Source organism: Ictidomys tridecemlineatus, chromosome 11 (assembly GCF_052094955.1).
Source record: "Ictidomys tridecemlineatus isolate mIctTri1 chromosome 11, mIctTri1.hap1, whole genome shotgun sequence".
Taxonomy (NCBI): Eukaryota; Metazoa; Chordata; class Mammalia; order Rodentia; family Sciuridae; genus Ictidomys; species Ictidomys tridecemlineatus.
Window position 1 is genome coordinate 33,178,704 of NC_135487.1, and position 288,358 is coordinate 33,467,061.

The 288,358-nt window shown below is 39.5% G+C and overlaps 8 protein-coding genes and 1 long non-coding RNA gene across 26 annotated transcripts; 5 read left to right on the plus strand and 4 right to left on the minus strand.

Moving 5' to 3' along the window:
* The first annotated feature begins 55,720 nt into the window (after positions 1–55,720).
* Hpdl (4-hydroxyphenylpyruvate dioxygenase like) lies at positions 55,721–57,434 on the plus strand. Its single transcript, XM_005317965.5, has one exon. It carries the CDS (start codon positions 56,050–56,052, stop codon positions 57,163–57,165), a length of 1,116 nt encoding a protein of 371 aa, XP_005318022.1. The 5' UTR covers positions 55,721–56,049; the 3' UTR covers positions 57,166–57,434.
* Positions 57,435–57,686: 252 nt separating this feature from the next.
* Positions 57,687–66,869, minus strand: Mutyh (mutY DNA glycosylase). Of its 5 annotated transcripts, none has more exons than XM_005317966.5 (16): positions 66,705–66,862; positions 62,439–62,559; positions 61,719–61,900; positions 61,590–61,629; positions 61,419–61,492; positions 61,243–61,284; positions 61,088–61,159; positions 60,897–61,010; positions 60,723–60,820; positions 60,499–60,643; positions 60,357–60,420; positions 59,965–60,156; positions 59,726–59,862; positions 59,492–59,641; positions 59,233–59,274; positions 58,486–58,695 (listed from the first exon to the last, which is right to left on the minus strand). In XM_005317966.5, exons 2-16 carry the CDS (start codon positions 62,551–62,553, stop codon positions 58,549–58,551), a joined length of 1,614 nt encoding a protein of 537 aa, XP_005318023.1. In that variant the 5' UTR covers positions 62,554–62,559; positions 66,705–66,862; the 3' UTR covers positions 58,486–58,548. The 5 variants fall into 5 exon arrangements, with proteins under 5 accessions (XP_040144509.1, XP_005318023.1, XP_077882288.1 ...); XM_078026162.1 differs by adding an exon at positions 63,527–63,687 and having other exon boundaries at positions 60,357–60,643; positions 66,705–66,860; XM_040288575.2 differs by lacking the exon at positions 58,486–58,695 and adding an exon at positions 57,687–58,221 and having other exon boundaries at positions 60,357–60,643; positions 66,705–66,869.
* A 12-nt stretch (positions 66,870–66,881) lies between these two features.
* Positions 66,882–79,774, plus strand: Toe1 (target of EGR1, exonuclease). 6 transcript variants are annotated; one of them, XR_013427751.1, is made up of 10 exons: positions 66,882–67,020; positions 67,669–67,808; positions 67,897–67,937; positions 68,078–68,174; positions 68,301–68,459; positions 68,714–68,973; positions 69,143–69,302; positions 69,387–69,703; positions 72,790–72,975; positions 73,607–79,774. XR_013427751.1 is itself a non-coding variant. In XM_078026169.1 (9 exons), the coding sequence occupies exons 1-9, from the start codon at positions 66,969–66,971 to the stop codon at positions 72,899–72,901; spliced, it is 1,338 nt and encodes a 445-aa protein (XP_077882295.1). In that variant the 5' UTR covers positions 66,882–66,968; the 3' UTR covers positions 72,902–79,774. The 6 variants fall into 6 exon arrangements, 4 of the variants coding, with proteins under 4 accessions (XP_077882295.1, XP_077882297.1, XP_021575754.1 ...); XR_013427752.1 differs by having other exon boundaries at positions 77,640–79,774; XM_078026169.1 differs by having other exon boundaries at positions 72,790–79,774.
* On the minus strand, positions 70,208–210,849 carry Tesk2 (testis associated actin remodelling kinase 2). 7 transcript variants are annotated; one of them, XM_078026165.1, is made up of 12 exons: positions 210,505–210,849; positions 186,504–186,807; positions 148,502–148,623; positions 110,198–110,246; positions 84,704–84,850; positions 73,916–73,998; positions 73,594–73,678; positions 73,262–73,345; positions 72,960–73,046; positions 72,126–72,243; positions 71,329–71,810; positions 70,208–70,365 (listed from the first exon to the last, which is right to left on the minus strand). In XM_078026165.1, exons 2-12 carry the CDS (start codon positions 186,723–186,725, stop codon positions 70,324–70,326), a joined length of 1,521 nt encoding a protein of 506 aa, XP_077882291.1. In that variant the 5' UTR covers positions 186,726–186,807; positions 210,505–210,849; the 3' UTR covers positions 70,208–70,323. The 7 variants fall into 7 exon arrangements, with proteins under 7 accessions (XP_077882291.1, XP_040144511.2, XP_077882289.1 ...); XM_040288577.2 differs by adding an exon at positions 203,737–203,802 and having other exon boundaries at positions 70,208–71,810; positions 210,505–210,848; XM_078026163.1 differs by having other exon boundaries at positions 70,208–71,810; positions 210,505–210,848.
* Positions 210,850–214,273: 3,424 nt separating this feature from the next.
* On the minus strand, positions 214,274–218,597 carry Ccdc163 (CCDC163 homolog). Of its 2 annotated transcripts, none has more exons than XM_013363535.4 (10): positions 217,920–218,597; positions 217,763–217,796; positions 217,414–217,601; positions 217,243–217,324; positions 216,792–216,984; positions 216,612–216,679; positions 215,913–215,980; positions 215,510–215,610; positions 214,797–214,924; positions 214,274–214,555 (listed from the first exon to the last, which is right to left on the minus strand). In XM_013363535.4, the coding sequence occupies exons 1-10, from the start codon at positions 217,995–217,997 to the stop codon at positions 214,443–214,445; spliced, it is 1,053 nt and encodes a 350-aa protein (XP_013218989.1). In that variant the 5' UTR covers positions 217,998–218,597; the 3' UTR covers positions 214,274–214,442. The 2 variants fall into 2 exon arrangements, with proteins under 2 accessions (XP_013218989.1, XP_040144512.1); XM_040288578.2 differs by having other exon boundaries at positions 215,510–215,613.
* Mmachc (metabolism of cobalamin associated C) lies at positions 218,579–223,815 on the plus strand. Its single transcript, XM_005317972.5, has 4 exons — positions 218,579–218,735; positions 220,862–221,056; positions 221,893–222,045; positions 222,504–223,815. Exons 1-4 carry the CDS (start codon positions 218,655–218,657, stop codon positions 222,918–222,920), a joined length of 846 nt encoding a protein of 281 aa, XP_005318029.1. The 5' UTR covers positions 218,579–218,654; the 3' UTR covers positions 222,921–223,815.
* A 289-nt stretch (positions 223,816–224,104) lies between these two features.
* Positions 224,105–235,675, minus strand: Prdx1 (peroxiredoxin 1). Its single transcript, XM_005317971.5, has 6 exons — positions 235,525–235,675; positions 232,480–232,596; positions 230,067–230,220; positions 229,605–229,727; positions 229,225–229,355; positions 224,105–224,430 (listed from the first exon to the last, which is right to left on the minus strand). Exons 2-6 carry the CDS (start codon positions 232,583–232,585, stop codon positions 224,345–224,347), a joined length of 600 nt encoding a protein of 199 aa, XP_005318028.1. The 5' UTR covers positions 232,586–232,596; positions 235,525–235,675; the 3' UTR covers positions 224,105–224,344.
* LOC120890752 (uncharacterized) lies at positions 235,663–238,063 on the plus strand. The gene is made up of 2 exons (XR_005735165.2): positions 235,663–235,991; positions 237,596–238,063. It is a non-coding gene; the product is annotated as an uncharacterized LOC120890752 (long non-coding RNA).
* A 25,349-nt stretch (positions 238,064–263,412) lies between these two features.
* Positions 263,413–279,732, plus strand: Akr1a1 (aldo-keto reductase family 1 member A1). Of its 2 annotated transcripts, XM_078026172.1 has the most exons (10): positions 263,413–263,725; positions 266,940–267,041; positions 274,084–274,173; positions 276,482–276,601; positions 276,768–276,919; positions 277,738–277,933; positions 278,253–278,452; positions 278,725–278,797; positions 278,926–279,012; positions 279,573–279,732. In XM_078026172.1, the coding sequence occupies exons 3-10, from the start codon at positions 274,090–274,092 to the stop codon at positions 279,636–279,638; spliced, it is 978 nt and encodes a 325-aa protein (XP_077882298.1). In that variant the 5' UTR covers positions 263,413–263,725; positions 266,940–267,041; positions 274,084–274,089; the 3' UTR covers positions 279,639–279,732. The 2 variants fall into 2 exon arrangements, with proteins under 2 accessions (XP_077882298.1, XP_005318030.1); XM_005317973.5 differs by lacking the exon at positions 266,940–267,041 and having other exon boundaries at positions 263,416–263,725.
* The last annotated feature ends 8,626 nt before the right edge of the window (positions 279,733–288,358 follow it).

Consider the following 288,358-nt stretch of genomic DNA (forward strand, 5'->3'; position numbering starts at 1 on the left):
GGGCTCCAAATTCCTTAATAGAACGCCCGTAGCCCAAGAGTTAATGACAAGAATAAATAAATGGGACCTACTTAAACTAAAAAGTTTTTTCTCAGCAAGAGAAACAGTAAAAGAGGTAAATAGAGAGCCTACATCCTGGGAACAAATTTTTACCCCTCACACCTCAGATAGAGCCCTAATATCCAGAATGTACAAAGAACTCAAAAATTTAAACAATAAGATAACAAATAATCCAATCAACAAATGGGCCAAGGACCTGAACAGACACTTCTCAGAGGAGGACATACAATCAATCCACAAGCACATGAGAAAATGCTCACCATCTCTAGCAATCAGAGAAATGCAAATCAAAACCACCCTAAGATACCATTTCACTCCTGTAAGATTGGCAGCCATTATGAAGTCAAACAACAATAAGTGTTGGCGAGGATGTGGGGAAAAGGGCACACTTGTTCACTGCTGGTGGGACTGCAAAATGGTGAGGCCAATTTGGAAAGCAGTATGGAGATTCCTGGGAAAGCTGGGAATGGATCCACCATTTGACCCAGCTATTGCCCTTCTTGGACTATTCCCTGAGGACCTTAAAAGAGCACACTATACGGATACGGCCACATCAATGATTATAGCAGCACAATTCACAATAGCTAGACTGTGGAACCAACCTAGATGCCCTTCAATAGATGAGTGGATAAAAAAATTGTGGCAGCTATACACAATGGAGTATTATGCAGCACTAAGAAACGACAAAATCATAGAATTTGCAGGGAAATGGATGGCATTAGAGCAGATTATGCTAAGTGAAGCTAGCCAAGCCCTAAAAAACAAATGTCAAATGTCTTCTTTGATATAAAGAGAGCCACTAAGAATAGAACAGGAAGGAAGAGCATGAGGAAAAGACTAATAGTAAACTAAGACGAATGGGGGGAGAGAAAGGAAGAGAGAAGGGAAAACATATGGAAATGGTAGGAGACCTTCAGTGATACACAAAATTATAAGAGGTTATGAGGGGCAAGGGGGTGGGGGGAAAAAAAAGGGGAGAGAATTGAACAACAGCAGAGGAGGTAGAGAGGGAAGATGGGAGGGGAGGGGAGGGGAGGGGGGATAGTAGGGGATAGGAAAGGTAGCAGAATACAACAGTCACTAATATGCCATTATGTAAAAATGTGAGTATGTAACAGAAGTGAGTCTGTATTATGTATTTGGGGAGTTCAAAACCCAATTGAGTCGAATGTATGAAAGATGATATGTCTTGAGCTCTGTAATGTTTTGAACAATCAATAAAAAAAAAAAAAAAGAAAATCAAAAAAAAAAAAAAAAAAGAGTAAACAAATTTTCTTAGATATAATACATAAAGCAGTAATCATGAAAGAAAAAAGTAATAAATTAGACTTCATCAAAATTAAAATTTCTGTCATCAAAAAATATCAGTAAAAAAAATAGGCAAGCCACAGACTGGGAGAATATATTAACAAATCTGATAAAGGACTAATATTCACAATATATCAAGAATTCCTAAAATTAATATTTAAAAACAAATTATTTGAATAGGTACTTCACAAAGGATATATCAAAGACAAATATAATATGAAAAAACATTCAATATCGTTACTTATAAAGAAAATAGATACCATTCAACACTAACTAGGTTGGCTTAAATTTTTTAAAACTGGCATCACCAAATGTTGGAAAAGATATGAAACAAATAGAACTCTTTGTACATTGCTGGTGGGAACACTAAAATGAAACAATCACTTTGGAAAAAAGTTTGGTTATTTCTTATAAAGTCAAACATAAACCTACACTTTGGCCTGTAATTTCATTCCTAGGCATATATCCAAGAGAAATTAAGATATACATTTACAAAAAGATTTGTATAAGTATGTTCATGACAGGTTTATTCACTGTAACATAACACATCAAACAACCCAAACATTCTTCAGCAAGCAAATGAATACACAAATTATGACATATTCTTGCCATTGAGTAATTATTAAAAAATAAAAAGAAACAAACTATTGATAAATGCATCAACACATGGAAAAAAATCTCACAAACAATGCTAAGCAAAAGAAGCTATTCATTAAAGAATACATATATAATTGCATTTATATGAAGTTTTAAATCAGGCAAAATTCACTTAAAGTGAAAATAATAATCAGAATAGTGATTGGGAGTCAGAGAGAGGAACTGATACAGAAAAGACACAATATCATGATAAGGATGTGGGTTATAAAGGTGTATCTTCTTGTCAAAATTATACAATTCTTTTTAAAATTTCTTTTTATAGGTAAATTTGCCTTAAAAATAACTGCAAAAACAAAAATATAATAACAATTGGAGATGAGTGGATGGAGACAGATAAAACAAAAGTAGAAGAAAGTTGATAATCACTGGAGGCAAGTGACACCAAGTTTGTTATATGATCTGGTTTACTTTGTATATGTTTGAATTTTTCATACTAAAAAGCCTTAATATGAATGGATAAAGAAACTGGCATATAAAGAAGAATGAAATTATGGCATTTACAGGTAAATGGACAAAGTTGGAGAATATCATGCTAAGTGGAGCAAGTCAATCCCCAAAAAACAAAGGCCAAATGTTTTCTCTGATAAGAGGATGCCGATCCATATTGGGGTGGGGGGGGCAGCAAGGGAAGAATGGAGGAACTTTAGATTGTGCAGAGGGAAAGGGCGAGAGTGGTGGAATGAGATGAACATTATTACCCCTATATATGGGTATGATTGCATGAATGGTGCATCTCTACATCATGCACAACCAGAGAAATGATAAGTTGTGCTCTTTTTGTGTAAAAAATAAAGTAAAATAAATTAATTTTAAAAATAAAGAGCCTTAATCAGGGTGGGTATTTTTTTCCCCACAGTTTTTATTGGTGCATTTCAGTCGTACATATGGATGGGATTTGTTGTTACATGTTTGTACATATACACAATACACAAAACAACAATATAATTTGACTATATATACAGGGTGAGTGCTTATGGGTTATGCCTATAATCCCAGCTACTCAGGAGGCTGAGGCAGGGAGATTACAGGTTTGAGGCCAATGTCCAAAACTTAGCAAGATCCTGTCTCAAAAATAAATAAATAAGAGTTTAAAATCAGCTGGAACGGCAATATTTCCCAGTTAGACCATTGTGGTTTATCAAACAGTTCATTTTCCCATCACCTAAGGATTATTTCAAACCTCCTCTTCCTCTCACTTCAACCCTTTCTCCTCCTAAAACTTTTATTCTCAGAAGATGACCTAGTCTCCTCTATCACACAGAAAATAGTCATCACATAGGGACTCTTTTGACATCCAACCACTAAACTCAACAGCATTTGCATCATGCCTTTCTCCTTCCCTCCTATTCCAAATAAAGGGAAAAGCAACATTTCTTTTGTCCAGTGTCAGTCCCTCTACTGAGGCCCTAGAGCTTCCCTCTGACTCCTCTCTCACTTTCTCAGAGACCTTGTGTCTTTATTACTTTTTCCTGTTCTCTGCTAGCTCCCTCCATTAATATCCAACCACTCAACTCTCTCCATCCTAAAAACAAAACATAAAATGTTGACTCCACATTTCCCTCCACCACTGCCTTCCTCAAGCAAATTTCTTTTTCTTTTCTTTTCTCTATCTCTATTTGTTTGTTTGTTTGTTTGTTTATTTATTTATTTTTGGTACCAGGATTGAACTCAAGGGCACTCAACCACTGAGTTACATCCCCAGCCCTATTTTGTATCTTATTTAGAGACACGATCTCACTGAGTTGCTATGCGCCTTGCTGTTGCTGAGGCTGGCTTTGAATTTGCGATCCTCCTGTCTCAGCCTCCCAAGCTGCTTTTCCTCTCTTTTTTATTTGTGTGTAGGGGCAGTACTGGGGATTGAATCTAGGGGCACTGTACCACTTAGCTACATCCCCAATTCTTTTTATTTTTTATTTTGAGACAGAGTTCACTAAGTTGCCCTGGCTGGCCTTGAACTTCTGATCCTCCTGCCCCAGCCACCCAAGTAAACTGGGATTACAGGTATGTACTACTGTGCCTGGTTACAATTTCTTGAAAGAACTGTGATACTAATTGTCTCAACTTTTTCCCATTTCATTCAACTTTAACCACTTTGTTTAATTTCTACTTCCATCACTTCATTCAAATAGCTCTTACTGAGAGCACCAATTTTTCAGTCCTTGCCTTGCTTGAACACATGACAGCATTTGACATCCCCTCCTTATCAAAAGCCTTTTCAAGATTTCTGTGACACTGTATTCCCTGACCTAAGTCTCATTTGCTAACCTAATCCCCTGTCAGAACTTTACTGGCTAGAGTTTCCTAGGTCTAGGTCTTACACTTCTCTCAACACATAGTACCTCTCCTAAGTATTCTCATTGCCCCCATCCATGTGCTAATGACTCCATGGACATCTCTACCCCATACCTCCCTTTTAAACCCCAGAACTATATATTCAACTTTTACAGTGTCCTTGGATGCCCTGTGAGCATCTCAAACACTGCATATCCAAAGTTAACTCTCTATTCCCCCTATAAGCCTGTTGCTCTCTAAGACTTCCTGAATCAGCATCTGGAACCACTTTCCATATAATTGCTCATGCCAGAGTTCTAGGCATTCATGGTTTTTATATTTCCCTCACCATTCATCAAATTTTAGAGATGCTACCTCTTAAATACTTCTCAAATCTTCCTTATCTTTGGTTCATCCTACTCTAAGCCACCATCCCCTCTTTTAGTCTCTAGCTTGCCTATTGACCACCCTGCCTTCAGTCTCAGACTTCTTCAGTCTTTGCTATGCACAACAGTCAGAGTATTAGGTATTTCTAGATTTCTATTTGATCATTTTCTCTATCCCTTGGTTAATATCCACATACTTAGTGAAGAATTGAAATTACAAGGTCTTGTCTTTTCTTTTCTCCTAAGTTTACTTCTCTTAGCTGAATTTACTTATTCTGTAGTGTTGGGAAAGTGTTTCCAAAAACACAGTAACACTCTTAAGGAAGTTTGTATTGCCTTTATAAACTCTCCAGTTTTTGTGAAGATTTGAATAAAGTGTTTTGACGTTTCTCAGATTTCTTAGGGCCTTCATTTTAAGTATTTCTTCTTAAAGGAGCTCTTGACACCTCTCACTCCTCTTTCTGGCCCTGGAGTCTTTGTCTTGTATTCTCCCTCTTCTCCTAACTAATCAGACATCAAAAGGCTCTTTGTCAGAGCAGATCTCTGACAGAGAAAGAAGATAAGGGAGTACCTTATATTATATTTTATAGAGGAAGATAACAAAGAGTGAGACTCAGCCTTTAGTCCTAAGAGCTGGGGCTGGTGTTCTGCAGAGATGACAACAAAGCAAGACAATGAAACAATAAAGAAGGGCTGGGGTAATGGCTCAGCAGTAAAGCACTCACCTAGCACCTTTGAGGCCCTGGGTTCAATCCTCAGCACCACATATTATGCTCAACTATAAAATAAATATTAAAAAAAAGAAACAATAAAGAAGCATGGTTACCTATGAAACTTCTGTTGTACAGTCTATTCTTCTAGACCCCTGGTTAAATATCCATTCACCACACACACTTGTGAAATGGTCTTGCCTCCATTCTGAGAGCACCTATTTAACACTGAGATTACCTACTTGTTCATACTTAATACAGAAGAAAATTAAATGAGCTATAATAATATTTAGAGTAAATGCTATGTTGTTAATATATGAGACTTGGGCTGGGCTTGTGGCTGCTTGCCTTGCACAGATGAGACACTGATCCTCAGCACCACATAAAAATAAATAAATAAAATAAATGTCTAAAAAATATATATGAGACTTGTTTTTAGAACTCAATTTTTGAGTTGTTTTCAACATCCAGAAACCTCTATCAGTTATGAGTCACGAAAACAATATTAGTAGAAATCAAAGAAAGAGAAAAATTATTCTTATCCCATCATGGCAACAATCAAACTCTTTGTTGTTTCCTGTCCTGTATCTTTGCCTATGTATCTACCAGGCATTTCAGTTGCAAATATCTAAATAAGAAAGGCATTGCCAAAAAGTCTAGACGTCGGACTAGCTTCAGAAAAGGCTTAACCCAGCTGTACAAACTAAATCACCAAGTACCCGGTTTCTCTCAGCTCTTCTATTCCACTTGTCACTATGTTGACTTTATCTTTGCATTCTTCAGTTGCCCTGGAGAGTTGCAGTCTAAAGATAAAAATTGTTGTTGTTGTTGTTTTTCCCCTTTACTCTCAAACTCAACATGGTACACTTTTTCCCACACTATAAGCAATTCTCCAGGAGACACCAACTGGGAATCCTATAATTCAATTTAATTCTTTTTTTAAATTTATTTTCTTAGTTGAAGTTGGATGCAATACCTTTATTTGATTTGTTTATTTTTATATGGTGCTGAGGATCGAACCCAGTACCTTGCACGTGCTAGGCAAGCACTCTACCGCTGAGCCACAACCCCAGCACCTCAATTTAATTCTTAAGCTGTTTACCTGAGACAGTGTCAGATCCCACAGGTTGAAGGCTCAGTTGCATAAGAAGAGTGCTCCCCTTCTGACACCAGTAGCAATATTTCCCATTATCACACATTACCAAAACAGGAGATTATCTTTGTGACTCCCAGAGAACTGAAAGTTTTTCTTTCCCAGAAACCCTAATAAATAGGCTCTGAAGGGTTACCTGCTCATCTAATTTGGCCAGGAAGAAGTTCAGATTGACCTGAGTCATCAGGACTCCCTCCCATGGCTGAAAAATAGAGATCATTTCTTCCCACACAAAATCTACATGATTTTAAGGTAAAAAAGAAGTAGGAATGCTTAGCAGTATGAACAATATGTACTTGTTGCCACATACCAACTCAATTTGTTTTGCATGGTTATAATCATGACTTGGCTGTGATATTCTATTCTGTTTTTTAAATATAATATTTTATAGAATTATATTTCAATGTTTGAGACTGATAATATGAATACTTTCAATGTTCTTACATTTATGTCATTTCTGTGATTCTGTCATTATTTAAACTTAACTGTGAAATACGGTTTACACAAATAAAAATTCTAGTGACAAATTGTTTAGATAATATGAGCAAGTAAAATAAATCAAATCTGGAAACTGGTGTATCATAACAATGATCATAACATATCTTTTGTGTGCTAAAATGTTTAAGGCCAAGAATTTAAGTTCAATATGCATTCACTGAGTTATTCATTTATTTAACAGACATTCAATGAATGCTCATGTGTGCCTTTGTGTGCTAGAGCTGTAGGAAATACATAGATGAATCAAACCTGGTCCCTAACCTCAAGGGCATGCCTGGGTTTTATCAGCATTTTCCCCAAATCTCATTCTATTTCATAATCTTATTTTCAGTATGTTTTACTTTGATGTAGCAAAATTAAGTAACAGGCTGGGCATGGTTGTGCACGCCTGGAATCCAGTGATTCAGGAGGCCAAAGCAGGAAGATCTTAAGTTCAAGGCCAGCCTCAGCAATTTAATGAGGCCCTAAGAAACTTTGAGATCCTTTCTTAAAATAAAAACATGAGGTAGGAGGGAAAGGGAGAGAAAAGGAAATTGCATGGAAATGGAAGGAGACCCTCATTGTTATACAAAATTACATATAAGATGTTGTGAGGGGAATAGGAAAAAAAGAAACAAGGAGAGAAATGAATTACAGTAGATGGAGTAGAGAGAGAAGATGGGAGGGTAGGGGAGGGGGGATAGTAGAGGATAGGAAAGGTAGCAGAATACAACAGTTACTAATATGGCATTATGTAAAAATGTGGATGTGTAACCGATGTGATTCTGCAATCTGTATACGGGGTAAAAATGGGAGTTCATAACCCACTTGAATCTAATGTATGAAATATGATATGTCAAGAGTTTTGTAATGTTTTGAACAACCAATAAAAAAAAGGAAAAAAAAAGACCTCAAAAAAAAAAAGAAAAAACATTATGTTAATGTTATTAGGAAATATTTAAAATAAGAGGAAAGAGATATAAATATAGAATTAAAGAGTTTAAATAATATTCATTTTGAATTAGAAATGTGGAATTCATATTTTCCCTTTAAAGAATATGTATTTCTTAACTCTGATATAAAAGGCCTAAAAGCAATGACATCCAGAAAAAAAAAATGAAAAGGTCTAGGCATGTGGCTCAGTGGTTAAGCACTCCTGGGTTCAATCCTCAGTACTCCCCCAACCCCAAAAACAAAACAAAATAAAACGGTTTTCAGTAACAACCTCAAGTTTTATCTCTGATAATTTTTCTTCCCTAGGACAGCCTGGACATTATTTCAGTCTTCTTCAGACTGACTGTCAAGCCACAGGATTTTGTGTCTGATTGTAAAATAGATCCTCACATACTTGTTTTTATGCTTCCAGAACTTAATTATCAGCACATAATAGACTTCATTAGATGGAGGCAAATACCATACTCCTGGATGCCACTCCTTCACGAATTAATATATTTGTGTGTGTGTGAATTTGTTTTCACTGTGTTTTAGAACATGGGGTGAGAAGTTACTTTGGCAAAATTAATGTATTGTTAAGTGCAATTCTAATCAACCATCAAATTAATTGTAAGTATAACATAATTTTAAAATAATTTAAATATCTTCTAGAAGACTATAAAAACAAATTTTTAAAAATGAGTGAATTATTTGGGCTGGGGCTGTAGCTCAGTAGCAGAGTGCTTGTCTGGCATGTGTGAGGCACTGCGTTTGATCCTTAGCACCACACAGAAATAAACAAACAAAATAAAGCCATTCTGTCCATTTACAACTACAAATTTTTTTTAAAAAATAAGTGGATTAAACTGGGCAATGTGGTGCATGCCTGTAATCCCAGCAAATCAGGAGGCTGAGGCAGGAGGATCACAAGTTCAAAGCCAGCCTCAGCAATTTATTGAGACTCTAAGCAACTTATCAAGACTCTGCCTCTAAATAAATATAAATAAATAAATAAGGGCCAGAGATATGGTTTAGTGGTTAAATGTCCCAGGTTCAATCCCTGGTACAAAAAAAAAAAGTGGATTAGCCTGTCATAGAAACTTTAAATATGTTATAAAATTATAACTAAAATAGAGGTGAATCTTCTTTCCAAATGATATATGTAGATAGTCTCAACTTTAGGAGGTGGGGGTGAGGCTTAAAGGAGCTGCTTTTAGAGTGGGTTAGACTTAGTAACTCTCTGTGAAAGGAAGAACAGAATATAACAACTTTACAGTAGAGAAACCTGACAAACACCACCTTAATTAAGTAATGAAAGTTAATATCATGGGTGATGTCACCATGGATTTCATCTATCATCCCTGATGGGATATGATGAGAAGGGCACTTGCCCTCTGGGATATTCTTTCCAAAAACTTACAAGCTCATGACAAAACATAAGACAAACCAAAATTAGTAAGCATTCTACAGAATATCTTGCCAGTACTCCTCTAAACTGCCAAGGTCATGAAAATAAGACTGAGAAACTACATTACAAACCAGAGAGACTCTGAAAACATAGCATTTAAATGCATGTAGTACCTTGCATTGGATTATGGAACACTAACGGAAAAACTGGTGGAACTCAAAGTCTGGCGCTTATTCTAATTGTCATAATAATGTAGCAATATTAGTTATTTAACTTGGCTAATTTACCATGACAATATAAGATGTTAACAATGGGGACCACTAGGCAAGGGATTTGCTGTATGCTTTTTGTAACTTTTCTATAAATCTAAATTACTTACCAAATTAAAATGAAATCTTGGGCTGGGGTTGTAGCTCAGTGGTAGAGTGCTTACCTAGTATGTGTGAGGTACTGGGTTTGGTTCTCAGCACCAAATAAAATAAATTTTAGAAAAAGAAAAAGGTCCGTTGACAACTAAAAAATATTTTTAAAAAATGAAATATTTTTCTCATTTAAATATTTATTGAACACCTAATATACATCAGACATTATTTTTTAGGTATTAACACTGCCCATGTTTTCAAGGTGCTTACCACTGAGTGGGTAATGAGACAGGTGCAGCAGCATTCCATCATCAAATGGAAGTAAGAGGTATTGATATGTCCCTACCACATGTATGAACAGCCTTGATTAGAACTAAAGATACAAATGAGTTGTTGAGGGCCACAGCTGAGTCGGGATGATGCATGGCATTTTTGCCAGAAGTAGTGGCTGAGAGGTGACGCCAGCAAGCCATTAAGATGATGACTTTTGAGTTCTTGCAGAGTTCCCATTGAGTTCCGGTTGAGCTCTCGCGGGAATTCCTGAAGAGTTCTCATTGGTTGGGGAAGTGCCAGAGGAGGGATTTTCCAGTTGGTGGTTCCTGGAGGAGCTACGTGGGTGGCGTTCAGGAGAGTTCCCAGGGAGTGTGTGTGGACTGTGCTGGTGGAGTTCAGAAATAAAGTTTGTTCCTGCTTCAGTGGCTCGTGATTTGTGCCCAGCCAGACTGTGGCAATGAGTTACATGAGCAAGTGACTCAGATGCCTATGGTACCTACTCTTGCTACACTTATACCTGTCCTTTAACATATAGCCTATGACTAGTTAAATGAGGGAGAAAAAAAATACAATCCTGGTTTTCTGATGAAACTGACAGTGTTGTGGCAACACCTAAAAGTGAGTGATCACAGTATTACATCCCCATCAGGGGTGGTACTAAAAGAACAGAAAATTCTCCCATGTGCATAACTTTAAGCAGTGCAACAAGTTGTTCCCTTTGCCTGGAAAGAAAGATGGTCAAAGGCATGTATTTACACTAATTTAAGGACACAATGAGTAGTTGGGATTTGGAAAAAATGAGCTTGAGGCTGGGAATGCAGATCAGTGGTAGAGTGTTTCCCTAACATGTGTGAGGCCCTGAAAAAGAAGATGGAAGGAAATCTGAGGAATAAAGAATATAAGAATATTTGTATTGCATGTGAATGCCCATCACATGACAACCATTTCAAAGAAGGCTCTTAATCAGGTGAACAATGTGACATACACTATAGATGTCAATCAGATAACTGTATGTGGGTTTGTCTCTGTGTCTTCTATTCTGTACCATTGGTCTACATGTCTATTTTGGTGCCAATACCATGCCGTTTTTGTTACTATAGCTTTGTAGTATAGTTTAAGGCCTGATATTGTGATACCTCCTGCTTCACTCTTCTTGCTAAGGATTGCTTTGGTGATTCTGGGTCTCTTATTTTTCCAAATGAATTTCAAGATTTCTTTTTCTATTTCTATAAGAGATGACATTGGGATTTTAATTGGAGTCACATTGAATCTATATAGCGCTTTGGGTAATATGGCCATTTTGACAATATTAATTTTGCCTATCCAAGAGCATGGGAGATCTTTCCATCTTCTAAGTTCTTCTTCAATTTCTTTTTTTAGTGTTCTGTAGTTTTTATTGTAGAGGTCTTTCACCTCTTTTGTTAAATTGATTCCCAAGTTGGTTTTTGTTTGCTTGTTTGTTTTGTTTGTTTTTTGAGGCTGTTGGGAATGGAGTAGTTTTCCTAGTTTCTCTTTCAGGGGATTCATCACTGATATACAGAAATGCATTTGATTTATGGGTATTGATTTTATATCCTTCTACTTTGCTTAATTCATTTATTAATTCTAGAAATTTTCTGGTAGATGTCAATCAGCCTCTTTCTCCAGCACCTACTTCCTGGCAATCTTGCTTAATAAATCAAAATGGCCCTGGAGGCGGGGATAAAAGTTATGCATGGAGTTATGAATATTGGCTTTCCCTTATCAAGACTTTAGTCATTGGGGCTAGGGATGTGGCTCAAGCGGTAGCGCGCTCGCCTGGCATGCGTGCAGCCTGGGTTCGATCCTCAGCACCACATATAAACAGAGATGTTGTGTCTGCTGAAAACTAAAAAAAAAGGAGCTGGGGATGTGGCTCAAGTGGTAGCGTGTTCACCTAGCATGCATGAGGCACTGGGTTCGATTCTCAGCACCACATAAAAATAAAGTGAAGATGTTGTGTCCACCTAGAACTAAAAAATAAATATTTTTTAAAAAAAGAAAAGAAAACTAAAAATAAATAAATAAATATTAAAAAAATTCTCTCTCTCTCTCTCTCTCTCTCTCTCTCTCTCTCTCTCTCTCTCTCTTGCTCTCACTCTCTCTTAGGGCTGAGGATGGGGCTCAAGTGGTAGTGCGTTCGCCTGGCATGCGTGCGGCCCAGGTTCGATCCTCAGCACCACATACAAACAAAGATGTTGGGTCTGCCAAAAACTAAAAAAATAAGTATTAAAATTCTCTCTCTCTCTCTCTCTCTCTCTCTCTCTCTCTCTCTCTCTCTCTGTCTTTAAAAAAAAATTTTTTTTTAAATTAAGTCTTTGATATGACACCATTCTCTGGCAAACCAGCCAACCACCTTATGGCAGAATAGTTATATTGACCCCTTTCTTATAAACGTGCAACAATTAATCTTAACTGAAATAGATATTTATTCTGAACATGGAATTGCCTTCCTGGCCTGCAGTGCTTCTGACAAAATCATAATCCTTGGACTTATACAATTTTTAATTCACTAGCATGCTAGTTCACATAGTACTTCTGGCCAAAGAACTTAACTGTAGCAAATGAAGAACATCAGTGGGTTCATTCCCATTGTCCTTAAGCAGTTGACTTTAAAGAACAGCAGGAGTGGTCTACTGAAGACTAAATGATATGCCAGCCAAGTGGCATCTTGCATGGTTGGGATGCATCCTTTGGGATACAGTACATGCACTAAACCATCAACCAATATTTGCTGTTGCTTTCCCCTTGGCCAGAATAGAAGGGCCTGGGATTCAAAGGGTAGAAGTGAGGGTGGCTTCTGTCACTGTCAGCTCTAAAATTTTATTTGAAAATATTTGCTCCCTATACCTATAAATTTGGGATCTATAAGTTTATAGATAGTAGTTTCAAAAGAAGGATACACTCTACTGGATAGCAAGACTATGCTTGATTATTTTAGGTCTCTCTGAGCTAATAATAAAGAAGATAGTTAATACAAAGCTACTATGAATAATATTGATTATCATGGGGAAATATCATTGTTTACACATAATAGGAATAGAAAGGAATATATAGAGAAATCATAGGATTTCAAGGTACCTCTCAATACTCTGATATTCAGTGGGAAAGTTAATGGAAAAATACAAAACTGAATATAGGGAAGATCATTGCTGACATTGATCCTTCAGAAATAAATGTTTTATCATCCCATCAAGTAAAAGAACCACAAGTAGCTAAGGTAACAACTAAACACAAAGAGAAATGGAATAGGCAATGGAAAAAAGAAGTTAAAAATACCAATTATGGTTACATGACCAGTTGTAAAAACAAGAACTATGCTTGCCGTGCATATTGTCTTTCTTGCTTCCTTAACTTAATTTTATAAATATTAACCACTTCTTACTATTTCTTACCTATGCTTTTCTCATTTTCTTCTATTTAGTATAATGTATGTTAATACTGGTTATGTAATTTCAGGATATGAAAATGATATAGAGTATAAAAGGGATGGATACCACCCAGAGGTGACTAAAGGAGGATTTTATGCCTTCTCTTTTGAGGAGAGAATGAGTACACTGTTGTTATGAGGGATACTTGCATCATGCTAGAAAGAAGTATAATGATTTTTTTTTTTTTTTGGTTGACAGTGCTGGGAATTTTTAAACCTAGGACCACTCACATGCTAGGTAGTTCTCTACCACTGAGCTTCACCCTTAGCCAATGTTGTTATTTTTATTTTGGAATGAGTTGCAGGTAAAAGAAGTGTGGATTTTTGCTGAATTGACAGTACATAGATTGTAGCAGTTCTGTTATCAACTCAGCATCACTACTACCCTCTCTCAACCCATAAGCATCACAGAAAAAGAAGCCAGGAACCACGTTTTCCAGATCCTCTTCTCTGTCTGGTTCCAGGTTGTAGTTTACCAATAAGATGCACTTGGATGATATTTGGAGAGTAGAAGAGAACAAGTAACTGTTTTCTAGTGGTAGTTGCAACCATATATGTGGGCAGACATGAGAGCCATACAGTTTCCCAGAAGCTCTTAAAACTTACCTACATCCACTCACTGCTTCAAACTCTTAAGACAATTGGAAGAAGCTTCTCAGATTCTTGAAATTTGTGGTGCCTTTGTAGCAAGCTCTTGAGAGCCACTTACTTATTGGTGCTTCAGAGTGAGATATTCAGTGGCACTTTCCTGATCTTCTTCAGCTTTTATTCCCCTGATCTTCCAAAGGTTGTATAAGTTCCTAATTCACATGTTCAACGGTTTCTGTTTTCTGATTCACTTGAATTCCAAGTGGTTACACCAATTTATGCTACTAATAGTTTGGGAACCCTCATTTATGAATTAGCCATTATTATTATCATTTGCCCACTTTAATGTTTTCTTAGTTTAATGTTTCGCTTTATATGTCAATTTGGTTAGGCTATAGGATACAGGTTTTTGTTTTGTTTTGTTTTGTTTTTTTATTTTGGGGAGAGGTACTGGGGATTGAACTCTGGCATTCAACCACTGAGCTACATCCTCAGCCCTATTTTGAATTTTATTTAGAAACAGGGTTGAGTTGCTTAGAGCCTTGTCCTTGATGAGGCTAGGAGATCCTCCTGCCTCAGCTTCCAGAGCTGTGGGGATTACAGGCATGTACCACTGTGCCTGGCTAGGAAACAGTTTTTAAATCCAACACCAAGTGTTACAGTGAAGACATTTTATAGGTATAGCTAACATCTATAATCTGTTGATTTAAGAAAAGGATATTACCAGTCAGGCATGGTGGTGAGCACTTGTAATCCCAACTATTAGGAAGTCTGGGTTTGGAGAATTGCAAGTTCAGGACCAGCCCAGGCAACTTAGTGATATCCTGTCTCAAAAATAAAATTACAGAAAGAACTGGGGACATAGTGCATTGGGAGAGTGCTTCCCTAGTATGCATGAGGCCTTGGGTTAATCCTTAGTACTGCAGAAAGAAAAGGAAAGGAAAAGAAAACTTAGTACCTTTGATGATGTGAATAGACCTCACCCAATCAATTGAAAGGCTATCATATCAAAATCTGGGGCTTCCCAGAAAAAAAAGAACTTGTCTCAGCATTATCTATCTATCCATCTATCCATTCCATCTACCCATCTACTTATCGTTTATTGGTGATTCTGGAAAATCCTCACTGATACAGATTTTGGTATCAGGAAATGGGGTACTGCTGTAACAAATATCAAATTTATGAAAGTGGTTTTGAAATTGGGCAATGAATAGAGGATGGATGAATTTTGAGGCACATAAAATAAAATTTCTAGATCTGTTGGAAATATGGAGATTAAGGTGCTTTTGGTGAGGTCTCATATGGAAATGAGAAACATGTTACTGCACATTGGAGAAAAGATGATCCTTTTTATAATGTGGCATACTTAACTTTCATTGTTAGGTGGAAAGTAGAAATTGGAAACAATGAACTTGGCTATTAAACTCCAGGGGATTTCTAAGAAAAATGTGGATGGAAGTGCTTGATTTCTTCTTGCACTTTATAGTAAAGTTTGAGAATAAAGAGATAAATTGAGGAAGGAACAGCTATTAGTGATCTGGAAATTTCTCATCCTATTTAGATAGTATGCACTGGAACCAGAGCCAAGCATGGAGCAGGACAAATTTCTGCTGAAAAAATTGGAGTGTGACTTATGGATCTAATCAACCATGTCAGCAGAAGCTATGAATAGAGATGGAATAATTCAGGAAGGGTCTGTAGAGAACTCTCTATGCAATGGTATAGATCCCCTTAATATACATGGAAGATGAACAAGGCTTTTAAGAATATTCTATCAGTAGAAACACCGACATCTTTGACATAAGGGTACAGAGACAGAAAGAAATGAAGGAGGACTGTCAGACTTCAGGGATTACAGGCAAGAAACAAGCTGATACAATTACTCAGCTACACATATATTATATGATTCAATAAAAAGGAAGAATAATACTAAGGCAGAAGACAGAGAGGCAGCCTTAGGAGCAGGGACCAAAGAGGCCACCTCAGGCACAGAGAGTTAATCAATTTGCAGAGGATTATTCTCAAATCTTGAAACCTAATGGAATTTGTTCTGCTGGGTTTCAAACTTGTTTGAGACAAGTGATCCTTTTATTCCTTCAATTTTCTCCTTTTTAGGATAAAAGTGACCTACCATTATATTCTAGAACAAGCAACTGATTTTCTAATATAATAGGTGCACAAATGAAGATTAATTTTGCTCAAGAACAGACCATGTGGGGCTGGGGTTGTAGCTCCGTGGTAGAGCGTTCACCTAGCACATGCGAGGTACTGGCTTCGATTCTCAGCACCACATAAAAATAAATTAATAAATAAAGGTATTGTGTCCAACTACAACAACAACAACAGAACAGACCATGTAAAGTGTCACATGTATATTTGATTAGGTAATTTAGATTACGAAATTTGTATTTTTTTTTTTTTTAAGCAGGAACAAACTTTATTTTTTTTTTTTTTTAACAACTAAAAGATATTTTTTTTTTTTATTGGTTGTTCACAACATTACAAAGCTCTTGACATATCATACTTCGAACAATAGTTTCAAGTGAGTTATGAACTCCCATTTTTACCCCAAATACAGATTGCAGAATCACATCGGTTACACATTCACATTTTTACATAATGCCATACTCGTGACTGATGTATTCTGCTACCTTTCCTATCCTCTACTATCCCCCTCCCTCCCATCTTCTCTTTCTATCCCATCTACTGTAGTTCATTTCTCTCCTTATTTTTCTTCCAATTCCCCTCACAACCTCTTTTATGTAGTTTTTTATAACAATGAGAGTCTCTTTCCATTTCCATGCAATTCCATTTTTCTCTCTCTTTCCCTCCCATCTCGTGCCTCTGTTTAATGTCAATCTTTTCTTCCTGCTCTTCCTCCCTACTCTATTCTTAGTTGCTCTCATTAAATCAAAGAAGACATTTGGTATTTGTTTTTTAGGGATTGGCTAGCTTCACTGAGCATAATCTGCTCTAATGCCATCCATTTCCCTGCAAATTCCATGATTTTGTATTTTTAAGTTGATATATAGATGAAATGTGAGATTTAGAGTTGATGTTGAAATGAGTTAGGACTTTTGGGGATGTTGGGATGGGATTTTGTGCATGAGACATATTTGAATTTGAGGGGTCAAGAGCAGACTACATGGACTTGAACAATGTCCTCCAAAAATCCATATCCAGGGGGCTGGGGATGTGGCTCAAGCGGTAGCGCGCTGGCCTGGCATGTGTGCGGCCCAGGTTCGATCCTCAGCACCACATACAAACAAAGATGTTGTGTCCGCCAAGAACTAAAAAATAAATATTAAAAAAATTCTCTCTCTCACTCTCTCTTTAAAAAAAATCCATATCCAGGAAGCTGGGGTTGTGACTCAGTGGTAGAGTGATTGCCTAGCAATGTGTGAGGCACTGGGTTTGATCCTCAGCATTACATAAAAATAAATAAGTAAAATAAAGATATTGTGTCCATCTGCAACTAAAAAAAAAAATTTCTTAAATCCATATCCACTAGAATCTCAGGATGTGGCCTTATTTGGAAACAGAATCTTCAGAGATAGAGTCAAGTTAAGATGAAGTCATTCTAGATTATAGTGGGCCCAAAATATGATCAGTGTCCTTGTAAGAAGCTCATGATGTATCATCCTTAAAGAAAACGGGAACAGGAAAACACCATGTCCCTAAATGTCCCCTTTCTGTTCCCAAAAATGTAGCCAAGTTAAAGGAACAATGATAGCAAGCTTGGTATGGACTGTCCAGATACATATTATCTTGAAGGACACTGCTTTCTTTTGTACGCACTGGAAACTAGGGCAAGGTAGAATTATCTGTAGAAAGCTACTTTCTTGCATGTACACCAGGACAGTTACTTCTTGGGATGCTGGCCGCACAAGCAAACTAAGCAAGCTATTGCTGATGGTGTTGCTGCTTTTACAGCCCAACATACAAAACTCTGCTTTCAGTGATTATTGGCACGGAACTGAGAGCACTGTGGAGAAGGTATGTGTCACTTGTCAGTTGGCTGCCACTGGACAAAATGCCTTGAAAAGGAGTAGGCACTACTTGGTTGGTAAAGCACCTTGAAGGATGGAGGTACTCTGTTCAGTCTATTTGCCACTGAATTCTTCTTACATTAGTCACTGGTCTCTTATAAGCTTTCTCCAGTAATTCATGTGTCCCATATGCTGTCTCCAGGCACTTTCTTTGCCTTTCAGAAACATATTCCATTGCCCTGGAACAACTGAGGTATGTCTGTGACATAAAGAAAGACTCAGACATGTGAAGACAGAGGTAGGGATTGGAGTAATATAGCAACAAGCCAAGAAACACCAAAGAAGGGAAGCAAGTTCCATTACAAAGAGCTAGTAAACAGCACAGAATGATTTTCACTTAGACCCTTCAGAAGGAACCAGCTCTATGGACACTTTGATTTTGTACTTTAGCCATCAGAACTATGGTATAATAAACTTCTGTTGTTTTAATCCATCCACTGTGTGGCAATTTATTACAGCAGGCCTAGGAAACTAAATTATAGGCATTTAGTATTGATTGGAACTTCTTTGCTGTATTCTAAATATATTTTTTAAATATCTGGGTCAGAAATAATTTCTTTCAATTTGTCACTTAGATTTTTCATTTTGTTGAATATTTTTACACTGTTTGGTGGAACTGGAAATTAGTATTACTGCCATGGAAATCAATATGGATGTTCCTCAAAAGACTTGGCATGGAACCACTACATGACCTAGCTATACCCCTCCTTGGTATTTATCCTGAAGAATTAAAGTCATCTTACTATAGTGATACATGCATACTCATGTTTATAGCAGCACAATTCACAATAATCAAACTATGGAACTAATCTAGTTGGGTCCATCAATGGATTATAAAAGAAAATGAAATTATGGCATTTGTAGGAAAATAGATGGCGAAATAAGTCAAACTCAGAAAGTAAAGGGTTGTATGTTTTCTCTCATGTAGAAGCTAGAGAATAAGAAGAAAAAGAAAGGTGGGGGTAGATCTCCTAAAAATCAAAAGGAGATCAGCACAGAAGAGAGACCAATGGGTAAAAGGTGGGGCAAGATGGGGGAAGTGCCGAGGTGTGAAATTGGCCAAGTTATATTGTTATATTGTGTGCTTGTATGAACATGTAACAACAGTATGTACAACATCCCATCAGTATATACAACCAGAATGTACCAATAAAAAATGTGGTGGAAAAAAATATTCTCACTTTGTCTATGATGCCATTAATGTATGCTGCAGATTAAACCCAGGGCCTTGTACATGCTAGGTAAATGCTCTATTCACTGAGCTATGTCCCCAACTGATGTATACAATTTTTTTTTATTTAGAATTGAACCCAAGGGTACTCTACCACTGAACTGCATCTCCAATCTTTCTAATTAGTTAAACATGACAGCAGAATGCATTCAACTCATTATATACAAATGGAGCACAACTTCACACAGTTCTCTGGCTGTACACGATGCAGAGTCCCAGTCCTTATTTTTTATTTTGTGGCAGGGTCTTGTTTAGTTACTGTGGGTCTTGCTAAGTTGCTAAGGGTTTAGCTAAGTTGACCTCAAACTTGTGATCCTCCTACCTCAGCCTCCCTGCCAGGAGCAAATGCCTGGCTGATGTATGTAATTTTTTATGTAAAAATGTATGAATGCTATCCTTCAAGTTTTATGCTTTTTGTGTCCTACTTAAGAAATTCTTACTCTGAAACAGCAAAGATAATTTCCCCTACTTTCTTCTAAAAGCTTCTATGAATGGTGTGAGATAGGATTGTATTTTTTAATCAAAATGCCAGCATTTAGTACATATCCAATATCTTTTTCACCAATTTGTAATTCTACCTTTATCATATATCCCATTCCATATATACAGGGGTATGTTTTTAGCTTCTGTCTTCTGTTCCATGGGTCTATTTATCTATCCTTATATTAATATCACATTAATTACTATAACTTGATAGTAGTGGTTCTTTTTTTTTTAACAGAATGGCTTTCTTTATTTTTATGCCGTACTAAAGATCCAACCCAGTGTCTAGGCAAGCGCTCTGCCACTGAGTTATAGCCCTAGCCCAGTAGTAGTTCTTGATCAGAGGCAATTTTACCTCCTGTGGGATGTCTGGAAATATCTGGAGCATTTTTGGCTGGCAGTAGGGAAGAGAGGATGCTAATATTATCTAGAGGGTAGAAGTCAGAGGTGCTGCTAAACATCCAACAATGCATAGGACAGTTCCCCAGAACCAAGAACTATCCACCTTAAAATTTCAATGGTGCTGAAGTCCAGAAACCCTATTTTATAGTAAGAATTGATATCTAGTAAGACATTGCTTTATCTACCTGAATCCTCACAATAACTCTATGATATGTACCATTACTAGTTTCACTTTACAAATGGGAAAACTGAGGCCCTAAAAGGCTGAGTAATGTGTTCTACATCATATGTTTTTTCTTTTTCTTCTTCTATTAGCTCTTTTTGGTTGTACATGACAGTAGAATGTATTTTTTTTTAAGAAAGAGTGAGAGAGAGGGAGAGAGTGAGAGAGAATTTTTTTAATATTTATTTTTAGTTCTCGGAGGACACAACATCTTTGTTGGTATGTGGTGCTGAGGATCAAACCCTGGCCGCACGCATGCTAGGCGAGCGTACTACCGCTTGAGCCACATCCCCAGCCCAGTAGAATGTATTTTAACATATCACACATATATGGAGTATAACTTCCCATTCTTGTGGTTGTACATGATATGGAGTTACATTGGTCATGTATTTGTACATAAACAGGAAAGTTATGTCTTATTCATTCTACTGTCTTTCCCATTCTCATCTCCCCTCCCTTCCCTTCATTTTCCTTTATCTAATCCATCATACATTTCTTAATAATTATTGAAACTAAGTACAAACTTAAGTAAAACTCCCTATAATAAGATAGTTCACACCATGTCCTAAGATGGGGATTCCAAATCCCAGCAATTTTTATACTGATTGATTGATTTTAAAGAAAACTCACTGTGTATCCTTTATATGCCAGCTCCTCAGATGAATAGTGGAAAGGCCAAACAAATAAACCAAAACTCCTACTTTCATGGAGCTCATAGCCTTGTGGGAAGACAATAATGGGAACAACCTACAGGTGCTATGGCAGGAAGTCACTTTGATTTCTTACCACAAGACAGTGTTTTAAAATCTTCAAGGATATTTGTCATCCTATGTATTCTCAATTTTTGTTTAATGCAAGTTTTACTCTATGATGAAAGGGGTTTTTAATTAAGGTTCAACTTTAACTCATCTCTATTCAAATTATTATAAATTCCCAATAAACTTACCAAGTGGAATCTTACTTTGTATAGGGGCATGTAAAATAATGGAAATATTCATTTAAAAAATCAACAATTTCATCTCTTTTTTTGTTTAGAAAAAATACTTGTCAATTGTATCTGAATTAATAGTAGGGCTTCTATGATCAAACAGCAGAATTAAAGCACCATTTAATCTTCCTCTGCTTTTCAGAAGTTTGGAATGAAGACCTGAGGGGTCATTAAGTTCTCTCTGTGGTAGCAGGATGGATGTGTTAGTCTCAAACCATTCATAATAGATGGGTGTCTAGTCTAGCCTTAGAAATCTACTCATATGATCATCTCTCCACAGCCTCCCTCAGCAGTTCTTAAGTGTTCTTAGAATTTTAATATTTATTAAATCCAAACCTCATCAACTTATTTTCAAAGCCCAGACAATGGTAGGAGGAATCTGTTATAATTGATTAGTCACCTGTCCCTTCCTTGCCAGATGCTCATCTTGCAGCCAGGCACTTTCCATTGCTGAACTACTTCCTTTCTCTCCTCATTGCCAGACTTTCTTCTGTTTAATCTTACATCACCTCCCCATTCCACATCCTTCCATTCAGATCCTATCTCTCCTTTTCTGGCTGCTTGACTCTCAGTCTCCTCTAGAATCAATTCTGGGAGTACTCCTGATTCCTGATGCTGGGTTTTGAAACTTTTCAGTTGCTCAGCTTGCTTTTTCTAAACAGTAATGCATTAGTCATAGTAACCCTAAACATAGTAGCCATACTATCTAATTGCCTATTACTGTACCTGCCTAAGAGAAATGAATGCCTATATTGTAATATTACATTTATGGAAAACAATCTAGCTTTGATGCTTACGTTACCTATTTAGCCATTTTGTGCCACTTTAGCTATATATTGCTTTTGTACTTAAGTAGATTGACAAAGAACATCAACTTTCCTTAGGATTGTTTGGCCAGTGTTTAGTTGGAAAGTCAAAAAAAAGAGCAATTCAATTTTAAATGTTCCTACCCCAAGCATTCACCCAACAAGTACTCAAAAATACCTGCTGTGTTCCAAATACTGATACTTTAGCATGACTAGGACCCAGACACAGTCTTCCTGAAGTTCATCTCCTCAGTGGGATGTCAAGGCTTTTGACTAGTAATTATGATAAGATGTAATAACTGCTTTAAATGTCATGGGAGCCTAATGGAAGTCATCTTGCTCATGAAAAGTTTTCTGCACAGCTCAGCTTGATGCAGTTGCTATGATGAAAGGGGCTATAAGATGAACAATATCTGGTTTCTACCCTAATGAACTCACAGTCTAGTGGGGAAGACTGAATGGGGCAAATTCTGTCTAAAAGCATTGAAGTTTATAAAAAGAAAATGCTCAGCTGAATTTGAAGGATAAGAAGACTGTGGAATAGAAAAAAGTAGAAGGAGAAACTCTTTCAGGTAGGGTAAGAGTCAGAATAAAGATTAAGAAGCATCACCCACAGGGTATGCTCAAAGAACCATAGGCCATTTGGTACTCATAAGGGTAAAGAATAAGCTCAGGAGTGGTAACAGATGAGACCAAACACACACGCGTGCCCAAAGAAGCAGAAGCCTGAGTAAGGATTTAATATAGCTATAACAATGCTGATACATGCAGGTTTGTGTTTTAGGAAGATCCCTAAAGTTGTGAAATGAAAGGTAGGTTTCTATTTTGAGCAAATGGATAGATTTGGTGCCATTTCTGAGCTAGAGACCATTGTTAAAGGTAAAGATATGGGACACACAGGAAGTAATAAAAGGGAAATGAAAAATTAAGTTTGGGATATGTTATGGTTTGGATGTGAGGTGTCCCCCAAAAGCTCACGTGTGAGACAATGCAAGAAGGGTCAGAGGAGAAATGATTGGGTTGTGAGAGCCTTAACCCAATCAGTGAATTAATCCCCTGGTAGGGGTTCACTGAGTGGTAACTGAAGGCTGGTAGGGTGTCGCTGGGGGAGGTGGAAATTGGGGGTGTGGCTTTGAGGTATATACTTTGTATTTCATAAGTGGAGTCTTTCTCTGTTTCCTGATCATCCTGTGAGCTGCTTCCCTGTGCCACACATGATGTTCTGCCTCACTTTGAGCCCCAAAGAATGGAGCTGGCCTTCGACTAAGACCTCTGAAACTGTGAGCCCTCAAATGAACTTTTCCTCCCCTAAAATTGTTCAGGTCAGATCTTTTAGTCACAGGAGTGAAAAAGTTGATTTAAACAGCATACATTAAATTTGAAGTGCCTTTGAGAAATCAAAGGGAAAATAGCAGAAACTTGGATAAATTAATGGGGAGAGGTCAGGACTGGAAGAGACTTATGAGTCATCATCTCTATAGATGTTAAAACAGGAGAAGTGATAGGACCAAATATTCCCAAATATTAAAATATTAATGGATAAAAAGTAATGCTGATCTATGATAATCTTTGTCTCAACAGATGAGTAACCTAAATTTCAATAATATAATTTTTCCCACGGTGTCTAATGAAACTTTGTTAAGTTTTCCATTTCATTTTTAAAAAATATTTTTAGTTGTAGATGGACACAATACCTTTATTTTGTTTATTTAGTTTTTTTATGTGGTGCTGGAGATTGAACCCAGTGCCTCAAGCATGCTCTACCACTGAGCCATAACTATAGCACTCCGTTTTATTATTATTATTATTTTTAATGCAGCAGGAAAGGAGTAGGAAATAGAAGCAACTTTATACTGAAGAAATTTATCAAACACCAATATAGCTAGGCAATCAAGGTTAACATCATCAGTGATAAGTCATGCTAATAGCATGTACCCTTGATATTTTATGAAGAGAAATGGCATGTGACTTCTGTGATCTTTCTTCCCAAAACATATTTTCCCCATATAACCATGAGAAAAACTCAGAGGAACTCAAATTGAGAGACATTTTGAAGAAAAAAAAGGAAAACAACAACAGTAAAATCCTAGTCAATGCATCTTAAAAATGTCAAACTAATCAAGGGCAAGAAAGTATGAGAAACTGTCAGACTGGAAGAGGACAGGGAAACATGATAACTAATATAATGTGGTATCTTGGGTAGGATTCTGGAACATAAAAAGAACTTTTGGAGTGAGGGGACTAGTGAAATCTTTTTTTGTTGTTGTTCTTTTTAGTTATACATGACAGTAGAATATATTTTGATACATCATACATACACAGAATATAACTTCTCATTCTTGTGGTTGTACATATGTGGAGTTTCACTGGTCATATATTCATATATGAACATAGGAAAGTTATGCCTGATTCATTGTACTATCTTTCCCATTCCCATCTCCCCTCCCTTCTCCCCATTCTCCTTGTCCAATCTGGTGAACCACCACTCATCCTTCCCTCCCTGGTGAAATCTTTTTGGGGGGCAGTGGGGGAGAGTTTACCAGGCATTGAACTTAGGGATACTGGACCACTGAGCCACATCCCCAACCCTATTTTGAATTTTATTTAGAGACAGGGTCTCATTGAGTTGCTTAGTTCCTCATTTTTGCTGAAGCTGGCTTTGTACTCATGATCTTCCTGCTTCAACCTCCTGAGCTGCTGGGATTACAGGCATGTGCCATCACGCCCAGTGTTCCTGGTGAAATCTTAATAAGTGTTCAGTTAATAGTAATCTACCAATGCTGTTTTTTTTTTTTTTTTTTTAGTTTTGATACATGTACCATGGTTATATAGAATGTTAACAATAAGGGAAACTGGGCCTGAAGGGTATTCAAGAATTCTTTGTACTACCTTTACAAATTTTCTGTAAATATAATGCTATTCTAAAATAAAAATCACTTTAAAAATATATTCAATAAACTTTTTTTCTTGAAACAGCTTTTAGGAAAAAAACTATTTCTCCCCATGTGTGTAAAAGCTATGGACAGAGAATAATCCATGGGATAAGCCAATATTTATTATAATACAGTCTAAGAAAAAGGAATGACAAGAACTGAGATCAGAAAATATAATGTTTAGGAGAGAGTAGTTAGGATCCAGTGCTAAGTAGTATAGTAAGATAAGGGCTAAATGTCTACAGGAAATAGAATAAAAAGCCTAGTAACAGGTCTAAATCTAAGTGAAAACGTGGTATGTTCTGCCATGGCTGTAACACTAAACCAGTGGTAGAAATGAATTATTTAATAAATGATTTGGGGACAATTAGTTATCTACTGGAAGATACAATAAGTCCCTATTTATTATGGTTTCAATCTGGAATGTCCCCCAGAAGCTCATATGTTGAAGATTTGATCCCCAAAGTAGCCATATCCAGAGGTGAGGCTTCTGGGAAGTGATTAGATCATGAAGCCTGTAACCTCATCAGAGCATTAATTCATTTTATAGATTAATAAGTTGAATGGACTACTGGGAGGAGGTGGAAACTATAAGCAGGTGGAACATGGTGCAAGGAAGTAGGTCACAGGAGGTGTTTTAGTCAGCTTTTCTGCTTCTGTGATTGAAAGACCCAACCAGCACAACTCCAAAGGAGGAAAAATTTATTTGAGGGCTCACAGTTTCAGAGATCTCAGTCCATGGACAGCAGGCTCCATTCCTTGGGACTCAAGACGAGGCAGAAGAGTGTGGCACGGGGAAGTGTCTCACATGATGATCAGAAAGCAGAGAGAGACAGACTCTACTTACCAGATAGAAATATATACCCCAAAGCCACACTCCCAGTCACACCTTACCTGCCTTCAGTTTCCACTCAGTTAATCCCTATCAGGGGATTAATTCACTGATTGGGTTAAGGCTCTCACAACCCAATCATTTCTCCTCTGATGCTTCTTACATTGTCTCACACATGAGTTTTTGGAGGACACCTCACATCCAAACCACAACAGGAGATATGCCCTTGGGGACTATATCTTATCTCTGGTCCTTCCTTGCTCACTGTCTCTCTACTTCCTGGCAGCCATGAACTGAGAAGCTTTTCTCTGCCCACTCTTCTGCCATGATGTTTTGCCTTGCCTGAGGCCCAGAGCAAAAAAGCCAGCTGACCATGGACTAAAACCTTTGAAATCTTAAGCCAAAATAAATATTTCCTCCTCCAACTTGTTTGTGTCAATTATTTCAGTCATAGTGACAAAAAGTTGACTAAAACACTACCTGGAGTTGATAGATTTGATGTGACTCCAGCCAGACCGGGTTTAAAATTCCGGTAGTCCAGCTACTTAGGAAACTGAGATAGAAGAATCATGTGATCTCACAAGTTTGAGATTAGCCTGGGCAACATAGAGAGATCCTGTCCCAAAAGAAAAAAAATCAATATGAAAAGGTATATGAATATTTCAGAAGAAAATATAGATGAGTCTTTTTACCCTTAGGATATGTTTATCAGAGGGCAGGGGATGTAACTCAATGTAAAGTGCTTGCCTAGAATTTGCAAGGCAATGGGTTCTACACACACACAAAGTTATGGGACCTATTCTAAATTTTATCCAACAGTAAGAGAAGAACTAACTGCAAAATAAATTAAAGGGGCCAATAGAAAACAAAAATAAGGCTTCTTGAAAATAACCTTCCCCCACAAAAAATAATAATAATAATAACCTCCCAAATGTTGTGCTCCTTCAAAGTGAACTTACTCTGCAGAAGGGCGTGCTACCAAAGAAAATCCAGCAAGCAAGTACATTGGGCAGGCAGTCTGCCTATTTTTATCCCTAACACAGCTCTGCCTCTGGATCTGATAGGAAGAGCTTTGGGTTACAGTCTATATGATTAGCAAATTTTAAAATTGGGGAGGGCAAAAAGAAAGGCTATAATTAAAATAGCTACAATGGTTCTTACATCCCAATTAAGGCTAAACACTATATTCTGAAAATGGACTACTGAATTTTATATTTCTCACAGCAGGCAAAATGCTTAAACTAGAGGAATGTAGCTAGGCACAGAGGAGCACACCAGTAGTCCCAGGACTGGGAAATATAATAAGAACCTGTCTCAAAAAACAACAAACAGCCATGTGTGGTGGCACCCACCTAAATCCCAGCAGTTTGGGAGGCTGAGGCAGGGGAATCTTGAGTGCAAAGGCAGCCTCAGCAACTCAGCAAGGCACTAAGCAATTCAGTGAGATCCTGTCTCTAAAAAAATACAAAAGAGGGCTGGGGATGTGGCTCAGTTGTTAAGTGACCCTGAGTTCAAATCCCAGTACCAAAAACAAAAAACCTAGAGAAATGTATATAAATTTTTTTTAAAGAGAGAGAGAGAGAGAGAGAGAGAGAATTTTTAATATTTATTTTTTAGTTTTCAGCGGACACAACATCTTTGTTTTTATGTGGTGCTGAGGATCAAACCTGGGCTGCACGCATGCCAGGCGAGCGCGCTACCACTAGAGCCACATCCCCAGCCCCAGAAATGTATATAAATATAGGTAAATCTCAAAACTGGAATGTTACCAGGTGTGGTGACACAAGCCTGTAATCCCAGTGGCTTGGAAGGTTGAGGCAGGAGGATCACAAGTTCAAGGGCTTGCCTCAGCAACTAAGGGAGGTCCTAAGCAACTTAGTGAGACCCCGTCTCTAAATAAAATACAAAAATGTGCTGGGGATGTGGCTCAGTGGTTAAGTGCTTGTGAGTCCAATCCCCAGCACCAAAAAACAAACAAACAAACAAACAAACAAAAAAACCTAGAATGTTGAACAAGAAAAGCAAATTGCAGAAGGATGAGTAGATGCCATTTACATGAAGTGTGAATATATGCAAAAAAAGACACTGTATTGGGGTACTACAGAGACACAGAATTTATTTATCTATGTATGTATGTATTTACTTATTATGGGAATTGACTCACATTATTATGGAGGCTGAGAATGCCCATGGTCTACCATGACAAGCTGAAGAACAAGAAAGTTGTTGTTGCCATTTAGTCTGAGTATAAAGGCCCAGGAACCAGGAGCACTGATGTCCAAGTAGGAGAAGATGAATGTCTCATCTCAAGCAAGAAGCAAATTTGCCCTTCCTCTGTCATTTTGTTCTATTCAAACTCTCAACAGACTAGATGATGCCTACCCTCATTGGTGAAAACATATCTTCTTCACTCAATATACCAATTCACATGCCAATCTCTTCCAGAAACACACAAATATACCCAGAGAACATCTATTTACTATTTTATATATTTTATGTATGTAAATGTATAGTATGTTTAGTGTATGTATGTACATATACACTAAACATACCATTTCATATATACATGTATATGTGTATATATACATATGTATTCATATATAACATAAATATAATATTTTATATATATGTGTGCTGTCATTTTGTGACAGCCTGCTATAATCTGCTATAATCACTATATATAAAACACCTATTATAAGCCAGGAACTTTATAGATACTTTTTTTTTTTTTTTTGGTACCGGGATTTGAGTTGTTCAGGGAACAGAAGCCAGGTATGGTGCATCCAGGGTGGCAAGGGCAGGCCAGGATGCTGAGATGGAAATACGCTTTAGGGTCAGATGAACCTGGGTTCAAATCTCAGTTCTACCATTTCCTGAGTGACCTTGAATATGATATCTAAGTTTGGTTTTCTTATTTGTGAAATAAGAATAGCAATACTTACTTCATAGGTCTGTGTCAGGAGTAAATAAAATAGGGCTGGCAGTGTATCTCATTGGTCGAACATTTGGCTAGCGTTTATAATGCCCTGAGTTTATTCCCCAGTATCATCCAAAAAAGAAACAAAGGATTTTAAAAAAAATAGTGTCTGGGACGGGTGTGGTGGCTCATGCCTGTAATCCCAGTGTCTTGGGAGGCTGAGGCAGGAGGATTGTGAGTTTAAAGCCAGTTTCAGCAATGGCGAGGTGCTAAGCAACTCAGTGAGACCCTCTCTCTAAATAAAATACAAAATAGGGCAAGGGATGTGGCTCAGTGGTCGAGTGCCCGAGTTCAATCTCTCGTACCCAAAAAAAAAGCCAACTTCTTCATCTTCTTATTCATAGCTATTTATTCATTCATTTATTGATGGTGTAACAGAAGGTATTGGTGCCCTATTTATGTGCCAGAGGGCTCCTGCAGCTTATAAGAATAGTAGAGAGTTTGTATCTCAAACACTGGCATCTCTTGGCCTGAGGACTTCATCTGGCTGTAGGAGGATTCAGACCATGTGCAAGGCAGCCTGAGATTCTAGGAAATTAGCACTGTCTGGAGCAAAACCCAACCAATATGGGATGGGAGTTGGAGGAAAATACCCTAGTTTCCTTACCCCTTGGTGGGACAATCTGGGATATGTTCTATAAATGTATAGAGGGTATCTAGCAGGATACCTCTTTTGCCCCCACTTGTACCCTCTCACTAATGTACCTTTTTGTGCATTCTTTCCTTCTCTGACTCACTTTCCTACTCCCTTACCAAATTTTGGGGGATCACCCGCCAATAAGTTACACATGCTTGTCTCAGAGTTTGCCGTAGAGGAAGACTGAGACCAAAATCTTCCTTTGCAGTTTCAGCAAATCCTTCTCTCAGGTCTCAGACTTGGTTCATGCTCTTTGCTCTCCATTGCTCCAGTTTTTTGACACCTTTTGTCACAGGATCCTGGAGCCTTTCCAATTGCAGTTCTGACTGGGCCAGTTCCAGCAGCTCAAAGTTAACTCCCTGATGATCATTGTCTTCCTTACTCTCAACACACCAGAACATCACTGAATGTCTGCTTCATGGGCTGAATTACTGAGAGTCTTTCTTACATTTTAACTGATTAATCCTCACCATCTCCCAAGAAACCCTGTTGTTGAGAATAGCTGCTAAAATCAAGACAAAATGTTGTGGCAAAGTCAATATAAATTCTTCCCTAGTTCAAACCAGAAATTAGCTAAGAAAAAAAATCCAACAATTTGTTAGACTTAGTTATTAATTTCTGACAATTTTCATCTTTTAAAAAAACATTTTAATTTGTTGGGCACAGTGACACATGCCTGTAATCCCAGTGACTCAAGAGGCAAGAGGATCACAAGTTTGATGTCAGCATTGGCAACTTAGTGAGATCCTATCTCAAAACAAAATAAAAAGGACTAGAGCTGTAGTTCAGTGCTCCTGAGTTCAATTCCCAGTACAAAAATAAACAAAAACTATTCAATTATACAGGTGCTTTGTTTAAGAGTATGTAGATGAATTGAGGCAATTGTTAAATATAGTTGTTCCTTGTCATCTGATTGGCTCCAGAACACGTCCTTTCCCCTCAGATACTAAACTCTGTGGATGTTCAAGTTCCTTATATGAAATGGTACAGTATTTTCATATGACCTATGCATCTTCCCATATACTTTAAACCATCTCTACATTAGTTATAATACCTAATATAAGGTAAATGCTACATAAATAATTGTTATACTGGGTTGTCTAGAGATCATGACATTTTCAGTACAGATGCAATTTTTTTTTTCAATACTGTATTTGTGTGGTTGGTTAAATCTGCAAATGCAGAACCCACAGATGTGGCAAGCTGACTGTAATTTCTGCTTTTTTTTTTTTTTTTTTTGTACCAGGGATTGAATCCAGGAACACTCGACCATTGAGCCACATCCCCAGCCCTATTTGTATTATATTTAGAAACAGGGTCTCACTCAATTGCTTAGTGCCTTGACTTTGCTGAGGCTGGCTTTGAACTCGCAGTTCTCCTATCTCAGCCTCAAGCTTCTGCAATCCCAGGCAAGTGTCACTGCGCCTGACAATTTTTGCTTTTTAATAAAATGAAAATGAGGGGCTGGGGATGTGGCTCAAGCGGTAGCCCGCTGGCCTGGCATGCATGCGGCCTGGGTTCGATCCCCAGCACCACATACAAACAAAGATGTTGTGTCCGCTGATGACTAAAAAAAATAAATAAATATTAAAATGAAAATGCATTGCTGAAATGAAAACAAACAGACTGGTCCAGGACCCAGAGATATCTAAAGAAAAACAGGCCCCATTGTTTTAGTGAGGTGCCTTTATGAGACAGCATAGAGTATATAAGTGCATAGATTTTGAAGCTAGGTTACTTGTCTTCATCTTGGCTCTAACACTGCCTAGTATGTGACCTGGAGCAATTTACCCCACCTCTCTATTTCTTGGTCACCTTAATTATGAAATGCTGATAATTAAAGTACTTACCTCATAAGATGGGGATGGGGGATGATGATTTTGCTGTTGTTGTAGGCTGATCCCTGCTAGCTTTTCATGGTCATCTTCTTCCTCCTGCCCACCACTTCCTCCTCCTTCCCCTAATCAGCCACTTTCTCAGTCCCATCCCTCTTCCTTTACTGCCTGAGTTCAGGTCAGTATCTTCCCTCATTCACTTGTGCTCTGACGCTTCCATTGCACTCCACACCTCCCTGTCTCAGCTTTCTTCTTCAGTTTCAGGACATAGGTATACAGGAGAGGCATATTCATAAGTCTAAGAAATGAAAATTCAAGAAGATATAAGAGAGCTAAGCATGTAGCTAAGGGTGGAACACTTGCCTAGCATGGTGAGGCCCTAGATTCAATCCCTACTTCTGTCAAAAAAAAAAAAAAACAAGGGGCTGAGGTTGTGGCTTAGTGGTAGAATACTTGCCTAGCACATTCAAGGCACTGGGTTCGATCCTCAGCATCACATAAAAATAAAATAAGTAAAATAAAGATATTGTGTCCAACTACAACTAAAAAAAAATATTTAAAACAAAACAAAACAGTGAAATGATTGAGGATCAAAGCAAGGCAGGAAGACTGGGTCAGTTGAGGGGTTAACAGGTGGGAAGGAGAGTTAGAAGGTAAAGTAGCCTACTGACTGTGATTTATTCCCAGAGTCCCTCAAAAGGGAAGCACTAATCTTGACCCTTGACCTCTTTTCTCCCTAAGGAGGTTTTTGTTTTTTTCAGGGCCTCAGGTGTACTCTTATTCCAGGTGTCTGGAAGGAGTAATTGAATCACCTGTCTCTCCCAGATAAATATGGCAGGCTTGTTGCTTCTGAAGAAAAGGTCCTAGGAAAGGAGTTCTGCTCCTCTGGTTTTCAGCCTGCCTGATCTTGCAGTATCATCTTGGCTATATCTGGCATGTGGGAGATAAGAGTATTCTGCTTCTTATCTACAAAACACTGGCTCTCTGGCGGTAGATCTAATTTAGATTACAATCTCCTAAAATCATGTCTAGCAGTGCAGCATAGAAGAAAACATAAACTGTAGCGTCAGAAAGATATGAGTTCAATTTTCTGTTCTGCCACTCACCAACCATATGACTTTGAATGAGTCATTTAACCACTCTGAGCCTCAGTTTCTTCAAGGAGATTAAAATATCTACCTAAGAGGTTTGGGAAAGAGTTGGATGATATATGAAAGCTCCATAATACTGTGAAGAGTGCTATTGTGACAATTTGCTCATCGTTATTGTCCAATGCCAGGCATAGAGTATGCCCTCAATTGAATGAATGTGCCAGGTATCCCTTTGTCCAGGGAACGTTTAGTACGGATTCTGGCTAAATGGAATGGCATTGTGCCCTAATATAATAAAAAAAAAAATCACTACATCAAACCAAAGGATCGTAGCACACTAATGTGTCTGGTGTACTGCATATGCCACACAGGCTAATAGGGGCTGGTGTGAGATTAAATTTTTAATAGTATTAATTGTGACCACTGAAGAATTTAATACAATGCTGCTCATGCTTCAATGTGTCTTTGAGTCACCTGGGGATCTTGTTAAAAAACAAGTTTTCATTCAACAGTTCTAGATGGAGGCTGACAGGGTGATGTCAATTAATACTAAGGTGATGCTGAGAATGAATGGCATACTCTGGGGTGTGCAACTTGGATGAACTGGGCTGGGCTACTCATAGACTTTCCTTAAGATTTTGGAATTGAGTCTATGATGTACCTACCTCAGTCTGTCTGTCCTATTAAATGAAGAAGAATCAGAAAAAGTTAGCAATGAGAAAGAATGCAGGAGATACACAGAGAAAAATAAGGGTGTTAGCTGGGTTCTCTTTAGCACTGAATTCCTTTGTTCTAAGCCATTCCTGAGGTCCAGATGCATCCTGTCCTTGAATTCCATGAGATGACCTGTATCCTTACATAAATTCATTTTTCTTTTAAGTCAAGTAGAATTCTGTTGCATGCAAACCATAGTCCCAAAAGAATTAGCAAATAGTACTTCAATAGAATTCAAATTTGGTAGGATTTTTTTTGTGTGTGTGTGTGTGTGTGTGTGTATGAGTGTGTGTTCCTGGGGGGTGAACCCAAGGGCACTCTACCACTGAGCTACATTCCATTCCTGTCTCCTTTTTGTTTTGAGATGGGGCCTCACTTATTTGCTGAAGCTGGCCTCACTGGCCTCCTATCTCAGCGTCTCAAGTCACTGGGATTTTAGGCATATACCAACATGCCCAACAGTAGGCTTTTTTTCAAATTGACTTTTAGATTGCTGTAGGAGTATGTATTTTTGTTTGAAACTGGATCTCTCTGATAATTGAGTATGTGAAATTTCATAAATATTAAATTGCACCTGTATTCCAATGATCTATATAGTAATAAATCATGTTGTCAGTTTTATAGTAACTCCTAACCTCTTGCTTTGGTTAGAATTCAGTGACAGAGACAAAAAAAATTACTCCTTTGGGATTTATTGAAAGGTATCAAATGATTTCCAATATTATTAGATTAACTGAAGAAACAGACTCTAAGTTGATCTTCCAGGAACAACTTTCCAAGTCAAACCACAGAACTAAGTTTCAAGGAAGCTGTTTCTCTTCCCAAGAACAAGAAACTACCAGCTGAATAAAATTTATCACTAGTAGTTACTATCTTTGTAATCATGCCACCTTCTTCACATCAGAAAGCTACTTGACAAATTAGAAAACCATCATCTGCTTTTCAGCTCCAGACCAAATTGCTTTACAACCATCAGGACCAGCAAGATAGGATCCCTTAAACTCTTCCTCTCTCCCCTCCTTGCCCAGCTCAGTTCATTTTCAGGGCCAATATGAATGCATTTGTTTGAAGGAACCTACATCTCCTTCATAACCCTAGCAGCAAAGAAATCTGGAAAATGAAGTTTTCAGCTTTTCTACCTCCGCATTCCAGGAAGACACACTATAGTGAGACTGGAACAGATGTGGAGTGAACTAGCCCACAGAACAAGCCACACCCCTAATTGACAACACAGTTGTAAAACAAAAATTATACTTTTGTGAAGAAAATATAAACATAAACAAACAATAACACAGTAGGTAACTGTTCTTGTTGAATTGATACTACACAATTCAGACTTTCCTGTTTTTGCCAAATAGTGTTAGTTATGTATTCATTACTACTTAGGCAACTGGAATAGCATTTAACATCTGAATGATTATGATGAATAAAGAGATTTATTGACTCATTCATTTATTCAACAAATACTTTTTGGACACCTGCTGTGTATGTGCCAAGCATTATTTCTATGCTCTGCTACAACAGGAAATAACAGATGTTACCTCTTACCAGTTCCCTATCAAAATTCTCTCCTTGTTTTCTGTGAAGTTGAAAGAATTCAGGGAATTCTACTGACAAGCAAAGACAAAGCAATTGCAGTAGTGAATAACTCTTAAATATTTGGCTTTTTTATACCTCAAAAGGTGCAAATGTTTGGCCAACGCATATAATAAAATGTAAGTCAAGTTCATTGCCTTAAAGACTTGGTAAAAATATACATTAAGTTTTATTAACAACAACAAACTACTCTTGGCCAAAATTTTACCTGTGATTTGATGATCGAGTTTTGCCTCATCTGCCAACTAACTTTTGGCAATGTGTTATGGAAGAGCAATCAAAATTAATCTTTCCTCATACTGAAATCACTCAACAAAACCCAATCTTTCAAGAGTTAATTGTTTGTGCTGACTTGTATTTTTTACTCCAGTTCATATTAATGACAAAGTTCACAAACTAAAATGCAGAGAATATGCAAAAGAAAATTCCATGCACCTGTTAGAATTATTACTGATGTGACTACTGATTCATGCCAAACCAAAAGAAAACAAAAAAAAAATTATTCATGAATCTACTGATTCATTGATTCATTCAGTATTCATTGAAAATGTGTTCTATCAATTTTCTATTGTTGCATAAAAATTTATCCCAGAACTTAGAGGTTTAAAACAATAAAAATCATTTATTATCTCATACAAGGAGCAACTTGACAGAGTGGTTCTGGCTCAGAATCTCTCATGAGGTTATTGTCACATGTCAGTCAGAGCTGAGCCATCTGGGGGCTTGATTGGGGCTGGAGATCTACTGTTACAATGGCACTATTTTTGGCTGGCAGATGATTCTGGTTGGTGGTAGGAGGTCTTGGTTCTTCTCCAGGTGCTCTCTGTCATAGGTTTTCTCCAGTGATCTCAGAATATGGCATGATCGCCCCCAGAGGAGAAATCCAAGAGTGAGAGCGGATGTAAGGGCAATTTGGCTGTGACATCTGTCACTCATTGATTTCCAGGATTGATTTGACTGATCTGGCTAGCTATATGAGTGTTCCCTTCCTCTTCTAGCTAGCTCCATGTGTGTCCCTCTGGAAACTACACTTGAAAGAAGAATGATATTCCCCAATAGAGAAGGTCTGTTCTGTCAAGTGTACACAAGTACTGTGCTCCTGTTACGGTTGAGATCTGGTATGTCCCCCCAAAGCTCATGCATTGAAAGTTTGGACCTTTGTGTAGCAATGTTCAAAGGTAGGGTTTGCGGGGGGGGGGGGGGGGGGAAATAGAGCATAGGGTACAGACCTCATCAGTGGATTAATCTATTGAGGGATTCATATTTGATGGATTATTAACTACAGGAAAGTGGAGCATGGTTGAATAAAGTGGGTCACTGAAGGTGTGTCCTGAAAGGGTATTTCTTGTTCCTGGCCTCTTCCTCTTTCTCTGTTTCCTGGCTGTCATGAATTGTCATGAGCTAAAGCAGCTTTTCTGCGCCATTCCCTTCACTTCGATGTTCTGCCTCACCTTATTTCAGGCCCAAAGCAATGGAGCTGGCCAATCATGGACTGAAACCTCTGTAACCATGAGCCAAAATAAGTCTTTCCACCTTTAAGTAGTTTTTCTCAGCTATTTTTTACAGTGACAAAAAGCTGACTAACATAGCTCCTCTGCTAGAACCTCCAAATAAGTTCTCAAGAGTGAAAAAGTAATAGGAAGGAGTTGCTTTTTTCTATAACCTAGCTTCAGATATCAAATGCTATGGAGCTGATGTATGGCTTAGGGGTAGAGTGCTTGCCTAGAATACACATCCCGGAACTACCAAGAGAGAGACTGGGAAGGCAGGAGGGATCAAACATGGAACAGAAATCAGTTTAACCACATTCTATTTGTTAAAGTGAGTCCCTACATCTGGCCTTTCTTCAACAGGAGGAAAATTAGGCTTCTGGCTTTGAAAGGGAGAGTGTCAAAACATTTTTTGATATATTTTTAAACTGCTACATTCATTATATGCAAATAGAGGGATAAATGCTGGGAGACCATATGTATAAAGTAGTCATGGTCCTTGTGGAACTAAAGACAAGAGGAAAAGAGGGTTTTTAAGTATTAATACATAAATAAATGTAAAATTACAACTGTGATAAGCTCCATTAGGAAAGATATATATCATGTGATAATAGTTAATGATAGGAGGAACTTAGGGTTCTCAAAAAAGTGATATTTTGATCAAGATCTGAAGAATGAATAAAAACATTCCAGGCAGAGGACAGAGCATATGCTTCCTGTGACAGGGAAGAATATATGGCAGAATAGAGGCTCTAAAAGTAAGTTCCAATGTTTGGAACACAAAGTACAATAAAGCAAAAGAGGGAGGCAGAGACTTGCTACAAGTCAGGCTCTGGATGGTTCTTGCCGGTTCCACATGAACCTGGAGGCAGATGCCCCAGGCTACCTATACCCTTGTTGCATGCTGCACCTCCATGTGAAGGTGTATGAGCCATGGAACCCTGTTGTTACCAAATAACCACAAGAAAGTTCCCAATCATATTTAGGCTATGTATACCTTTTTCATCAATAAACCCTTAGGTGGCTGCAGTTGAGGCTCAGTGGTAGAGTGCTTGCCTAGCATGTGTGAGGCACTGGATTCAATCCTCAGCACCACATAAAAATAAATAAATAAAATAAAGGTACTGTGTCCATCTACAACTAACACACACACACACACACACACACACACACACACACACACACACATACACACAAACAATTAAATAAAGAAATTCTTAGGATAAATCCTATTAAAAGAAGTCATGCCAGGCATGGTGGCAAAGCCCTGTAATCCCAGTGACTCAGGAGGCTGAAGCACGAGGATCGCGAGTTCAAAGCCAGCCTCAGCAAAAATGAGGCACTAATCAACTCAGTGAGATCCTGTCTCTAAATAGAATACAAAATAGGGCTGGGGATGTGGCTCAGTGGTCCAGTGGCCCTGAGTTCAATCCCTGGTACCAAAAAAAAAAAAAAAAAAAAAGAAAGAAAGAAAGAAAGAAGTCATTTTACCTTTCTAACACTCCTTGTAAATCTCTCAGTTTTATACATCTTCTTAACTAACCCAGTCCTTCTTTTTTCCTTACCCTGCAATCATTCCTCTGCATCCCCCTTGAACTTCTACTCAGAGACTTATAAAGTCCTTAAATGCTTATATTCCCAAGCTTTTGTTAGACTGGAACCTCTACCTTCTGCCTAATTAAATCTTACATAGGCATTTTGGGCAAATAGTGAGTAGGAAGAACCAGGAATCTATCTCCTCATCTAGACAACAATTGCACTGACAGAATCTGTCTGTTGTAACTATTTTGGAAAGATGAAGTCTATTGAAACCTTATATATTAGTTCATTTTCCACTAGTATAACACAAAACATGAGTCTAGGTGCTTTATACAGAGAACAGAGGTGCTAGGAGCAGTGGCGAATGCCTGTAATCCCAGCAGTTTAGGAGGAGGATTACAAATTCAAAGTCAGTCTCAGCAAAAGTGAGGCGCTATGCAACTCAGTGAGACCTTGTCTCTAAATAAATACAAAATAGGATGGGGGATGTGGTTCAGTGTTTGAGTGCCCCTTAGTTCAACCCCTGGTACCCACCTCCCCAAAAAGAAGAGAGGTTTATTTATCTCACTGTTTTGAAGACTGAAAATACAAGATTGGCAGCCCCATCTCTTTGGCCTCTGATGAGGGCCAAAGACACCATGACAGATGGCATAATGATAGCAAGAAAACATACAAAAAAAAATTACATGGTGATACAGGAAGCCAGAAAGATTTAAGGGCCAGGCTTGCTCTTTTTCTAACAACTCTTTTCTCATAGGAACTAACCAAGGTCCTCAAAAATTTCATTAATCCCTGCCATGGGTAGCCCCCCAATGACCTAATTACTATCCAATAAGGCATCACCTTTATAACAAAACTAAACTAAATAGTAGCTGGGCCTGGTGGCATCTACCTGTAATCCCAGCATGTATGGAGGCTGAGGCAGGATAAAATTCAAAGCCAGCCTCAGCAACCACGAGGCACTAAACAACTCTGTGAGACTCTGTCTCTAAATAAAATAGAAAATAGGGCAGTGGATGTGGCTCAGTGGCTAAGTGCCCCTGAGTTCAATCCCTGGTACCAAAATTTTAAATTTTTTAAAAAGAGCTGGGTGTGGCTCAGTAGTTAAGCACCCGTGGATTTAATCCCTGGTACAAAAAAAAAAAAAAAAAAGAAAGAAAGAAAAAACACTAAACAGTAAACAAAAACAGTAACAAATTCCAGCAAACCCTGAGGAATGAAGAGAATCTGATTTTGAGGACCAAGCTTCCAAAACATGAATTTTTGAGAAACACACTTAAACCATACTAAAATCATAACAGCTTGTAATTTCCAAGCAAAGGCTTTGATGATGAACTGCAATTGATTTTAGTCAATTTCAACTAAAATGTGTAGCATAGAAGCAGTTACACATCCCCTATCCTCACCCCATGGCAGGCAAATGTGTACATGTTCCTGGAGCAACCTGTATACATCTGTGGGAAATAAAGTATACAAAAAGGGCTCTTTCACTAAATTTTGGAGATCTGATCACAAAGTGCTCTTCTAATCACAAAGATACAAGAGTCAACAGCCATTGTTACTACATTGTTGCAGGATCCTCCCCTTCCAACTGAAGTGACTTCCAGAGTATTTTAAGGACTGGCATTCTTTTCTTCCCCCTTTTATTTTTCTCTTTTACTCCTTTTGGGAGCCAGATATTAAGAACCAAAACATTAAAAAAAGCGATACAGGGAAAATTGGATTTGTATAAGATCAGAAAGCCTTGAAAAGACCTTAAGTTTATGCATCATTCTGATCCTTGGCATGGTCATAGCCTATAACAATTAAAACAATCTGAACAATAAGCAAAAATAGTAACAAATCTCAGTAAATCCTGAGGAATGAAAAGAATCTGATTTCCAGATTTACTGTATTATTACATTCAAATGTCCAACAAAAAGAATCACACGGTATATAAAGATAAACTATAGCCAATTCAAAGGAAACAAAATAAAGTAAAAAACCATCCCTGAAAAAAATCTGAGGCTGACCTACTAGACAAAGACTTTAAAATTACTATCTTAAGGATGTTCAAATAACTAAAGGGACACACTTAACCATACTAAAATCATGACAGCTAGTGATTAAAGAAAGATGTGGAGAAAGTTATAAAAACCAATAAATTAATAAAATAAAAACAATAATAAAACCTGAAAAGAAATCAAACAAATCATGGAGCTGAAAGGTATAATAACTGAAGCAGAACATTTTCTGGACAGATTCAAAGGCAGATTTGAGCAGACAGAATAACATGAAGATAGGTCAATGGAAATTCTTGAGCCTGGGGAACAGAAAGATAAAAGGCTGAAGAAAAGTGAAGAACCTAAGGGACCTGTGGAACACCATCAAGTAGACCAACATACATGTTGTGGGAGTTGCAGAAGAAGAAAAAGGGGAGGTGAGACTGTTGAAAGAAATAAAGACTGAGAAGTTGAGGGTGTAGCTCAGCATTATTGAGGTCATGGGTTGAATCCCCAAGACCACATGGGAAGGAAGGAAGGAAGAAAGGCAGAGAGGAAACTTTATACATTTGTTGGAAGGCATGAATATAAAGATTCAAGAAGTTCAACAAACTTCATAATGACTCAAAAAAAAAAAAGACTCACACTGAGATATAGTATACTCAAACTTCCAAAAAACAAAGACAAGAAATAATCCTAAAAGCAGTAAAAGAAAAGGCTATAAGCAGGAAAATAACATGATTAAGTTTGCAGTTTGTAAAGATTCTTCTGAACACAGGTAGATAAAAGATTTCATGAATGCAGGAAGACCATTGGCAATCAGAGCATTATTCCAAGCAAGAGTTGTGGTAACATAGATTAGGACAATAGTACTGAAGACAGGAATAATAAGAAGTGAATGATTTCAAGAGCATATAAGATGGGGCTGGGGCTGGGGCTCAATGGTAGCACACTTGCCTGGCATGTGTGAGGCACTGGGCTCGATTCTCAGCACCATGTATAAATAAATAAAATAAAGGCCTACCAACAACTACCAAAAAATATTTTTTTAAAAAAAAGAGCATATAAGAGGGAATACTGACAGCATTTGGTGACTGGATATGATATAAAATGAGGAAGAGGTTGAGGTTCCAGGTTACTGGCTGGTGCAACTAGCGGGGCATTTCACTCTGATAAAGGACACTAGGCAAATAAAAGATATGCAGGAAACTATGTGTTCAGGCTTAAATATGTTGAATTTGAGGTAAGACACTCAAGTAGAAAGAGGCAGTTGGATATGAGAGTCTGGAGGATATGAAGGTCAAAAAGAGAGGTGTGGAGCAGAGATGAATAACTGAAGCTATATCCAGGGCCAGCCTGTCCACTAGGCACATTAGTACTTTAATACTTTAAAGACTCACAAAAATGATTTAATATCCTTTAAAATCAGCCCAAAAAACTAACTTTTAAGTCAAAAGAGATGTTTTAATATATAATATTAATATACTCATCTTTAAACCAATTCAATAAAAAAATATATAATTTTTTAAATGGGGGGGGGGTGCTGAGGCTATATAGCTCAGTGATGGAGTACTTGCTTAGCATTCATTAGGCCCTGAGTTCCATCCCAAGCACTACAAACAAACAAATAAAAGTATACAGGAAAGGGCCCATAAAAATCATATCATTAAGAATGTATCTTATCAGAGTAAAATGTGTACTGCCCAGCTAATTGTACCAACCAGAAGCCTTCTTCATCCCGTACCTATTTCCAGTCACCAAATGCTGTCAGTTTCCCCTCTTATATCAGTAAGGATGCTTTTTGCTACAAATAATAGAAACCCCACTCTCAATGACTCCAACAGTGACCATATTTAATTTCCCTTGCCTAAGGAAGTTTGAGCGGCCTCCAGGGATAAAGTGCTTTTGGGGACAAAGATTCCTTCCAGCTATCTTTACATCACCATTCCTGTTTCTGGCTCCATCCTTGTATATTAGCAAAACAGTTACAAGAAGTTTGAGGCATTTCCAGATCTGACAACATTCCCAAGAAGAAGAGGAAACCTTGTCACTTCCGATGACTCTCCCTTAGGAGTGAGGAAACCTGTACCAGAAGCCCCACAGCAAACGTCCTTGTTAGAAACTAAACATTTGTGTCTCCCAAAATTTATATATTGAAATCCTAATCGCAAAGGTTATGGTATTAGAAGATGAGGCCTTTGGGAAATAAAGGGTAGAGCCCTCATCAATGATATTACAGCCCTAACAAAAGGGATCAGAGAGTTCTATAGTCCTCTTTCTACCATGTGATGTTTCAGTGAGAAAAATAGCAATCTATGAACTAAGAAGCAGGACCTCACCAAACATTGAATTTTCCAGTGCCTCAATCTGAGACTCCTCAGCCTTCAGAACTGTGAAAGATTGTTGTTGTTTAAGCCACTCAGTCAGTGGCATTCTATTAGAGCAGCATAAACTGACTAAGACAGTCCTATCAGTCTCACCAGGAAGAAACAAAGCATATCCTCATTCCTAAACCAATTATTGGCAAGAAGGATGGAATAAATATGACAGGTTCAGATTAATCATCTAGGGTAGAATAAAAAGTAGGGGGTCAACCATTTGCTTTCTTTAAAAGTCTGCCTCTAGGAAGTGGGAATTGAAGCTGAAAATATGAATAAACCTATAGGGCTGGGGTTGTAGCTCAGTTGTAGAGTGCTTGCTTAGCATGTGTGAGGCACTGGGTTTGACTCTCAGTACCACATATAAATAAATAAGTAAAAATAAAGGTCCACTGACAACTAAAGAATGTATTAAAAAAATTATTTTTTAGTAGTAGGTTGACACAATACCTTTATTTTATTTTATTTTTTAATGTGGTGCTGAGGATCGAATCCAGTGCCTCATGCACTCAATCACTAAGCCACAATCCCAGCCCTAAAAAAAAATCTATTTTAAAAAATGTGGATAGAGGGCTGGGGATGTGGCTTAAGCGGTAGCGCGCTCGCCTGGCGTGCGTGCAGCCTGGGTTCGATGCTCAGCACCACATACAAATAAACATGTTGTGTCCGCCAAAAACTAAAAAATAAATATTAAAATTCTCTCTCTCTCTCTCTCTCTCTCTCTCTCTCTTTAAAAAAAAAAAAAAGTGGATAGGCTCCCAGTGGCTTGGGAGGCTGAGGCAGGAGGATTGAGAGTTTAAAACCAGTCTCAGCTAAAGCAAGGCACTAAGCAACTCAGTGAGAGACCCTGTCTCTAAATAAAATACTAGGGATGTGACTTAGTGGTTGAGTGCCCCTGAGTTCAAACCTCAGTACCCACCAACCCAAAAATATAGTTAAGCACAGTGAGTATTCAGAGGGAGAATACAAGAGGAGCCAGGAGCTTCAGAACTCCACTACTAGAAGGCTTGAGCAGCAGAGTTTAATAAGTTGTTGTTCCTGCTACAGAGGGGCCTCCTATCTGATCGAAGAAACACATCATTAAACACCCAAGCTAGAATTGGGTGAGCCTGTGAGAGCAGGTGGGGTTGGAGTCCCCATTATGTATTAATAACCATGCAATTGGACATGTTGCTTAAGCTCTGTGCCTCACCTTTCTCCTCCATAAGCACCTTACACATAGTAAATATCAAATTAGTAGTTATTATTGTCTACATCATGATCAGATTTAGGAGGCAGGAAACCACTGGAAAGGATTTATGCAGAAGTGTCCTGGTCAGATCTGTGTCTTCGTTAGATGGCTTGGGCAGTCTGTTCTTTGTCCCTGCTCTGAGTTTCCTCTTCACTAGGTCAACATGAGCAAATCTTTTCCCTTCATTGAGTTTCCTTATTGCTGCCCCCATAACTGAGCCTGCAGGCCCCAGTAGCATCTTCACAAAATCTCTGCTGATTTTAGCTGTGCTCCTGTGCCTTGGAATCAGGATAAATTACTGTCTCTCATTTCACCCCTGTCCTCTTGTATTGTTGCTGCTCAAAGAAATTAATCAGGTTTATTAAGCATGACCTCTCTTGTGAGCCCTGTCCCAGTCTGCTGATCTGTACCTGTCTGCTGCTCTCCTAGCTCAGTTCCAATCAAAGCACCCTCAGCCTCCATTAGTGCTCTGATGGGGGCAGGGATAGCCAGCCGGGTGGCCACATCTTTTGTTGTTTGCAGAGACTGATGCACCCACCGGGGCTGGATGGGACAAAGGCAGGATGCTATGCTATAGAGAGCGCAAAGCCCTTTGTTGCCATGGCTGTAGAAAAAATAGAAAAAGGATAAATGTTGCATCCAAATATGCTAATAATTAACACTTAGTTCCATGAATATAAAAAGCACTCAATGCTAAATTACAATGACCATTAATAGCTATTCTTTATTCAGCCCCACTCCATATGGCACCATGGCTTGGTAGCTCACTACATGTAAGCTAAAGCCTAACATCCTGGGTCTAAATCCCAGCTAGTTAACAATTTAACCTTGGGCAATTTAATCAAGTGCTCCAGTCTCAGTCTTTGTATCTATAAAGCAAAGACATTGTTTTTACAGACAATATAAGTATACAACTCATAAGGTCATATGAATTCATACTCTGTTTATAAAGCACTTAAACATAACCTGCCACACAACAATCACCACTAAACATATTTTTATATACCAAATTTGGGATTATCTCCATTTATTGGTTGAAGAAACCCAATTATTTTTTTAAAAAAAATTTGTAGTGGTAAATGGACAGACTGACTTTATTTTGTTTATTTTTATGTGGTGCTAAGGATCGAACCCAGTGCCTCACACATGCAAGGCAAATGCTCTGCCACTGAGCTATAGCCCCAGCCCTCCAATTATTATTTCTATTTATTGATTAAAAGGTTGAGTAACTTTCCTAAGGTCACCTAGCAAGAAAGTAGGAGAACCAAATTCTGTTTGACTCTAAAGTCATATACTTTTTACTATACCAGATCACTGCCCTTCACGAGCCCCTGGCAAAAGGTCCTGTATCAATGTAATGGTACATGGATAGTGACTACCTCACAAATCCCTTTTTTCTTTAGTCAATGTTGTAACATACTAGGTATTTTCAGAATGAAAGGCAGAGGAATCCTGTGTGATAGCTTAATTAATGATTTCCATCTTCTCTAGCCCTACATTATGCCCAGGTCCTCAAAAACTGCTCTAGAACGTGCAATGTGCAGTTCTCAGGCAGAAGGTGGAAGTCCAGCTGACACTGACATGGTTTAGCTCAGATAAGAACTTTGCTAATGTTCTACTTGTCTGTGGACTTGCTGGCAGAGTGGAGCCATAGGTGGAAATTGATTACAGGGTAACAGGTTGCACCAGCTGCTGGAGTTGAGCAGGTCTAGGACCAAGGTGGCTCAGGACAGATCTTTCACCCTGAGTCTCTGTATCCTGGAAAATATGCAATGAAATCATACAGCTCAAATCCCACTGCTTCTGAATTGCATCTTCTTGTAAGAGAATTTAAGATTCTAGAGGGAGCCGCGTGCAGTGTCGTACGCCTCTAATCCCAGCAGCTCAGGAGGCTGAAGCAGGAGGATTCCAAGTTCAAAGCCAGCTCAGCAATTTAGCAAGGCCCTAAGCAACTTAGTCTCAAAATAAAAACTAAAAATGGTTGGGAATGTGGCTCAGTGGTTAAGCACCCTGGGTTCAATCCCTGGTACCAAAAAAAAAAAAAAAAAAGAATTCTTGAGGGATGTTTGAATTTTTTTTTAAAGAGAGAGAGAGGGGAGAGAGAGAGAGAGAGAGAGAGAGAGAGAGAGAGAGAGAGAGAGAGAGAAGAGAGAGAGAAAGAGAGAGAGAATTTTTTTAAATATTTTTTTAAAATTTTTCAGCAGACACAACATCTTTGTTTGTATGTGGTGCTGAGGATCGAACCCGGGCCGCACACATGCCAGGCGAGCCCGCTACCGCTTGAGCCACATCCCCAGCCCTGAATTTTGTTTTTAATGTAAATAAATACAGAAGTAGTCTAGTTTATTATACCTTCCATGGACTGGATACCTTCCTGTCAGACTGATGCATGCCCATCGGGTCTGACCACTCCCCATCTCAGTCAGGCTCCAGTCCTTACCTCTACACAACTCTTGTTTAGTTTGATTCCTAGGTGACCATTTGGATAAAATAAAATTTAGCCTCATAATATCACTGTGAAGAGAGGAGCCAAGCCATATCATTAACTGCAGCCATTCACTGAAACTAAATTTTAGGAAAGGCATTGTATTTAATATGACCCTTGTCAAAGTCCCCACATATCTCTCCACCCTTCTCTTGTCCCTCCAGTTTATGGCTTGCTCCTGCTAACTTTTCCCTTTGCCTCTCTCATATTCAGATGAATCAGAGAAGACTTAGATGGATCCATCATGGACTCTGAGAAACACAGTCTAAGCTTCTCAGTGAGGACACAGACTGGTGTTAGGATAATGGCCCCTGAAGGGCTTTCTCTGGACATCCCAAAGCTATGTCCATATCTAATTCAGGAAAGCAGAGACCACTCATATGCAAATATGCAAACTGTCAATGCTAGGTGCCCCCACCAAGCCCTAATCATATGTCCTCTTCCTCAAACCTTCCACCTGCATCTGCCTCTTGCCTCCCAGTCCTTCCCTATACTCCTAAACAAAGACAAGAGTAGGAGAAAAATGCTCAACTGAAGATTCAATAAAAAGTGCAAGAGCTCGATAGGCAGAGAAACATAGTGCCAAGACCAATGTCTCGGCTTGGCACCAGAATCACGAGCCACCACACACCTTTGTAGGTTCAAACAGCAATTCTTTATTCCCGCTCTCACACCGCCTCCACACAGGTCCAGGGGCAATCCCGTTCTGCAGTCTCCCGCACAATTCACCTACTTCACGAGGCTCTCTCCAAATCCCATTTTAATCTCACGAGAACTCAACGGGAACAAGCAACAGGAACACCCTAATCCCAGCAATAATCTTCAACCTCTAACTTCCCTAAAACCCATATTCTTAAACTGGCAACGCCTTAAACTCAAGGAGCCGGTTACTTCCTCAAACCTGATCAGCTCTAAACCCGGATCCGCCTTGGTCCTTGAGCAAGGTCACCTTATTAAAGCATGCATGCAATGTCCCATCGAATGTCCTCTAAGCAGCATGGGGTACGCTTGGCAAGGAAATTTCGATGCGTCATTCCTACTTGGTAATGGCCCTCAGCAACATAGGTTTGAAATTTACCATGCTGTATGACTTAGGCTAGCCACTTAACCTCTCTGTCTCCTCCTTACCCAGCCCCCTCCTTCTCTTCTTTTTTATACAGGGGATTGGACCCAGAGCCTTATGCACATACTCCATCACTGAATTACACCCTTTGCCAGTTTTCTCTTCTGAAAAAGATAACCATATGTTCTCTTACGTTTCCAAATAGACTAAAAATAATATTTACAAGGGTCATGCCCAGTGACACTCGATAAATGGTAACTACAATCAGACATAGGTGGATCTCTTCATATTTATTTAAAGTGTATATACTTTCCCTAAATTTTGACAGTGCCCATTAATCAGTGATAGTACTGGGGTTGGAGTGGAATTAACTTCTATTGGGCCTAGACCTTAGTCAGGGTAGACTTAAGAGTTTTTTGGGGGCTGGGGATGTGGCTCAAGCGGTAGCGTGCTTGCCTGGCATGCGTGCGGCCCGGGTTCGATCCTCAGCACCACATACCAACAAAGATGTTGTGTCCGCCGAGAACTAAAAAATAAATATTAAAAATTCTCTCTCTCTCTCTCTCTCTTAAAAAAAAAAAAAAAAGAGTTTTTGGACCTTCTGTCTATGGTTGGGTGACCAACCCTTCCAGACTGAGATTGCCCCAGTTTTAGTACTGAAAAATCCTTGCCCTTTGAGTTCTGAAGTTCAGCCCAGAAAAAAACTAGTCACCCTATCAAAGCATTTAGCCAAAGCAGATGGAGGTGTCAGACCAGGAAGAAAAATCTGAGCTTCCCATAACCCTTCCCAGCTTCTGGGTAGATAGAACAGGTTGGGCATCACTTAGCATTCCTTCTGGGTCTCCAGCCAAGACCTAGTTAAACTGAGGCCAATGATGACACCTAGGGATCATACAAAAAATGACAGTCTTGGAATCACTTGGTCCTTAAGACCTTGGTTCATTAATAAATATCTACTGAGCTCTTAAAACGTGCCAAACCTTGTATTAGACACTGGAAATAAGTCTCAGGGATGGTGGAAATAAAATTTATACTGAAGTATACTGACCAAGAAAATGTTAGCCAAATCAAGACAGGAGGGAAAGAAAGAGTATTCCACGTAGGAGAGAATAGTCGTGAATGGGAAAACAAAAATTGGGGGTGGGAAAAAACATGAAAATATCAATAAATTACAGTATGGAGGAGGAGGACAGTGGTGATAAAAAAGCTGGAAAGTTGAACAGGGTCTATTGACCACTGGAGACTTTTCTGTTATGACCTCAAGTGTAGTTGGAACTTATTAAATTGTTGTAAGCAGGACAGTAACATAATTAGATTTGCATTTCCCAATGCTAATGTTGGTTATATATTGGAGACTGGTTTGGAGAGTAGCAATTCTGCTTTCAAGAATTTGGCCTACGGGCTAAGGCTGTAGCTCAGTGGTAAAGTGCTTGCCTTGCATGTATGAGGCACTGGGTTCAATCTCGGCACCATATAAAAATAAATAATGATACTGTGTGTTCATCTACAAATAAATAAATATTTACAAAAAAAAAAAAAAGAATTTGGCCTACAAGGCTGAGGATGTTGCTCGGTGGTAGAGAGCTTGCTTTGCATGTGCAAGATTCTGACTCCCAGCACAACAAAAACAAATAAATAAATGAAAGGAAAAAGAGATTGGTCTATAAGTGTACTTCACATGTGCCAAAGATTTATGGCAAGACTTATTTATGGTGGCATTTATAAACAGCTAACATGGAATACAACTTGCATGTTTATTAGAGAGTGCTGGTTAATGTAACTATAACACATGCACATATCATGAAATTATATAGTCATTATAAATATTATGGAAGATTTATTTGTAATGAAATGGAAATGTATCTAAAACTGGACATGTTGAGAAAAACAGCCAGGCAATTTTTTACCTCATGCACATCAGATAGAGCACTAATCTCCAGGATATATAAAGAACTCAAAAAAAAACTTAACACTAAAAAAAAAAAATCAATAAATGGGCTAAGGAACTGATCCACAATGGGGGTGGGGGATCCATGGGAAGAATGGAGGAACTTTGGAGAGGGCAAAGAGGAGGGAGGGGGCATGGGGGTAGGAAAGATAGTAGAATGAGATGGACATCATTACCCTAGGTACATGTATGAAGACATGGATTGTGTGACTCTACTTTGTGTACAACCAGAGAAATGAAAAATTGTGCTCCATTTGTGTACTGCGAACTGAAATGCATTCTGCTGTCACATATAACAAATTAGAACAAATAAATAAATAAATAAATTTTAAAAAGAAAAACAGCTAGGGACTGGGAATGTAGCTCACTAGCTCTGGGCTCAATCCCCATACACACACACACATATACACACATACTAACACACAAAGATAAACGGATAGCTATGTATATGTTTGAATAAATGCATATGAGATGCTTTTAAAAAGAATGCATGAGAAACTTTTAGTAGTGGTGACCTCTGCAGAGTGATCAAAGAAGAATAATTGTCCATATTTTCCTACGTTTGGGTTTTTATATTGAGCATGTTTAATGAACTTTTTATAATTTGTCTATCTTTAAAAACCAATTTTGCTCAGCACCGGTGGCAAATACCTGTAATCGCAGAGACCATGGAGCCAAGGCAGGAGGATTTCAAATTCATGTCCAGCCTGGGCAACTTTAGCGAGTCCTACAGCAACTCAGCAAGACCTTGTCTTAAAATAAAAATAAAAAGGGCTGGGGATGTAGGTTAGCAGTAAAATGCTCCTGGGTTCAAACCCTGGTACAAAAAAAAAGTGACAAAATTAAATTTTAGCCATGCACAATGACACAGTATTGTAATCCCACCTACATAGAAGGCCGAGGCAGGAGGATTCCAAGTTCAAGGCCATCCTGAGCAACCTAACAAGACCCTATCTCAAAATAAAAGGGCTGGTGATACAGCTCAGTGGTGCTCTGAGTTCAATTCCCAGAATAAAACAATAAATATAACAATAATTTTTATTAGAAGTCTGACTGTGGAAGTGAGGAGAAAGATACCATAGCAGTTTCAGAAGTACACAGGACAGAAAAAGATTTTTTTTTTTAAGTAAAGGAGACCTCAGAATTCTCTTTTTTTAAAAAAAGTTTTTCTTTTTTTAGAGAGAGAGAGAGAGAGAGAGAGAGAGAGAGAGAGAGAGAGAGAGAGAGAGAGAGAGAGAATTTTTTTAAATATTTATTTTTTAGTTTTCCGCGGACACAACATCTTTGTATGTGGTGCTGAGGATCGAACCCGGCCACACGCATGCCAGGCGAGCACGCTACCGCTTGAGCCACATCCCCAGCCCAAGAATTGTCTCTTAAGAGAGTGAAAATACTAGAAAGAGGAGGAAAAATCAGTAAAGTGGGCTTGTTTTCTTTCCCTGGAGAATGGTTCTTTCCCTTAAGAGCCACTGGGCTCACTTCTTCACCTCCCTCAGGGCACAACATTAAGGACATTATGCTAAGTGAAAAAAGTCAATCATAAAAACACAAATACTGTATAATTCCACTTGCATTAAGTTCCTACAAATTAAAATGAGAAACAGTAGAAAGCTGGTTGCCACTGGGATAAGGGAAAATGGAAACCCACTATTTCTTGAGTACAGTTTCAGTTTGGGAAGAAAAAGTTCTGAAGATGGACTGTGGGATTTGTCGCACAACATGAATATACTTAATACCACCGAACATGGTTGTTAGTAAATAGTATGTGTATTTTACCACACACAAAAAGCTTAAATATCATCATCCCTGAAATTTTCTAGGTCGCGTCCAGTAAAATGTCAAATCTCCACAATCGCAGTGGGACAAGGTCACGTGAGGACAGACACCGGTCCAAAAAGGCTGGAGCTTCCGGGGCTGCTTCCGGCAGAAGAAAAGAAGGAGGAGCTCGGGGTCAGAACTAGGGAAGGGCGGGAGAAGGGGCGGATCCAGAAAGGGGTGAGCTTCCGGCTTCTTCTCGCAGGAAAACAGGGCGGAGAGATCCGGAGGGATTGGGTCTGGAGAGCTTTACGCTCTCAGGGAGAGGCGAGAGACAAATCTGAGAGGATTTTGGAGCCAAACGGACGGTGCCTCCGCTAGCTGTTAGGCTTAGGCCGAGAGCGGCAGGAAAGACGTGGCTCCGCCACTGGGCTCCTGGACCCTCCATAGTCCTCGCCACCGTCTCTGTACACCCTGTGGCCAAGGAAGGCAGAATTAGCAGGAAACCCCCAGCAGCGCCAACACCTTGCAGCTTGATCTGGCGCGCTCTCCAATGGTGTCTTCCGGTTCTCTTCAATCTCTAGCTGCATATCTCCCCTGAGCTATAGCCGCAGCAGGAAGGCTTTGAGAAAAGTCCGGCAGGTTGCTGACAGTAAGGAAACAAGGAGTTTCGTGGGCCATGATCTGGAATCCAGTAGAGCTGCAGGAAATGGAATCTGCCTCGGAGGGAGACCAACATGCACAACCACTTCTACCCTCAGCCCGAGAGTCCAGTCTGTGCCCTGGCAAACCCTTGCAGAGCAACGTACTCCAGTGAAAATCACCCTTATCTTTCAGACAGCTCCCGCTTAGCCTCCACAAACCTTTCCCCTCTGGAGCAGGTGGGAAATGAATGGCCAGGGTTCCTGTTTCTGCTATTTTTAAGTTGTAGATGGGCACAATACCTTTATTTTATTTATTTATTTTCATGTAGTGCTGAGGATCGAACCCAGTGCCTCATAAGTGCCAGGCAAGTGCTCTACCACTGAGCCACAAACCCAGCCCCTGTCTATAACTGGGACTATTGAGTGCAAACTCCTGAGGCTAGGCCAAAGGTCTGTAGATTCTAAAGCTGCTCAGTGGGGCTCTGACTCTGAGGGGTCAAGGTAGTCCATTCTGTCCCAGCTCTTCCAGAGTCCTACTCCCAGGGCTCTGTGTTCAGACTCCACTAAAATCAGAGGCCCACAGACAGCCAAGTCGGAGGCACTGTTAGTACCATTCCAGGCCCTACCCAATTCAGAGGATAAAACCTACACCTCTTGCCTGGCTGCAGTTCCCCCATGTCACTGTACAACCTGAGAAATTCAGCACTATCTAGGATCTGGTAACCGTTATACTTTTGGCAAGGAGGGATGACAAGGCTTCTGTCTTTCATTGCTTCTGCAGTCATTTGAGGATTAAGTACAAGACCAAAGTTCAGTATCAACCTGTTCCCATGATATATCCTAAGAAGGAAGCTGAGTTGGTATTATACAATCTTAGTTTGACATGTAATAAGGAAGAACATTACTCAAGGTCATGTAATAAATAATCAATAAAATGGGGCCAGGCAGGAGATAGGGCACTCTTTCCCTAAGGTAGTCCCTATACTTTCCACAGTGCCTGGGGGCTAAGAAGTCCTTTGGAGATGAGGGTGAAGAGAGTTAATGCGACCTGGGAATCCTTGGAATGAGCCAAAGCTTTCTCTGGGCCATTTATTGAGCTACTCTGACTAAGCAGCTTGTGCTTTGACAGTGAAGTGCCTGCCCCCTTATCTCTAGCAGAATACATAATACCCTCTGGGAAGTGCCATGACATTGTATAATGAGAAAAAATAAAACAATACAATAATCTCAGTAGCAACTGCTACTATTTACTGAACACTTACTCTACCTCATTTCATGACTACCTGATGTGGTAGTTACTATTGAGATAGGAATCTAGAAATAAAGGGAGAAAATGAGTCTCAATGGAAGTTCCCATAAACCATTGAAATGCAGAACTGCAGCCTTGATAAACTTCTACCCCTGAGCTGTACACCTTTGGCCAATGCCCTTGAATCATTCCCTGGTGAAAAGAGGATAATGAGGAAGCACAGGGAAAACTGGCACAAAATTGTGTAACTCTACTTCCACTTATAGACCAGCCCCTAGCTCCAGCCCTCTATAAACATTAACACCCTACCCAACAGGTTGTTGTCTCTGCCTCTGGAAATAGCCCACATTCTCCCTTGAATGTGTATTCCTCGATTTACCCCAAAGGCCTGCCCTCATTCTCCCTTGAATATGTATCTGCTTTCCTAAATAAATCTGTCTATGCCTCTGACCCACAGTGCCCAAAATATTTTCTGTCAAGTATGTCAAGAACCCTCCTGATTCTGGGTCAGTTTCCCTCTTCTCACTGGTAACTCCTTGGAACCCTCTTCAGAGATGTCTTCTCCTGTGACATTATTTATTTATTTATTTAAATAAGTGCCTTTTATTTATTTATTTTGAGAGAGAGAGAGAGTTATTTATTTTAGTTTTCAGTGGACACAACATCTGTTTGTATGTGGTGCTGAGGATTGAACTCCGGGCCTCAAGGCATGCCAGACGAGCACGCTACCGCTTGAGCCACATCCCCAGCCCTTCCTGTGACATTATTATCTCCATTTTTTTTTTAAGAGAGAGAGAGAACTTTTTGATATTTTTTAGTTTTCTGTGGACACATCATCTTTATTTTATTTGTATGTGGTGCTGAGGATCGAACCCAGCACCCAGTGTATGCCAGGCAAGCGCGCTACAGCTTCAGCCACATCCCCAGCCCTATTATCTCCATTTTTGCAGAAGAGGAAACTAAGGCTCAGAGAAGTTAAACAACTCACCAAAAGTCTTGGTAATAAGTGCTAGGGGTGAATTTTAAACTCAAGTTTGTCTGTGGAATTCATGTTCTCACATTCAGTGGTTTGCAGAATAACACCCAGTGCCTTTAAGCAGCATTGGCCAGCTTCCAGGTACTCTCCTCCTGTCTACAGTTTTGAACACCCATCCAGGCCTATTTTTCTAAGCCCTGTTCCCTTATGATAGCCTCCTCCTTTAAAAAAAAAAAAAAAAGGTTTTTTTAGTTATAGGTGGACACAATATATTTTTATGTGGTGCTGAGGATTGAACCCGGTGCCTCACACATGATAGGTGAGCGCTCTGCCTTTTTCTTCTTGCCAGTGAATCCCTACAGAGAAGGCTTCCTGAATCTCTTGCAATGCCTCAAACCTTGGTGTTGAAGCTAGAATTAGGCAGTCAGTGTAGATAGGTAAATCGAGTCAAGTAGGATCTAGGAGGCCAATTGTGAGCAAGTCTGGGAAGTTGGAGACTGTCTCCTGAGGAATCTTATCAAGAACCTGCTCCTGCTCCAACTTGTTGCCAAGGTAACCTGTCCCAGGAATTTCCCCACCCTACAGGGAGCTATAAGGTTAATGTGTCCTTGTCTACTCCCCCCCTGCCCTTCCCCCTTCAGCCCACCTATTTCCCACCTTTTGGCCTTCCCATCGAGCATTCTTGGGCCTAGTCTCCTCCACTGGAAGGAAAAAGATAAGGGGGGAAAGCAGGAGAACAAAGGAAGTCTAGGACATATAAAAAAGGCAGAACATGGGGCTGGGGATGTGGCTCAAGCGGTAGCATGCTCGCCTGGCATGCATGCGGCCCAGGTTCGATCCTCAGCACCACATACCAACAAAGATGTTGTGTCCGCCGAGAACTGAAAAATAAATGTTAAGAAATTTCTCTCTCTCTCTCTCTCCCCCCCTCTCTCTCTCTTTAAAAAAAAAAAAAAAGGGCAGAACACCTTGCTTCTTGGGATACCAGGATACCAGCTATGGCCCCATTCTCCCTCACAGGAGAAGTCTATGTTACCCCTTTTTAAATAAACCCTGCTTCATATGCTTGCCTCGGCATGCTTTTTTTTTTTTCAGAGTAGAAATTAGAAGTTTATTAAAGGACAGCAGAAAAGACTTCTCCCGGAGGAAGAAGAGGACCCAAGAGGTGGAATCCCTCGGCATGCTTCTTTAATGTTCGAACTTCAACATGTGGGGAAGCAGGACTCATCACCGTATTAGTGTCCATACCAAATGCCTCCCCAATGCTATTTCTCCCGAGTTTAGCTTAATACTCACTGAGCTTTTTGCTTATGCCTTTTGCCCTTCTTGAATGCCCTTCCTTAACCCTTAAAGGGTCATCCAGTTGAAGCCAGATTTTTAATTTCCTCCTTTCACTGATCTCACATAATCCTGGGTCTCAAGGCTAGAACCCCCACTCACCCCCAAAGCATTGGCTCAAGGCCAGTTAGGAAGCTTCAAAGAGCAAAGAGGACTTGATTTCTAGTCCTGACAGGGTGGGGTGCAGCTGTTCTTTTCAGGAACAACAAAATAAACAACAACAAAGGGTCCCCCTCCCTACACTTCTTGGGAAAAGGGAGCAAAAGATGTTGAGAGAAGTAGGCTTAGAGAGATAAGTGTAGCTGAGACATGTAGATGGCATATTGGTGGTCCATCTTTTTATATCAATTTTTCTGGACTGTTTAGGGGAATGAAGGTCTTCTAAACATTTTAATATTAAAAAAAGAACTTCAGGCTGGGATGGTGGCTCAGCAGTAGAGCGCTGGCCTAGGGGGTCGGGTGGGGGGTGGGGGTTCAATTCTCAGCACTACATAAAAATAAAGGCATTGTGTTGTGTCCATCTACAAAAAAGATTCATATTCTCTCTCTCTCTTTTTAACAACAACAACAAAAAAGAACTTAAAGGATAACCCCTGAATTGTGAAGAAAAGCATGAAACTGCTAAGAAATCACTTGTTTGTGAAGGAAGGATTCAGGATCCTTCACCAACAAGGGCTGTGTCCTTTGCTTTGAGGTCACGGGTAGAGTGTGAATCCAGTTCCTGGCATTAAATGAAGGTGACTATTGTGATTTCCTAGGCCCTGAAAAGGAGCAGTGTCCCCACTGTATCCTAGGCGACAGACCTGGAGGAAGGCGTGTCAAAGGCGGAGTCATAGGCCCTCCTTCGGTCGCGCTCCGCCCAGTACTGGTTCCTCGTGGCCTTACTACTCGCCCTTGCCCCCAGAATCCACTTTGGATGACACTGTAAGGTGAACCGAGCTCCCAAGGCCACCCAGCTTAAATTTTAAATTTCTTCCCTAGAAAAGAGCAAGCGAGGAACACGATCTCTGGGAAGAACTGGACTCCACCAGTTTCCAACCGGCTCTGGACAACCAACTTGGGACCAAAAGTCTTGGGAGTTCTGAACGATAAGGGAGCTGCCTTAGAAGAAGAACCGCCCGGCTGGCCACGAGGCGCGTAATGGCCGTGCACGCCCGCCGCCTGTGTCACATCGCCTTCCAAGTGGCTGCCGGGCAGCCCCTAGCCCGGGATCTGCAGTGCCTCTTTGGCTTCCAGCCCCTGGCGGCGCGGGAGGCAGGTGGCTGGCGGCAACTGGCCCTACGCAGCGGAGACGCCGTCTTTTTGGTGAATGAGGGTGCGGGGCCCGGGGAGCCGCTGTACGGTCTAGACCCACATCATGCTGTGCCCAGCGCCACGAACTTGTGTTTCGATGTGGACGATGCGAGCACCGCTGCCCAAGTGCTGGCATCCCGGGGCTGTCGTGTGCCGGTGCCCCCAGTTAACGTTCGGGATGCTCAGGGCGCCGCCACCTACGCTGTGGTTAGCTCGCCGGCTGGCAACCTCAGCCTGACGTTGCTGGAGCGTGCCGGCTATCACGGGCCCTTCCTACCGGGCTTCGGACCGGTGCCCTCCAAGCCCGACGCAGGTTGGGTCAGCCACGTGGACCACTTGACCTTGGCTTGCACACCCGGTAGCTCCCCAACACTTAGGCGCTGGTTCCAGGACTGCCTGGGCTTTCACCACTTGCCGTTGAACCCAGGGGAGGATCCTGAGCGGGGCCTCGAAGTGGTAACTGAGTCGGGGAATGGGGGGCTGCGGCTCATGGCCCTGCAGACTCCACCCGGCAGCATTGTCCCCACCCTTGTGCTGGCCGAGTCTCTGCCGGGGGCTACCTATAGACAGGACCAGGTGGAGCAATTTCTGGTTCGGCACAGGGGGCCGGGCCTGCAGCACGTAGGACTGTATACGCCGAACATCATGGAGGCCAGTGAGGGTATGGCTTTGGCCGGAGGCCGGCTCCTGACACCTCCCGAAGCATACTACCAGCAGCCAGGCAAAGAAAAGCAGATCCTAGCTGCGGGGCTCATACCTGGCGTTCTGGCCCGACAGGGAATACTGCTAGATGGAGATAAAGGCAAGTTTCTGCTTCAGGTCTTTACCAAGTCCCTCTTTGCTGAGGATACCTTCTTCTTGGAGCTGATTCAGAGGCAAGGGGCCACAGGGTTTGGCCAGGACAACATTCGAGCACTGTGGCAATCCATACAAGAGGAAGCTGCCAGGAGCCAGAAAGCCTGAGGACAGCCAGAGCTAGATGCAGCCACTTTCTTGTAGCTTGAGACACACCCAGAGGAGGCCCAGCTATTGAAATGCAATACCCTCAGAGGCCAGGTGTGCCCTGCTTCTCCTTAGTACATGCCAGCAGTTAAGTCTCTTACTGGGCTTCAAAGAAGTGTTGTTTTTTGTTTGTTTGTTTAAGTATAAAACATTTCTTACAATTTAATATCTAATACATTCACAAGATACAAAGAACAATAAAAAATTACATGATTAGGTCACAGACATAACTAATACAAGCCTTTGTGTTCTTTTTTTTTTTAATATGAGTAGGACTAATTTATTTTTTGCAAGATGGGGATTGAACCTAGGACCCTGCACATGCTAGGAACATGCTCTATTACTGAGCTACACTCCCACTCCTTTGTGTTCCCCTATGATAGTATTTCCCTCTCTGCCCCAGATTTGTGATTTTTTTTAACCCTTTGCATTTCTGAATTTTCACTATATGTGAAATGTATCCCTAAATAAATGACTTAGTATTTGAGGTAGGTAATTAAGACAAATTCTTCTGTGCTTCCCTTCTCCCTAGGGAGCAACCCATGTAGGTAGAGACAGGCTGGTTCAGGGTTAAGCCCAACCACCTGCTTTAGGATAATACCACTGCTCCAATCAAGCTGACCTGAGACCTAGAAAGTGTTGGGTGTCAACTCTTGGCAGGTGCTCCCTGCAGCAGCCATCACTTCCTGGGGAAAGGAGAACAGATTATGTGGACAGAACACACCCTCCTCTCTCTGCCTAAAGCTGTATGGAAGCTCAACCAGTGGAAATCAGGACCCAATACTTCCTGGGTCCTCAGAGATGTGGAGTAAAGGGGCTAGGGAAAGGATGCAACTTTTCCAAAATGACTACAAAAATAAGCACTTTAGCTGGGTGCAGTGGCACACGCCTGTAATCCCAGCAGTTTAGGAGGCTGAGACAGGATGATCACAGGTTCAAAGCCAGCCTCAGCAATAGCCAGCTGCCCTGAATGCTCCAAGGTCATGGATAAGAACTCCCATAGTCCTGCCAGTAGACCTGAGAGGGAGAGCAGCCAGTTATGGGTCAGGCCTCAGCTGCTGACTCCTTTCTCTACTCCTCCCTGTTGATTGTGCTACTTTGCTTCCAGCATCCAGATATCTGAGTTAGGCCTCTGCACCAGCAGAATGCGGGTACCCCCAAGGGCTCTGGGCTGCTCCAGAACCCAGTGAGACCCTGTCTCTAAATAAAATACAAAATAAGGCTGGGGATGTGACTTAGTGATTGAGTGCCCCTCAGTTCAATCCCTAGTACCCCAAAAAATTTAAAAAAAATAAGCACTTTATTAAACAATAGGACTCTCAGGGATAGGGACTTTCAGAGGCATCACTGGGCTACACTGTTGAGGCTGGGTGTGTCAGTGGGGATATGAGGCCAAAAGAAACTATCCAGGACTTGCTGGCCCCGGTTGGGCTTTTTCCAGCTGGGCTTTTTCTGGCTGGTTGGAGAAGACAATTGGGACCTTTTGGAACCCTGTGTAGAAGCCAAAAGAGGGAGGTACTGAGGAGAGGACATCATGGAATTCTTTCCAGCATCTCCTCTTTATCAATCTAGCTCAGGTTCTATCCTGATATGTAGAGCTGCCTCCAAATATCTTATCTGTGCCTAACTCTACAAAAAGCAGCCTGAGGAAATCTTCCCGAGGTACAAATTTGGCTCCTCTCTTCCACCTTAAATGATTTGGCAGCTTGGTTTTTATGCCTTGGCTTACCTGGGCAGGCTCTGCCAACTTCTCCAGCTAACCAAACGTTCATGGCTCCTTAGGCATTGCAGACTGCATAATGCCCTACCTTTGCACAAACATTTCACACTGTTTTGCCCTCATTACTTTGCTCTTGTCCCCCAACCCTGTACCCAACAAATGTAAAGTCCTCAGATCAAGAACTATTCCTCTGACCCCATGAAAGCCTGGAATGGAGGATGTTCACCCAGACCTGAACCAGTAAATGACTGAAAACCCACGGATTCAGATCTGGAGACAGAAGGATGGGTAAGGGCCATGAGACTTACCTTGCAGGTCCCTGGCTGATGGTCCTCATATACACGGAACACCTAGCCAAGAGTAAGGGGTAAGGACAGGGCTGGCATCTTCTCCAAAAGAGCCAAACTTCTATTTTCTGCCCTTGACATTATGCCCCAGTACTTTAGCTTAAAATGTGTGTGTGTGTGTGTGTGTGTGTGTGTGTATGTGTGTATTCCTATTTACACAGTAATCGGTTCATATAGACAATGTAGGAAACAAAAGGGGAAATGAAGACAAAGGTAGTACCTTTTTCATGGCGGTAGAAACAGCTGCGGTGTGAAATTCCTCTCGGGTCAGCCATCGAGCACCAGGTGGTGTGGTCACTGGGGTCTGCCCTTCCAGGGCCAGACCATATACTTGATATGTTAGCTTGATATGAGAGAAAGTGTGGCTCACCTGGGAGGAGGATCAGGGGGTTGAAATAGATCTGTGGATGTGGCCACAGAGGTCATCAGTCCTGGTCCCTCCACTTTTACTTACCTCTCCAAGGTACTGGAGGTGGGTAGCAGGGAGAGGCCCAGTCCAACTCTGTAGTTTCTGCAGCAGGTCCTTGTGCTGATGCTGTCCTGAGTGCTCCAAGGTCACGGACGGGAACTCCCATAGTCCTGCCAGCAGACCTGAGAGGGAGGGCAGCCAGGTATGGGTCAGGCCTTAGCTGCTGACTCCTCTCTCTACTCCTCCTTGTTGATTGTGTCACTTTACTCCCAGCATCCGGGTACCTGAGCTAGGCCTCTGCACCAGCAGAATGTGGGTACCCCCAAGGGCTCTGGGCTGCTCCAGAACACAGATGGCCAGGTACTCCTCCCTGGGGGGCCTGCGGCTGGCCTTTCTGGGAAAGTTGGCCACTCCCAACGTGTAGTTCCAGGGTTCTGTGGATGGCAGGCACAGCTGGCACTTTCCAGTGATGGGAGCTGGAAACAGAGATCCCCAAGCCCTGCTCAGTCCAGGAAGGCTTGGGTGCCAAGCCCAGAAAGCAGGCTTGGCCTGGTTCAGCAGGATCTTGCTCAGCAAGATCTTACTAGTTCAGAAAGAACTAGTACTGAGGCTTCTATAGGCAGCTCCCTGACAGGGGCAGGAGAGGGTGAGTTTGGGGGGTTAAGGCCGCACTCACTGCAGTCCTCCACGTCAGGAGTGCCTTGCAGGTTCCATGAAGCTGAGAACTGTTCCTTCTCTACCTGAGAGACAGGGTGGGGTGTCATGGGGCAAGGGCCATACCCTAGGATTCCTGAGTGCTCCCTCCCCAGGAGGCTCACCCTCTGGCGTGCCCTGCACAAGCTCTGCACAGGGCACTGGCTGCAGAGAGGCCGCTGTGGGGTGCACACTGTGGCCCCCAGTTCCATGGCTGCTTGATTAAAGTCCCCTGGTCGGTTTGGATCCACTAGCTGCTGGGCTAGGCTCCTACAAGAGAACACCTCTGTGAAGAAAAGACCCTTTGAAGATACCCCTCCCATAGTCCCCCATTATTCCAGTATCATACCAGAGATGCTGAGAGACAAGGGTGCTCTTGGAATCAGCACCAATGGCTCGGACACGGCACAGCACCCGTACTACATTCCCATCCACCACACCGGTTGCCTTGTACAGAGAAGTTCAGAACTTAGCCTTGGCTCGGAGATAGCACACACAAAGTATGGGTGGGCAATGGTCTCACCTGACCAAAGGCAATGGAAGCAATGGCTCCAGCTGTGTACCGCCCCACACCAGGTAGGAGCTGCTGTAGGGTGTCTGCTGTACGAGGCATGTGGCCCCCTAGCTCTTCTACCACCTGATTGGGGTAAGGTTTAAGGTTATGAAACACTTGAGGCCCCAGGCTTCTACACCCTGCCCTTGGCAACCCCTTACCTTCCGAGCTCCCTCCTGTAGTCGCCGGCCTCGAGAATAGTAGCCCAGGCCAGCCCAAAGTTGGTTCACCTCCTGTAGGTGGCGTCACAGGTCAAAGAGATAAGTGGTCAATCCCTCAGTTGTCCCCATTCTCACTACCCAAGGATAGCTTTTACCTCCAGAGAAGCATTGGCCAAGTTCTGCAGTGTTGGCCATTTCTATAGTTCCAAAGCAGAAAAGAAGAAGAGATCAAGGGTTAGGGCAGTGAAGGAAGATTTCTCTACACACATCCCAAAGTATAGGCTCTTTTCTGGGGTCTGGCCCAACCCTCCCCTCTTTTCCCTGGTGTCACCTGCATCCACCGGGTATAGTAGTTGATCACTGTGGCAACCTGGGTCTGCTGCAGCATAACCTCTGACACCCACACTAGGGGAGAGGGGTTGGCATGAGAGTACTGCTAACCTGCCTTGCAGACCTGTACATTTCCAGGCAAGGTACCCCTGCTTTCAGGAGATGTACTGACCTGCATATGCTCGCCTATCCAGGTCCTCCTCATCCTCTGCCTGTCAGTGCAAGCCCAGGTGGGAAGTTAGTATGGAAGGTCCTGGATGCCATTCTCCTGCCCAACCCTTCTTGTTCCACATCTGCTTACCTGTCTTCTCCAGGGTAGGTCCCGCTTCTCTGTGTCATACCAGCTCAGTAGACTCTTCCTGAAGGCTATTATTTCAGTTCTATTTCTGAATAGATGGTACGGGGAGACAGAGGCCTGAAATATCTCCTCTTCTTGCTGACTGGCTAGGTCTGCAGGAGTCCCAGGACACTCAGAGATCCTCCCTGCATAGGGAATCCACCTCAGGAGGAACCCAGGACATAGAAGCCTGTGGCGGTGTACTCTATACAGGACCTCCCCTACTCCCAATCTAGTGCTTAAGCTTTGGAGCTAGAGTCAACCACAGTTCTCTAGCTGTAAGTAGCCTTGACCCAATTTATGGCCTTAATTTTCTCAGAGTGATACTGCTGGCTCTGTTGTCTCTGGGCCATGATGAAAACCCAACAGTTTTAGTTAGACATGACAAATATCTACGCAAGGTCCCTATTTACAAAACACTTTCAAGCTCATAAACTCATTTGATCCCATGAAAGTCACATGAAGGAAGAAAAGCATAGGCTATTGCTCTGTATTATTGGTAAAAAAAAAAAGTAGGCAATTAGAGCAATTATCCCAAAGTCACACAGCAACACAGAATTATGCCCTTAAATAGTGTCTTAATGCTTTAAGTCATACCAGGCTCCCTTCTCAGTCCAAATCTGCACCCTTTCACAGCCAATGAAACCAGCCTCTGGAGTCTTTGGCTAGGACCAAGCTTCTTACCCTTAGGAGCAGAAGGCTTGGCCTGGCTACTATTGGGGGCACGTTTCTTCCTTCTCTCCTGGCTGGCTGCCTGCTTTCCCAGATTACTTCCCACAGCTGCTCGAAGTTTCCTCATGATGGCCTGGAAGAGAAAGACCCAGCCCAAGTAGTTGGTCACAATGAGACTAAATCTTGGGGCCTCACAGTAGTTACAGTCACTTCTATCTCTATACCACTTACAGAGTATCTAATTTTTCTCATGCACTCTCAAGACACCTAGGGTTTGCTCTTGGCTCTCTGTGGCACTGAGAGGTATGACCAGCACAGGAACACTAGCATGAGAAATTCAGAGTAACAAGCCAGGGTCAATATGGGCCAAGGACCAAAGTCTTCTGTTGGGGAGTATTTACGGGTTCCTGATGCTTATTATGATGTTGTTGTTTCAAGGTATCTGGGGGCATAGGGTGGGTGGGAGGTTTCTCCACTTAGAAATATTTCATGGTTACACTAAAACCTTTATTTGATAAAAAGGAGAAACCAAGGATCAGAGAGGGAAAAAAGATTTGCCTAAGACTAGATGGCAAATCAATGGGAGAAGAGATGAACTACTTTTATTCCTAATAACTTTCTGATCTAGCAATTATTACTGACCATTAGCAATAAGATCACTGCTCTGACTGTTCTTCTGGCTGCCTTTTCTCTAACAGAAAAAAAGAGGCTAACAGTGTTTATGTAAGACCCCATGAAGTGTTTCAATTTCCTGATGGCTCCCCAAGGCAGGTACTACTACTGCCTCCATTTTATTTATTTATTTACTACTACTGCTTCCATTTATTTATTTATGGTCTGGGAATTGAACCCAAGAGTGCTTAGCCACTGAACTCCATCCTCAGCCCTTTTTATTTTTTTTTCTTGCTAAGTTGCTGAGGCTGGCTTTGAACTTATGATCCTCCAGGATTATAGGCATGCACCACAGTAGCTGGCCTACCTCCATTTTAGCTATGAGAAAATGAAGGTTTGTAGAGTTTAAACAACTTGATCTTTCAAACTGAGTGTGCACTCTTATACTCTGGCTATGCTACAATCCCAAGCCTATTTCAAACTCTTACCTCAAGGTTTCAACTTTACCATCTCATTTTCATCAAAAGAGCTTGCTTCCTGGGGCTGAGGTTGTGGCTCAGTGGTAGACTACTTGCCTAGCATGTGTGAGGTACTGGGTTCAATTCTCAGCACCACACATAAATAAATAAAATTAAAGGTCCACCGACAACTAAAAAAATAAATAAAAGAGCCTCCTTCAGTGAAAAAAACAATACAAACCTCCCTCCATTTGCATTGACTTCCTTCTTTCTCCTTTTATGTGAAGGAGGGATCTCTCTTTTTCCCCAGGGTCCTGTTCCTCCAATCTTCCAACCAAGACCCACTCTCCTCCCCTTCATGGCCAGACTTCTTTTACCAAACTCACTCCCACAATTTATTCTACAATTTTCCAAAGAGCAAAGTAACCTTTTCACGACATGATCATGTCAATTCCTTTCTTACAACCTTTAATGACTTCCCATTAATTCCTTAAACAAATATATATAGATTGTCTACTATGTGTCAACCTGTTTATTCAGTAAACAAACCACAAACCATCAAAGATTCCTGGGCTGGGGTTGTGCCTCAGTGGTACAGCACTTGCCAAGCATGTGTGAGGCCCTGGGTTTGATCCTCAGCACCACATATAAATAAATGAAATAAAGGTATTGTGCCCACCTACAACTGAAAATAATAATAATAATAAATAAAAAATTCCTGTCCTCATGGAGCTTATATTCTAATAGGGGTAGGCAATACAAACACATAATAAGTAAATTATATGGGATGTTAGAAGGCAATACTATTAGCATAAAGAGGAAAAGTAGAGAAAACGAAGGGCATAAAATGCCAGAATGGGAATGAAATGTTGCAATTTTAAATAATGTGGTCAAGGTAGGTCTTATTAACGTAATATTTGGGGCTGTGGTTGTAGCTCAGTTGTAGAGTGCTTGCCTAGCATATGTGAGACACTGGGTTTGATGCTCAGCAACACATAAAAATAAATAAAGATACTGTGTTCATCTACAACTAAAAAAAAAAGTAATATATATATATTTTTTTAAAGAGAGAGTGAGAGAGGAGAGAGAGAGAGAGAGAGAGAATTTTTTTAATATTTATTTTTTAGTTCTCAGCGGACACAACATCTTTGTTGGTATGTGGTGCTGAGGATCGAACCCGGTGGGCCGCACGCATGCCAGGCGAGCGCGCTACCGCTTGAGCCACATCCTCAGCCCAGTAATATTTGACCAATAACTTAAAGCAGCTGGAGTTAGCTATGTAGATACACAGAAGAGGCATTCCAAGAAGCTAGTGGAAAGACTCTAAGAAGGGTGACTGGCATGTTTGTGGTACATTAGGCAGGCCAATGTGGTTAAATAGAATGAGTGAACAGTAAGAGATGGGAAGGTGGGATAGGATCACTAAGAACCTTTTTGAGGGCTTTGGCTGTCATATCTCTTGCTCTTAGAATGAGCCAATACTGGGGATGGGGTTGTGGCTCAGTGGTAGAGTGCTCGCCTACCATGCATGAGGCACTGGGTTTGATCCTCAATACCACATAAATGTAAAATAAAGATATTGTGTCCACCTAAAACTAAAAAATAAATATTAAAAAAAAAGAATGAGTCAATACTGTTAATATAGCCTTGAAGGTCCATGTGCCAGGGCTGTACTTGTTTCATCCTCTCCTCTTACTATGCTCAAGCCACATTTACCTGAATTTAGTTGCTTAAATCTCCAAAGTTGTCTGTCCACTTTGAGGCCTCATACACTCCATTTCCTCTGCTTGGAGAGAGCTTTTCTATGTTTTTCCTAATATCCAATCATTTTTTAGGTTTTGGCTTAAATGTTCAAGCACCTTACTCTCTTAGGTCTCCATTATAGCTCTTATTTTTTAAAAATATTTTTTAGTTTTGATGGACACAGTACCTTTATTTTATTTATTTTTACGTGATGCTGAGGCTCACAAGTGTGAGACAAGCACTCTGCCACTGAGCCACAATCCCAACCCTCCATTATAGCTGTTAACTGTAATTTCACACTTAATTGTGATTCTTCCAGTTAGTGTCTGCTTACCCTACTTTAAAATATATATATCTTTACTTGTAGATGGACACAATACTTTTATTTATTTTTACGTGGTGCTGAGGATCAAACCCAGTGCCTCTACTACTGAGCCATAATCCAGCCCTGCTCACCCTACTTGACTGTAAAAAACAAACAAAACAAAAAACAAAAACAAAACAACAACAACAACAAAAAAAAACCTCCAGGAGGACCAGGACTAGATCTCTTCTGTTAATTGTCGTGTTCTCAAAGCCAAAGCCAGATAAACACTGTAAATGTTTGTTAATTTAATTAATGGAATGGAGGACGGTGTTTCTTTTTTAAAAAGAAGGGGATAAGTCCAAGCAACTCAATAATGACGAAAAGGACTCAGTAGGGGGAGAAAAGTTAAAAGACGCCCTAGAAACAATAAACAAGGAGAATCGGTTGCTGGGCCCAGGGAATGAAAACTAGAGTCCCTGGGGCTGGGGATGTGGCTCAAGCGGTAGTGCGCTCCCCTGGCATGCGTGCGGCGGTTCGATCCTCAGCACCACATACCAACAAAGATGTTGTGTCCGCTGAGAACTAAAAAAATAAATTAAAAATTCTCTCTCTCTCTCTCTCCTCTCTCACTCTCTCTTTAAAAAAAAAAAAAGAAAAAAGAAAACTAGAGTCCCTGGGAAGAGACTACTACTCCTAATACCTCTCTCCTCTCTCACGGTAGTAAGAGTCATGCCCAAACACCGTGTAGGTCAACTGTACTTTCTAATTGCTTTCCAAATGGAACCTTCCTCATCATCCCCACTACCAGAACCTTAATTCTATTTTACTTCATCGCTTGGACTTTTTCAAATGCTTCCCTCTTAAAAAGTCAGTCGCTTTATAACCTCAACATCCTTGTTCTGTGGAATGCTCTCCGCCCGCACTAAGCTCTCCATCTTCCCAGGGAATTTGCCCATGCCCAGAACACCTTTCTTTCCCCCAATGCCCTTCTTCTGGCCTAACTCATTAGCATATTTTAAGCTCAGTTCAGGAAGTGCCCCCTCTTTTGGGAATCCCGCCCTGCCCACCCAAAGCATTCCGGAACGGTGCAGACAAACACCGCAGGCGTTAAGACTGGGTTCCCACCCTCCCGAGGCCACGCGTGGGAAGAAAAATTACCTCCTCCACCGGCTCCCGCGCAACACCAAGGGGCGTGGCTCCGGCCAATCCAGGCGGGGAGTCCGCAGCACCAGCCAATAGGCTCTCAGCGCGGGCCGGGCCCACTTCCCTGCACAGGGCCCGGGAGGTCTGAACGGAAGTCCAACCCTACTGCGACCCCACGCGTGAGACCCCGCCCCATCCTCGACCGCCGGAGTCGAGCCAGGAGGCTAAACGGAAGTCTTCCGGCAGCTCAAGAGAGGGACGCGCGGCACGCTCTGCGTCATGGCTGCCGACAGTGACGATGGCGCAGCTTCAGCTCCAGCGGCCTCAGACGGTGAGCGACTTCCCAAGGGCCGCCCTAGAAGTTTATGTGCTCTGGGGGAGGGGAAGACCTCGGGCTGGTTGATACAGATCTTAACCTTCAGAAAAGTAACTCTTTTCTTCGGAAGCAGCCACGAGCTGCGCGCTCAGCTGCAAAGCTTGGGAGTGTTGAGAACGTAGGGCTGGTGGGGTCTGTCGGGAGATGTGGTCTGGATGGAACTCTTGTGATTCGTTTAAATGGGGCAAGTTACACGTGATGGTCGAAAGGAAGTAGGACGTATTGAGAGCTCTGGTGTGGGCCAATATTTATCAGGCGATGGGGCATGCTAGGAACAGCTTGTGGCTGCGGGGGCACCATAAGAACAGTAGTGAGGCGCCTTAAGGGAGTTTAAGGGAACTCATCCTCAAACCCTGCGAAATATTGACTAAAGGGAGCGGGAAAAGAAACCTCGAACATCTTGTTTAGCTTTCTACTGATTTATGCTGAGGAGGAAGTCTTACTTTAAAGACTTTCCCCAAATTCAGGGCACTGTCCATTCCAGTGAAGCACTTTGGACATAAAGGTTTAAGAGAAAAGCTAACATCGGAACCCAACCCCTATGGCTAGCTTGGTGTCTGTTCACCTGGGAGCACGCACATTGATCACCATTCTTATACCCAGGTTGTATCAACAAATGCACAAAATCTGGGGATGAGTTAATCCAGGTTCCTGTGGTGGATGTGCAAAGTGACAACTTCAAGGAGATGTGGCCATCCCTCTTGTTAGCCATAAAGACTGCTAGCTTTGTGGCTGTGGACACGGTATGAGATGGGAAACAGGGAGGACAGGTGGTTTTGAAGGGACTGGTACTGGGGGGCCACTCACAGCCCTTCCTTAATCCACCCATAGGAACTGAGTGGGCTTGGAGACAGAAAGAGTTTGCTGAACCAGTAAGTATTAAGTCTTTAGTTCCAGCCCTGGCAGGAGGGGCAGATATCAACCCTGGAGTGTGTGGGGAGTCACAGTCCTGGGTGGTTTGGTTCTTTCATGAAATAATTCAGCCATAACTGCCCTCAAAACCAACCCCAAGGTGCATCGAGGAACGTTACAAGGCTGTGTGTCATGCTGCTAGGACCCGTTCTATCCTCTCCTTGGGCCTTGCTTGCTTCAAGCTGCAGCCTGACAAGGTATGAGCTGTCTCACTCCTGTCCCAAGTTTGTGGCTGTGGGGAGGAGGGTTGAGTTGCAGGGGAACATCAGGTGTGAGGATTTCTTCTTCCAAATCTTGATATAACAGATATCTTTCTCTTTCAGGGTGAACACTCTTACCTAGTCCAGGTGTTCAATCTTACCCTGCTGTGCATGGAGGAATATGTTATAGAACCAAAGTCTGTGCAGTTCCTGGTGCAGCATGGCTTCAACTTTAATCGCCAGTATGCCCAAGGCATACCCTACCATAAGGGCAATGACAAGGTAGGACTTCAGCTTCCTTAACCTTGAGTCTGGCGCTCAAGTGACTTTATTTCTTCCTACCCTAGGCTAGATGCCAGAGAAGAATTTGCTTATGTGAGTATGGGAAATCACTAATGACAATATGGGAAAACAAGACAAATTAATACAAGGGTGGGTAACATCGGGTTAGATAACAAGGGAAAATTTTCCAGGTGGGGAAGCCTGGGATTAATGTCCTGTAGAGGAGTCTATCTGACCCCTTCCCTTCCACCTAGGGTGATGAGAGCCAGAGCCAGTCAGTACGGACACTGTTCCTGGAGCTAATTCGGGCCCGTCGGCCCCTTGTGCTGCATAATGGCCTTATAGACTTGGTGTTCCTGTACCAGAACTTCTATGCACACCTGCCTGAAAGCCTGGGAACCTTCACTGCTGACCTTTGTGAGATGTTCCCATCAGGCATTTATGATACCAAATATGCTGCTGAGTTTCATGCCCGCTTCACGGCCTCCTACTTAGAATATGCATTCCGGAAATGGTGAGGGAATGGTTGAGGGAAAAGGGTGGGGCCTAGTATGAGTCTGTTTCATTCACTTAAGATGTTTGTCAAGCACTTACCATGTGCTAGGCACTGTTTTAAGATTCAGCAGACAAAAATTCCTGTTCTCTTTGATCTAGTGAACCAATACCTTCTTGCACTTTTGTAGTGAGCGGGAAAATGGGAAGCAGCGGGCAGGTAGCAACCCACACCTTACCCTGGAGTTCTGCAGCTATCCTTCTAGCATGAGGGCTCATATTGACTATCGCTGCTGCATGACCCCTGCAATTCACCGTCCTCATCCCACCAGTATCTGTGACAACTTCTCGGTGAGACCACTTGCTCATTTCCTGGGGGAGGGGAAGTTCTGATATTTGAAACTCCTTTATATAAGCCCTCTTTCCTACCTCTAGGCCTATGGCTGGTGCCCCATGGGACCACAGTGTCCTCGGTCCCATGATATTGATCTCATCATTGACACTGATGAGGCTGTGATAGAGGATAAGCGGCGGCGACGACGACGTAGGGAAAAACGTAGAAGGGCTTTGTTGAGCCTGCCTGGGACACAGACCTCTGGGGAAGCTGAGGATGGTCCTCCCACAAAGCAAGTCCATGGGGACCTAAAGGCTGAGGAAATTGAGCAGAAAGTGGCTGAGGTTGATACAAAGGACCAGCCTGGCTCTGATCAAGATCACAAAAATGACTTGGAGAAGGAGCTTAAAGCAACAAGGTATGAAACAACTGACATGGCTACCTCAGAAGTGCCAGGGGGCCAAGCCAGTCTTAACCCAGTGCCTGGGGATGGATTGCACCGGGCTGGTTTTGATGCCTTTATGACAGGTTATGTGATGGCCTATGTGGGAGTGATCCAGGGACCACAGTCCTGCAGCTCTGAACCCTGGCTACCCGAATGTCACAACAAGGTATATCTGAGTGGCAAAGCTGTCCCCCTCACAGTGGCCAAGAGCCAGTTCTCTCGTTCCTCCAAAGCACACAATCAGAAGATGAAGCTGGCATGGGGCAGCAGCTGACCCAATTTATGAGAGATACTCAGCCCAGGAAGAAAAGCTGAGAGTAGAAGGAGTTGTTTGGGTCTCTCTAGCCTGTGAATATCACACTCAACTACACAGAATTAAGGTGGGAGAACCTAACAGATACTGGCTACATTGCCCCTGGACCTTTTCCTTTACCCCAGAGGCTGAGGTATGAGGGTACAAGTAAGAAGGCTGACCAGCACCTGCAACACCAACTTTATTTTTAAATCTGAAAGTGTCTTGGGAGAGTTTTACAAAAAAATCAACAGAAATGAGTTATGAAAATATTTGACCAACTTCATTCTTTGGTTATTTCTTATTGCGGCTCTGTAAGGACAGACTGTTCCCGAAGCTCCAGCTATAGCAGGAAGGGAAAAAAAATCAGTCCAAGTATAAACCATTTAACCAATTGGGTGTTTATCACCTGTTGATAACATAGAGCAGGCCCTAGGGCCTACAAAACCAGCCCCACTCCCAACCACAAGGTTGAAAGTCTTAATGAGGCAGAACATTAAGACTCCTTTATAAATATGAAAATAGATTAATCAACTGGAAAAGTTCTTTGAATGGGTTAGCTAAGAGCCATGACCACCACGCTACCTTGCCCTCCCCCTGCATAGAAACATAGTGATGTGGTCTGACAATGCAGTAAGTGCAAACAGCAATTATTCAAGTGTCTTAGACATACTGGCAAGAAGCACCCCAGTCTTCAGCCCTTTATCACTTCCTGGTCAGCTCCAAGTTCCATCCGGTAGCTTATATGCCCCCAAAAAAGGCAACATAGATTTGGGATGGTAGAAGAACCAGGGTAATACCGCCTGCCAGCTCAACCTAGAACTAAGAGTTCTCTGGTCCTGTCTGGGGAACTATACTTGGGTCAGGTAGAAACTCGAGCTCCTTGTTTAACATCACCAGTTGGCTCTAACTAGGAAGGCCTCTCACTGCTGCCTTCCCTCTCATGCAGCCATTGGGTAAATAGGAACCCAAAAGTTTAGCCAGGCTCCAGGGATGAGTAGAGGATGTGCACCAAGGGGTCCCTATGGCTTCAGCTGAAGGTCCATCCCCAAGGTAAGACAGGGACTAAACCCCCTTATCCATCCTGTTCTCCCTGGACTTGCAGTCCTATGCTCGAGATAGATTAGGGTACTGCAGCCAAGTTTCTTGGCTTGCCTTCTTCTACCTCCATTTCCTCAGAGGCACTTCTGCAACATGGGCTTGTCTCCTGGGGCTTGAGCCCAAAACCGTTTTCTTCCTGGGGAATAGAGCAGTCCATGGCCTCATGGGCTGGAGCAGCTGCCCGGAATGGCGGGATCTCTCTTACCCTGTACTTGAGACTACTGAGTCGTGGTGGGGGCCCATCAGATAATGATTCTTCATGGCACACAAATGGACAGGCCTCCTGATGCAAGAACTCTGGTGAACCAGGCAAAGAGCGCCATCGGCGAGCAGGTGGGGCCAAGGGCTCTTGCCAGTCAGCTAGGGGTGTAGTTCTAGGCCCTGGTGCATCCAGGTCAAATACCAGGGAGATTACAGACTTGCTGGGTAGGTCAAAGAGCTTGATCTTGCCGCCTTTGAGGTCCTGACGAGCACTGAAAGGGTTGACTTTGGGGGTACGGGTAGCACCATCTCTTGGTGGCCGGTAATAGGGGTCCAAGACACTCACTGTACGTGGGGGTTTACGAGAAAAGATGTCTGACTGGCTTCGAGACAGCCAAATAGTACGTCTTGGACGTGGTGACTTGTGGGGGATCTTGTCATCCAGTGAGCTCAGCCTCTTCCCCGAAGGCACTTTCTCTAAGGGTCCTAAAGAACAGTGAGTCAGGTCTGGGTTATTCTCAGTAGTCATAATCAACAAAAGTACCACTTCATTAGTGTTTTCACTCAGGAAAGCAAAGTAGGACCTGATGTCCCATTTCATCAATGAGGAAACACTCAGAAGGAAAGCAGTAAGTCAAGTCACAACTCTTTAATAAAAAAGAGTCCAGTACTTTTTTTCCCCGTGATCTCCTGCCCCTCTTCCTTCTAGACCCAAGTTCTTGCAATCACAGCCCTGGGGGGTAGACCCCATAGACTAATTTCTTCTGTTGGGGTCAAGTTGGATTGTCTATGATCTCTTACCCTTTGCTGTGGGTTGCAGCTTCTTGTCCCTCTCCAGCTCTTCTTCCTGTAGGCGGTTCATAATTTCCTCCAGGGTCTTCTCAATCTCCACAAAGGATGGACGCAGTTTGGGGTCCATCTGTAGGCATCCACACCAGTCATGAGCTCCGCCCTCCTCCCACTCCACAGGTGGAATTTGAATGTGTTTCTAGCATCTTTTAAGAGGCAGATGTGCAGCTTTGAGATTTTCCCGAGGCCCTAGGCCATGAGAATGATTCCCAGGGATAAGGCAGGAAAGATGCTACTGTCATTATCTTTTACTATCTTAGTTCTTTTTGTGTGTGTGTCTTATCCCCTTGTTTGGAATACAACCCTCCAAAAGTGTACGCTCACATTAGTTTCTTCTGTTTTTCTTGAGTTCTGATACTGATGTATTTTGGGGAGTTACCTGAACAAAGCCTAGCTACTCTTTGGTCCTAACAGATCTAGCCTTGCTATCTAACTATATAAAACGAAGGTCAACAAGCATTTCCCCCATGTGCCTCAGAACAAGCGTAACCCACAGTCCAACAATAAAACCTGACCAAAGTTCTTTCAATACCCAAATGCAAGGAGTGGTAGGTCTGCCCTGCAAGCTGAGGATTATTGGGTAATACAAAGCTGTTTTTATCTTCCCTTGGTCCAGGGCTCCGGAGACCCTGGCCAGGCCCAGAAGAGGCAGTGCAGTTGGTGTTATACATCCAGTGAAAATGTGTCCCCTCATGAGGCTAATCAGCTGCCTCTCCCTATGGTCTTAACCAGGTGAAAAGGATTCAGACAGCCCCTGACCAAAGCCACAGGGAGAAAGACACTCACATTACAGCAGTTGAAGGTGAGCTGCAGAAAGTCTGGGGGACAGTCTCCCACCATGTGCTGGAAAGCGTCATAGTCCAGCCCGAAATTCTGTGGATGGGTATGGTGGGGTGGGTACAGGGACATGGGTAGACAGGTCATTAATCCCCCACCCATCCTGGCCTGTTCAAAAGAGGAGGCTGGGAGCTGCCTCTCAGAAGTAGCCACAGAATGAGTACCAGCAACTCCACCCCAAGGACAAAATAGTTCTATAGGCTCAAACCAGCCCCATCCCAGTGGCACTGGGTCCCAAGCCTGTAGCTCACCTCTGTGCGGGGAAGATAGTCTGGATCAGCCTGGATGCGGGCGATGATTTCGCAGAGGATGATGCCATAAGAGAACACGTCTGCCTGGTGGGTAATCAGACCTCAGTTGCCCTCTCATTGACAAGAAGATAAGGGTATCTTCCCCTATGTCTTAAAAGCCCAGACCTAGGACTTATAGCCCATATAAATCATTCACTGGGCGATTGCCAGATGCCATCGTTGCTCTTGGCAAAAAGAATGTTCCTTAACCTGAACATAAAGGTTGACCCTTAGTACCTTCTGCTAAAAGTGGATTCTAAAGAGAACTAGGTCTCCAGATCCTCCAGACTTACCTTCTCATTATAGGGCTCATCTCGGAGAACCTCGGGTGCCATCCAGAAGGGTGATCCCACCACAGCCAGCTTCTCATTTCCCATGCTGTGGGGTGAGATTATAAGGAAAATGAATTCACCACTGCCTGGCACACTGGAAATTTTTTGAATGTTGGAAATTCTTATCTCCCATGGATGGGTACAGAGTAGGACTGACTGAAGTCAGTCACTGAACTGACACTAAACTATTGTGATCAAGTCCTAGCCTCCAGGGAGGAAGCTGGATTTTCCCTTAGCTTTAACAATCTCCTCTGCAGCTCTAGCATCCATTAGGGCTACTCACCTGGCATCAGGAATCTTCTCAGCTAGGCCAAAGTCAGCCACCACTGCAGAATAACCATTCTCATCTCTCTTTATCAGGCAGTTCTAGAGATCCCAAAGAAAAGAAGATGGCTCACAAGTGGGAATTAGCCAGCTATAGAGTTATCACCTATGCCTCCCTAATATAGGGCTTCTTGGTGAACTACATTCTACACTGACTGACTTCAGTGGTCAGAAATGGAGGCTTTAAGATAGCCATAAGAGATGAGTTACCTCTGGAACTTCAGTGGCTACCCTAGGTGTCACTTCAGTCTCCAAACTCAAATATTTACCCTTGCTTTTTATGTTCTTAGCACAGTCGTTTAAGTGCCAGAGATATCTCAATAAACAAAATAGAAATCCTTGTCCTCTTGAAGCTTATAGTCTAGTGTAGGACAGACTATCAGGTCCTTGGCCTCCCTTCCTCTTTTCTCAGAGTGCACAGACCCTAGTCCCAGGCCTTAAATTGCCAAGTGAGGTAAACTAGGACAAGTACTCTAGCCTACACTAACTTTCACTGCCCACCAATTACAAGTGACCTCATTTCCTGGGATGAAAAGTTTGATCTGGCTGGGGGTATAGCTCAGTTGTAGAGTGTGTGCTTAGCATGTGTGAGGCCCTCAGTTTGATCCCTAGCACTGCAAAAAGAGATCTGGCTCCTCCAATTGGCCTACCTCTACCTGCCACCTCCCTGCTCCTGGAATCCCTATGCATTTCCCCCATCCAATTTGTCTTAAACAAGTCTGACTTCAAGATTGAACAAGCCCTCCAAACCTTTGCCTTTGCTTAAACCATTCCCTTTCATTTGGGATGGTCTCAATTCATTCTTTCTCATGTAGTGCTGGGATCAAACCTGGGGTCCCATGAGTGCTAATTATGCACTCTACCACTGAGCCACACCCCCCCCCCAACATCCTCATCCAGTTCTCCCTTTTACCTAAGAAAATTTTATGTCTTTTTAGGCAAATTGCTCTTAAGTCCTCACCTTTATATCCCTCTTTTCTCAACTTCTTTGGCTCCTGTATGCTATTTTCTCTTACAGTCTAGCAGAGGTTATGAACACCTCAGGAGCAGATTCTGGTTTGGTCCTTTCTTCCTCCCCATATTTAATTCATAAGTCAGACTAAGGGTATGTTCACTGAACAAATGCTGTTGTCGGCAGAGAAAGAGTGTATCCAAATGACCTATAAACAAACATAAAGCAGCAACCAGCTCTCCCCAAATAGCTGCATTCAAAATAACCCTAAGCCACTCTGGCTTAGGAGGTATCTCGCCCCACCCCTTCCTCCAGAGGCAGCAGAGATCAGGAATCCTTGGCTTATGGAAACTTTTCTGGGGCCAGTAAGGCCCGATCTGACCAAAACCAGCCCCCTTTCCCTTGCCAACCTGTTGTCTAGTTGCCAAGACATTGTCAAGTCACCTCTTGCTTACTCAGCATCAAGTACACATTAATTATTCTGGCCTTGATGCGATTACACCATTCTTCCTCAAGCTGGAAGTTAGGAGCCTGTGATTTCACCACACTTCCTACCCTGGATCCCAAGTACATATACGTCGTCTGGCTTCCAAGAAGGACTGTCCTTGTGCTTGTCCTGGCTTTGACTCTCCCATCAGTCCTGCCGAATCAGCATCCCAACTCCCTGACTTGATAAGAAATGGGCCCTAGGCCAGTCTGCATTAGCCAAAGCCATGGGTAAAGGGCACTATCCTATCATGTCTCTTTTCTTTTCTCCTCCTATTTCACCAACAACTCTTTGTCTCTAAGGCTTGGACTAAAGTCCTATTTACTATTTGCTTTATGGTACTTAGAAACAACCCTATTAAAGCCAGCTTGGGAGCAGCAGGATAGGAATAGAATGTGGCCATAGTATACCACCCTTGTCAATGCTGTTCAGTTTCTATCCCATATTCATATTCATAGAGGCCTGTTCACTTTCTGCAAATCACCCATCTAGTAGAAAGTGACTTCTGAGTAGCATCTCCAGCTAAGAAATGGCTAAGGCAGGAATGATCATGGACCTATAGTGTGGGTTAAGGCTGCATAGCCTAGTGTTCCTAGAGTGGGAATGGACCGCCGCTTCTCTTAAGGTTTCTCCATAGCCAGTAGTTGGTCATTGGAACCAAAAAAAAGTCAAATAGTCTACATCTGAGGTGATAAGAAAAATGAGGAGCCCTGACCAGGATTAGCTTCAAGTTTCCCCAAAACCCCCTGAGCCTGCCCTTTAAAAAATCTAAGCTAAACCAGCCATAGAGGTGCATGCCTGTCTTTCCAGTGACTCAGGAGGCTGAGAGGCCTCAGCAACTGAGACACTGCCTCAACAAAAGGACCGGGAATATAGTTCAGTGGTAAAGCATTCCTACCCAGTACCAAAACAAACAAAACACTAAGCTAATCAGGTTTAGCTTGTGACATTTTTTTCTTCCTTTTCTTCCACTCAGTGGCTTCTGCTGGAAATATTCTCATTGAAGATCCCAGTGAGTTCCCTAACAGCTCAATAGACAAAAAATAGTTCTTAGGTTATTTGGTCTTTCTGTTCATGCCACAGCTAATTAACTTCTTCATCTGTGTATGATTCAAGAATTGTATTAGTATTGGTTATATACAGAATATGGCAATCAGAGCCATGCAGCTAAGACTAGCTATTAGCACCTAGTTGGAGACTATTCCCACTACTTTTTTATTCTCAACTGGCTTCTATGATTCTACAGTTTTGGGTTCCCTTCTCTACCTTTGGCTACTCTGTAACTCCAATGGAGGCTCTTCTTCCCATCCCATAGATGATGCTTTCAAGAGTACTGTCTTGGACCTATATGCTCTTCTGGTACTCCATTTCTAATTACCACCTCTGTGCTGATGACTCAAATGTATATACTGAGCCCTAGCCCCCCACTTTTTTTTTTTTTTTTGGTAAGTTGCATATCTAATCTTCTGGACATCTCCTGGATTACTCATATTGAACTCCATTCATACAAACCTGAACTCATTCCCCCCCCCCCAAAAAAACCCCAATATTTTACTTAGAAAATTATTTTTTTATGTTCGTTTTGTTTTTTAGTTTTGTATACATGCACACATGTGTTGGTAATTGAACCCAGGACCTCAAGCATGCTAAGCACAGGCTCTACCACTGAGTTACACCCACAAGCCCCTAGCTTTTGTTTTTATGTCTTTTGGTATTGCCACTTTCTACCCAGTTTACTAAACTAAAAACCTGGAATTCATCCTAGACTTTTTACTCTTATTTTCACCAATTTTAACTTATAAACATTTCAAACTGGTCCCTCTCTTTTTATTCCTATTACTGTTGCCCTAGTTGAGGGCCTTATCATTCTTCCTCTGAATGTTTCAATACTGTGCTAACTGGTCTGTGTGCTTCCAGAGTTGGTCTCCTGTAACTCATCTTCCTCATTTCTGCCAGCATTATCTTACTGAAATGTGAACCTGTGTTCTATTTAATAGCAGATAATGACATGTTCCATTGGTATGAAATGTCCAGAACAAGCAAATCCGTAGAAATAAAAGATTAGTGGTTGCCAAGAGCTAAAAAGAGAGAGAAATAGGGTGAAGTTTCTTTTTGAGGTGATGAAAAGGCTCTATAATTGGATAGTGGTATGGGTGAATATATTAAAAATCTCTGAAGTGTATACCTTAAATGGGTAAATTTTATTTGGTGCATTATATATTTTTAATTAATATTTGTTTTTAGTTGTAGATGGACACAATACTTTTATTTATTTATTTTTATGTGGTGCTGAGGATTGAACCCAGTGCCTCACACATGCGAGACAAGCACTCTACCACTGAGCCACAATCTCAGCCTGCATTATATCTTAATAAAGCTGTTATTTTAAAAAAGCTGGCAATGATTCTTTCTTTCCTATCTACAAAATAACATCCAAGTTAGATAGTCTGATATAGTCAGACTTTTCTGTCAACCTAATCCTCTGCCACTCCAACTTCACAGTGCAAATCACATTTTTTATACTATGCCTTTCATCTGATCTGGAATACTATTCATTCTCTACCATATACTTATTAAGGAGAATTCATTTTCAAAATTCAGCTCAGGCATTATCTCTTTTGAGAAGACTTCTCTGCACCTGGAGGTTAAATATCCCTTCCTCAAAGCATCCTATGCATTCTTATTTCTCCTCTCTTAACATTTGCCACATTATAATGAAAATGTCTATGTTTCTATAGTACCTTACCCAACTAGACTGTAAGTTTAGGAAAGTGGGGATGTCTTTGGAGGGAAGTGGACTACAAAATACTTTCTAACCCCTCAGGTAAGTCAATGATTGCCCAATTCTCTACATGTCTACATTTTTCACAGGTATAATACCATTATTTTTTCAAAACAACACTATCAGAAAGACAGATCTGAGATTTTTAAGTTTAATGAGAAAAGTGAGGCTTTTAAAAAGTAAAGACCTCAATCGCCTAATTCTAAGAGGGTCTCTCCTAATTCTTTAGCCTCTCCAGAGGGTCAAGTTTAAAAGCTTTCTGCTGGAGACAGCAAGTCCATGGCAGGAGCAATGTATACTTATGAAAGCAGCAGGAACTAGGGTCGATGACAAAGGGATACTGTTTGTGGAGGCAATGTTATAAGGCCTCTTACTTGGAACCTAGTCCCTATCTCCAATGTTGGCTAATTTCAGGACATCTAGTATAATGCTTGCATTTCTGACTCAACTGTGGCTACAAAATATGACACTCAATTAGACTAAGGAGCCAGCCCAATTTTTAGGCTGTTTGGTATGCAATACACAAAAGGAAGACTTCTGAATGAAGTAATTTTGCCTAGAAAAGCACATGTATAAGAGGCCCAGCCAGAGTCCCCTGAGGTGAGAGGTTAACCTTTTTAGGTTCAAAAAGTAGCACAAACACTGCTGATGCATGGTGCCAGTTCCCCTTAGTATAATACATCACATTGCATCAGAGTGGCTTACAGATTTGCCTTTTCAAGGACAGGGGATGATCCCACTCATCTCTATATCTTTTACCTAGCAAAAGAACACAGAAAAAAATCCTGGTAAAAGTTTATTAAATGAAAGTTTGGCCAGATGATCTGGGCCACTATCAAAAAGCATGTGCCAAGTGCATATACTAATCATGTATTCAACTCTCCATAGGGACTGAGCTGACAAGGGGATCAAAAGTGTGGCCAGGAGTGCATTTTTTGGAAACGTACACAAAATTTTCAGAACTGGGCCAGAATAGACATCTGAGAGAAATTCCTGAGGTGTCCTGGAATTGGCATTGAATAACACCACCCAGAGTGGAGAAATACCAAGAATATGTGCAGTGTTAGCTTTAGGTAACAACAACAATTAAAAAAAAAAGGTTCTCAGTATGCCATCACCTCTCTCCTCACTTCAGTATACTCACTCCACAAACCCAGCTATGACCAGATGAAAAAAGAATTTATTTTATATCTCAAGAAAGGTTAAATGGTTCTTTTCACAGCAAAGGCAAATCAGAGAGTGAACTGCCCTCCTAAACACCTCAGGGATTTCTGTAGTCCAAGTCTCTTAGGTCTCTTAGGTTATCTGCTTTAAGTGGGTGCAGTGACATATGCCTGTAATCCCATCAATTCAGAAGATAGGCTGAAGCAAGTTCAGGAACTTAGCAAGACTGTGTCTCTGGGCTGGGGATGTGGCTCAAGCGGTAGCATGCTCGCCTGGCATGCGTGCGACCCGGGTTCGATCCTCAGCACCACATACCAACAAAGATGTTGTGTCCGCCGAGAACTGAAAAATAAATATTGGAAATTCTCTCTCTCTCTCTTTAAAAAAAAAAAAAAGACTGTGTCTCAAAAAAATAAAGAGCTGGGGATGCAGCTCAGTGGCAGAGTGACCCTTTGTTCAATCTCTGGTACTGAAAAAAAAGTGTGTTTTGCTGTAATATGTTCCATTTCTTGCCCTCTATCACACCATATGATCCTATATCTTTACCCCTGGTGCCTGTGTAATGAATGATCTGCTCTGACATCTATCCCCCTGATTAGACTTAAGAGCTCATGGAAGTTACAAGACTAAATTTCAGTCATTTCTATGTCCCCAAAACTGTGTCCTCTGATAGCACAGTATAAATGGTTCCCTGAAGCTGTTGATAATTCTCATTATAAAAAGTAACTTCATTCAGGCATGGTGATGCATGCCTGAAATCCCAGCCATTCAAAAAGCTGAAGCAGGAGGATTGCAAGTTCAAAGACAGCCTCAGCACTTAGCGAGGTACTGAGCAATTTAGCAAGATCCTATCTCTAAATATTAAAAAGGGTTCAGTGGTTAAGCACCCATGGGTTCAATCCCTGGTACCAAAAAAGAAAAAAAATAATAACCCAACTCCAAGATGTCCTAAAATCCCTCTAGCATTCATATTTGTTTCTTTTCTTTTTTCTGTCTTTTTTTTTGTGGTGCTGGAGATTGACCCCAGAGCCTCATGCATGCTAGGCAAGTGCTCTAACATTGAGCTGCATCACAGACTCTGTTTGTTTTTTTTTTTTTTGTAGTTAATAAATACCTTTATTTTGTTTATTTATTTTTATGTGGTGCTTTGCATGTGCAAGGCAAGTTTTACTCTGCCACTGAGCCACAACCCCAGACCCTATTTTGTTGTTTGTTTTTGGCACCAAAGATTGAACCCAGGGGTGCTTAACCACTGAGACACATCTTCAGCCCTTTTTATATTTTATTTAGAGACAGGTCTCTCTAAGTTGCTTAGGACTTTGCTAAATTGCCCAGGCTGGCTTTGAACTCAAGATCCTGCTGCCTCAGTCTCGGGAGCCACTAGGACTGCAGGTGTGCATCACTATTTGTCGATCTGTTTTTAAAATGTTTTTAGTTGTAAATGGATACATTACCTTTATTTACTTATTTTTATGTGGTTGTGAGGATTGAACCCAGTGCCTCGCATGTGCTAGGCAAACACTCTACCACTGAGCTACAACCCTAAACCACCATTTGTTCTTAATTCATGCTCTTTACCCTGAAAATCAGCATTTCCTATTTCTAGCTGTGTGGCCTACACCATACATGGATAGGCTTTTCACTCAGGAGGAATCAACAGGGTGACTTCAATGGAGTCAATATTAATACCACCAAAAAAAGAACAATAATCACCAAGAGCTAGAGATACAATTCACAACGCACAATCTCCTAAGGGTAGCCACAGATCATCAGTCGTGCTTTCCTGATGCCAGGTAGAATTAAGCAGAAACTAACTGTTCTCTCAGTTATCCTGAAGAGTCAAGGCTCACATACAGTTCTACTGGTTGCTACTGGAGCTCCAATAAAAGCCTGTGTGTGGTACCAGGGATTGAACTCAGGGGCACTCAATCACTGAGTCACATCTCCAGCCCTATTTTGTATTTTATTTAGAGACTGGGTCTCATTGAGTTGCTTAGTGCCTTGCTTTTGCTGAATCTGGATTTGAATTCTCGATCCTCCTGCCTCAGCTTCCTGAGGCACTATGATTACAGGTGTGCACCACCATGCTGACATTCCCACTATTTTCCAATCTTCCTGTTATCTCTGATCTGGGAATACTGAATTGATTACTGTTGCAAGGACTGAATCCATTTTTGCAGATAGAACACTTAAGGTCTCAAGAGCATTGAAGACATCAGAAGAGAGGGAGCAAAACTTGGTCTAGAACCCCAAATCTTAGTTCTTGAATAGATGTTTTGGCCTCTGTGCTATCAAGTCTCTTCCCTGAAACAGGGCCAGAAAACTGTTTACAAAGGCAAATAAGAGGAATACTTGAGAAACACAACAGAATAATCAAACACTATGAAGTGTAAACCACAGAAATGTAAGGAAACCTGACACCATCCTTAAAAGAAAGCCAACTCAAACCCAAGGTTGATAATGAAGACATAATTTGAAAACCTCAAAGCCCTGTACTCTGTCCCTTTAGACTTAATTCTCCCTTTGGGGATTCTAGTTCTTATGGTCATTGTCCCCTGCCATACAGGTGTCCTTGGTGGGGCTGGTCTCGGCATGAACATACAGTTCTCTCCTTAGTCCTTGCAATACAGTTAATCTGATGCTGGAATGTTCAGACAAAACTTTCCCAGAAAATAATCAGAGATTAAAAGAGGACACTGATAATACATTAAATTGGATGATCTGGTTTATAAGACCCTTGATAATCTTCAGTTTGAGATCCCCTACGATTTACTTTCCAACCTGCCAGTAGAGCTTTCAAAAATCACTTGTTCTCACCACCTAGGAGTATACTTAACATCTCCTTAAAGTCTAGACCCAATGAAGCATAGCCCAGATACATGGAGTTATTTCTCCTAAGTTCCTAGTTTCTCCTCCCAAGTCAAAAGACACTGGAAATACTTCCTATAAGGAAAACCAGAGATGGTGGTCTTACCCTATAGTAAAAAAAAGTTACTCATTTTTATAGCACAACACAATAGGCACAGACAGAACCACACTTGGACAAAGTGCCTTTGGGGCACAGAAGAGAATATGAAGAACTGTTAAAGGTGAGCTTTCTTCCAGAAAGTCTAGTCCTGGTCTAGAATGATCTCCCGGGCTCTGAAAACTATAGTCTATGTAGCTAAACACTCAATTTTAAAATGCTGTATACTGTTCTTTAGTTATTTCCCAACAAAAGTATAAATACCTCTAGGTCAGAAATCCTCCTTTTCTAATATTCCTTCACCCATGGAGCCAGACATAGGAGATATTTATGTAGGTATAGGGAAAATACCTATCTGTATGATTAATTAATAATGTCACAAATTCCTATTAGCTTAGAAGAAATGGTCCTCTATGAGTAGGAAGCAAAGATCTTGTTTTGGCTGGATGCCTAAAGTGACAAAATCAACTTAAGACAATATCTAAAGTGTCCCATCCCACCCATTTGCCTGGAATATGTGCAGAGTTTTTTTGTGGTGCTGGGAAATGAACCCAGGGTCTTGAGCATGCAAGGCAAGCACACTACCAACTGAGCTATATCCCCAGCCCACGTGTGGTTTTCTTACTCTTGATTTTCCAAAACATTCTGGAGGGAGAAAAATGTCTAAGGAAGGGATAAGATACTGCCTTCCAGATCCAAACTGACCAAATATTCAATTCTTACAGGTCTAATATAAATAAAGAGTTCTTCATAATGAGGCCTTAGTTGGTTCCCAGTTCCTACTTCCTAGTCTTGTGCTCCCTTCAGGAAGAGTACAGCTGCATATAAATGCCTCTGCCACACCCAGAAGCCTTATGATCAGCAATTTTTCTCTACAGTAGTTTTTAAGACAATGGCCATGGTCCCTCAGGAACAGTACTATTGTTAGAACACCAGAACCACTCCAATGTGAAGGAGCTAGGAACTTATGTTTTAGTCCTTATTGACTTTGAAAGTATATAGCTCTTTTGTTTCCTTTGGTAATTTTTTCTTACAACAGAAAGGGTTTAGGAATATGTATGCATGCATGTGGGGAGCCACATTGAGTAACCAAGCCTTCCAGTCCTGATGCATCATGGGGATCTGAAAAATCACCGAAGTCTAGCTTGGTAGTGCCATGATTTGTGACTTGGTCCCCCACCCCCACCCACCTCAGATAACAAGAAGGTTCTCTTTGTGGGGCATGCCCCTAGGGTTGAGTTACACTCACCTGTTCCCTTGTAGTCTTGCCCCTTCTGCCCTTTTTTGGATAGAACTTTTTAAGAACAAGAGTCCCCCCCCCCCAATAAAAGCTCACTTCTGATCCTGTTCCTTCTCTTGTGACTTTCTCTTGCTCTTCCTTTTGGGGAGCCTGAGGCTGAGATCTGGGGAGGCCCTCCTGAAGCTTGTGTAAAGGTAAATTGTGTCTTTGTTTTATTTTGTGTCCCTGCAAATTCACAAGAGCGATCTTAGTTCAGCTGCCTGCACTGGTCGGGGGCAGCACACGCATTTATGTATGTGTGCATATGTATATGTTAGGTTAGGAGATGAAATAACAGCTATTCTTGGTCAGGTACTACATTAAATCCTTTCCTGAAAGACTTTAATTTGGCTCTTGTGCAGAAGTCACATTAGGTATATTACATGGCTTTATAGTTCCCCCAGATTACTTATATCCCTTGTCATGGTGATATCCTGGGCTATTTGACCCTGAGGTACCAGTTTTGGAACCTGGCCAACTTCTGAAAGCAACTTTTTTTCTAGCTTGGTCACACAGAAATTCAGACAGCAAGAGACTACTACAGAGACCAGTTGATGCCAAAAAGGAATTGGCAGGGTGGCAGAAACTTAATCACACAAACAGAAAATGGGTCAGTACATTATGACCTACTAAGTACTCAAAAGCTGCATCAACCTGGGCACAGTGGTACACACCTGTAATCCCAGGGACTTGGGAGGCTCAGACAAGAGGATTACAAATTCAAGGCCAACCTTGACAATTTAGTGAGACCCTGTCTCAAAGTAAAAAAGAGCTGGGAATGTAGCTTTAATCAAAGAGTGTCCCTGAGTTAAATACCCAGTACTGCCAATTATTATTTTTTTTACACAATACCTTTATTTTATTTTTTTTATTTTTACGTGGCGCTGGGGAACAAACCCAGTGCCTTACGCATGTAGGCAAGAGCTCTACCATTGAGCCACAACCCTGGCCCAGTCCTGCCAATTATTAAAAAAAAAAAAATTAAAAAGAATAGTGAGATTAAATCTATAAGAAATTTCAATAATTCTAAACTCATTAATAATTGGTTTCTTATTATGGCTTTCTTGGTAAAACAGGATAGTGTCTCTTAAAATTTTATGAAAATAAAGCTTTCATACCTTTGATGTGAGGTCCCGATGGAAAATGCCTTTGAAGTGAAGGTAGCTGAGGCCCACTGCTATGTCATAGGCCAGTTTCACCCTCACAGTCCAGGGCAAATGCAAGTTACTGTCTAGCAACTGTTCCAAGTTCCCAGAGTTGATATACTGTGAAACAGAAGGAAAAACCAACTATACTTATCACTGGAGAGTAAATACCTAGAAAATAGAGGCTACATGTTTATTTATTTTTTATATTAGATGTTGATGAGAATTTATTTTTTTTTATTTATATATGGTGCAGAGAATCAAACCAAGTGCCTCACACATGCTAGGCAAGCGCTCTACCTCTGAGCTCAGCCCCAGTCCATATTTACTTATTTTTTAAAAAGTTACCAAGGGCTTGGTCAGTGTTGCACACAAAGATATCTTCCTTCAAAGAGATCACAATATATTAAGGAATATAGACTAACAATATCAAGGGGTAAAAACTAAAAATATAGGTATGAACAGGTATGAGAGTACCATGCAGTGCTGAGGATACACATATTTATTTAGTCTGGGCATGTCAGAGGAAATAATCAGAAAGGATGACCTGGGTAGCATGAAAGGAGAATAATCTACACAGAAGAGAGCAGCACATGAACTACAGGTTAAGTACATGGTGTATTTAGGAAACTAATTTACTCAATGTGGCAAGAGTGCATGAATGAGGGGCTAGGGATGTGGCTCAAGTGGTAGCGCTCTCGCCTCACATACATGAGGCACTGGGTTCGATCCTCAGCACCACATAAAAATAAATAAGTGAAATAAAGGCATGATATCCATCTACAACTAAAAAATAAATATTTAAAAAAAGAGCGTATGAATGAACAAGGAGGTGAGGCTGATATGTTTTGCTAAAATACATGGACTTTATCCTGTCTCTAGGGAATAAAAGAGGAATTTTAAGCAGAGGAATAACATGGGTCATATTAACTTTTTGAAGACAAGATCATTTTAGCAATGATATGATAGGTGGATGAGATTGCAGAACACAGAGAAGGGGAAACAGGACAGTAGTATAATAATCTCAATAAGAGAAAGTCTTCTGAGTTAAAAAGATAGAGGAGGCATTAGAACAAGGCAAGATTCAAAAATATATTTACATGGCAGGATCAAAAAAAAAAAAACCCTTCATGCTGGGCATGGGGGCACTCACCTGTAATTCCAGAAGCTCCAGAGGCTGATGCAGGAGGATCACAAGTTCAAAGCCAGCCTCAGCAACTTAGTGAGGCCCTAAGCAATTTATTGAGACCTTGTCTATAAATTAAATATTAAAAAGGGATAGTGGGGCTAGGGACGTGGCTCAAGCGGTGACGCGCTCGCCTGGCATGTACAGGGCACTGGGTTCGATCCTCAGCACCACATAAAAATGAAATGAAGATGTTGTGTCCACCGAAAACTGAAAAATAAATATTAAAAAAATTCTCTCTCTCTCTCTCTCCCCCCTTTCTCTCTTTTAAAAATCAAATAATAATTTTTTAAAAAGGGATAGGGATGTGGTTCAGTGGTTAAGCACCCTTGGGTTCAATCCCTGGTACCAAACAAAAAACCCTTCATGTTTGCCTGGATTGGGGGACAAGAACAATAAAAAGCTGTAGGATGATCCCAGGCTACTGGTACCTGGATATCATTATTTATAGTTATAGATGGACACAATAGCTTTATTTTATTTATTTATCTTTATGTGGTGCTAGGGATTGAACACAGGGCTTCACACATGCTAGGCAAGTGCTCTGTCACTGAGCCACAACCCCAGCCTTGGATATCATTATTAAACATCCAGAATATGGGGAGCAGAATAAATATTAGAAGCAGCAGCAGCAAAGTTAAAAGACGTGAGGTCAGCTGGGCCATGTTGAATTTAAGGTACTTGTAGGACAACTGAAGTAGAGATGGCCTTTAAAGAGTCAGTTTAAAATTGAGAAAGAGGGCAGAAGACTGTCATTTACGAGGCAACAACATTGAGCTGAAGCAGTCATTGATGCCCAGGAATTCAAGACATTGTCCAGGGTTAACACATAGGTATAAGAAATTAGAGTCCTGAGGGACAAGAAAATATAAAGCAGCAGCAGAAAAGGAAGAACCAAGCAAGAAAGTCATCTCAGGCTGGGTGTGGTGTTGCACACCTGTAATCCCAGGGGCTCAGGAGACTGAGGCAGGAGGATTGATCGAGAGTTCAAAGCCAACCTCAGCAAAAGTGAGGTGCAAAGCAACTCAGTGAGACCCTGTCTTTAAATAAAACATAGAATAGGGCTGGGGATGTGGCTCAGTGGCCAAATGTCCCCGAGTTCAATCGCTGGTACCCCTGTCCCCCTGCCAAAAAAAAAAAGAAAGAAAAGAAAAGAAAGTCATCTCCGAAGACAAGAACAACATTCCAAACAAGAAATGACCAACAGTATCAAATGCTATAGATCAAGTAAGATGTGCTTGAAAGAGTTCACTAAATTTGCAATTACAAAGTCACTGGCAACTATGATCAGAGCAATTTCAGTGAAATGGGTAAGACCAAGGAGTGAATAGGGGATAAGGCTATGGAAAAGCTACATGAAGATGTACTCTTTCAAGCAATTTGGTTGTGCTGGGCACACACCTGCAATCCCAGTGGCTCAAATGGCTGAGGCAGAAGGATTGCAAGTTCAAGGCCAGCCTCAGCAACTTAGCAAGGCCCTGTCTCAAAATAAAAATTAAAACAGGCTAGATGTGGCTCAGTCGTTATGTGGCCCTGGGTTCAATCCCTAGTACCACACCCTGCCCCCACACACAAAAAAAATCAAGTAATCTGGTTGTTCTTTGTCATTTCTTCATGGTCATGAAGCACTTCTTTGATTGAATCCATGCATATTCTACCACTGAACTACATCTCTAGCCCTTTTTATTTTTGATTTTGAGACAGTGGCTGACTAAGTTGCTGAGGCTGGTCTTGAACTTTCAATCCTTCTGCCTCAGCCTCCCAAGTAGCTGGGATTACAGACATGTGCCACCACACTTGGCAACAGCAAGTAATTTTTGCAGCTAATATTTATAAAGTGTTTATAATGTGTCAGATACTATTCTGAGGACTTCATGTATATTATCTTATTTTATCTACACAACAAACCTATGAAGTAAGTGTACTAAGAGACTTAAGTATCCCTTACCTGCAATGTTTGGGACCAGAAATGTTTCAGATTTCAGAGCTTTTCTAATTCTGGAATATGTGTATAGTGTTTATCTGTGTTACTCTCATTTTACAGAAGGCATTTAAAGGTTAAGCAACTTATTCAAGGTTACCCAATTATTAAGTGGCAAGTCAGGAAGACAATACAATCTGGCTCCAGAGAAAAAGCTCTTTACAACTACATTACATTGAAGAGTTAAAGACAGTGGTGACCGAGTCAGAGAGCTTCATGCACAATAGGAATTAAAAAATAAATATAACTCTATAGGATGTATTATTTCCAATATTCTCCCAAGTAGAAAAAAGGGGCAGATTCCTCTAAGAGTAAAATTTGTCTCTAATGCTTTTAGGGTGGGGATGACATTGAATTTACAAAGGAATGGGGAACCTAAAAGGATAAGAGGTGAGAGATTTGAATTCTAGTCTAATTTTGCCTCCTGCTAGCCCCATTTAACTCTGGACAAATCAACTAAAAGGCTGTATCTCCTTAGGTTTTCCTATCTATCAAGTAGGTTTGATAACCTCTGATTCACCTATTTCATGAAGTTACTATGAGAATCTAATAATTTTTCTGATGTGGTAACATAAGCACCAAAAAGAACCAGCTGGGGGCAGCATCATGCAGCACATCTGATTCCTTTAAGAGATGGATCAGGTTTGGTGGGGTGGAGAGAATGACTAAAGATACACCTTCTTACTTCTCAAAAGGGAAACCTGTCCATCTGCTTCATCCTGTTTGATAACTCATCTTTTAAAATCTTAAAATCATGTGTAATGAAGCACAATATCTTCTTTTCTTCACTCTAGCTAAATCTGCCCAAGGTTTATATTTAAGGTGTTTATTAGCTGGAAAAAAACTGAACTGGTCAACTCCAAACTATATGGGGGCAACAAAGCTGACATCTAATCTTGCAGTCAAGTTTCTTTAGCTCTAAGAGTCAAAATGTCTGAAGAGGTAAAAGTTCACTTTTTTGGCACAGTGAGAATGTGACATAGAAGGCTAGTTTTCAGGAAACACTCAGGTTCACCCCCAGTGAGTGTTAACACTGTATAGCCTCATTCTGACTCTCTGAAGGCCAGATGAGGCCAGGACTCTTGGTTTGGTTCAGAGAAACACAGGGTCTGTTCAGCCATGTCTCTGAAAATCTAAGAAATTCACAGACCAAGCCAGAAGATAGAGAGCATAAGAAAAGGTGGGATAAGATGAAGAATCATACTAAAAGACTCTGGCCTTTCCAGACAAGATGGAAAAAGCACAAACCAGGACCAAAGAGGAAAACAAATGAAGTTTATTTTTAAAACCCATTTATTTTGCTTGCCTGTGATGAAGACATTGGTAGAACTGATAAGCCTTCGGCACTCAGAAACCACAATTTCTCAACTTCACAATGTCTTAAGACCTGTACATGTATGAAGAAAGGAAGTTTGTGATCTGCCAGCAAGGAAGATTTCTAGGTTGCTACAATGCTATGTGCCCATTAGTTGGAACACTCCCTTCCCAGAAGCAACTCCTATTACAGACTCAGCTGTGTAGCCTCTAAACAAAGGCCTCAGTGGGAAGCAAAGGTAAGAGCAATTGCACTAGCACATTCAGCTTTCCCAGATGGGGATAACAGATGCTCAGCTTGTGTTTTCTTCCAAACTACTCCCTTGGGCAGCCCTATGGGACAATCTAAGGCACTAGCCATTAAAAAAAATTTAATTAATTAATTAATTAATTAACTAATTAACTAATTAATTCATTTTATTTTTGCAGTACTGGGGATTAAACCCAGGGGTACTCTACCACTGAGTTCCATCCCTGCCCTTTTTATTTTTTGAGACAAGATCTTGCTAAATTCTCAGGTTGGCCTCCAACCTGTGATCCTCCCGCTTTAGCTTCCTGAATCTGGGATTACAGGTATGTGCTATCACAACCAGTGCATTGGTAATCTTTAAATAATTTAGAGAAGCTTTATCATTTTTTACTTTTTTAATTTTTTATTTTTGGAGTTGTAGATGCACAGAATGACTTTATTTTATTTGTATATGGTTCTAAGGATCGAACCCAGTGCCTCACAGATGCCAGGCAGGTGCTCTACCACTGAGCCACAACCCCAGCCCCTCTGAGATGTAGTCTTCATAATTTAAAAAAAAATTTATTTGTTCTAATAAGTTATACATGATAGCAGAATGCATTTTGATTCACTGTATTTATTTGTGTTTAATATCTGGCTTCAATAAAGGTATCTTTTCCTAGAAAGCACTCAATAACCAAATATGTGCTGTTAATTAAATAATGTTATGTAAATAAATTACTAAAAATGTAAAAAATCATTTTTTTATATCAGATGCCAATGTCCTTCCCCCAAAAAAAAATCACCAGAAGGAAAGGTTAAGTAGACACTGAGTTTTATACTTAGGAATATAAATTCAGGTTATTTCTACAACATTTTTTGTTTTGTTTTGTTTTTTGAGACAGGGTATTTCTATGTTGTCCAGGCTGGTCTCAAACTCACAGACTCAAATAATTCTCCCACCTTGCAAGCTTAGTCCCAGGCATGTACTACAATATCCGACTTACTTTAATAAAAAAACTCCTCTTATTCCACCTCCACATGAAAATAAGAACCTGTCTATTTACATGAACATTGTATCTCCCTGTGTTTAGAACAGTGCCTGGCATATAGTAAATGTGGGAATATAAAGATAAATAAGACTTGGTTTACACCTTTAGAAAGTTCAGTAAGAGACACAAGGCTAAGCAAATACCACCAATAACTCTATAGCACAAATAAACACTGAGGGTATGACAATGGAGACTAACTCTGCCTAGGAGTTTAAAAAGTTTCAAAGGGAAATAACATCTGTGTTAGATCCCAAAGGATAGTTAGGAGTTGGTGCTATGAACTGAATTCCTTGCCCAAATTTATATGTTGAAACCTAATGCTCAAAATGATGGTATCAAGGCCTGTGGATTTGGGGAAGTTAAGGGGTCATCAGGGTGGAAGCCTCATTAATAGGATCAGTACTCTAATTATTAAAGAGGGGGAAGTTGAGAAGACAGCATGTTGGTACCCCTAGAATTCTTTAGAACCTTCTATTATCTAGGGACACAGTGAAAGGTTGTCCATCTATGAACTATTGCAATGGGTCCTTAACAGATACCAAATGTGTCAATGCATTGATTTTGGACTTCCCTGCCTTCTCAAGTATGAGAAAAATACACTTCTGTTGTTTATAAGCCACCCAGTCTATTGTATTTTGTTATAGCAGTCCAAATGGACTAAGATAGTTGTCTATACAGAAGAGTATAGGTTCCTCCCATGTACCCCCAGTAAGGTCTGGTGGGTACCAACTTAGGTGCGGGCAGACACATAAACATGTTCACACACAGAATATTCTGGAACAGCTCTAGGCAATGTTCACTGCCCCCTGAGATAATATTAATTATAGCCAGGATTTCTGTTCAGCAAGACTAGTAGCCTCACCTAATCATAACCAACCATTTTCAATGTACTGATACCTGTAACCAATCAAGTTTACTTCTGAACAATGGTTTAAAGGCATTCAAACAAGGTTTGAAGAAAATATCAACTGTAAGAATTATTCCTTTTTGAAAAACACCCAACTTGATTGGAGCTAGAGCACTTACCCATGGTAGATAATTGCTGTAATTCACACAGCAGAAATTATTGCTGCCACCTAATTTGCAGGGTTGTGCTAAGGAAGATCTGTCCACCCCTCTATCTACCTCCCTACACAAACACTGAAAATCTGCTAGGTAAAAACACAAAGACAAATGGGGCTAGTCTCTGCACTTAGTTCACAGTTTAACTCAGATCATATCTAGAAAAGATGACACATAATCAAAAAACGTTCTTTCCACACTTGCAAATAACACGATCAGACATTTTACACAGAAATATCATTTTAAGTCTTTTTTCTATAGGTATATTCCAATTATTTTTAAATTTAATTTATTTACTTTATGTGGTGCTGAGGATCAAATCCAGAGCTTCACACCACTAAGCCACAAGCCCCAGCCCTAGAAATATAATTTTTTTAAACTTTTTTTAAAATATTTATTTTTTTAGTCATCAGCGGACACAACATCTTTGTTTTTACGTGGTGCTGAGGATCAAACCCGGGCCGCACACATCGCAGGTGAGCGTGCTACCACTTGAGCCACATCCCCAGCCCCTAGAAATATAATTTTAATAGTGGTATAAAAGCTGTATGGAAAGGCCAAGAAGGAATTGAGGCTGGGAGTACAGTTAGAAGGCTTCAGGAATCATCCAAGTGGGAAGTAACAAAGGCCTCAATAACACAATGGCAGCAAGAATGAAAAGAAGGTTAATATCAGAGAGACATCTTAAAGGTAGAATCAAGGGGCAGGGGTTGTGGCTCAGTGGTAGAGCGCTTGCCTAGCATGTGTGAGGCACTGGGTTTGAGTCTCAGAACCACATATAAATAAAGAAAATAAAGGTGCGCTGCAAACTAAAATAAATACACACACACACACAAATAAATAAATAAATAAATAAATATATTTTTAAAGGTAGAATCAATAGAATTTGGTGTTTGGTCAAAGGCAGGAAATTATTTTATTTATTTTTAAAAATAATTATTTTTTAGTTGGACACAATATCTTTATTTATTTATTTTTATGTGGTGCTGAGGATCGAACCCAGGGCCTCGCATGTGCTAGGCAAGCACTCTACCACTGAGCTACCCCAGCCCAGGAAATAATTTTAAAAGAAAGGTACACAAAGTTAAGTCCAGCACAATGCTTATTATCCCTACCATAAATATATTACATCATTACCCTATCACTTAGGTTATTCTATTAACTTTCTAACTAATCTTCTTGCCTCCCTTTTCATCTTTTTTTTTTTGGTGGGGGGGAGTAGCAGGTAATGAATTCAAGGGCACTCAAACACTGAGCCACATCCCCAGCCATTTTTTGTATTTTATTTAGAGACAAGGTCTCACTAAAGTTGTTTAGTGTTTCACTTTTGCTGAGGCTGGCTGTGAACTCTTGATCCTCTTACCTCAGCTTCCCAAGCTGCTGGGATTACAGGTGTGTGCTATGGAACCTGGCTTCCCCTTTTCATCTTTTTTTTAATATTTATTTTTTAGTTGTAGTTGGACACAATACCTTTATTTTATTTATTTACTTTTATGTGGTGCTGACAATCAAACCCAGGGCCTTGCATGTGCTAAGTGAGTGCTCTACCACTGAGTCATAACCCCATCCCTCCCCTTTGTATCTTAAAAAGATTTAGTCCTTGGGCTGGGTTGTGGCTCAGTAGAGCATTTGCCTAGTACGTGTGAGGCCTTGGGTTTGATCCTCAGCACCACATTAAAAAATAAATAAATGAAGGTATTGACAGCTACAACAACAACAAAAAAAGATTTAGTCCTTAATTCCAATTGACTTTTCACTATATAGCCAAGATAATTTTTCTGAAATACCAATACAAAGCCACTCCTTTATAACAATTATTCAATGATGCTCTCTTACTTTTAGTATAAACCCACAATTCTGAGCATATCATACAAAGCCTTTCACTCCTATTTATGAAAGTCTGATCCAGTTTACCTGCATGTTTGTCCACATTGCTGATCACTTTACCTAGAATACCCTGCCCCCACCTACACCTGGCTAATATTCACTCATTCGTGAGGATTCAGTTCCATTTCGTGGAAACCCACAGGCAGGGCTGCATTTAAGAATGACCTTCTAGGCCAGACACAGTGCATTCCAATAATCCCAGCAATTTGGGAAGCTGAGGCAGGAGGATCACAGTTTCAATCCAGTGATACCCTATCTCAAAAAAATAAAAAGGTCTGGGGATATAGCTCAGTTGTAGAATACCCTTGGGCTCAATTCCCAGGACTGGAAGAGAAGAAAAAGAAAGGAAGACATTCTACACAAAAGCAACACACAGTTAAGAAAATGATGCAGATGTTGGTAGTTCTGCTTTCTTTTTTCTTTTTTATTAACCCTTTCTGCATAAGTAGGGGAAAAGGAATCTGTAAGTTGAGATGGGAAATTTAGTATAATAGAGAAGTCCACAGAATACAGACTTAGACTACCTAGAACTAAATCTCATCTCTGACTACCACTAATTGAATGGATTACCCAATTTCTTTAGTAGACTTTTATAAAATGGGAATAATCATAGTACCTAATCCAAAGCATTATTATGAAGATTCAAGGAGCTGATGTACATAAAAGGTGAAGAGTAAAAGTGAGCAGTTGATATATATAAAAGGTGCAGTGCTGGGAATCAAACCCAGGGGCCTTATATATGCTAGATGAATGCTCTACCACTGAGTCACACCATAACCCTGTTGTTATTATTATTATGTTTATTATTAGTGCAGAAGTTTTGGAATACCAAGATGAAGCATCTATAGTTAATTTGGCAGACAGTGAAGGCTACTTAAGATTTATAAATAAAGGTATAATATATGTGATGGGGGTTGGAATATGTTTCCCTAAAAGAATATACGCAAGTCCTAAACTCTAGTACTTGTATTGGAAATAGGGTCTTTGTAGATGTAATCAAGGTAAGATGAGGTCAACAGGAGTAGGATGGGCCCTTAATCCAATATGACTGGTGGCCTTATGAAAAGAGGAAGAAGAAAGTGGTCTTGGTAGTGCATGCCTGTAATCCCAGTGGCTCAGGAGGCTGAGAGGTAAGAGGGTTGAGAGTTCAAAGCCAGCCTCAGCAAAAGTGAGGCAATAAGCAACTCAGTGAGACCCTATCTCTAAATAAAATACAAAATAGGGCTGGGGATGTGGCTCAGTGGCCAAGTGCCCCTGAAAACTCAATCCCCAGTACCGCCCCCCCCCAAAAAAAAAAGAGGAAGAAGAGACACAAACATAAGGGAAAATATCACGTGATGATGGGAGTAGAAAACGAAGAGGAAGAATCTAAAGGATTTAGCAACTGAGTGGTAGAAATGACAACTGAGAAAAAAAGAGTCAAAGGCAACTCAGAGATCCCAAAGTTAGAAGTTCAGAGCATCAATGAAGAGAGATCCCAGAATCTTATCTTACTTATTGTGCCATCAATAAGCCAGAAAACCTAGCATCAGTGTCAATAATCATAGTAGCTAAATCAGTGGTTTAGCAGATCCCGGCTCTGTGGCTGGGTCTGGGTCCTGACCTAGTTCTCACTGTATCCCAATAATGCCTTTGTGCTGGCCACTGTATGTTTGTTGGTCAGCTCTAAACACAAAGACTAGCAGATATCCCATCCTGCTGGTTTGGTTTAAAGAAGAAAAGATAGCTTTGTTACCTCCCTGGGTAATTCCAGGACAGGCATTCCAAGAGCACCCTGTGGGAGGCTTGTGCTCCAAAGGATCTTCCTGTTCTCAGTTTAGAATCCACAGCCACTGTAAGAATACATCCGCCAAAGCCTGAGTTTGCCTTGATATATTACCTTTCCTTCTAGGTTGTTCACTCAGGCCTGCCTGACTTTAAACAGTCAGTAGTAATGAGGTGATTCAAAAAAGAAAAGGGCCATTAGTTCTAGCTACAAAGTAAAAGGATTTGACTAACCCAAAATGTTTCAGAATATTTAAATGTTTCATTCTTTCTGACTTCACATGTGCTTATCTTACTTCCCAGGATACCCTTCTTCCCCATTGTAGCTTTTCTAATTTTTTTTTTTAACTGAGGATAGAACCCAGGAATGCTTTACTACTGAGCTACATACCCAGCACCACCCTCCCTTTATTTTTAGATTTTCTTATTTGAGACAGATTCTTGCTAAGTTGCTTAGGGTCTCACTAAATTGCTGAGGCAGCCTGGAACTTGCAATCCTCTAGCCTCAACCTCCTGAGTTGCTAGAATTATATATGTAAGCCACCACTCCTAGCCGTTTTGCTAATTTTTATTTATCCTTCCAAACCCAGCTGAGACTTCTTATTCTGGAAAACATTCCCTGATACTCCATTACTCGATTCCGTATTTTGTACCTTTTATGCCACTTCTGCATCCTGTAAATATCTCCACGCCTGCTTTTTTTTTTTTTTTTTTTTTGTGTGTGTGTGTGTGTGTGTCAGGGGTGGTACTAGAGATTGAGCTCAGGGCCACTTTATCAATAAGCTACATCCCAGCCCTCTTTATTTAATTTTGAGACAGGGTCTCACTAAATTGCTGAGGCTGGCCTAGAGCTTGCAATCCTCCTGCCTCAGCCTCCCAAGTTGCTAGGATTATAGGTATGCACCACTGTTCCTGGCTCTACTCTTCCTTATCATGTACTAATAACTTTGGTTATAGGGACCAGGTCTCACTTTGTAAGCCCAGAATCCACTAAAGTGAATAGTAAACAGTTGAATGAACAAACGTATAATAAAGTGCATTTAAATAAAAAGTTTTTAATTTCCTTTTTTATTGGAATTTCCCCAACTCCAGCTTAGAATTACTTATGAAAAAAAATGTAATTTAAGGGCTGGGGGTGTGGCTCAGTGTTAGAGTGTGCTTGCCTAGCATGTTAAAGGCCCTGGGTTCAATTCCCAGTAAGATAAAAAGGAAAAGTACACTTTTAGAGGAATTTTCTGATAAAATGTCATGCAAAAACAGACATAATGCCTGCTATATGGTAGGCACTGAATATAAAGTGATAAAATAGTGTGTTTGGCCAATCAATAATATAAAGTTCTAAAGATACTTTTACCATTACCCTATCATAGACTCCTCAAAATAGTTAGTATCCTTTAAACATATGGAAAATATAACTGAGATCTCCTTTTGGAAAGTATAGAAGATATTTCTTTTATCAGCAGTTTCTAAAAGGCAAGTAGAAGGCAGACATAGAAATATCTCCCCCTCTTTTTTGGCGGGGTGGGGTGTACCATGGATTAAACTCAGGGGCACTCAACCACTGAGCCACATCCCCAGCCTTTTTTTAATTTTATTTAGAGACAGGGTCTCACTGAATTGCTTAGCACTTCACTTTTTGCTGAGGTTGGCTTTGAACTTAACGATCCTCCTACCTCAGCTTCCTGAGCTGCTGGGATTACAGGTGTGTGCCTCAGCACCCATCTCCCCCTCTTTACTCATACTTCTTACATACAGATACTGAGTATGACCCATTCACCACTAGTCTTTGTGTTTGGAGCCAACCAACAAAAATACAGTGGCCAGCGCAAAGGTACTTTTGGGCTATAGAAAAAAAATGGTTATATGCTTGTTCAGCATACCTAAAGTAGTATATGTGTTTTTCTGTGCATTTAAATGTTTATATAAGAAGACCCTTTATGCACAAGATTCAAAAAATATAATTGCTGGCTGAAGATATAGCTCAGTAGTAGAGTACATGTTTAGCATGTACAAGGCAATGAGTTCTATCCTCAACACTGAAAAAGATTACACTTTCTCTGCAGATTATAACTCTTATATCAAACATTTCACAATCAAAATAAAAATATTAAAGTAAACATTAAAAGATAAACCTGCAAGGGCTGGGGCTATAGTTCAGTGGTAAAGCACTTGCCTTGCATGTGTGAGGCAATGGGTTTGATCCTCAGCACCACATAAAAATAAATAAAGATACTGTGTGTTCATCTACAACTAAAAAAACAATTAAAAAGATTATTAACCTGCAAATCAAATCTTAAAGAAATAAGCCAGCAATCAATGGGTTAGGCATTTTAAAAAATTAATTAATTCCTCTTTTAAAAAAAAAAATTTTGGCAGGGGGTGGTGCTGGGGTGATGTGGTAATAAGCATCCTCTTTACCACTAAGCTACAACCCAACTTCTAGACATGATTTCAGTCAGGCCAGATCTTTCAATTATTCCATTCAGTCTGCTTTTCTATCTCAAAATCTAGGAGAATTTCACCTCAACATACTAGTTGGGATCAAGTTCTAAAGCACTGTTCCCTTCAGCCTGCTACCTCACATATACAACCCTTGTACTCTCTCTGGGTCAAGACAGGAACCTTTGATACTTAGTACTGGGCTCAGAATGAACAAAGCAATCTGTTAAGGAACACAACGTACCCTGACCCAGCCACACTAGATCTGAGGAGTAGGGTCTTGATAGTAGTTAAAATGAAAAGAGAAACCAAAAGAGGTTAAGTTTACATATATATAGACGATGGACCTTTATATTCATTTATATTCACTTATATGTGGTGCTGAGAATTGAACGCAAGGCCTCACACATGCCAGGCAAAAGGTCTCTACCACTGAGCCACAACCCAGGGTTAAGTTTTTAATTAAGGTGATTTATATCAAAGGAGACCCTGTCCTCAAATGAACTAATCCTTTCTTCTGCCTCCTTAACTACTATTTAGCCTCTGTTTAAGGAAAAAGTCAAGCAAAAGTTTTAAAAGAGCTGGAAATGCAATTAAATGGTATAGTGCTTGCTTAGCAGGTGTAAGGTTCCAGATTCAATCCCCAGTACTACACACACACACAAATTAAAGGAAGTAAACTCCAAACACAAATGGTATTTTATAATGGTAAGTGGTAGGTAGAGAGAGGGAACAAAGATTTCCAATTTGCCCTGGAAAGATCCAGCTTCCCACAACAGTTGTCCCTGTAACTGCAGGCAGAAATTTCCTCTAAGGGGGCTGGGGATGTGGCTCAAGCGGTAGCGCGCTTGCCTGGCATGCGTGCGACCCGGGTTCGATCCTCAGCACCACATACCAACAAAGATGTTGTGTCCGCCGAGAACTAAAAAATAAATATTAAAAATTCTCTCTCTCTCTCTCTCCTCTCTCACTCTCTCTTTAAAAAAAAAAAAAAAAGAAAAGAAATTTCCTCTAAGGATAGGTAACCAAATTCCCTCAAGTTCACAGAAGTTCAAAAAGACTACTTGGAATTATCTACCCAAATGAAAGAGTGGGAAGAGAGAACCCAGCCAGTTCCAGTTCGACAGCACAGAAAAGATTTCAGGTCTGGGACAGACAGAAATATAAGGGCCATCTACACCCTAAAAGAAAAACAGAAGAGTCTTTTCTTTTACTCAGTTTCAGACCATCTCAAGTGTCAGAATGAAAGAATAAATGAGTGAAACCGGAAGGATAATTTTGTTGAGGGAGTGGTGTTGGTAATCAAACCCAGGGCTTCACACATGCTAAGCATGCAATCTAACACTGAGCTATACTTCCAACCAGATGGATAATTTTTTTTTTACAGTTTTATGACTTTATTTAACTATCAGCAGTTAGTTCTCATCCACATTGACTGTCTGTAGATTTTTGAATGTGGTAACGGGGACCCAGGTTACCAAAGTATAGAGCCTGTTTGGTGAATCTTCATTCCAAGCGGCATGTGATCCTATGGATAATTTTTTGAATGTAGTAAATCTAGATTTATTTTACCTTTTTTTCTCCCCAATTAACCATTTCTCTACTTTTTTGTTATTGTGGTGGGGACTGAACCTGGAGTGCTCATGATTTGTACGATACCACCTATATTTTAAAATTAGCATTTTGGCTGTTCTGTAGAAAATTTACTATAGCAGGACAAAAGTGGAGACAAGTAGACCACTTAGGAGGAACTTGACTTACTTCTGATGAGAGAGGAGATAGCTTGAATAGGGGTGGTGTCTGTGAAGATGCTTAGAGATCTGTTTTTGGAGATAGGAATGCAAGGTCTTGGTAGTGACTTTGATAAGAAGGAGAATGTGGGGCTGGGGTTGTGGCTCAGTGGTAGAGTGCTCTTCTAGCACACATGAGGCACTGGGTTCGATCCTCAGCACCACATAAAAATGAAATAAAGATACTGTGTCCACCTACAACTAAAAAATAAAAAAATTTTTTTTTTAGAGAGAGTGAGAGAGGAGAGAGAGAGAGAGAGAATTTTTAATATTTATTTTTTAGTTCTCGGCAGACACAACATCTTTGTTGGTATGTGGTGCTGAGGATCGAACCCGGGCCGCACGCATGCCAGGCGAGCGCGCTACCGCTTGAGCCACATCCCCAGGCCAAAAAAAAAAAATTAAAATTAAAAAAAGAAGGAGAATGTGAAATCAAATGATGCCATTGCATCATCATTTACTGAGATATGAGGAATATTTGGGACAGTACAGCTAAAATACTTCCCTTACTTAGCTATGTGCTCTTTAACATTGTAATCAGCAAAGCCTCTTCATTATAGAAAACCAGACTCAGCCTTTGTCTGAGCCTTTCAATGACAGCACAGCATTGCATTCTAAGGTTCTTCCTTGGACAAGATCTTACTGGTGTGAGGCAGGTGGTGAGAATAGTATTTATTATTAGGCACTGATGTACAAATGGCATTGGACCTGATCTTACTGAATTTATCTGGAAAGGGTTTCCAAATTCAGTGGCTAGGGGCATTCCCTGCTTCTAGTCATTTAGAATATTTTTGAAATAATTTAACTCAAACTCCTTAAACCCTTCTAGTGACATTATATCTAGATCTGCTGCATTACTTGAAAGTTGGCCTTGTGGTTAGGGATATTGTTTAGTGATAGAGCACATGTTTAGCATACATAAGGCCCTGGATTCAATCCCCAGCAAGAAAAAACATAAATTGGTCTTAGCTGATTCTCAGAGAGTACCAATGACTGATAGAGGAAAGATAAAAAGTAGGTAAATGGATGGGCTTGGTAGTGTACATCTGTGACCCCAATAACTTGAGAGATTGAGGCAGGAAGAGTGCAAGTTTAAGGCCAGCTTCAGCAACTTACCAAGACCTTGTCTGAAAATAAAAAATAAAAGAGTCAGGAAATATAGTTTAGTGGTAAAATACCCTTGGGAAGGAAAAATAAAAGCTATCCTTGATATTGCCAAATACAATAAATTTTTGGTTAAAAAATATTTTCTCATTCAAAAATCTTAGTGGATTGCACTTAATGGGTAACATGTTTCTGTGTATATTTGTGTATGTCTCCAAAAGCCCCAGTGCTCGTTTTATTCTTTTTTAGTACATCAGAAATATGTATTTGACTAATCGGCTAATTGGATAGAAAATGAAATGTTAGTCAAATTAGTTACAAAATCAAAGATGACTATGCAAGAGGCATTATAATTGAACAATGCAAAAATCCATTTAGAAGTTATTCATGAGGCAAAAATTCCAGCCAATCATATAGATACTAAAATGCATTCAAAAATTTACCTCAGCTGGGCACAGTGGCACACAACTGTAATCTAAGGGACTTGGGAGGCTGAGGCAGGAGGAATCAAGTTTGAGACCAACCTCAGCAACTTAGCAAGACCCTGCCTCAAACAAATAAAAAGGGCTGGGGATGTGGCTCAGTGGTTAAATGCCCCCAGATTCAATCCCCAGTACCAGAAAAGAAAAAAAGAAATAAAGAAAATTTACCTCTATTTCACTTTTTTGATAGTATAAACCGTTTTATTAATTTCCCCCCATTCATTCAGCCTGTATGTGTGTGCACAGGCACAGGGCAGAGCAGGCTACTAAATACAAAGTATTGCTGGGAGAATAGGAGTATACAAATGAGTAACGTATTATCCTTGCTAACCACCAGCAACTAAGTGGTTTACAAATCATCTTCACCACCTCATTTGGGGCTGGGGTCAGCTGCAGAGCAAATGCCTAGCATGCAGAAAGCTCTGGGTTTGATCCCAGCACCACAAAATAAAAACAAAAAGAAACAAATATAGATACCTCATCCTTCTTTTTTTCTTATTTTTTTTTAAATAAACATGGAAATCAAGCTCAGAGAATTTAAATGACCTGTTCATGAATATTCAACTAGAAAATGGTGGAGTCTGGATATGTACCCAAGCTTTTTGATCTAAAAACCTGGTCCTTCCTACTTTAAAACTTTATACTCTTTTTTTAAAAAGTTGTAGGTGAACAGCATGCCTTCATTTGTTTAGTTGTTTTATGCAGTGCTAAGGATCAAACCCAGTGGTTCATACATGCTAGGATAGCACTCTGCCACTGAACTACAGCTCCAGCCCAGAACTTTACACTCTTCTGCAGGGAAATTGAAGCAAAACAACTTTACTACATGTAAGATAAAAGTAGTTCAAAGATACTATAAGAGGAGATAAATGAAGGGAAATATTATGACCAAATAAATAGTGTGTGGGGGTGGGGTGGGGGAGGGGTTTGGGGAGGGAAAGAAAGACAAAGTAAGAATCAGAGGAATGGTTTTCCGAGAGATAAGTGTCTTTGAGCCAGGGTGTGTGTGTGTGTGTGTGTGTGTGTGTGTGTGTGTGTGTGTGTGTGTGTGTGTGTCTTGGTGTGTGTGTGTCTTGGTGTGTGTGTGTGTGTGTGTGTGTGTGTGTGTGTGTGTGTGTGTCTTTCTTTCTTTCTGGAAACTAAGCCCAGAGGTTCTCTACTACCAACATCCCCCACCCACCCACCCACTACCCTGTCAGCCCTTCTTTTCTTTTTTTGAGATGGGGTCTCTCTAAGTTACCCAAGCTGGCCTTGAACTTGAGCTCTTGAGATTCTCCCATCTTAGCCTCCTGAATTGTTGGGATTACCACCAGGCCCAGCATGTTTCTACTTTTTTTAAAAGTAAATTCCATATTGTTTCTCATAAGGCTATAATAATTTATATTCCTACCAAAAGTGTATGAGAGTTAGCCTTTCTCTGAATCCCAGCCAGCATTTGTTATGGTCTTTTTGGTGACAGTCATTACAACTGGGGTGAGATGATATTCCACTGTAGTTTTGATTTGCATTTCCTGATGATCAATGATGGTGAACATTTTTCATATAGCTGTTAGCCATCTGTATATCATCTTCGAGAACTATTCAGATTTTTTGCCATTTTGTTGTTGTTGTTGGTACTGAGGATTGAAACTAGGGGCATTTTACTATATCCCTAGCCCTTTTGATTTTTTTTTTTAAGACAGAGTCTTGCTAAATTGCTTGGGGGCCATGCTAAATTACTGAGGCTGACTTGTGATCCTTAGCTTCCCTAGTCACTGAAATTAAAGGTGTGTACCACCACACCCAGCTTTTTTGCCCATTTAAAAATCATCTTTATTTATTTATTCCTGAGTTGAGTTCCTTATATTAATCCCTTGATGAATGAATATTTTGTAAATATTTTCTCTCATTCAGTAGGTTGTCTCCTTGCTGATTATTTCCTTTGCTATGCATATTATTCATTTATTCAATTAACAATTATGATAAACAGCTACCATTTGTCAGGCACTCTGCTAGGAATCAATAGATGTCACAGTCCTTGCTCTCAAAAAATTTATTGCTGGGGCTGGGGATGTGGCTCAAGCGGTAGCACGCTCGCCTAGCGTGCGTGCGGCCCGGGTTTGATCCTCAGCACCACATACAAACAAAGATGTTGTGTCCGCCGAGAACTAAGAAAAAAAAATAAATATTAAAAAATTCTCTCTCTCTCTCTCTGTCCCCTTCTCTCTCTCTTAAAAAAAAAAAAATTTATTGCTGGGGTTGTGGCTCAGAGGTAGAGCACTCACCTAGCGCATGCAAGGCCCTGGGTTCGATTCTCAGCACCACATAAAAATAAAGGTATTGTGTTCAATTACAACTAAAAAATAAATATTAAAAAAAAAGAAATTTGTTATTTCCATATACAAGCAAATGATCAACTGAAATCAGCGATAAAAACTACTATATTATAGGAGCATAGGAGAGATGCAAAATTATTCTTGGGAGACCAAAACAGGCTTTCTAGTTCATAAGTGATGCATGCCTGCAATCTCAGAGTCTCAGGAGGCTGAGGAAGGAGGATCACAAGTTCTAGGTCAATCTCAGCAATTCAGTGAGACCCTGTCTCAAAATAAAAAAAAAAAAGGGCTGGAGAATATAGCTCAATGATAGAGTACCCCTGAGCTCAGTCCCCAGTTTCCCCACTGGTAAAAAAAAAAAAAAAAAAAAGAAAAGAAAAGAAAAGAAAAGAAAGGCTTCTTATAGAGAGTGGTATCTAAGTGGGGTCCTGAGGAATTGATTGGACTAAGAGGAGATGGAAAGGTGTGTTGTTTTAAGCAGAGGGGAAGAACTAGTGTGGGAGCCCAAAGATGGAAAGGGTCACATACATTTTGTGAAAATGGAAGAGGCTCAGTACAGCTATAGTGCATAGTTCATACCAGAGCAGAGATGATAGAAGTGATTAGTGAGACCCTTAGAGATAAGCAGTAGTAAGATCAGATGTTTTGACTTTATTCTGAGAGTACTGAAAAGTTATATAATATTTCATAGTTTATGCAGAAAGAACGTTGAATCAGAGCTGCTATTAGTGACTTGTTGCCCAAAAAGAATGCAGCTTAAGCAACAATGGAACTTTCCAAGCTAGATCATAATAAAACTTTCAGTTTCCACTTGTGTGGCCTGAACCACTCACCTGTTACCACACTGTCTATCCTAAGATCACCATGCTGTAACAAGTCCAAGCTATATGAAAATGACCTAGAGAATAGAATAAGATACCATGTGGAAAAAGGGGGGTGGGGATAAAAGAGTACCACAGGACTGGACATGTAAATAAAGAAGTCATATTGAGAGTGGGTCCTACTGGGTGCAGTGGCACACACATGTAATCCTAGTGGCTTTGGTGGCTGAGGCAGGAGGATCATAAGATTGAGGCCATGGGGCTGGGGATGTGGCTCAAGTGGTAGCACGCTCGCCTGGCATGCGTGCGGCCCAGGTTCGATCCTCAGCATCACATACAAACAAAGATGTTGTGTCCGCCGAGAACTAAAAAATAAATATTAAAAAATTCTTTCTCACTCTCTTAAAAAAAAAAAAAAAAGATTGAGGCCAACCTCAGCAACTTAGCAAGGCCCTAGGCAACTTAGTGAGACCTTGTCTTAAAACAAAAAACAAAAAGGGCTAGGGATGTGGCTCAGTGATAAAGAACCCCTGGGTTCAATACCCAGTGCCAAAAAATAAAAATAAATTTAAAAAGTGGGTCCTCTAATTTAGCTACCCTCACTGATAGAGATGGCTTACAATCCAGCAAAGCCCTTCTAAATACCTGATCTAGAAAATCACATGCAAAATAAAATGGTTGTTTTGGAGTAGTTTGTAATGCAACAATAAATAAGGAGAACAGGAATCTTTCTTATTCTAAGCTCAGAGCTTAGTAAAGTGCCTAGCCAGGGGCTGTGATTGTGGCTCAGCGGTAGAGCGCTGGCCTCGCACGGGCACGGGCGGGACCTGGGTTCAATCCTCAGCACCACATAAAAATAAAGGCATTGTGTTGTGTCTATCTACATCTAAAAAAATAAATATTAAAAAAAGTGCCTAGCCAATAGCAAACCCACTCAAAGTAATATGTATCAGGTGAATCTCTTTTTTCCTTGTTTCTAAATCATATTTTGTCATTTCCCCCATCCTCGATAGTCCTTAAGGAAATCCTGAATCATAGGGGCAATCATTGGTACCTTAAGGGTGCCCTCTTCAACTTACATGGGGTAACAGCAGCTTCCCCATACTGCCACCAAATTAATGCAATTCAGGGCACCAGGCAACTTTGCATCTGGCTCAAGGTAAATTAGGCCAAAAGACTACTTTGTACTGGGACACACACACACAAAAAGGAAAGCAGCAGGTACAACTAATGGCAATGTCACAGCACACCAAGAAACTGGAATCAGGGTTTGGCTGTTCATTTTTATAAATAATGAATGAGGGCTGGGGATGTGGCTCAAGCGGTAGCACGCTCGCCTGGCATGCATGCGGCCCGGATTCGATCCTCAGCACCACATACAAACAAAGATGTTGTGTCCGCTGAAAACTAAAAAATATATATTAAAAAAATTCTCTCTTTTTTAAATAAATAAATAAATAATGCATGAGTTTGGTCCCTGAACCCAGAGAGTTTCCTTTCATTAAAAGCTGTCTGATTATATAAGGCTTCTTATAAGTCCAACAAAACCAACTCAGAAGCAATAATATCAACTCACATAAACAAGAAATTCCCAAAGCAATAAAGAAAGAAGGTGTATGGCGGGGTTCTGTAGCAGTCCACAGAACTGATCCACTTCATTACCTCATGAACTAAAAGCATTTCTTCAGTAACAAATACCTGCTTGACTGAGGTGTTTGCTGTAAAAAGACAGTATCACCTAAGCAGGTCAAAGGAATATTCTGCAATTTCAGAATTAGTTGAGTGGTTCTTGTTGCCACAGTGGGGGGAAAATAGTTTTTCAGTGGCAGAAAAGGCAAGAGATAACCCCCCACCCTTAATTTATTTGCTGGCTCCTTTGATCAGGAGATCCCACAACTATTTACCCAACCCAGTCTCCAAATCTCTAGTCTTCTAGCCACTGAGACATCCTATACTAATAGGTCCTCACACTACTTGATTGTAAGGACATTCTTTGTGCTTTTCTTATCAAGCTTAAAAAGAAAAATATTATGAGATGGCACATAATCTGTCTAGAAGCATCCCTTCTCCCTGCCCAGCTACTTTTAGACTACTCCAACCCCCATCCATTTTAGATACAGAAAACATATATCATGCAAATTGGTGGCAAGTTGTTTTTTTGTTTGTTTTTGTTTTTGTTTTCTGCTGGAGACTGAACCCAGGGTCTTGTGCATGCTAGGCAAGTAGTCTACCACTGAGTCACTACTACTATCCCCAGCTCAGTCACTACTTTTTTATTATGAAGGACAGCCAACTTTAGGATGATGTTGATAATGTAAAGACAAAGTATAGAGATGTAAAGAGTAGGGTCTTTAGAAATCATCTATTTTGCTGCTGAATTAAATCAACACTTTAACTAATAAGTGCTGAAATTTCATTTATATGAGTTTTTTGTTGTTTAAGGCCACTTAACTATTTCCTGTTACTTATATCGAATATACCCAATAACCAGAAAACATATTTTTCAAATAACCCAGAATACATAAAGAGTTAGTCAGAACCTAATTCTACAAATATAACATATGCTACACAAAGCCCTGTTGTTTAGCCCTGTTGAATATAAAAATAAATTCAGAATAGCATACAGTGGGAAGGGTATAGACTTTGAAACCAGACAAACCTGTATCCAATCATACATTTCTTTAAGCCTTAGATTTCTCTTCTATAAAACAGATGACACATAGGACTACAGAATTTTAAATTTTTTTTCGGGGGGGTGGGGGTGGGGCGCAATACCAGCGACTGAATCTCACTAAGTTGCTTTGCGCCTTGGTTTTGCCGAGGCTGACTTTGAACTAATGATCTTCCTGCCTTAGCCTCCCCCAACTGCTGGGATTACAGGCATGTGCCACCACGCCTGGCAAATTTTTTATTTCAATTTAATTTTTTTCCCTGCAGTACTGGGGATTGAACCCAGGGACACTCTACCTACCACTAAGCTACATCCCCTGCCCTTTCTACATTTTATTTTGAGACCTGTTTCAAAATAAAAAGGGCCGGGGATGTAGCTCAGTGGTTAAGCGTTCTGGACTCAATCCTTAACACCCCACCCCCACCCCCCAAAAAAAAATAGAAGAGAAAGAAAGAAAGAAAGTCTTTACCCTCAACTGAACCAGAAAAGAAAAATTAGTAATGATCTATTCATTGGGATATTTAGAGTGCAGGAGATTGCATCAAGAGTTTTAATTCTTCACTCTTTACTGAATCCATGCCCTTTGACACGTAACATTGGAATACACTTCTTTTTTTAAGAAATATTTTTTTAGTTGCTAGTGGATCTTTTTTATTTTATTTATTTATATGTAGTGCTGAGGATCGAACCTAGGGCCTCACACATGCCAGGCAAGCACTCTAACACTGAGTTTCAACTTCAGCCCACTGGAATACACTTCTAATTTGGGCAAGGCATAATTCCCACTCCTGGGCTCAGGCATGTGACTTGCTTTGTCTAATAGGATGTTAGTCAAGCACACTTGAACATGTACAGAGTTGTGGAACACATTTACATAAATAGACTGGATACTCTTGCTGATACAGGATCACCCCTAAAAGAGTATATTCAAGTTAGACTACTAGTCCCAGAAGGAAGAAGAGAAATAGCTAGAGCAAAGCTACTCCAGTAAATCCCAGGATAGAGCAGATCATCAGCTGACCTGCAGATGCATGAGTAAGCATGTGACCAGTAGAAGTGTCTAATCTAGCCAAATGGATGCAGTTGTGCACACTTAATCCCAGCATCTCAGGAGACTGAAACAATAGGATCACATGTTCAAAGATAGCCAACTTAGTGAGACCCTAAGCAATTTAGTGAGATCCTGTCTTAAAATAAAAAAGGGCTGGGATGTGGCTCAGTGTTTAAGTACCCCTGGGTTCAATCATTGGTACAAAAAAATTATAAACTCACTTCTGAGAAAAGATATACACAGAAAATCTTGATATAGAATGCTGATTAAAGTGTGCTCCTTTGGAAAAATTAGTGAGCTATATTTTTCTTATGTGTGTGTTTTCTGTTCATAACTCAGTAAAAAGCTTTTTAAAACTTCAATGACATTAACAGAATAGAAAAATATTGACAATTTAGAATTCAGAGGAGGGACTAGTCACTGTTGATAATTAAAGTTGAAAACAGTTAACATGTATTAAGCAATTACTATATGTGCCGAGCACTGTGCTAAATAAGCATTTTATAATTCATACTCACAGCGTCCTTTCGGGGTCCTCATTTTATCAGCAGCATTTGTCACAATTAATTATTCCCTCCTCTTGAAACACCTTTCTTTCCACCCCAAGAACATGCTCTTCTGGTTTTCTTCCTACCTCAATAACCACTCCTCAGTATTAACCTCCCTGCACTTTAAAAGTGAATACTCTAGGGTTCAACTCTGGTACTCTTCTCTACATTTCAAAAAGCATGTACTAATATTCTTCTTTGCATTCGACAGATTAAAACATTGAGGTACAAGCACAGAGATTCAAACCTAGGGGGATCAATCTAGACTTCAGAGATCATGCTCTTAACTTCCTCACCATTCCATCATTTTTTGGCCTTCCAGATAAGAGGCAGGATATAGTTATACCCATTTTGCATTCCAGTGCCTTTGGTAACAGAAAAGAGACACAGAGTGAAGCATATAGGACTTTCCTTCAAAATATACTAAGGATTACCAGGCAACAAGTCAGCAGGAAATTAAACTCTTACAAATTCTGTTAAACAAATTCCCTAATTCTTCACTCTGTACTTTAGTAGTAACTTCTCAAAGAGGAATATGAAAACATTCTGGAACATATTCTCAAATCTATATTCTTATTAAAATGATCTCAGGAGGTGTGGGGATACAGCTCAGTGATAGAACATTTGCCTAGTGGGTGTCAGGTGCTGGGTTCAAATCACAACACGAGAAAAATCAATCAATCAATCAATCTGGGGAGCTTTTAAATAAACAAATGGGGATGAGTACAGTGGTGTAGGCCTTTAGTCCAGGCTACTTAGAAGGCTGAGGCAGGAGGATCAAAATTTCAAGGTCAGCTGAATGGTAAAGCACTTCTGGGTTCAATCCCCAGTACCAAAAAAAAAAAAAAAAAAAAAGGAATAGTGGGGTATAGCTCAGCACTAGAGCACTTACATAGGATGTATGAAATCCCAGGTTCAATCCTCAGTGATGCAAATAATTTTAAAATTATGCCTGGAACCTATGTACCTATTAAACCTAGAAGATTCCAGGAATCTGTGTATCCAAGAAACTCAAGCATATTCTGAAGCTCATAACTTGGTACCTGACTTTGGGACACCTTTGCTCTAGAGAGAATTTTGTGGCCCTCAGAAGACAAGTAATGACTATCACATATTTCTCTAACAAAGGCTGGAAATGAAATGAGAATGGAAATGTAATCTGATATCAATAAGTAATAAAACCAATTAGTAAATCAGAGCAGTGACTGTGGAATTCTAGAGTAGGACCCCAAACATTTCCCAGATGATCTGAAATTTGGTGCCAGGAGAGTTCATAGTTGAGTGATGCCTCCATCCTTCAGCTTAGAAGGGAGTCCTCCAGGGAGCAGGGACAAATTTAACACTTCAATAGTCATATTCTCATAGTACTCACCACTACTATGAAGGAACATAAAGGTATAAAGAGATATGACCATTGTCCCAAGGGAATAGAAGAAAGCATTGTCAACATTGTCTTTTTTTTTTTTTTTTTTTGGCACTGGGGATTGAACCAAAAGGTGCTTGACCACTGAGTCACATTACCAACACTTTTTTTATTTTGAGACAGGGTCTTAGTTGCTGAAGCTAACCTCAAACTTGCAATCCTCTTGCCTTAGCCTCCTAAATTGCTGAGATTACAGGAGTATGCCACCATGCCTAGCAAATACTGCCATTTTTGCATAAACATAAACATACATATTCTGCTTGCATACACACATAACACTTACTATACAACCATAAATGCTGAAATTAAGACAAAGAAGTCACTTCAACCCATGTATTAAAGTCTTACCTCTGTAAGTGCATGCAACTGTCCTTCATGTACACATACACCCAAATACCTGAAAAATAAAATAATTTTAAAACTAAAATGAAAAGAACATGAACATAAATTCCATATAGATAAACTATAGAGTTACCCAAGCATCAGAAACAACCCAATACCTGTGAAACACTGTGGGTTCCTATTCAATCCCATAGCCTCTTAATCTTTTTTTTTTCTTTAATGAAAGCTTTTTTTTTCTAAAGGGAGAGAGAGAGAGAGAGAGAGAGAGAGAGAGAGAGAGAGAGAGAGAGAGAGAGAGAGAGAGAGAGTTTTTTTTAATATTTTATTTTTTAGTTTTCGGTGGACACAACATCTTTGTATGTAGTTCTGAGGATCGAACCAGGGCTGCATGCATGCCCGAAAGCTTTTTTTTTTTAATCTTTATTTTATTTAATTTATTTTTAGGTGGTGCTGAGGATAGAACCCAGGGCCTCGCACTTGCTAGGAGAGCGCTCTACTGCTGAGCCACAACCCCAGCCCCTCTTAATCCTAATTAAAGTGCCAGACTGATAAAACTCAAAGTTTACCATGAAACATCAACATTAAAACATCTGGTTTTAGCAATATGTAGTTAAAAAAAAAACTCACAAAACAATGATGGACATATGACCAAATTATCCCATTCCTTGGTATTTTCCCCTAAGGTGTACAATTGGCATACTATAGCAATACAGCCACTTCAATGTTTATAGCAGCACAATTCACAATAGCTAAATTATGGAATCAACCCAGATCCCTGTAAATATATATAATGGATTAAGAACCTGTGGTATAGGGCTATAGTTGTAGCTCAGTGATAGAGCACTTGCCTAGTATGTGTGAGGCACTAGATTCAATCCCCAGCACCAAATAAAAATCTTTTAAAAATGAAACTGTGATACACATACACACACACACACAATGGAGTTCTACCCAGTTATAAAAAAAGAATGAAATTATGGCATTTGCCAGTAAATGGAAATAGAGAATATGATGCTAAGGGAAATAAGCCAAAATCAGAAACTCAAAGGCCAAATGTTTTCTCTCATATGCTAGAGTAAAGGAAAAGAAAGGGGAGGAAAGTATAGGATATAATAAAGATAAAAGGAAGATCAATAATGTAGAAGATCGAATGTGTGAGGCCCTGGGTTCAATCCCCAGCACCAAAAAAAGGAATAGGAGATTGAGAGGCAGAGTGGAGGTAGGGCAATGCAGAATGAATTCTTTTATCATGTTATGTGCATATATAAATACATCACAGGGAACTTCACCTTTATGCGTAAGTAAAAAGAACCAATCAAATATAAACAAATAGATGAGCATAAGGAAAGTCTAGCCGAGTAGAGGAAGGAGAATGGGGGAAGGGAGGGGAGGAGGAATGGAAAAAGGGGGATCATGAATTGAAATTGAATTCCATGCATTTGTTTGTCTGGATAAACCCAACTACTATGATACTTCAACTTTATAACTATAAAGCTCTAATAAAAAATATTTTTTAAACTTAAAAAACAACAATAATAGAGGAGGCAAGGGGGGATAGGAAGGGCAGCAGAATACAACAGACACTAGTACTGTTGTATGTATAAATGTGGCTGTATAACCAATGTGATCCTGCATTCTATACACGTGGAAAAATGAGAATTCATACCCCATTCGAATCAAATGTATGATATGTCAAGATCATTGTATTGTCTTGAGCAACTAATAAAAAAAACAATAATGGTGGATCAGATGTGGTAACACATACCTATAATCTCAGCTACTTGGGAGGCTGAAGCAGGAGGATCATAAATTCAAGCCCAGCCTGGGCAACTGAGAGGTAGAGCATCCCTAGGTTCAATTCCCACCATTGCGCGCGCGCGCGCACACACACACACACACACACACCACAAAACTGGGGAAAAGAGAGGACAGTAAGTAAGCCTTATAGATATCATGGTATAATGGACAAATCATCAAACTGGAAGTAAGGAAGCTTGATGTAGTTTCAGCTCTGCTACTAGCTGATACATACACGCATACTCACACACTCAAAAAAGTTAGAAAAGAAAAAAGTCAATAAATCTATTAGGGATTCAGTTTCCCCAAATAAAGAAATAGATAAATTGGATTACCCAGTTTGAAGTCTATAATTTATAAACAACAAACTGGGAGAGAAAAACATTTGGTGGATGATAAAGAACTAACTTCTTTAACTTACAAAAAATTCTTCCAAATGTATAATAAAAAAATAGAAAAATAAGCAAAAGATATATACATAATTTCCAGGAAAATTACTGTTAATATCAAAATGTGATCAAATTCACTCAAAACTAAAAATGAACACTAAAGAATGAACACATAAAGAAATTAACACTAAAAAATGAGACACCACGTTTAAAAATTTATCAAAGGTTATGACTGATAATTCTTAGTATTGACCAGAAGGTGAGGAAACAGGAACTTACACTGTTGTGTTCTTGGTACAACTTTTTTTTTTTAATATTTTTTTTTAGTTCTAGTTGGACACAATGCCTTTATTTGTTTTTATGTGGTGCTGAGGATCGAACCTAGCGCCTTGCACATGGTAGACGAGAGCTCTATAACCGCTGAGCCACAACCCCAGCCCCGGTACAACTTTTTCAAAGGGTAATTGATATTATCTAACAAAATGTTTAATTAATCCAATAGTTCCACTTCTAGAAATTTATCTTGCAAATATATGCAACTTGGGTGAGCAAAAATACTTGTAAAGTTATGGTTTCAATGTTTGTATATCCCTAAATTCATATATTTAGACTTAGGCCCCAGTATGATCATAGTAAGAAATAGGGTCTTTGGCAGGTGATTGGGTCAAAAAGATTCTGCCCTCCTGAATGGTGTTAGTGCCTCTATAGAAGAAGCCCAAAGGACATTGCCCTTTGCACAATGTCAGGACATAGCAATGAGGCACTTTGAAGCAGAAAACCCTCATCAGATAGCGAAATTGTTGGCACCTTGACCTTGGGCTTTCCAGCCTTCAGAACTATGAGCAATAAATTTCTATTGTTTATAAATTATTCAGCCTTAAGTATTGTATTAAAGCAACCCAAATGGGCTAAAAGCAAGGACACCTACTTAAAATAGTATATATGAATCTAAATATTCGTGAAGCCTGCTTAAGTATTATTGGATTATTCATAAAATGGAATGTTATATAGCCATTACAGTAATGAAGTAATATTTTTACACTGACATGGTAAGATACTGAAAATATATTGTTAAATGAAAACACTGAGATGAAAGCATTGGTGCATGCCTGTAATCCCAGCAACTTGGGAGGCTGAGGCAGGAGGATCACAAGTTTGAGACCAGCCTCAGCAAATTAGTAAGGTCTTAAGCGACTTAGGGAGATTCTGTCTCAAAACAAAATAAATAAATAAGAAAAAATTTTTTTAAAAAAGGGCTGTGAATGTAATTCAGTGGTAAGCACCCCTGGGTTCAATCACCAGTACCCAAAAACATAAATAAAACACTAAATTATAAAACAGCATAATTCAAAAAGCATGTTTATATATTAGTAGAAAATATCTAGAAGCATTAATAATAAATGGTACTGGGCAAAGGAAGAAAAGATTGATTTCCATTTTTTAAAAATAATTTTTAGTTGTAGTTGGACACAATTCCTTTACTTTATTTATATTTATGTGGTGCTGAGGATCAATCCTAGCATCTCACACATGCTAAGAGAACGCTCTACCACTGAGCCACAACCCCAGTCCCTTGATTTCCATTTTTTTTTTTTAAAGAGAGAGGAAGAGAGAGAGAATTTTTAATATTATTTTATTATTTTTTTAGTTCTCGGCGGACACAACATCTTTGTTGGTATGTGGTGCTGAGGTTCGAACCCGGGCCGCACACATGCCAGGCGAGCGAGCTACCGCTTGAGCCACATCCCCAGCCCTTGATTTCCATTTTTAACTGTACACACTTCTATTGTATTTTTTTTTAATGGATACAGGGCAATGGGGTTGTGGCTCAGTGGTAGAGCACTTGCCTAGCATGTGTGAGGCACTGAGTTTGATTCTCAGCACCATATACAAATAAATAAAATAAAGGTCCATCAACAACTAAAAACTTTTTTAAAAATAAATGGATTAAGTATCTTTTTGTGTCTTTATTTTTATGTGGTGCTGAGGATCGAACTCAGTGCCTCAAAAATGTGAGGCAAGTGCTCTACCACTGAGCCCAGCTCCAGCCCTTGTAGTTTTTTCAATAAATAAATTTTAAATAAAAACAATGAATCAATGATTTCAATGATTATTATAAAGAAGATAAACATCATAAAGCCAGTAACAGTAGGAGTTTGGGTTGTCAAGAAGGAAGTTTCATCAACACCACCAAAGTCTCAAGTCAGTTCAAGTTTAGAATGGCAAAGAAAAGGGAAGAGACTGACAACAAGTGAGAGTGCAAGGCTGAACAATGATTGTGCTGGTAAAGACAATAAAATTCCATGAAGGTAGAGTCTATCATATTCTTTCATGTCACAGCCCTTAACAGCACCTAGCAAACAGTATGCAAACTTAGTAAATGATTACTAAGTGAAAAGAAATAGTGAGGAGAATATCTGGTCAAGCTGCAATACTACAGCAGAGTTTTAAAGACATGCTGCTACCACATTTCAATTAATGTGGAAATACCAGAATTTCCTCAAGGAGTGTTTTTGTTTTGGTTTGTTTTTTGTTTTTGTCCTAGGGATTGAACCCAGGGGCCCTTAACCACTGAGCCACATCCCCAATCCTTTTTTATATTTTATTTAGAGACAAGGTCTTGCTAAGGTGCTTAGGGCCTTGCTAAATAGCTGAGGCTGCCTTAAACTCATGATCCTCTTGCCTCAGCCTCCCAAGTCCTGGGATTATAGGCATTCACCACTGCACCTGGCTAATGGGTGGTTTCTGGACTGCTGGTTTTCTTTAAGTTCATCCAGAGCCTTGGGAACTTGAGGAAGGAAAGAATCTCAGGAAGATCTAGGTAATAAGGAAAATAGGGTGCAAGTTCCAACGACTCATTTCTAGAAACCTACTCTGCCTTAGGAAAACATGGTAAGCAAAATAGCAGGGTAGTTAAAAGGGCTTTGAAATTAGCATGGGTTCAAATTCCATCTCCACCCATCACTAGGCATATACTGGTTTCCCTCTCTATAAAATGGGGATAATAGTGTCCACAACATAAAATTGTGATAAAGACTGAATGAAATAATAAATGCAAAGTGTATAGCACAGTGACTAGACTATAGCAAGAGTTTTAAAAACTGTAAGCAATTATCATAATTACTTAAAAATAATCCAGACAAGAATCAAACTTGGTTATAGGTAGCTGGGAAGAAGCTAGTTTCTATATATCCACTCTCTTCTCCATTCCCCAACCCTTGTCCCTACTCCCATTCCTTACTTTGTAAAAGTGGGACATTTGACTATATTCATCTACCAGTTTCTTCACTATCAAACTCACTTCCTAATATGAAAGAAAGTGAAACAGTGGAATATGGAACAGGTAAAAATCTAACAAATAATGAATATAAATCAATAATACTGAGTGCTGAAGGACTGCCTCTAGAATGCTGAAGTTGATTAAGGCCACAAGGTACAGTGTCTATAGCAATATACTACTGATTTATTAAACAATTATTTAGCAGAGTGCAGTGATCTGTAGTCCCAGCTGCATGGGAGGCTGAGAAAGTAAAATCTCTTGAGCCCAGGAGTTCAAGGTCAGCTTGGGCAACACAGCAAGACCTCATCTTAAAAATAAACAAATAAATGCAAACAACTATTTGTTTATTGAGTGTCTGCTATGTGCAAGGCATTAAGGACATGAAAATGAATAAAACCAAGTCCCTGCTCTTATAGAAATTTCATTCTAAGGATTATTCTGTTGGAAGGTATTTGTATTAAAAGATAAATGGGTATAATGCAGAATGTGGTTAAACTATAATGCTTCTGAGATTAAATGGCAATTATATCCTTGCCTAGAAAAATTCTAGTCCCATTATCCCACCCATAGCATAAGAGGTAAAGGTAAAATATGATAAGCCATATTTTGTCCTTCACTGAGGCTTTCTATATTGTGATGGGCACTAGCAAGGGTTGGTTAACTGTTTTAATAAATTGTTTGGACTGAAGTCACAGTATTATCTATGGCTGCTCTGATATTATAATGGCATTGTGACAGAGACCGCATGGCTTGCAAAGACTAAAATATTTATTATTTAATCCTTTACATAAAAAAATTACTGACTTTTATACTACAACAGAGGTATTTATCCATTTTCACCTAAGAGACATTTAAGCAAGTAACCTTCCTCCCCACTCACATACTAATAGGGATTAAATACAGGGTCTTTCAGACTGAGCTACATCCCCAGCATTTTTTATTTTTTATTTTGAGACAAAATTTCATTAAAATGCCCAGGTTAGTCTTGAATTTGTGATCCTCTGACTCAGACCACCAAACAGTTGAGATCATTAGTGTGTGCCACTGCACTCAGTTACCTAATGCTTCCTCATCAGTAAAAATGGACATGAATGTAATTTTTTTTTCAGTGCTGGGGATTGAACCCAGGGCCTTGTGCCTTGTGCATATCAGGTAAGCACTCTACCACTGAGTATATCTCCAGTCCATATAATATATCTTAAAAGGGGTTATGAAGAGTAAATAGTATATTCCAGATGCAGGATATTAAAGTGTATAGGCTCAAATCAATGTTAGTGGTTTTTATTTTATTAAATACTAACAATCCTAGCCAGGCATGGCAGCACACACCTGTAATCCCAGTGGCTCAGGAGGCTGAGACAGGATCACAAGTTCAAGGTCAGACTCAGCAATTTATCAAGGCCCTAAGCAACTTAGTGAGACCCTGTTTCAAAATAAAATATAAAAAGGGACTGGGGATATGGTTCAGTAGTTAAGTGCTCCTGTGTCCCAATCCCAGTACAAAACAAAACAAAACAAAAAACAATCCTATGCTGGGCACAGTGCTGCATGCCTGTAATCCCAGCAATTCAGGAGGTTGAGGCAGGAGGATAATAAGTTCAAAGCCAGCCTCAGCAACTTAGTGAGGCCTGAAGCAACTAGCGCAGACCCTGTCTCCAAATAAATTAAATTAAATTAAATTAAATTAAATTAAATTAAAATAAATAAATAAGTAAGTAAGTAAGTAAGTAAGTAAATAAATAAATAAATAAATAAATGGCCAGAGATGTGTCTCAGTGGGTAAGCACCTCTGGGTTCAATCCCTACTACCAAAAACAAAAGGAATAGGTTACATTCTCTGTCTACATTTTTTAAGCCTTTATTAATTCCCAAACATTATAAGCTGCCATATCTGATTTTTTTTAAACTTTCCTCATTGTGGAAAATCCACTTTTATTTATTGCTGCATTTTTAGTACCTAGTAAACTCTCAGAAAAGATTTATTGAATGGCAAGAATGATTCTTATTGCCGGTTGTAGTGGTGCACACCTGTGATTCCAGCAGCTTGGGAGGCTGAGGCAGGAGGATTGCATGTTCAAAGCAGCCTCAGCAATTTAGCAAGGCTCTAAGCAACTTAGTGAGACCCTTTCTCAAAATAAAATACAAAATAGGGCTGGGGATGTGGCTCAGTGGTTAAGTGCCCCTGAGTTCAATCCCTGATACAATAAATAAATGAATAGGGCTGGGGATGTGGCTGAGTGGTTAAGCACAGCTGGGTTCAATCCCCTGGTACCAAAAACAAAAGCAAAACAAGAATGACTCTTCTTCTTCTTTTGTTGTTGTTGTTGTTGTTGTTGTTGTTGTTGTTGTGCTGGGGATTGAACCCAGGGCCTTGTGTACGCAAGGCAAGCACTCTACCAACTGAGCTATATCCCCAGTCCCAAGAATGATTCTTATTACTTGGAAATTTAGCTGAAGCTCTTCCCTTGATTTGGAATATTATATTTGACTAAAAAAAAAAATCATCATTCTAAGATCAGCTAAAATTCATCTTCTACTAAGGGATCTCCCAGATGTCCTCAGCATTATTCCTTCTCTTTCTCTCCCCCCTCCCTTCCTAGTTCATTCCCATAGTGCTGCTAGCACTTTTCACCCTCCTTTGACAACTGCTTCTCACTTAATTATTATTAAGTGAAAAGTTCTGGGTCTGAAGTCAGATTGCCTGGATTTAAATCTAGTTCTAACCTTACTGATAGATGACCTGTATATTTGTTTCTTAATAAGCAAAATGGTAATATTAATATTACCTAACTCATAAGATTGTTGCAAAGATGAAATGTGATAGGGCTGGGGTTATAGCTCAGTGTCAGAGCGCTTGCCTCATATATCCTCAGCACCACATAAAAACAAATAAACAGGGCTGGGATTGTAGCTCAGTGGTAAAGTGCTTATCCAGCAGGCATAAGGGACTGGGTTCGATTTTCAGCACCACATATAAATGAATAAATAAAAAATAAAGGTCCACAACAACTAAAAAATATTTAAAAAAACAAATAAACAAAATAAAGATATTGTGTCCATTTATAACTACAAACTATTTTTTAAAAAGATGAAATGTGATAACTTGAGTTCTTGGAACATAATAAATACCAGAAAATGTTACTCTTCTTTTTACATTTCTGACTCCTTTCCCAGTCTGGAATATAAATAGGTTTTTTTTTTTTTAAATATTTAATTTTTTAGGTGTAGATGGACACAACACAATGCCTTTATTTTTATGTGGCGCTTAGGACAGAACCTGGGTCCCGCCAGTGCTAATCGAGCGCTCTACCACTAAGCCACAATCCCAGCCCATATAAATAGGTTTTTAAGAGTTCAGATCTTGTTTTGTCATACAGTATCTGATATACAATCCTTCCTTATAGGACATTTAAAAAGCATTTACTGAATGAAGAAATAATAATCACCAAATTAGCTTCATAATGTAAATATATTTTATAAGAAAGAACATTTAGAGATAGGTACAATACTAGAAAGCCAGGAAGTATTGGATTTAATCAAATATTTATTAAGAAGACAGGCAATAGGGTTCCACTATAAAAGCAATGGCTACATTCTAAAATCAGGAGTTTTCTAGAAGCTGAAAAGATCTGGTTTGGGTGTGATATACCCTTACTTCTCTTCCTCCCAGGGCCATCATCACAAGAGGTGTCACATATCACACATACAGGCAACCAGGACAACATGATTGTTTAGAGCCACAGCCTAAGGGGCCCCAGCAAACTTCCTTCGGCTGTGGCTCTCAACACATGATGGTTTCCTTCTGCATTCTTCCCCATCCCCTATTGACCACACTACATTATCACAGTTCTGTCACACAACCCTCCTTCTATGTGCAACCTTTCTGCCTGACCTCTCCTACCTCATTCCTTGCACAGACAACCACCACCATTCACATTCAAAATGGTGTCATACAGCTGGCAAGCTGAGACAGGCATCAGCTTTATAGTGGAAGAAAAGTTTGAGCAGAATTAATCACTCCAGTTGCTAACAAAATATATTTTAAAGGGAAATATTACTCATCCTTGATAAGGAAGCAATAATGTGCCTAGAAAAGAATATAATATCAGCAGTAAATGTGTCTGAAATTGCTATTGCTAATTACATCAAAATCTAAGTCGTGGATGAATTCTTAAATCTTTCTTAGTTCAAGACAGAACTTTAAAAAGTACATCAATGATTCTTATTCCCATGCCGCAAATCAGTGGTAGAGAAACCCAAGGTTTAATCCCCAATATGGAAAAAAAAATAGTCTGAATTTCTAGTAAGTTTTCAGGTACATGCTGTCCATGGACCACATATGCAGAACTACAAAGTTCTTTCTAGTCCAAAAAACAGCTCATCACTGCTCTAAAGTTAGAAAGATCAATAGGAAAACTTCAGCTCTCATACTACTGGTACACTAGATTTTGGCCAAATAGTTAATTTGCCTCAGTCTTTCCCTATCAATAGGATTACCATGTTTTTCTAAACCTTTGCCTTTTTCAGGCTGTTCCCACTAGTAGTATGTCCTTCTCCTCATTTCCACATAGTTAGATTCTATCCATCCTCAAAGCCAAGTTCAAATACTTTCTTCCCATGAAACAATTTGTGGGAAGTGATTTCTAAACCACCATGCTTCTCAATTACCATAAAAGCTATCGTTATATTTGTTCTAGGAAGATAGAAAATGTAGCCCATTTCTTCCCACCTTATAGGCTACACCTTGACCTAACGTACTAATGTAAAATTTTCTGGCTTACTGTAGGACCTTTTTAGGGTTTGCTGCAGATGGCGGTATATAGGCTGATATTTGCTAAAGGTGGTGAGGTGTATCCAGGTTTATCGATTATAGAACAGGCTCCTCTAGAGGGGTATAAAGCACCGCCAAGTCCTTTGAGTTTTAGGCCATTGCTAGTAGTACTCTGGCGAATATTCTTATTTGTTGAATATTTATGTTTAGGGCTAAGCATAGTGGGGTATCTAATCCCAGTTTGAGTCTTAGCTATCGTGAATTCAGAAAGTTTAAGATTACTTTCGTATTTGATTTTCATTAATACCAAGACTTTTTACGGTTTAGTATAATTTTAATCTTATCTGATTAGTCTCAATCACGCTTTACGCCGTATTTCATTAACTAGGGTTAATCGTATGACCGCGGTGGCTGGCACGAAATTTACCAACCCTAAATTTAGCTTAACTTAGTCAAACTTTCGTTTATAGGCTTAATGTTAATTACTGCTGTGTCCCGTGGGGGTGTGGTGGAGCAAGGCGTTGTGAGCTACTAGGATTAGTGAACTTGATGCCTGCACCTTTTGATCAATTATAGATATAGAGGGCATTCTCACTGGGGCGGGGATGCTTGCATGTATAAGTTAACTAAAAGCTAATGAAAAGGCCAGGACCAAACCTATTGTTTATGGGGTACAAAATACCCATCTAAGCATGGGTATTCAGTTCTTTGCTTTATTGGATTAAGCTACATTAACATATGAATTTATAAACCATGCTTATATAGGATTTGGTAAACAGAGTTATATGTAAGTATTATTAGTGTAATATTAGTATAATAGTTATTTACTATAATTTGGTTCAATTAGAGTTTTAGGATTTATTTATAAATATTAAACTACTGGGAAAGAAGTTAATAAAATTTTAAGCAAATAAGAATAGGAATATAGATTTTTAAAAAGTAAATAATAAAACGTTTATTTTTGATTTGGGTCTTCTATGGAATTTCTGTTTTAACTTTTTTTTTGTCTATCGAGCATTTAGCCCGACTATGGCAGATAGTAGTTATGTAAAGCGAGAATATTGACTAATAAGTCCAGCTACAATTGAGTTGAATGGAACGAGGCCTCTGACGGCCAATGGTGAGTCCCCGCATCCCCCCAAAAATAAAACCACTAAAGGCATGACAGTGCAGTTATGTTGGGTCACGGGCTAGAATGGAACTAATCCATCGTGATGTCTTATTTAAGGGGAACGAGTGGGCGATTATGCAGTTCATGGCCCTGAGGTAGGAACCAGATGCCAGATAAAGATCACTATTAGCTACCCCCAAGTTAAAATGGGATCAGAGCAAGAAGAGGGACACGGAGTGGGCGAGTAGATGGTTTCACGGAGGGTGGTAGATTATGAGACCAAAATTGGTAGGGGATAGTCATTTGGATTGAGAAAGGTTTATGACTAAATGTGGTATGTACCGCCAGTGATTTTAATGTGCTATGTACTTTGAACAATAGCTATGGGTGAATCATAGTCGTGTTGGCGAGTGTGTAATGTGAAGTAATAAGTTACTGTATTATGTACTATGTGAGTATTATGAACGTGCTTAATATGCATGGTAGGAATAATATTAATGTTGATTAAACATATAATGTCCTATGTACATGGATTAATGGTAGTCTAATGGGGGAAAGCACTGAATGCACGATATACATGGGCTGAGCTGTTGGATGAAAGTTAATAGTGACATAAGTCAAGATTTGAGTAACTGGTCGAGTAAGAAATATCAGCTTTGGGAGTTGAAGGTGGAAAGTGTATTTTCTTCCCTGATAGGCTGCTCTAAGAAGTTTGTAACTTCATTTTTGGTTTACAAGACCAAGGTAATGTTTATACTATTAGGGCTCTTCATTTAAGAAGTTTGTTTTCAATTAGGCTAATGGTTGGTAAAATTAGGAGAATGATAGTGAAGTATAGGATTGATGCTAATTGACCAATAATGATAAATGGATATTCAACGGGTTGTCCTCCGATTCAGGTTAGTGTAAATAAGTCTGCTACTAGAATTCAGAACATGCATTGACTTAATGGTCAGAATATTATACTACGTTGTTTAGATAGATGAAGTAATGGAAAAAGTATTAGAATAAGGATTGAGAAGACTAAGGCTAGGACGCCTCCTAGTTTGTTGGGGATAGATCGTAGGATAGTGTAGGCAAATAGGAAGTATCATTCTGGTTTAATATGAGGCGGGGTGCTTAGAGGGTTTGCGGGTGTATAATTATCAGGATCTCCTAGAAGGTCAGGTGAAAATAGGACTAGAGTTATCAGAGCTAGAATGAGAAGGACGACTCCGAGGACATCTTTAATAGTGTAATATGGGTGAAAGGGGATTTTGTCTGAGTCAGAAATGAGGCCTGAAGGGTTGTTTGATCCAGTTTCATGAAGGAAAAGAAGGTGGACTATGACTAGAGCTGCAATAATAAATGGAAGAACAAAATGGAATGCGAAGAATCGTGTTAGAGTAGCTTTGTCTACTCAGAAACCACCTCAAATTCATTCTACTAAGGTTGTACCGATGTATGGGATGGCAGATAAAAGATTGGTAATTACGGTTGCCCCTCAGAATGATATTTGGCCTCAGGGGAGGACATAGCCCATGAAAGCTGTGGCTATTACTGCGAATAGGAGGATAACTCCAATGTTTCATGTTTCAAAGTAAGTGTGTGAGCCATAGTATAATCCTCGGCCTACATGAAGGAAGAGGCAGATGAAAAACATAGATGCACCGTTAGCATGTATATAGCGGATAAGTCAGCCGTAATTTACATCTCGACAGATATGAGTGACTGATGAAAAGGCTGTTATAGTATCAGATGTGTAATGCATTGCTAGAAATAACCCAGTGAGGATTTGGATGGCTAGGCAGAGGCCTAGTAGGGATCCAAAGTTTCATCATGCGGAAATATTGGAAGGTGCAGGTAAGTCAATAAAAGAGTGATTGATAATTTTGATTAAAGGGTGAGTTTTGCGAGTGTTTGTCATTAGTGTTTTTATAGTTGAATAACAACGATGATTTTTCATGTCATTAGTCATGGTTAGACTCCATGTAAAAATAATGACTTATGTAACGTATTTATTAAGTATACTTTTTGTTCTAGGTTTTGTAGGATTTTCTTCAAAGCCTTCTCCTATTTATGGGGGTTTAGGATTAATTGTTAGTGGAGGGGGCTGGGGATGTGGCTCAAGCGGTAGCGCGCTCGCCTGGCATGCGTGCGGCCGGGGTTCGATCCTCAGCACCACATACCAACAAAGATGTTGTGTCCGCCGAGAACAAAAAAATAAATATTAAAAAAATTCTCTCTCTCTCCCTCCCTCCTCTCTCACTCTCTCTTTAAAAAAAAAAAATTGTTAGTGGAGGGATTGGATGTGGAGTTGTATTATATTTTGGAGGGTCTTTTTTAGGTTTAATAGTGTTTTTAATCTATTTAGGAGGGATATTGGAAGTGTTTGGCTATACTACGGCTATAGCAACAGAGGAATATCCGGAAACATGAGGATCAAATGTAGTTATTTGAGGGGCTTTATTATTGGGGTTTTTAGTGGAATTTTTAATTGTTATGTTTATAGTTTTATATGATGAAGTAGAAGTTGTAATTGAATTTAAGGATTTGGGAAATTGGATAGTGTTTGAGGGGGATGAGTTGGGATTAATTCGTGAAGATTCAATAGGGGTGGCAGCTATATATAATTGTGGGAGTTGATTAATAGTTGTAGCTGGCTGATCGTTGTTTGTTAGTATTTTTATTGTAATTGAGATTACTCGTGGAAATAGAATACGACTATGATTGCTAGGAGTGTTGAAGTCAAGAATGATAGAAAGTATAGTTTGATGAGGCCTTTTTGGTTAGAGGTTATAGTGGAGGCTGTCGAATGAAAATTAGTGGTAAGCTTGGGAATGGATTTTTCTAGTCAGACTAGGTCTAATAAGGTTGATGAAAGTTTTTGGCTTATTACAAGATTAAGATGAGGGTTGAGTCGATGAATGATGGTAGGAAAGTAGCCTAGTAAGGTTGAAAATTTTGATGTGTTTGAGTATATCTTGGTTTTTAGATAAAGAGTTATTGAGTTTAGTTCTATAGCAATAACGAATCCTAGAATAGTTACTAATAGTGCAGTAAGTTTCAGGTAAATGGGTATGGTTAAGACTGGAATATTTATAGGTGGAATGTTATATGAAAGGATAAATCCTGCAATAATACTTCCAATAAGAAGGCGTTTAATTGAGTTAAGTAGCTGAGGGTTATTCTCATTGATTGAGGTTAGTGTAGAAAATCGAGGTCGTCCTATTAGAACATAGAAAATAATTCGTGTGCTGTAGACAGCAGTTAGAGAGGTGGCGAGGAGAGTAATAGTTAGGGCTCAGGTGTTGGTATACGACGTGTTTGCGGATTCAATAATTAGGTCTTTAGAGTAGAATCCAGTTAGGAAAGGGGTTCCTGTAAGTGCTAAACTGCCAATAATGAGTGAAGATGAGGTAAATGGAAGGGCTTTGAATAGTCCTCCTATTTTTCGAATGTCTTGTTCATCGTTCAGGTTATGAATAATTGATCCTGAGCATATGAATAATATGGCTTTGAAGAATGCATGTGTACAAATGTGGAGAAAAGCCAAGTGAGGCTGATTAATTCCGATGGTTACTATTATTAACCCTAGTTGGCTTGAAGTGGAAAATGCAATAATCTTTTTAATATCATTTTGGGTAAGGGCACAGATGGCAGTAAATAGAGTAGTGATAGCTCCTAGGCAGAGGGTAAGTTTTTGGATAGTTTTGTTATGTTCTATTAGCGGGTAGAAGCGGATGAGGAGAAAAACTCCTGCTACTACTATAGTACTGGAGTGAAGTAGAGCTGATACAGGGGTCGACCTTCTATAGCAGAGGGTAATCAGGGGTGAAGACTGAATTGGGCAGATTTCCCTGTGGCGGCCAAGAGTAAACCTAGTAGGGGAAGCAAGGATACATCTATTATAAAAAGTTGTTGAAATTCTCATGAGTTTGAGTTGAGTAAGAATCATGCTATAGCTAGTACAAATCCAATATCTCCAATTCGGTTATATAGGATAGCTTGAAGGGCTGCTGTATTAGCATCTGTTCGACCGTATCATCAGCCAATTAATAAAAAGGATATGATGCCTACTCCTTCTCAGCCAATGAATAGTTGGAATAGATTGTTGGATGTAACTAGAATTATTATAGTGATAAGGAATAGGAGTAGGTATTTGAAGAAGCGGTTAATAAAAGGGTCTGAGTGTATATATCATATTGAGAATTCTATAATTGACCATGTCACAAATAATGCTACAGGTATAAAAAGTATGGAAAAATAATCTAACTTGAAGCTTATGGAGAGGGTAAATGTTTGGATAGTTATTCAGTGTCAGTTCGAGATGATAAGTTCATAGTTTGAGTTGATAAATATTAGTGTTGGTACTATGCAGAGTGATAATGCACAAATAATAGAGATTTTTACGTAGTTTGGGTAGTTAATATGTTTATAGTGATCAGTTATGGTGAGAAAAATAGGAAATGAGAGAGTTACGAGTGATGTGAGTATAAGTGAGGAGAATATATTTATTACTTTTATTTGGAGTTGCACCAATTTTTCTATAACATCATCATTTCCTAACTCTATATTTTATCACATGCCTTATATCTTTTATACTAGACCACAGTTTCGTTTTCATTTTCATTTATTTTTTAGTACTGGGAATTGAACCCAGGGGTACTTTACAACTGAGCTACATCCCTGCTCCTTTTTTAAATTTTGAGATAGCGTCTCACTAAGTTGAAGGTTTGCTAAATTGCTGAGACTGGCTGTGAACCTGCAAGCCTCCTGCCTCAACCTCCTGAGTTGCTGGGATTACAGGTGTGATCCATCACACCTGGATAGACCATAGTCTCTTAACATCAAGATATCATTCTCTTGCTTGGCATATAACAGTACAGTCTGGGCAAATTTAAAATAACTCTGATCACTTAAAAATTTCTGAGTATATGGGCTGGGGTTGTGGCTTAGTGGCAGAACACTTGCCTTGCAAGTGTGAGGCACTGGGTTTGATCCTCAGCACCACATAAAAATGAATAAACAAAATAAAGATATTGTGTTCATGTATAATTAAAAAATATTTTTTAAAATTTCTGAGTATGTAATATGTGCCAGGCGGGTACTGGGGATTGAACATAGGGACTTGTACATGCTAGGAAAGTACTCTACCACTAAACCCTTTTTATTTTTTGAGACAGGGTCTCACTAAATTGCTTGAGGATGGTCTCAAACTTGTGATCCTACTGCCTCAGGCTCCTGAGTCACTGAGATTATAGGAGTGCATCATGGCACCCAGCCCCAACAGTTAACTCTTAATTAACACATACTTTTCAGGCATTGTTGTAAGTGCTTTACACTTCTTTTATCATTCAATTCTCACACTAACCCAATGAAATAGTTATTATGATTATTATGCCAACCATACCAATAAAGAAATGGGGGCACAGAGAAATTAAGTAACTTGACCAAATCACATTGCCAATAGCCGAAAAACAAGGATTCAAACTCAGAGTGTGGATTGCAGGGTCTGTGCTCTTAATCATGTGACATTACCTTTCCATATGGTTGTAAAAGGATATAAAGATGACTAAGGCACAGTCTTTCCCTAAGGGCTACTCCAAAACCTTTTATGGCAGATCTGTATGATCCTGATTAAAGTTCAAATTCCTTAGCATTTTATTCAAAGGTCTGAATTATCCGACCCTAACCTCTCTTGCCTTTTATTATATCCACTTGCATTCTCTATGCTTTAGTCATACAACCTGCCACTCCTAAACATGTCCTGAATGCTTTCATATTATTTCTAGAATGAGTCTTTATCTCAATGCTCTACCAATCCTTAAAAACTCAGCTCAAGAACATCTCCAAATAATAATAAACAGTTATACATCATTTAGTTTGCCAGGAAAGGTCACATCTCAAGTCATTAAATTACTAAAATTGCCTTTTGAAGCCGATTATAATAACCTCTGATTCAGAGATATAATTTTAAACATTTCTCTGATATTTCCAATCAAAATTAATTTTCTCTTCCCTATATATTCATGTAAGTACTTTGAAACTGATATTGTACTATTATCAGGCTTGCCTTCTACATCAGTTTTTATCTACACCTAGCTCTTTCACTAAATTAGAAGATTCTTGAGGGCAGGGATCCTGTGTTTGGAAGAGAATGTCTACTTGCTTAAAAAAATGCTTTCCTTTTCCTTCTATATTTCTTTCTTTTTTAATATTTATTTTTTAGGTGTAGATGGACACAACACAATGCCTTTATTTTTATGTGGTGCTGAGGATCAAACCCGGGTCCCGCCCGAGCTAGGTGAGAGCTCTACCACTGCGCCACAATCCCAGCCCTTCCTTCTATATTTCTGAACATTGTATTTTCCAATCTTCATTACAGCTGATTTAGACCATAAAAGTAAGTTCCAGGCAACGGTATATAGGTAAAGTGTCATTTTGAGGCCTGTCCCATAAAACCTCAACTACTGGCAAGCAGTCTCCAACATGGAGAATGAGGAAGAATATCTATTGTGGTGTGGGGGAAAATGAGAATTTTTACTTACTTTTTATATATAAAAAGAGAAATTTGGCTTTAATAATATTTAATTATTAGTTTTTTTTTTTTTTTTTAAAGAGAGAGTGAGAGACAGAGGGGGACAGAGAGAGAGAGAGAATTTTAACATTTATTCATTTTTTCTTAGTTCTTGGCGGACACAACATCTTTGTTGGTATGTGGTGCTGCTGAGGATCGAACCCGGGCCGCACGCATGCTAGGCGAGCGCGCTACCGCTTGAGCCACATCCCCAGCCCCTAATTATTAGTTAATAGTAGCATATGAGAAAGGGAAGAGCCTTTAAAAAAGAATATAACTCCGCTGAAATCTTGATTTTACACCAGTGAGACCCATCTCAGACCTCTGACCTACAGAACTACAAGATAATAAATTTGACTTATGTTAAGCTACTAGGTTTGTGGTAATTTGTTATGGCAGCCACAGAAAACTACTAATAGGTACATAATCAAAAATTATGGGTTACTATCCTGTGTTATAATGTCCACAGACCTAAGATAGTCTTTGGGCTTTGACTCTTTCTAAATAAGCAGAAGGAAAATAACATTAACATGTTCCTCCGTGGTATTCATATTCAGTTAGTCAAATATTTATTGAGCTTACAGTTCTATATAAAGCTCAGAGTTAAACATTGAAAGTTTAAATGTTGACCCTCTCCCAAAAGTTTAATACCTAAACAGAGAAGTGAAGAGTGAGGTATGACAGCAGTCTAAAACACATCTAGCTATACTCGTTTTGATTGAGAGGAAAAAAAAAAAAAACACAGACTACTGCTACGTACTACTGCTAGACTTGAACCTCCTCAAGACTGAATAGCATCACCTGGAAGGAAGAGTTCCATGGCCACTGTGTCAAAGCTGTCAAAAAATTACCACTTGGGCTGGGGATGTGGCTCAAGAGGTAGCACATTCGCCTGGCATGCGCGGGGCGCTGGGTTCCATCCTCAGCACCACATACAAATAAAATAAAGATGTTGTGTCCACCGAAAACTAAAAAAATAAATTTTAAAAAATTACCACTTATTGCTCACCTTGACATGCCTGGAATCTGAGTTAGGTGATTTATATGCATTATCTGAGAAGAAATTACATTCAAGTTCTCATCAAGGAAAATGAGTTTCAGAGCATTTAAGTGACTTGATAAAGTTTGGAGAGAATACCAGAATCTGGATGTTTGGCTCTGAAGCCTGTATTTTGCCCTGTGACAATGAATGAGGAAAAAAAAAAAAAAAGACCATTTGTTCAATAATAACTACATTTTTGGTTCACTTAAAAAAAATGTTGCTGGACTTGGTGCCACACACCTGTAATCCTAGCAGCTCCGAAGGCTGGGTTTCAAATTCAAAGCCAACCTCAGCAACTTAGCGAGACCCTGTCCTTAGATAAAATATTTTTAAAAGGGCTGGAGATGTGGTTTAGTGGTTAAGTGTTCCTGGGTTCAATCCTAGATTTAAAAAAAAAAAAAATGTTGAGCTGAGGTGCAGCTTGGTGGTAAAGCATCTGCTTGGCATGTCCAAAGCCCTGGGTTCAATCCCCAGCACCAAAATAAAATAATAAAACTAGTTTGTTTTATAAGCTCTTCTGCTGTTAACTTTGAGCAACAAGCAGCATCCACAGTGTTGGAGTTCTTCTGACCTGTACTGGTCTTTCTAGAAAAATGGCTGACTCTAAAGATTATGGTAGTAACAATTAAGGGACTTGAAATAATCCTACAATAGAATATTAAAATGTGGCATAATTTTGATACTAAAATGCTTTCCAAAAGGCCTATATCTAAAACACTGAAATCTATTTATTTATTTATTTATTTAAAGAGAGAGTGAGAGAGAGAGAATTTTAACATTTATTTATTTTTTCTTAGGTCTCGGTGGATACAACATCTTTGTTGGTATGTGGTGCTGAGGATCGAACCCGGGCCGCACGCACGCAAGGTGAGTGCGCTACCACTTGAGCCACATCCCCAGCCCCTGAAACCTATTTAGACTGGCTTTTTTTAAAAAAAAAATTTTGTTTTAGTTGTCAATGGATCTTTATTTTATTTATTGATATGCAGTACTAAGAATCAAACCCAGTGCCTCACACATGCTAGGCAAGTGCTCTGCCACTGAGCCACAATCCTAGCCCCATAGACTGGCTTTTTTTTTTTAAAAAAGGTGTTTTTCCAGAAGTTTTGATATATTTTTATTCCATGTCCTCCTACAATTTTAGAAGAAAGAAACGTACAACATACTGCATCAGACTCCACTAATGCTTTAACATGTGGCACTAAAATTAACTGCTTTGCATGTTACTCCAAATAAAGATACCATCACTCTCAGACTTGAAAAAAAATACCAATATCAAAAAGAAGAAAGGGGTTGGGGATGTGGCTCTAGTGGTAGAGTGCTCACCTGGCATGTGTGAGGCACTTGGTTTGATCCTCAGCACCACATAAAAATAAAATAAAGATATTGTGTCCACCTAAAATAAATAAATACATACATACATACATACATACATACATACATACATACATACATACATAAATAATAAAAAAAAGAAGAAGAAAGGGGGAAGCCATATTATGGAGAAGAGAGGTCAATGGGATGGATCTCAAATCTTAAAAGAACTATGAATGTAAACCCTTAAAAAAGGCAGTTAATATCCTTGGGTTAAGCTTGCTGAAGTTCAAAAGTGTTTTAAAGGTATTTTACCATGGAAAACTGGTTATGCTAGGGCCGATATGAGAACTCATAAGGAAAATTCAGCTGAGCAGATATTAACCATCATTCTCACATCAGGTAATACTAAATAGAGCTGGTTCTGTCTAGCTTTCTCTTTTCTGACCATGATTTTACAATCCAGTTTTACCAAGGCCACAGGCATAATAAACAAACATTACTTAGAAATCAGATCATGTCAATAGTACCTCACATAATAACAAGAGGACCAATCAAGCTCACAGTTTAATTTTATTTTTTTGTAGTTGAAAGCAATATAAAGATCTAAAAATGTGAAAATAGGGTCAAGAATATAGCTTAAAGGTACAGTTCTTGCCTAATATAAGTGAGGCCCAAGGTTTGCTCTCAAGCACCACAAAATAAATAAATATTCAAACAATTTAATAAATATAAAAACTCCTTACATTTCTAGGAGGAAAAACAAATACCCTCTATCTTGAATAACAACTGAAATTAAACTTAGGCTATGAATGAATTCATTCTACAAGTACTTTTTTTTTTTTTTTTTTTTTTTGGTGGTGCTGGGGATTGAACCCAGGGCCTTGTGCATGTAAGGCAAGCACTCTACCTACTGAGGTATATATATCCCTAGCCCTACAGGTACTTTCTTTAACAAAAAAAAATTTAAACCACATTGCTCAAAGCTTCTATATAAACAGCAAAATTCCAAGACTTCTGACAAAGGCAGAATACAGATACATGAAATGAGTTTAATATCTGTTAAAACGCACCCCCCCACACATGCACTTTTTTAATTCAGGAAGTTCAGAAGAGAAATAATACTCACAAACCTAAGGATCTAATTGTGTCCCCAGAGCCAAGTGTGGTGGCACACACCTGTAATCCCAGTGGCTCAAGAGGCTGAAGTAGGAGGGTCATGAGTTCAAAACCAGCCTTACCAACTTAGGCCCTAAGCAACTCAGCAAGACCCTGACTCTAAATAAAATATAGAAAAGGGCTGGGATGTGGGCTCAATGGTAAATCACCCCTGGGTTCAATCCCTGGTAGAAAAAAAAAATTATGTCTCCAAATCCTGAAAAAACTTCTTCCTCTGTCCCAAGTTTATCCTTTATCATAAACACACACACACACACACACACACACACACACACACCCCCCACAATTTATTTATTTGTGTATATATATTTATATATAAATACAGGTTTCAATTTATAGTGCATACTTCTGAAACAATGTTCTGACAGTGATTTATTTCTTCTCCCTCTCCCAATGTACTGAGAAAAGAAAAATTCAACAAGCAATTACTATGTGAAAGGTGGTACTCTCCATTGAAATGCAGAACACTTAATTTTTTTTTTTTCTCCTTGTAGTGCTAGGGATTGAACCCAGAAGCTCACACATACTAGGCAAGTATTCTACTATTAAGCTACATTCCAGTTTTTTTTTTTTTTAGTTGCTTGTCATTTATACTAATAAGCACAGGCCTGGCAAAGGTGATTATGAGGGATCTATAAAAATAAACACGATGGCCCCTTCTTCAAGAAGTTCATAAAAAATGATGATGATGTAAAGCCCCTGAGGGCTGGGGCTGTAGCTCAGTTGTAGAGTGCCTGCCTCGCATTTGTAAGGCACTAGGTTCTATCCTCAGCACCACATAAAAAATAAAGATTGTGTCCATCTAAAACTAAAATATATATTTTTTTAAAAAAGGAGTATTTACTGAGCACTTGAAGATGTGTCAAACACAAACTTTACAGGGATTACCTCATTTAATCCTCATAAAAACTACATAATAGGTACTATTATAATCTATACAGATAAAGAAAATGAAGACAGATTAAGTGACTTGCCCAAGGGTACACAAATAGCATATGGCAAAGTCATGTTTGGAACTTAAAGCTTTACAATCAGGCGTGGTGGCACATGCCTGTGATCCCAGTAACTCAGGAGTCTGAGGCAGGAGGAATGTAGGTTGGAGGTCAGACTGGCAATTTAGCAAGACCTTGTCTCAAAATAAAAAATAAAAAAAGGGTTGGAGGATATTGTTCAGTACCCCTAAGTCAATCTCCAGTATCAAAAACAAAAGTCATCAAAAGACAAAAGTTTAAGGCTTTACAGCCTCAATATATAATGCTTCAGATTATTATAATAGTAATAATAATAAATAAATAAATAAAAGTAATACTTAAGATTTCAAGTGGAATAAATTTGTTTTTTGGTATTGAGGATTGAACCCAGGGGTATTTTACCACTGACTGAGCTACATCCAGAGCCATTTTGAAGAAAGAGTTTTGCTAAATTGCTCAGGCTGGCCTTGATCTTGTGATCTTCCTGCATTATCTCCCAAATTGCTGGAATTATGGGCATAAACCACTGTGCCTGGCTTGCACTGGGATAAATTCATTTAATCCTCCCATCAACTTAGTATGGTAGTACTAATATTACTTTTAAAGATGAGAAAATTAAGTTTATAGAGGTTACAAAATTTGTCCAAGGTCCCCTAATTATTAATAGGCAAACCATCCTTAATCTTTCCTCTGAATTACTTGTTTATCCAACTGCCAATTTGATACTTTCTGATCTCCCATTCCCAAAATCTGTCCCCATAGTTTTCCCCAGTACAATCACTGGCAATTCAATTCTTCTCATTGTTCAAGTAAAAAAAAATCTAAGTAAAAGTCATTCTTGACTCCTCCCTTCCCTTGTGCTAATATTCCACACCAAAATCCATTAGGAAATCCCATTGCCTCTTTCAAAAGTAGACAAGGGCTGGGGCTGTAGCTCAGTGGCAGAGCACTTGCCTTGCATATGTGAGGCACTGGGTTCAATCCTCAGCACCACATAAAAGTAAACAAATAAAATAAAGACATGCTGTCCATCTACAACTATAAAAAAAAAAACTTTTTTAAGTAGACAGAATCCACTGGGTGTGGTGGTACATACATGCAATCCTAGTGACTCAGGAGGCTGAGGCAGGAGGATCATAATTTGAGGCCAGTCTCTGTAACTTAGTAAGGTCCTAAGCAACTTAGTGAGACCCTGCTTCAAAATAAAAAATAATAATAAAATAATAAGGGTTGGGGATGTGGCTTAGTGGTAAATGTCACCGGGTTCAATCCCTAGTACCAAACATACATACATACATACATACATACATACACACACACACACACACACACACACACACACACACTCCAACTGCTACTCTACTTCCATTGCTACCACATGGTCCCAGCCATCAACAACTAACTGAATTATTCCCATAGCTTTCTAACTTAATATTCATCAATTATATACTTACATAGTTTCAAATAGGCATATAACGGAATTAAGAGGCCCCTACCCTGCTCCATCCACACAGAATCCTACTCTACAGAAAGAACTGCTTTTAATTTTTTTTAGAAGAAACTATTTCTTCTATTTAACTTTACACATTTAGTTAACATACTTAAACTACTATTTCTGACCTTATCTATGACTTGCCAGTGTACAAGCTGAGGTTGCAGCACTCAAACTATTTCCATTCCAATGTTGTTATAAGACAAATCTGGGTAAGATGAATATTCAGGGAGGAAACATCAAGACTCAGAATTTATATGATTGTGACTACAATTACTACTAGGGCAAATACTATGTTTTATTTCTTTTGCAATTTTTTTTGCCTCACTTTTCATTTGCTTAGTTATCATGTGCCTACCATTATTTTCACCCAAAGCCTCCAACAGAAGTGTAAAATTCTTCTGAATATGAATTTCTACTCTGCTAAACATACCATGAAATCTCTTAACTTCTTTCCAGACTATTGCATAGGGGACTTCTTGGTTACCTTCTTATCCTCCTTTCTAAATCTCATGCCTTTATTTTTTACTTCCTTGTTTTATTTACCACTTTGTTTTAATAGGACACATCCTCCAGCAGTTTCATGAGAAAGGGGTACATGAGAGGCAAATGCTTTGAGATCTTTGTCTAAAAATGTCTTTATTAATACTACTCTCATGCTTGATTGGTAGTTTGGCTAGACACCTAGTTCCTAAGAGGAGGCTGGAGGTGAACCTCAGTGGACAAACACTTGCTTAGCATGTGCAAGATCTTGGGTTCAATGCTCAGCACTACACACATGTGTGCACACACAGAATTCTAAGCCTAAAAATCCTTTTCTCTCAGAAAGCACTGTTCTGTTGGTCTACTTCCATAGCTGACATTAAGATCTAATGCAACAGATTTTTCTACTCTTTTATGGGATCTAGTTTTATTTTTCTTTGTGGAAGTGCTTAGAATCTTTCTCTTATTATCCACATTCTAAAAATTTCATAATGATATGCTCTGGGTGGTATTTTTTCATTTATTGAATTGGGCACTTAATGGACCCTTTGCATCTGAAAGTTCATGCCCATTTGTTCTAGAATATGTTCTCTCGTTAATAAAAATAGTAAACTTTCTAGGTTGATCTTTTAATTTTCTTTTTTCTCTTATTTTTCATCTTTTATGTTTCCCTATAAGAGAGAATTTCTTCAAACATTTATCTCAAATTTCTATTAAAATGGTTTTATTTATTATATTTTTATTTATTTGCTAAGTAAATAAATAAATTCAGGCTAAATTCCCAGGTTCATTCTACCACTAAGCTCAGTCCTTTTTATTTTTTATTTTGAGATAGGGTCTCACCAAGTTGCTAAAGCTGATTTCAAACTTGTATTCCCCCTGCCTCAGCATTCTAAGTCACTGGGATCACAGGCATGCACCACCATACCTTAACCTCCTTTCTTTCTTATATATATATATATATATATATATATATATATATATATATATATATAAATAATTTATTTTTTAATGTGGTGCTGAGGATTGAACCCAGGGCCTCACACATGCTAGGCAAGCACTCTACCACTGAGCCACAATCCCAGCCCCTTTTTGTTTGTTTTGTATCAGGGATTGAATCCAAGGGTGCTTTACCACTGAGATACAACTCCACCCCTAAATTTTTATTTGTATTTTGAGACAGCAAAATAAAGTTAGTTGCTTAGGGCCTCACTAAGCTGTTAAGACTGGCTTTGAACTTGAGACCTGTGCCACCTAGCCTGGCTTTTTTTTTTTTAACTTTTAAAAATTGTCTTCCTTGGGGCTCAAGTTGTGGCCCAATGGTAGAATGCTCACCTAGCATGTGTGAGGCACTGGGTTCAATCCTCAGCACCACACAAAAATAAAATAAAGATATTGTGTCCACCTACAACTAAAATATATATGTGTATATGTGTGTGTGTGTGTGTGTGTGTGTGTGTGTGTGTGTGTATAAAAATTGTGTTCCTTGGACTGAGGTTGTGGCTCAGTGGTAGAGTGAATGCCTAGCACCCATGAGGCACTGGTTTCGATCTCAGCACCAAGTAAAAATAAATAAATAAAATAAAGTTATTATGTCCATCTACAACTAAAATTTTTTTAAATTGTCTTCCTTTTCTTTGGAGCTATTCATTTTCTCCAGGAAAAATATTCACCAATTTCCTGGCAAGTGGTATGAATGTGGATGGAATGAAGATAATTCCTACATGCCTGAGAGAAAGAAGACCAGAAGTCTTACAAGCCTCACCACTTAGTATGCAGTCTATCCCTCTCAGCTCCCTTTTTTCATTAGGAAATTCTTCCCTCATCTTATGCCACGTCAGATGCTTCTAGTATGAAGCATTTCTGGTTGTTTGTTTTGTTTTGTTTGTAGTACTGGGAACCAAACCCAGGAACATTATATTACTGAGCTAGACCCAGCCATTTTTATTTTTTAATTTGGTAAGAATAAGTTCAGAGATCATGAAGTAGGGCTGGGGATGTGGCTCAAGTGGTAGCGCGCTCGCCTGGCATGCGTGCGGCCCGGGTTCGATCCTCAGCACCACATACCAACAAAGATGTTGTGTCTGCCGAGAACTAAAAAATAAATATTAAAAAAAATTCTCTCTCTCTCTCTCCTCTCTCTCTCTTTAAAAAAAAAGAAATACAAAAAAAAAAAAAAAGATCATGAAGTAGGAAAAACTCAAGTGTGTTGGAGAAACAAGCAGATTAATCATGGTGGTTAGAATAGTGTAAGAGGAGCTGGGGTTGTGGCTCAGTGGTAGAGTGCTCGCCTAACACACACGAGGCACTGGGTTCAATTCTTGGCATCACGTTAAAATAAAGATACTGTGTCCACTTACAATTAAAAAATAAATATTAAAAAAATAGTGTAAGAAAAGGGAGGAATGATAAGAAATAGCGCCACAGGCAGGCAGGCCAAATCACTGAAGGCCTTTTAGATCAAAGTCTGGATTTTATTTTAAGGGTCACCAAAAAAAAAAAAAACAAAAACATACAGAAGGAAATTCAAGGAGATGATATGATCTGATTTACCTTTTAAAGATTCAATCTGGTTATTGTGGGTCAAGGAGAAACCAAAAGATCAATTAGGGAGGCTGGCCTAGGCAGCAGATATGGAGATAGTTAAGATGTAGTCAGGCTCAGAACACATTTTGAAGATAACGCTGAAGTAGATGGTTTGAAATGATATGTAAGAGAAAGACATTAAGGATGACTTTGTTTTTTGGCCTAGGTAAGAGATGAATATCCATTTTTTTTTTAACTAAAGTACGGATGAAAAAAAATGGAGGTAGGACAAGAATTGATCAATAGTGACCTCTAAATGGTATTCAATATTAAAAAACCATTTTATTTCTGAGTTGTAATACTTCACTCACTATCCACAGACAATGACATAAATATTACTGAAGATAATTTCTTATTTTATAAAATTCTTCTGCTTATATGAAATTAGAAGTTAAACTCAAGTCCTAAGTCATTGGAACATCTATCTTAGAACAGTGAAGAGGAAGAAAAAAAAAAAATAAGAATCCCTTACCAATAGGCTTGTGTTACCAAAAAAATGCTTTGAAAGCTCCCATCTCACATTTCACATGACTCCTTTACCTACTTACTAAGATTACAATGTTAAAATCAGAGAAATCAACTTCAGCCCATCATTTTAAAACATATTTATTCTGAAAACAAATACGCACTCCTAAAACAATATATTTTTAAAAGCTCATAATTTACCAGGTGCAGTGGCACATACTTATAATCCCAGGGACTCAGGAAGCTAAGGCAGAAGGATCACAAACTCAAGGCCAGCCTCAGCAACTTAGTGAGACCCTGTCTCAAAATTAAAAAATAAAATAAAAAAGGGCTGGGATGTAGCTCTGTAGTAAAGTACCCTGGGTTCAATCCCCAGAACTGAAGAAAGAAAAATAAACTATACAATTAAAGCTGTGCATCTGGAGTTTAAAAAAACGGTGGGCGGGGCAGCTGAGAGATGAGGGAAATAATTCACTCCAGGTAAAAGTGAAGAGGACTAAACTATAGCAGATACATACAAGAAGGAACAAATGCAAAAGTCTTTGAAGATTTAGAATCAAGGCTTAGCTTCTCATTAGAAAGAACAAAAGGCATTATAAAGATGACTGGGATTTTTCAAGATAGGTAACTAGAAAGATTATCTTAAAAACTGAGCCTGGAAAAATATCCTGCTATATCCTCAGGCACTAGCTAGTGCTATTCTTTTTTTTTTTGTGTGTGTGTGTGTGTGTGTGTATGTGGTGCTAGGAATTGAACCCAGGGCCCTGTGCATAGTAGGCAAGCACTCTACCAACTGAGCTACATCCCCAGCCCCCACCTGTTTCTAACATGTATAGTTTGCTTCCTAAGGAGACTGGAAGACAATAGGCCTATCCTTTCTATATTCATCATATGTCTTATTACAGGGCTGGACTGGGTAGTTTCAAGTAAATATTTGGTGAATTAAAGGGCATATAGTCTCCATTTTAACAAAATGGCACTCATATTGTTGTTAGTGAATTTCTGAAGAAAAACTAAAAAAAATTTGAACAAAATTAGATCAGAATGTGACCTAAACATAAAAATAAACAAGAGAATGTGAACAAAGAATCTAAAAGAAATATTAAATTTCTCATGGCATGAAGAATAACAAAGAGGTATGAGAACAAATCCTGGTACAGATCCTCAGAAAGGCCATTGGGGAATGGAAGTGAGCAGGACATGGAATTGGGTTACAGATCCTGAGCACAAGACTTCCTGGCATAAACAACCTTATTCACAGGAGGTCCAATCCATTCAACAAAGTACTTTATTCTTTTCTTTTTTTAAACTGATAATTTAAAACAATGGATAACAACAACCAATTTTAATTGTACCTCTGTATAAAAATGCATGCAAAATTTACATACCTACTACTTCTATGACTTTACAAATCCCACTCTTTACCTTCCAAATAAAAATCTGAGGGAGGGAGGGAGGGAGATAATAGGAAAAAGGAAAGTAGGGAGCTTAGGGTCAAGAAAAAGAGAAAAAAAACTGCAAAAGTTCGGCTTACTCTCTCCTGCTGGGCACATAATATCTCTGGCAGCTGAAGATGAAGAGGCATGCCCAGAGTATTAGATACTCTCCATCTGGCAGGTCACACAGATAGCCTTCTTTCCCAACTAGAATTTCCAAATCACTAACACAATAATTTTCAACTACTACTACTTCCTTTCTTCCTCTCTCTCATTCTCTCACTCTATTTTTCCCCCCCGTAAGCAGGAGACCCTTTCAAACTCTTATACAGAAGTTCAGTATAAAATAGATTAAAAAGGCCAGTGCAGTGGCACATGCCTGTAATACCCAAAACCTGGGAGGATGAGGCAAGAGGACTATAAATTTGAGGCCACCATCAGCAACTAAGTGAGATTCTGTCTCAAAGTAAATAATAAAAAGGGCTGGAAATGTAGTTCAAAGGTAAAGCACCCTTCGGTTTAATCCCCAGTACTCACCCCCCATCAAACAAACAAACAAACAATAAAAAAATAATCAGACAAAAAGTGGAGCTGCTCTGGCTAGATGAAGCCAAGAGGGGAACAGAAGCCTCATCTGCTCATCAACCTACATCCCTCCCAGGACCAGCTTCTAAAAAGGTGCATCTGTGAGGGCTGGGGTTGTAGCTCAGGCCCTGGGTTCAATCCTCAGCACCACATAAAAATAAATAAATAAAGGTATTGGGTCCATCTACAACTAAAAAAGATTTTTTTTAAAAAGTGCATCTGTGAAAATTGCAGGGTTCCAAAGGGATGGGTTCTTCCCAATTTCACTCTAATGATTTCAATGTAAAGGAAAACTGGCTCACATTTTTGCCTCAGCAGAAGAGAATTTATAGTAATTACAGTTTGAAAACAGACTAAGATATTAACAAATAGCAAGAAAAATTTTAAGTGTTAACAGTAAATTGCTAAGACAACTAGAAAGCATATAGGAAATAAAAATTCTAAGAACTCTGAGACTAGATTATAACTAGATTATACACCCTTAGACCTTTTTTATTTTTTATTATGAGACAGGGTCTTGCTAAATTGCTTGGAGTCTTACTAAATTGCTGAGACTGACCTTGAGTTTGTATTCTTCTGACTCAGCCTCCCCATTCCCTGGGATTACAGGCATATGCCACCATACTCAGTTTAGCTTATTATTTAAGGAGCCTTAAAGAAGTATAAAAAATGTTTCTAGGCCTGGCACGGTGGTGCACCCCTGTAATCCCAGCAGTGTAGGAGGCTGAGAGGAGGATCACAAGTTCAAAGCCAACTTCAGCAACAGCAAGGCAATAGGCAACTCAGTGAGACCCTGTCTCTAAATAAAATACAAAATAGGACTGGAGATGTGGCTCATTGGTTCAGTGCCCCTGAATTCAATCCCCAGTACCAAAAAAAAAAAAAAAAAAGTTTCCATTGCTATAACATTCCTCTGGGTAACAAAAGCCCAGAGGGACTTTGCTCTAGATTAAAATTGGTTAGGATAATTTCCTTTTGTTGTATTCAAAATATATACAATGAAAATAAAAACACAGGTACATGAAAGATATAAACAATTAGAAGCTTCTTTTAAAAAAGAATCCATTTTCAGGCTTTTAAACCACTATAACTTTGGGGGGGGGTGCGGGCTGAGGTTGTGGCTCAGTGGTAAAGCACTCGCCTAGCATGTGTGAGGCATTGGGTTCGATTCTCAGCACCATATATAAATAAATTCACTAAATAAAGGTCCATTGACAACCAAAAAAATATTTTAAAAAACTTTGAGACAGATGGCTTATGGAGAACAAAACAGTCAACATAGCATACAAGGTTAACAATAATTATTATTTCACATATTATACTTATAGTATGACAGTTCCTATGCCAAAAGCTTTGTTTTCACCATTGTATTTGTTGGCTACTTGTGAACATAAAAATAGTTAAAACTATATTTTTTAAGAGTAAGTACTGTTTTTATTTTTTGGATTTGACCTATAATTATTTATTCAGTCATCTTATGCTGGCTTTATTTTTCAATGTCTTTTAAAATGTAACCAAGAAAATCTATTTGGTGAGAAATTCAGTAATGTTCTACTAGTCTCAGTTCTTTACAGGATAAGAGACTGTCAATATGTCAGAATATACAGCCTCTGCTACAAATGCTCTTAGAAAGCAGATGCATGCATGCCAGCCAGTGCACATCCTATAATGCTATATCCTCTTCTCAGAGAAGCCACCATTTGTCGTTGAGGCAGTATTTTACAGTTTAAGAACTGGGTTCACCTAAAGAGAGAAATCAAAGACCTTAGAATCGGAAAGATCTACCTTGCTCTTGGATAGGCAGAATTAATATCATCAAAATGACCATACTACAAAAAGCACTACTTAGATTTAATGCAATTCCAATCAAAATCCCAATGGCATTCCTCATAGAAATAGAAAAAGTAATCATGAAATTCATCTGGAAAAATAGGAGACGCAGAATAGCTAAAGCAATCCTTAGCAGGAAGAGTGAAACAGGTGGCAATGCTATACCAGACCTTAAACTATACTACAGAGCAATAGTAACAAAAACAGCATGGTATGGGTACCAAAACAGACTGGTAGACCAATGGTACAGAATAGAAGACACAGAGACTAACCCACAAAATTATAATTATCTTATATTAGACAAAGGTGCCAAAAACATGCACTTGAAAAAAGACAGCATCTTCAATAAATGGTGCTGGGAAAACTTGAAATCCATATGCAACAAAATGAAATTAAACCCTTATCTCTCACCATGCACAAAATTTAACTCGAAATGGATCAAGGACCTAGGAATTAAAACAGAGCCTCTGCATCTAATAGAAGAAGAAGTAGGCCCTAATCTTCATCATGTGGGATAAGGCCCCAACGTCCTTAATAATTAGACTCCTATACCAAAAGAATTAAAACCAAGAATCAAAAAATGGGATGGACTCAAACTAAAAAGTTTCTTCTCAGAAAAAAAAAAAAAATTGTGAGGTGAACAGAGAGCCTACATTCTGGGAGCAAATTTTTACCCCTCACACATCAGACATAGCACTAATCTGTAATGTATATAAAGAACTCAAAAAGCTAAGCACCAAAAAAACAAATAACCCAGTGAACAAATGGGCCAAGAACCTGAACAGACACTTCTCAAAAGAGGATATACAATCAATCAGCAAATATATATTATACATATACAGCACAAAGAAACAATCTGGGGGGGTCAATAGAAAGCCTACATCCTAGGAGCAAATTTTTACCCCTCACACATCAGATAGAGCACTATCTCTAAAGTAAATAAAGAACTCAAAAAGCTAAGCACCAAAAACACAAATAACCCAATCAATAAATGGGCCAAGGACCTGAACAGACATTTCTCAGAAGAGGATATACAATCAACAAATATATGAAAAAATGTTCATCATCTCTAGCAATTAGAGAAATGAAAATCAAAACTAAGATATCATATCTCACTCCAGTCAGAATGGCAGCTATCATGAAGACAAACAACAATAAGTGTTGGTAAGGATGTGGGGGAAAAGGTACACTCATACATTGCTGGTGGGACTGCAAATTGGTGCAGCCAATATGGAAAGAAGTATGGAGATTCCTTGGAAATCTGGGAATGGAACCCACCATTTGACGAAGCTATTCCTCCCCTGGACTATACCCGAAGGACTTAAAATCAGCATACTTCAGGGACACAGCCACATCAATGTTTATAGCAGCACAATTCACAATAGCTAAAATGTGGAACCAACCTAGATGCCCTTCAGTGGATGACTGGATAAAAAAAAAATGTGGCATATATACACAATGGAATTTTACTCAGCAATAAAAGAGAATAAAATCATGGCATTTGCAGGTAAATGGATGGCGCTGGAGAAGATAGTGCTAAGTGAAGTTAGCCAATCCAAAAAAAAAAAAACAAACACTGAATGTTTTCTTTGATATAAGGAGGCTGACTCATAGTGAAATAGGGAGAGGGAACATGGAAGGAATAGATGAATTCTAGATAGGGAAGAAGGGTGGGAGGGAAAGGGACGGAACAGGGGATTAGCACCAGGATGGTGGAATGTGATAGACATCATTATCCAAAGTACATGTATAAAGACACAAATTGGGTGTCAACATACTTTATATACAAATGCAGATATGAAAAATTGTGGCATATATGTGTAATAAGAATTGTAATACTTCCACAGTCATTTTTTTAAATTAATTTTTAAAAAAAGAGCTGGGTTCATATCCATGCTCTGTGATTCACTACAACCTTCTTGCTTCCTATTGCAGCTTTTTTTATTTCTGTTTATTGTTCATTATGTTGCTGAATGCTCATTTTGGGCTGGGTACTATTTCATTCACTTCATATTTAATCCTAACAGTCCCAGGATGGATTTTTTTTTAACCCTGTTTAAAAATTTGTTCTTTTTAGATATATACATGACAAGAGTGTATTTTGACATATTATACACACATGGAGTATAACTTATTCTAAGTAGGATGCCATCCTTGTGGTTGAACATGATGTGGCATTTCACTACTATTGTATTCATATATGAACATAGGAAAGTTATGTCTGATTCATTCTACTCTTTTCTATTCCTCTCTCCCTTCCCTTCATTCCCCTTGTCTAATCCACTGAACTTTTTTATTCCTGCCCTATTGTATAACTCTATTTTTTAAATTTTTTTAAAGTTGTTGGTGGACCTTTATTTTATGTATTTGTATGTGGTTCTGAAACTCGAACCCAGTGCCTCACCATGCTAGGCAAGCACACTACCTCTGAGCCACAACCCCAGCCTTAACTCTATTTTTTATATATTAGAAAACTAAGAACAAAGAATGTTACTTTTTGTATAATTTATTTATTTAGGTACACAGGATTGAACCCAAGAGCTTTTTACTACTGAGCTACATCCACAGCCCATCTTATTTTTTTTTTAATTTTGAGATGGTCTCGATAAATTATTGAGGCCAACCTCAAATTTGTAATCTTCTTTCTCGTCTTGCCTTCAAAGTAGCTGGGATTATAGGTGTAGGCCACAGTGCCTGGTTTACTTTATAATTTAAAGGGTGGGATGGTGAGGATCAATTCTAAGCAATGGGACTAGAAAGAGATAAGCTTAAAAAATACAAGGAAATGACATGAGAAAAGCAAGGGTCACACTAATTATAACACTATCTATGTACTTCTAGGCTGGAACACATGTCTAGCAAAACAAGGGCAAAGATATATAAGTGAACTCTAGCCCAGCATTGTCCAATACAAGTGCTCTACCACCAAGCTACCTCCCAGCCCAATTTCTCCACTTTTTAAATTTGTTTATTTATTTATTTATGGTACTGGGGATTAAACCCAAGAGTGCTTAGCCACTGAGCCACATCCCAAGCCCTTTTTTTAAAAATTTTGAGATAGGATCTAAATTGCTTAAGCCCTCACCAAGTTGCTGGGGTTGGCATGGAACTTGAAATCCTCTTGCCTTGGCCTCCTGAGTCATTAGGATTATCACTGGGATTAAAGGCATGCACCACTCTGCCCAGCTTCCATTTTTAAAATTAGATCACTCATTATTAAGCTGCTTAAGTTCTTTATATATTTTGGAATATTATCCTCTTTTTAAATGTATGTTTCCTTTGCTGTGAAGCAGCTTTCAGCTTGATGCAATCTCATTTGTCTATTTTCACTTTAGTTGCTTATATCTATGATTATCCAGACCAATGTTGTAGAGCTTTTCCCATTTTCTTCTAGGAGTTTTACAGTGTCAGGTTTTAATATACTAGTTCTATTATGTGACAACTATATTTAAAGTGTTTTTATGTAATGGAATAAAATTTAATTAGGGTTAATCTCAATCTTCACCAAGAAAAAAAAAGGAAAAAATATACATACGTATGTATTTTTAAAATCAATCTTCCAGGCTGTGCATGTATCTCTGTGGTAGAATGCTTACCTAGCATGAGGCCCTGGGTTTAATTCCTATACAATCTAAATAAATAAATAAATAAAGGCAATCTTCCACAGGGTACAGTGGTGCATGCCTATAATCCCAGCTACTGGAAAGGTTGAGGCAGGAGAATTACAAGTTTGAGGCCAGCCTCAGCAGTTTAGTGAGAACTGGTCTCAAAATAAAAAATAAAAAAGGCTGGGATATATAGCACAGTGGTAAACTGTACCTGAGTTTAATCCCCAGTACTGGAAAACTAAATAATAAAATCAATCTCCCATGCATTTAGTTCACAATGAAGAGAATAAGGAAGATGAAATTAAAAAGATAGACAGGGGGCTGGGGTTGTGGCTCAGTTGTAGAGTGCTCATGTATCACATGTGAAGCCCTGGGTTTGATCTTCAGCATCACATAAAAATAAATAAACAAAATAAAGGTATTGTGTCCAACTACTTCTAAAAAACAAATATTAAAAAAAAAAAAAAAAAGATAGGCAGGCTGTCATCCAGCATCTCAAGAGGCTGATAAAGGAGGATCACAAATTCCAAGCCAGCCTTGGTAATTTAGTGAGTCCCTAAGCAATTTAGTGAGACCCTGTCTCAAAATAAAAAATGAAAAAGGTTGGGGATAGGTCTGGGATTGTGGCTCAGTGATAAAATACTTGCCTGGCACATGTGAAGCACTGAGTTCGATCCATAGCACCACATAAAAATAAAACAAAGGTATTGTGTGTCCATCTACAGCTAAAAAAAAAAAAAAAAGTAACTTTTTTTTTTTTTTTAAAGGGTTGGGGATGTGACTCAGTGGTAAAGTGCCCCTGGGTTAAATCCCCAGTACTCTCCCCAACACACACACACACACACACACACACACACACACACACACACACTCAAATATAGACAGTAAATATGCCTAAATGTTAATGCTAGTTTTATTCCTAAGTACTATGATTAAGGGCAAATTTTAAAATTTTTTTTTCTTCAGTTGTAGATGGACACAATATCTTTTATTTATTTATTTATTTTTATGCAGTGCTGAAGATCAAACCTAGTACCTCACAAGTGATAGGCAATTGCTCTACCACTCCATAATCCCAGCCTTAGAGGCAATTTTTATTTTCTTGTTTTTACTATTTTCTGTTTCTACAGTGACCATGTATCACTTCTATAATAATAACAAAATATTAATTTTTTAATCAAGATGAAAATATAATAATCTTCAAAATTCCTATGCAGAATATCAAATCAAGCTTCTTCTATCTAATTTTGAAACATGGTAGAAGCCTAACTGATCTCTCGGTCAGCAGTCTTCCTAACACTCAACTATTTTGCATCTTGTCACCTAACACTAAACTATTTTGTACCTTGTCATACTAGTCCCACCCAGAATTCAAAAGAGCATAAAATACAATCTTCTTGACTTTAGGCAAAGCATTCTTAAATAATTTGACAAAATTCTATCCTTCCACCTTTATCTACATTGCTATTCAATCAAACCCTGTTCTTTTAAGAGAAGACTGATAAAACCAGGCCTTACAGCCAGACCTTGACCAATATATAATCTCCTGGCCTTGGTTCCTTTAATGGAGAGTGGTGAAGATTAAATTTTCAAATAAGTAAAGTGTACCAGCATAAAAGTGGTGACTGTCATTATTGTCGTTATTGGGATTTTTCTTCACTGGTTCCTCAAAAAGCTTTGCATGTATACATCTAAACGTTATATGTCACTATTTTGTTCTCTTTAGAGTTCCTTTCCTTTCTTCTAAAAGCCCTTTAAGCCACATGCCTGTAATCCCAGCAATTTAGGAGGCGAAGGCAAGAGGATCACAAAGCCATCCTCAGCAACTTGTCAGGTAAGCAATTTAACATGACCCCAGTCTCAAAATAAAAAATAAACAAAGAGCTGGGGATGTGTCTCAGTGGTTAAGCACCCCTGGGTTAAATCCCCAGTACAAAAAATAAAATAAAGCATTTAAAATTCAAGGTCAGGGGCTGGGGTTGTGGCTCAGTGGTAAAGTGCTTGCCTAGCATGTGTGAGACACTGGGTTCGATCTTCAGCACCACATAAAAATAAATAAATAAAGGTTTTGTGTCCATCTACAACTAAAAATATTTTTAAAAAATTCAAGGTCCAGTTCAGGTCTCCCTTTTTTCCCCTGACTCTCTAAAGTTAATGTGACCGTCAGGAGTAAACTTTGAGCTTCTATAGTACTTACAAGTTACACTCAACCCAAATAAAGGCATCCTAGTTGATTTTAGTTAATGTTCCCTGCATGTAAGTCCTAGATTCACTGAGTATAAATTCCTTGTTAGCAGACACTCCATTTTATGTATACCTTCATAACTTTTTGATGTCTGAAACGTCATCAGGCATATATTATATGCTCAAAATACATGTTGATTTAATTTACATATTTAAATGAAAGTCATCACAATTAAAATACTGGCTGAATATTTTTAATAGACTTGGAAGCTAATGATTCTATATAAAAACAGGAAGTTTCAAGTAAGCAGCATAATTTAGTTCCATAATTTAGTATCACTGACCAAACATGTAAGCCATACATGTAAGGTATATGATTTATCTCTAGTTCGACAGATATATATAAAAATTAGCAATAAATGACCCTAAGAGAATAATACTTTTAATATTTCAAAACATCTTGTACATAAGCTCTAATTAAATATATATTCAATTAAATTGTCTTATTTGGTTTCATTTGGAAATATACTTGCCTCACTAAAATATCAAAAGAAATATTCAGATAATGATTACTAAAAGTGATAAGTATATAATTATATAACCTTATATATGAAAATATTCTCAAAGACACACTATGTGGACTGGGTTTGTAATGCAATGGTAGAGCACTTGGTTAGCATGGGTGAGGCACTGGGTTCAATCCTCAGCATGGCATATAAATAAATACAATATAAAAAGGTCCATTGATAACTAAATTATTTTTTTTAAATGACAAACTATGTTTCCTTGAGTGTGCTAAATGTTTAGGGTGGAAAGCTTGAGGGCACAATTTTGCTTTAATTTTCATTCACTGATTTAATTACAGTTCCTTATAAAGTAATTAGGAAAATTAAATAACCACATAAAGACCATTTTTTTCCTCTTTGATAAGTTACTAATGAGAAATAGGAAACAACTTTTGTAATGAGCTGCTACTAATGTTCTAATGAGAATAAAGCAACTTCAGAGATGGAGGAGATGGAGGATGTAGCCCTCTTAAATGAAGCTAATTACCAAGAAATTAAGTCTCAACAGGGACAAAAAGGTCTAGAGCACAGCTAAACTCCAAGAAGAAAAGATTCAGCTAGATATACCTGAATTTTTCTTTTAGCTATCAGCACTGTTCTAGCAAGCTTCCAATAATGTTTCAGGTTTCTCACTGATCCCCAGAGGAAGGAAAAGCCATTACCTAAGAATGTTGGGGTGGGAAAGTCTATTCATGAGCTGTACTTCTTTCAGCATATTTGCCCGGTTACTGCTTAATGTGTTCATCTTGAGAGCCATCACCTGACCAGAAGCTCGGTGGCGTACCTAGAAAATTAAATAGAATAGAAAAAAATGTCAAGAGCAGCATGTCACGAGATTCCACATGTAGAACATTCTAAGATTTTAGTATCAGTTTAGATAAAATTACTATCTGATTACATTAAAATATCACTTCCATTAATGAAGATGAATTTATTCCATCCAAGACCAAAGTCATTTCATGCTTAGCAATTAACAGAAAAACACCTAATGTGGGGTTGGGGTTGTGGCAGTGGAGAGATTGTGTGAGGCTCTAGGTTTGAACCTCATGACCACATAAAAATAAATAAACAAAATAAAAGTATCATGTCCATTTATAATTTTAAAAAAATAACACTTAATGATACCTCAAGAAATCATGTCTTGTTGGGCCCAGTGGCACAAGCCTATAATCCCAGGAACTCAGAAGGTTGAGGCAGGAGGATCACAAGCCCAAGGTCAGCCTCAGCAACTTAGTGAGACACTTGTCTCAAAATAAAAAGGATTTGGGATGTAGCTCAGTGGTAGAGCATTCTGGGTTCAATTTCCAGTACCTACACACCCTACACATGAAATAAGAAGGAAAAAGAAATTATGTTTTTAATACCTTAAAAAAAAAACCTAGTAGAATTTTTAAGGCTAGTTCCCCATAGCTGATATTGATAAGTCAGGATACCAACAGGAAAAAGTCCCATCAGTAGAATTTCCAGCATAATCCAAAAGATACATGGATAAGTTTTATATAACACTTAATGAACTATAAAACTATCTTTTTCCTACATCCTTGCCAACACTTATTGTAGTCTGTATTCATAATAGCTGCCACTCTGTCTGGAGTGAGATGAAATCTTAAGAGTAGTTTTGATTTGCATTTCTCTAATAGCTGGCAACGATGAACATTTTTTCACATATTTGTTGATTGTATATCATCTTCTGAGAAGTGTCTGTTCAGATTGTTGGTCCATTTATTTATTGGGTTGTTTTTTTGGTGCTTAGTTTCTTGAGTTCTTTATATACCCTAGAGATTAGTGCTCTATCTGATGTGTGAGGGGTAAAGATTTGCTTCCAAGATGTAGGCTCTCTATTCACCTCACAGATAGTTTCTTTTGCTGAGAAGAAATGTTTTAGTTTGAGTCCATCCCATTTATTGATTATTGATTTTAATTCTTACACTAGAGGAGTCTTACTAAGGAAGTTGGGGCCTAATCCCACAAGATGGAGATTAGGGCCTACTTTTTCTTCTATTAGACGCACACAGGGTCTCTGGTTTTAGTCCTAGGTCCTTGAGGATGTGGAGGGAAAGGTACACTCATACACTGCTGGTGGGACTACAAATTGGTTCAGCCAATATGGAAAGCAGTATGGAGATTTCTTGGAAAATTGGGAATGGAACCACCATTTGACCATTTGAGAGCTATCCCTCTTCTTGGTCTATAGCCAAAGGACTTAAAAACAGCATACTACAGGGACACAGTCACATCAATGTTTATAGCAGCACAATTCACAATAGCTAAACCATGGAACCAACCTAGATGCCCTTCAATAGATGAATGGATAAAAAAAATGTAGCATATATACACAATGGAATATTACTCAGCAATAAAAGAGAATAAAATCATGGCATTTGCAGGTAAATGGATGGAGTTAAAGAAGATAATGCTAATTGAATTTAGCCAGTCCCAAAAAACCAAATGCCAAATGTTTTCCTTGATATAAGGAGGCTGATTCATAGTGGGGTAGGGAGAGGGAGCATGAGAGGAATAAAGGAACTCCAGATAGGGCAGAGGGGTGGGAGGTGTAGGGAGGGGGCAGGGGGTTAGAAATGATGGTGAAATGTGATAGACATTCCAAAGTACATATATGAAGACACGAATTGGTGTGAATATATTTTGTATATAACCAGAGATATGAAAAATTGTGCTCTATATGTATAATAAGAATTGTAATGCATTCTGCTGTCATATATAAATTTAAAAATTAATTAAAAATTAATTTAAGACACTAAATTCACATATTTACAGTCTCCCCAAGCACCATAAAAATGTATAAGATAAAAGCAGGGACTTGGGGTGTAGCTCAGTGGTAGAGCAGTTGCCTAGCATGTACAAGGCCCTGAGTTTGATTCCTAGCCCTCAAAGGAAAAAAAGAGAAGTAAAACAAAAAAGCATTGCATGTTAAATATAGAAAGAAGTCACTGAACCTTTTGAAAATAATATTGTGGTAACTTAACTTAAAGCACCTTATAATCATATATATAAACAAACTGAATTAGACACAACAAACATAGGCCATTAACCATATGCACAGAGGAAAGTCTATTTAAAAGCATTCACACTCTAGAGAATTCAATTTATTTTACATATCTAAATATTATTTTCTCTTTTAAGGCACACTTCACAGATCTTTAAAACCATAATAATATACTTGTAAGAATATTAACTGTTTTCACCCTCTAAATGTGGTCTTGATTGCAACAAAATGAGACCACCAGGGAAAATATTTGTTTAACCCAAAAGATGCTCAATTATTCACTGAGATATGTGAGTTTCCTGCTAAGGAATTATGAATAAGGCAGCAGAAAAACCATAAAGTCCTAAATACCTCTTTACTAGTATTCTGTTTTTTATTTTTTAATATTATATATAAATAATAATATATATATTATTATTTATATATATATAAATAATAATATATTTATATATATATATAAAACGGCAGAATGCAATACAACTCTTTATTACATAAATAGAGCTCAATTTTTCGTATCTCTGGTTGAATACACAGTATACTCAAACTAATTCGTGTCCTCATACATGTATTTTGGATAATAATGATCATCACATTCAACCATCATTAATTACCCCATGCCCCCTCCCTTCTCCCTCACACTGTCTACCCTATCTAGAGTTCATCTACTCTTCCCATGCTCCCCCCTCCCTATCCCACTATGAATCAGCTTCCTTATATCAAAAGAAACATTCGGCATTTGGTTTTTGGGGATTGGCTAACTTCACTTAGCATTATCTTCTTTAACTTCATCTATTTACCTGCAAATGCCATGATTTTATTCTCTTTTATTGCTGAGTAATATTCCATTGTGTATATATGCCACATTTTTTTTTATCCATTCATCTATTGAAGGGCATCTAGGTTGGTTCCACGGTTCAGCTATTGTGAATTGTGCTGCTGTCCCTGTAGTATGCTGTTTTTAAGTCCTTTGGGTATAGCCCGAGGAGAGGAGCACTCTGTTTTTTAAAAAATTCATTTTAGATCTTGCACAATAGGGACTTGTTATGCAAAAGTTATCAGTCCATGAACTTTAAGAGTATTATTTCAGGGGCTGGGGATATGGCTCAAGCGCGCTCGCCTGGCATGCGTGCGGCCCGGGTTCGATCCTCAGCACCACATACCAACAAAGATGTTGTGTCCTCCAAAGACTAAGTAACTAACTAACTAAATAAATAAATAAATATTTTTTAAAAAAGAGTATTATTTCAGTATGTTATATGCTTAACCAAGTAGGAATTTCAGTAGAAAATATGACAATCTACTTAACTATTCAACCTCAGGTAACTGTAATGATAACAACCCCAGAAGTTTAATATATCTATTAATACAGACATCATAACTTATCTTAGAATTTAAAGCAACAATGTTTCAAAGTGGCCACACAAGAGAAAACACTCAGAGCCAAAGGAGTTCTGATCAGAAAAAAATGAGACAGGAGCTGGGGATGTGGCTAAGTGGTATAGCCGATGCCTAGTATGTACCAGGCCCTGGGTTCAATCCTGGCACCACAAAAGAAAACAGAAAAGAAAGAAAGAAAGCATTTCTAGATCACTTTGTGAGATCTGGAACTGAACTCTTTTCTCAACCCATCAATGATTCTGTTGTCATATACCTCGTGATTGATGAAAGAGAAGTGGCTTTCCTTTTCAGATCTTGCATGGATAAGTTAAAAGAAACATTTATACACAAAGAACTTGACCCAACAGTACTTTTCCAACTCTATTTACAGAAGACATCTGTGTTTTAACAAGGGTTCTCCATCTGAAAGCTCTTTCTTTCTTTTTTTCTTCCATCATCTAAAAATTGTCACTGGGTTTTTAACAAAATGTTCATTTCTAAGCAAGTTTGATATTGAAACAGTGTGTAGATTTCTGGAATAAGCAATCTGTATTTCATACTAATAAAAAAAAAGCCCAGTTCTTTAAATTTGTACTTCATCTGCATATAATTTTCTTTCCCCCACTTTCCTCTGGGGTAGCTAACATAACAGGTAATTACAGGAATGTGCCATCTGGCCCATTTTCTCTTTTCCTCTTGCGCTCCCTCAAATTCTACTTATCTTTCAAGGCCACACTCAAATAAACCCCCCTCTGAAGCCTTCTTTCACTCTGTAGAAACTATTTATGGTTTCTTTTGTTATAACACTTCAGGACTACATTCATAACGCCAGTATAACACTCATCACAAAGCTGTGTACAAAACATCATCTTACTAGACTATTAAAAATACCTGGATTTGGGGACAATGGTCACATCTGTACACTGAGCAACTCAGAGAGGCAAGAGGATCCCACGTAGAGGTCAGCCTCAGCAACTTACTGAGACCTCGTCTCAAAAAAAAAAAAAAAAAAGAGGGGAGGGGGGGCAAGGCACATGCCTGTCATCCAGCAGTTTGGGAAGCTGAAGCAGGAAGATCTCAAATTCAAAGCCAATCTCAGCAATTTAGCAAGGCCCTCAGGACTTAGTGAGACCCTGCCTCAAAACAAAACATAAAAAGGGGAGAGGGACTGGGATATGGCTCAGTGGTTAAGCGCCCCAGGTTCAATCCTTGGTACCAAAAAAAAAAAAAAAAAAAAAAAAACCCACATCCAGAAACCAGAATCTATACTGAATCCATCTTTGTCTTGCAGTGCGTAGAAAGTCTGACACATCATAAGAGCACAGTGAAAACAATGGTGACAACATTAATGATGCTTCTAATATACCTTCTATGTACCAGTAAATCATTTATTTATCCACATTTTTTTTATAGAGTATCTGTTTTTCATTTTTTTCTTTTCTTCCTTCCTTTTTCTTTTCTTTTTTTTTTGGTAGCATATTGGGGGAAGGAGGTACAGAGAAAAATATTATAAGATCTGTACGCCCACATTCATAGCAGTATTATTTTTTTTTAAAGAGAGAGTGAGAGAGGAGAGAGGGGGAGAGAGAGAGAGAATTTTTAATATTTATTTTTTAGTTCTCGGCGGACACAACATCTTTGTTGGTATGTGGTGCTGAGGATTGAACACGGGCCGCATGCATGCCAGGCGAGTGCGCCACCGCCTGAGCCAAATCCCCAGCCCCATAGCAGCATTATTGACAATAGACAAAAGGTGGAAATATCACAAATGTTTACTGACAGATAAATGGATAAATGAAATGTGATACAATAGAATATTGTTTATCCTTTAACTAAGGGGAGGGAATTCTGACCCATACTACAACATGGATGAACTCTGAGTACATTTTTGCCAAGTGAAAAAAAGTCAATCACAGAAAGGCAAATACCGTATAACTCCACTTATACCAAGTACTTAGCTGAAATTACACAGACAGTAAATAGAACTGTTGCCAAGAGATGGAGAGAGATAAGAATGGGGAGTTCTGGAAACTGCTTAACAATGTATATACATAACAGTACCAAACTGTACAATTAAAAATGGTTCAGATGAATATGATGGCACAAGCCTATATAATTCCAGCTACTCAGGAAGTTGAAGAGGAAGACTGGAAGTTCGAGACCAGCTCAGGCAACTCGGCAAGACCCTGTCTCAAAAATTTAAAATATGGGTTGGGGATGTAGCTCAGTAGTGGAGTACTTGCCTAGTATGACTCTGAGTTCAAGTCCCAATACCAAAAAGAAAAAAGAAAGAGAGGAAGAAAAAAGATTAAGATGGCAAATTTAATGTTTGTGTATTTTAGAACAATTTAAAATAGAGGAATATATGAAAACCACCAAAGAAAGAAAATGACTCTTGGATTGTGGAGGGGGATTAAACCTAGGACCTCATACTTCTGAACACATTCTTTTACCACAGAGTTACATTTCCAGACCTCCTTGACATTTATCATTTTTATGATCCTAGGGATCCAGGGGGTGCTTTAACACTGAGCTACATCCTCAATCCTTTTTATTTTGAAACAGGTTCTTGCTAAGTTGCTGAGTCTGACCTCAAACTTGCAAACTTCCTGTTTCAACCTGCTGGAATTACAGGTGCATACTACTGTGCCTGGCCCTCCATAACTTTTTTTCTTTTCTTTTTTTTTGGTACCATGAATTGAACCCAGGGGGTTTAACTACTGAGCCTTTTTTTATTTTGAGATAAGGCCTTGCTAAAGTTGCTTAGGGCCTTGCCAAGTTGCTGAGGCTGGCTTTGAACTTGCAATCATTCTGCCTCAGCCTCCCAAACCACTGGAATTACAGGCATACACCACAGTGCCTGGTCTCCTTCTTGATTTTTTTTTAATTTATCTGCTATTTTTCTTATATTATTTTTAGTGATGGACACAACATCTTTATTATTTATTTTTATATAGTGCTGAGGATCGAACCCCGTGCCTCATACTTGCGAGGCAAGCCTTCCACCACTGTGCCACAACCCCAGCCCTCCTCCTTGTCTTTTTAAATTCATCTGATAATACCACAGCATCTACAAATCCAGTCTCTAAAGAAGAGTACAGGAAAATGGTAAAGTGCTCCAGATTTGGGGCTAAAAAGTCTGTTATCTAAGCTTTAAAACTTAAATGATTAAAATGAGTTCACTTTGAAGTGTTTTAAAATGAAGAGTATGGGGCGCTGGGGATGTGGCTCGAGCTGTAACGCGCTCACCAGGCATGCCAGGGGCGCTGAGTTCCATCCTCAGCACCACTAAAATAAAAATAAAAATGTTGTGTCCACCAAAAACTGAAAAAACTGAAAAATAAATATTAAAAAATATTCTCTCTCTCTCTCTCTCCCCCCTCCCCCCTCTCTCCCCCCTCCCCTCTCTCCCTAAAAAATTGTATAGGGGCTGGGATTGTGGCTCAGGGGTAGCCTACGCTCGCCTAGCAAGGGTGGGACCCGGTTCAATCCTCAGTAACACATAAAAAAATAAAGGCATTGTGTTGTGTCCATCTACACCTAAAATATATATATCATAGAGCTGTTTGAGGATAAAATTCAAAAAATGAGACAATCTGGTTTGGATCATGTGTCGAACATAACATATCTTTATGTGTGTTCATCAGTGCAGCAATGTTCACATACAGGCCTCCTGGGAAGTGATTGGATCCTAAAGGTTCATCAGTGGCTTAATCCATTGGTGAGTTCATAGCTCATGGTATTATTGGGAGATGGTGGAAACTTCAGGAGGTGGGGCCTAGGTGGAGGAATATCTAAAATACATAATACTTGGAAGACAACTGGATAGTACTTTTCAACATATTAATGTTATAGAGAACAGACAAAATGTAGGGGAATAGTTTAGCTTTTTAAAAAATTAACCAGCATAACCATCAAAAGGAAATATATGAAAACTTGACTAGATTGTGGATCAAAAAATGTTTTGGGCAACAACTGGGGAAAATTTAATAGGGACTGATATGAAATGATTTTTACTGCATTAACTAAGCTCAGCGGTAAGCAAAGCCTAGTGTGCACAAGTCCCTAGGTTCAATCCCCAACACAAGCAAGAAAGAAAGGAGGGAAAGGAAAAAAAAAAACAATATAGCAAAATATTAATTATTAGTGAATCTAGGGGACTGCAGGAGGACTGCAGGAGGTTCTACATGATTCTTTCCATTTTCTATAGATATAAAAAGTTAAAGGGTTAGGGATGTGGCTCAGTAGAGCACTTGCCTAACATACACAAAGCCCTGCATTCAATCCCCAACAGTGGGAAAAAATTCAAAAAGTTGGAATAAATAAAATCTGTTAATTTCTCCCATAAATTTGGCAATAGGAAAAGAAAGAACTATTTTTTTTAACGCAGGAAAAAAATTTTCACATGGCAATATATCCAAGCCTATGTTAAAACAGAAAAAAGTAGAAGTTTAACAAATATTAATAGTGCTTAATAGTGGTTTACAGCAGTAAACTTATCATTTTTCTTCCTTTTATTTTTCTTCATTTTCCAATTCTTTCATAATATACTCATTTTAGTCTTCTAATAGAAAACAAAGCTTTACAATTTCAACTCATATTTCTTTTTAATTAAGTAATACATCATATATTTTCTTTTTAACACATTAAAACAATATAAACAAAGCTAAAGTCCCTTTTTAACTACTAGCTAAATTAATCCCTATCTTCTGTTCTCATTCCCAGAAGTAGTTATTATCCCGATATATAATAAGTAGCCTTCCGGGCCTTTAAAAAAAAAAAAAAAATCCACTGTCACAAGGCAAAAACTGACACATATATTTGGACCCAAGTATATATGCTATAGTATGATTTTAAAAACATAATATACAGGGCTGGGGTTGTGGCTCAGCGGTAGAACGCTCGCTTAGCATGTGCAAAGCCCTGGGTTCCATTCTCAGCACCACATAAAAGTAAATAAATAAAATAAAGGTATTGTGGGGCTGGGAATGTGACATACTCAAGCAGTAGCGTGCTCGCCAGGTATGCGCGCAGCGCTGGGTTCCTCAGTACCACATAAAAATAAAATAAAGATGTTGTGTCCACAGAAAACTAAAAAATAAATATTAAAAAATTCTCTCTCTCAAAAATAAATAAAATAAAGGTATTGTGCCCAACTACAACTAAAAATAAATAAATAAATAAATAAAAATAAAGATATTGTGTTCAACGACAACAACAAAAAAAAACATATTAAAAAAATAAGGGCTGGGGCGGTAGTTCAGTGGTAGAGTGCCCACCTCACACGTGTGAGGCACTGGGTTTGATTCTCAGCACCACATAAAAATAAAGATATTGTGTCCAACTACACCTAAAAAATTTTTTAAAATAAAAATAAAAAATAAATATAGGACTACTTATCATTTATGCCTTTTCATTCAAAGATCTCTTTATAATCTTTCCAAGTGTTATGGTTTAGATATTAGATGTCCCCCAAAAGCTCTTGTGTGAGACAATGTAAGAAAGTTCAGAGGTGAAATGCTTGGGTTATGAAGCCTTAATCTAATCAATACATTAAACCCCTAATAGAGATTAGCTAGATAGTAACTGTAGGCAGATAGGGTGTGGCCAGAGGAGGTGGGTCACTGAGGGTATGCCTGAGTATATATTTTGTCTGTGTTGAGGGGAGCACTCTCTCCCCAACTCTCCTCCTGAGCTGCTTTTCTCTGCCACACCCTTCTGCCACTTTGTTTTTCCTTACCTCTAGCTCAAAGCAATGGAGTTGGCCATCTATGGACTGAGACCTCTGCAACTGTGAGCATCAAATAAACTTTTCCTCCTCTAAAATTGTTCTGGTCTGACCTTTTGGTCAGAGCAGCAAAAAAGCTAACTAAAACTCCAAGTTAATACTAAAAAATGTACTCATTTACCCCAACAGAAAACAGATTACTGATTGCTTATGCTGAAGAAAGGAAGAAGCACAGGGGTAGAGATCAGCTTTTTTTGTTTTTTAATTACATAAATCTTTATTTATTTATTTATTTTATTTGGTACTGAGAATTGAACCCAGTGCCTCACACATGCTAGGCAAGTGCCCTACCACTAAGTCACAACCCCAGCCCAAGAGATCAACTATTTTTTTTTATTAATCTAATTTAAAATTAGATTATGGTGATGATTACATATCCCTAAAAGTATAAAAAAAACCTTGAATTTCACACTTTAAAAGGGTGACTTGTGGGCTGGGGATGTGGCTCAAGTGGTAGCGTGCTCACCTGGCATGCGTGCGGCCCGGGTTCGATCCTCAGCACCACATACAAACAAAGATGTTGTGTCCGTCGAAAACTAAAAGAATAAATATTTTTTAAAAATTCTCTCTCTCTCTCTCTCTCTCTCTTTCTCTCTCTCTCTCTCTCTCTCTCCCTAAAAAAAACAAATCTTCCAAAAAAAAAAAAAAAAAGGGGTGACTTGTATATGAACTGTCTGAATAAAGCTGGGTTATTTTTATTTTTTAAGTCATACTAGCAACACTGGTCAAAATAAATGAAAAAGTTTTAATTCTGCTAAGCAACATGTTATTCAATATGACAATAGGTTAAAAAAACTAAATAATAAATTCTTTTTAAAAAAATTGTAAGGATTGGGGATGTAGCTCAGTGGTAGAATACTTGCCTAGCATATGTGAGGCCCTGGGTTAAATCCATGGCATTGCAAAAAACAAACAAATAAACAAACAAACAAAAACCTGAAAGTACAGAATCCAACCTTAAAGAAAACAAAAGTTCTGCAGAATAGAGGATTCTATTCAGCATGCTCAAAGTCCAAGTACCCCAAAGGTTTTAAGGAAGTTTTGGCAGTACCACCAAAACAAGCAAAAAGAAGCCCAAAATACCATCAAATAACAATACTAAAGTCACTAGAAAAGTCTGGGCAAACAAGAGTGTCTCTACCAGCATGGCAGTGCTCTAATAATTGCACTCTACTGCCAGGCATGGTCTTACACCTACCTGTAATCCTAACTACTCTGAAGGCTGAGTCAAGAGGATACCAAGTTCAAGGCCAACCTCAGCAACTTAGTGAGACCCTGCCTTAAAATTAAAAAAATAAAAAATAAAAAGGGATGGGAATGTGGCTCAGTCACAGAGGGCCTCTGGGCTCAACTCCCAATACAAAAAATAAAATAATTTTTAAAAAAGTCTGGGACTGTAGCTCAGTGGTAGAGATGTACCCGAGTTCAATCCATGATATCTTGAAAAAGAATATTAACAAGGGCTGGGGTTGTAGCTCAGTGGTAGAGCACTTGCCTACCATGTGTGAGGCACTGGGTTCAATTCTCAGCACCACATATAAATAAAGGTCCACTAACAAAATAAAAAAAATTTTAAAAAGAATATTAATAACAATAATAATGGGGCTAGGACTGGGACTCAGCAGTAGCACTTGCCTGGCATGTGTAAGGCACTGAGTTCAATTCTCAGCATTGAATATAAACAAACAAAGGTTTATCAACAACTAAAAAAAATTTTTTTAAACAATAAAAATAATTTTATCCTATTATTCTACAATTACCCTGAACAGTCTGAACAAAGGGAAGATATAGGAAGAGGCCAACCAAGAGAGAAAAATGATATAAAGTATAATCAGAAGAGTCACAAATCACTAATTAAAGATACTGATTATAGTCACCAAAAAAAATTTATATATAAAGTGTCATTAGATAGACATCAATCAAGAAGAGTTTCTCCACTGATCAAAGACTCAGAATATATTCCAAAATTAGAACCAGGGTTGACAATAACTTAAAATTCTGCAAAAAACAGCTACAAACTACAAATAAAGGCATGCCAAATGTGTGAATGAAGCTTGGAAGTGACTGATGATCTTTCATTACTGTTTTTAGTTCCATTCAAATACTAGCAAATATCATCTTTTATATACAAGGCATTGTGCTAGATGCTAAGAAGACTATATAGATCAACATGAAACATCAGTTTACAATCAATTCTGCTCTTTAATTTTTCTTACTGCATAAACTTCTGACCATTTTTTCTTTTAAAAAAATTTTTAGTAGTAGATGGTCATAATACCTTTATTTATTTTTTTGTGGTGCTGAGGATTGAATCAGTGTCTTACACACGCTAGGCAAGTGCTCTCTCTACCACTGAGTCACAACCCCAGCCCCTGATCATTTTCTCTTAAATCTAAATTTAAGTCATTTGTAAGAGGGTAAAATCAACTAATTACTTCAATATAACATCTATAAAGGATGCAAAATTTGAATATTAAAATTTATATTTGGGGCTGGGATTGTGGCTCAGCCTTAGAGCACTTGCCTAGCGCTTGTGAGGCCCTGGGTTCAATCCTCAGCACCACATATAAATGAATAAATTTTTAAAAATAGAAGACCTTTAAAAAAAATAAATAAATAAAGCCTATATTTTTACTAATTTAATTTTCTTTTATTTTTCTTTCACCTTAGGGTACCATGGTCATCCTTTTTAAATTATGAGTAATGATAACCTAAATTACATGTCAATTTCATTTCAGAATAGTTAAGAGCATGAAAATGTTATAAAATAGCAGGGGCTGGGATTGTGGCTCAGTGGTAGCACACTTGCCTAGAACGTGTGAGACCCTGGTTAGATCCTCAATAACACATTTAAAAAAAAAAAAAAAAAAGGTGTTTGTGCCCATCTACAACTAAAAAATATTCTTTAAAAAATGTTATAAAATAACAATAACATAGCTAACCTTTTTTTAAATACTAAGGATTGAACCCAGGGTACTCTACCACTAGGCTATATCCCCATGTCTTTACTTTTTGAGACAAGATCCCACTAAATTGCCTAGATTGGCCTGAAACTTGGCAATCTTCCTGCTTCAGCCTCTAGAGTAGCTGGAATTATAGAGGCACTATGCTTGGCAATAGCTAGCATTTATACCATTTGCTATGTACTAGGTTTTGCTGTGTAACTGCTTTATATTTATTAATTCATCTAATCCTCAAAATAATCCTATGAGGCAAGTATTAATATCATGTTTTATAGTTATGGAAATGGAGGCACAGAGTGATAAAATAACTTTCTCAAGATCATACATCTAGGGGCTGGGGATGTGGCTCAAGCGGTAGTGCGCTCACCTGGCCTGCATGCGGCCCGGGTTCAATCCTCAGCACCACATACAAACAAAGATGTTGTGTCTGCAGAAAACTAAAATGTAAATAAAATATTTAAAAAAAAATGATACATCTAGTAAATGGCAGAGTCATATTTTGAACATAAACAAAGGATTAGGCCTGATAGGATTGAGATCAACTGATCTAAGGAAAAAAGCACTGTGTGGATTCACACAAAATTATTCTGTTAAGAAATAATAATCAGGATCTTGGATTTATCTAACAACATAGCCTTGAATACAGAAAGTGAAAACTGACAATATCAGGCAAATCTGACAAATCCAAGATCTTTATGAGACATTTTAACACTTTCCTTGGAAATTGAAAGCTTGAGAAGACAAGAAATGAAGAAGAAATGGAACATTTTAAGAACAAAATTAGCTTGCTTGATCTAATCTTGCTTCAAGAAAGGAAGGCTTTTGATTTTTTTCCAAGAATATTTGAAACATACACACACAAGGATTACATCATAAAGAGATTCTCAAAAAACTTCAAAGCAAGCCAGGTGTGGTAGTACACAGTTATAATCCCAATGACTCAGGAGGCTGAGGCAGGAGAATCACAAGTTCAAGGACAGCCTCAATAACTTAATGAAGCCCTAAGCAATTTACAGAGACCCTTGTTCAAAATAAAAAACAAAAAGGGCTGGGGAGGGGGCTGGAGTTGTAGCTCAGTGGTAGAGTGTTTGCCTCGCATGCATGAGGTACTGATCCTCAGCACTACATAAAAATAAATACATAAAATAAACATATTGTGTTCATCTACAAACTAAAAATTTAAAAAGGGCTGGGGGGGGGGTGGAGCTAGGGAGGTGAAGTGGCTCACTGATTAAGCATTCCCTGGGTTTAATACCCATTAACACACACACACACACACACACACACATACAAAAAAAAAAAAAAAAAAAACCACGAAACTTCCAAGTTATCAAAGTAGCTCAAGAACCACATTCCCAGAACACCATGAAATAAAATTAGACAAAAACAAAAAAACAATCAAAAAGAAAACTGTCTTTCTAGATATGCAAGACCCTGGGTTTGATCCTCAACACCACCAAGGGGGGAAAAAAGATAACTTGTTGAGAGCCACAGCCAAAGGGGCCCCAGCAAACTTCCAGCTGCCAGCAAGCTTCAGACTGCCCCAGCAACATCTAGCTGATTGGCTCCTCTGCGGTGATGTTCATTGGGCTGTTTCCCTGCCCTTCAGACTGCCAGCTGATGATTGGCTCACAGCTGCCCCAGCAACATCTAGCTGATTGGCTCCTCCACGGAGCTGCTCATTGGGTGACTTCTTTGGCTCTGCCCACGCAACCCAGCCAATCGGCCTCAAGAGGAGGAGGATTGTGGGAGGTTGAGAAGCTGGTGTGGGGGAGAGAGGCTTGTGGAAGCCGGTGGGACAAGGTTTTAGGAAAGGAAAAAGATTAGAAAGACAAGAACAATGTATAGCAGCACCAATACAAATAGATCAAAGAACAGACAGACATGGGTTGGATTTTCACAAAGGGCCACTGAGACAATAAAAATTACATGGAAATCAGAAAGACCAGTATGGGTTCCTCAGTGGCCCTTGACTAAAGAAAAGACACAAGTAGCCCATGATCTGGTCAAACAACAATTAGCGGAAGGACATATACAACCTTCTGTATCTCCCCATAATACTCCCATTTTTGTCATCAAAAAGAAATCTGGTAAATGGAGATTACTGCAAGATTTAAGAGCCATTAACAATGAAATGGTCATTATGGGACCTGCTCAATCGGGGATTCCTCAATTGTCTGCTTTGCCAAAAACTTGGTATGTTTTAGTTATAGATATTAAAGATTGTTTTTTTTCAATTCCAATTCATCCTGAGGATAGTCCACGTTTTGCATTTACTATCCCTGCACTAAATCATGAAGGTCCTGATCAGAGATATGAATGGAAAGTACTCCCTCAAGGGATGGCTAACAGCCCAACTATGTGTCAAATTTATGTTAACAAAGTAATCCAGCCACTTAGAAATCAAAATCCTGAACTACAAATATTTCACTATATGGATGATGTGTTATTGGCACACAAAGCTAAAAACACATTGCTAGAATGTTATGCCACACTTACAAACTTATTAAAAAATTATAATCTAGAGATAGCAATAGATAAAGTGCAATTAAATTTTCCAATTAATTATTTAGGAGTTCTATTATCCTCAACCATGGTCCGTCCACCAAAAATTCAAATACGAGTAGATCAACTCAAATCACTTAATGACTTTCAAAAGTTATTAGGAGACATAAATTGGATAAGGCCTTATCTAGGTATTCCAACAGGAGAATTGGGACCTTTATTTGATATCCTAAAAGGTCCATCAGATCCAAATTCACCCCGAATGTTAACGCCTGAAGCAAGAAAGGCATTAAAAATCATTGAAACATATATGGAAAATATGCATTTGGATAGAATTGATATAAGTTTGCCTTTATTATTTATTGTACTACCAACAAAAAATATTCCTACAGGAGTATTTTGGCAAGAAGGTCCATTATTATGGATACATTTATCTTATTCTCCTAACACTATTCTTACTAGATATCCTGAGGCTGTAGGACAATTAATACTCAAAGGAATAAAAACAGCAAAGGCAGTGTTTGGAATTTCTCCCCATAAAATTATTACTCCATATACTATGAATCAAATTGATGAATTAGCTAATGAGTTAAATACTTGGGCAATAATAATGTGCAAATCTAATGTTTCATTTGATAACCACTTACCATCTAATCCTTTATTGTCTTTTTGGTCATTGCATCCTGTAATTTTTCCAAAAATGACAAGAAAAACACCTATCATGAATGCTCCAAATATATTCACTGATGGGTCAAATAATGGTACAGCAGCAATAGTTACACCTGATCAAACTTTTACATTTTTAGTACCCAAACAATCAGCTCAAAAGGTAGAGCTTAATGCAGTATTACAAACTTTTGTGATGTTTAAAGATTCTGTATTTAATTTATTTTCTGATAGCCAGTATATAGTTAATGCTATAGTATCCCTTGAAGATGCTGGTAGAATTTCCCCTTCTTCTACTGTTTTCTCTTTGTTTTCCACTATACAAAGTTTAATCTGGGACAGAAAAGATCCATTCTTTATAGGACATATCAGGGCACATACAGGATTGCCTGGAGCCCTTAGTTTAGGCAATGATTTAGCAGATAAAACTACACGTGACATACATATTTTCTCTGTACTAGAAGAAGCTATAAATTTTCATGAAAGATTCCATGTCAATGCTAATACTTTACAAAAGCGTTTTAAAATAACTAAGGAACAAGCTAGACAAATAATAAAACAATGTCAAAATTGTGTGACCTTTTTACCACAAGTTAATCTTGGAGTCAATCCTAGAGGATTGATGCCTAACCATATTTGGCAGATGGACGTCACACACTTGCCAGAATTTGGAAAATTAAAATATTTGCATGTTACAATTGATACTTCTTCTGGATTTTTGATGGGCTCCCTTCATGCCGGCGAAAAAACTAAAGATGTTATAGCTCATTGCTTACAAAATTTTGCCACTGTGGGCATTCCAAAACAGTTAAAAACAGATAATGCCCCTGGTTATACGTCTACTTCTTTTAAACAATTTTGCTCATCATTTGGCATTACTCATATAACAGGAATCCCATACAATCCACAGGGTCAAGGCATAGTTGAAAGAGCTCATCAAACTATTAAAATGTACTTATTAAAGCAAAAAGATGGAATTGGGAAGGGGTATATATTCCCCAAAGATAAACTTAAAATAACGCTTTTTACTCTAAACTTTTTAAATTTGGATTCATCAGGACTTAGTGCTGCAGAAAGGCATATGTGTCCAAAAAATGTACATAAGCCCAAGGTACTTTGGAAAGATATTCTAACAGGACAATGGAAAGGTCCTGACCCAGTAATTGTCTGGAATCGGGGGTCTGTTTGTGTGTTTCCACAGGAAGAACAGCAGCCGATTTGGATTCCAGAGAGATTAACCAAGGTTCTGACCCAGAACAGCAGCCGATTTGGATTTCAGAGAGATTAACCAAGGTTCTGACCCAGTGATTGTCTGGAGTCGGGGGCCTGTTTGTATGTTTCCACAGGGAGAACAGCAGCTGATTTGGATTCCGGAGAGATTAACTAAAATCCTGACCCAGTGATTGTCTGGAGTCGGGGGTCTGTTTTTGTGTTTCCACAGAGAGAACAGCAGCCGATTTGGATTCCAGAGAGATTAACTAAAGCGATTTCTACAGACCAAAAAGAAGATGATTTAGCTCAAATCCATAATAGCTGATATCCAAAACTCCAATTTGGCTATCCTTACATCTGCGACAGAACCAGGATGCTTTTTTCAATATCTATTTTATTATTGCCCTTTCCCATATCATGAAGTTCTATTTTATTTTTTTGAGCTCATACAGACCTAGGTTAATGTTTTGCTGATCAGTTCTATTTTTTTTTGACTATAGAGTTTTTAAACATTGCAATAGAGATTTTACCTGTAAAAAGTTATAAGGCCTTTACTATTGTGTTATGTGTTGTATGTATTATATTATGTGTGCACACTTGTGTTTTGTGTTATATGTTTGAATGTACGTATGTCCAATGTACGTATTTCTATATATCATATATGATGAGCGCTCATGAAAAGATGGATCCAAATATTTTTTTTTTTTTATTCACGTGATTTAAATGGTTTAATTTAAATTGGGTAAATAACTGTTAAGAATTGTTTTAATATGTAAACAAAAAAGGAGGTTAACAGATCTGTTTGTTTACTCTCACCTTTCGTTTTCATTATATTTAATAATTCTCTTCACTATAATGTAAATTGTTAAGAAAATTGTTTTCTTTTAGTGCCTTCTGAAATGTTACCTAATTTTTTCTTTAGCCATTATTGCCAGAATTTCTATCTTCAGATGAAGATAATATAAATTGTTAAGAAAATTGTTTTCTTTTAGTGTCTTCTGGAATGTTACCTAATTTTTTCTTTAGCCATTATTGCCAGAATTTCTATCTTCATCCCAGTGCCGATGAAGATAATATAAATTGTTAAGAAAATTGTTTTCTTTTAGTGTCTTCTGGAATGTTACCTAATTTTTTCTTTAGTCATTATTGCCAGAATTCCTATCTTCATCCCTGGGCCGGTGAAGACAAAGATAAAACTAATCTACAGTTTCTGCAATAGCCATCACTGAACTGCTTACAGAACTTGCACTGAACTGCTTACAGAACTATGTGTCATTTGTATGCATTGTGAACTATCTGTTGGTGCAGCGACTTGTGGTAGTGTTGGGGTATTTTTGCTGATGATATCATCGGTGGTACAATTTTCCCAAAAGGAGCCGTCAATTGACTTGGTATATCTTCCTCCCTTCTGCTTGTCATGATCATTCAGCTAAAATTTGGGGGTCAACAGAGGTGAGGCAAAGAACCTCACCCCCCCCCCCCCCGCTGAGACCTCTCCACAGGTGTGGCTGTACTGGACCGGTAGTCAATGACGGGTAAGATCCAATTACAATGGTACCAACCTAAGACAGGAGGCTGACGCCCTGAGGTCAGCTCATCCGAAGACGGGTAAGGACCATATGTATTGGACAACCTAAGGCAGACACGGTCCATAAGCCACATGCTTGTTGTTTAAACAGAGAGGGGGAGATGTTGAGAGCCACAGCCAAAGGGGCCCCAGCAAACTTCCAGCTGCCAGCAAGCTTCAGACTGCCCCAGCAACATCTAGCTGATTGGCTCCTCTGCGGTGATGTTCATTGGGCTGTTTCCCTGCCCTTCAGACTGCCAGCTGATGATTGGCTCACAGCTGCCCCAGCAACATCTAGCTGATTGGCTCCTCCACGGAGCTGCTCATTGGGTGACTTCTTTGGCTCTGCCCACGCAACCCAGCCAATCGGCCTCAAGAGGAGGAGGATTGTGGGAGGAAAAGGCTGGTGTGGGGGAGAGAGGCTTGTGGAAGCCGGTGGTGGCAGTTGGGCTCTGAGGGTTTTTCCCTGGAGCTGTTTTGTTTGGCGTTTGTAGTTCTAAAAATAAAGTTAGTTTCTTTTTGACAAGTGGCTCCTGATTTGTGCCAAGCCAACAAGAAAAACACCTATCATGAATGCTCCAAATATATTCACTGATGGGTCAAATAATGGTACAGCAGCAATAATTACACCTAATCAAACTTTTACATTTTTAGTACCCAAACAATCAGCTCAAAAGGTAGAGCTTAATGCAGTATTACAAACTTTTGTGATGTTTAAAGATTCTGTATTTAATTTATTTTCTGATAGCCAGTATATAGTTAATGCTATAGTATCCCTTGAAGATGCTGGTAGAATTTCCCCTTCTTCTACTGTTTTCTCTTTGTTTTCCACTATACAAAGTTTAATCTGGGACAGAAAAGATCCATTCTTTATAGGACATATCAGGGCACATACAGGATTGCCTGGAGCCCTTAGTTTGGGCAATGATTTAGCAGATAAAACTACACGTGACATACATATTTTCTCTATACTAGAAGAAGCTATAAATTTTCATGAAAGATTCCATGTCAATGCTAATACTTTACAAAAGCGTTTTAAAATAACTAAGGAACAAGCTAGACAAATAATAAAACAATGTCAAAATTGTGTGACCTTTTTACCACAAGTTAATCTTGGAGTCAATCCTAGAGGATTGATGCCTAACCATATTTGGCAGATGGACGTCACACACTTGCCAGAATTTGGAAAATTAAAATATTTGCATGTTACAGTTGATACTTCTTCTGGATTTTTGATGGGCTCCCTTCATGCCGGTGAAAAAACTAAAGATGTTATAGCTCATTGCTTACAAAATTTTGCCACTGTGGGCATTCCAAAACAGTTAAAAACAGATAATGCCCCTGGTTATACGTCTACTTCTTTTAAACAATTTTGCTCATCATTTGGCATTACTCATATAACAGGAATCCCATACAATCCACAGGGTCAAGGCATAGTTGAAAGAGCTCATCAAACTATTAAAATGTACTTATTAAAGCAAAAAGATGGAATTGGGAAGGGGTATATATTCCCCAAAGATAAACTTAAAATAACGCTTTTTACTCTAAACTTTTTAAATTTGGATTCATCAGGACTTAGTGCTGCAGAAAGGCATATGTGTCCAAAAAATGTACATAAGCCCAAGGTACTTTGGAAAGATATTCTAACAGGACAATGGAAAGGTCCTGACCCAGTAATTGTCTGGAATCGGGGGTCTGTTTGTGTGTTTCCACAGGAAGAACAGCAGCCGATTTGGATTCCAGAGAGATTAACCAAGGTTCTGACCCAGAACAGCAGCCGATTTGGATTCCAGAGAGATTAACCAAGGTTCTGACCCAGTGATTGTCTGGAGTCGGGGGCCTGTTTGTGTGTTTCCACAGGGAGAACAGCAGCTGATTTGGATTCCGGAGAGATTAACTAAAATCCTGACCCAGTGATTGTCTGGAGTCGGGGGTCTGTTTTTGTGTTTCCACAGAGAGAACAGCAGCCGATTTGGATTCCAGAGAGATTAACTAAAGCGATTTCTACAGACCAAAAAGAAGATGATTTAGCTCAAATCCATAATAGCTGATATCCAAAACTCCAATTTGGCTATCCTTACATCTGCGACAGAACCAGGATGCTTTTTTCAATATCTATTTTATTATTGCCCTTTCCCATATCATGAAGTTCTATTTTATTTTTTTGAGCTCATACAGACCTAGGTTAATGTTTTGCTGATCAGTTCTATTTTTTTTTGACTATAGAGTTTTTAAACATTGCAATAGAGATTTTACCTGTAAAAAGTTATAAGGCCTTTACTATTATGTTATGTGTTGTATGTATTATATTATGTGTGCACACTTGTGTTTTGTGTTATATGTTTGAATTTATGTATGTCCAATGTACGTATTTCCATATATCATATATGATGAGCGCTCATGAAAAGATGGATCCAAATATTTTTTTTTATTCACGTGATTTAAATGGTTTAATTTAAATTGGGTAAATAACTGTTAAGAATTGTTTTAATATGTAAACAAAAAAGGAGGTTAACAGATCTGTTTGTTTACTCTCACCTTTCGTTTTCATTATATTTAATAATTCTCTTCACTATAATGTAAATTGTTAAGAAAATTGTTTTCTTTTAGTGCCTTCTGAAATGTTACCTAATTTTTTCTTTAGCCATTATTGCCAGAATTTCTATCTTCATCCCAGTGCCGATGAAGATAATATAAATTGTTAAGAAAATTGTTTTCTTTTAGTGTCTTCTGGAATGTTACCTAATTTTTTCTTTAGTCATTATTGCCAGAATTCCTATCTTCATCCCTGTGCCGGTGAAGACAAAGAAAAAACTAATCTACAGTTTCTGCAATAGCCATCACTGAACTGCTTACAGAACTTGCACTGAACTGCTTACAGAACTATGTGTCATTTGTATGCATTGTGAACTATCTGTTGGTGCAGCGACTTGTGGTAGTGTTGGGGTATTTTTGCTGATGATATCATCGGTGGTACAATTTTCCCAAAAGGAGCCGTCAATTGACTTGGTATATCTTCCTCCCTTCTGCTTGTCATGATCATTCAGCTAAAATTTGGGGGTCAACAGAGGTGAGGCAAAGAACCTCACCCCCCCCCCCCCCCGCTGAGACCTCTCCACAGGTGTGGCTGTACTGGACCGGTAGTCAATGACGGGTAAGATCCAATTACAATGGTACCAACCTAAGACAGGAGGCTGACGCCCTGAGGTCAGCTCATCCGAAGACGGGTAAGGACCATATGTATTGGACAACCTAAGGCAGGCACGGTCCATAAGCCACATGCTTGTTGTTTAAACAGAGAGGGGGAGATGTTGAGAGCCACAGCCAAAGGGGCCCCAGCAAACTTCCAGCTGCCAGCAAGCTTCAGACTGCCCCAGCAACATCTAGCTGATTGGCTCCTCTGCGGTGATGTTCATTGGGCTGTTTCCCTGCCCTTCAGACTGCCAGCTGATGATTGGCTCACAGCTGCCCCAGCAACATCTAGCTGATTGGCTCCTCCACGGAGCTGCTCATTGGGTGACTTCTTTGGCTCTGCCCACGCAACCCAGCCAATCGGCCTCAAGAGGAGGAGGATTGTGGGAGGTTGAGAAGCTGGTGTGGGGGAGAGAGGCTTGTGGAAGCCGGTGGTGGCAGTTGGGCTCTGAGGGTTTTTCCCTGGAGCTGTTTTGTTTGGCGTTTGTAGTTCTAAAAATAAAGTTAGTTTCTTTTTGACAAGTGGCTCCTGATTTGTGCCAAGCCAGACTTCGGCAATAACTGAAAATAAGTTTACCTATTTGTAGAATGGAGACTAAAAATATACTATTAAATAACTTGTGGGGCAAGGTGTGGTGGTGTACACCTATAATTCCAGTGGCTCAGGAGGCTGAGGCAAGAAGGATCACAAATTCAAAGCCAGGTTCACCAAAGGCCAGGTGCTAAGCAACTCAGTGAGATCTTGTCTATAAATAAAAAACAAAGTAGGGCTGGGGATGTGGCTCAGTGGTAAAATTCCACTGACATCAATCCCTGCTATGCATTCCACCCCCACCCCCACACCAAAACAAAGAAATAATTCATGGGTAGGTGAGTGCAATGGTGTGTACCTGTGGTCCCACATACTTGGGAGGCCGAGACAGGAGGATCACTTGAACCTAGGGGAGGATTGAGGGCAACCTGAGCAGCACAGCAAGACCACATCACAAAAACCTCTTAGGTTTAAAAAATATATATACAACAAATTACAAAATATATAGAATTGATTGACAAAGCACATACAGCAAAACATTAGAACTAACATGGTCCTTAAGAAGTAGTTTATGGGACTGGGGCTGTAGCTCAGTGACAGAGTGCTTGCCTAGCATGTGTGAGGCAGTGGGTTCAATCCTCAGCCACACATAAAAATAAACAAATAAGGGCTAGGGTTGTGGCTCAGCGGTAGAGTGCTCACCCCGCATGTGGGAGACCCTGGGTTTGATCCTCAGCACCACATAAAAAAAGTGAATGAATAAAATAAAGGTATTTTTTTAATAAACAAATAAAAGAAAGGCATACTGTCCATTTACAACTACAAAAAAAATCTTAAAATTTTATTTTAAAAAGAAGTAGTTTATAGCCCTTGACCCCATCTTTTTTTTTGGCGGGTGATACTAGGGATCGAACCTACCACTGAGTTACATCCCCAACCCTTTTTATTTATTTATTTTTTTAAGAAAGGGTCTCACTAAGTTGCTTAGGGCTTTGCTGAGTTCTGAGGCTAACTTCAAACTTGCAATCCTCCTGCCTCAGCCTCCCTAGTGGAATTACAAGCATGAACTACTGTGCCCAGTTGAACCTATCCATTAAAAAAAAAAAAAAAGCAGAATAGGCAATGCTAATTATCTACCCAACAACTATTTCTTTCTTTCTTAACTGATCAAACCTCAAGTTGCTCAGTCAAAACATCCAATTTGTAGGACTAGGGTTGTGACTCAGTGGTAGAGGACTCACCTAGCACGTGCGAGGCCCTGGGTCTGATCCTCAGCACCACATAAATGAGTAAAATAAAGGTACCGTGTCCAATTACAACTAAAAAAATAATTTTTTTAAATCCAATTGTATTCACATCACATCAGGTAACTCTCAAAACAATAAAAAATAATCTATTAATCTTCCTTGCAGCCAAGAGAGCCCATGTAGCATAGTTCTAGTAGAGAAGCTCCAAATAGGAATTGCTATGTGAGGCTTCTGAGAATGCCATTGTTTTCCAATGAAATTGTCCTTTATCCTTCCTCTTTTTTATAGCCTAGAGCAAAGATTCATGATGTCTGCATTAGGAGTAGTATCTAGTGCTATGGTTTGGATATGGTTTGTTCTTCAAGGATTCATGTGTTTGGGGATTGATCCCCAGTGTGGTGATGTGGGACATAGTGGAACTTTAAAAGGTGTAGCCTAGTGGGAGGTATTTAGGTCACTGGGGGCATGCCTTCAGAAAGGATAACTATTAATAGCTCTCAGAGGACTCCTGAATTAATTCTCTCATAGTTGAGCTCCTCCATAGTCCCAGCAACTCCAGGAGGATCACAAGTTCAAGGCCAGCATGAACAACTTAGCAATACCCTATCTCAAAAATAAAAGGGGTAGGGAGTGTAGCTCAATGGTGGAGCACCCACTGGGTTAAATCCCCAGTACCACACACACGCACACGCACAGCAAGTTGCTATAAAAGACTAAACTTGATCTGTAAAGATGCTGTAATCTCAGAGGCTCAAGAGGCTGAGGCAGTTTGGAAAGCAGTATGGAGATTTCTTGGAAAGCTGGGAATGGAACCACCATTTGACCCAGCTATTCCCCTTCTCGGTCTATTCCCTAAAGACTTAAAAAGAGCATGCTACAGGGACACTGCTACATTGATGTTCATAGCAGCACAATTCTCAATAGCAAGACTGTGGAACCAACCTATATGCCCTTCAATAGACGAATGGATAAAAAAAAAATGTGGCATTTATACACAATGGAGTATTACTCTGCATTAAAAAATGACAAAATCATAGAATTTGGAGGGAAATGGATGGCATTAGAGCAGATTATGCTAAGTGAAGCTAGCCAATCACTAAAAAACAAATGCCAAATGTCTTCTTTGATATAAGGAGAGTAACTAAGAATAGAGTAAGGACGAAGAGCATGAGAAGATTAACATTAAACAGGGATGAGAGGTGGGAGGGAAAGGGAGAGAGAAGGGAAATTGCATGGAAATGGAAGGAGACCCTCAGGGTTATACAAAATTACATACAAGAGGAAGTGAGGGGAAAGGGAAAAATAAAACAAGGGGGAGAAATGAATTACAGTAGAGGGGATAGAGAGAGAAGAGGGGAGGGGAGGGGAGGGAGGAAGGATAGTAGAGGATAGGAAAGGCAGCAGAATACAACAGACATGAGTATGGCAATATGGGGTAAATCAATGGAAGTGTAACTGATGTGATTTTGCAATCTGTATACGGGGTAAAAATGGGAGTTCATAACCCACTTGAATCAAAGTGTGAAATATGATATATCAAGAACTATGTAATGTTTTGAACAACCAACAATAAAAAAAAGATTGTTGATGAGAATTACATTATAGCCATAAATTAATTTAGGCAGAATTGAAACATTTACAGTATTTTGTTTTCCCTCAAGGGAAAATAACTGTTTTCATTCACTCACTTATTTATTCTTTTGTTAGTAAAATTTTGTAATTCTTTAAATGTGAGTATTACACATTACTTGTTAAATTAGTCTCTAAATAATTATAATTTTCATTGCATCTTGCAATGAGAAAATATTACGAGTTTGTTATCTATCTATTGCTGGCATGTAAGAATCTATTGGTTTTTGCATGTTTTTTGACTTGTATCCTTATTAAAACTGTTATTACTTTAAAAAAATAAAAAGAGGCTAAGGCAGGAGGACTGCAAGTTCAAAGCCAGTCTCAGCAACTTAGCAAGACCCTGGACAACTTAGTGAGATCCTGTCTCAAAATAAAAAATAAAGGAGCAGGGGATATAGCTCAGTTAGTAGAATACTTACCTCATACACCAAAGGCCCTAGATTCAATCCCCAGCACCACAAAAATAAATAAATAAAAATAAAAAGGGGTGGAGATATGGCTCAGTGGTTAAGTGCCCATGGGTTCAATCCCTGGTATAGAAAAGAACCTTATCTGTGAATCATTCTCTGGTTTCCTGTCTGGTTATGTGCTTTCTTTCTCCCTCCCACACTCCTGCCATTATAATACCATTTGCTGTGATCCTTTACCAGAACCATATTGATGCCAGTGCTATGCCCTTGAACCGTGAGCCAAATAAATCTCTATAAACTGGCCTGCCTCAGGTATTTTGTTATAGGAATGAAAAATGAACTAATGCATCTTATACCCAAAAGGACAAAGGCCACACACTAAAGATAGAAGAGGTAAATACTGGGCACAGTGATGCATGCCTGTAATCCCAGTTACCAGGGAAGCTAAGGCAGGAAGATTACAAATTTGAGGTTATCCTGGGAAACTTAGTGAGACCCTATCTCAAAATAAAAATAAAAAGGACACTCTTCAGGCTGTGGTTATAGCTCAGTGGTAGAGCCCTTGCCTAGCACATATGAACCCATGGGTTCAATCCTCAGCACCACATAAAGATAAATCAATAAAATAAAGGTATTGTACCCATCTACAACTAAAATATACATATATTTTTTTAAAAAAATTTTTAAAGGGCACCCCTTGGTTCAATCCTCAGTATCTCTCTCCCTCTCTCTCTCTCCTTTCTCTCTCTCTCTCTCTCTCTCTCTCTCTCTCTCTCTCTCTCTCACACACACACACACACACACACACACACACACAGAAGCAGCAGCAGTTTAGATTGTACATGACTTCCTTAAAAAGCTACACAGCAGGAGCTGAGCTTGTAGCTTGCCTTGAACATATGAGGCACTAGGCTTAATCCTTAGCACCACATAAAAATAATTAAAATAAAAGTATTATGCCCATCTAGAACAACAACAACAAAACATTTTAAAAATATATAACACAGGAATATTTTTTCTAAGATTTCTAAGAAAAATTAATCTCTAGTCAGGAACAGTGGGGCAGGCCTGTAATCCCAGGAATTTGGAGTCTGAGGCAGGAGGGTTTCAAGTTTGAGACCAGCCTCAGCAATTAAGCAAGTTCCTGTCTCAAAATAAAATCTAAAAAAGAGTTAGGGGTGTAGCTAAGTGGTAACTTGCCTTTGGGTTCAATTGCCAGTACCACAAAAAAAAAAAAAAAGGAAAAGAAAAAATATGTATCTTATTTGAATAAACAGCTTGTTCATGTTTCTGTAACATACTGCCAAAGACAATATTAACTCATTTGCAAAAGATTAGAAACAGAGGGGTTAAAGGTCAACTACAATGCTAAAAAAAAAAAAAAAAAAAACAGGAAAGCAAACTTAAAGAATGTATACTAAGAAAGATAAAAGCAAAATTATAAACTAGAAAACAAAGATGATTCAACAAACCAAAAGTTAATTTGAGGAAGGAAAAAAATAATAAAATACAGAACTATAACTCCAAGTGACTGAGATCAAGAAAAAATATTTATCTTTGGGACCCGACCTACCTTTCTAGATTCATCACAGGTCTGTCACTCCTTTTACATGCACACCAAGTTTGAACCAAATATAATTTCTCACCATTCCTAGTCCTTACTCCTTTGTGCCTTTACGCATGTTTTTACATCTGCATGATATATCCTTTCCCTGCTTGTTCTGCCTGACAAACTTTCTTTTATTCTTCAAGAAAATGCAAGGGTGGGGCTGGGGATGTGGCTCAAGCGGTAGCATGCTGGCCTGGCATGCTTGCAGCCCGGGTTCGATCCTTAGCACCACATACAAACAAAGATGTTGTGTCCGCCAAAAATTAAAAAATAAAATTAAAAAAAAAAAAAGAAAATGCAAGGGTAATTTTCTCTGGACACCTTTTTCTGATCTCTTCAAACAAGATTTTATACCACTGCTTACTACTACATTACCTAGCATCCTATGCATATTTTCACACACTTACCAACTGTGCATTGTGCAATTTCAAGCCATTACCAAACATACTGTTTAGCGGATTTTAAAAGAATTTCCTGTTTTCCACCCTAACCAAGGAACTCTTTCAGAGCAGGACTTTATCTTATTTTTCTATTCCAAGCACCTAGAGCTCAATATCTTACTCCAATGAGCATTAACTAAATATCTATGAAGTAAATAATGAATAAGAGAAATAATTGCAGTGTTTATTACATGCTAGAATACAAGTATCAGCTGACTGCTTTGAGATCATAAAGGACAAGCAACCAACCAACCAAGCAACCTCAACACAAAATAATACACTCTAGAATCATCTTTTTGTAGTTTTGTAGTTCATGTGACTTTATATATATCATTTGCAGAAATATTTCTAAGTATTCTGAGTGAATCCAAGATTTACATACAACGTTTTGTTATTCCAGTTTAATAAACAATAAGGTGAAGGATTCTTGGGAGATAATTCTTTATGGCAGTGCTGCACACAGTAAAATTTTCTGCCTGATAAATAAATCTCTTGATGTCACTTAGAGCTGAGCTTAGCCCACAAGAGGCATCTACAAAATTCTTTACTCAAATAGGGATAGACAAGTGCTCTACCACTGAGCTCCATCCTCAGCTAGAAAATCTCACTTAAACACAGCAATTCAATTCACACACCCCAAAACACTGAACCTTTCCAGAAAAGCTTCCTCCCTGAAACCTTTATGCTTCAAGGGTGTTGCAAAATCCAAATAAATGCAACAGGGAAAACAATAGGAAATTTAGCAAGCAGCAGCTTTGAAAGGCCATGTCTAAAGTGCAGAACTCTAAGAAGCACTAGACTGTTACCATCTTCTTCCTCCCAAGCTATTCAATGCTGAACTCCTTTAAATAGAATAGTGGCTTTCTTTATTAAAAAATTTACATATGACAACAGAATGCATTACAATTCTTATTACACATATAGAGCACAATTTTTCATAACTCTGGTTATATACAAAGAATATTCACACCAATTTGTGTCTTCATACATGTACTTTGGATAATAATGATCATCACGTTCCACCATCATTTCTAACCCCATGCCCTCTCCCTTCCCCTCCAACCCCTCTGCTCTATCTAAAATTCCTCTATTCCTCCCATGCTCCCTCCTCCATCCCACTATGAATCAGCCTCCTTAAATTAAAGAAAACATTTGGCATTTGGTTATTTGGGATTGGCTAACTTCATATCTTCTCTTACTCCATCTATTTACCTGCAAATGCCATGATTTTATTCTCTTTTATTGCTGAGTAATAGTCCATTGTATATTTTTGCCACTTTTTTTTTTACCCATTCATCTACTGAATGGCATCTAGGTTGGTTCCAGTTTAGCTACTGTAAATTGTGCTGCTAAAAAAAAAAAAAACCCATATTCAGAGTATGTAGGCTATATTTGATTATTTCTTTGAAATTATTGAGACTTGACATTGTGCCTAATACATAATCAATTCTGTAAATATTCTGTTTTATTAATGTTTTCAGGATGAACATACCTCCTTTGGTTTACAGTTTTTTGATTGTGTCATTCTACCTTTGGCAGCTTTGGGGGAGGTTAAAATCTCCTACTATGGTTGAGTATTTTTAATTTCTCCCTTATATATTAGGTAAATATAACAATCTATAGCTTCTTTACTTTCACCTTTGAAGTTATTCATTTTATCCAGAATTATGATTTATTATTTCTAAAAATTGTTATTAACTTTTATTTGGTATTTGCTAGATAAAAGTTAATAACAACAATTTTTGGAAATAAGAAAGCATAATTCTGGATAAAATGAGTAACTTCAAAAGTATTTGGTATTTGCTTGATAGATTTTCTCCATCAACTTGCTTTCAAACTTTCTATGTTCTTACATTTTGAAAGTAGCTTGTGTAAATGAATATAAACGTATTTTTAACAAACAAAGCAACAAAATCCATATATTTCAATTTTGGATGCTTCTGTTGCTGTTTTTAAATTTCCTATTACATTCTTTGAATTTTACCTGTAAATTTTCTCCATTTATATTTACAGTGATCATTGATCGACTTGAGCTTGTATATTTAATTACTTAAATTTTATGTATTCATCTCACTTGTTTAACTTTATTATATCACCTTTTTTCCTGTCATATTACATTTTTTTTAATTAAAATTATTGGGGCTGGGGTTGTGGCTCAGTGGCAGAGCCCTTGCCTCGCACATGTGAGGATGTAGTGGTAGAATACATGCTTAGCACACATAAGTCCCTGGGTTAAATCCTCAGCATCAAAACAAAATTATAGACAACTAGCTAACTGACTGAAAATTAAATAAAAATTAACTGCTAATACCTCATTTCATTAAAGACACTGAAATAAACTCAAAATGAGTTGAATATTTTTTTTAAAAAACTATCTATTACATTTCATCATCTTTAAGACATTTGGAGGAAGGAGTATTAGGGATTGTACCCGGGGTGCTTTCCACTGGGCTATATCTACAATCCTTTTTTTTTTCCAGTATTTATTTTTTAGTTGGAGTTGGACACAATACCTTTATTTTATTTTTATGTGGTGCTGAGGATCAAACCCAGGACCTCATCATGCTAGGTGAGTGCTCTACCGCTGAGCCACAACCCCAGCACCCCCAATCCTTTCTATTTTTTATTTTGAGACAAGGTCTCACTAAGTTGCTGAGGGTCTGGTTAAATTGCTTAGGGTGGTCTTGAACCTGTGATCCTCCTCTCAGCCTCCAAAAATGCTGGAATTACACCATTGCCCACGGCTAAAACCTTTAATATTTTGAGGGTTTTTTTTTTTTGCAAGGGGAGGAGGATTGAACCCAGGGCCTTAAATATCTTCAAATTTTGATATCTTAAAATTGCTTTGAGCCAAGCATGGTGGCACACATCTGTAATTCCAAAATTTGTAGAATGGGTAGGGGGCAAGGAGGGATTCTAGGAGTATAGTTCTACTGAGTGTGTGCTTACCATGTTTGAGGCCCTGGGTTCAAGACCAAGAATAGTGCAGAAGACCTGGATACAATAGTGCAGAAGCAGTCTTTTAAGAAATTATTCATCATTGAGACAGAATAGAAGAAAATAAGTAGGAAGGAAACAAAATGAAGAAAAATTAGAATAAAAACTTATGCTAAAGTTCTACATACCTTTCCTCGTTGAATCAGTTCTCTCTCCCAGACCTGTCACTACCTAAGTTAGTTCTCCCAGATTTCTGGGAAATCTGTAAATAACAGAGTTACCATAAATTCACTCACTCATAAAAATTACCTATAGCACTATTAATTAATCTGTGTAATAATCAGATTAAACAAAGAGAGCAAATATTTTAAGAAATCTATAATCTAGGGTACTTTCCAATCTTACCTACCTATTAGCTAATGCAGACCACACCAGCCCAAGGATCCTGAAAAGGGCCAGACCACCATAAGCCATCTTGTGAACAACAGACTAACATCCTCATCTAACTTTCATGCCCACCTCTCACCAAGTTTCCTTTAAAAGAAAAGCTTAAGAACTCTAAAAGCACTTCTTATCCTTCAGAAAGACACATTCTCCCTTGAACGTATCTATTCTTTCCTAAAGAAATCTCTATGCCTCTGACACATCCTTAAACTCATTTCTACAACATATGCCAAGAACCCTACTCATCTTGAGCTGAGGTCTAATTTTGGGGAACTCTCAGAACTCCTTCAGTGACATCACCAAACTCCCTCCACCACTGAAATATGCTCTCAGCCCACCCCCCACTTTTTTTAAAAGATAAGGTCTCACTATATTACCCAAGTTGGGCTCAAATTCCTAGGCTCAAGAGATCCTCCCGACTCAGCTTCCAGAGTTAACTGGGACCACAGGCAACACCATCACCATTGATGATAGAAAGCACAGTATAATATGACACACAGATATTTTAAACCCTCTGAATCAAAGGGGGAAAAAAAGAAAAAAGGTTCCAGGCAGTTATATTCTGAATACAAAAAGAATTAAGAATGCTCTAATCAGGGGCTGCAGATGTAGCTCATTGGTAGAGTGATTGCCTACCAAGTGTGAAGCACTGGTTGGATCCTCAGCACCACATAAAATAAATAAAGGCATTATGTCCATCTACAGCTAAATTTTTTTTTAAAAATAATGCTTTAATCAATTTTTTTCTAATGCACCTTTCTTTTCATAAAACTATAACATGGAAAAAACTAATCAAGTCTATAAATCTTTAAAAATAAAACTTACAAGAACTGTCATAGTTTAATTGACTACAGGTATGTTCTGTATTCAATGATATCTAAACTCAATGAAGTATGTCATAAAAGCTTTAGAAAATCAATATTTTCAAAACCCTGCAATGAAGAAGGCTATCTTAGTCAATAGGTAAAATCCCCAAATGGTAAATAAAAAGACTGATAGTTCTCACTACACAAAAATTAAAAAGAAGCCAGCAATGATGATATAAATTTGTAATCCCAGCTACTCGGGAGGTTAAAACAGGAGAATTATTAAATTCAAGACCAGCCTTGGTGCTGGGGCATGGTGGCACAGGCCTGTAATCCCAGTGGCTCAGGAGGCTAAGACAGGAGGATCTCAAGTTCAAAGCCAGCCTCAGCAATTTAACAAGGCCCTAAGCAACTCAGCAAGACCCTGACTCTAAATAAAATATAAAAAGGAGCTGAGGATGTGGCTCAGTAGTTAAGCCCTCTGGGTTCAATCTTCAGTACTAAAAAAAAAAAAAAAAGTAAAAATTTAAAATAAAAAATAAAAAGGACTTGGGATGGGGCTCAGTGGTTAAGCACCCCCGAGTTCAATCTCTGATACTGCCAAAAATAAAATTAAAAACCCAGAAATTTTGTCTTTCCTACCCCTAGACAGGTAGGGGCTAGCATGGTGGCACACCTGTAATCCCAGAAGCTTAGGAGGCTGAGGCAGGAGGACTACAAGTTCAAAGCCAGTCTCAGCAAAAGTGAGGCCCTAAGCAACTCAGTGAAACCTTGTCTCTAAAGAAAATACAGAATAGGGCTGGGGATGTGGCTCAGTGATCCCAGTGCCCCTGAGTTCAATCCCCAGTACCCCACCCCCCAAAAAAAAGAGACAGTCATGGAGGAAATATATGTAACTTATCTAAATAAATATAATAAGTTACTAATACAGTATAAGGAGTACAACATTCAATAGACAAAGATAGATAAAGAGGGGCTGGGGTTGTGGCTCAGTGGTAGAGTGCTCGCCTAACACAGGCAAGGCCCTGGGTTCACTCCCCAGCACCACATAAAAATATTGTGTCCAACTACAACTAAAAAATAAAGATAAAAAAAAGATAGGTAAAGAATATAAATGTACAGGTTATACAAATGATTGACAAGCAACAGGACTTCATTGATAATCAGAGCATTCATATTAAAATGAGTCATCAACTCTCATACAAATGGTAAATTGACTTTTGACAAGGGTGCCAAAACCATTCACTAGCAAAAGGATGTCTTTATGACACATGGTTATGGGAAAGCTGGATGTCCATATGCAAAGAATGAAACTGGACCCTGTTTTACCACCATATACATAATTTAATTTAAAGTGAAGAACGATTTAAATGTAAGAACTAAAACTACACAACTCTTAGAAGAAAATGTTGGTGAGCCTGGGAGTGAAGTTCAGTAGTAGAGCACTGAACTAGCATTATCAGCATGCATAAGGCCCTGGGTTTGATCCCCAGAACAACAAATCAAAAAAAAAGAACACTTTGGGGAAAATCTCCATAACACAGGATTTGGCAATAATTTCATCAATATGACACTAAAAGCACAAGAAACACCACAGGATAAATTAAAGTTAATCAGAATTTAAACCTTTTGCACAACAAAGGACATGCTATCAAAAGAGTAAAAGGCCAAGCACAGTGGTGCATGCATGTAGTCCCACCTACTCAGGAGGCTGAGGTAGGAGGATCACTTCAGACCAGGAGTTCAAGACCAGCATGGGCAACATAGCAAATATGGTAAGGAAGAATGAAAAGAAAAACTAGAAAATACTTGTAAATCATTTATCTGATAAAGAATCTAAATATCCCTTATATATGAAATACCCAAACACAATTCAAAAATACACAAAGGCTAGCTGACACATGACTGTAATCCCTGCAACTCACAAGTTCAAAGCCAGTCTCAGCAATTTAGCAAGACACTATCTCAAAATAAAAATGGATGGGGATTTAGCTCAGTGGTTAAGCACCCCTGAGTTCAATTCCCAATTACCTGCCCCCCAAAAAATACACAAGGGTCTTAAATAGATATTTCTCCAAGAGAAGACATACAAAAGGTCAATAAGCACATGAAAAGGATGCTTTGCATGCCTAGCCTTTAAGTAAATGTAAAGCAAAATATCATTTTGCCCACTAGGGTGTAGGATAATTATTACCTTTTTATTAATTTAATTTCTGTAGTACTAGGATTGAATTTAGGCCCTTGTGCATGCTAGTCAAGCACTCTACCACTGAGCTACACCCTTGGCCCATTTTATTTTGAGGCAAGGTCTCATTAAGTTGCTCAAATTGGCTTCAAACTTGCAATTCTCCTGCCTCAGCCTCCTAAATAACTGGGAATATAAGTGTGCACAACCATGTTTGGCTTAAAGAAAAACAAGAAGTGTTGTGAGGATATGGAGAAATCAGAACCCTTTTGTGTAGCTGGTAGAAACATAAAATGGTGCAATTACTAAAGAAAACTGCCACAGTCTGACTGGGCACAATTCACTTGTCAAGCAGGAACGAACTTTATTTTTTAGCATGCATGCTGCACCACGCGAGCTCTCCAGGAGAGCTCAACTGCAACCACCCGCACTTCCGGGAAGCACTCCACTGGAACCTCCAGGTCATTTCCGGCTCTTGAGGCAGACTACCCGGTCACGTGGGCAGAGCCAAAAGAGTCCCCCAATGAGCAGCTCTGTGGTCTGAAAGGGTGGGGAAAGCGTCACCATCACCGCAGAGGAGCCAATCAGCTAGAAGTTTGCTGGGGCCACTTCTGCTGTGGCTCTCAACAGAAAACAGTTTGGTGGTTCTTCAAAAAGTTAAACATAAACTGAATGAAATAAAGCAGTGACAAAAAGACAAATACTATGTTTTCACTTATTTAAGTTATCTAGACTAGTCAAACTTCATAGAAACAGAAAGTAGAATAGTAGTTGCTAGGGGTTGGAGGAAGGGAGAAATAAGGCATAGACATAATGGTATAGAGTTTCTGTTTTGTAAGAAGAAAAATTCTAGAGTTTGCACAACAATGTAAATATACTTAACACTACTCAACTGTACACTCAAAAATGGTTAAAACAATCAGATGTGGTGGCACATGCATCCCAGCAGCTTGGAAGGCTGAGGCAGGAGGATCCCAAGTTCAAAGCCAGCCTCAGCAACTTAGCGAGGTCTTAAGCAACTCAACAAGACCCTGTCTCTAAATAAAATATACAAAGCGGGTGAGGAAGTGGCTCAGTGCCCCTGGGTTCAATCTCCGGTATTAAAAAAAAAAAAAAAAAAAAAAAAAGGTTAAAACAGCAAATTTTATGTTACATGTATTCTACCACAATTATTTTTTTGAAAAAATTAAACAAAGTTACCAAGTAACTCCGCAATTCCACTTACAGGTTAAAAAGAACTGAAATCTGAGACTCAACTCAAAGCAAACTCAAATATTTTTATGTCAATGTTCACAGAGCATTATTCACAATAGCCAAAATGTGGAAACAACTTAAATGTCCATAAATAAATGGATGGATTAAGAAAATATGGTAAGTACTTGTAATACATTATTATTCAGTCATCACCTGAAACATTTTGAAAAGTAAATCAATTCTAATACAAAAGGACAACATTGTATGAATCCCCTTTTATGAAGTATCTCAAAAAGGCAAAGTCAGGAAGAAAAGGGGAAACAACAATTTATATTGGTCAAATTATCTTATTATGTAGAGTGTATACATGAATATACAGCAACAAATCTCACTATCATGTACAACTACAATGCACCAATAAAAAAAAAAAAACGAGGGAAAAAACAAGATTAGGCAAACCCATAGAGACTGAAAATTAGAAAGGAGGTTATCAGGAGCTGGGAGTAGGGGAAAATGGTGAGTTATTGTTTAATGGGTACAGAGATTCTGCTTGGGATGATAAAGTTCTGACAACAGATCATGGTAATGTTTGCACAAGACTGTGAATGTAATTTATGATACTGAATTATAACTTAAAAATGGTTAACAAGGAGCCAGGCACTGAGCTACTTTGGAGGCTGAAGCAGGAGAATCTCAAGTTTGAGGCCAGCCTCGGCAGCCTAGCAAGACCCTGTCTCAAAAAAATTTAAAAATGGGGAGCCAGGCTTAGTGGCAAACACCTGTAATCCCAGCAGCTTAGGAGGCTGAGGCAGGAGGATTGCAAGTTCAAAGCCAGCTTCAGCAAGTCAGTGAGACCCTGTCTCTAAATACAAAACAGGACTGGGGATGTGGATCAGTGGTTGAGTGCCCCGGAGTTCAATACCCAGTACCAAAAAAAAAAAAACAGGGCTGGGGATGTAGCTCACCGTTCAATTCCCAGCACTGATGTGAGGGGAGGTTATGTTATATTATATATGTGTGTGTGTGTGTGTATTTATTTTACAAGATAAAACTAAGAGGATGGGGCTGGGGATGTGGCTCAAGCGGTAGCGCGTTTGCCTGACATGCGTGCGGCCCAGGTTCGATCCTTAGCACCACATACCAACAAAGATGTTGTATCCGCCGAGAACTAGAATATTAAAAAAAAAAAAAAAAAACTAAGAGGAAAAAGTAGTAGGAAAAGAACTGGAGATGCTATGTAGAGACAATTTTTTTTTTTTTTTTTTTTTTTTGCAATTGGCAAAAGGGTATTTATTGGGGATCCATTCCAGCTGGGGCTCCGTGCTCACTCAAGAAGGGAAAGCAGCCCGGAGCCCCGAGCCAAGGTAGAGACAATTATTCTATGGAGTAATTTTGGTCCAAAAGAGAAGACAGACAGAAGTATAGCTAAAGTCAAAAGAAGAAGAGTGTTTTCCTTAAACATTTTTTAAGGTACTGATTGGAATAATTAACAAAGAGTAAAAATATTACACAGGAAAGACTGGAGAATTTCTTAGGTCATTTTGGTAGGTAAATGGAAATAGGAATTAAAATACAAAGGAAAATATGGAATTAGAGAAGAACTCAGGGGCTGAGGATGTGGCTCAAGCGGTAGCTCGCTCGCCTGGCATGTGTGTGGCCCGGGTTCGATCCTCAGCACCACATACCAACAAAGATGTTGTGTCCGCCGAGAACTAAAAAATAAATATTAAAAATTCTTTCTCTCTCTCTCTCCTCTCTCACTCTCTCTTTAAAAAAAAAAAAAAGAGAAGAACTCAGCTAGTTCTTCCATAGTGGTAGGGTAAAAGTTAAGTAAGCATATAAATATGTGGGTTGGAAAAAGCTCCCAAGAGCTGGGTATGGTGACTCACCTATAATTTCAGCTGTTGAGGAGACTTGAGGCAGGAAGGTCCAAGTTCAAGGCCATCCTGGGCAATTTAGCCAGACTCTGTATCAAAATTTTTAAAAATCTGGGCTGCGGATTTAGCTCAGTGGTAGAGCATTCGTCTAGCATGTACAAGGCCTTGGATTCAATCCCCAGTACCAAAAAAAAGATATGGGTTGGTAGCTATTTGTATTGATGGGTGTTTGTGCAAGTTCTCTTCTGTTTGCTTCTAGTTTCTCAGCAAATCATAAATAAGATCATCAATGAAAAAGAGGACTAGAGAGGAAATATTGGGATTTGATGAGAGAAGAAAAAGTATGAAATAATCTTTTAAGAGAGAGAATAAATCAGGGAAATAGGATTTCTTGGGAGCCTTAAAGGTTCAATTTTATTAAAAATAAGTATACAAGCCAGGTAATATGACAGGTGCCTGTAGTCCCAGCTCTTTGGAAGGTTGAGACAGGAGAATCACCTCAGCCCAGGAGTTCAAGACCAGCCTGGGCAATAATTGAGACTCCAACTCTACATAAATAAAGCTAACAGAGATTGAGGGTGTAGCTCAGTGATAGATCACACATTTATTATGCATGAGCCCTGGGTTCAATCCCTAACACAAAAACAAAACACGCAAAATAACATGTAGTTTTGTTTTTTATTGGTACAATGTTTTTGTTTATATATGTAATTTTATATATGCATGTGTGTATACCACATGTATACAGCACAGTAAATAGAAATATATACAAATGGTTAAAAATGGTTATTATTGGAGACTATATAAACCTATGCAAATACATACATGGGTAGGGCAGAGAGGAGTGGGAGAAACTTCTATATTCTTTGAATCTTTGATTATCATGTATTATTTTCATAATTACAACAAAATATCTTACAAGTTAATAAATACTTTCAGAGAGGAGTTTAAAACAGTGCTCAAAATGCACAGCACCTGGACTAGGCAAAACCTATGGCCTACTTAAACACAAATATCAAGTCTGCAGTGAATGTGACCATCAGAAAAATAACAGGAAACTGAGGCGTCACTCACCTTGAACACTTCAGAAAAGAAACCAGACCCTATTTTTTCACAGGTGAAGTCATCCAAACGAGTCAGTCTGGAAAAGGCACTTATAAGAGCTCTGTATGAGGATGGCCAAACTCTTCCCACCTGAGTCATGTTTCCATCCCCTCCACCACCACCTTCAAACTCTTCAAGACGTTCCACACGTGGGGGAAATCCTGCAATTGAATTCCGTTTGCTTCGATCCATAGTCTCAATAATCACTTTCTTTTATTAAGAAAGAACTCCATACATAGTATTTGTTGAATTTTACTTCTCTTCCAGTTTGACACTAAATAAGAGACCAAAAAAAAAAACTCATTAAAATCATTAATGAATAAATACATGCAAATCAACTTCATAAATTTCACTTCAATGCAAAAATATTTCCTTTCATACATACCCTTCTTCCCCATACTGGAATTGAGTCCATGCATACTCTTCCAATGAGCTATATCCCCAGCCCTTTTGTATTATTGTTATTGTTGTTGTTGTTATTATTACGATGATGATGATGATGATGATAATGATACCAGGCTCTCATTAAGTTTCCCAGACTGTCCTGAAACTTGCTATCTTCCTGCCTTAGCCTTTCCAGTAACTGGAATTACACTTATGCCAGTCCACCTGGCTCCTTTCACTTTCTACCTCCTTATTTTCAGATCTAAAAAATACTTTTATGTATTTACCTTTAAAAAACATTGATAACAGCCAGGTCTGGTGGCAAAAGCCTGTAATCCTAGCGACTCAGGAGGCTGAGGCAAGATGATCACAAGTTCCAAGTCAGCCTCAATAACTTAACTCAACAAGGTCAGCCAACAATTTAGCAAAACCCTGTCTCTAAATAAAAAATAAAAAGGACTAGGAATGTGGCTCAGTAGGTTAAGTGCCCCTGGATCAATCCCTGGTACCAAAAAAAAAAAAAAAAAAAAAAAAAAAAAAAACTGACACACTTAAAATCCAAGACGTAGTCACTCTTTAACATGAATAGAATATATAAGGTGATCAATTACATTCTAAGTAACAAAATAACAATGATAATATCCATCATTCATTAACCACTGACTTTCTAGGAAAGAGTATAAAAACATGGGCTGGGGTGGTCGCTCAATGGCAGAGCATGCACTTAGTCTAAGAGCTTTAACCTATATCATGTCATTTGATTCTCAAATATTTCATGATAAGGATTATTATGCTCATTTCACAGAGAGATCTTGTAACTACAGAGTCACTAAATGGTAGAGAGAAAATTAAAATCCAAGACTGATTCAAAACCCTGTGCTCCTACCAATCCCCCTTGCATCATCACATAATGTTATCTTAATTTGAAAAATTAAGTCCAAATATTTAAAAAACAAAGAAACTTCAAAATTATGTTATTTAATTTAAAAAGAAAACTATATCCAAAAGCAATCTAAAAATTCACTATTAATTATACAACACAGTGCAGTAGAAATGACAATAGAAGAGTTCATTCCACCTGGCATTTACATAACTAAAGAAAAAAGGCTCAAGCTCACTTTTTCTTTTAGCCATTTTTCCATACTTTCATTTTTTCCCCAAAGAATAGATTATAAGGATTCTAAACAAAATACAAAATTGATTTTGTGGGTTTTATTTTTGTGTGGAGGGACGGTCTTCTTTGATTTTCATTGCAAAATACAACCTTATGAGTGTTCAATTAGTGAGATGCTTCATAAATGTGATGAATACCTACCCAGCCTCCCTCCTCCACCTTCAACCATGAGAATCAAGGCAGGGATCTCAAGGCCACCCTTACAACATGACCCTGCCTTTCTTGCCATAACCAGAAGCAGCACTCTACTCAATATGCACCATTCACAGTTGCTTTTATGACAATATGGAATTGGAATTAATGTATTCCAGCCTAAATATAAGTGCTTTCTAAAAATGGAGACTATGGGCTGGGGATGTGGCTCAAGCGGTAGTGCACTCGCCTGGCATGCGTGCAGCCCGGATTCGATCCTCAGCACCACATACAAACTAAGATGTTGTGTCGGCTGAAAACTAAAAAATAAATATTCTCTCTTAAAAAAATAAAATAAAAAAATAAAAATGGAGACTATATAAAGACAGGCACTATTGTCCACTCATTTTCTACCATGCAGGCTGGAAGGCAAAAAATAAATCAAGAGATTATTGAGGCCAACTTGCAAAGAAAGGGGGTGGGGGGAGGGAGGTATCTTGAATTTCCTTATTTGTGTTCTGGTCCCCAATTCCTGAGACTTAACTTAATTGTGACTTAAAGATCTTTTGCCACCAGACCTGTATTCTTAAAAACTGCTTAAGCTAGTTCTGAATCTTCAAAGAAAGAAGAATAATCCAAGTTCTCAAAGAATAAAAACATTTCATTTCTACCTCCATTGAACCTTTGACAAAAAAGTGGCATTAAGATCAATAAATCAAAAGTTTAAGGTCACAAGAACAAAACTTTTGGGCTACAAGATCAAAACTTTTTAATTTTACAAGCTGGATATGGCGGCACACACTTGTAATCCCAGCAACTAGTGAGGCTGAGGCTGGAGGATCACAAATTTGTGGCCAGCCTCAGCTACTTAGGGAGACCCTGTCTCAAAATAAAAATTTTAAAAAGGCTACAGATGTAGCTCAGAGATCAAGTGTCCTTGGGTTCAATCCCTAGGTACCATAAAATTTTATTTTTTAATTTGACAGTCAATTGAGATTATCAAGTAGTCATTCTTTTTATACTTGAAACTCAGGCCAAGAAAGTGTAAATGCTATAAACTGTTTACTAACAAAACTAGACTTGGAATAAAAGAACCAAGGAAATGCATTTCTCAAAGTCTGTCAGGATGTGGCTCAAGTGGTAGCGTGCTCGAATAGCATGCGTGAGGCACTGGTTTCGATTCTCAGCACCACGTAAAAATAAAAAAATAAATAAAGATATTGTGTCCACCTAAAACTAAAAATGAATATTAAAAAAAAAAAAAAAGTCTGTCTGGAGCCAGGTGCACACCTGTAATCCCAGCAGCTTGGGAGACTGAAGCAGGAGTTCAAAGTCAGCCTCAGCAGTGGTGAGGCGCTAAGCAACTCAGTGAGACCCTGTCTGCAAACAAAATACAAAATAGGGCTAGAGATGTGGCTCAGTGGTTCAAACCTCAGTACAAAAAAAAAAAAAAAGTGTGTCTATTGATCATCTGCTTCAAAATTACCTGTGGAATTTATTTAAACCAGAGTGTGGGGTCTCATCCTTGACCTAGTAAATCAGAATCTTCTGGGGTGAGGCCTGGAAATTTGACAAAGCTCCACAATGAGTCTTATGTACACTACAAGTTGAGGATCCTCTACAGAAGAGGGGTATTAACAACTTGGTTTGTTGTTGGTTTTTAAAGCTCCAGGATTTTTACTAACATTTTCTCATTTAAACCTTAAAACATACCACATCAAGGTATTATACAAAAAAGAAAAAGAAAAGTAGACTCTGGAGATTACGTAACTTGTCTAGCATACACAGCTGGCAGAACCAAAATTGGAACCAAGCTCTAACCAGCACCAAAGCTCAAAATTTTTCCATTTCATTATTCCTTAGTTTAATATTTTCCACTATAAAAAATGTAAGGGGTTAATTAGTCATCTAGATAGGAAAAAAAAGACAAAGACTTAAATATAGAGGAAGTCCAGGCCTAATGTAATTGGGAGAAACAGAAAAGAAGGGGGAAAATGTAATTTTAGAAAAATAAGCCATATTAACAAAAAAAAATGAAAGCAAAGAAAAATAAGCCATATTAAAGTGAAACAATATATAAAACACAGTTGTGTACTAAATTAACTAACTGATTTGACAGGTTTTTCATCTATTGACTTTCTATTGTTTGAGATACATTTCATTTTTAATGAAATACATTATTTACCTCCTGTGCCCTCAGGGTTCTTGGGGGTGGCAGATCATAGTTCTCTATATTAAAGCATGAGAGACAAAACTGCTTGTTGCAGCTCAACAGGTCTTGTTTTATATTCTTAGCAAAGTAGGAGGAGGTAAGGAATTGTTAACTGCAACTGAGCAGGTTTGGTAGAAGCCCTGTTACAAGTTTTATAATAGCATAGTACATAGTCAATTTTGATATTTTTATTTTGAAAAAAATGTGTTGTATTTTTGCTCATAGCACTTTTCAAAACGGAAAAACTATTTTTTTATTTTATGCTTAAGAGAAACTCTTACATATAAGTACAGTAAAGACCTGAACAAGAATTTTCATTTCACCATTCTATGTAATAAGGGGAGGAGAAGAGATTTAACAACTGAAAGTTCATCCATAAGAGCAATAGATAGTGGCTGGGGATGTGGCTCAAGCAGTAGCACGCTCGCCTGGCATGCGTGCGGCCCGGGTTCAATCCTCAGCACCATATACCAACAAAGATGTTGTGTCCGCCAAGAACTAAAAAATAAATATTAAAAATTCTCTCTCTCCTCTCTCACTCTCTTTAAAAAAAAAAGAGCAATAGATAAATTACAGTATATTTATCAGTAAACTATATAGGGTTCACATAATAAGTTATACCTAGCAATATAGTTCAAAAGCAATGTTGAATAGGGTAAAAGAGCAAGTTTGGTTAGTGGTATCACTAAAATTTCATTCAAAAAAGTTTTAAGTTATCAAAAAAACTGGATGACTATTCCCTATGGTGTATCATTTTTATTTTTAAAATGTATTTTTTTAAAACATACAATATGTATTTATATTACTATAAAGAGATAGGATAACATAATAACAAACATCATGGCCTACAAAGCAAACAATCTCAGTTCAAATAAGAATTTAACTTGTACATTCAGAAATGGTGGCACATGCTTGTAATCTCAGCAATTTGAGAGGCTGAGGAAGGAGTATCAAAAGTTTGGAGTATCAAAAGTTTGAGGCCAGGCTGGGGTTGTGGCTCAGTGGCAGAGCTCTTGCTGAGCACATGAGAGGCACTGGGTTCAATCCTCAACACTCATAAAAAAAGAAATTAAATAAACTTATTATGTCTGGCTACAACTAAAAAAAAAAGTTTGAGGCCAGCCTCAGCAAATTAGCAAGACGTGTCACAAAATTTTAAAAAGAACTGGAGATGTAGCTCACTGGTAAAACACCCGGGGGTTCATTCCCTAGTACTAACAAAAAAAAAAAAAAAAGGAAGAATTTAACTTGCAGCTGTATGGATGCAGACATGTTATTTAACCTTTCTACCTATCCATAAAATGAAAGTAAAAGCAGTAGCTACATTATGGTATTTTATATATATTTATATATAATATATATAGTATATATGTTCTTTTAATCCTTATAATAAACATAGGGCTACTGATTAGACGAACAGTCCCTGCCAAAGAGTAAACACACAATTTCTATTAAAATATTATAAATAGATTGATTTATAGTGAATGTCTAAAAACATGAACTAGATAGACACTAAATTCATGACAGTTGTTGCCTTAATGGGGAAAATAGAGAAATAAGGAAGGAAAACAAAGACTTCAACTACAGCAATAATGTTTAGTTTCCTTTTATTCAAAAAAAAAAACCTATAACAACACAACTGTTTATTATTTATTTTTTGAAATACTAATTAATTCTAGGTGGTATTTATTATTATTGCACTCATTTCTAGATTTAAAATGTTTTCATTTAAAAAAAAAAGGTTTAACAGTCTATTGCTAATACAAAGCTCTGGAGTATACTTAGGCCAAGAAAACTGAAAATAATTTGGCAAATAAATAGCATCCCAGTATGCAAGCCAAGTCTTCAGATTTTTAAACTATTATTCTCCAACAGTTCTTCTACAGTTTTTTTGGTTCAGGGAGTATTTATATCTTAGGCTAAAACTTCAAAACACTGGGGAAATTTTTGGATAGCCTAACTTACTCAAGTTCATAAATTTAAAATGTAATAGAGTGCATAACAAACATTGGTATTTAGTGTAGAACCTTCTCTTACATACTAAAGTAATACTAATTACTAAACAGCTGAAATGAGTGATAAAAAGTACAGTGCCCTTCCTTACATTTTGGAGATGTAGTGAGAAAGAAAAAATTTCCAAACCATGACTCTTGTTCCTTTAGCCAGTATACAAAAGAATCACATTTTAAATGAAATCAAACAAGCTATAAATGGCTTTCAATGTAGTCTAATAAAATTTAATTAGCCATAAAAAACAGCATAAAAGTGTATATGAACACACTCTAAAACCACACTCTATTTTTTTTAATCTGAAAATTATAAATTTTAAAAATCAGAAAATAATAGAAATATGTGAGAATTTAAGATATTTTCTGCCTCTACATCTTTTGGTCTTATTTATGGAATATTATCTTTTGATATTAATAGTGCTTCTCAAAACAAACATTTTTTTGGACACAAAGATAGCTACTCTTATATCTACTAGAAATATAGGATTAGGAAAAAATGCTATTTAATTCCAAAGAAGCTACTTGGTGCAAGAGATCAGACTTTGGGGCTGGGGATGTGGCTCAAGCGGTAGCGCGCTCGCCTGGCATGCGTGCGGCCCTGGTTCGATCCTCAGCACCACATACCAACAAAGATGTTGTGTCCGCCAAGAACTAAAAAATAAATATTAAAAAAAATTCTCTCTCTCTCTCTCTCTCTCTCTCTCTCTCTCTCTCTCTCCTCTCTCACTCTCTCTTTAAAAAAAAAAAAAAAAAGAGATCAGACTTTGTTGATCAAGTAAGAATAATTAATTTTAAGCTTGTAAAACTTGGATTTTTAGAAAGGCATGGTAGCACACACCTGTAATCCCAACAACTGAGGACTCTGAGGAAGGAGATCACACGTTTAAAGTCAGTTTCTGCACCTTAGAAGATCCTACTTTAAAATACAAAATAAAAAGAACTAGGGATATAGCTCAGTGGTAGGACACCCTTGAGTTCAATCCCCAATACCATAAAATATTTGGATTTTAAAAATGAAAAACTGAGGGCTGTGGCTGTAGCTCAGTGACAGAGCACTTGTCTAGTACATGTGAAGCAGTGGGTTCGATCCTTACCACCACATAAAAATAAACAAATAAAATAAAGGCTTTCTGTCCATCTATTAACTACCAAAAAAAGTTTTAAATGAAAAACTGATAATAATATTTGATCTGCTTCACTAAAAACATTTTAGGTTGAGTCCCAAGGGGTCTCAACTAGGAGCATGTAAAAATTTCTAGGGTGTAAAGAGTTGTCTTGTTAGGGAGGAGCTATTGTCACAATGGCAGAAGTGTGGGATTTTAGTGGGCAGAGGCCAGGGAAGTTAAATGTCCTACAATTCACAGAACAGTCCTGCACAACAAACAATTGTCCTGCCTCAAATGCCAGTAGTGCCCCAATTGAGAAACACTGTGTTAGAAAAGTTTAATCATTATTGTTCTTAGACTAGGAAATAGCCTTTAGTAGTCTTTCAAAAAAACCAAAATTTTGTGGCTTACAAGGTCACACACAGATAATCTTAAGTAGATAGCATGTATTTATTTATTTTTTTTAAAGAGAGAAGAAAGAGAATTTTTTAATATTTATTTTTTAGTTTTCAGACACAACATCTTTGTTTGTATGTGGTGCTGAGGATCGAACCCGGGCTGCACGCATGCCAGACGAGCGCAATACCACTTGAGCCACATCCCCAGCCCTATTTGTTTATTTTTATATGGTGCAAAGGATCAAACCTAGTGCCTCTCACATGCTAGGCAAGTGCTCTGCCACTGAGTCACAGCCCCAGGCCCCAGATAATTTTTTAGTAAATGTGCTTTCAACTTCAATATTTATAAATGTAGAAATTTAAAACTTTGGGCTATGGTTGTAAATCAGTGGCAGAGCACTTGCCCAGCATGTGTGAGGCACTGAGTTCTATTCTTAGCACCACATATAAATAAGTAAATAAAATAAAGGTCCACCAACAACTGAAAAAAATATTTTTAAAAAATTATTTGTAAATTAGCTAGAGAAGCTATAGCTTTCTCCATTCTGCCTCAATAGAGACACTAAAAAAATGCACAGATAACTCCATCAGCATTCCATCATTTCAGACATAAAAAATGAGCATTAATTCAAACAGACTTTCTAAGAAATGGATGCCAAGGTGACAGGAAAAATATAACAACTCAAAATAGATGAAGCTTCACTGTATTGCAAGCACAAATATAATCCTGAAAAACTATCACTATCACTGAAAAAGTACCAACCACAGATAGCAGGATATGGCACTATCAACCAGCAACCAAAAATCTTCAATGTCCATCTAAATATGGAATCATGGTGTTCAGAGTTGGTAATGAAGTCCCCCAAAATAAGGAAAATGGATTTATAAATTATCAGTGAACTTTTATATCCTAGTGTAAAAAACAGAAAAAGAATGCAAACACAGCATGCTAATATCGTAAACATACTTTATTTTTATAATTTTAAAATCCCCTAAATAATCCAAAATGAAATAAGGATTTGTTAAGAGTGATATGTAGCCCAGGAAACTGTTCATTCATTTTCCAGAACAAAAATACTGACAAGCATATTAGTTGTGTTTCAAGACCAAACACATGGCAAATCTACATGACAGGTCTGCTCAGCTGTTATCTTTTCTATGGACCAACGCAGCAAATACAGACACATTTCAGGATGACTGCCTAATTAAAAATAAAAGCAATACTGCTGAGTTTGCCATCCTGATGTGAAATAATAAGTTGCGGTTTCCATTCAAACAAAAGGCATTCAAGCATAAAAACTGGCATCCCCTATTTAATTAGACACGAATATACACAATGGCATATGTTAGTGCCAGACAGATCAAAAGCCAGTTCTTAAAAGTGCATTAGCCTATTTTGGATAAGCATTATATTTGCCACATAACTAGAATCTACCATCCCTGGGCCAAAGGTTAAGCCATGACACAAAACAGAAAATTAGGTTTGAAAGCTATAAAGGCACTTAGAGGTCAACTAATTCAATCTTTTGGCCAATTCAGGAATTCCCTCTATTAACTCAATCAAATATTAACTGGGCTCCTATCAGGTCAAAGACTAATATGTAGATGTTACTATATATTAACATTATAGATGGTATTATATTTGCTCAACATTTATTATAATACAAGAACTTTTCCAAGTGCTTTATATTTAATATTCATAACAGTCCTATAAAATAGATACTACTATTTCTTGCCAGGTGTGGTGATGCACACCTGTAATATCAGAGGCTTGGGAGGCTGAGGCAGAGGATTACCAGTTCAAAGCCAGCCTCAGCATCTTAATGAGGTACTAAGCAAATCAGTGAGACCCTGTCTCTAAATAAAATATTTTTAAAAGGCTAGGGGATGTGATTAAGTGGCTGAGTGCCCCTGAATTCAACCCCTGGTACTCCACCCCAAAAAAATATATGAATTTAAGAAAGGGTCCAAAACTAGAAAAGATAAAAGAAAGTTGTAGGTATAGAAATATATATTAGTATGGAAAACCAGAAAGTAAAAGAAATGTTTTTGGATGGTAAAGTATTTGGGGGAAGTAATATTCTTGGGCTAAAGTCCAAGATGAAAGTGGGCAAAACTAAGGTTGTAAAGAAGTTGTGAGTGTTCAAGTAAGTCGCAGAAGGTTTGTAGAAAGTAAATCTCAAAAAGTTGTGTTTGATTTAATTGGCTATAATTAGCACATTCAGTTAAAGTTATTTTGAACTTTAATATACTGATATGAAGCAAAGTCTGAAACATTGATCTGCTCTCATTATGGATAATTTTGTATTTGTTTTAAAGTCAAATGATTACTTTGTAACTGGTTAAGAAACAACTATTCCTGGGGCTGGGGATGTGGCTCAAGCAGTAACGTGCTCGCCTGGCATGCGTGCAGCCCGGGTTCGATCCTCAGCACCACGTACAAACAAGAGATGTTGTGTCCACCGGAAAAAAAAAAAAACTAAAATAAATAAAATTAAATAAAAACACACACTCTCTCTCTCTCTCCCCCTCTCCTCTCTCTTAAAAAAAAAAAAAGAAAAGAAACAAGTATTCCTTAGGTTATAACAATATAGTTGACATCCTAAATATATGTGAGTAGGTATATGGATGCATCTGAGAACTGTCTAAACCTTGTCTAAATGTTTTGTAAAAGTTTATATATGTTTAAAGGCAAGACACCAATAAGTGCTCTTTTTTATACATTGTATCCGACATAGAAGGGCCACACTGTCTTTTGAAGAGCTATCTTATATCAGTTTGCTTTGACAAAGCCAATTTCTGATGATTAACCCTGTTTGCTAAAAGTTATGAGAGATTTAAGGCTAGCATTTGATTTTTATTAACCCATGCAGACCTGTGATTATTGTTACCATACACTCTGGATTCTAAATTGTACTTTAAAAGTTCAACTTAGTTAAATGTAAAGCTTAGGAAACCATTTTGCCAAGTTGGTGACATCCAAACTAAAATTACATATAGCAAAAGTTTCAGATTTGTATAACAATAATAAATATGGTTGGCATTTATTCACATCATTCAATGCTTTAGGTAGATAAAGTAACCTGTTGTCAATAAGTTATTTATACAATTTTGTGTTACTCTTCACATTGGAATTGGAATTTAAATGTATTTTTGGAAGGTATTAAGGAGAGCCTGATCTGTTTAAAAAAAAAATACTACTCTTATCCTCACTTTACAAATATGGAAACAAAGGCATAAAGGAATAAGATAAATAGTCCAATCTCATAGTCAAGAAGTGAAAGAGCCAGGATTTGAGCCTAGAGCCTATACTATTAATCACTATACTAATATTGCCTCTCTGGGAGAAGGATATACAGGACAGAATAAAAAATGATTTCATTTCTCCAGGCATTCAGTCACCCAGAAAGATACAATGAACATAGTACAGTACAATAATTGCTAATGAAATTATTAGAAGAAGGGTTAATGTCACAGTAGTTAGGACAGAGAAGTATGAATGAAGATAAATATTTTAAAAAGGAAATCAAGTGGGTCTGGAAATACAGCTCAGAGGTAGAGTATTTTGCCTAGCATGCACTCGAGGCCCTGGCTTCAAACCCCAGCACCACAAAATATAAATTTTTTCAAAAACTAATTTAATTGGGCTAGGGATATAGCTCAGATGGTAGACTGCTTGACTCTCTTGCACAAGGCCCTGGGTTCAATCCCCAGCATTACACACACACACACACACCAAAAAAAAAAAAAAAACAAATTTAATTGCTGTCCAATAATCAAAATCCCTTTCAAATATAATAGCAAAAGCTGGGTGCAGTGTTGCACACCTGTAATCCCAGTGACTCAGAAGAATGAAACAGGAAGATTGTAAATACCATGTCAGCCTGGGCAATTTAAGGAGATCCTGTCTCAAAATAAAAAATAAAACAGACTGAGGATGCAGCTCAGTGATAAAGGATGTCTGAATTCAATGCCGGTACCAAAAATAAATAATTAAAATAGCAAAAATTGCATAATATTACATGTGTGATATACCTAGGATAGAATTCATGTATGACTATAGACTGTTTTGCACAATCTAGATACAAATAACATGGTTTTAGTTGTGTATGGTAATACACTCCTGTAATCTCAGCTACTCAGCTGGGGCAAGTTGACTTCAAGTTTGAGGTCAGCCTCAACAATTCAGCAAAACAAAAAATAAAAGGCTTGGGGCTGGGGTATGGCTCAATGGTAGAGCACTTGCCTAGCACATGCGCCTAGCACATGGGAGACCCTGATTCAATCCTCAGCACCACATAAAAATAAATAAAATAAAATAAAATAAAATAATTACTAAAAAAAGAGAGAGAGAGAGAGAGAGACTAAGAATTTAGTTCAGTGGTACAGTGCCCCTGAGTTAAATCAACAGTATCACAAGGGGAAAAAAAAAAAATTATATATATATATATATATATATATATATATATATATATATATATATATATATAGTTTCAGCAGGGCACAGTAATCCGAGCTACTTAGGAGGCTGAGGCAACAAGGATCAAGCAAGTTTGAGTACAACCTAGGTAATTTGGCAAGACCCTGCCTGAAAACAAAAATGAGAAAGGCTGGGGATATAGCTCAATGGTTTCTCTCAGTATAGCTATAACTTTTTACGCTGAAACATGAAATAACATGAGACAGATACTGGACCCTATTCAAATGACCTGAGATGCTAAAATATTATAAGGTTATGTGGGTTTCAAGATTAACATTTCTTAGATTACATTACAAAGGTTAAAGAAGGAATTGGATAAAAAATAAAATTAATAACATGAAAGATTATCTAAAGTTTAACAAATAATTTTTTATTCATCCATATTTCCTTTCTCAAATGTATTATTTCTGTTAAAATGAATATTTTATAGCTATTAAAATGACAATGGGGGCTGGTGATGTGGCTCAAGTGGTAGCAGGCTTGCCTAGCATGCGTGAGGCACTGGGTTCGATTCTCAGCACCACATTAAAATAAAATAAAGATACTGTGTCCACCTAAAACTAAAAAAAATAATAATTTTTTTTAAATGACAATGGGGGATCAGTAGTGGAATATGTGTTTAGCATGCATGAGACCCTGGATTCAATCTCCAGCATTCCCCTCAAAAAAATCAAGATAGTTATTGTTAGTATACAAAGATATATATACGAGAATACTAATTGACACATTTTTGTTAACAGAAAAATTGGAGATAATCAACATCCTTCAATAGCAATAGGTTAATTAAATTATAGTCATTTATATACTTTAACATTGTGTAGTCATTAAAAGAATGAGGCAGGCCTGGGAATATGGCTCTAAGCTACACTGGTAAAGAGCCTGCCTAGCATTCCGGGTTGAATACCCAGGACTGGTGGGAGGAAAAAAGGGAATAAAAGAGGAATGAGGTAAATTCTATACATACTGACACGGAAAGATGTCCAAGTCTCTTGGAAGTGACAACAGAAAAGTGGCAAAGTAGAATGCAAAGTGCAATCTTGTTTTTATTTTTTATTTATTGGTATTGGGGATTGAACCCAGGGGCACTTAACCACTGAGCCACATCCCAAGATTTTTTTTTATTTATTTGTATCTTTTTTTTTTTAGTTGTAGATGGACACAATACATTTATTTATTTAGTTATTTTTATGTGGTGTTGAGGATCAAATCTAGTGCCTCAAATGTACTAGGCAAGTGCTCTACAACCCCAGCCCTCCCTACCAGATCTTTTTATTTTTCTTTTAACAGAGAGAGAGAGAGAGAGAGAGAGAGAGAGAGAGAGAGAGAGAGAGAGAGAAAGAAATTTTTTAATATTTATTTTTTAGTTTTTGGTGGACACAACATCTTTATTTTATTTTTATGTGGTGCTGAGGATTGAACCCAGTGCCGCGTGCATGCCAGGTGAGCATGCTACCGCTTGAGCCACATCCCCAGCCCTTTATTTTTCATTTTGAGACAGGGTCTCACTAAGTTGCTGAGTCTGGCTTTGAACTTGGAATCCTCCTGCCTCAGCCTACCAAGCTGCTGGGATTACAAGCATGAGCCACTGTGCCTGGCTTGTTTTTATTTTATTAAATAAACAAAAATAGTATAACCTAGAAAATAATTTAGAAGATATATATACTAAACTGTCATCTTGATGGATTATAAGAGACTCATTTATCATACAATACATTTCTCTTAGGTTGATACTTTTTACAATTATCATGCATTACTTTTGTTGTTTTAGATGGGGTGGTCTTACTATGTTGCTCTGTCTGGTCCCAAATTTGTTATCCTCCTGCCTCAGCTTTCCAAATTGTTGGGATTACAGGCTGCATGGTGCCCAGCTATTTTTCATTTTTTTTTTTAAATAAAGATAAAGAGGTTAGGGGCCAGGGTTGTGGTTCAGTGGTAGAGCGCTTGCATAGCATGTGTGAGGCACTGGGTTCGTTCCCCGGCACCACATAAAAAAAAATTTAAAATAAAATACTTTTTAAAAAAGCTAAAGAGGTTAGAACAACGGTTGGGGATGTAGCTCAGTGGTAGAGGATTAGTATACACAATACCTTGGATTCAATCCCCAATATCTCACACACACAAGAAAAGGGTTGGAAACTAAAAAAAAAAAAAAAAATCCTCTTCCTCCCATAATAGTTGAGACTATATAGTTATGTGAAATAAAACTGATATATAAAACGAAAAAAGGGAAGGGCAAAAAACAAAAAAAAATTGAGTAAACAATTATAACTGTGTAAAAGTATGTACCAAAAGAAATTGTACCAGAGTTATCATTTATTTGGAGGTAAAAAGATTATGATTTTTTCTGTATTCTTAATTCTAAACTTTCCATTATGATATATTCCATCTATAAGCATAAAATGGAATATTAGTTAATTGATATAAGAAATGTAGAGCCGGGGTTGTAGCTCAGTGGGTACAGTTCTTGCCTAGTACATGTTAGACACTGGGTTTGATCCTCAGAACCATATAAAAGAATAAATAAATAAATAAAAGTACTGTGTCCCAAAAAAATATGGCATGGTGCACATAATATCAATGTATAATGATCCTGAGTCTCTTAAAACACTCGGTTATGACTATATGGAAATACAAATGCAAAAAAATGTAGTCATTAAACTGATTTATATTAACTGTAGCATACTAGCTGATATTTCCTCCGATAGGGGTTTGCTTCCTTTATATATTTTCTTTTTAATGAAAGTTTAGGAAAAACAAATACGGTTCAATTAGAGATGTATTTCATAATGTAGTTATGGAACTTTTTGTTTGTCCTTCGGATCAAACCCAGAGCCTTCATGTTAGGTAATCAATCGCTGAACTACACCTCCAGCTCTACTTACGGACGTTTAAGAGAGCTTTTAATATGTTTTTCCTGAGCTTTTGATACTGCAATAAGAACAGAGCTTTATCATGCCAATAGAGTTATGTGGTTTTTAAGAATCCAAAGATACACCTAGGTACACTAGCACAAGATCCCAGCTAATCGGAAAGCTGAGATAGGAGGATCACAAGTTCAAGACTAGCCTCAGCAGTTTACTGAGCCCCTGCCTCGAAATTGAAGAAAACAAATAGCCAGATATGGTGGTTCACACTTGTAATCCTAGCAACTCAGCAGGCTGAGGCAGGAGAATCACAAGTTCAAAGCCAGCCTCAGCAAAGGTGAGGTGGCTAAGCAACTCAGTGAAACCCTGCCTCTAAATAAAATACAAAACAGGGCTGGGGATGTGGCTCAAGCGGTAGCACGCTCGTCTGGCATGCGTGCCGCCCGGGTTCAATCCTCAGCACCACATACAAACAACGATGTTGTGTCCGCCAATAACTAAAAAATAAATATTAAAATTCTCTCTCTCTCTCTCTCTCTCCCTCCCTCTATCACTCTAAAAAAAATAAAAATAAATAAAATAAAATAAAATACAAAACAGTGCTGGGGGTGTGACTCGTAGTTCAACTAGATGGAACTCGAGTGCCCCTGAATTTCATCCCTGGTACCCCTCCCCCCAAAAAAAATGGCAATCATTTTTTACCCTCCAGATTTAGCCCACCTTTCTAATGCAGGGCTCCATTCCTACCTTGGCTTAAGTGATGTTCACCTCATTCCAGCTCTTGTAGTACTTTTTAACTATACTTATTTGGTATTCAACTAATGTCTTTTGGTCTTCCTATCTCCCCTCTCACCTCTTCCAATATATCTTCCAGGCTGAGCAAACTTTTGACAAGCCTTCGTGTGTCATATAAAGGCTCTTCCTCCTTTGACTCCTACCCACATCTCCAACCCCATTTATTTCTTTTTCTCCACCCACAAACACAATCTACTGCAAATATAGAGTTTTTTGTAGGGCCCTGCTTATACTTGAGTGCCTACACATTTAATACTCTGTCTCCTTGAGGGGTTCTTCCTAGTTTTTTCCACATGGCTCTCTCAAGTAATCCTCTCATGTGGGAAGTGTTCTCTGACCCCTCAATATCCTTTTTCTGTGTTTTCATAATGCTCTATACAAATCTGTTATTACAGTTATCATATAGTATTTTAACTGTAGGTTACCTGTCTCTTTCACCAGACTATGAGCTCCATGCGGACCTGGACTTGAAATTACCTTCAAATGAATTGTGACACAGAAATTGCAATACTACAACACAAGTCAAAGTGATATACAGTGGAGGGGCTGGGACTATGGCACTGGGTTCAATCCTCAGCACCACATAAAAATAAATAAAGATAATGTGTGTCCATCTACAACTAAAAAACAATTTTTTAAAATATACAGTGGAGAAAAAAGAAAATAGGACACTGATATTTCATACTTTCTATATTAAAAAAAATAAATTCTTAATTGGGCACAACATCACACTCCTATAATCCCAGTGGCTCAGGAGGCTGAGGCAGGAGAATTGCAAGTTCAAGGTCATCCTCAGCAACTTACCAGGCCCTAAGCAACTTAGCAAGATCCTGTCTCAAAATAAACAAGCCAGGCATGGTAGCACACAGCTGTAATACCAGCAGCTTCAGAGGCTGAGGCAGGAGAATTCTGAGTTCAAAGCCAGCCTTAGCAACTTAGCAAAGTGCTAAGCAACTCAGACACTGTATCTAAATAAAATACAATAAAGGGCTGGAGATGTGGCTCAGTGGTTAAGTGCCACCAAGTTCAATCCCCAGTACCAAAAAAACAAAAAGGGCAGGGGAGGGGCTAGGGATAGTAGAGTGCTTGCCTCGCATGCACAAGGCCCTGGGTTCAATTCCCAGCACCATAAAAACAAAAAAAAAAAAAAAAAAAAAAAAAACCTCTTTTAAAAAAAAGGGAGAGCAGGGGAGGCTGGGTATGGTGGCCCATGCCTGTAATCCCAGCAGCTCAGGAGGCTGAAGCAGGAGAATTGCGAGTTCAAAGTCAGCCTCAGCAACAGCAAAGTGCTAAGCAACCCAGTCAGAACCTGTATCTAAATAAAATTCAAAACAGGGGTGAAAATGTAGCTCAGTAGTTGAGTGACCCTGAGTTGAATCCCCAGTACTACCCCCCCAAAAAAGGGAAAGGAATGTTACTGAGTAGTGAAGCGCTTCTGAGTTCAATCTTCAATAAAAAAATAAAAATTAACTCTTTCATTCAGTCAGTTATAATTAAGTACTAAATATTTATTTAACACCTCCTAGGAGACAGGCACAATGCCAAGCCTGGAGAGTTGGTTTTGATACTATACATATATGTAATAAGAATATACACAGTAAGAATTCTAAGAGGGGCTGGGGATGTGGCTCAAGTGGTAGCGCGCTCACCTGGCATGCGTGTGGCCCAGGTTCAATCCTCAGCACCACATACAAAGATGTTGTGTCCGCCGAGAACTAAAAAATAAATATTAAAAATTCTCTCTCTCTCTCTCTCTCTCAAAAAAAAAAAAAAAAAAACAAACAAATTCTAAGAGGACATCCAAAATGTTAACACTGGTTATTAACTCATTAAATCATGGACAGATTCTGATAAACTTTTATCTTCTCTCTTGAAATCGTTCCAATTTCCCAATTCTTCCTTAATAAATATGCATTTCTTTGATAATTACAAAAATTATTTTAGCCTTCCCAAATTGTAAATTCCTAACAGTCAGTAAGATTGGTACCAAAAGTAAGAGTATATAAATTTGTGAACCATAGCTAATATGAAAGTAAAATATATTAATAACTTTTAGTCAAATTGTAATACAAGGAACAGTAAGACTAAAATATGCAAAAATATTTCAGGATTTAATCATTGTGGAAATCATATAGAAAACAATCCCATGCAAATTATCCAAGGAAAACAATCATAAGAGCAATACCATCCTAGTTTTCCATATTGCAGATGAAAGTTATATCGTTCTTTTTTTTTTTGGTATGGTGATTGAACTCAGGGACACTTGACTACTGAGCCACATCCCCAGCCCTATTTTGTATTTTATTTAGAGATAGGGTCTCACTGAGTTACTTAGCACCTCGCTTTTGCTAAGGCTGGCTTTGAACTTGCAATCCTCCTGCCTCAGCCTCCTGAGCTGCTGGGATTATAGGAGAGAACCACCACATCCAGCTGTATCATTCTATTCTATTTAATGCAAGCAAAAAGATGACAGCCTCTGTACAACTTGTTCAAAAGACAAATTAATAAATAACATCATATTTAATCTGTATAATGATTTACAGTTTACAATTCACAAAGCACTTTGACCTTCACAATAATTCTGTTTTCTTGACCCTGCTGGATAGATTAAAAAACTAACAACTGAAATTCAGAGGGCCTCTCTCAATTATAACTTAAAATCCAAAAGCCATAAAGAAAAGTTTGAGAAGTTAGCCTACATAGAAATATAAAATTTCCATGTGGGAATAAGACAGAAGACAAATATCACAACAGAGCTGGAGGTGTAGCTCCATGGAAGAGCATTCTCAAGGCCCTCAGTTCAATCCCCAGCTCTGGGGCAGGGGATAAGGTGTCCTACAAATCAATAGAAAATTGAGATATATGACTTAACAGAAAAATAAGTAAAAGACTTAAACAGGTAGTTAAGGAAAAAGGACATATAACTCAAACAGAAAAGAAATAACTCAAACATATAAAAAGATACTTAGCATAATTTTTTAAAAACTAAAACTACTCTGAGGTACAATTTCTCCCTATCAGATTGGCAAAAATTCAAGTTTGATAACAGCAAGGCATAACACTAACATCACTGATCCTAGAGCCAGAGTACTTAGTTTAAACTTCAACTGCTTAATTAGCTGTGTGATTTGGACAAGTCATATAAATTTTCTATTCTTTAGTGTATTCATCTGAAAAACAGAGGTAATAAAATCACCTACCTCATAGGAATTTCACTAAGATTAAATAAGGTAATGTATGTGAAGCACTAAGAACAGTGCCCATGCATACAGTAAGCATTATATAAATATTAGCTACAATACAACCAATGTAGTGAGTGTACAGGCAATGTATATAGGAACAACCTCTAAGGAAGGCAATTTAGCAATAAATTTCATAATGAAAACTGCAAATATACTTTAACTTAGAAATTCCACTTCTGTGAATTTATCCCATAAATACCCTTGAACACATGTAAAACAGCATGTCCAAAGGTCTTCAATACAACATTGCTTGTAACATTTGAAAACTGAAACATAAATATCCATAATGAGGAACTAGTTAAATAAACTATGATACATCCATTCCATGGAAATCTATTGGATACTATACAAGTTCTTAAAAACAAATAAAAAAGAATGAGGAAGCTTTCTATGTACTGACCTGGAAAAGTCTCTAAGATATATTAAGTGAAAAGTCAAGACTGCAGATGGAGAGCAATGCAAAACAGTGGGGAACCATAGGACTTTTACATGAAAAATGGGACAAATAAAATTATATACTCATGTTTGTAAGCATTTGCCTCAAGAAAGTCTAAAAGAATGTAAAGATAGGGGATGTTGATGCATTTTTAGCTAAAAGTGGCAGAGCACTTATCAAGCATGCAAGAGGCCCTGAGTTCAATTCCCAACAATGGAAAAAAAGATCACTGCAAGAGGACAAGGAATGGGGCAGATGGGGGAAAGGCATGGGATGAAACTTTCAATATTTTTCTTTTGATCATACTGCCTTTCTAAAATATTCAAGAATGCCTGGCATGATGACACGTGCCTATAATCCCAGCAACTTGTGAAGGTGAGGCAGGAGAATCACCAGTTCAGTTCTACCAGCCTCAGCAACACAGCAAAACCCTGTCTCAAAATAAAACTTATTGACTGATGGATTGATTTGGTATTAGAGACTGAACCTAGGGGCCTTTACCACTGAGTTACATTCCCAGCCCTTTTAATTTTTGAGACAGGGTCTTGCTAAATTGCTGAGGATGACCTTGAACTTGTGATTCTCCTGCCTCAGTCTCCCAAGGCATGGAAATTACAGGTATGCACCACCACATCAGGCAATTTTTTGTGTGTGGTACTGGGGATCAAACCCAGGGCCTCATTGTGCAAGGCAGGCACACTACCACTGATCTATATTCCCAATCCTCAAAATAAAAAAATTAAAAAAAAGAACTGGGGATGTAACTCAGTGGTAAGACATCCCTAGGTTCCATCCCCAAGTATCACAAAAAAACTAAAAGAAAATAAAATGTTCAGGAATGGAAGATTTAAAAATTCTAAGTTGGCTTTTCTCTGAAACAACCACTCCCTGATTGCTCAGCAAAAATAACACAAGTGAGACTACACTGAAGTCATTTCCATTTGATGACTTGGGAAACAGTATAATACCCATTGTTGGTCCACAACATTCACCATCACCCACACAATACAACATAAAAATTGGGTTTCATCAACTAGAAAGAGATGAAATTCCGGGCTGGGGTTGTGGCTTATCGGTAAAGCACTCATCTCGCACATGTGAGACCCTGGGTTCGATCCTCAGCACCACATAAAAATAAATAAGTGAAATAAAGATATTGTGTCCAACTACAACTAAAAAATAAATATTAAAAATTTTTTTTAAAAAAGATGAAATTCCCATAAAAGTCCTTATCATGGATTTCAAATTCAGGGCTGGGGTTGTGGCCCAGCCGTAGAATGCTCACCTAACATGTGTGAGACACTGGGTTCGATCCTCAGCACCACATAAAAATAAACAAACAAAATAAAGGTATTGTGTCCAACTACAACTAAAAAAAATAAATAAAGATTTCAAACTCAAACACATTTATTTTGTACAAAATGAAATGTATGATACTAAGAATATATCCATAAACACTTTTACACAGGAGGAAAACACTAAAAATAAGTAAACTTTAATTCTAAATAAATTCAAGGGAATGAGCACATGTGTTTGTTTTACAATTAAATAAAACTAGCCAGGGGCTGGGGATATAACTCAGTTGGCAGAGTGTTTGCCCCAAATGCACAAGACCCTGGGTTCAATCCCCAGCACCACCCACCCACACACACACACACACAAAAAAAAAAGAAGGATTGACTTTGGGACTGGGGTTGTGGTTCAGTGGCAGAACATTCACCTAGCATGTGTGAGGTCCTGGGTTCAATCCTTAGCACCACATAAAGATAAATAAGTAAAGGTATTGTGTGTGTGTGTGTGTGTGTGTGTGTGTGTGTGTGTGTGTATGAAAAAACAAACCAGCCAGGTATGGTGGTACACACCTATAATCCCAACAACTCTGGAAGCTAAAACAGGAGGATCACAAGTTCAAGGTCACCCTCAGCAACTTAAGCTGAACTGAGGATGAAGCTCGGTGGTAGAGCACCTGTGGGTTCAATTCTCAAAATAAAATTTAAAAGGACAAAAAGAAATGCCCAATGTTAGGTTCTAGGTAAATTTACCCAACAACCTACATTTCACCCACATTAAAAAGATATACATGTCATAATCTGAAACACAGATTTCACAAATAGGTAGACCTTGTTCAAATTCTTGTCTACAGGTAACCATATTTTTGCAAGTGTTCTACCACTGAGGCACAGGCTATAGGGATATATAAAACTTTTTTTTTTTTTTTAAGGCACGGAGGATTGAACCCAAGGGCTCTACCAGTGAATTACTTAGCTAGTCCTTTTTATTTGGAGACAAGGTCTCACTAAGTTGCTGAGGCTGGTCTTGAACTTAAGATCTTTCTGCCTCAGTTTTCCAAGTCTCTGAGATCACAGGTGTCCACTACCATACCCAGCTCTACAAACCATCTTTATGGTACATGGCATATAGCAAATTCTCAATAAAAACTAGTCTCACTACCAGTAGCTCTCTTTCACAACCATTTTTTTTTTTTTTGAACGAAGGACATTAACCATTAAGCCTTATCCCTAGCCCTTTTCATTTTGAGAAAGAGTCTCACTAGGTTGCTTACAGCCTTGCTGAATTGGTGAGTCTGGCTTTGAACCTGCAATCCTCCTGCCTCAGTTTCCAGAACTGCTAGGATTATAGGCATGCACCACCATGCCTGGCTATAACCATTATTAAAAGAGTAATTTTACCCATTTATTCCTCAAATAAGAGGAATCAGATGATTTATCATGACCTGACTACTGACATCCTTGCCACACTATCAAAACTGCCTTTCAAAGGAAATAAGTAACTTCCTAGTTGCTAAATTTGGTGGCGTCTAATTTTTATTCCACTTGATCCTCTGTAGCACCTGACACTGATGGTCACTCTCTTCCCACTTGAAACTTTCTTCCTTTGACTTCTATAACAATGCCATTCTGTTTAATTTCTTGTCCCATTCCTTTACTTTCTCTTTTTCAATATCTATTATCCTTCAAACAATGGTGCTTCTTCTGGTTCATGGACCTTTTTTCCTCTTCTTTTAGTATTAACATTCCATACTAAGGCTTCAAATATCAATAGTCTCTCTCTTTAAAAATTTTTTTAGTTGTAGATGGACACAATACCTTGATTTTACTTACTTATTTTTATGTAGTACTGAGAATAGAACCCAGTGCTTCACATGTGCTAAGCAAGCACTCTGCCACTGAGCTATAACTCCAGCCCAATATAGTCTCTTTTTTTTTTTTTTTTTTTTTTTTTTTTTAAAGAGAGAGTGAGAGAGAGGGGGACAGAGAGAGAGAGAGAGAATTTTAACATTTATTTATTTTTTCTTAGTTCTTGGCGGACACAACATCTTTGTTGGTATGTGGTGCTGCTGAGGATCGAACCCGGGCCGCACGCATGCTAGGCGAGCGCGCTACCGCTTGAGCCACATCCCCAGCCCCCCAATATAGTCTCTTGATTCTTAAATTTGTATTCAGTTCCAACCTTTCTCCCAACTTGTGTATATGGAAACAAATATACACACCTCAAACAACTCATCCAAAACCAAAAACCAATTCACTGCCTTCACTCAAAGTTTTTTCTTTTTTTCTTTTTTTTTTAATAACAATACTTGGTATTGAACCCATGGCACTCCACCCAGTGAGCAAATTCACCATTCCTTTTTTTATTTTTTTTTTTTTTAATTTGAGACAGGGTCTCATTAAATTGCTGAGGCCTGGAACCTGTGATCTCTGGCCTCAGTCTCCCAAGTTGCTGGATTACAGGTGAGCAGCACCTCACTCAGCTAGACTTGCTTCTTTATAGTCTCTATTTCTATTAAGGACACCAATTCATACCATAAGCCACATCAGAACTTCACTTCCTCGCCAAAAAAAGACCCCTCTCAACTCTATTTTGAAACCTCTTGGTATTGGGTGGTATTCTCATTTTCCTCACATCATGCCAGTTTATCCTCTCCCATCAGATTAGCACATTAGTTTTCTGCCTAGGCCTCCTGTCTTCACTTTGAATACTTCCTGCACAATTTTCACCAGAGATAATTCAATCACATCAAACTTCTGGTCACAAGCCTTCAATATTTCACATGCCTACAGAAAGTCCCAATTCTTTAGCAAGTTTTTCTCGGAGGTATAAATTGAAAGGCTTTTTAATTGGACAACCCCAGCTTTCATTTCTGGCTAACTCTGAATAGTGGCTTACTCCACAGTCTTCAAAGTGAAGGGTAAAAAGCAGAGGAGGGAAAAGGAGAGCAAAGACGACAAGGGAGAAAGGGGGTGACAATGGTATCTGAGGGGAGGGAAGTATCTTTCGAAGGGAGAAGTGAACGATTTCGAGGGAAGAGCATGTTTGAGGGAAGTACATGTTTGAGAAGCAGTCCAGACTTGATGCACGAATGCGTTCTAAGGGAGGCTCCCACTGCGGAGCCGGAGGTTTCACAAAGTTTTCCAAGAATTGAAGGATTCCTAAATCTTAAAATTGAGGAAGGTCTCTGACATGCGATGATTTCTAATGGGTTCCCGGCCTCTAATAAGAGAAGCGGGTGCCGGTCCCGAGAACCTGGGAGAAGCGAGAAGAGAAAGAGCAAGGGACCAAGAAGGGGAGTGTTCTGTGTGGAGGACTTCTGGGAAGCCACCGAGTCCTGTTGGGTGCTAAGCGACCCGTGAGCCAATACTCGGGGGCCGAGGAGTGGTAGCACCCGCGCGCGGGCCGAGAAGTCCCGGGTTCGTGTCTCACGCATCTCCTGACTTTACCTGAGGCGGACTGAGCTTCCGAAGGGTATCTGCACGGGCGGGAAGGGGAGGCAGCGTCCAAGACCGAGCATAGTAGTCTTCACAATTCCGTCGAGGCAGCGGCTTTTTAGCCCGCGGAGGCTGTGGGGGTCCTTCGCGCAGTTGCGGGCGTCTCCGCTGAACTATCGGCGGCGGAGGACGAGAAGGCTACTGCCATGGCCCCGAAGTCGGGGCGTCTACCCGCGCTTATTTGGCGGGGCCAGGACGACCCAAAAAGCGACACCCATAGGGCAGCTGGAAGCTCCACTGAGCTCTCCAGCCGCGAGCGACTGAAACGCCTGGGGCACGGGGTTGGGGGAGGTGCCTGGGCTGGCCACGCCCCTCTTCTCGGGCCCTCCCTCAGAGCAGCCAATCAACCGCCAATCCTTAATAATGGAGCCAGTGGAATTGCCCAATTAGCGTTAGGCATGCCACGTGGTATGAGGGCGGGCACAATGGGCATCCAGAGAAGCCAATCAACAGCCCTAGGCGCCAACTCTTGGAGGACGAAGGGAACCAATAGAAAGGAAATGGAGGTAAAAACAGAAGAGGCAGTGTGTTGGAAAGGCGGAACCCAAGAGGGAGAATACACCTGGGGGAAATCCAAGTCCAGGAGCCTCTGGGGCGGGACAGTAAAAACAAGATGGGCCAATCAAAATGTCAAAAAGACAGAAGAGACCGGTAATCGATAAAGCTAATTGAAAAGGAACTTCAGTGGCGCGGCTTTGGGGTTGGCAGAGGAAGGAAAAGTTTTATGAACGTGACGTCCTACATGATCTAAGTTTGGTGAGAAGGAAAAAATAATGCATAGGTTAGCATTAGCGAATTAAGATAGTAAGAGAAATTAGTAGAGCAAAACAAAAAAACGGAAAAGAAAATTCATCTATACTAAAAGATTGGATTCGGTGAAGGCTTAGAGCAGGTAATAATGGAAAGAGGCTGAACGTGGGTTGGGTTTAAATTCCTAATTTGTCCTTTGTTTTTTATGCTGTGAGAGCTATTCTTGAACAGTAGTGTGATCTGAACAGGGCATTGTTTTAGTAAGATTAATTAGTAGCTCACAGAATCTGAAAAGAAAAAAAGATCACCCCAATTCAGTGCTTCTAGCCCAAAACCGTCTCAGTATCATTCTCCTGGCAACAAATCATGTGCTGCCACCTGGTGACAGTTCATATACCACTGTTCCACATTGTTATTTAATATTTCTGTTGTGAGAAAATGGGCAACTTTACAAGCCTGTCTCCTACAGAGCTTGATGCATAGAGTATTGGTAGCAATCAGAGTTAATGTAATCATGCCAGATAAATCACCTGCCAGTGAAAGATGTAAAGGTCAGGGGTTCTTTGCATTTGCTTCAGCAGGAAGGTGAGGCTTGATGGGAAGTTTTTGTTTTTTTTAACTTGGGTCTGCTGGGTCTGAGTCAGGTTTATCTCTATCACTTTGCTCTCAGCAATTCCTCCATGCTGAGAGGAAAAAACTGAGGACAACTGACCTGTAATTATTCAAATGTCCAAGGCCCTCTCCCTGTTGACCTGTCTGCTAGTTAGGCCAAAGCCATGAATGTACATATAACTGAAGTAGTTCTGTCCTACTCGCTTCTTTTTTTTTTTTTTTTTTTTTTTTGATGGTGGGGGGAGGGACTGGTGATTGAAAGGAGGTGGGGGAGCAACATCCTCAGCTTTATTCATTTGTTTGTTTGTTTACTTATTTATTTGAGACAGGGTCTTACTAAGTTGCTGAGGGCCTTGTTAAGTTTCTGAGGCTGGCCTCCAACTCATGATTCTCCTGCTTTGACCTCCCAAATTGCTGGGATTATAGATGTGCATGATGGGCTCACCTCAGCCTTTTATTATACTTTTATATCAGTAATTATCTCCTCTCTCAACCTACACTGGGATAAGAGTTGAGACCTTTCCATAAACCCACTGCACATTTTAGCTTAGGGAAATACATAATGAAGCTGCTCTCAAAAAACATCCACCAAGCATGGTGGCACACATTGTAATCCCAGCAACTCAGGAGGTTGAGGCAGGAAGATTACAAGTTCAAAGCCAATCTCAGCAACTGAGCGAGGCCCCAAGAAACTTAGAAAGAGCTTGTCTCAAAATAAAAGCAGGGGCTGGGGATGTGGCTCAAGTGGCAGGTAGCGCGCTCTCCTGGCATGCGTGTGCCCGGGTTTGATCCTCAGCACCACATACCAACAAAGATGTTGTGTCTGCCGAGAACTAAAAAATAAATATTAAAAATTCTCCCTCTCACTCTCTCTCTCTCCTCTCTCACTCTCTTTAAAAAATAAAATATAAAAAAATAAAGCACTGGGGAAGTGGCTTAGTGGTTAAACACCCCTGGGCTCAATCCCTAGTATCAAAAAAAAAAAAATCCACTTGGGGGAAGAATAACATTGTCTTTTGCCTACATTTAGGAATGGAAGAGGCTTTGATGAGGTGCCACTGATTCTTAGGAAACCTTGGACTATACTATCTAAAACATAAAGCCCAGGTAATAAAAAAGTAAAGTTGCCCTTAGTCACCTAGGAAAATATATTTTACAGAGAGCAACCATACAGAAGAAGGACTGGAATCATTATCCACAAGAAATTTTGTTTTATTTTGATTTGATTTGATTTTTTTGAGACAGGATCTTGCTATATTGCCTTTATTGTGCAAGCTGGCCACCTGCCTCAGCCTCCTGAGAAACTGGGCCTATACATGCACACCACAAGGCCCAGCAACAAGGCACTTTTTAAAAAATGAAACCTATTCAAAATGGGCTAGAGGTATAATCCAATAGGATAGTGTTTATTTAAAATGCATGAGGGGGGCTGGGGATGTGGCTCAAATGGTAGCGCGCTCGCCTGACATGTGTGCGGCCCGGGTTCGATTCTCAGCACCACATACAAAGAAGTTGTGTCTGCCAAAAACTAAAAAGTAAATATTACAAAAAAATTCTCTCTCTCTCTCTCGCTCTCTCTCTAAAAAAATAAATAAGAAAATTTTTTAAAAAATGCATGAGGCCTAGGTTTGAACCCCAGAACCATAAAAATAAGTAAATAAATAATGTGTAAAAAAATATTGAATCATAAAATTTTTGTTTCAGTTAATAAATATGCACATGTATATTTACTAGGTCACAATGTAAACTATTTCTTACTTGACGTCCAATCAAAATATTCTGTAGGCCACTAACTTAGTCAAATTGACAGACCAGGAAGAAGAAGGCTATTGAAGAAATGCAGTCTGGAATGCTGAGGATAAGGTGAAAGCCTCAAAAAGCAGATGCTGCCCAGACATGGTACTGCAACCTATAATCCCAGTGACTTGGGAAGCTGAAGCAGGGGGATCACAATTTTTAGGCTAGTCTGAGCAACTTCATGACACCCTGTCTCAAAATAAAACTAAAAAGGACTACGGATGTAGCTCAGTGTTAAAGTACCCTAGGTTCATTCCCCAGTACCAAAAAGAAAGAGAGAAGAAAAAGAAGCAGCAGCAGCAGATACAGGTCCATGGCCCACCAGAATATCACCCTCCTCTGCAACCCCATAGCACTACTGCCCCAGGGCAGTGTCCTTTCTCTTTCTGCTCACCAGAATGGGAGTTTCTGTGTCCTTCCAGTTCACCTCAGAAAGTATAGCTATAACATCTGTGAACTCAGATTTCAGAGGAAAAGGTCACAGAAAACAACTAACAGAAAGAAGAAAGGATATTGCTGAGTCTATCCCATGTGGGTACTGATTCACATAAAACACATCAGGGAGAGTTAAACCATTTTATTGAAGTTAGGGGCAGGGACAGGTAGACAGTGAGGAGCCTCACTAGAAATGTCAGATACCAACTAGATGGAGAGGGGATTGGCAGGCTGCCCAGAACAAGAGGGGAGGATGCGCAAAAAAAGCCTTCATCTCACTATTCTCAAAAAAGTCATTACAAGTCACTCAGAAGTATCTTGGGACCCTGAAGGGATAGGTTCGCTTGCTCAAGATTCCCTGAGCATGGAGTTGAGAGACGCTCAGCATCAGGTTGAAAATGATGCTCCTCTGGAGATTTAGGAGAAAGGAAAAGAGAAGAGAAAAACAAATCAGCAAGCACTGTTATGTACACAGAACTAAGTCCTGGGCCTGTCTGATGGAAAGGGACATATAGGACTGATTTGAGATAAAACAGAAGTTGATGGATTCACAAAGAAAAAGGCAGATTTGATTTTACCCAGTGCCAAACATCCAGGCACCCTTCAGATTCAGCCAACCCCAGAAGTAGGATCCCTTCCCTCACCCTTACCTAATTTCCTTAAAAGTTCCCAGTTACTGTTACTATCTAGAAGACTGACTTCAGAGCTAGCTGAACAAAGAGACTTGGTGAAGGTGAAGGCCAGGGGCAGCTTAGATTGGAAGACATCAAAGGAAGTCCTGGAAAGAAGAACAGAATCAGAGACAGAGGTGACATAATCCTCCCAGCACAGATCTATCCTACTTCCTAAGGCCAGTACTTCATAATCCTCCCCTTTTATTTTTTTTTAAGTTTTTTTAATACCTTTATTTTATTTACTTATTTTTATGTGGTGCTGAGGATCAAACCCAGGGCCTCGCACATACCAGACGAGCACTCTACCGCTGAGCCACAACCCCAACCCAATCCTCCCCCTTTATTATCCAAATATATAAAGATATCTCACACAGGGCTGGGGTTGTGACTCAGTGGTAGAACGCTCATCTAGCACGTGTGAGGCCCTGGGTTCGAGACTCAGCACCACATAAAAATAAGTAAATAAAATAAAGGTATTATGTCCAACTACTTCTAAAAACAATTAATTAATTTTAAAAAAATTATCTCACTGCTCTGTATCAAATAAAGAATGCCTTATGGGCTGCAACCCAAAAACTCAGTCTGCCCCCACCAGTCCTGGTCAAATTTAGAATAACTGAACTTGGCCCCAATGCCTGACCTCTATGAGTCAAATCCCTTGCCCTGCCACAGCACCCACACCACCTGACCTGAGGAAATTATGCTCCTGCTGGGCATCCTGGGACTCTGTCCTGGCAGCCTCCAGGGTGTGACTCTTGTTCTCCTGGCCACTTTGCAGCTTTTCCAACATCTGCTAGACCATGGGCCCAGTTAGGACCAAACTTTCTCCCTCCAGGAAGAAACCCCTTCCCCACAATTGGCTTCTTTAGCATACTTGGAACCTTCATATAAGCAAGGACAGTTTCTTATAGCAAAGGAATTGGAAAGAAGAGCTCTGGAGAAAGTGGAATCAGCACAGCAAAAAAAAAAAAAAAAGAGATAAAGATGCTGGTAGGAGAGGGTATCCTGGCCTATTTGCATAATAGGACAAACAGAAAAAAGATGGTGCCTCCACAAGGAAATATGTGGAGATAGGTCTAATGTTGGTTCTACCTTCCAGCTGTGGGCTTGAGCCTGCTGCCCCTCAGTCATCTGCTTCAGCAGCAGCTCCTGGTGCTGGCCTGAAGATGAAAGAGAATTTAAGGGGGTAGTCTCCAATTTTTTCCTTCTCCTTCGCTGTCTTATAACCAACCTGGTACTGAAAACTAAGACAAAAAGCATTCTGGTCTAGATGTTAGAAGCTTCCAAGCTGACTGAATAGACAAAACTCACACCATGATAGGCAATGAACAAAACAAAATATTTCGGTATCTATCTCCCTGCCTCCCTCCCTCTCTCTCTCTCTTTCTCTCTCTCTCTCTCTCTCTCTCTCTCTCTCTCTCTCTCTCTCTCTCTCTCTCTCTCTCCCCCTCCCTCTCTCTTTCTCTTTCTTTTTTTTTTTTTTTTTGGTACCAGGGATTGAACTCAGGGGCACTAGACCACGGAGCCACATCCCCAACCCTATTTTGTACTTTATTTAGAGACAGGGTCTCACTGAGTTGCTCAGCACTTCACTGTTGCTGAGGCTGGCTTTGAACTCACAATCCTCCTGTCTCAGCTTCCCAAGCTGCTGGGGTTACAGGTGGGTGCCACCGCACCCAGTGTCAGATTTCTTAATAGGTCAAACAGGTAGAGCTTGATCACTTACTGGGAGGAAAAAAGGCATTCCAAAAAGGGAGACAAGGGAACTTATACCCACAATTTTTTACTTACTCAGCTGGTTCCGAAGCAACTTCAGTTCCTCTCGCAAAATCTCTGATTCTTTCCACAGTATTTGCTGCCTACAGAAGTAATGGCAGTCATTCTACAGTCAACCAACAGAGCGAGGAGGCAATAAGCCTCCTGGAATACCAAGAGTTCAGAGGACTCAAGAAAGTGAGGCCTATCACTTACTCAATTTGGAGCTCATGATGAAAGCCACTGGTAGAACTGTAGTTTCCTGGTATTTTTTTCATTTGGACTTGGGCTTGGGCCTGCTCCCATACCTGATTCTGAAGGCTTTGCAGTTCCCTTCTCAGCCCCTCCAGGTGTTGTTCCAGGAGAAGAGCTCGACCTTCTGGGCCCCCCTGCAGCAACCTTAGTGATGCTATTGTGGTACAAATTGAGGGTTAGCTCCTCTGAGAGGTTCACACAAGTCTAGACTCTTCTTGCAAATCATGACACATGTGCACAAACAATAGGTATGCAGCAAAATCATGTGCACACATATACAGCAGTGTGTATGGGGAGCTGGGAGTTTAGCTCAGTGGTAAGAGTCCTTGCCTAACATAGCAAAGGGCCCTGGGTCCAATCCCCAGTGCTGGGGGAAAAAAATATCTGTGTATATGAAGAATTGAACTGATACCTTCCAGAGCACTGATCTTGGACATCTGTTGCTCTTGCTCTTCCAGCAATCTCTGAACAGTCTTCCTTAGTGCCTTAATTACCTACCCAGGCAGAAAAGCACATTAACTACTGCATAAAAGACTTTCCCACACAAACACCACATATACACATCTAGGATTCCAAGACTCACCTGAGCCTGAGATTGAACCTCCAATCGGAGAATAGTAACTTCATTCCAGAGAGAGGTTGGGCTATAGGTCTCAGCCCAGTTTAGTCTCTCTGGGACAGTGAGGGTCTCTAGAGCCCAAGGCTGTTGAGCTTGGTCTTCTGACTGGGGAGACAAGTGATGAGAGGAAATCCAGGATCCAGCCAGGTCCCCTGCCAAGGGAATAAGGGACAAGGACAGAATCTTTGTGTGGGATAAGAGAGTTCAGAAAAGCAAAGAGTTGGAATTTGGAAGAAATAGTGATGATACAGGCACTGGAAGAAGGAAGATCTTGAAAGAGAAAAGGCTGATGAATGAAAGGGGCAATACTTACCTGAGGTGGAGACCCCAAGGGGATACAGCCTCTGCTACAAAAGAAAGAGTTGTACAGGCCAATGAATTTGGTGTAGTCTAATCTGACCCCCCCCTCCCAAAAGAACAAGAAGAAGAACGAAGAAGAACAACAATTGGAGCCTCTGGTGCCATCTTACCTTAATGCGGGCCACATGCCCATCAGTTGCACGCAAAAGCACATCAATCTGGTCAGACCAGCTCAGGCTCCTACTCATTTCCAGTGACTGGGGTCTGGTTCCCAGACCACTCTTGCCCTTGTTCTTCCAGCAGGGGATACCCGAGGAACAGCCCAGGAAAGGCAACACCGTTAGATGGAAGGAGAGTGAATATGCAATACTAAGGATAGGGAGGCAATATCAGACCAAGAGTATGGCTCTTGGCAAGAAAGCAGCGTTCTCGGGGAAACAGAATACCCTGATACACAGATATCAAGTGGGAGTAGAAGACTTCAAATCTAGGTCGAAATCCAGGTTCCAGCTCCAGGACCCTGTAGCCATCACGCCAAACCTGTCAGAGACTGTTGCCGCTGCTAGATTCAAACCCTCCAGTAGGCGGAGAATGTATGGCTTCAGAATGGGCGCCGCTGCACCACGCCTCTAGCCAACTAGCTACCTAAGCGGCCGAATTACGTTTCCCTGAAAGACAAGTGCGTTCACGCCCCAATGTGAAGCTTGTCGGGACATCGAGTTTTTCAGACTCTGAAGCGGTACGCTCCAAGGACCAAACGAACTACGCATCCCGAGATGCCTACCATTCTGCCGCTACTGGTCCCAGTAGCTCCTGGGAAATGAAGTCCAAGCTACCTTGAACCTTAACGGCGCAATTATTCTTTAGACTCCATTCCCCAGCAAGCTCAGCGTGTAGCGTGCGCTATGGAGCCTCATGTCGCAGAACTGAAGCAGAAGATTGAGGACACGTTGTGTCCTTTTGGCTTCGAGGTTTACCCCTTCCAGGTTGGTTTATCCCTCCTGCGGTTCTAGGAAGAAGTGTAAGATTGGCCTTGGTGGAGTCGGCGTGAGGCCCGAGAACCTTCTTATCCTCCCCAACTTCCTCCGGCCCGGTGTCCATCTGACGACTGTGACAATGTGTCACACGTTTGTCCTTTTACCCCGATATGCCGGACTGAAGGATGGGATTCTGTAACCATAATTAACAAGAGAAAACATGTACCCGTGGGTCTGGAATCTCCTTAGAAGCTTCCTAAAGGAGTTAGGAAAGAACATGGCATGGAAGGTTTGCATGATTATAATTTAGAACAGCCGAGGAGGGAAAGGCATTCCCTGGTGTTGAACAAGAAACAATAGACTGTTTTGTTCTGTCTTCCAACAGAAGGATAATTCATGATGCTACTAACCATTGGTGCTGGATATAGAAATTATTTGCATTCGCCTGGCACAGATGTCTCTCACCCCCGCCTTCCCTTCCCCCACATTTTACATAAGTGTTTTCTTTTTCCTTTATTTATTTTATTTATATATTATATATTTTTATATAATACAGATAGATAGATCGATCCTGGAGATTGAACCTAGGGGCATTCTACCACTGAGCTACATCCCCAGACTTTTTTACATTCTTGTTTTGACACATGGTCTAATTTTCCCAACCTGGCCTTGAACTTGTGATCTTTCTGTCTTGGTCTTCTGAGTTGCTGGGATTACCAGCATCTGTCACCACATGGAGCTACATATAAGTCCATTTTCCTCACATTAGTGCTTGGTGCATTGAGCTTGCTTAAGTCACAATGTTAAAGATACATAAGGTAACTCTGCTTGAGCCATTTGCCTGATGCTTAAGAGGTAGCTTACTTCCCACTAATTCCACTGAGAGGTCCACAACAGTGTTGAGGGAAAGATATATAGAGACAGAAAAAAATAGGTTGGGTCTGCCTTGAGAAAGGATTGGCCAGAAAAAAATGAAATTGAGAGGGGCTGGGGATGTGGCTCAAGCGGTAGCGCACTGGCCTGGCATGCGTGTGGCCCGGGTTCGATCCTCAGCACCACATACAAACAACCATGTTGTGTCCGCCAAAAACTGAAAAATAAATATTAAATAATAAAAAAAAAATGAAATTGAGGGCTGGGGATATAGCTCAGTGAAGAGCACTTGCCTACCATGCATAAGGCCCTGGGCTCAATCATAGGTACTGCAAGGAAAAAAAAAAAAGAGCTATATATGAACAGATATATTGAAAGGAAAGAGGATTGTGTACATCTAATATACAAACTTGTGTAAAAGCATGGAGGTAGTGTAGTGATGGATGGCATGTGTGGGGGCACAGTGAGAATGCTCTGGCAAACCAGGTAGACCTGGTTAGTGGGGAATATTGTACTGAACAGAGCCAGCTGTAGGCCTGACAACCAACCTAAGCTGTTGCTCACCTTGTCACCCAAACATCCAATCAACCACCAATTCCTTCATCTCCTGAGTCTCCCAAGTCCATTGTTTTCCATTCCACTGATCTATGCTATAGTCCAAGCCACCATTTCTTATTTGGATTACTTTTAATAGCCTTCTTGCTGTCATCTTGCCTCTACATTGCAGCCAGATCTCACTAAAACCGATGTCATTTTACTCTTCAATCATAACCATCCTCTGTTACGGTTGTGACCTTCTTTACCTTCTTTAACTAGGCACTGTGGTGCACACCTGTAATCCCTGCAATTTGGGATGCTGAGGTAGGAGGATCTCAAGTTCTAGGCCAGCCTCAGCAATTTAACAAGTACCTAAGCAACTTAGCAAGACCCAATCCCAAAAAATAAAAAGGGCTGAAGTTGTAGCTTAGTGGGTAAGCATCCCTGGGTTAAATCCCTGGTATTTAATTAATTTTAAGGACTGGGGGTATAGCTCAGGGGTTAAGCATCCCTGCATTCAATCCCCAGTACCAAATAAATAAGTCCCTGTCAAAGTCACATGAGATGCCTATACAATGTAATGTATAATTACACAGCATCAGTGAAAATTTATTGAAAGAGTTGGAGAATGGAGCAAAATGTATAAGGCTTTGAATACCTGGTGAGGTAAGGGCTGGCTAAGGTTAATCAGCTGGCCAGCTTGGCCTGAACTTTCTCTGTTTTAGGTGGCATGGTACAATGAACTCCTGCCTCCAGCCTTCCACCTGCCCCTGCCAGGACCTACACTGGCCTTCTTGGTACTCAGCACACCGGCCATGTTTGACCAGGCCCTCAAGCCCTTCTTGCAGAGCCACCACCTCCAATCACTAACTGACCCTGTGGATCAGTGTGTGGCCTACCACCTGAGACGTGTTAGACAGGTGAGCAAACGTCAACTTTCACCCCAGCTCCCAAACTTACCCTTGCTCCCACTTTCTCTAAACTTAGCACAGGATCTGAACCTAGGGCTAGGATCCACCTCACATGTGAAATGATATCCTAAAACCAGCCTTGACATTCTATGATTTCTCCTTTTCATATCTAGGTTTTACCACCTTCCTTTAGCAGATCCCCAGTCTGAAGTCTGTCCATTCACCCTGCATTGGGAGATAACTATATGAACCTCAGACCAGGCTTAGCCTCTATGTGGAATAAGGATGAGCCCAACATCCTCCATTTCTTGTCTGCCTTTGACCTTTATGCTTTATGCAGTTTTGGGGGCCTTCTGAAGACAGAATATATCCCCGCCATAAACTTTCTTTCTTTTTTTTTTAAGAGAATGAATTTTTTATTTTTTAGTTTTCGGTGTACACAACATCTTTAGTTTCTTTTTATGTGGTGCTGAGGATCAAACCCAGTGCCCCGCGCATACCAGGCAAGCGCGCCACTGTTTGATCCACATCCCCAGCCCCATAAACTTTCATATACACATACATTTGTACACACAGTAGATTTCCCTACTCTGGTATTCTGAAGCGCAATGCTAAATCACTCCTCACAATGGAGACTTCCTGAGCAAGTCCTTGTACATTTCTTATGTATATATATGGGCCCTGTTTGGAAAGAACTGTAACTTTCCTAACTTTGGAGCCTCCCAGGTTAAGCTCATTTTCTTTTCTATACATGGACAGGACGGTGTTAACACACAAATTAGGGCTTCCTGGGATAAAATCACAACTCCCCTCATGCTGACAGGAGCCTCTTAATTCTGTCCCAGAGCCTCCCAGAGCTGCAGATGGAAGTCATTGCTGACTACGAGGTATACCCCAACCGGCGCCCTAAGATTCTGGCCCAGACAGCAGCCCATGTGGCAGGAGCTGCTTATTACTACCAACGCCAAGATGTGGAAGCTGACCCGTGGGGAACTCAGGTCAGAGAGCAAGTGTGAAAGAAAATGCCAAGACCCTCATATCCTTATCCAGTTCCATATTCCTCTGCCTTCCTTGACACAAAGCAGCTATGTCCTGGCCCATGGGCCAGCCCTATGATTTTCTAGAGTTTACCTGGGCATGTTTCAGAGCAGAAAATCTGGTCTGTTTTTAAAACTTGTCTCTTACAAGTCTATCTCAGGATAGAAGAGGCAACATAACGATCAGGACACCAGTGATAAGACTGGGAAGTTGACTGAGCCTTAGCCTAAGGGAGCTCTTACTCATACTCTTCATAAGAGTTTATGAAGGGTTGTCCACAAGAGAGGGACAGTTTTATAATTGGCATTGGCATCGGGTGTACACTTAGTGGGAAATAAGTGAACAAGGATAGCTTAGAATGGTGGAACTTGGGCCAAGGTGACCTCCATAACCTTGCTTCTCTTCATTCACTCCCCAGCATATAGCAGGTGTGTGCATACACCCCCGATTTGGGGGCTGGTTTGCCATCCGTGGTGTCGTGTTGCTGCCAGGGACAGAGACTCCAGATCTGCCACGGAAAAAGCCCCCAGACTGTGTACCTTCTAGAGCTGCCCGAATTACCCTGCTTGAAGGCTTCAATTTCCATTGGCGTGACTGGACTTACCGGGATGCTGTGACACCCCAAGAGCGTTACTCAGAAGAACAAAAAACCTATTTTTCCACCCCACCTGCCCAACGCTTAGCCCTACTAGGTTTGGCCCAGACCAAAGAGGAGCCTAGCCCTATATTCCCCGAGTTTCCCTTTACAACACTCACAAAGAAGCCCCAGATTCCCAGCAGTGCACGGAGCTGGCTCAGCCCCAGCATCTCGCCACCTGTATCCCCTGGCCCTTGATACCTTCCCTATTCTGTGGAATCCCATTTATAGTGGTACTTGCTAGGACTTGTGGCAAAAATAAGATTTTATTTTGGGTACAAGATGACCATTTCTTGGTCCAGATTTATTAAGAATAAGGAAGATTTGGTTAAGGCAAATCTGCACTTAACATTGGGTATGGGATTCTTGCCCCATTTCTATGGTGTGTGTCAAGGAAGTCATCCCCAAATAGTACCCTCATAGGGTTGTGGGGATTAAATAAATGTCTGGCATATAATAAATAGTATGTTGATATTTATTGAAGGCACTAGGAATCCTGTTCACAGATCCAGTCAGTTCTGAAGGGGTGGCACTTAGATAGGATTCTCAATAATGAATCTGCCCTAACCTGAAGAGCCTAGAAGAAACCTAACTTCTGGCTGAGTTTCCCTTAGGGCAATTGTATAGTGAGGGTCAAAAATGACTATCCTAGGGCTGGGGATGTGGCTCAAGAGGTAATGCTCGCCTGGCATGTATGCGGCCCGGGTTTGATCCTCAGCACCACATACAAACAAAGATGTTGTGTCCCTAGTACCTCCCCAAAATAATAATTACTGCCCTATATCATGGCTAGAAACCAGGGAAGGTAAAGTGATCACTATTTGTTATTTAAGCCCTACCCAAGGCCACCAGCCATGTGTTTTGTTTTCCTCTCCCCCTTTGACTTCCAAAAGGACCTAGGCCTACAATGCAGGTAAACAGGCATTTTTAGAGGCCAAACTTCCGATTCTCTGACAGCCCTCTCTATAAATTGGGAACATAACCTTCAACCCAACATACTTCATAAATCACAGTACCCTGGGCAAATACCATCACAGAGCCCGTTGTTCTCCCCCAGATGTATTAAAACAAAATGTACACTTGGTTCAATTTACTGGATCTACCTGTATTTCCTCTCAATATACTTTTAAGGCAGCTCTCCCTATTTTTCCCCTGAAGAAGGAAAGCAAACAAATATAAATTATTCTTAAAAATCAAAGATTAGGGGCTGGGATTGTGGGTTAGTGGTGGAGTACTTGCCTAGCATGTGTGAGGCACTGGGTTTGATTCTCAGCACCACATAAAAAATAAAATAAAGGCATTGTGTCCATCTATATCTTATAAAAATATTTTTTTAAAAAAATCAAAGATTAGTATCTGCTCTAAAATGAAGAATCATCAGGTCTCAGTTCAAGTTTAATAGAAACTACAAAAGATCAATGGGCTGATGCCCCACTACTGATCCATAATATACATCAGATGACCAACCCCACAGTATAGCTCAGGCCATTCCCACCAACAGAAGAAAGGCTGGTCTCCTCAACCCTAAAGGAAAGTTATATGTCTTAAGCATGAAAAAAATACAAAAGAGATTTTGTTCTCATGGGTGCCCACTGCAGCCTGGCACTAAGATGGCCCAGCAATCACTTCTGCTTGGAGAAATATTCTTTGCTTCTTTGGACATCAGGCTTGATGGTATCACTGCCAGGCTTCCAGCCAGCAGGGCACACTGCAAAAGAAAGGTAGCACTAATTAACTAACTACTCAGTGATATACACTACCCTCCTCCCAAGGACAAGAAATTGCCTCAAACCCAGAGCCCTATGGAGTCTAAACACACAGGCAATAGAAAACTTACCTGCAATTTGTCATTGAGCTTTCTAGTTTAAGGCTAATTATGTACAAATATTAACTGAATCCTCACCACAGTGCTAACATACTATTTTACCTAATTCATTCATGAAGCAACTGAAAGAAATTAATGTAACACCTCAAGTATGCTTCTAAATCTAACCTGTCTTAAAAAAAAAAAAGTGGCAAGACAAAGATCTGTGAATGGTAAATAGTACGTAAATAGGTATTCATTATGTTCTGCATAATTTTATGTATGCTTCAAATATTTTTTTCCCTCTTCCCTTACTGGAGATTGAACCTAGGGACATTCTAACACCATGTTAAGTCCCCAATCCTTTTTATTTTCTATCCTGAGGCAGGATCTCATTGAGTTGTTCAGATTACCCTCAAACTCGTATTCTTGCTGCCTCAGCTTACCAAATCACTGGGATTACAGGTGTATACCACAGTGCCCAGCTCAAATATTTCTTTTTAAAAGAAGTTTAAAATCGAGTAAGGTGGCACATGCCTGTTATCCTGGCAACTCAGGAGGCTGAGGGAGAAGGATCAAAATAAAAGCCCAACGGGGCTGGGGATGTGGCTCAAGCGGTAGCGCGCTCGCCTGGCATGTGTGTGGCCGGGGTTCGATCCTAAGCACCACATACAAACAAAGATGTTGTGTACAAACAAAAATGTGTCTGCCGAAAAACTAAAAAATAAATATTAAAAAATTCTCTTTCTCTCTAAAAAAATAAAATAAAATCCCAAGGGATGTGGCTCAGCAGTTAGGCACCACAGGGTTTAATTCCTGGTACTAAAGCTCAAGTCAGGTGTAGTGGCACACACCTGTAACACCAGAAACTCAGGAGGCTAAAGAGGATCAAAAGTTCAAGGCCAGCCTCAGCAACTTAGGGAGACCCTGTCTCAAAAAATAAAAGGGCTGGGGATATGGGTCAACGGTTAAGCATTCCTAGGTTCAGGCCCCCTGAACTGGCCTATAATCCCAGCTACTTAAAGCCTGAGGCAGGAGGACAACAAGTTCAAAGTCATACTGGGCAACTTAATGAGACCTGTTTAAAAATAAACAGGACTAAGTAGTTCAACGATAAGAATGTATAAAGTCCTAGGTTTAATCTCTAGCACTGAAAAACAAAACAGGAAAAAAAACTTTATTTATCTTTTTATAGAAGAGTTTCATCATTTGTCCATTCATTTGGGTTGTTTTTCACCTTGTGCAAGTATCTGAGTCATTTTTCTTTTTAGGTATATTTCCTAGGAGTAGAATTGCTGGGTCATGTAGGAATTCCATGTTTAGTCCTTTTTTTTTTATTAATAGTTACAGATTCTTAGGGATGATGGAAAAGTAATAGAAATAGTGGCAATGAGTATGCATATAAATGTAATTCATGAACAGAAAATTATACATTAAAAATTATTATACTATTAGCAGAAAATTAAACTTTTCATTAAAATTAAAAAAAAAAACCCACCACCTGCTGCTTCCTCTAGCAATCTTTCAGAGATCTGAAAGAACAACCTCAGTTGGACTCTTCAGTTTTGTTTAATTCTGCTAAACTATAAAAAGATTACAAACTAGCAATGGACCTTGGACTAGTCTGACTAGTCAGACAAAGAGAGACCCCCAAGATGATTTTTCCATTTTCATTTGCTATCACCTTCTAGGAGATTTGTATTCACCAAAGTCTGATAAGAGAACAGGAAGAGTCTCTTACTCAAGTAAGAGAGAGGGAAGCCCCTTTTGGTCCAAGAATAATTTTGGTTGCCGATGTCAGATTATGCAAGCAGCTTTCTGGGAATAGGGTATACATGGAACAAGAACTAAATGGGAAGCCTGAAATTTCCATCCAACAGTTTATAAGTACTTAAAGAAAGTAGGATTAACTCAGCCGGGCACAGTGGCGCATACCTGTAATCCCAGTGACTTGTGGGGTGAGACAGCCTCAACTAAGCAAGGTGCTAAGCAACTCAGTGAGACCCTGTCTCTAAATAAAATACAAAATAGAGCTGGGATGTGGCTCAGTGATCAAGTTCTCCCGAGTTCAATCCCTGGTACTGAAGGGAGAGGGAAAAAAATGAAAGATTAATTCAAATAAAATACCTGTACCTAGGCTAGTGTTTGGCATCCAGACTCTCAAATCTTTGTTACAAAAAGGGCTTCAGTGACTCACGCCTGTAATCCCAGCAGCTCAGGAGGCTGAGGCAGGAAGATTGGAAATTCAGAGCTAGCCCACCTTGAAAAGGGCCGGGGAAATAGCTCAGTGGGTTAGTGCCCCGGGTTCATTCCCTGATTACCCAGAAAAAGGGATCTGCTTGCTCTAGTGAGTTGAGAATCAAGAGACCAATTCAGAACTATGGAAGCTTGGGTTCAAGAATCTAGCCTAGCCAAGAGCAGTGGTGCACATCTGTAATCCCAGAGACTGAGAGACTGAGGCAGGAGGATTGCAAGTTAGAAGCCAGCCTCAGACCCCCATCTCAAAATGAAAAATAAAAAGGGCTGTGGATGTGGTTCAGTAGTTAAGTACCCCCGAGATCAATCCCTGGCACAAAAAGAGTCCACAAGGGGCTGGGGATGTGGCTTAAGTGGTAGCGCGCTCGCCTGGCATGCGTGCGGCCCGGGTTCGATCCTCAGCACCACATACTAACAAAGATGTTGTGTCTGCCAAGAACTAAAAAAAAAAAAAAAATATTAAAAAAAAAAAAAAAGCAGCAGAGGACAACTAAAATACATATCAATATTCATCAAGTATCAAAAATCATTAAAAAAAACAGTCCACAATATGTCAAAATGCATTCCACTGTCATGTATAACCAATTAAAACAAATCAAAAAAAATATTTTTTTTAGAGAGAGAAGAGAGAGAGAGAGAGAAAGAGAGAGAATTTTTTAATATTTTTTTTTCTTAGTTCTCGGCAGATACAACATCTTTGTTTGTATGTGGTGCTGAGGATCGAACCCAGGCCGCACACACGCTAGGCGAGCGCGCTACCGCTAGAGCCACATCCCCAGCCCTCAAAAAAATTTTAAAAAATAAAAAATATAAGTGAGCTATTGGAAAAAAAAAAAAGAGTCCAGTCTATATGCAGAGTCATAGGAATGGTCAATAAAAGGCACATATACTGTGCTACTCCCTGCTCCTTCTGTTCTGAGAGCTAAACCTCATCCCCCTCCAGAGGGCAGTCTCCATTCGCCAACTTAATGCCTACAGGTGCTACTACAAATGGTGCTTCCGGGTTATCAGTGAGTATCAATGCTCACTAATTCAAAGTACCAGCCTTCCATTCAAGTCAAGCACCAAATGGGTCTCCCAAACATACATAATTATATCTGGATTATAAAAATCCTCTGTCCTGGGGGAAAAAATGAAAGCTAATCTAAATTATTTATCTCCTAGAGAAAGAAAATGAGATATAGGAAAGAAGTTTGCCCAAATTCACCAGTGTCCTTGACTTGATGTCAGTAGCACTTGATCAGAATTAACTTATCCTCAATGTCAGTAGCACTTGATCAGAATTAACTTATCCTCAATTATATTAAGCCTATTCCCCCAACACCCAGAAGTTGTGCCTCAGTAGCTGAGCTCTTCAAAACTAGTTAGGCCAGGCAGTGGCGCACACCTATAATCCCAGCAGGTTGTAGTCTGAGGCTGGAGAATCACAAGTTCAAAGCCAGCCTAAGCAACTTAGTGAGACCCCCATCTCTAATAAAATTAGAAAAAAGGGTTGGTGATATGGCTTATTGGTTAAGTGGCCCTGGGTTCAATCCCTCATACAAAAAATAAATAAATGAATAAACACCTAAGTTAGGAAGCTAGGGTTTATGGTATAGCTGAGTGGTAAAGTGCTTGCTGACCAAGCACAAAGCCCTGGGTTGAATACCCAGCACTACAAAGAAAAAAAGCCCACTAAGCTAACTCTTGAGTAGGATAATGTGGTCCCCTCTGATACCAACTATACTGATAGAGTGGGGAAAAGTCAAAAGTACCAATGATGAAGCAACAGGAAAAGAACCTACACTCCAATAAATATTAGACTAAAACCCAATAGATGGATGTGCCCAATGATGATTAGGTTTTAAAAGAAAAGCATTATCTTTGAACTTGAGACTTCCAATGAAAAATTGACTTTTATCTGAAACCTTCTAGTCTGGATCCCTCCTCCATTCTTCCATTTGTTGTTGTTTGTATCCTCTGCTTTTAAAAAGGTTTTTTGTTTTTGTTTTATGATATTGGGGATAAAACCAGAGGCTCTCTGAGCTACATAACTCAGTTCACTTGGGGAATGAGCTACATTTTCCAAACTAATAATTAATTAATTAAAAGGGCTGAGGAAGTAGCTAGTGGTGAAATGCCCCAATCCCCAGTACAACAACAAAAAAGAGTGCTTTGCTTCTAGATATGATTCTCAACCTTCTGTTTTGCCCTAATACATCTGAGATCCTCCTACATTTCACTCAGAACTGCAACAGTGAAAGTGGAAAGTATATAGCTGGAACAAAAAGCATTTATATTCTCCTCAAGCTTGTCTATTATTCCCAACTCCACAAATCACTGTAATCCAGATTTCAATTTCTAGACTAGACATAATCACCCTTTTCTTATTTTACAGCCTTTGTTTCTATAATCTTTCCCATCTTACCACCCTACTGTCCTGTTACCAGGCAGATGGCTTACCTTCCCCATGTTTGTCAGTGAACTGGAAGGCCTGAACTAGTCTCAGAGTCTCATCCACAGAGCGGCCAACAGGAAGGTCATTCACAGTGATCTGGCGAAGGATACCCTTATCATCAATGATAAAGAGGCCCCTGAGAGGAAGAGGTTGAAGGATGAGAAAAGCAATATAGGTTTAAAATTTTGCTTTGTTAGAATACAGAAGTTCAAAGTCCCAAGAAAATGGGCTAGTCTCCAAGACTTATACCAGCCTTACCATTAGTGAGGCCCCTGTATAAAAGAACAAAATGAGGAAGATCTCTCTTCAAATCAGGGCTCTAGCTTTCTTCAATTAAATTCTCCCGATGAATGTCAGATTCCACCCCATCCCAAAAAGTATGTACCTGAAGGAAATGCCTTCATCAGCCTTTAAGACTCCATAATCCTGAGCAATGGTGCGCTTGGGATCTGATATCAAGGGAATATTCATGGGTCCCAGTCCTCCTTGTTTCTTGGGTGTATTGATCCTACAGCAGAAAACACACATACAATCACATCCATTCAAAACTCTTGTACAGCAAGAATATTAACTGTACATATTCCTTGCCTACCCCATATTCCCAATCCAATTTCCCAAAATAACATCAAACTTTTCCCAGGAGTGAAGTGAATGAGAACATTTAAGGCTGGTCACCAATGTACGCTAGATACAACTCAAACTGCTTCTCTGCTGCCAGTTAGAATGATAAGAGGATCAGCATCATTATATTCTCTTCTGTGAGGACCCAGAAGCCAATACTTGAGAAAGTCTATTGCCAAAGCCTCCCAGGTGCGTTTAAGATGTCCTTATATACCAAGAGATTTACCATGCCAGATGACAGAAGTGAGAATCCACAGAAGCACCAATCACTTGGCAGTTAAGTTTTTTAAATTCTTCTGCCCTGTCACTAAAAGCAATGATCTCCGTAGGGCACACAAAGGTGAAGTCAAGAGGGTAAAAGAAGAACACAATGTATTTTCCTGGAAGGAGAAAAGGTTAGCATTGAAACAGACTTCCTTGCTTTATAAAGAGTAAATCAAGGGACTGGGGTTATGGCTCAGTGGTAGAGTGCTTGCCTCGCACGTGCAAGGCCCTGGGTTCGATCCTCAGCACCACATATAAATGAATGATATCCCTCCCAAAATAAATTTCTAAAGAAACAGAGGTCTTTTTAAGTGATGACATAGTATCTCTCGTGCTAAGATGTTCAAAATATTTCCAAGCAACAATTTATATAATCTGTCACATCAGGAAGGACAGGAATGAAAAACAGCTCCTTCTAGTTCCACACTTTATTTTCCTCCCTCAATGTTCTTAGCTGCCAGCTACAGAATAAACACCATTCAGTCTTAATTTCAATCTTTTCTGGGGCTGAGGTAGTGTAACATAATGGCAGGCTAGCAAGCATAAGACCTTGGGGTTTGATGCCAGCACCAAATACACACAGCATAAAAAAAAATAGTAACTTTTACCTTCTCCAGGTGGCTAATATTAGCATAAACTCCCAAGTTCTCTAAAGAAATAAAACCAAAGATGCAATTATCTATATGGCCTAAAGCCAGTACTTAAAACAATGCCCAGAAAAGGCTTACTTGGTGGGTTTTCCTCCAGACATGTGGTAAAAGACCAACAAAAGGAAGTCAGAGCCTTTGCACTTCTTCCAACATAAATCACAAGTAATGGGACAGTAGGAATTTGTGTGGTTTTATGTGTTACTGGGGATTGAACCCCAGGCTATGTGTATGCTAGGCAGGACAGGAAGATTTAAGTTATCTCATCATGAATCACAATAAATATTTTCCTAACAAACCTGACAAGACCCAGAAGAAAATTTTTAGAAGCAAAAAAGGTCCAAAAGAATTATAGAAGATAACTGAACTTCTAGCTACAATTTTACTTTAGTCACTGACATTACTACTGGTTGATCTTTACAATGAAGCCACCATCTCACCATACCTAATGGTTGTTGAACCATGGAACATTTCCAAATATTCACTTATTTCCAAAAGCAAGTATCCTTTGATTTATCTAAACAATCTCCAGGGTTTTGCCTAACAAACACTTTGAAGCCTCAGAAGGTCAAGCCCTAGAGAGTAGAGAGCAGCTCTGCAACCATATGCCTATGCTTTTGGGCCAGTGTAAAAGTGGTACTTACTTTGTTTGCCAGAAAAATTTCCTCCTAGGGCCCTATTTAATCTCACAAAAGTGTGATATGTCAGGAAATCTAAATGAAAGTTCTACCTAAAAGCTTAACTCCAACTGGGCATGGCATGCACCTATAGTCCCATCGACTTGGGACTCTGAGATGGGATCACTTGAGCCCAAGAATTCAAGCCCAACCTGGACAACATAGTGAGACTCCCACTTCAAAGATAGCTGATGTCAGGAATTGAAACTATACCACCCAAGAAAGGTACACTTGACAACTATATTTAAGGTTTATATTCTAAGGACTCTATAACCTCAATTGTCCCAGAAGACCAAGCTGCTCTGGGACTTCAAGTCAAGAATGGAAGAGTCTCCATAGAACTTGGCAAGTGTCTGCATGGAACTATGACAACAGAAAGAGGAGGTGTTCCAACTGCATCATGAACTCTTCCCTAGGGGTAAAACAGTGAAAGGAATGTGCCTGAGATTTCTACATAATAATGTAAGATCTATGATGCAAACCTTTCACAAACTGAATAAGCAAAATCACAAGAGCTCTCAGACTAAATGTAGAAGTTCTATTATACAAGATATAATAATGTTTCCCTTAATGTAATTGAAAAGGGACACTGAAAAGGTAATTAAGCTAGCATGTCCACACAAAATGAAAAAGCATACTTTCTCCAAAAGTATAAAGGTTTGACCTAAGATATCTCTCCTGTTGATAATCACATCAACATAAAGGTTAACAGCCTTTTGCTCTGAAGACTGTCCTAGGAGACAAAACATTTTATAGTCAAATATAAGAAACACAGGCAAATCTAACAAATCATCCCTAGATTATAAAATGATTTTATTTTACCTGTAAACCCAGTGGCTCAGAAGGCTGAGGCAGGAAGATCATGAGTTCAAAGCCAGCCTCAGCAATTTAGTGAGGCACTAAGCAACTCAGTGAGACCCTGTCTCTAAATAAAATACAATTAGGGCTGGGGATGTGGATGTGGCTGAGTACTGAGTACCCAATTTCAATCCCTAGTACCCCCCTCCCAAAAAAGATTTTATTTTAATGAGCCCAACTTAATTACTCTTACCTTTGTAGTCAGACAGACTAATATCTTTGAACTGGCCATCTGGCATCACAGCTGTAGCTTTGAAGTTGGGGGCAGGGTGCCCAATTTTGGCATTTCCTGAAGACATCCTGCTATCAGCTGGAAAACATAACAAATGAATTAGAAACAAGTCATACTGTTCCAGATAGCCAACAGCCTTCACAAACATAGAAACTTAGCTACAGATTCATCAAAGAATTGTCCAGTGGCTCTGAATAATATTAAATTTTATATTAGTAAGAAGCAGAAGCTAGCAGTCGAGTCAAAATAAGAGATTTTCAGGGGCTGGGGTTGGGGCTGAGCAGTAGAGTGCTCAACTAGCTTGTGCGAGGTGCGGGGTTCGATCCTCAGCACCACATAAAAATAAAATAAAGGTATTGTCTCCAACTACAACTAAAAAATATAATATATATTATATATATATGCACTTTTTTTTAAAGCTTTCCAACTTTTGGACCAATACAAACCTCTGAATCTCAGCCTTTGTTTTCAATTAAAAATAGCTCAGCAATTTCTTTATAAACTGAAGTCACCTCCATCACCCTCACTGAACCATTATTTGTGCAATGGCATTTTGTTCTGCACATTTTTTAAGAAACAGAGAGGGGGGCTGGGGATGTGGCTCAAGTGGTAGCGCGCTCGCCTGGCATGCGTGCGGCCCGGGTTCGATCCTCAGCACCACATACCAATAAAAGATGTTGTGTCCGCCGAGAACTAAAAAATAAATATTAAAAAAAAAATTCTCTCTATCTCTCCTCTCTCACTCTCTTTAAAAAAAAAAAAAAAAAAAAAAAAAAAAACAGAGAGGGAAGGAGGTGGAGATTCAGACCAGAACCCAAATGGCATAAAGCCACAAACACTGAATGCCTGGCTCCTCAAAAGAGTCATGTTGCCTTTCTTTGAACTGTGCCTACATTTGCCTTCATAATGTGGGATGACATTTGTCCTTTCTCCAGGTAGATTTGTCCAAGAGAGCACATAATCTTAAACCCAATCCAGGGATGGAGTGTAGTTCAGTGAAAGCCTATTCAAGTGTGAGGCTCAGAGTAACTTTTCCTGCCACCACTAAAACGAATAAATAAAGCCAACTTTTTAAAAGGCAAGGCCAGGGTATTGGCATCTACTCAGTTTCAAAATTTTAGGTGTTGTGTTTATGCAAAAGTCCTTTAAAACACAAGTTTCTGACCTCAGGACCAAGATCCTGGCATTAAAAGAAGCAAACAAGGGGCTGGGGATGTGGCTCAAGCGGTAGCGCGCTCGCGGCCCCGGGTTCCATCCTCAGCACCACATACAAAGAAAGATGTTGTGTCCCCCGAGAACTAAAATAAATAAATTCTCTCTCTCTCTCCCTCCCCCCCCTCCGCTCTCTTAAAAAAAAAAAAAAAGAAGAAGCAAACAAGATTCAATTTATTGCTAAAACGCAACGCTGCGCTGGATTCACCCAGGTCAAAACCAAGTAAATTGTTGAGACTTAAATCACTAAGTCATCAATCTGAAAGCCTCAAGAATCTAATTTTCGGGGCTGGGGATGTGGCTCAAGCTGTTGCGCGCCAGCGGCCTGGTTCAATCCTCAGCACCACATACAAACAAAGATGTTGTGTCCGCTGAAAACTAAAAAATAAAATATTGAAAAATTCTCTCTCTCTCTCCTCTCTCACTCTATCTTTAAAAAAAAAAAAAGAATCTAATTTTCCAAATCCCAAAGTTTTTCCTTCATAATACCATAACCGAAAGAAACGTCGGTTCCAGGCTCGGGGGAGCACGCCTGTAATCCCAGCTACTTGGAACTAAGGCAAATTCAAGGCCAGCATAAGTAATTTAGTGAAACCCAGCCTCAAATAAGGGTGGGGAGGGGGAGCATGGGAGGAAATAGACAATTCTAAATAGGGCGGGGTGGGAGGGAAAGGTAATGGGGTTAGAAAAGATAGTGGAATGTGATGGACATTATTATCCAAAGTACATATATAAAGGCATGAATTGGTGTGAATATACTTTGTATTCAACCAGAGATAAGAAAAATTGTGCTCTATATGTGGAAAAAGAATTCTAATGCACTCCACTGTCATATATAAATAAAAAAAAATATTTTTAAAAAAAGGGTGGGGGCCGGTAATCCCACCAATTCAGGAGGTTGAGACAGGTGGATTACAAATTCAAAGCCAGTCTCAGCAATTTAGCAAGGACCTAAACATCTTTAGGAGACCCTGTCTCTAAATGAAAAAAAGGGCTGGGGATGTGGCTCAGAGTTTAAGTGTCTCTGGATTCAATTCCCGTACCAAAAAAAAAAGAAAGAAAGTGGGGATGTACCTCAGTGGTAGAATGTCCCTAGGTTCAATCCTCAATACTGGGGGGCGGGAGGGGGCAAAAGTTCTGAGCTTCTATTGTCGCAAACTTTTTACTGTTTAAAAGAAGAAATCTTTTAACACCTTTAGCAAAAAATATGCTGTAACTTAGCAACCATCCACAGGGTGTGACCCTAACAAAAATGGCCTTCTTGAGTAAACATGTTTTGCACGGTGGCCTGCACGTCCGAAGCCCAACCAATCTGGGAAAAGGCAGACTTCCGGCTGGTAGCGGGCCCCTTCACGGAATCTAAGAACCTTGGCCAGGAATGTGAACCAAACCCTACTTCAGATACTCCTGCCACCGTCCCCCGACCCCTAACACTTCGGAAAACCCCCACAAACCACAGAGCTGCAAAAAAGTTGAACCCTCCCGGCAGGAGTGTATTATCAAAGAAAAGACTTCACCACCCGTAGCCGGTCCCGCCGCGCCAATCAGCGCTCTCTACTCGGGCTGCCGTGATGATAGGAAATTAACCTCGGATTTCCCCAGGCCTCTGCACCCACCGAGTGGGCCACGTGGGGAGTACGCTTACAGCCTGAGCACTGTCCAGCACCAGGCCTTGCCTTGCCACCTCACCCCTGAAGAAGCGCAGGAAGCCAAGGAAAAAACAGGAAAAAGACGATGCGCCAGTATGAAGCGCTGCACCTGGCTCTGCCAGGGCCGTGCTGTCCGGGGACTCACCAGTTCAGACACGAAAGTTTCCAACACTCTAGAAACCACAACCAGCAAGGAAGAGGACGCGCGAAGCAAGCGCGGGGCGCTCGTTTTATAGCTAGCAGGACTCTCGCGAGAGTTGAAGCGGGTTGGGGGTGTGGGAGGAGGAAAGAGGAGGGGGATCCGGCGGAGTCCCGCCCGCCACAGCCCCATGAGGGTGACTCGGCACTTTCTTGTGCCCGGTCGTCTTTGGGCCCAGAAAAGTACCTGTGGCTTCTCTGCCAGGGCTGGCCTGGAGACGAGGTACCCTCATGACCGCTCTCTCCTTGATCAGGGATCTCCGCGGGGAACCGAACCCGCATTCCCTTTACTTCCCAGACCCGGACCGTGCAAGGGCACTACCCAAACCAGGGTAAAGGTCCTCGCTGCTGCCCACGGAAGACCACGTCTAGCCATCCCAACTTCTGAGAACTGTCTACCCAAGTACTTCTCAGGTCCGTCCGGGTCCTCCAGCCTTTCCTAGGCTGGCCCTACATAACCCTGACTGCTTCGACAGGCTCCTCCATTGTTTATAGCAGGGATGCTTCTTTCTCCCATCCACCCATCCCTCCTTCCCTTCCACTGAGGTTGAATGAAATCTTTATGAATCTGATCATGTCAGTCCTTTGATTTGTGGTTTAAAAATCTGGGGCTCTATAGTCAATTTCCTGAGTTAAAACTCACTCTCATTTTATATGTGAATTTGGGCAAGTCTCTCCTAAGCATTATTTTCTCACTTTTAAAATGAAAATAATAGACTTAATTGAGATAGTCTGTAGCTTTTATAACACAGCATCCAGCTCTTTACTGTGCATTAGAAGTGTTAGCTATTATTACTACTATAACTTTTCCATCCTGTTCACATGATAATACCCTGAACAGTGTAATTGTTTCAAAACAGTAAGTAGGCTTTTGTTCAAGCCAGGGGAGCCCATGACCCCTAGTTGGCCTAGAAAAAAAACGTCTTTAAAAGTCTCAGCTGGGAAAAAAAAAAAAAAAAAAGACTCAGCTGAAACTTTATTTCCTCTAAAGCTGTTTCTGACCTTGCTTATATCCACCCAGACTTAGTCTCAAATTGTTATTGACCTTCACTCACCGGAATTGATCATTACCTACTTTGTACCCAAACAATGCTTTTGAGGTATTTTACTTGTTTACATGTCAGCTTCTACCTGCTAGACTGACTTTCTGGAGGGTAGGATATAGGTCACATCCAATTCTATGTCCCCAAGTCACAACATGGCATCTGATATAAAATAGGAGCTCATACTGTTTTCCAGGAGGGAACATGTTCCCAGCACCCTGCTCTGCCTTAGAAGGCATCTTGCACATGGCCTGGCAAGAGTTGCAAGTAAAGGAACACCTCACTTAGGTAAAAGAGAACAGGGAAAGGCCATAATCAAAGAGTTTATTTTAGTTTACTTGTACTTTACATTAAAGAAAAAAACAGGAGCTCAGCTAGCATTTAAAGAATAGTAATAAATAAAATTATGTACTTGAATTCTGTCCCCAGTGAAGGATATGGAGAATAAGTCCAAGGACATTTCCCCTATCTGCAGCTATTCCCCCCACCCACCTGCTCTGGGGTAAAATTGAAGCATTTGTCATTTACAAGTCCAGGCTTCAGTCAGAGGGAAGGAACACAAAATGAACTCTCACCTGACTGGCACCTAATCTCCCACCCTTAGGAATCAGGCCACACCAATACAATGAACCCCAGGAACTACCCTCCAGGCCCACCCTGAAGGAATCCTGTATAACCTAGACCCTTGCTTTAGAGGGCAGCCACACCTCCACCCTCCACACCCCCACACCCCTGTATCAGATGATAAAGAAGAGCTTGCTGATCTGAGTTCTGCTTCCTATCTCCCACTTCCACCATTTGTGCTTATACCCAGGTCCCTTAAGTAGTATAAGAAATGGAGAAGTGCTGTGTCATGCAGACAAAGTGCTGGTTATCAGGAGTTGGAGAGGCAGCCTGGCCGGTTGAAATAATAAGCTTGCTTTAATTTGATTTTAATTGGAGTCAATGGTCTTTTCTTGTGTCCTGGTCTAACAGCAGAAGGATTATGAGTTGGAGAATAACCTGGACCAAGCAAGACCTCACCTCAAAAAGAAAGAAAGAAACAAAAAGAGTGACTCATTGGTAAAGTGCTTGCCTGGCAGGTGTGAGGCCCTGAATTTAATCCCCAGTTCTGAAAAAAAAAGAAAGGGAGAGAAGAGTGGGGGAGGGGGGAGAAGAATACAACTTTTTTGAAAAGAGAGGGAATCTGCTGAGCTCTCATCTATATAAATGATTGTGGAGTTTCCCCAGAGATCAGTGAAGATTTCAGAACTGTTTGGGAAGAGGCTTTCTCAAAGGGCCTGCTAAGTACCTCTAGCTCTATTTCAACACCTATGCTATTGTCTTCTCCTCACTTGTTGACAATGATCTTGAAAAATTCTTTCTGTTTTATTTATCTTTGTCGTGTCAAATGTATTGCTGTAACTGGCTTAAGAGTGCTTAATAAATTAAGGATATATTGAATATTTTTGAGATGTAGAATTATTTTAACTATAAGGTTTGGTTTGATTTGATTTGGTTTGGCTTGGTACTGGGGATTGAACCCAGGGGCACTTCACCATTGAGCTTTTTATTTTTTGAAACAGGGTCTTGCTAAATTGCTGAAGCTGGATTCCTATTTTAGCCTCCAGAGTCGCTGGGATTACAGAGGTGTGCCACCATGCCTGGCAGGAAAAAATTCTTGAAAATTCCTGTATTGGTTTAATTTATTAAATTTATTTAAGTTTTATTAATTTTTTTTCTGAAGCTGGCATTTTAATAGGTTTCCCAAAAAGCAATTTTGGAAAAAAAAATACCATCTCAGGAAAACATTCTCCCTGTTAAAGACTACTACCCTTTGCTGCTGCTCAATTGTTGCAACTTGAAATATACAAGGCAAGGTTCCTGCAGGCAATATCCTCCATGAATGTGGCTATAACTGCTACTCTGGGACTCCTTTTGGGCTTTGCATACCTATCCTGCCTACACCCCTGGGTTAGTGACTCAGTTTTCCACCACTTTTTTCTTTGTACAAAGTTCCATGAAACCTTTGTTCATAAGTGTTCTTTGACAACATTTGGCCTTAACTTAACAAAGCAGTAATTACTTCACAGCACTAATTTGCTGTGGGAGACAGTTACCTGACTCATCAATAGCCATTGTCTCTTCTATGTTGCTTACTAGATATAACCAGTAAGGCAATTCAATAAATGAGTTTAAAGCAAGGTCCTAAGGCAGCAATCATTTTAACATTAAGTCTTGCTAAACTAATGCTAGCCTACCATAAACTCATAAACCATTAAAATTAAACCTATAAACCATTAAACCAAAATGTTTTCAAGTAATTATAATAAATGAAAAATAAAATCAAGGAAACCAGATTCATAGGAAAACACCCATTTATGAGGTTATCTAAATTATTTGGAATATGTTCATGTTAATTTTTTTTTATTATCACTGAAAGAAAAACATGTTTTTTTTATTTTTTTTAGTTGTTGGTGGACCTTTATTTTATTTATTTACTTATATGCGGTGCTGAGAATCAAACCCAGTGCCTCACACACGATAGGCAAGCACTCTACCACTGAACTGCAACCCCAGCTCCAAAAAACACTAAGGAAACACTTGGATCGTTAAATTTACAAGAACTCGATTTATGAAGTTATATTTGCCCACAGAGGTCTATGGGTAGCAGTTTGAGAAACATTTAATCAAAGATGATACATATTTCTTTTCTTCTTCTTCTTCTTCTTCTTCTTTTCTTTTTTTTTTTTTTTTTTTTTGATACCCACTATTTTAATCCATCAAAAAATCATTATAGAGATAGGAATGTAGCTGCCCAGGCTGGTCTCAAACTTGCCATCCTCCTACCTCAGCCTCTCAGGTAGTTGGCATTACAGGCATGTGCCAACAACACCAGGCCCTCCACCCACCCAATTTTAAGAGATCTACAATGAATATACAGAAACATCTCAGACCAGAGTTGTAAAAAGTACATGAATCAACCATGGATAGTTGTGAGCCAGACAAGTAGCAGATTTTTAGCTTAAGTTTATAGAATTAAAGTTGGTTTTTATCTCCAGCCATCTGATGCTCCAGGGAGTAGTTAATTCTCAGATTCTTTTTCTTAGCACCAAATCCCTGTAGAAGTAAATATTGTTTCAGTTATTTTTCAACCACAGCACTATTGACATTGAGATCTGATAATTCCTTGTTTGGGGGTTGAATTGTGCATAATAGGATGTTTAGCAATATCCTGGCCTCTGCCCTCTAGATGATAGAAGTATCCAGACACACATTGCCAACTGTCCCCCAGGGTACAGAATCACCTCCGATTGAGAACCACTGAACTAGAGAAAGTTAAATAAATGACTGGTAGATTTCTCTCCTATCTAATCTGATCCATTTATCCTGGCTAGCAGAATCAGCTCAATCTGAAATCAGGAAAGAAAATCCGCAATATCCTGGCCTCTGCCCTCTAGATGATAGAAGTATCCAGACACACATTGCCAACTGTCCCCCAGGGTACAGAATCACCTCCGATTGAGAACCACTGAACTAGAGAAAGTTAAATAAATGACTGGTAGATTTCTCTCCTATCTAATCTGATCCATTTATCCTGGCTAGCAGAATCAGCTCAATCTGAAATCAGGAAAGAAAATCCTTTACCTTTTTTTAATGCATTCATACTTATAGTCATTGCACTGGCCAGAGCTTCCAGAAAAGAGTGCCTTGCTCACCAGAAGCACTGCAATTAGAAGAAAGATGATTTGGGGACTATAATATCTCTTTGGTTTGACAGGAGAAAACAGAAATAAACCACAAAAGGTTCTGAGAAAGCACACAGATGGAAAAGGAGAACTTTACCTCTGGGCAAGAATGCCTCACTCTGATTCACTCCTAACTCCACCACACCTCTAACCACAGATGTGATCCAACCTTTCACAACATCTTTAAACATGTTCCCTTGGCTGATTATAGGCTATAATTCTGAAACTAGATGCATCACTACATTCTCTCCTACCATCACCAGAGGAATGTTAGGCAGACAGATGGACCCTAATTTGAGAACTCTTAAGACAAAAGAGTGGGTTTTGAGAGAGGGCTATCCCAGATTGATGAATAGTTGGGGCACTTGACAAAAGATGTTAGTAGAGGTCTGATAACCTGCCTCTAACCTGCTTGTCATGTATGATTCACCAAGCCTCGAGAAAGGTTGTCCACTAGCACACACCTGTAATCCAAGTGACTATGGAAACTGAGACAAGAGAGTAGAGAGTTCAAAGCCAGCTTCAGCAACCGTGAGGCAATAAGCAATTCAGTGAAACCCTGTGTCTAAATAAAATACAAAATAGGGAGCTGGGGATGTGGCTCAGTGGTCTAGTACCCTTGAGTTCAATCCCCGCACCAAAAAAAAAAAAAGGAAGGGAAGAAGGTTACAGGCTGTGGATTTGGCTCAAGCGGTAGCACGCTCGCCTGGCATGCGTGTGGCCCGGGTTCAATCCTCAGCACCACATACAAACAAAGATGTTGTGTCTGCCGAAAACTAAAAAATAAATATTAAAAATTCTCTATGTCTCTCTCTCTCTCACCTCTCTCTTTAAAAAAAGGGGGGGGGGGGAAGAAGGTTAGAAGGTTGGCCCTTTCTAATTCTGAAGTAACTAATTTAAAAAGTCTTCACGTGTCTGAAACCAGATTTATCTCCCCTAACTCTTCTCTTTCTCAACTTAAACATCCTTGTTGCCCCAACTATTCCATAATGTGACATGATTTCCAACTCCTTCTCACTGAGACCTCCCCATAGCATTTGGTTTAGCATAAAATTCAATCTCCTTCCTTAGCTGAACATACAGGCCCTCTACAACCTGACCCTTGTCTCTCCTCTCTCACATCTCACAGTGCTCTAGTCATAAAGCACTGATTGCATGGAGGGTAATATTGCAGATTACTTTGTTCTTTCACATCCTGTATCCTGTCTGTTTAATTCCTGCTTGTCCAGAACTGAGATATTGCCAGTTCTTGAACACCTTTCCTGATAGACTCCCCATACCCAGTTTGATTTTCAGTGCCCCTTCCTCTGAATTTCCACCATACTCTGTATATTTCTGTCACAGATAGCACTCATAACAAGATTGTGTAATCATTTATTATTTTTTCTCTTCTCCCAGCTGACCATGATCATAGTGAGTCAAGGTTATGTTGGCTATAAGTAACTTGGAGCATTGAAGAGGAACAAGTTGAGAACCATTATATAGAACTATCTATTCCTTAGGGCTGGGCTACAACCTCACTTGTGTATACCAGCATCCAGAACATGGCCTATAAGCAATTGGTGCTCAGTGAATGTGAAAATGGATGCATGATACTTCAGGGAAAAGGTTATTTCTCTCAGTTGGTTTATTAGCCAGTTTTGTTGTTGTTGTTGTTGTTGTTTGTTTGTTTGTTTGTTTGTTTCTGTAATGAAATACCTGAGGCAAGCTAACTGTATAAAGAACAGACAGCCAGGAGCAGTGGCACAGGCCTGTAATTCCCAGCAACTTAGGAAGCTAAGGCAGGAGGATCATAAGTTTGAGGCCAGCCTGAACAATTTAGCAAGACACTGTCTCAAAAAATGAAAAAGTCTAGGGATGTAGCTCAGTGGCAGAGCTACCAGATACCCCAATACTGCAAAAAAAAAAAATAATAATAATAATAAATTAATAGATTTACTTAGCTCACAGCTTTGGAGGCTAGAGGTACAGGCACTTGTGAGGGCCTTCTTTAGCTGCATCACTTCACGGAAGATGGTCGTCGTAGTCTTCTTCTTCTTCCTCCTCCTCCTCCTCCTCTTCTTCTTCTAGTTGTATATGACACAATATTTTATTTATTTATTTTTATGTGGTGCTGAGAATCAAACCCAGTGCCTCACACATGTTAGGCAAGCACTCTACCATTGAGCTACAACCACAGCTGGAAGATGTCCTTGCTGGCAGAGTCCCGAGGTGGCCCAAGTCATTACATGGCAAAAGACAGATAATGTGTATCTTTGTGTCTGGCTTCTATTACTCTTCTTATAAAGCCATCAGGATTCAATAATGAGTACTCCATCCTAGTGACTATATCTAACCTTAATCATTTTCTAAATGCTCCACCTCTAAACACCTCTCAACACTATTAACATATGACTTTTGGGATTAAACTACTGCAAGCATTCTAGGAGACAAAACATATCTAAATCATAGCAAGTGGCTAACTACACATTTGATAATCTCATTTTTGAGTGTCATGAGAATGAAAATGGGACTTATTTGGAGCAAGGAGACTGATAGAATCTTCTCCTCATCCCATTCATCTGTATCTGTCATGAGTATACAATCCCCTTTTCTTGTAAGGTACACAGAATGTGCTGAACAGGTATTTACTAAACTAATCAATTTCTCTATTTCACTTTCAGAGACTGAGATACTTGCTTCCTTCCCATAGACTAGCAAGGTTAAATATAAAATAAAATATAGTTCCTCCAGGTATTTATTACTTTCTGAGTTTACTAGGAGCAGGGAGCATTGCAAATCACCTTCCACTTACATTTAGCCAACTACAACCACTTTGGTCTAGATGATGGTCCAGAATTGCTGACAGAAGAGAATTTTACTTAGGGATAACTAATCTAGGCCTGGGACTCCCACTGTGACTTCTTTTTTTTTTTCCAAAACAAAACAATGTGCCGGGACTGCACAATGGCACACACCCGTAATCCCAGCAGTTTGGGAGACTGAGGCAAGAAGATTGTGAGTTCAAGGCCAGCTTCAGCAAAAAGCAAGGTGCTAAGCAACTCAGTGAGACCCTGTCTCTAAATAAAATACAAAATAGGGCTGAGGATGTGGTTTAGCAGTCAAGGGTTCCTGAGTTAAATTCCAGGTACCACACCCCCTGCAAAAAAAAAAAAAAAAAGCCCGGTATGTTGAAGCACACCTGTAATCCCAGCTACTTAGGAGGCTGAGGCAGGAGGATCACAAGTTCAAAGCCAACCTCAACAACTTAATGAGGTTCTAGTTAATTTAGCAAGTCAAAATAAAAAATAAAAAGGGCTGAGGATATGAGTGATAAAGCCCCCCTGAGTTAAATACCCAGTTCTAAAAACACAAAACAAAGCAAGACAACATTTGTAATTCTTTTTTACATAAGAATTGGACCTTAGGTGGAACAAAACAGTGTAGGGCTTATTTTTTCCCCATTCCTTCCTTTTTCACTTTCTTGTATGGGTTTGTGTGTGCTGGGGATCAAAACCAGGGCTTTGTACATGCTAAGTACATGCTTTACCACTAAGCTATACCCGCAACCCCCAATGTGGGGATTTTCACTGGAGAACATTTGTGTGTGTGTGTGGTGCTGGGGATCAAAACCAGGGCCTTGTGTATGTGCAGCAAGTTCTTAAACTGAGCTACATCCCCAGTCCTGAAGAATGTTTTTTGATCAGAGTTATAAACTGAATGTACTGCTTTGGTCTCAAGAGGATTTCCAGGCAGGGCTTGGGCAGGGAGTTTCAGAGCTCTAATTAACTACTAATTGGCCACTTAAGTAATAATATCTCAGTCTGTCCATTGCCCAGATCCTAAAGGATTTTTGTCTAAGGAAGAAGCTATTTAGTTTCCTAAGATTTTATTGGAAGCCCAGAGGCTTATGTGAAGGTTTTTTTTTTTTTAAAACATTTGAATCAGATGGAATATAATATAATTTCTCATTTTTCTGAGTGCACAGGTTGCAGAATTACATTGGTCATGCAGTCATGAATATACCCACAGCAATAATAATGTCTATTTTATTCTGCTGTCCTTCCATTCCCCCTTCCCCTCCCCTCCCCTCCCCTCCTATCACTTCTCTCTATCCAAACTAATGTTACCCACTCCTCCTCCTCCTCCTCCTTCTTTTTGTGTGAAGTTTTAATTTGTGTTTTGCAGATGCTTACTGTTTCACTTCTTAAGACCCTGAAATTTCATGATCCTTTTGCCCCTCTAAAACAGACAGATTTATCTTTCTAGCAATTGGACAAGAACCTAGCCATGCAGTTGAATGTAGCTGGTCTTTAAGTAAAAGGGCAGCCTTATAACCAAGGCTTATTGCTGGATTCCTAGAAAAAGAATGAAGTTCTGAAAGCCAAGCACCAACAGAGCTCAGAGAACTCAGTTTATTACCCTAATAAGTAGCCCATTGATGTATACATGGGATTTTAACCTTCACTCATATTCTCCCTGGAAAGAGAAACGCAGGCTCCAACACAGGGCTCTGGCTCAGGCTCTGTACTGATTGAGACAGAGCTGAGGAAGAAATCCCGACACACACCTGCCTCCAAGCTCATGACCAGCCTCCTCCCTCATCTTGCACAATCTTGATCCAGGGACAGTAACTAGCAACCTGGCCTTTTGAAGTCCTAAGGACTTTGATCCTTGGAGCTGAGTAAGCTGAACACAACTAATGCTAAACCCTCTTTTAACCCTATAGTCGGTTTTTTTTCCCCACTTAACAAAGTATCACGGATATTCTTCAAAAACAACAATACTTATGTATATATTTTATCTTTGTTGTTACCATATTTTTAAAAAAATATTTATCTTTTAGTTGTATTTGGACACAATACTTTTATTTTTTTATTTTTATGTGGTGCTGAGGATCGAACCCAGGGCCTCACACGTGCTAGGTGAACACTCTACCACTGAGCCACAACCCCAGCCCCATATGTTTTTGTTTGTTTGTTTGTTTTAATATTTATTTTGGGGGTGTGGCTCAGTGGTACAGTGCTCACCTAGCAGCACTGGCAGGACCGGGTTGGATCCTCAGCACCACATAAAAATAAAGTTGTGTTGTATCCATCTATACCTAAAAAATAAATTTAAAAAATATACATTTATTTATTTATTTTTTAGTTTTAGGTGGACACAATATCTTTATTTATTTTAAATATTTATTTATTTTTTTAGTTATCAGCAGACACAACATCTTTGTTGGTATGTGGTGCTGAGGATCGAACCCTGGCCGCACACATGCCAGACGAGCGTGCTACCACTTGAGGCACATCCTCAGCCCTTTATTTATTTTTTTAATGTGGTGCTGAGATTCAAACCCAGTGCCTCAGGCATGCTAGGAGAGCGCTCTACCACTGAGCCACAACCCCAGCCCCATGGCTTTTATTTTATGTGTGCAAAATGTATTATTTTGCCAGCTTCCTTCTTGTGAGTATTTGGATAATTTTTCTTTCTTCTAAACAACACAGTAAACTTCCTTGTCATTTTTCTAGTATTCATTTCTTTAGAGTAAATTCTTTTTTTTTTTTTGTACTAGGGATTGAACCCAGGTGCACTTTACTACTGAGTTACATCCTTAGTCCTTTTTGTTTTTACTTTGAGACAGGGTCTCATTGAGTTGCTGAGGATTTCCATAATTGCTAATGTTGGCCTCAAACTTGAGATCACCTTCTCAATCTCCTAAGAACTGGGATTACAGGCATGTGCCACCATGGCTGGAATAAAATGATGCCAGGCATTGTGGTACATACTTGTAATCCTAACAACTCATAAGTCTGAGGCAGAATTACACATTTGAGGCTAGTTTGGTCAATTAGTGAGCCTCTGCTTTAAAATAAATAATAAAAAGGACTGAAGTTGTAGGTCAGGGGTAGAGTGCCTCTGGGTTCTAGCCATAGTACTGCAAAAAGAAAATAAATAAAATTAAACCCTTTGACCATTAAATATTGCAGTTTTTTCCTAATTTTGTCATTTATCTTTTTTAAATTTTAAATTGTTATATATGACAGCCAAATGTGCTACAATTCATGTTACCCATATAGAGCACAATTTTTCATATCTCTAGTTGTACACAAAGTAGAGTCACACCATTCGTGTCTTCGTACATGTACTTAGGGTAGTGATGTCTGTCTCATTCCACTGTGTTTCCTATCCCCATGCCCCCTTCCTTCCCCTACCTCCCCTTTGCATTCTTTAGAGTTCATCTAATCCTCCCATGCCCCCCACCCCCAACCCATTATGAATCAGCATCCTTAAATCAGAGAAACATTCAGCATTTGACAAATTTCACTTAGCATTGTATTCTCCAACTCCATCCATTTATCTGCAAATGTCATGATTTTATTCTCTTTTAATGCTGAATAATATTCAATTTTGTATATATACCACATTTTCTTTATCCATTCATCTACTGAAGGGCATCTAGGTTGTTTCCACAGTTTAGTTATTATGAACTGTACTGCTATAAACATTGATGTGGCTGTGTCCCTGTAGTATGCTGTTTTTTTTTTTTTTTTTTTTTAAGTCCTTTGGGTATAGACCAAGGACTGGGATAGCTAGGTCATATGGTGGTTTCATTCCCAGTTTTCCAAGGATTCTCCATACTGCTGCACCAATTTGCAGTTCTACCAGCAATGTATACGAGTATGCCTTTTCCCCCACATCCTCACCAACACTTGTTGTTTGTATTCTTTTTTTTTTTTTTTTTTTTTAAAGAGAGAGTGAGAGAGAGAGGGGGACAGAGAGAGAGAATTTTAACATTTATTTATTTTTTTCTTAGTTCTAGGCGGACACAACATCTTTGTTGGTATGTGGTGCTGCTGAGGATCGAACCCGGGCCGCACGCATGCTAGGCGAGCGCGCTACCGCTTGAGCCACATCCCCAGCCCCCTGTTTGTATTCTTGATAGCTGCCATTCTGACTGGAGTGAGATGAAATCTTAAAAGACTAGTTTTGATTTGTATTTCTCTAATTGCTAGAGATGTTGAACATTTTTCATATATTTGTTGATGATTGTATATCATCTTCTGTGAAGTGTCTGTTTAGTTCCTTGGCCCATTTATTGATTGGGTTATTTGTTAAATGTATTTTAATCTGTTCTTTTTTACTTGCAATACTGGGGATTGAACCCAAGGTCTTCCACATGCTAAGTGAGCATTCTACTACTAAGCTACCCTCCTGGCTCATCATATTCATTAAATTTTATTTATTTATTTAGCAGTTCTAGGGATTGAACCTAGGACCTTGTACATACATGCTGGGCAAACACTTTACCACTGAGCTACATCCCCATCCCTTTATTTTATTTTATCTTGAGATAGGGTCCAGCTAAGTTGCCCAGGCTGGCCTGGAACTTGTTATCCTCCTGCCTCAGCCTCCCAAATAGCTGGAATTACAAGTGTGCGTTACTCTGTCAGCCTTTGTCTGTTAATCTTGTTTGAGATGACTTTTGCTGAAGAATTTTTAGTTTAATGAAAACTGTTAATAATGTTCTTCTTATTTTCTGGCTTTGGTTGTCAAGTGAAGAAAGCTGTTCCCACCTTACTATTCTATTTCTTCTTTTGGTACTTTATTTATTTATCTTTATATTCAAACCTTCAAACTTCTAAATCTTCTGAAATTTACTTTGGGTCTAGTGTCAGCCTAAATAACAGAAAGATTCTTCAAAAATTAACAAGTAAATTGGGGAGTAGCATTGCAGTGGAATATGTACCATAAACTGTGTGCATATTCAAGGAGACTGAGGTTAGGGGAAGTTTTTAAAGGCAAAATAGCCAGGCAATGACTGTAATCCCAGCAGCTCAGGAGAGACCATGTCTCAAAATAAATAAAAAGGTCTGGGGATGTGGCTCAGTGTTTAAGCACCCCTGGATTCAATCCCTGGTACCAAAAAGAGGGGGTGCAAAATAAAGAGGATTATATAAGATACTCTGAAACAATAATCTTTGGCTATAAGAATCAGTAACAAGATTGGTGTCAGTACAAGAGAAATTGGTTGGATGTCCTTGCAGAGATCTTTTCTGTTGAAAGTTGCAGTGACCTTTGTGTAAAGATGTGGTTCCAGCACTCTGTTGTGATAGTTCTTATTATCAGGCTTATAAGCAATGACATCTCCTACTTCATAATATCCCAACTTTATTTATCTTTTAGTTTTGTTTTGGCTAGGGCTTGACACAAGCATCTCCATTTTGACTCTGACAACTTTCACACTAGCATGAAGAAGTCTAACTTTTTTCCCTTTATATTGTTAATGAATATTTAAACATATTTATGTGGCATTTAAGGTTTTTCCTGTATTGACCCCTTCCTAACTCTTCAGTTTTAACCCCCACTTTTCTCCCTGGAATTCTAGGCTTCATCATTCTTCCTCCTCCTTTTCTTTTTTTTTTCTTTCTTTTTCTTTTTTTTCAGTTGAAGATGGACACAATACCTTTATTTTATTTATTTATGTGGTGCTGAGGATCAAACCCAATGCCTCACACATGCGAGGCAAGCGTTCTACCATTTAGCCACAGGCCCATAGGCTTCCTTCTTATTCCTGGAATGTAACATCCTGTTCCATTCCTCTAAAACTTGGTCCATATTAGTTCCTCTGTCCAGATTGCCCTTCCTTGAACGCTCTGACCAACATCTGCTTTCCTCACAAAAAATTCCTGGCAAGTGATTCATTGTTAAATATCTGTCAACTGAATAAATCAATCACTTCTACCCACTTTTAACACACAGCAACATCTGTGGGTAACATGTGCAACAGAAGGATGAAAAATTAGGAAATGCAGTTGACAGGGGAAATCCACACTGCCATATGACTTAGGCCATCTACTTCCTTCTGTGGTTCTTCCCTTGCCTTGCCCTCCCTACCCTGCCAGCCCTACCTATAACACTCCTTCTTTCTAGTTATATGCAGGACTTCTCTATCCTGATGAGCTTAGAGAAGAAGTGCCTCCTCCTTTTGACCCTGGGAGCAGACAAAGATCATCTTCCCAGATGTACAATTTTTCACCATCCACCTGCATTTTTTTCCCCAGATCAAACCAGAGCCTTGAGCATGCTAAACCAGCGCTCTTCCACTGAGCTACATCCTCAGCACCAATTTTTCACCATCTGAAAGTATTTTACCAAGCTAGGGATATAGCTTAGTGGTAGAACTAGCATGTATAAGGCCCTGGTTTTAAACGCCAGTACTGCCAGAAGAAAATAAAACAAAATATGGATTATATAAAAGTACTTTTACCTTATTCTAGTAAGAAAGTACCCCCCCTAATTCAGGCTCTTATTACCCAGGCTTTGGCCTACTGCTGTCTCTTCATTCTTGACAATTACCCTGTTTATTTTCATGTTTTACCCAATTAATTTTCACATATAATCCTTTTATTATGTTGTTGTTTTTTCAGGGCCAAGGACTGAACTCAGGGCCTTGTGCATGCTAGGCAAGGGTTCTGCCACTGAGCTAAATCCCCTACCCTTCTCATTACATTTTGTTTTTTGGTACTTAGAAGCCTTTACTTTGGCCTGGCACAGTGATGCACATCTCGAATCCCAGTTATTCTGGAGGTTGAGACAGGAGAATCACAAGTTCAAGACCAGTCTAAGCAACTTGGTGAGATCCTTGGAAATATAACAAGATGCTGTTTCAAAATGAAAAATAAAAAGGACTTGGGGGGGGGCGGCTGGGGATGTGGCTCAAGTGCTCGCCTGGCATGCGTGCGGCCTGGGTTCGATCCTCAGCACCACATACCAACAAAGATGTTGTGTCCGCCGAGAACTAAAAAAAAATAAATAAATATTAAAAATTCTCTCTCTCTCTCCTCTCTCACTCTCTCTTTAAAAAAAAAAAAAAAAAGGACTTAGGGGGTCTGGGGTTGTGGCTTAGTGGTAGAACACTTGCCTAGCACATGTGAGGCCCTGGGTTTGATCCTCAGCATCACATAAAAATAAATAAAATAAAGATATTATGTCCATCTACAACTAAAAAAATAAAATTTGAAAAAAAAAAAGACTGGAGATGTGATGTATCTTAGTGGTAAAGCACCCCTGGATTTAATCCCCAATACAAAAAAAAAAAAAAAGAAAGAAAGAAAGAAAAAGAGAGACAGAGAAAAGAAAAGCAAATGACACTTATACAAAACATTTACATCTTATGGGCTGGGGTATGGATCAGTGGTGGACTGCTTGTCTAGCAAGTTGGAGGCCTTGAGTTAAATTCCAAGTACTTGAAAAACAAAATAAAACTACATTGCAGGGCTGGGTTTGTGGCTCAGTGGTAGAGCACTTGCCTAGCACTTGCCTAGAGGCACTGCGTTTGATCCTCCGCACCACATAAAATAAATAAATAAATAAAATAAAGGTATTGTGTCCAACTACAACTAAAAATATATTTAAAAATAAATAAATAAAATAAAATTATAAAAAACTGATAAAATAATATATCAAAAATACTACAGTGCAGGACTGGGGCTGTAGCTCAGTGGCAGAGCACTTGCTTAACATGCGTGAGGCACTGGGTTCCATTCTCAACACAACATAAAAAAATAAAATAAAACTAATAAAATAAAGACATCTGTCCATCTACAACTACAAAAAAAAAAAAAAAAAAGAACAAAAACAAAAACAAAAATACATTGCAGGAGGGAACAAAACAAAACTTAACAGCCAGAGGCTAGCACCACCACATCCCAATATTTTATATCAAATTCCTCTTAGACAAGTACAATGTAAGATCCTTTCAGGAACTGGGATGTAGCTCAGTGGTAAATCAGAAAAAAAAAAAAAAAAAAGGAAAGCAATCAAGTGGCAAACAAGCTAGCTTTGTCATTCCAGATCTCATGGCACATACCTATAATCCCAGCTATTTGGGAGGTTAGGGCAGGAGGAGTGCAAGTTCGAGGCCAACCTGAACAATTTAGTGAGATCTTATCTCAATATTTTTTTTTAAGAGAGAGAATTTTAATATTTTTTTTTTTTTTTTTTAGTTTCCGGCGGACCCAACATCTTTTGTTTGTATGTGGTGCTGAGGATCGAACCCGGGCCACATGCATGCCAGGCAAGGGTGCTACCGCTTGAGCCACATCCCCAGCCCATTATCTCAATATTTTTAAAAGGGTTGAGGATGTAGATCAATGTTAGAGCTTCCACTTAGCATGTATAAGACATGTTAACAACAACGAAGAGATTTTTACTGTGTCTGCAAAATCCAAATTTATTATTTAAACAATGTTTATGTGAACCTTTGCACTAGCTGAAGTAGCCCACTGATTCAGTATACCTTGGTACTTCTTGCCCTTATACATTTGTTAACAATGCTCTAAGAATGTTCCCTCTCTCTATTTCTGCCTGTCAAAATGATACAGAGGGGCTGGAGTTGTGGCTCAGTGGCACAGCACTTGCCTAGCATGCGTGAGGCACTAAGTTTGATCCTCAGCACCACATTGGGAAAAAAAAAAAAAAGATACAGAGCTTGCTTTGTAGGTAAAAGGCCCTGTACCCAAACCCAAAACAAAATGATACAAATTTAATGAGAGCTAGGTAGGATGGTACATACCTGTAACCCCAGCTACTCAGGATGCTGAAGCAGGAGGATGGAAAATTTGGGCTAGCCTGTTAAATTAGCAAGACCCTATCTCAAATTTAAAAATAAAAAGAGTTGGGGGTATAGCTCAGTGGTAGAGTACTCCAGGTTCATTCCCCAGTACACAAAATAAATAAATTATTTTTATTTTTTGGGTATCAGGGATTGAATTCAGGGGCACTAGACCACTGGGCCACATACCCAGCCCTATTTTGTATTTTATTTAAAGATATAGTCTCACTGAGTTGATTAGCACCTTGCTTTTGCTGAGGCTGGCTTTGAACTCACAATCCTCCTGCCTCAGCCTCCACAGCCATTGGGATTATAGGCATGTGCCACCATGCCTGGCACAAAATAAATAAATTGCTAATAAATTAAATTTAAGGGACTGGGGTTATGGCTCAGCAGTAGAGCACTCACCTCACATGTGTGGGTCCCTGGGTTCGATCCTCAGTACCACATAAAAGTGAATAAACAAAATAAAGGTATTGTGTTCAACTACAACTGAAAAAATAAATAAATATTTTAAAAATTTTAAGGTTTTTCATGGGAAAATATTATTTCTAAAGTAATAGCTTTTGACCTTTTCCAGTTTATGTCCTATAACCCACTTTTAAAACACCTGGTTCCCACTATTACAAAAAAACTTTAAAATCAACTTTCCAGCAGGGCATGGTGGCACATGCCTTAATCCCAGTAGCTGGGGAGGCTGAGACAGGAGGATTGCAAGTTCAAAGTCAGCAAAAAAAATTTAGAGACAAGGTCTCACTAAGCAACTCAGAGAGATCCTGTCTCTAAATAGAATACAAAATAGGGCTGGGGATGTGGCTCAGTGGTTCAGTTCACCTGAATTTAATCCACAGTACCCCTCAAAAAAAAATAAATAAACTTTCGCCATGTTTATAGGCATTGAAAAGGAACTGAATTTTTATGATAAAATCACAAACCAAGAAATAGAAAGATTATTTTAGTAGTTTTGATTATTATATATAGTTGATAAGAAATAAGAAATAGTTTGTCATATGCTAAAAGAGAACAGTGGTTGCCTTGTTAAAGAATATAAATACCAAGCTGAGATTAAAAATATAAATACAGCCGGGCGTGGTGGCACATGCCTGTAATCCCAGCAGCTCAGGAGACTAAGGTAGGAGTATTGAGAATTCAAAGCCAGCTTCAGCAACTTAGTGAGGCCCTAAGCTATTTAGTGAGACCCTGTCTCTGAATAAAATACAAAAAGGGCTGGAGATGTGGGTCAATGGTTAAGTGACCTGAGTTCAATCCCTGGTATGTATGTGTGTATATGTGTCTGTGTGTGTGTGTGTGTGTATACACATACACACGATATATATATACACACACACACATATGTATCAGTGATAGAGCTTGTCTAGTGTTCGTAAAGCTCTGGATTTGATCTTCAACACCATGAAAACAAAACAAGAATATAAATACATAGATGGCAAGAGTCTTAGTTGGGATGGATTCTTCCAACATCAAATCCATCAAATCCTAAAACAAGGACTTAAGTACACACAATTTATTTGGGAGATGATTCCAGGAATCAGAAGGAAGGGAGTTTCAGAGGAGGGCTATAGCTCAAAGAAGGCCCTAAGTTCTATCCCAGCACTACTCCCACACACACTAAGAAGAAGAAGGAGGAGGAGAAGAAGAAAGAAAGAAAAATGAGGAGAAGGAGGAGGAAGGGGAAAAGAATAGAGAAATGAGACAGAAAAGGGAGAAAAGTCAGTGTATGAACTGGTTAATAATACTCTGGGCAACTCAATGTGCCCAGGGAGCTCTCTGAGAAATTGTGAATCACACTACAGAATTGACCCAGGGAAGATGAGGATATTGGAGTATTTACCCATAGTTATTTTCTCTCCATTTTTTGAGGATTGTTCCTAAAAATTTAAATACCTCACAATCACAAGCTGCAGCTACCTATAGCCAAGCAGGATTCCTTGGCATGGAGAGAGCCCTGGGCCAGTAGAGAGCAGAGCATACAATTAGTACTGTGGATTACTGACTTCCACAGCTGTGTTAGATCTGGAATATTGATACATCACACAAATCTCCTACAACATGAAAGAAAGAAGAATTGTTGAGAAATTGTGTGTTCAGGCTAGTTCACTTGTATTTCTAGCATGTGATAACTATACAAATATCTAGGTGTGTATGTTTTGCATGGGCGGTACTTATGAGATTCACTGATCTATTGATGCTAGTCAAATCTTCTGTGTTTGTTTGCCACTCTTTGAGTGCTTGGGCCATACATTTATTCATTATGTCCTTAGTATGAGTCAAACATCATTCTTGGCACTGGAATTTCAGAGATCAATAACCAACTAGAAAAAATCAGGTGCAGTGATGTATGCCTGTAATCCCAGATATCCAGGAGTCTAAAGCAGAAGGTTTCCAAGTTCAAGGCCAGCCTCTAATTTAGGAGGACTCTTTCTCCAAAGAAAAAGGAAAAAAAGGTCTGGGGATATAGCACAGTGATAAAATGCCCCTGTGTTCAATTCTTAGTACTCTTTGGAAGAAAAAGTAACATTAGAAGAGGCAAAGTAGGGGTGGGGATATAGCTCAGGTAGTAGAGTGCTTGCCTTGCATGCGCAAGGCCCTGGGTTTGATCCCCAGCACCAAAAAAAAAAAAAAAAAAAAAGAAAGAAAGAAAGAAAGAAAAGGCAAAGTAGTATCCTAAAAAAAAAAACATGAACTTTAGAACCAGAGATCCAGCTTGTAGTTGATTTACTGTGCAATTCTGCACAAGTCATTCAGCCTCTTCTTTCACTGTAAAAGTGGAATACTAATGATTCTTTACCTCCCCAGGTTGCTGTGACAATTAAATAAAGTAATCTCTGTGAAATATTTAGCATAGCGCCTGATGCATATAGTGAAAAATCCAATATTAATTATTGCTTCATTATCAAAAATAGTAGGTAAGTCAGGTGTGATGGCACATGCCTATAATCTCAGCGACTTGGGAGGCTAAGGCAGGAGGACCAAAAGTTTAAAAGCCAGGCTCAGCAATTTAGCCAGGCCCTAAGAAACTTAGTAAAACACTGCCTCAAAATAAAAAAGGCTGGGGATGTGGCTCAGCGGTTAAGTGCCTCTGGGTTCAATCCATGGTACCAAAAAAAAAAAAAAAAAATCTATCTATCTATCTATCTATGTGTGTGCGGGCTTGTGTTTGTGCACGTGTGTGCGTGTGCGTGTAGCTAGGAGCTTCGGGTATAGTTCAGTGGTAGAGCACATGCTTAGCATACACCAGACCCTAGATTCAAACCCCAACACCAACCAGGTGCCGTGGCACACACCTGTAATCCAGCGACTAGGGAGGCTGAAGTCTGGAGATCTCAATCTTTTTTTTTTTCTTTGTGATGCTGGGGATTGAACCCAGGACCTTGTGCATATGAGGCAAGCAGCCAACTGAGCTATATCCCCAGCCTGAGGATCTTGATTTTTTTTTTTTTTTTTTTTAAAGAGAGAGGAGAGAGGGGGGAGAGAGAGAGAGAGAGAGAGAGAGAATTTTTAATATTTATTTATTTTTTAGTTCTCGGCGGACACAACATCTTTGTTGGTATGTGGTGCTGAGGATCGAACCGGGGCCGCACACATGCCAGGCGAGCGCGCTACCGCTTGAGCCACATCCCCAGCCTGATTTTTTTTTTTTTTAAAGAGAGAGTGAGAGAGGAGAGAGAGAGAGAGAGAGAGAGAGAGAGAGAGAGAGAGAGAGAGAGAGAGAGAGAGAGAGAATTTTCAATATTTATTTATTTATTTATTTTTTAGTTCTCGGCGGACACAACATTTTTGTTGGTATGTGGTGCTGAGGATCGAACCCGGGCCGCACGCATGCCAGGCGAGCGCACTACCGCTTGAGCCACATCCCCAGCCCTTGATTTTTTTTTAAAGTATTTTAAAGTATATTTTAGTAGATGGACACAATACCTTTATTCATTTGTTTATTTATTTTTTATGTGGTGCTGAGGATGGAACCCAGTGCCTCAGAAGTGCCAGGCATGTGCGCTACAACAGAGCCACCACCCCAGCCTGGAGATCTCAATCTTAAGGGCAGCCTCAGAAACTTTGTGAGATCCTGTCTCAAAATAAAAAATAAAAGGGCTAGGGGGCTGGGGTTGTGGCTCAGTGGTAGAGCACTCGCCTAGCATGTGTAAGGCCCTGGGTTCGATCCCCAGAACCACATAAAATAAATAAATAAAATAAAGGTATTATGTCCAATTACAACTAAAAAAGCAAATATTAAAAAAAATGAAATAAAGATATTGTGTCTACCTACAACTAAAAAATAAATATTAAGAAAAAGCAGGGGCTAGGGATGTAGCTCAATGGTAAAACATCCCTAGGTTCAGTTCCCACTTCTATAAATTAATCAATCAGTTTCCAGAAAGAAAGAAGAAAAAAAGTAGCATAGATATATTTCCAAAATTAATATCTGCCTTTGAGGAGAGGACTAAGTCCCATGGGTAAAATGCACAATCACAGTCCACAGTAAGATACAGTACACTGGAATCATGTCCAAGTGCAGTGGCACTAGAGGAGAAGGAGAGGATGAAAACTCAGATCTCACTGGATGAGGTAGTTGATGGCATGGTATAATCGCCAGGGCCTGGTCTCAGTACACCGCCCCAAGGCTATTCTCAGTGACTACCTGGGAACTCTCACCGTTGGGGGGGGGGGATTAGCCAGGTCTTGTCAAGTTGGTTTCATCTTTTCACTACAGAAAAGTTAACCATTAACATCTTGCATTAATGGTTGGTTTCTGAGCTGGTCAGAGTTTAGGAATGATTCTATCCTTTAGAGACATTCATTGATTGGAATGGACTCCAGCTTTCCTTAAATATGTTACTGCCCTCCCTTAAATATGTTACTGCTTACCCTCTCTAGAAAGTCAAATCATAATGTCAAGATCTTGTTCATGGTATTACCCAGCAGAATATCTAGCACATAGTAGGTGCTCAGTATTAGTTGAATGAATGAAACACTACTAAATGAGAAGACACTGTTATGAGCTCTTGGGATTGAGTCTGGATTTAAGGTCTCCCTCTCCTCCCAGGAGTACTAGCTACTAATGAAGTATCTGGATCTAGAGTTTGAGGGTCCCTGATGGAAGCCAGGCTAAAGGGTGTGGGCCAACATCTCCCTTTACTGTCTGACTTCAGGTTCTTTTCATGAAGATAAGGGTCATGGCCATGAGTTTCTAGGATGGTCCCCTCCCATTGTGTTTTGCATATGGGTCCTTTAGGAACCTAAACTCTATTTTTCATACTCACTCCCAGCCTGGCCTAGGCTAAGCAGGAAGTGCCAGCAAATAAAACATGGGAATAGTACAGGGACACACTGAAAGACTTGAGACGGAGGGACTTGGACAGAAAGCATTTCCTCATGCCCTCTGATCTGGACATGATTCCCTTACAAGCTAGAAACATTTTCCAAATGCTGAAATGCTCAGAGAAGAATGTTTTTTTCAAAAAAAAATTTTTTTTAGGTGTAGATGGACACAACACAATGCCTTTATTTTTATGTGGTGCTGAGGATCCAACCCGGGTCCTGCCTGTGCTAAGCGAGTGCTCTACTGCTGAGCCACAATCTCAGTCCCTCCTTTCTGTCACTTTCTACCTCTTCATTGTTTTTTGTTTGTGTGTGTGTGTGTGTGTGTTTTATTTTAGTTTTGGATTTATCTTTTTCATGTGTGGTTTTGTGTTTTTTTATTTTATATTTGGGGGTAGAACTGGGCATTGAACCAGGGGCACTTTGCCACTAAGCTACATCCTCTCACCTTTTTATTTTTTTATTTTGAGACAGGGTCTTGCTTAGTTGCTGAGGATAACCTTGATCTTGAGATCCTCCTGTCTCAGCCTCCTTCATCACTGGGATTACAGTCATGTGCCATCAGTCTTGCCCTCTAATTATCTATGTCATCAGCTCCTCTTTACTCCTAAATCCAGGCCATCTAACCCAGGATTAATCATTTCTCTCAATCATTTTTCCATAAATTCACCAATTATTTTATGTTGATCACATTTAAATGTTTCTGATGTAGGGATTAAGAACATGAATATACAGTGTGGCAAATAGTAGATGCTCAGTAAGATGGCAGGTATTCTTCTTACTATTATACTCATTTCTGGTTCTCTTTTTGAGACAGGGTCTTGCTATGTTACTCAGGCTGGTCTCAAAATCCTGAGCTCAAGCAATCTTCCTGTTTCAGCCACTTTAGTACTGGGACTACAGATGCCTGCTATCAAACCTGTCTGGTTCTTCTTTTTATTATTTATTTATTTTTTAAAAATTTTAAGTTGTAGTTGGACACAATACCATTATTATTATTATTATTATTATTATTATTATTATTATTATTATTATTATTTTAATGTGGTGCTGAGGATCAAACCCAGTGCCCTGCACATGATAAGCGAGCGAGCTCTCTACCACTGAGCTACATCCCCAGTCCCTAGTTCTTCTATTTAATTATTCTTTTTCTCTCCCCCTCCTCCCCCTCTCCCTCCTTCCCCCACTCATTATAGAAGTAAAGAGTTTTAGTCTATTTCCTTAGAAAACCAGAGCTCAGGGCAGAGTTTACATGATAAGGTTTAATCTCAGAACAACAAAAAATAAAGAAAAAACAGGAATGAGCCAGAAAATAAGGAAAAGAAAATAAAAGTGGTGTTCTACAGAGCTGGCTATAACTTTAGAAGACACAGCTAATTACTCTGTTATATAGGATTGAGAGGCCAAAATCACTACATGATGTCTAGAAACTATTCATTAAGGAAAGAAGAGCAGACTATCTCTTGGCTCTTTCCTTCACTGGTCAATTTCCTCATACCCAACTAAACATTAACTCACCTGTACTTTCAGGTTGCTTACCTAGCACCTCAGGGCAGTCTGAGACTGATCCCAATTTCCATAGCAAGTGCTTCAACTTACTCTGAAAGTGATGGAAAAAATAAGATTCTCTGTGCCATGTATTTTTAATGTTTTTATTTAATATGACAGCAGAATGCATTAAATTCTTATTACATATATAGAGCACAAATTTTTCATATCTCTGGTTGTATACAAAGTATATTCACACCAATTCGTGTCTTTATACATGTACTTTGGATAATAATGTCCATCACATTTCACCATAATTTCTAACCCCATATCCCTTCCCTTCCCCTCCCACCCCTTTGCCCTATCTAGAGTTCATCTATTCCTCCCATGCTCCTCCTCCCTACCCCACTATGAATCAGCCTCCTTATATCAGAGAAAACATTCGGCATTTGTTTTTTGCGTATTGGCTAACTTCACTTAGCATTATCTTCTCTTAACTTCATCCATTTACCTGCAAATGCCATGATTTTATTCTCTTTTATTGCTGAGTAATATTCCATTGTGTATATATGCCACATTTTTTTTATCCATTCATCTATTGAAGGTCTGTGTCATATCTTTAAGGTACAAATGTCTTGTCTACACCTGGGAAGGCTGAAGTGGCATACTGAATTAGGAGAAGGGACCGTAATGGTGATGGCTCTCCATTGGCCAGTGCCTGAGGACTGAATGTGAATTTGGAGATAATAGAATTTTAAAAACTTCATAAATATCTATATTTCCACTAATCAATTGCAACTGTTTTAGTTTGATATGTTTTCATTCATTTTCTTTCTTTCTTTTCTTTTTGGTACTGGGGATTGAACCTGAACCTAGGGGATGCTTAACCACTGAGCCCACGTCCCCAGCCCTTTTTTGTATTTTTTTTTGAGACAGAGTCTTGCTGAGTTGTTTAGGGCCTTGCTAAGTTGCTGAGGCTGGATTTGAACTTGTGATTCTCTTGCCTTAACCTCCTGAGTCACTGGAATTATAGGTATGTACCACTGCACCAGGCTCCTTAAAAAAAAAAAAAAAAAAAAAATATATATATATATATATATATATATATATATATATATGCTGTTGATAGACCTTTATTTTATTATATGTGGTGCAGAGAATTGAACCTCACACATGACAGGTAAAAGCATGACTGCTGAGCCACAGCCCTACCCTATGTGTGTCAGGCTCCTTTTTAATAACTGTTTATGATTTACTTTTTATATTGTAGGGCACAGATGAGGTAAGGCACCAAAGATAGCAGGAAACAATTTTATTTGGCAGCAGCCAGGTTCAGAGGGTACAGCTTTCGCAGTAACCAATTAATCCCCTGAACCCCAGCTATATAAAGTTCAGGTAGTTTCAGAACTTTATACCCAGCATGCAAGGGGAGAGGCTCAGAAGTTCACAGTCTGCAGAAGTTCACATAAAAACAGCTTTTTCTTTCACTGTTTTGGGCAAGTTAACCCTTTAAAGACAACACCTGAGAAGGGGAGAGCTTCTCCCCTTTTTTTCCTTCCCCTGCCAGCTGTTACCAGGGAGCCCAATTGGTAACTTATCTTAGAAATGTAGACATCTCTATGAAGTCCCAGCTCAAGGCCAGAGGTGTTCTTAAAGGATCTTTTTTTTTTTTTTTTTTAATTACATTTTGCATTTGCAAACACACTTTTACAAACTACTATACTGGAAATATGTTTGTGAAAAACAAGTAAAGAGGGCGTCCAGCTCCTGGAGTGCTGATTTCTTCCAGGCCAGTGGCCAAGTAATATAGCAACAGGAAAATAGAAAGTTTGCCTATATTGAACTCTTGTAGAGACTTTTTTAAAAAATTTTTAAAAAATATTTATTGTTTAGTTTTTGGTGGACACAACATCTTTATTTGTATATGGTGCTGAGGATCGAACCCAGCGCCGCGCACATGCCAGACGAGCGCACTACTGCTTGAGCCACATCCTCAGCCCATTGTAGAGACTTTTTTATTGATAGTCCTAAAATAAATTATGGTGAAGACTTCTGGAGAAACTTAGTTAAGATTTTCTGTGGGGGAGGGGGTGCCACTACACTTACTCTTTTTTCTGAAGCATCTGATACTATTTTCATTCCTTTGTGTGTGGGGGTAGGTATGTTTTGTGGTATTGAGGTGGTTTACCACTGTATCATATTCCCAGTCTTTTTTTACTTTTCATTTTGAGACAGGTTCTCACTAAGTTGCTAAGGGTCTTGATAAATTGTTGATACTGGCCTTGAATTTGTGATCCTGCCTGGTGCTCCAAGTTACTGGGATTACTTGAATGCAGTTCCTTTGTGTTTCTTAAAGTTCTTTTGTTTCAAGCAACAAAAAATTTCCTATGTCTAACCAAAGAAAATGTGAGTTTTTGGAAGGCTAAAGGAGAACTTGCAGTACCAAAGGGAAGGGAGGGTACATAGAGGAGGACTGCAAGTTCAAAGCCTGCCTCAGCAATTTAGCAAGGCCCTAGCAATTTAGGGAGATCCTGTCTCTAATTAAAAAATAAAAAAGGGCTAGAGATGTGGCTCAGTGGTTAAGTCCCCTGGGTTCAATCCCTGGTACCAATAAATGAACAAATGAACAAAATTTGTTTTGAGACAGGGTCTCATTAAGTTACCCAGGCTGGCCTCCATCTTGAAATCCTCCTGCCTCAGCCTCCTGAGTAGCTGAGATTATAGGGAAGTGTCATTGTCCATGGAAATTTAGCAAAATCCTGTTTCAAAATAAATAGTAAGCTGGGCATGGTGGTACATGTCTGCAATCCTGTAATTGAATCCAGAGTGCTCTACCATTAAGCTACCTCTCCAGCCTTTTAATTTTTATTTTGAGACAGGGTTTTGCCAAATTGCTTAGAGTCTTTCTAAACTCCCAAGGCTGGTCTTGAACTTGCAATCCTCCTGATTCAGTCTCTTGAGTTGCTGACATCACAGGTGTGTAGCACCCCATATGACTTTTTTAGTAGCCTCAAGATTTTTACACTGAAGCAACACAGGTCACTGGCTGAGGGGCGTATCTTGTAAAATGGGAGGATGACTATGAAAGAAGTGATGTGTTCCAAAGCAGATGAGTTTTAAAAAACAATACACCTTCAATTTGTCCAAAAAACCAACAAAAGAAAATGAAACAACCAAAAAACAAACAAAAAAATCAAAACAAACAAACAAACAAAAAAACAAACTGATGGAGAAGGAATAGGTTGCACTTCGCCTGTAACAATTCCTGTACCAAGAATCAAGAGCAGAAGCCCCAGAGTTGAGGAAGGAGGAGGCTAGGTTACAGCAATGACTCAGCAACTCATCAGACAGCAAGGTCACTTATGTATTGCACCTCAGACTTTTAAGAAGTTAGACTAGGGTGACTGGGAAGTTTAAAAAAACTAGCAGGGGGGAAAATCCACCATCATTTGCAGAAAACGGTGTACATGGTATATGTCTTTTGAGGGAAAGTTTTCTGGGGTAAGATGTATTTAGGGGATCCTGAATTCTGTTACCACAAGTAGGAATTTATGTATTAGGATAATTGTGATAAATTGAATGTCTGGTACTGTTGGGGAATAACTGGTCTGGAGAAATGGAGAGGCATCCAGGGAGTAGGGGTGGGGGAGGGGGAAACAAGGAATAACAAAAAAACGCTTCACTTGGGACAACACTTCCTATTGCCCACCCTTGCCACAGAATAAAACCTAAATACAAGACACCTCTTAGACCAAAGGAACAAAGTCTCTAATCTGTAATTTAATAGCTGTGTGAATATGGGCAAGTTAGAAACAATTTTAACCTTGCTTAGTTTAATTTGTGAAATGAATCATTCACACTTTCCCTCACAGGCTACTGGTAGGTGACATCTGTAACTTCATCTAGACTGTAGTAACATTGCAAACTATCAGAGCTATATGCATTTCAGATTTATGCAATTTTTCTGTATATATGCTATACTACAATATAAAAAGGCTTATACAAAGTAAAAATAAGCTAGGGGCTGTGGCATATGTCGGTAGTTCCAGTTAACTCGGGTGGCTGGGGCAGAAGGATCACTGAGCCAGAAGTGTGAAGCCAACTTAGGTGTGAAGCCGACTTGGATAACAGTCTTAAAAAAAAAAAAAAAAAAAGGAATTCCTGTATCAAGTTATTTTGAGGATTCGGCAGAATCATACTTCCTGTCTTTAGCACAGTGCCTGGCAGATAAAGTGCCAGGGTTAACGCTTAAAGAGTTAAGGAACCGGGGCTGGGGCTGTAGCTCAGTGGTAGACAGCTTGCCTAGCACATATGAAGCACTGTGTTCTATCCTCAACACCATATAAAAATAAATAAAATAAAGGCATGGTTATCCGCCTACAACTATAAAAAAAAAAAAAAAGGGAGAGGAGAGATCAGGAGGGAGTATGCGGTGTGGCATTCTGGTCAACCTTTGTGGTGTAGCTGCTCCGGGCCTCAGTTTGCCTGAACTAATAACAGGGTCAAATTTGCTGAACTCTGGGAATACTGCCAGGCCAATCCTGCCGAGGGGGGCCAGGGCGGGGCGGCCAAGAGAAGAGGCCCGCGGTGCACTGTGGGCCAGCCAGAGGCACGGCCGGCCCCCAGGACCACCCACGTGGCCGGAGCGCAGGCAACACTGAGCTTGTTGCTTCCCAAACCCTCGCGGTGGAGGGAGAGTCCGAGTTCCTGCCAGTCAGACTTCCAGCACCGTACAGGACACGTGCAGCCTCCCAGCTCTGGCCTCCATCCTCCTCAGCAACTTCCCCGGGAAGTGGAGGGCGGATCCACTTTGCGCGTGATCTGGGCTGCCCGGCCTCTGCCCCTCCCTCTGGGCGGAGCTTCCTTTTCACTGCCAGACTTAAGCCGAGGCCTTTGGGTCCCTAGAGGGGTGCAGCACCAAGCTCAGGCCACGCTGTTGTGTTCACACTGTGTGCTTGCGCCAAGGTGAGTTTCTCCTGCTGTTGGCCCATCCTTCTTCCAGAGGAGGTAGTCTCGATCCTTCAGGACCTCGGGCCCGCTCCCGGGATTGAGTGGGGAGCCATGAGGTTTAGTTTCGGATTTGAGTTCCTCTTATTCTCTGAGATCTGGAATAACCCCCGTTTCTCTGAACTTTTGTTTCCTCGGCGGCAAAATGAGTAGGCATATCAGCATATCGAGAGAATTGAGAAAAAATTTTGAAAGCGTCCAGCACATGAAAAATTTAGTTGCCATCTTCTTTTTGTTATTCACCTACAAGGTTTTTTCAGGTGCTCTTGCATTCCTGCGGAGACGCAGGGATGCTTTCTTTGAAGTGGTGGGAAGGGGAACGGGGAACTCCCTTACTTAAGCCCTCGCCTTGTGTCTGGGATAGCTGGAACATGTTCTGTTTCTCTAGAGCCCTGTTAAAGTTAGAATCGGATCTGACCCATCACAGGATGGGCCCATTATTAATTAACTTTTGCGTTCAGACTACCCATACTCAAGGTTGCAGGACCTCTGCAGAAAAGTCTCCACAATTCTTATCAGGCCATCAGGCCTGTTTTTTTTTTTTTTCTCCATGATAGTGGTAAGGTGCATGCGCGAGGCCCTGGTTTCCATCCCCAGTATCAAAAAATAAAAAAATAAATAAGTAAAATACTTTAATATTCTCCAAAGATGATTCTTTATAGGTTTCTCAAGAAGAAAAGAAGATGAGGGAGATAGTGACTTCTTTAAATGCCCCACCCCTAACCAAATTCCATTGTCTCCCATTAGCCTCTATTTGTGTAGTAAGGGTGGACAGACGACTCAGGGTTGTGGGGGAAACCGTTCTGTAATCTAAAATCTAAAAGATGCTGCTATGTGCATACACACAAAAGCAAGTGATTAGTGAATTTCTGGGAGGAGCCAGAAATTAAAGTGCTAGCTAAAGGATGAGCAATAGTTAGCCAGGGTGAGGTTTGGGAAGGGAAAATGTGCAGAGGCCTGGAGTCAGGTAAATGATGCTGATTTTACAGAGGCTGAAATGAAGAGGTAGAGAAATTAGGAAGGTGGGAGCCAGGTTTCTTTCTTTCCTTTTTGGGGGGATTACTGGATATTTAACTCAGAGGTACTTTGCCACTGAGCCACACCCCCAGCCCTTAATTTTTTGAGTTACTAAGTTGCTTAGTTGTTGAGGCTGGCCTCAGACTTGAGATCCTCCTGCCTGAGCCTCCAGAGTTGCTGGGATTAGGGCATGTGCCACCATTCCTGGTGGGACCCAGGTTTTGAAAAAGTCTGAACTTTATCCCTGGGGGAAGGGGAGAACTGCTGAAGAGTTTGAGTCTGGGAGTCTCTTGGTTGGATTTGGTGAATGGGTTGTGGTTAAGGGGCCACGCTGGAAGCAGAGAAATACCTGGATTAGGTAAGGGATGATGGTGATCAGGGTTAGGTCAGTGGAAATGGAGATAGATGTGGATGGACTAGAGAAAGATTTAGGAAGTAAACACAAACACATATTTATTATAATTTGAGTGGGGTACTAGGAATTGACTCAGGGCCTTGTACATTCTAGGTAACAGCTCTACCACTGAGCTACATTCTCAGTCAAAAGTATATATTTTTAAATTTTTCTTTTTATAGACATTAACACATATACAAGCAGTGCCCAGCTACATGGAAGGCTGGGGTGGGAGGATCAACTTAAGTTCATCAGTTGTAGACTGCCCTGGGCAACATAGTAAGACTCCCATCTTAAATAATAATAATAATAATTCTTTGGGACTGGAGATACAGCTCAGTGCAAAGGCCTTGCCTGCATGCTTGAGGCCCTGAGTTTGATCCCCAGCACTGCAAAAAAGAAAAGAAATAAAATGCATATGGTGTATTGCAGTCTAATAAAAACAAAAAACAACCTGGGTAAAAGGGTATGTAGATTTCTGTACACTATTTTCTTAATATTATATTTTAGAACACTTATTATCTGTCTTTTTTTTTTTTTTTTTTTGTGTGTGTGTGTGTGTGGTGCTGGGGATTAGAACCCAGGGCCTTGTTCATATGAGCCAAGCACTCTACCAACTGAGCTATAATCCCTAGCCCTATTATCTCTTTTTATATTTACAAGTATTAACAGGATTCTTTTAACCCAACCAAGCAGAACAAATCTGGGCTAACCTTACATATTTAAGGTAGTTTTCCAAGCTGGCTTCTTTATATTTATAGATTTTTTTTTTTTTTTTAAAGAGAGAGAGAATTTTTTTTTAAATGTTTAACCACATTAGTAACCAAAGGAAATATACATTTATTTTTTTTTAAGAGAGAGTGAGAGAGAGAGAGAGAGAGAATTTTAATATTTATTTTTTAGTTCTCGGCGGACACAACATCTTTGTTGGTATGTGGTGCTGAGGATCGAACTCAGGCCGCACGCATGCCAGGCGAGCTCGCTACCGCTTGAGCCACATCCCCAGCCCTGAGAGAGAATTTTTTAATATTTATTTTTCAGTTTTGGGTGGACACAGCATCTTTTTATTTTATGTGGTGCTGAGGATCGAACCTGGCGCCCAGCGCATGCCAGGCGAGCACATTACTGCTTGAGCCACATCCCCAGCCCCAAGCTGGTTTCTTTAGAAGTAGAAAAGATGTGCTTCCCTCCTCAACTACCTATCAAAACCATAACCTGATAATACTTAGAAATGCCTCAAAAGAACTGCAAATACTTTCTGTACATAGCTTTTTTATTTGCAGATTTGGAGAATAAACCCAGGGTCTCTCACTTGCTAGGCAAGTACTCTAACATTCAGCTTTACTCCTATCCCAACTTTTTTTTTATTTTTTATTTTTAAGCAGACTTTAAGGTAATTGTAGATTTATAAGCAGTTGTAAGAAATAATACAGAGAAGGCTGGGGCTATAGCTCAGTTGATAGAGTGCTTGCCTTGCATGCACTAAGGCCCTGGGTTTAATCCTCAGCACCGCCAAAAATAAATTAATAAATAAATAATACAGAGAGCCAGGCATGGTGGTGCAGGCCTATAACCCAGTGCCCAGAGGTTTGGGAGGCTGAGACAGGAGGATCAAAAGTTCAAGGCTAGACTCAGAAATTTAACATGATCCTCAGCAACTTACCAAGACCCTGTCTCAATTTTTTTTTTAATTTTTAAATACATTTTTTAGTTGTAGATGTACACAATACCTTTTTTTTTAAGTATTTTTTTTTTTTTTAGGAGAAAGGAGACGGGAGGATTTTGTTTTTTTTGTATATGGACACAACACAATGCCTTTATTTTATGTGGTGCTGAGTATTGAACCCGGTCTGCCCATGCCAGGTAAGCGCTCTACCGCTGAGCCACAATCCCAGCCCCACAATACCTTTATTTTATTTATTTATGTAGTGCTGAGGTGCCTCACAGATGCTAGGCAAGTGCTGTAACACAGAGCCACAGCACCAACCCCTCAATTTAAAAATTTTTTTAATATAGAGGCCAATGCTGACATTCTTTATTTTATTATTATTATTATTTTTTAACGAGAGAGAGAGAGAGAGAGAATTTTAATATATATATATATTTTTTTAGTTCTCGGCGGACACATCTTTGTTTTGTATGTGGTGCTGAGGATCGAACCCAGGCCGCATGCATGCCAGGCGAGCATGCTACCGCTTGAGCCACATCCCCAGCCCTCAATTTTTAAATTTTTAATAAAAATAAAATCCGCAGTCCTTTTCTGGACTGGGGATTAAAAAATAATATATAGGAATCTACATATCCTTTTACCCAGTTTATTTTATTTTATTTTATTTTATTTTGGTGGTGGTAGGATCAAACCCAGGGCTTCAAATATATTAGAGAAGTCCTCTACCACTGAGCTATATCCCCAGCATCCCCTCCCTCCTCCACCCCATGGGATCAAGGCTTTTCACATTAAAGGCAAGTGTTCTACCACTGAGCTACATTCCTAGCCCTTTTGTTATTTTTTTAATTTTGAGACAGGGTCTCCTTAAGTTGCCCTGCTGGCCTCAAACTTGAGATACTCTTGCCTGTGTCCATGGGGTAACAGGTGTGCAACACCATACTCAGCGTTAGATGACTTTTTTGGTTTTGGAGGGGGGTACTAGGGATTGAACCCAGAGGCCCTTTACCACTGAGTTATACCCCAAACCTTTTTATTTTTAATTTTATTTTTTGTGGGGACCAGGGATTGAACCTGGGCACTCTACCATTGAGCCATATCCCCAGCCGTATTTTGTATTTTATTTAGAGAGAGGGTCTCACTGACTTGCCTAGGGCCTTATTTATTTATTTTTTTTAAGTTGTACATGGACACAATACCTTCATTTTGTTTATTTAGTTTGTTTATGTGGTGCTTGGAATTGAACCCAGTGCCTCATGCTTGTTAAGCAAATGCTGTATTACTGAGCCACTACCTAGCTCTAGTGCCTTGCTTTTTGTTGAGGCTGGCTTTGAACTCGAGATCTTCTTGTCTCAGCCTCCTGAGCCACAGGGATTATAGGAGTGCACTGCTGCGCCTGTGCTATTTTTTATTTTAAGACAGCTTTTTATTAAGTTGCCTAGTGCCTCACTAAGTTGCTGGAGCTGGCCTTGGACTTGTGATCCTCCTGACTCAACTTTCCCAGTCAGTAGAATTATAGGCATACGCCACTGTGCCCAGCCATAAATGACTTTTAAAGTCCCCATGATTTTTTTTTGAATTTTTTTAATATTTATTTTTTGGTTTTCAGCGGACACAACATCTTTGTTTGTATGTGGTGCTAAGGATCGAACCCAGGCCGCACGCATGCCAGGCGAGCGCACTACCGCTTGAGCCACATCCCCAGCCCTAAAGTCCCCATGATAATACTAAGAATATATTTAGTTTTCTTTAACACTTGTTATCCAGGTCTAGGGTCCCTGGTGAAATAGACTATACAGAAAGAAGGGAATGGGTCAGGCACTGTGCAAAGTACTTTAGATATAGTTTCTTTTTGAAAATAGTGGAGCCAATCTTCAAATCCAGGTCTGTGCAGTCTTAGAACCTGAACTGCTTCTTTGTTGCTTTGCTGCTGGATTTGTTGAGCATAGTTTTAGATGAGTGGACATGAATGGGACATGCTGGTGGAGAGACCAGAGGGAGCTAAATATACAGAACTAGGGTGGGAAGATTCAGGACATAAAGTGATAAGTGAAGACATGAACTTGAGTAAAGAGTGAAAAATGGATTGGGGACAAAACCCTGAGAGACATCACTTGTAGAAAGTGGAGGAAAGGCCTACATAGCCAGAAAAAATATAAATATTGCTTCCCCAGTCCTGTGTATCCAAGTTCCCTGTGTCCCGGCAGCAACTATAGAGCCCTCCTCTGAGAAGGGAAGACTAACCCTCAGAAAGAAGGAACTAGGGCACTGAGCTGGTAATAATAAAGCCTATGTCCTGAAACTTCCTTCTTCCTTCTCTCCCTACACACCCAGATTTTGTCTTACATTTCAAGACAATATGAGGGTGTCTGAGTGCTGCCAGAGGTCTAGCTAGTTACTTACTTCCTGACAAGCTCAGAGTCTAGAATCTGTCATTGCAAGGCTGGGTTGAAAAGCAGTTGCCTTAGACGATCTGGAAGTCACAGACTGGCTGAGGATGACTTGCTATCATATGGAAAAGGATCTGTCTTTCGCTGCAGCCCCTCCATTCCTGCCTTGGGAGCTCTTGTTCTTTGCAGATCATGGTTAAGCCTTTCTACTTCTTTGATCCCTGCCATACATACTCCAGTCCTTTAGGTTTTCAGTTTCATTTACAAAAGAAAGGGAGAAGGTTCAGGTTTCTTTTTCCTTTTCCAGATTGGCCAGGCTTTTGTTCAAGCTTCTACCTAGATATAATTTCAGAGCCCTCTTGTGTACTGGGATATCTGGGAGAGGCCAACACGTTATTGTTTGAACATCAAGCCCAGGAATCCAGACATAGACTCTGGTGGCAGTCTGGCACCAGATTCCTCCTGTGGAGTCCAGGCTGTTTGCTCGATTGCTGCGAAGTTTGTGTCTCTAATAAGTTCTGGTTACAAATATTATTTCCCTCAGCAGCCTGGTTTGCTGTGCAGAAAGGGAAGATTTCCATTTCCAGGTTATGCCAGTCTATAAAATTCTTCCTGGGTCAGAAGTAGCAGGAAAGGCTGGGCGTGGTGGCACATGCCTATAATCCCAATGGCTTGGGAGGGGCTAAGTAAAGAGGATCACAAGTTCAGAGCTGGTCTCATCAACTTAGCAAGACCCTGTCTCAAAATAAAAAATTAAAAGGGTTGAGGATATGACTCAGTAGTTAAATGCCCTGTGTTCAATCCCTGGTACAAAAAAAAAAAAAAAGGAAAAAAGTATTAGGGAGGGGTTGGAGATGTGGCTCAAGTGGTAGCGTACTCGCCTGGCATGCGTGAGGCACTGGGTTCGATCCTCAGCACCACATAAAAATATAATAAAGATATTGTGTCCACCTAAAAAAACGAAAAAAGTAAATATTAAAAAAAAAGTATTAGGGGGACTGGGACTGGAGTTGTAGCTCAGTGGTAGAGCGCTTGACTAGCATGTGTGAGACACTGGGCTTGATCCTCAGCACCACATAAAAATAAATAAAGGTATATAACATTTTTTTAAAGTATTAGGAAAGACAATTTTATTCACAACTTGTTATCACCTGTTCTACTATGTGTCTTTAAAAACTTGGAAATACGGGCTGAGATTGTGGCTCAGTGGTAGAGCGCTCGCCTAGCACAGGCGGGACCCCGGTTCAATCCTCAGCACCACATAAAAAAATAAAGGCATTATGTTGTGTCCATCTACACCTAAAAAATAAATATTAAAAAAAACCTTGGAAACAAAGGTCATATTTACAATGGTATTATTGGTAATGAAATCAACCCCAGGAGGGTGAAATTTATGATACTGATATGATAAAGGGGAAAGGTTATTTCTACTTAATTGATTCCTGGGGTGAATATTCTCTTTCCTTTGTCTTTCACTTGAATAACTCCTTCTTTTTTTTTTTTTTTTTTTTTTCTTGTACTGGGGATAGAACCCAGGGGTACTTTACCACTGAGTTGTATCCCCAGGTTTTTATTTTGAGATAGGGTCTCGGGTCTTGCTAAATTTCTAAGTGGACCCCACTAAGTTGCTAAGGCTGGCCTTAAACTTGTGATCCTCCTGTCTCAGCCTTCAGAGGTTCTAGGATTACAGGCATGAGATATCATACCTAGCTGTTTATTCTTTTTTTTTTTTGGTGATATCAGGATTGAACCCAGGGGTGTGCTACTACAAACCATATTCTTAGCCCTTTTTACTTTTTCAGACAGGATCTTATTAAATTGCTCAAACTGGCCTCAAAATTAGCAATCCTTTTGCCTCAGCTTCTCAAATTAGTTGCTGGGATTACATAGTGCCCAGCTGCCCTGCTTTTTTTTTTTTTTTGAGAGAGAGAATTTTATTTATTAGTTTTTGGCAGACACAACATCTTTGTTTGTATGTGGTGCTGAGGATCGAACTCGGGCTGCACGCATGCCAGGCGAGGCACTACCGCTTGAGCCACATCCCCAGCCCCTACCCTGCTTTTTAAAAGAACTGATAAAGGTATCATGTTCAAGAAGCCATCTTAAATGAGTTTACCCTTTCCTATAGTCCTTCTGTGACCTATGTGCAGATTTTGGTCAAAGCTTTTAATATGTCAGTCCAGTACAATGGCACATGCCTATAATCCCAGTGGCTCTGGAGGCTGAGGCAGGAGGATCACGAGTTCAAAGCTAGGCATTAAGCAACTCAGTGAGACCCTGTCTCTAATTAAAATACAAAATAGAGCTGGGGATGTGGCTCAGTGGTTGGGTACCTCTGGGTTCAATCCTCACTACCAAAAAAAAAAAAAAGCTCTTAACCTGTCAAACTGATATTATGTGTCCCTCCCACCAAACCATAAACAAAAGGTAGGCAGGGGACCTATTTAAATGTGTCTCAAGTCCTGGAACTTTCAATATTTGCTGACTGAGTATTCTTGGAACGTTTGGCTAATTTTCATAGCTTTCTAAAGGAGGATGCTCCAACTACTTGTTTTGTGAGGTTAGTTTTTTGGTTTTTTTTTTTTTTTTTGGATGCTGGGTTTGAACCCAAGGTCTTGTGAATGCTTGGCAAGTGCTCTATCATTGGGTTTTGCTACAATACCCAGGCTGACCTCCAATTTGTAATCATCATCCTGCCTCAGCCTCCCAAGTAGTTGGGATTATAGGTTTGCAGTATTGTGCCTGGCCAATTGGAAGTTTTGTTTTTTTTTTAAACTACTATTTTTTTTTTTTAAAGAGAGAGTGAGAGAGAGAGAGAATTTTTTTTTTTAATATTTATTTTTTTAGTATTTGGCGGACACAACATCTTGATTTTATGTGGTGCTGAGGATCGAACCCGGGCTACATGCATGCCAGGCGAGTGCGCTACCGCTTGAGCCACATCCCCAGCCCCAATTGGAAGTTTTCTTAGATTTCCAGTTCACTTCTTTTCTGCTGTATTGAAGTCATTGGTCCAGTTTGACCTTTTTGGAAAGACTATTCCCTCTTGATTTTTTTTTTTAATATTTATTTATTTAGTTAGTTTTTTTGGCATACACAACATCTTTATTTGTACATGGTGCTGAGGATCAAACCCAGGGCCACACACATGCCAGGTGAGCGGGCTACCGCTTGAGCCACATCCCCAGCCCTCCCTCTTGACTCTTGAAAGTCCAACGTATTTTTTTTTTTTTTTTTTTTTGTACCAGGGATTGAACCCAGGGGCACTTAAGCACTGAGCCACATCCCCAGTGCTTTTTATCTGTCTACCTATCTATTTATTTATTTATTTTTAGGTGGGCACAGTATCTTTATTTTACATTTATATGGTACTGAGGATCGAACCCAGTGCCTCATGCATTCTAAGCGAGCGCTCTACCACTGAGCCACAACCCCAGCACCCCCAGTGCTTTTTTATATTTTATTTAGAGACAGGGCCTTGCTAAGTGGCTGAGTCTGGCTTTGAATTTGTGATTCTCCTGCCTCAGCCTCCTAAAATGCTGGGGTTACAGGTGTGTGCCATTGTGCCTAAAATATATTCTTTTTTTATTTGATTTCTTTATTCTTTTATGTGGTGCTGAGGATTGAACCCAGTGCCTCACATGTGTTAGGCAAGCACTTTACCACTGAGTCACAACCCCAGCCCCTATCACATTCTTTTTTTTAAGTAAATATTTTTTAGTTGAACACAATACCTTTATTTTATTTATTTTTATGTAGTGCTGGGGACCGACCCAGGGCCTCACACATGCTAGGCAAGCGCTCTACTGCTGAGCCATAACCCCAGCACCCCCATCACATTCTTAGAAATCAGTGTCAGTATTCTTTGGTCCTTGCTGTATGGAATTCATTTCCTTTTCTATAGCACATCATACACATGTCTTTTGTGAGGCATATATTTTTACAGGTCTTGGTTTACCTTCTGTTTCCATTAGCTCTTCCCTTGATCCTTGGTTCTACTACTTCTCTTAATTTGGGGCAAATAACCTCACTTCTCTTAGCCTATTTTCTCCTCCAAAAAGTGGTAAGTGGTATATTTTCCTTGTAGGATCCTCTACCTCAGCTTCCCAATCTCTGGGATTACAGGTGTGCACAACCACACCTGGCTGCTTTTGCTTGTTTTACACTGGCTTAAGATTTATTTAGTCAAGGCTGGTGCTTATGGAGAGCCACCATGGCTTCTTTTTAGGAATTGGATCTCTGTTTTTGTTTTTGTGGTGCTGGATTGAACCCATGGTCTTGTGCATACTAGGCAATTGCTCTACCCTGACCCTAGATATTGGAGCTCTTTTTTTTTTTTTTTGGTACTGGTGGTACTGATTGTATTCAGGGGCATTCAACCACTGAGCCATATCCCTGGCCCTGTTTTGTATTTTATTTAGAGACAGGGTCTTGTAGACAAGGTCTACTTAGTGCCTTGCTATTGCTGAGGCTGGCTTTGAACTCGTGATCCTCCAGCCTTACAGATGTGCACCATCGCACCTAGCTTGGAGCTCTTTAACATAGACCTTTTATGTTAGTTGTAATATGGCCAACATAGTCCTAATATGTCTCCTAATACCTAGTTCAAGGAAGGATAACCAAGTGGTGATCTGGTTAGTGTTTACGTAGGAGATACTGACTTTGGTTAGTTTTGTACACTGTCTCCACTGCCTCTGTGTGCACTGCCACAAGCACATGTTTGTTCCCCACACCTTTCCCCCTCCTTCACCTCCTGACCCATGTTTTGCAGGGTTCTTAACCAGTGGATGGCTGATGCCCAAGCAATAGTGCTAACTCACTCATCATTCTCTTCCTATCTTTGTTTCAGGGGGCAATGGCAGCTCCCTTTGTCCTCCTGCACACTGGGCAGAAGATGCCCCTGATTGGTCTAGGCACATGGAAGAGTGATCCCGGCCAGGTGAGAGATGGGGGGAAAAAGGAGAGAGAGTTGTTGAGTTTCTGCTGGGGGAAAAAGTGGGATTTGGGAGAGGGTTCCTTCATTTTTCTAGCAGTCCTATCTCTGTATTTCTGGTGAGGATAAGCCTAGAGGGCATTCAGAAGAGATGAGGGGGAAAGGGACAACACTGAGCCCTTGGTTTTCAGAGCTGACTCAGAGGAGAGACTATATGGGCCCAGCAGGACCAAGGGCATAGGAAGCACACTTTTATCTAACTGCATCTGCACTGGAATGCTATGAGAGAAATGTAGCCTCTTTGTGTCCAGCCCTGTGCTATGAGTTCTAATATGTCTCCTAATACCTTATGCTGTTACCATGTCTCCTATCTTCTCCTCTTCTTTTCCTTAAAGGCTGGGCCCTACCCTAGTGTACAGTCCAGAGTTGGACACACAGCAAGTGTCAAGGTTTAAAGAATAATTACTGGGTCAACTGTGTAGAACAAGGATCAGCAAACTTTTTCCTAATGAACCAAATGGTTAATATTGTAGATTTTGCTGAGCAAGATTCAAAATGAAGATGATTATATTCTTATATAACCATTTAATAGCTAACTGTTTAAAAATGTAAAAGCTTTAGTCAGGCACGGTGGTACATGCCTGTAATGCCAGCTGTTTGGGACTCTGAGACAGAAGGATCATGAGTTTGAGGCCAACCTGGGCAACACAGCTAGATCCCATCTCAAAAAAGAAAAAAGGTATAGCTAGCTAGGTAGATAGATAGATAAAAAATAGCCATTCTTGACTAGCTCCAGGACTGCTTGAAAAATATTGATAGTTTACTGACCTCTTGTATAGACCCTCCCAGTCAAGGGGAAACTAGAAATTGATACCTGCTTTCTTAGGGTTGATCTCTATGAGATTCAGTCCCATGGGGCAAGGAGGTGGCATTTCTCCAGGGTGCCTTCCTTATCTTTTAGAAATCTGAGTGCAAGTTAAGACAGGTGTGGGGATTAAGTTTGGAAGAACAGCCTCTTCTGACTGGAATATAGGCTTGTGTTTGTGGTGTGGTTGAATGACCTCTGCCTTTTTCCTTTGCTTTCTATCCCATAGCCTACCTAGGACCCTGAAGCCAGAGTCCCTGTGCTCCAGACCAGCATTGGACACAGCCTAGGGATAAGGAGCTGGGTTAAGGGAAAGGGTGGAATCTAGAGCCAGGGCCAGGTAGGAGCATGGAGCACCAGGGATCTGGTCCAGATTAAGGTAAGTACATCTGAGTAGTAAGAGCTATACCCAGATAGAAATCTTGAATGCCATGCCAGGAACCCACAGCAAGAGCTTTGAGTGCTTTGTGGCAAGGGCCTGTTATTCTTGTTTCTGCATCTGTTGCCACATTTCTTTTTATTTTTTTTTTAGTTATAGATGGACACAATACCTTTATTTTAATTTGTTTATTTTTATGTGGTGCCAGGGATTTAACCCAGTGCCTCACGCATGTTAGGCAAGCGCTCTACCACTGAGCCACAACCCTGGCCCTGATGCTACATTTTTTAGTCTGGTATTTAACAGATTGACTGACTCATCTTCCTACTTGATGCCTGATTTCTTTTCTCTCCCATCAGGGTGCTGTGGGCCCAGCTTCTATCTTACTTTTCTGCCTTCCTTAATATCCCCACCCCTCACCTTTTTTGCTGGCCTGAGCTCCCAGAGTTAGGCTGTGGTTCTGTCTATGTGATTCCCTGATGGTCTCTCCCTGTGTGACCTTGGCCTAGGAATTTTTTTTATTATATCATGTCTCTTTTACTAGCATTTTAGTATTAGGAACTTTTCTCTATGGTGTCTTTATCTGTCCTCTGCCTTTATATCTTCTGATTAAAAAATATTTTACTAAAGTTTTTTTTTTTTTTTTTTTGTACTGGGGATTAAACCCAGGGGCACTTACACTGAGCCATATCCCCAGCCCTTTTTTTATATTTTATTTAGAGATAGGATCTTGCTGAGTTGCTTAGAGTTTAAGCCTCCCAAACCACTGGGATTACAGGTGTGTGTCATTGCGTCTGGCTACTAAAGTCTTCATTATGTTAGATGCTAGAAACTTCTTGTTTGGTTTTTGGCTGGTCCTTGCTGAGTAGGAAGGAACCTCGGAGACTGGCGGGATTGAAGTAGGACAAAGAGTTTGGGACCTCTGAATAAGCTTCTGGTTCTCTATATTAGAATCATCTTTCTTCTCATTCCTGCTTCATGAATGGTCTTTGTATATTCTTGCTCCCTGTCAGTGACCCTTTGTTGGCCAGACCAACAGAGCTGAAACCTCTGTTCCTTTCACTTGGCAGGTAAAAGCAGCCGTTAAATATGCCCTTAGTGTAGGCTACCGCCACATTGACTGTGCTGCTATCTATGGCAACGAGACTGAGATTGGGGAGGCCCTGAAGGAGGACGTGGGACCAGGCAAGGTGAGGACTGGGGCTACCAAGAGGGTGGGGTGGGAGAACTCAGAGGCTGAAGTTGGAGCTGCAGCCAGCCTGAGAACATCAGCTTCCTTCTAGTTCTTTCCCTAAAGGTAAGGGTGGGTGAAACTGCCTAGGATTTTTTTCACTATGGACTCTGCCTCTGGACCAGGCGGTGCTCCGGGAGGAGCTATTTGTGACATCCAAGCTGTGGAACACCAAGCATCACCCTGATGATGTGGAGCCTGCCCTCCGGAAGACACTGGCTGACCTTCAGCTGGAGTATCTGGACCTGTACCTGATGCACTGGCCTTATGCCTTTGAGTGAGTGAGTCTTATCAGACTCTTCATCTGGAAGTTGGGGGTTGGTTGTGGTAGTGTCAGTAATCTGTTGTAAGTCAAAGTAGCAGAGCAGGTTGGAAACACTGAGCATGGCAAGCTGAAGAGCTTTTTTACCTTTCCTTTTCTTTTTTGGTACCAGGAGAGCTTAACCACTGAGCACATCTCCAATTCCTTTTTATTTTTTAAGACAGGGTCTTTGAAGTTGCTTAGGGCCTCACTAAGATGCTGAGGCTCGTCTTGAATTTGGAATCCATCTACCTTAGTTTCCTGAGTCAATGGGATTACAGGTGTACACCACTGTGCCTGGCAAACTGTGTAGCATTATGTGGGATCCTAGCCTTTTCTAGTAGAGTAGCTGGGAGTTTAGCTACAGGAAAAGGAGAACACACAGTGTGTATTCTGGGAGTACATGAGTGGTTCCTCCTGCCTCATTATTCATTCAGAAAATGTGCTGACCCTTCTACTGAGAAAGTCCAGCAGTAGCTGTGAGAAGAGTCTCCCATCAGCATTGTGCCCTGTGCTAGGGCAGAAAATCCTCTGAGGAGGAAGGAATTAAAGAAGACTTCTCAGAGGACAGAAAATATAATTTGGGACTAGGAAAAAGAGGGAGGGGCATGGGCCTTCCATATAGACTTAACACCTGGGTCATGATCTAGAAGGGTGAAGAAGCCTTGCTATTCCTAATTCTTGGCACTCTGCCCTCTCTGGGCTAGGGGTATGGGATGTAGATGGGCTGGATGGGTAGCCAGGGCAAAAGCTTGGCATTTGTACCCACACCTGGGGGTTTGTTTCTCACTTAGACGGGGTGACAACCTCTTTCCCAAGAATGCTGATGGGACTGTCCGCTATGACACCATCCACTACAAGGAGACCTGGAAGGCTATGGAGGCACTGGTGGCGAAGGGGCTGGTACGAGCTCTGGGCCTATCCAACTTCAACAGTCGGCAGATTGATGATATACTCAGTATGGCCTCTGTGCGCCCAGCTGTCTTACAGGTGAGCACTGCAAGCAGATTAGTGATTCAGGAGATTCTGTATGCAGAGCTTGATTGAGCAGGTGATTGGTCTTTTGTTTTGCAATTCTGGGGTGATGGGTCTTCTTAATGGAGAGGGCTGGCAGATTGTCAGAAGTGTTGGTTCAAAAGTCCTCTGGGCTAGGTAGGCATTAAAGCTCTAGTTGAGAATGAGATCATTGGTGGAAAATGGTGAGAACAGTAGGCTGAGTAGTAGGGAGCTGGTCCAGACCTGCATGTCTGGAAGGGGCCAGGCACGCTGGTGTGGCCACCCGATGGTGATGGATTGTTCCTTGGCTCAGGTGGAATGCCATCCATACTTGGCTCAGAACGAACTGATTGCCCACTGCCTTTCACGTGGCCTGGAGGTGACTGCTTATAGTCCTTTGGGTTCCTCTGATCGTGCTTGGCGCCATCCTGATGAGCCTGTCCTGCTTGAGGAACCACTGGTCCTGGCACTGGCTGAGAAGTATGGCCGATCTCCAGCCCAGATCTTGCTCAGGTGCGGGGTATACTTAGGCAATGGGACTCTGAGAGGGGAGGGGACCTCAGGTTGGGAGGCAAGAGTTGAGGGATTCCTTATCTGAATGGGTGGGAAAAGCTGGTGATATTGATATGTGACCTTGAGGGAGGCCCCCCGAGACATGTTCCCTATTTCAGTGTGGCTCAGGTGCTCTAGTAGCTTAGAGAAAATTCCATGGAGGACAAAACAATGCTTCTGAATATTGTTTCTCATCTGCCTTTCTCATCTACCTTTAAAATCCCTGACCTTAGGTGGCAGGTTCAGCGGAAAGTGATCTGCATCCCTAAAAGTATCACTCCTTCTCGTATCCTTCAGAACATCCAGGTACTTGGTCATGAGTTCTATTTTCTTTTACTCATCAGGACACATTCTGGCCCTAGCTCTGCCTGGCTAAGATGGCAGTGTTGTGGAACGTCACTTCCATTCACAAGGCTGCCTTTTCTGTCCTCCAGGTGTTTGACTTCGCCTTTAGCCCAGAAGAGATGACACAGCTAGGTACACTGAACAAAAATTGGAGATATATTGTGCCCATGATTACGGTAAGGATGTATCACCTCCCAGAGTCCCAGAGGGAATGGGAGATTTGAGTGAATTTTAGGAGGAGGGTCAGGATATTGTCAGTAGGATTGTTGTCCTGGATGAAATGATTTCTTGTTTTACTTGAGGTCAGAAATTTATTATGGCTGAGGGATAAGGCATACTGCCTGTGAATCCCAGGCTTCCTGATGTCAAGTTATTTAACTTCTCCAAGCCAGTCAAATTATATCATTTCAGTGAAATGACATCAGAGAAACCTTGAAAGCATTCTGGACTTCATTAAAGGGATTGGGGTGGAATTGAAGTCAGTTGTACATAGGGAAGTAAATAAATTCTGGGCACTTGATCTCAGTTGAGATTGCAGAGGCTTTAGGGACAAAGTCAGTTATTATGGGTTTGGTGCTGGAATGCTGTGATACTGTGGCTGGGGTCCTAAGCACTACCATCTGGTGTAGGGCTTCTTACTTGGTGAGGTTATGTAGGAAAGTTTAGGTGGGAATGTCCTGGGTCTTAGGATTGTCAACACTTGCTATTGGAGTCACCTGTATGTCTCTCTTTCCAGGTGGATGGGAAGAGGGTCCCAAGAGATGCTGGGCACTCTTTGTATCCCTTTAATGACCCATACTGAGACCACAGTTTCCTGGCGTCCCTTCCAGCTCTCCAACTGAGGTTCTGCCGGCCACCCCACAAAAAAAGGGAGTTAATAAAACCATTGGACCATACACACTGCTTGCTTGACTTACTTGTGTGGTCAGGCCTGGGATGGAAGCTGTTTCTCTCAGGGTTGACAAGACCTAGGGCTGCTGAATGTGACCTGCCCTTGAATCTTTCTTGGTACTGGAGGAATTTGCAGGCAGCTGTATTCCATAACAGGTGGTGCCATCTGGTGGCAGTTTTTAGCACTGCATTCTTCCTTAGAATTACCACAAATGCCCAGAATCTGTCACCTCAGGATTGAGAGGTGGGCAGAGTTTGTCCTGTGGTTTCAAGGGAATGTTGGGCCTAGGTCTTGAATTCTCACCTCCCTACCATGATCAGTGCCTAGATTTAGGGATATGAAGAACCCAAAAGTATGTTCAGAAGTTTAAGCTAACTGTGGTGGCACACACTGTAATTCCAACAATTTGGGAAGCTGAGGCAGAAGGATTGCAAGTTTGAGGCCAGTCTGGGAAACTGAATGAGACCCTGACTCAAAATAAAAAATAAAAAGGGCTGGGGATTTGGCCCAATCCTAAAGCACCAATGGGTTTGATTTCTAGTATCCCCCCCAAAAAAATTAAATAAATAAAAGTTGGAGGATTCCAGTTTGCAAAACTATGAAAGCTGCAGACAGGGACTTTTTCTCTTATTGTGTGAATAGGCTACCAGAAGGAGGCAAGATCTCAAAGACTGTTGCTCTATATCTAAGTCCCTATCTTTTTTAAAAAATTTTTTAAAGGTAATTTTTTTTTGTAGTTGTAGATGGATAGCATACCTTTATTTTATTTTATGTGTTGCTAAGGATTGAACCCCATGCCTCACATGTGCCAGGCAAGTGATTTGCCACTGAGCTACAGCCCCAGCTCAAGGCCCTATCTTTTTATTTTATTTGTTTTTTTGGTTGTTGATGGACCTTATTTTTATTTATTTATTTATATGTGGTGCTGAACCCAGTACCTCACACGTGCTAGGCAAGAGCACTACTACTGAGCTACAATCCAGTCCCTACTAAGGCCCTATCTTAAATAATTTATATTTCTAGAGGCCACCAGTAAGCAGATTTTAGGAAGGACTTTGGCAAATGACTAAGCTGGCTGTAAACCCTAGCCATATAATACTCATTTTACCAGTCAAACCATTGCTCTGAATTCAACAAATATTTATTGGGTAGTTAGGATTAGGCACAATGCTAGACCCTGAGGATGTAGCTAATAACTAAGACATACAGGTTCTTAGAGCCTACTTGAAGAGATAGACTTTATAGATGGACACAATATTTTTATTTATTTTTATGTGGTGCTGAAGATAAAACCCAGTGCCTCACATGTGCCTGGCAGGCACTCTACCAATGAGTTATAGCCCCAGCCCCGAAGAGACAGACTTTAAGTAATTCCATAATTAGTTTAATTATAGTTGGAAGAAGTGTAGAGTAAGAAACCTAATTATTTAATGAGCTGGGATCTAAAAGATGAATAGAGATTAGTTAAGGGAGGTGAGAGTGGTAATAGTATTCCATGCAAATTGGACAGTTTAGGAGAAAAGTTTTGAAACTTGGAGGAAACTGTTAGACAAGAAAGATTTGTGTGACAGTATAGAGGAGCATGGGAGTGAAGAGTGGCATGAAATGATGCTTAAAATTCTATTGACATCTTTTTTTAAAAATATTTTTGATTGTAGATGGACACAATACCTTTATTTATATATATGTGGTGCTGAGGATCAAACCAGTGCCTTACATGTGCTAGGCAAGTGCTATATCACTGAGCCATAACCCCCGCCTCTCTATTGACATCTTTTTCTCATCACTGGACAATTCCATGCATTTCTACTGAAAAATGAAATTGCAAATCTGTGAAACAATTAAAGTGATGTTGGAGAATTCACAAATTCTACCCAAAGCCACTGAAAAGTGAGGATATATCTGTTTCTTACAGAAACAGTCCTGTTTGTTTAGGGCTGGGTTTGTGGCTCAGCGGTAGAGCGCTCACTTAGCATGTGTGAGGCCTGGGTTCGATCCTCAACAACACATAAAAATAAATAAACAAAGTAAAGGTATTGTGTCTAACCAAAAAATAAATATTAAAAAAAAAAGTTTGTTTAAACCAGTATTTTCTAAACCTATCTTTTAATTGACAAAAATTGTATACATTTTTTAAAAAAGAGAAAAGTGAAGATCTTACAGTTAGCTAAAAAAGAAAATAAAAGATGAGAACACGGGGCTGGGGATGTGGCTCAAGTGGTAGCGTGCTGGCCTGGCATGCACGAGGCACTGGGTTCGATCCTCAACATCACATAAAAATAAATAAAGATATTGTGTCCATCTAAAACAAACAAACAAAATATTAAAAAAAAAAAAAAGATGAGAACACTAGCTAGGTGTCATGGCACTTACCTGTAATCTCAGCTACTCAAGAGGCTGAGGCAGGAGAATCACACGTTTGAGGCCAGCCTGGGCAATTTGGGGAGAACCTGTTTCAAAATAAAATAGTCCGGGACATAGGTCAGTGATAGAGCACTTGCTTAGCATGTGCAAGCTCCTGTATTCAGTCTTCAACAACAACAACAATAAAAAAGGTCTTTGGAAAAACTATGAAGTCCTCAAGTATTTCTGCAAAACAATGACTTTTTTTTTTTTTAGTACTGGGGATTGAACCTAGGGCCTTACAAATGCTAGGCAAGCAGTTTATCTCTGAATCACATTCCCAGCCCCAAAATGATTCTTTCCATGATCATTATTTTGAATAAAAGCCCACAGACAGAATTTTAAGATAGGGTCTCGCCATGTTGATCAGGCTAGCACTCTTAAGTTGCTATTCTTTTTTTTTTTTTTTTGGTGTAGATGGACACAACACAATGCCTTTATTTTTATGTGGTGCTGAGGATGGAACCTGGGTCCCACCCATGCTAGGGGAGTACTCTACTGCTGAGCCACAATCCCAGCCCTTAAGTCACTATTCTCTCTCACCCTTCTGAGTAGCTGGGATTACAGGTGCAAACCACTGTACTCACCTCAGAATTTGAAAATAAAACCTTTAAGCTGGGCATGGTAGTGCACCCTGTAATCCCAGTAACTCAGAAGACTGAGGCAGGAGGATTATAAATTCAAAACCAACCTCAGCAATTTAGTGAGGCCCTAAGTAACTTACAATCATGTCTCATAATACAAAATAAAAAGAACTGAGGATGTAGCTCATTGGTAAAGCACCTCTGGGTTCAATCCTCAGTACCAAAAAAAGAAAAGACCTTTATAAAATTACATTTTGTGGGCTGGGGATAGAGTGCTTGCCTAGCAAGTAGGAGGCCTTGGGTTCAAGCACAAGTACCACAAAAACAAAAGAAAACAAAACTACATTGCAGTAGGAAATGAAAGAACAGTCACCAGCCAGAGGCTAGTAGCATTATATCCCAATTTTTAACATTAAAATTCCTTGGGCTGGGCATGTGGCTCAAGCGGTAGCGCGCTCACCTGGCATGCGTGCGGCCCTGGTTCGATCCTCAGCACCATATACAAAGATGTTGTGTCCGCTGAAAACTAAAAAATAATAAATATTAAAATTCTCTCTCTCTCTCTCTTTAAAAAAAATAAAAATAAAATAAAATTCCTTATACACAAGTAAAATCTTAGGAATTCTTTCAGGGGCTGAGGACATAGCTGGTAGAGTGCTTGCCTTGCCTGAGGACCTGAGTTAAATCCCTAGCACTACCAAAAAAAAAAAGACCCTTTTCAGTAACTATGTGAGATATTGTGACTTTTCTGTAGGGGAAGGAATGTGAACCTTGTAGGTAAAGGTTGGTAAACTTTAAGAAGGGTACTTAAGAGGATTGATAACATATTTGAAAGAGGTCACATCACAGTATTTGTCCAGGAAAATATGATCTATGAAGGAGTGCTGACACTTGCCTTCTTTTGCTGAGGTAGTGCTGGAGATCTAACCAGTGCCTCAAACATGCCAAGCAAGAAAGAATTCTACTACCAGCTATACTCCCAGCCCCACATCAAGTATTTTTTGGTTGTTTTTTGTTTTTGGTCTTCCATTATAGTAAGGTTGTATTTTTCTACCCACATGAAGTTAGGTGTAGCCATATGATTTGTTATTGCCAATGAAAAGAGAAAAGGTGATTCATGTTAGTTACAGGTAAAAGCTATCAAAGTAAGTATAAAGTGTGGGGATATAGTTCAGTGGTAGAGCCACTTGCCTTCTGTATGTGAGTTCCTGGGTTTGACCCCCAGCACTGCAAAAAAAAAAAAAAGTGACTTCCAACATATTTTTTCTTTCCCTCTAAAAAATTAGTGTTCTGTATTCTATGTGGTCACCCTTCTACCAGCTTGAGACCCAAAGTTTGGGTAACACAGAGCTGAACTTCCACCTGGCTTGGTATAAAGCTACAGAAAGAATAAAAACTGGATTCATTATATGAAGTCATTGAAATATTGAAATTAAGCTGGGCTTCTTGGTGCATGCCTGTAATCCTAGTGATTAAGGAGGATGAGGCAGAAGGATTGCAAATTTGAGACCAGCCTCAGCAACTTAGACTCTGTCTCAAATAAATATGAAAAAGACTGAGAATGTGAGTCTAGTAAAGAACCCCTGAGTTCAATCCCCAGTACAAAAATAAAATAATTGAGGTTGATGTTGCAGCAAAACTTAGTCTACACTAATTTGTACTGTTAGCAAAGATTTGTATTTAGTACATGTGCAACAAAGGGAAAGGCTCTGTAATTTTATTATTTATTTGTTTATTTAATATTTTTTTTAGTTGTAGATGAACAGAATATCTTTTTTTATTTATTTTTATGTGGTTCTGAGGATCAAACCCAGTACCTCACACGAGCGAGGCAAGTGCTCTACCACTGAGCCACAACCCCAGCTCTTATTTTTTATTTTTATTTTTGTATTTTGGAATCAAAACCACATCAGTGGGCCTGGAATGTAGCTTAATAGTAGAGCACATGCCTAGAATGCACAAGGCCATTCATCCTCAGCACTGGAAAAACAAAACAAATAACAAAAAAAAAAAAAAAAAAGAAAGAAAGAAAAAGAAAAAGAAGCTTCATTATCTGTGAAGCTTTTTCTTTTTTCCTGTATCCAGAAATATTTCCTGAAAATGTATCAATTTCATCTATAAAATGATCCAGCCATTTTAGTGGAATTGTGGGAGGTCTTTGTTTACCATTTTCAGTTGTTTTATTATTTATTGTGTATTTCTACCTGGTATGGTGGTACATGCCTGTAAGCCCATCAACTCTGGAAGCTGAGGCAGGAAGATCACAAGTTTAAGACTAGCCTCTGCAATTTAGCAAATTCTCTAAGTAAATTAGCAAGAGCATGTCTAAAAATTTAAATTTTTAAAAAAGAGTTGGGTGTATAGCTCTGTGGTAAAGTGCCCCTGGGTTTAATTCCCAGTACCATTAAAAAAAAAGATCCCCTCTACCACTGAGCTATGTCCCCTGTTCTCTTCTGTATTATCTTTTTTTGCATTTTCTATTCATACATTTTTCTATTTATGTTTTTATCTTTTCAAAGAACCAGTATCTATCTATCTATCTCTCCCTCTCTCTCTTATTTATTTATTTATTTATATTTGAGGTATTAAGGATTGAACCCAGGGATGCTTTCCCACTGAGTTATATCCCCAGTTCTTTTTATTTTTATTTTGAGACAGAGTCTTGCTAAGTTACTTAGGTCCTCACTAAATTGCTGAGGCCAGCCTCAAACTTGGAATCCTTTAGTCACAGCCTCTCTTGTTGTGAGGATTACCAGCATATACCATGATCCCAGGCTCTTATCTCTCTTTCTTGATTTCTCCTCTATTTTCCTTATTGTCTCCCTCCCATTTGATTTCTCTATTACTCTTTTTCTAACTTCATAAGTTTAATTCTCGGATCAGTTATTATTCTAGTGCTAGGGATTGAACCTAGGCCTCATGCATGTTAGTATGTACTCTATCACTGAGCAACACCCCCAGCAAAGCTGTAATTTTTTATATAGATACAACTTCATCAATGTCCTATGGCTTTTGATATGTATTGTTTTTATTACCACTTAGTTCTAGGCACTTTTTAACTTCCTTCATTATTTTGAGGTATTACATATATTAGTTATATATGTTATATGTCAATATTGCAATGCAATAAAGTTTTATGATTAGAGTCTATATGATAATGATGAATCTTCAGAACTTTTTTTGGTACTGGGGATTCAACTCGACCACTAAGCCACATTCCCAGCCCTATTTTGTATTTTATTTAGAGACAGGGTCTCACTGAGTCTCTTAGCACTTTGCTTTTGTTGAGGCTGGCTTTGAACTCAAGATCCTCCTGTCTCAGTCTCCTTAGCTGCTGGGATTACAGGCATGTGTCACCATGCCCAGCTGTTTGATATATTTTGTTTTTAAATATATATATACCAGGTGCAGTGACACATGCCAGTAATCCCTGAATAGGCTGAAGCAAGAGGATCATAAATTCAATACCAACCTCAGTAACTTAATGATACTCTGTCTCAAAAATAAAAATGAAAAGGTTTGAGGATATGACTTAGAGGTTAAGAGCTCCTGGGACCAATCCCTGGTACCATCATATATGATATACATACCTGAGCTGGCACAGTATGCCTTAATCCCAGGTACTCTTGGAGACTGAGGCAGGAGGGTGGAAATTTCAAGGTGAGCCTGGATGACTTAGTGTGACCCTGACTCAAAATAAAAAGGGCTTAGTGGTGGAGTGCTCCTGGGTTCAATCCCTAATACTTCAAAATAAATAACTATTACTTAAATAAATTTAATGTATATAAAATAAAACTGGACATAGTGCTACATGTCTTTAGTCATAGCTACTTGGGAATATGAGGCAGGAGGATCACTTGAATCTAGTCTGGGCAGCAAGGTGAGACTATCTTAAAAATTTTTAATTAAATATAAATACAAAATAATTATTTATTTTTTCCTGTACAACATTTTGAGAGTAAGCAATTCAGATCTGTTATGGTGATTCTATGAAGCTAGGCTGGTCCATGGAAGTTGCTCAGGCTAGTCTCTTACTGCTTTGTCATTCTTGGAGCATTTTCCTGCTTACATGTCCAACATGGTTCATCACCATGTCTTTGGTGCTTTTTTTTTTTCCCCCAGTACTGGGGATTAAATTTAGGGCCTTGCACATGCTAGGCAAGTGCTCTATCACTGAGCTATATCCCCAGCCCACTGCTGTGTTCTGATTTACAGCCCTTTCCCGCTGATATGTCCATGAAGAAGTTGCATTTGTTACTTCCATTTATTTTCCATTGATTAAAATGCCATCATGTGGGCAATTCTTGTTCCAAGGAATATTAACAGTTTTGATTTCCATTCTGCCAACTATGCACTAAAATAAAACACGAGTAAAAATCAGGGTTCTTTTTTTGGGGGGGGTACAGGAATGAACTTGGGGGCACTCAATCACTGAGCCACATCCCCAGCCCTATTTTTTTTTTTTTTTTTTTAAAGAGAGAGTGAGAGAGGAGGGAGAGAGAGAGAGAACTTTTTAATATTTATTTCTTAGTTCTCGGCAGACACAACATCTTTGTTGGTATGTGGTGCTGAGGATCGAACCCGGGCCGCACGCATGCCAGGCGAGCGCGCTACCGCTTGAGCCACATCCCCAGCCCCCCAGCCCTATTTTGTATTTCATTTAGAGACAGGGTCTCACTAAGTTGCTTAGCACCTTGCTTTTGCTGAGGCTGGCTCTGATCCTCCTGCCTCAACCTCCAGAGCCATTGGGATTACAGGCTGTGTGCCACCACACATGTCCAGGATTCTATTACTACTGTAAAAGAAGAGAAAATAAATACTGGAATACAAACAACTAGCAATCTATCACAAAGTCTCAGATTTTATATGTCTTCATTTATTTAATTCCTCTCTTTTCAGTGTCTTTTTCTACCCTTAACTTTCCTTCATTTATTTAGTTTTTGGGGGGATCAAGGATTCAAACCGGGTCTCACACAAGTTAGGCAAATGCTCTATCCCAAAGCTACATCCCTAAGCCCTCTTTGTACCAGCCCCTGCCCCCATGTTTTTTTTCCCCCCCAGTACTGAGGATTAATCCTAGGATCTCACACATGTGAGGCAAATGTTCTACTACTATGATACATTCCCAGTACCCTCAGCACTGCTCTTTTTTTTTTTTTTTTTTTTTGGTTCTAGGTACCAGGAATCAAACCGAGAGGTGCTTAACCACTGAGCCACGTTCCCCCCCCCCCCGACTTTTTAAAATTTTTATTTTGAGATAGGGTCTGGCCAAGTTGTCCAGGCTGATCTTAAATTTGTGATTTTCCTGCCTCCCCTCTCAGGTAGCTGTGATTGCAGGCACACACCATTGCACCTGATTTACTCTCAATTTTTTATTCAGTTCAATAACCTTTTTGTTTTATCCTCTCCCCAGAATAAACTTCCAGTCTTGGTTTGAGGCAGAATATTTAGAATTTCAAACTTCCTCCAAAAATCAATCAATCTCTCTTTCTCTCTTTCTCTCTCTCTTTCTCTCTCATTGTAGATGGACACAATATCTTTATATTATTTATTTTTATGTGGTGCTGAAGATCAAACCCAGTGCTATGGACTTGGGAATATAGCTCAGTAGGTAAGTACAGTAGCTACACTTGGCTTGTATTA

Bases quoted from the DNA above. Each gene is read 5' to 3' on its own strand.
- Mutyh (XM_021720044.3), bottom strand. From the start codon at position 62,553: ATGAGGAAACTTCGAGCAGCTGTGGGAAGTAATCTGGGAAAGCAGGCA. The intron at 61,901-62,438 runs GTAAGAAGCTTG...TTCCCTATGCAG, and splicing joins CAAGCCTTCTGCTCCTAAGG to GGAGGATCTCTGAGTGTCCT. The intron at 61,493-61,589 runs GTCAGTACATCT...CCTCTCCCCTAG, and splicing joins GGATAGGCGAGCATATGCAG to TGTGGGTGTCAGAGGTTATG.
- Ccdc163 (XM_040288578.2), bottom strand. From the start codon at position 217,997: ATGAGTAGGAGCCTGAGCTGGTCTGACCAGATTGATGTGCTTTTGCGT. The intron at 217,797-217,919 runs GTAAGATGGCAC...TTTCTTTTGTAG, and splicing joins GGCATGTGGCCCGCATTAAG to CAGAGGCTGTATCCCCTTGG. The intron at 215,614-215,912 runs GTAGAACCAACA...CCCATGGTCTAG, and splicing joins CTCAAGCCCACAGCTGGAAG to CAGATGTTGGAAAAGCTGCA.
- Prdx1 (XM_005317971.5), bottom strand. From the start codon at position 232,585: ATGTCTTCAGGAAATGCCAAAATTGGGCACCCTGCCCCCAACTTCAAA. The intron at 229,728-230,066 runs GTAAATCTCTTG...TTTCTGCTGTAG, and splicing joins CACTTCTGTCATCTGGCATG to GATCAATACACCCAAGAAAC. The intron at 229,356-229,604 runs GTACATACTTTT...TCTTCCTCTCAG, and splicing joins GATGAAGGCATTTCCTTCAG to GGGCCTCTTTATCATTGATG.
- Tesk2 (XM_078026163.1), bottom strand. From the start codon at position 186,725: ATGGATCGAAGCAAACGGAATTCAATTGCAGGATTTCCCCCACGTGTG. The intron at 73,999-84,703 runs GTATGAAAGCTT...TGGGATCTCTAG, and splicing joins ATCGGGACCTCACATCAAAG to AACTGCCTGATAAAGAGAGA. The intron at 73,047-73,261 runs GTGAGCTACAGG...ACCCATCCACAG, and splicing joins ACTATCTTCCCCGCACAGAG to AATTTCGGGCTGGACTATGA.
- Hpdl (XM_005317965.5), top strand. From the start codon at position 56,050: ATGGCCGTGCACGCCCGCCGCCTGTGTCACATCGCCTTCCAAGTGGCT.
- Toe1 (XM_005317970.5), top strand. From the start codon at position 66,969: ATGGCTGCCGACAGTGACGATGGCGCAGCTTCAGCTCCAGCGGCCTCA. The intron at 67,021-67,668 runs GTGAGCGACTTC...TCTTATACCCAG, and splicing joins AGCTCCAGCGGCCTCAGACG to GTTGTATCAACAAATGCACA. The intron at 67,809-67,896 runs GTATGAGATGGG...ATCCACCCATAG, and splicing joins GCTTTGTGGCTGTGGACACG to GAACTGAGTGGGCTTGGAGA.
- Akr1a1 (XM_078026172.1), top strand. From the start codon at position 274,090: ATGGCAGCTCCCTTTGTCCTCCTGCACACTGGGCAGAAGATGCCCCTG. The intron at 276,920-277,737 runs GTGAGTGAGTCT...TTTCTCACTTAG, and splicing joins CACTGGCCTTATGCCTTTGA to ACGGGGTGACAACCTCTTTC. The intron at 279,013-279,572 runs GTAAGGATGTAT...CTCTCTTTCCAG, and splicing joins ATATTGTGCCCATGATTACG to GTGGATGGGAAGAGGGTCCC.
- Mmachc (XM_005317972.5), top strand. From the start codon at position 218,655: ATGGAGCCTCATGTCGCAGAACTGAAGCAGAAGATTGAGGACACGTTG. The intron at 218,736-220,861 runs GTTGGTTTATCC...TCTCTGTTTTAG, and splicing joins TCGAGGTTTACCCCTTCCAG to GTGGCATGGTACAATGAACT. The intron at 222,046-222,503 runs GTCAGAGAGCAA...TTCACTCCCCAG, and splicing joins CTGACCCGTGGGGAACTCAG to CATATAGCAGGTGTGTGCAT.